Source organism: Prunus mume, linkage group LG2 (assembly GCF_029339155.1).
Source record: "Prunus mume cultivar Tortuosa linkage group LG2, ASM2933915v1, whole genome shotgun sequence".
NCBI lineage: Eukaryota > Viridiplantae > Streptophyta > Magnoliopsida > Rosales > Rosaceae > Prunus > Prunus mume.
Window position 1 is genome coordinate 14,697,513 of NC_142699.1, and position 236,310 is coordinate 14,933,822.

Sequence of the window (236,310 nt, forward strand, 5' to 3'; positions counted from 1 at the left end):
TAAAGGCAAAAGTCCTGTGTCAAACTCTTTCGTTTGCAATTTTCTTTTGAATTATTTTCATCCTTTCGATTCAACAAGTGCTAAACAAAGCAAAAATTGAAAAAGAATATCCCATACCGTCATTCTGTTCCCAAAATTAAGGAGCGTACAATAACTCAGCGTCAATATCAACGTGAAATTCATTCTCACGAGACGAGAAATTGAGAGATGTGATGTGATGTGTGGGGCATTCGTTTTCTCCCCTTCTTTTCCTTTTTTCCTGTATAAAAAAGGACCAATAGAACCAATTTCATTCCCTCTACTTTTGGCAATGGCTTTCAATTCATAGCGATGGCTGGCTGACTGTTGAACACAACAAACACATTCACGTTAAGGGGCTCTCTCTGTCTCTGTTTCTCTCTCTGCAAAGAAAAACCATATTGGTTTCAGGCCTTCCCTCTAATGGAGAATCAACAACAACAACAACAACAGGCTCCAATGAAATCAAGATTCAAGCGTATCTGTGTTTTCTGCGGTAGCAGTCCTGGGAAGAACCCAAGCTACCAGCTTGCTGCTATCCAACTTGGCAAACAACTGGTACTGTTGCTTCTTACTCTTTCTAAAGCTTATAGCTTTATTGTTGTTTCCCTTTCACATATTGAATGAAGCTCATAACTTCATAAGCAGAACCCGTAATCTGTAAGAAGAATTGATATTTATGTGTCATTTTTTAAGTTAATCGAAGATTCAGGTACCCAGAAGGCATTTTCAATTGGGTCTGAGGGGGTTTTGAACTTTGAGCCATTGGTTTGGCTTTGATTCAATATTTCCAGTCCGAATTCATAAAAAGTAGTAATCTTTCTAGTCTCTTCTGATTGGGTTGGGTTGTGTTGTGTTGGGTTGGGTTGGAACAGTGGATGATGAATAATTGAGAAAAGTGATGATTGGATATTTCCTCAAGGAATTAAGGAATAAACAATCATAAAGTGATTTATGAATGATGGCGTAAATGTTGGGTCTCTTGTAATTATATATATGTTTGAACTGAGGCACGTTAGTTTACTAATATAAAAAGAAACATTGCAGGTTGAAAGAAACATTGACTTGGTTTATGGAGGAGGAAGCATTGGATTGATGGGTCAGGTCTCCCAAGCTGTCTATGATGGTGGTCGCCACGTGTTGGGGTAACTTATCCCATTTGCCATCTTTCTCTCTCTCTCTCAGCTGCCCTGCCCTGCCTATAAGATTTTCTTTATAATTACTCTCTCTAACTTTGTTTTCTTTTGCAGAGTAATTCCCAGGACTCTCATGCCAAGAGAGGTAATATTTCAATTTCTTACTGGCATAAGCTAACTGGTCGAGTGATTAAGTAAGATCAAGTTTATAATTCAAATCAAATCCCAAAACTCAGTGTATACAGTATATATATAATCTCAGATCACAGGAGAGCCTGTGGGAGAAGTAAGAGCTGTATCGGGCATGCACCAACGCAAAGCAGAAATGGCCCGCCAAGCTGATGCATTTATTGCCTTACCAGGTATCCAAAATCCTCATAATATATTTAATTTAATTTAATCGCACACACATCATTCAGTTTCAGATTATATATTAATCATCCATATTCCATATGTTGATGTTGGTTAACAGGTGGTTATGGAACCTTAGAAGAACTATTGGAAGTCATCACTTGGGCTCAGTTGGGAATTCATGATAAACCAGTAAGATACAAGAAATTCAGCTATCCTCCTTGTACTCAACTAAATTAGATAATTAGGGGCTGATTAAGAAAGTTAATTATTTTTTATGGAGGTGGGGCTGTTGAACGTAGATGGCTACTACAACTCACTGCTATCGTTCATAGACAAGGCTGTGGATGAAGGTTTCATTGACCCTGCAGCCCGTCACATTATTGTCTCTGCCCAAACTGCCCAGGAACTCATGTGCAAGCTAGAGGTGCATTTTAATATCTTAATTGTCATCCCTTAACACGTGGCTAGCTACTGTTAACGGAAAATGATGATTGATGGGATCTGGCCCGTCCGTTTTTATTTCTTCTGATGGGTTTGATTTGTCCAACCAGGATTATATTCCTAAGCATTCTGGGCTAAGTTGGGAGATGGAGCAACAACTGGAATACACTGCAAAGTCGGACATTGCTCGTTGACAAGTTGCCCTTCACTTATATTATACAGGCCATGAGTATGTCGTGGAGGATTTATGACCCTTAGATTACAGCAGATTTCTTCTAAGATACACACAAGCATAGCAGTTCCCCTCCCCCCACCATATGTAGATGTGGAGCTCCATTAGGGGGAAAAAAAAGTGCCAACAACACAGTTGTTTTAATTAGCTGTGGATCATCATGCTTTGAATTTCTTTTTTCTTCGGAATTTTTGATTTAATTTGTCAATTAGAATCTGACCTGGATCACAATACCTGTGATTTGATTTGTAGTTCCTCATGTCGGTGATTTACGAGATTTTGTATATTTTATCAATTTAATTTATATTATAGTTTCAAGAGTTTGTGGGCTGTTGCAAGTTGACCAAAAAAAAAGCGAGTGATAGTGAATAGTGATGGAGAGAAATTGCACAAAGATCAACAAGCAGAAAAGAAGAGGAGGATGCCCTTTAAATTCTTTTAAGTATTGGAAATTGATCGTCACCTAATAAGTTCACCATTATTTTTTGTTCTTACATTTTATCAGTGTACTAGAAACATAGCATTACAATATTTATTTGTCTATATATGAGCTCAAGTGACTAAAAGTCGATGTATATAAGCTCATGTGTTCGATTCTTCTCAATAATTAAAATAAGTTCATGTGCTTGATTCTTTCCCTCAATAATTAAGATAAGTTCATGTGTTCGATTCTTTCCCTCAATAATTAAGATAAGTTCATGTGTTCGATTCTTCAGTATAGTTTTTATTATAATTTGTATAAAGAAAAATTACAAAGGAGACAGGGAAATAGAAGGAAAAATTACTTTTACTTGTTGGGTGTGAAGATGGAAAGGTTACGCACAAACCAAGCTGTTGATATTTTGTGAACTTTATCCTTTTGTTGTGAGTGAGCGAGTGGCTTGAAGAGTCTTTGGAGGTGGAGATTATTTTTGGGTGGGTGGACTCTGGTGGGTTGGTTGGTGACTAGGCTGGGTTGACTCATTATGTAGAGTAGTGGACAGGACACCTGTCCTGGACCGTACCATGCACAAAAGGAATGAGAAAAGCTATGGTGATGGTGGAACGAAGAAACTAGGTGGCCTGGCAATGGCCCCTCTTTCTTTCCATGATGGTGCTGCTGCTATATTGGCCATGGATGTGCTAATCGCCTAAGGACAGTGAACTTGTGAGAACCCACGTGGTCATTGGACCCTGGTCCTTGCTGTGGGGGAGCCTAATTGTGCATAAAAATTTATATAAAACAGGGATATCATTGTTTTATTATTTTCGATCAATCACATATTGTTATGTAGAAAAGTTATCATGCGTGATGTATTATGATTGATCGGGGATAGCAAAATAATATTATTCCCGTTTCATGTAAGTGTTTCTCTTATGAGAATGTGGAGATTGAGAAACTTAGCAAGGACTTATAAGGAATTGGACCACTCCCTCCAATTACCAATTGGTTTTGGGGTAGAATCTCAACTTTTTCATAGTATCAGAGCCATATTTCATGTGTTGGGCCCAACGGCCACGGGTATCTTCACGTCACCCAATATATATATTGTCCAAATTTTATGCTTGAAAGTTCGCCACACGTGCGGAGGTGTGTTTAAAAGTGTTTGTTCCACATTGAAAAATTAAAGGACTTAGCCTGGGGTTATAAAAAGTTGGGTTGTCCATGTCAGAGCCGGTCCATTGATTTTGGAGGCCCGGTGCAAATATGGATGTCGATGTCCTATATATACAAGTAGGAAAAAAAAATCATATAGAAACAAAAATTTATGACACGGGAAGAACACATTCGGAAAGAGCTTCCTAGAAAAATTTCTTTAGTCACCCTTCCAAATCACAGAGCTGATAAATTGATTTTTCAATTTCAATGCTTGGTGAATTCTCATGTGAATAAGAGAGGGAGAAAAGAACTGTGATTTTGGGGAAAATGCTAAAGTTTAGGTTTTTACAATCCAAAATTTGATGGAAGAGGGTGGTACACTGGTACTGAAGAGAAATGACTTTATTTTGATGGAGGAGAGTGAGAAAGACTTACTGAAAGAGAAAATAATATTAGAATGGTTTTACAGCTTGAGAGTTGGGAAGAAGAAAACACTGGTTTCAAACCATAATAAATAAATAAAAAGAAGAGTTGCAGCGTGAGAATTGGGAAGAGGAAAATGAATTAAATTAGGGCATCTACTCTTTAAGTCGTAGAATTTTTTGATAATTAATATTCAATTCAATTTTGGTTTTGGTGCCTTGCATGTGGTGTTGTGGGGTGATATTTAATATTTCATTTTTATTTTCATGTTTTAGTTAATTTAATGGGTTGACTTGGAAAAATTTGGAGGCTCCTAAATTTTGGAGGCCCTGTGCGGTCGCACACCTCGCACACCTCATGGGCCGCCTCTGATCCACGTGTGAAAGCCCAACGCCACACGTTACCCAATATGTGTTGCCATGTGTTAGGTTTGAAAAATTGCCACACATATGTGAACGTGTGAGAATGTGAATATTAAATAGTCCTAGGGCTATGGTTGAAGCCATTGAAACCAAGCGGGGCCCGCTACGTGGAAAGCTGAAGCCCACTTTAGGTACTGCCATTCACTCACTTGCGCACTTCCACATGGTTACTCACCCGGATATGCTTTCCTTGGCTAACCTTGTGTGTTTTTGGTTTCCTTGGCAGCCCTTTTTTGCTTATATTTCCTTTTGTTTTTATAGTCGGTCGAGGATGCTTTTACTTTTTATATTTTGTATTTTGTATTTTCTGTTTGTTGTTTCTTTGTGTTTGCTTTCAATTTATATTATATTTTAGAATCTCATCCAAATTTTACTTATTTATTGAAATGTTCATAAAAAAATAAAATAACATAACATAAACATTCATGAACACAAAATAAGTTTACAACAAAAAAATTTAGCATGTAAATTACAAAATTAAAACATTTAAAGCTCCAAATATAGAGCCTCCATTATAGAAAAGATTCTTTTAAAGCCTGAAAGATTCTATTGGAGCTCTAAATAGGGAGAAAAACTTCCTTGTCATAGTGATTCCACTGTCAGCATCCACATCAGTATCCCAAACCAATCCAATTCTGACAGCTGGCCACCGACTTAAAAATATTTTATGCCTATTTTCTTCCTCCTCTCGTCGGCATCTCTCTCTCTCCTTTCCATTCGCAGTTCTCTCTCCAATCACTCATTCTTCATCATCAACACACTAGGTATTGATCCTTCTACTTTTTAAAATTTTACTTTAGTTAGTTATTTATTAGGAAATTTTGGAAAAAATTAGAAATGGACTTGAGAAAGTTTCGGTTGGCTTCGAATATGTGGAAGAACTAGGTACGGTTTGGGGGAGAAAAAATTTATCCGGTGTCACTGTCTCTCTTCCAATATGAGGAATCTTTTTTTTTTTTCCTTCAAATTTATTATCTATTGGGGAATTTTGGAAAATTATTCATGGTAGAGCTAAGAGAGACTGTGTTGTTTCAATTTTGTCAGGAAACATTGAAGGTGTGGTTTGGGGGAAAGCTTTTCGGCATTGCTCTCTCCCCTTCAGATATGAGGAATCCATCTCCTTCTTCAACCTTTTATTTTGGGTTAACTAGTGATTTGCTCCCTGAATTTGTACCTAATAATCGATTTACCCATATCCTTTTTATTTTATTTTATTTTATAATTTAGAAAATTAAAGATATGAACTTTTTTTTTTTTTGGCAAATTCCTCCCTTACCGTCTAAATCCTAAACATTTCATCCAATTTCTCGTTAAATATGAAGGCAAATTGGTCATTTCCATATTAAAATAAAATAAAACAATTTAAAGTTTGAAATAATAATTATAGAAACAAAGTTTTTTTTTAAAGGCCACCTGCCACCTCTCTCTCTCTCTCTCTCTCTCACAACTTAAGCCCCACAGATCCGCCCTTCTCTAGTCCACTCTCTCATTCTCTTCCTCTCTCACTCTCCTATAAATCCTCTGATGAACCTCCATTGTTGCCTCTGACTGAGACGATAGAAAAATTGAGAAAAGAGTTGGATACTGAATTTCATAGGTAGTTAAGGCCCTTGGCTTGAAAGACAGATTTGCGACATTGCATGACAAATTTTTAAAAGAAAATGCACAAAACCAACTCATGCATCTAGCTCTTGAAGAAAAGCTTGTTACTATTTGGAACGGAGTAGAATAAGGGAAGAGATTCTCGAACCAAGAAATGATCCAATGTCTTCAAAAGAATTGAATGAGGAGCCGTATGAGGTGAAAATCTCATGTACGGTCCTGAAAAGCTCAAGGAGGAATTCAACTAGGAGCTATCGTTAACTCCTAATTATGAAAACCTAAAATATATGTTTGTACCATATCTGACCCTTCTACTCACATCATGACACGTGAAAAGAGTATGAAGCTAGGACAGACCATGTGGCCCACTAGTAGATCAGTTAGGTATGAATCGGCGTTCGCGACCGATTCATCCAGCATAGCTGTTAGCCTCTCAATCGACAAGTGCTCCCTTAAGCTCCTTGGACATATAATCGGTGCGCCTTGCCGATCCTACGAGACAACCTCGAAACCCATACTTAGATATTTCACAGAGACTCGTGTCGACCTCATAAGACATTCCCACAAGTCTCACATCAAAACTAAGTACTAAGAGCACACCAAACCCTCTCTATAAATAAGGCCTCTTGCCCTAGACACAGGCTAAGACTTTCAACTTAACTTTTATGCTCTAGCATTTGTCAATAGCAAAGCTCTTAAGAAACTTATTTTAGCATCGGAGGGTCTTTGGCTGGTACCACATCGGTGCTCTAGACATTATATGTTGTTTCTCTCCTTGGCCTAGATCCAGCATTCCATCCCAACGAAGAACGTGTTCGTACTGAAGGCTTAATCGGTCATTTGACCGTCTACGTCACCTATAAGTAGTTTCTATTTCTATATGTTTAGTTTTAGCGCAAACAATATAAACTTGACATGTTGAAGGAATTATGTCCCACCTCCGAGATTTCATCCTTCCCCTCCATCTTCTCTCTCAACTACACTCAAGGAACAAAAAAGGCAACATATATATGATATCTGATACACAAATCCCAGTTTTATTTATTTTGCTTTCTTATTGTTTTTGTTGTAAGCAATGATGGTTTCAACTTCCACAGTTCAAAAATATTGAGGCAGAAGAGAAATAGCGTGGAGATAAAGATTTGTTTGTTGTCGAAGAAAGATGGGGAGAGAGAGAGAGAGAGAGAGAGAGAGAGAGAGAGAGAGAGAGAGAGAGAGAGAAAGGGCAGGTTTGGTTGTGGTCAAAGAAGGAGGGAGAGAGAAGAAAGAATGGTGGTTGGGTAGGGGAAAGAAAAGGGGGGTCTGTGGATGGGGATATGTTTTTTTGTTGTTGTTATCTTTCCCTTTAATTTTTCTAAAACATAAATTTATTTTTAATGATTTAACATAAAATTGGGTGAAATGTTGAAGATTTAGACAGTAAGGGGGAAATTGGCAAAAAAGTTCATATCCTTAATTTTCTTTAAAAAAAAGTATATGGAATAAATCAAAAGTTAGATACAAGTTCATGGGCAAATCACCAATTAACCATTTTATTTTTTATGAGCTAGGGGGCAAATCACTAACTATTATCCTTTTTCATCTCAGTTCAAATATATTAAAGATAAATTGGGGAAATTAATACATGATGTTGCACAAAATGGGAGATGGAGTGACAGAAGAGGGAGACGAATAAGAACAAAGTTGCATAATTTTTATGTACTGAAAGAGGAAAAGATTATTGAAAGAGGAAAAGAGGAGAAGTGGAGGGGAGAGAGAGAGAGAAAGAGAGAGAGGAGGAAGAAAATAGGTGCATAAAATATTTTTAAGTTTGTGGCCAGCTGTCAGAATTGAATTGAATTGATTTGGGATACTGATGTGGATGCTGATAGTGGAATCATTGTGACAGGAAAGTTTTTCTCCTAAGCCTACCATTGAGCTTGCCCTAAGAGCAACTCTAGCGAGGAGCCCAAGCCTCTGTCTGGGGGGGGAGGTTTGGGCCAAAAAGTTGTTTCCATCAACAAACCAAGCCCGGGCGCAAGGTGGGACCCAGCAACTTGAGTTGGCCCAAGCTCCAGCTGAGTTTTGGTGCTGATGTCGAGCTACAGTGCTGCTACATGGCGCTATCTATAGTACCACTACGGTCTTTGCAACGCTACGCGTGTCGCACTCTGGGCTCTCCGATCAGATTTTTTTTTTTCAAATCCAACGGCAACCAATTTTTGTGCAATAAAAAAATAAAAAAATCAAAATTTTTAAAAAAAATACCAAAAAAATATTGAATTTTTTTTTTCTATAAATACCAACAAATACTGTACACTTTTAATACCAAATTCTCATACATTTTCTTCACTTTCTACTCAATATTTTTTTTCATTTTCAAGTTTTATTTTTCTCTATCATATTATGGCTTCTTCTATTGAAAACGGAGGGGCATGAAGTATGATATCTTATCCTAAAATTTAAAATTTGAAAACGAAAATCTTATCCGAAAATTTTATCCGATTATGATATATGAATAGTATTGACACGTAGGAACCCAAAAATCTTATCCGAAAATATTATCCAAATTAATTATTGAGGTAAAAAAAGTTGTGAAAAAAAAAAAGAATAGTAATTGCCCTTTGCCATGGTAACAGATGGAAACACACATTGCTTTTTGCAATGGCAACCACTACTCGCGTGAAGGGGGGACTAGGATAGGCACTATTCACTTGAATAGTAGTTGCCATTGCAAATAGTATTGTGTGTTTCCACCCGTTGTCATGGCAAAGGGCAATTACTATTCTTTTTTTTATTTTTCACAAATTTTTTACCTCAATAATTAATTTGGATAATATTTTCGGATAAGATTTTTGGGTTCCTACGTGTCAATAATATTCATATCTCATAATTAGATAAAATTTTCGGTTTCAAATTTCAAATAAATTTCAACAACAAAAAAAGGCTGGTATTATAGAAAAAAGCTAATTAATTTGTGGGTATTTTTTTCAGTATTGTATTGCAAAAAAATTGGCTACCCTTAGATTGGAGGAAAAATCCGATCAGAGAGCTCAGACGACGCCATGTGGCAACAGTAAAAAAATTAAATGAGTGGGTTGACGCCACTGGCGTCAACGATGATATCAGCCCAAAACTCGCAGTTGTGCTCGAGCTGAACTCCCTCTCGAGCCAGCCCAAGTTCGTGGGCCCCACCTCCTGCCCAGGTAAGCCTTTGCTGCTGGAAACGTGATTTGGGCTTAAAACGCCCCCAACCCGCCCCCAGGCTTCTCCGCTGGAACTGCTCTAAGGAGTTGGGCTGATTGAGACCCAGAGAGTAGGGAACTTGCTTTAGCGTCTTTGCATGTTAATTCAAATTTGGATAAACATCAACTCGGTGGTGTCATGTGACTGTCTTTGTAAAGAATTCCTGTTCGTGGATAATGTCCCAGTCACTCTCCTGATTAGTCAAAGAGTTACTTATTTTATTTGGATAAAAGCACTATTGATTGGGTCATTCACTCACTCCCGCTTAAAGTCCAACTTTACCTTTTCTTTAGGCAAAAACTAGGAATCGAAATTATGTCACACTTGAGGCTTGACCCCATGTGCTTCTAATTCAAAACTTTTGATAATTCTTGGCCCCATTTGATGGTCCAGTTTGAATTAGATTGAAGTTGTCTCTAAGTCAATTTTTATGAGTCTCATCCTGTAAGATACAATATGTTGAATTATTGTCCAATTTAATAAGTCCAATCCCAACACACGAAACAACCATAACTTTTATCTATTTTAATTGAAATAATCCAATTCAGTTCCACCCCAAAAAAAAAAAAAGGCACGAATGAATTCAACGAAGTCAAGGCTGAGTTACAAGTGAAAGTGAAGCTTGACGTTTACGCATGCAACCAAAAAGCTGAGATCATGAGCGGATAACCCACATAATTCATCATTGTTTGTACAACAAACTAATACAGGCTACAGCACTAAATTTTCTACACAAGCGATTCAAACAGGTCATGCATACAGAGAGAACAATATATAATACAAACACACAGGTGTAGATGGTGTCGTACAAATCTAGTCTCTAGGTGAAGGATTGAACTGCTGAAGAGGTGGTGACCAATCCTGATAGAAGGCCAACGATGAGAGCACTATTGTATGTGCTGGGCTCCCCTTGCCTCGAGTTGTTTCGGGCGTCCACGTAAGTTTCATTTAGGAATGGCCCACCAACAAGTGCTCCAACGGCTACATTAGGGTTGGGATCTTTTGTATTTAGATACTCGAAGCCTTCACGGCAGTTGGGCTTCTTATTGGCTGGGATTGAAGCTCCTCTATGGTGAACGTATTTTGGATATTTATCCCCATATCCAACAAGATAGCTCATTTTCAAAGGATTCTCTCCCAACACATAATTAGCCTACAAAGTAAGTTTAGGAACACTTTAGTAAAGGAATAGCAGTTTCCCAAGGGTTTACGCACAGAATAATAGTAGTCTTACCACATTTCTATACCACATGATGTGGCAGCTGGTGTGTACATACCACATCAGCTAATTAATGTGATTAACACCTTTTTTTTTTCTTTATTAAAATATACTTCATTGATTTAATTGATGTGGCATACGATATGGACATGCTACATCATGTGGTTTAGAAATGTGGGATAAAAATGTGGTAAGTATAGCATTACTCTTAGACACAATATATTTCAGCTGCCGAATCAGATAGCATACCTGAGATCTAGCAAATTTCCGAATATCTGATGCCTTATAGGAATCTCCATCACACTCTAGTTTTGAAGTCCGAGATGTAAGCATGTAGTCACTATAAAGAGCAGCCAGGAAAGCAGAAGAAACTGGATGCTGCAGAGCATTCCATTCACTCACCCATATCAGACCATCTGCAACCATGATGGTAAGGTAAAACCAAGGAGAATGAGAGATGTCAGAAATAGAACTGAATAATTCTAACTGAAAATGATTCAGATCCTTAGGAGCATACGCAAACTAGCCTAGGATAGATTGAAAATAAAATAATGTTTCCAACCGTGGATATGCACTTGATAGCTTGCAAATGTTCACACATCTTTGCTGTTCAGAGCCTCATCTTTGTCTAAGAGAAATATCACTATCTTTTGCATAATAGGACGCAATTGTGTTAATCACTCCCTATTTGATTTAAAGCCACAAGTCAGATACTATGTAAAAGGTAATGGAATTTGTCTGGAAGGGAGGCTATTGAATTGGAATGTTGAAGAAGAGTTGATATATTTCTGGATAACTAATCTTGAAGCTGGGCAGCAGGTGGAAGTCTCTTACTCTAAAAACCAACGAGGGAAAGATATGCATGACAATCCAAGTAATATGACAATAAAGAAAAAAAAATTACTCTCTGTTCTGCTGTTTGTGGCTGTGGGAGAGTTTGGCAGGAGGCCACACATAACAGCCTCAGCTGTTTTCCTGTACTTCTGAAGGCCAGAATTGCCCGAGGTGTCTTTCCCACCAAAGAAGCTTAACCTGGATAGCAAAACCTGCACGAAAATTGCGAGTGCTCACACCACTAAGAGAAATTTTTTACTTACAGAATAATGGTACAGTGTCTTGCAAATGGACATCCTACGAATATAGCTATTAAAAACAATACAGGAAGAGCAACACAATGTCAAATCGAGACCATCACAGGAGTTAAGGACAAGCCAGCACACAGTATCCCAATTGAATGGCAGGTTTCTCGGGTGAGTTGCATTTTACTGTGGCATATAACAGTTTAAATCACAGCATGCAGATATCTTAATTCAGGGACCTCAGTCATGACTCATGAGAAGACAAAACACAACCCCAAAAAAGAAAAAAGAAAGAAAGGATAGTTCTCAACATACCTGGGTTCCTGCAAGCTTGTTATCCCAACTGAACCATGTCGGTTTCCCAAATTGAGCAAACTCTTCTCCATTGTCCCCTGTGACATAATCAAGGTATGACTGATCCCCTGTTGCATGGTAAAGCCAGGCAGCTGCCCACAGAAGCTCATCTCCATATCCTGTTGAGTTGTAAAATTCCTGGACCTCGGTGATGCTTTGACTGTAAGAGCCTCTGTTTTTGTCGGCAAAAGTAAATAACTGTTTGGCATGCTTAAGAAGTGTGGCTGAATATGTGGCATCGCTTTTCTTAAAGACCAGAGATGCCGAAGCCATAGCAGCCGCAGTTTCAGCTGCAACCTCTGTCCCTGGAGAAGATGAGTTTATCTGTGTGAGTGGTCGCTTCCCAGTCATGTCTTCTGGCCTATTCCAACAATCATGGTCCTTTTTAGGGTCACCCACCTGCCCCATAGTATAAATTGGTAAAGAAGACACACTTCAGAAACATTACTTGTAATGAAAATGGTTCAACATTAAGCACAGTAGTTTATCAGATTGTAGGTTCAAAAAGGAACATTCCCCAATTTATTCCACAATAAACACTAATATTCGTCACTAAATTTGGAAAATGATCAAGCAAATGACCCTTTTAAAAATCCTACTGTTAGCCTGGAATTCAGTATCACAATACAATGCTGAATATAAGATGGGAATGGGCAAGCATAAGGAAGAAACAGAAATGGGAACGGGCAGAATGGTTGGAAAGGTGTTTGAAGAGTGGTAGACGAAACCTGAATATAGAGCACATTGTCTTTAGGATGAGCATTAACAAGGAAGTCAGTGATCCACTTGAGGGAGCCTTGAACAGTTTGTAACTGATTCACCGCATCCATTTGATCCCCATACTCAAGAATCGACCACGACAACACCGTGGCAGTAAATGCCATTGGAAAACCAAACTTCATGTGATCCCCAGCATCATACATTCCTTTGGACAAATCCAATTTCTCATCGCTTCCATCTTTCAGACCCGAATCCCCTCTCCATGATATCTTATTATCTACCAACTTGCCCGCTATAACAATCACCCACAAATAAAATTTAGTTAGAAAAAACAAAATAAAGATCAAGGACTACAGTCTATACCAACTTTAGCAATTGGGTATTGGTTAATAGTAATAATTTGAATCAATTCAACAGTTACTAAGGAGGTTAATGGCATGGGTAGAAGAGATCAAACACTAAACCAATTTGAGCAATTGGGTATTGGTAATAGTAATAATGTGAATCAGCAGAAAGGTAAAGAAATTTAACACATTGCAAAATTTCAAAATGTAAAAGAAGAAAGAAAGCAATACAAAGATCAAACACTAACTATACCAATTTTAGCAATTGGGTATTGGGTGATACTAGAACAATGTGAATCAAGTGGACAGTTAGTAAAGCAATTGAACACATTGTAAATTAAAAATAAAAAAAGGAGAAAGAGAGAGCCTAGCGTACATTTCTGAATGTCGAAGAATTGCACAGCGAGTTTGAGAGCGTCAGAGTATTTCTGGGTAATGGCGCCTGGAGGGCCGGGGACGGGACCGTTGTCATCGTCGGAGCTGTTAGATTTTTTCTTTACGATTGCGACGACAATGGCAGTAACAACGAGAGCCAGGACCACCAGCACCAGCAGCCATGCCCAACACCCCTTGGACCTCGATTTAGCTCCCATTGATGTTTGAGCTACAAACAATTAAGCAAACCAACCAAAACAGTAGCGATAAGTGGAGAAGAGATCTATCTAGCACATTGTGACAAACAATAATCGAGGTTTTGGTAGAAAATGTGGTTAATTAGAAACAGAGACTCTAATTAAGTATCGATTGGCGCTCCCTCGGATCGGAAACGCAGATATTTGTTTTTCTTTATTGTTTGTTGGAGTGGGCATTGCACCGACAACGCAACAAGGTTAATTTCACCGGCTTTTTCTGGGTTTTTTTGGAGTGTGGTTTGGGTTTCTCCCGTACAATGACGGAAATGCCCCTCCAGGCAGGCTGGCAAACGACATTTGTGGCAAGCTGAGATGCCTAGATCTGTGTTAGACTAAGTCAAAGGTGAAGAAGACTCCTGACCGCCGTTGATATATCACCAAAGGAAAGGACCAGATGATTTTAACTGGCCACCGACAGGACGGTGGAACAAATTGACAGCGGACCCTAAACCCTGGCCTGGTGGTTGGGTTGGGTTTAAGGCCTTTTTGGGTGTGATATCACGAGTCTGCCATCCGCATGACGTTGCTAAAATGGGCCAAATTCTGGTGTAACTGTGCAATCTGTTAGAGCGTTGTGGCAGGTCAAAACATTGCTTCATTGGACCAGCAGTCCAGTCCAGTCCAATCATTTTCTTTTTTTGTTTTTGTTGGAAAATATTTTCTAATACTAGTTTGCATTCTTCCAAAGAGTGCATGTAATATTTTGTTGACTCGAAGAACAAAAGAATGCATGTAATAAATATTTTAGGAGCGGATTATGTTTTCTTCTTTATTTTTTTCTTTATAAATTCAAATATTTATAATTTAATTGGATTTAATCTTGATTTCTTGCATTGGCGAAAGACGGTGGATCCCTCCCTTCCTGTGTTACAATCAATGAAGAAAATAATATAAAAAGATAAAAATTAAAACCAAAAGTTGTGCGTTTTGCCTAAGAAACCCGCTGCTTTCAAAAACCGTTCGTTTATTTCATAAACGCATCAAAAAATTAACCCTCTTATCCTTATCGCGTTTTTAGTTTCACAGTGTCTTGTCTTGTACTAGTGTTTTCTTTTTGCCGGTGAAGTCTTCTACTACAGCATCGGGTGTTCTGTTTGGAATTAGTATTCATCATCAGTTGTTTTTTTGCTACACCATATATCTAATTTGACGGCCGACATTTCAAGGCAGAGACAGCTCCCGATCATCAAGAACCTCTTTGATTCTTTTCAGGTATGTTGTTTCCGAAAATTCTCTGCCTTTGATCAATGCAACATTTCGATTGCTGAGCGAACGATTCAAACAATAATTTTATGTTCCACCCTATTTCAAGATTTAGTTTCTTGGGGTGACTGGAGTTTTCTTTTCATTTTCTGCTCAACCCAAGTGCAGAACAATTTCTAGTTCTTTTTAAATAAATAAATTTTAGGTATGTATTGGTGAATCTTATAATTAAGTCAATGTAATCAGTTTTGCACTGTCGGACTGTTTATATCTTGGTCTCGGTGGTTGTGCATAGTAAAGCTCTAAGCTTCCAAAGCAATATTATATCATATATAAGCTGTTACCAACTTGATACTGAGTGAGTATTTAACTAGTTCAATGACAATGTGAAGAAGCTTGGAAGATTAAGTTCATCGTCATTTCCGTCTATCTTCTTTGTTTCATTGGTAGTGATAAAAAAAAAAAATGGGTCTTGCTCTGGTTCTGAAGTTTCTTTTGATATAACACAGTGATAGGGGTGTGTTTATCGAATAAATGGTTGTGTGTCAGTCGGATCAAGACCAATCGAGGGCCAAATGGACAACGTTTTGCACCAAAATATTTGCAGATTTGCTGGTTGAGCAAATACGGAAAGGAAATAGGAGTAGCGGTGCTTTTTCAAAGTTGGCTTGGAAGATTATCCGAGATGAATTCAATAGGCAGACTGGTCTCAAGTTTGATAAACAACAATTGAAGAACCATCTCGATGTTCTGAGGAAGAGATACAATTCTGTGAAGGCAATTCTTGATCACCCTGGCTTTACTTGGGATGCTTCTCAGTCTATGCTCCTAGCTCAGGATGATGTATGGCAAAAGTACATTGAGGTAGATTTTCTTCCCCCTTATAACTTCAATGTTTCATAAATACTATAAGGCTTGTAATGCCATCATATGAATATATATGCATAGGCACATCCTGAGGCTGACACTGTCAGAAAGAGGGGCTGTGATATATATGAACAGCTATGCATTATCTTCTCATCAGACTCCGGAACCAATGTAAATCATGCCTTTATCGTTTTAGGAACAGCCGTGCATCAGGTACTTCTGTTCGTTTTCATGGGTTTTCTATGTCAACATCATACATCATTTCCTTCCTCCTGTCTCAGTAGAAGTAAATACTCCCCTCATTTTAGATAGATGAAGACCCGCCCAGGGCCAAGTGGACTGTGCCTCTTGAGAAGATATTTGTAGATTTGATGCTTCAGCAGGTTTTTCAAGAGAATAGGTCGAACAATGCTTTTAGCAACAAAGCTTGGAAGTATATACACCATGAATTTAATAGACAAACAAAGTTAAATTATGATAAGCAGCAGTTGAAAAATCATCATGGTGTTTTGAGAAAGTGGTACCACAGTGTAAGGTCACTTCTTAATCAGGATGACTTTAGTTGGGACAAGTCTCGATGCATGGTAATTGCTGAGAATGATGTGTGGGCAAAATGCATCGAGGTTAGTTTCACTCTACATGAATCATACTTACATGAATTGCCTCTTCATTTTCCATAGTATGTTTCTCATCTAGTTGGATTTACAGAAGCATCCTGAAGTTGAGGCAATAAGAGTCAAAGGATGTCCGCATTATGAACAGTTAGACAGGATATTTTCAGAGTCAGGCAGTTCTGGAAATTATGCTTTCCCTGAATCACAGACGGCTGCTTCAAAGGTACTTGTTCTGTTCATTTCATTCTTAATCGTTGATGCAATGAAATTATTCACCAGATCTTTTAACTTGCACGGGTTTTGTTTCTTGGAATATATTGTAGATGGATAGTCCGCCTAGTGAAGATCAATTCAAGCAAGATCAATCAAGAGCAAAGTGGTCAGCGCCACTGGATAAGATACTTTTAGACTTGTTGATTGAGCAAACTGGGCAAAATAAAATGTCCAACAAGAAAGCATGGAAACATATACGGGAAGAATTCAATTACAAAACAGGTTTGCAGTTTGATGGTGAACAGTTGAGGAATCACCAAAATGTTCTTAAAAGGTTGTACAACAACATAAAGTCGGTTCTTGATCATAGTGGCTTTAGTTGGGATAATTCTCGAAATATGGTAATGGCTGATGATGAATTGTGGGAAAAGTACACCACGGTATGCCCTCTGCATATCTCATCTCAAGTTAATTTCCATTACATTGTCATTGCAATGACGAACATTGCTTGCGTTATTCTACTTGCAGGCACATCCTGAGGCTGAAACAATTAGAAATAAGGAGTGCCCAATTTTCAAACAGTTATGCGCATTATTTTCAGAGTCAAAAGCTGAAGAGACATACATTCTCTCAAGTCATGATGTGAAGCTGAATCAACAAACAGTCAATGTGGTGGGCACTCCAGAAACTGCTAGTGTTTCTGCTGAACCTGAACCTGCAGTCGATGAGGCATCATCGCGACTATCTGAAGAAGTGAATATGTCTAGTGGAAGAAATAAGCGGCGGATTAAGACACAAACACTCAGCTCAAGTCGTCAGAGGAGAGTGTGTAGGGAAACTAGTAACACAAACGTGGATGCTGTTTCCCAACATGGGGAGGTTCCCTCAACAAACAAGAGAGCAGCAGGAGCAGCCGCTGTAGCGCATAGTGGTGATCGATTCTCAATATCCAGTTGCATTGAAGTATTGAATGAGATGGCAGGGGTTGATGAAGAGCTTTATCTGGCTGCTTCAGATTTGTTCCAGGACCCTGACCGGAGGGAAACATTTATATGCATCAAAAGTGAGATCAAACTGGCATGGCTTAAGGCCAAATGTAAACATCTTTTGTAGTTGTAGATTATCAATCATAATCAATGATACTTTGATAGTTATATGTTGCAGCAATGCTTGTGTTATTCAGTTTGCATATCCTCGACAGTGTTGTAAGCTACCGCATATAATAAATATTTTAATTAAAAAGAAAAAACTGTCAGTAAATTTGTATCACATCACATCTCTGCGAAAAAGGAAAATTGGAAATATCAAATATTCATTGCCAGAACGCACCGTTTAGCGCACTGCGTCTCTTAGAGTAACTGATGCACGAGCGCGAACCGAACCAATCACGTCCTGCCGTGTCCTCCGTCTCAATACACCTTGAACGTTGACCAGAAGCCCCTCCCACATTTTTCTCCTATAGAACCAAAAAAAAAAAAGAAAAAAAAGAAAAGAAAAGAAAGAGACTGGGAAGCAGAGGCTACTCTTTCAGGCAATTTCACAGCGATATCCCGGAGACAGGTAACCTCTTTCTTCCACTATTGGTTTCGTCGTCATTGTTTATTACATAATCTTCCTCTACAGTCTCCGCCCCATTTTGTATTCTGATTTTTCTCTCGGAACGTAGGATTCTGATACTGAATTCTTCAATTTGTTTAGCGTTTTGTATATAACATGCATAATATGTATAATCTGATTGTCTGGGAAAAACTTGTCTTTTGATATTAATAATTGGGATGTTTTATTCTTGGGGCATTGTTATTATTGTTTTTAGGGTTTTAATCTGCCTACATTCTGGTTGAATCAAGGGAGTTTTACCCAATTTCAAATGAAGAGAAAGAAAAGGTTTTAGTTTTCAATCAAGGCATGTAAGTTCACTCATTTCAATGCTGATTGGGAAATTTCTATGATACAATAATAAATTTATGATCTCTAGAGTCTGTATTTTCTAGGGTTTAGGATGATCATAGCATACTAATAAGTGGAATGTTATTAATTTCAGATGCACTTTTTGTAGCTGTAGATGGACAATGAAGGCAGTCATCAACCCAAGCAAGAACGTTCAAGGACTAGGTGGACAGCTTCCCTTGATAAGACATTCGCAGACTTGGTTGTTAAGCAGATTCAATTGGGAAACAGACCCAACAATGTCTTCGACAAGAAAACATGGAACATTATTCGTGACGAGTTTAACAGGCAAACAGATCTCAACTTCAACAACAATCAATTGAGGAAGCACTTGGATGTTCTAAGAACGCGCTTCTACGGTCTCAAGTCAGCTTATGATCAAACTAATGACTTCACTCTGGATGATTCTTGTTGTATCGAGTTTGCTCACCTGTGGGAAGACCTTGGGGTACAGCCTAGGCCTGAAACAATTAAAGTCAAGGACTGTCCCATATATGATCAGCTCTGCACAATATTCGCAGACTCAACCGCTGATGGGAAGTATGCCCAATCTAGTCACTATGAGGGGTTGGACAAGTCCGCCAGAATAGACAATGCAGGTTTGAGTTCCTATCCTGACAGTGAAGCCCCTCCTCATCCTGAAATCCCACCATCCTCAAAGCCTGTGCAAGGAAATGCATTATCAGCAGAAAAGGTGGCCAAGGTTATAGCAGAGAGAAAAAGGAAACGTCCATCTGAAACACACTCTTCTGAGGATCAAAGAAGCAGAAGGGATCAAGAAATATGTGATACCATGGCACAAGCCATGCGAGAGATGATTGCTGCCTCAAAGTTGAGGAGGGCCACAGCAATGCCTAGTGACAAATTTTCGATAACAAATTGTATTAGAGCACTGGATGAGATTGAAGGCATTGGCGAACAGCTCTACTTTCGGGCACTGGACCTGTTTGAGGACCCTAATTTAAGGGAGACCTTCCTCTCTTTAAAAGGCAATCAAATACGGTTGACTTGGTTGCAAGCCAAGTGCAGTAAAACTACCTATGGTTAGAGGTTAGGAGATGAACTTTTTGGCTAAAGGATAGAGGTTAGAGGTTAGAGGTTAGGGGTTAGGGTGTGAACTCATTGCCCATGTTCATAATATGACTTTTCCTTTTAGTGAAAACTTATAAAAAGGGCACCTCGTCTTCAATGACATAGCTAGGTTTTTATTATGATTTCAGGATTGTTGGAAATTTGTTCATCCCTTGGAATTGCAAGCAGCAGAATTGGGCATATATTTAACAATAAGGAATGAGTTTGTCTTCAAAAAGACCTCCTCGGACCGCAAGTTTTGGGACTATAACCATTTGGGTACGGCCCTAAGTTAAAGAAAAAGTCCCATATTTTCATATACCAAGTAGTTGAACTTGAGGCTCAACCATATCAACGAATTGAAAGAAGCATTCGCATGAGCTTGTACACCACATAAAATCTGGTTTGGTTTTACCATTAATGGGTTCCAAATTAGCATGTCTCATTTTTTTCTCTTAAAGTATACGAAGAATGAGGATCAATATCATGACAACTATATTTGGCTCAAAATTCAAGATAAGTGAAATTAATATGGCACATGAAATGTGTATTACAGCAACTTGACTAAACTCATTACAAAACTAATCGGATTGTGCAGCATGACTTGGAAGCTGGTAACGGAACCAAAGACAGACGGCCCTCCTCTTCTGTCTCTGCCACAAACAGTACACGCAGTACTGTCGAAAGATAGATAAGGTAAAGTCCATTTAGTTCTTGAATAAGCATTTTAGAACCGGAAAGGGCAAACGAATGGACAAATCATAAATCCAAAACACTAACTTGCAAGTACAAATGCACCTTCCAAAGACACAATCATACAGTGCCACGATCGTTCCCTTCCACATTCTGTTTTTTAAGTCTGTAAAAATCCAGCATTTCTTCCTCCACCGGATGGGTCTTGCCTACTATGACCAGACAATGAAGAGGTGCTCCAAAATCAACCGACTGCAGTTCCTTCATTGTACCAGAAACTATCTTCTGATCCTCACTTCCCAGCCGAGCAAGCCCAACACACATGGTGTTTTCATCATATGCTGCAAGATAATGCAAAAATAAAAACTACAGCAACTGGAAGTTGTCTTAAGTTGTGTACAAGCCAGACAATAGATAACATTTATGTTAGAAAAATTTGGGACCCTTACCAGATTCTCCTCGATTGTCCTCAACCTCCAAAAGCTGCTCAATTGCAGTGTTTATTGACATATATCTAGGTGGTTCATACTGCTTCCTTCCTCTGAAAGATTCAAGGGGAGCAGAAAAATGTAAATAAGCTTATGCAACAGCAGAAGGAAAACACATAAAATTAAGACACAGTAAATCCTTCCAAGCTAAAATCAAAGAGAAGGCAGTCAATCATTTGAACACGGACCTGCACAATGATTCCAGAGTAGGTTCCTTCACTCGTATATCTACAGTGAAAAATAATTTGTGATGAAAGTTTCTAGCAAGATAAGCATTGATCGTGTCACACTTTAAATGAGGAAGTATGAAGAACCCAACCTAACAAGCAGAGAGTATGCAGTCCAAGCCCACGATTTTTTTGAATCTTCTCGTAAAAGCTATCAGGTCTCCAAGTTTCAGTAAAGAACGGAATTGAAACTGTCTCTCCATAGTGGTAGAGTTGTAAGCCACAGATTCCAACTGCATTCATCACTGATGCATTATGTACCACTTTGACATCAATCCCCAACTTCTTGGCTCGAACAACAAGATCAGTGTGAGTTGTAGCTCTGTGTTCCACATCAAATTATGCAAGAAAAGAGTGCAGTAATTAGCGTACAAAGTTATTCCTTATTGCTTTGGGATTGTGTATTCAGAAAAACTTGATTGATCAAATAACTCGCCCATCATTTCAATCATAAGTCCAATATTCTACTTCTTCAAGTGATCAAATAACTCAATTAAAATATAAAGTTGTTGGGAACCAAATTATAATTACTTCTCAAAAACAATTCTTTGGAAAGAAATATATAACATAATAAGATGCCATTCAAAAGATAACCAAATTGAAAAGCCAAAACAAGGAGAATGCTCCACTTGTACACGTAGGAAGGAAAGAGGACATACCCGAAAGGATCTCCAACTACAAGGAAAGCCACGTCAGAAGCAGCAGCTGCACTTAGAATTTGGTCGGCCTTCTCCTCCACCGTTTCTCTATCTGCAAGTGTGACCGGTTTTCCATACAAGTTTTCCTGTCCATTGAAATTTCTTCAGAAATCGAAGACGTTTTGCAAACAAATAGAGCAAGAGAGAGGGAGTGCGGGCAAAAAGTGATACCAAAGTGGAAAGGCCGTCGGAAGAGAGACCAAAAGAGAGGAGGGATGTGTAGGCTTCTATGAAAATCTGGTCACATTTCTTCACTGCTTCTAAGCCTCTCAAAGTGATGTCTTTCTCGTCCCCCAATCCCAATCCCACGATGTACAACATCCCTCTCTTCCCAAAACCCTCGCCTTGCAAAAACCCTAGTTGGAAAGCCAGGTACCACCACCCACACCAACGTTTCAAACTCTCACTACTACTCAGAGGCGGCTAGAGGAAGACGAGTTAGCTGTCCAACACAATACGCATGGGCTGGGCTGTCCAAGTTCGGGCCACGCCAACAAAATTTATTTAAACGTGGACGAGTTGGCTGAAGCCCAACTTATTTTTTTTGTTTATTATTGTTGTATTTCTTTTAGTTAAATAGCAAGTCAAAGTGGGATGGCAATTTTCCCCACTGGTTAGGGTCTTCGTGAGATTTCGATCTTAATGGGAAATCGGCTATGGAGATGGGTTTGGGAAAATTTTCGTGTATGATGTTAGGGGCGAGGCAGGGATGGTATTGTAATCTCCAACTCAAACACACCATGTTAGAATATATATTATTATTTTTTAAATATAAATATATTGTTAATTGACTTCTAGTCGTCTACTACGGCTCCTCCAAAATTTTATATTAAACATATTATATTATATATTCAATTAAATAATATATATATATGTCTAAAACAAAATTTACCCTAAATATGCTCTTAACTTTTTTTTTTCTCATTCAAAAATCATTTTTTGCAAGGAGATGGAACGAGGAACCTGTTCCCTATTAAAGACAAGGATGGAAACCCCCAATTTGAATATTATGCATATAAAAGCGAGAATGGGGGAGAAAACTAATAACATGTTTACGTATCAGTAACGGGTTTAGGAAAAAAGGGACTGATTTCAATTCCTGACTTCCCTCGCATTTAGTTGCAATCATGAATGAAAAAAATGTGTGGGTCCCACTTCAAAATCCATAATCACATTCCCTCAAAACTAGAAATCATATTAACTAGGAAATGGTAGTTGATCTGATTCCCATTCATTTTTTCCCTTACTACCTTCCCAATCATGGATAAAAACTCACGTCACTTTAATATTATCAAGATTATGCGTAGGTTATTATTATTTGATTTCGTTCAAATATTATTTGAAATTGGTTAGTTTAGCACCACAATCTAGAGGAACATGGACATAAAACAAAAACTATTGACACTTGTTAGTTTAGCACCAGCTTTGGCTGATTGATGTAAATTAAGCAGAGCATAACAAAACTAGTTAAATCTTATTCAGAAATAAAACAAAAAGGAAGAGAATCAATCATGCGTGGATCAGATGAAGGTATGAAAGCAATTGGACACATCAATGTAGAAAAGGTGAGTAGAGAAAATAACCAAAAACACTCGAGATTTCTTCTCAATATATATAATTCCTCTTTTAAGTTAAGCATCCCTCAACTTGGAAGAGAATCCAATATCCCAGTTCTTCTTCTTCGCAGACTTCAGTCATCGTCTTTGAATTCTCTGTTCAAAACAGAACACAAGAACACAAAACATAAGTTAGTTGCCATTTTTTAAGAATCATATGCGCAACAAAAACTAAAAACAAAAATTGCACATGAAATGATCCCATAATAATAATATTATTAATACCTGCGATCAAGGTAGCGAGGTTGAATCCCAGAACCTTGGCATGTGGTGCAAGTAAACGAACCCACCCCGTCACAATTAATGCAGTTAGACACTTCTTTCTCATCCCCACCAAGCTCCACTACGATTGTGCCAGTTCCCGTACAAAACCTGCATTTTTCTGAGACAGAGAGGACCAAAACTACAACTTGTTTACAAACAAACTCACCGTTCATTTCTATTTTCACAACATTTGATAAATAAAAAACACAGATACTACAAGGAAGGTAAAATGGTTTACTACTTGCATATATATATATATATATATATATATAACTCTATATAATTAAACAAAAATTATAGAACAAAAAAAGCAGTTTCTTTATTACTTACGTGCGCCAGTTCCACTGCAAGGGAAGCATGGCTGAGTGTTGTCTCGCTTTGCCTGCAATTAACATTAACCTTAATTAGAAGCTGCAACTAGTATCGATTAAGTATTATTAACACACCATTTTACTACAAACTTCATTAATTAATTATAATTTGATACATAGAGCAGAGGGGAAATTGCAATTACTCACAGCACTGTCAATTTGGGTTTCATAGAAAACCGGAATGCCAATCCCAACTGCAACACTCACCAACCCAACTGAGATTGCCACAACCTGAGATTCATGCTAATTTCAAATTCCATAGAAAACTCTTCCAGAATTTAAAAGAAATGTGTTCAAAATTGGAAAAGTAGTAGAAACATGATTTCGAAAAGAAAAGAGTGGAGGAAAGAACCGTGTTTTGATCAAGATCCAGAGCTCTAATGCATGGATAGGACCTGGGCGACCGTTGATTTCCTGCAAATTTGTGGGATATACATAAAGAAGAAGGAGACGTGGAGAGCTTGAGGGGGCAGCAGAGGAAGGGAGAGTGAAGGCGGGGAATTGAGGGCGCTAGTGACATTTCCAGGTCAATTTTCTGGTATACGAACTACAAACAAATTAGTAAGAAGTCCACGAGAAATATTGCAGCATTTTACTTGAAACTCAAAACTGAACAAACAGAGAAACACAACGCAATGGTATGATGGTAGAAACGAAACCAAAGACCAAGCGCTGGTGGATTTGGATATGTGGGGTTCACAGTTGGCTTTCATATCAAGTATCAACCACCAGACAGCCGAGTGGAGAGCTTTATCTATCACAAGTTCACAACAAGCTCAGTGTTTTCCTCTACGTGGCTCCATCCTCGGCTATGAAAATGCGTTCTTTGGAATTTAGATGGGTTAAGGAAGCCCAATAGTCTGGCCCATCTCAATCTTGATGGGCATATAACCAGCAAACGTATGGGCTTTCAACATTGTGAACAATACATACCACGTCAAAAGTTCAAGAAAAATGCCACCTCGTTGCCCTTGGTTAGACGTTCGTTATATATATCAGAAATGACAATGGCTGAAATCTACCTGGAAAATCAGACCTGAGAAGACACAGCCAACAATAAGAGTATGTCACTTTCAGTTAGGTGTATCTTAAACTACGCTTACGACCCAAGTTTACATACATCAATCAACACCAACCGGATTCACCTTTCTACTCGACTCCAACTCTGATATCAGATGCGACTTCATCACGTTATTTCTGAGAATTGTTAAATCAGAACCCTTTATCTGCTGAACCGCGTTTTGAAAGAACAAATTAAACAAATGGAATAGAAACTAGAAGGCCACAAATTTACATCAGTCTACTACAACCATTCAAGAACCATCCCTTGGTCCCACCTACTGTTTATAAGCTGGCTTCCCAAGCTAAAAATTTGAAAAAGGAGCTGCTTCAGCGGCCTGCAGAACGAGCTTTCCTCAACCTTGCACGTGTAACCCGAATGCTTTCCTCCATGACTGTCTCTTTTGGGGGAGGGTTTGTATCTTCAGTCGATGAAGAGGATGCCACTGCTTCAGTCTGCATTGGTTCAACCTCCTCAGCTGGGACAGATTGGCTAGTGGATTCAGATGCAGCTGCTGTCGCTTTTTGAGTATTTGAAACTGCTGCTTGGGGGGCGGCTTTAGGCTTTGTTGAAGGAGCTAATGCTTCGGCTATCTCCCTTTGGTCCTTACTTGAAGTAGTACTAGAAGTGGGAGATGGCAGTTCTTCAGGTTGCAATTGTGTTTTAGCAGCTGGTTGTTGATTTGGAGATGGAGGGGGTTGGCGAGCAGCAGGGGGTTGACGAGCCCTAACACCTTGTTGTGGCTGCAATGTTGAGAGTAACAACTTCGTCAGCAGAGGCAGTTGAATAATATATAATGCAGTACAGCCGATATAGTAACGATAACCAATAAATATCATGCAATGAAGGTGCCCAATGCAGGGTATTAAAGAGATGCAATATACCATCAATAACTCATGAAACAACACAGCATGGACTAGTCAAAACTTGAAGGAAAACGCAATTATCTAAGGTAGGATTACTCTGAATCCAGTACCACTCTAACCAAGGCAGGAACAGTCCACTGTAATTACATGGAAGAAATATATAAACGATATCCCCAAGTTCAAACCAAAATAGCTTTTAGGAAAAGAGCAACATAAAAGTTGGAAAGACATTCGTAAAATAGCTATTGAAAAGGGACAGCATATAAATACAGAATTAAGCAATTCTATTCAACACTGCCTTTATAATTCAAGGTGCACTAAAAATGAATAGCCTGGATGAAACAAAAACAATAATTTTATAATAACTTGTTCCAATTGATTGGATGCCCAGAACGGTCATGTTGCATTTCAATAGTAACAGGAGTTAACGGTAAAATTGAACATACCAAGTCGGAATCATGTCATCATACCTGAGCAGGGCGAGGCCTTGGTGTCGACTGTGCAGCAACATACTGCAAAATATCAAATATTCTCGTCTGACCATAGCTTGCAGCTCTTTGCCAATACACAACTGCAATGTCACCCGCCCTGGTTCTTAATTCCAGCAAGTTCCTATCAATTTCATTCTCATGCTTTGCAAGATATGGTCTAAAGAAGGAATCATACACATAGGTCGTTCCCTGCAACACATAGACAGTTGTGAGTATGAGAAAAGGAGTACTAATAATAATAAGGGAGACAAGCAATTAAATAAGCTGATAGCCCCTTATAGAATCCTATACCTTTGTTTTAGGAAACCACAGATATATAATGAAGAGCAACTTAGCTTCACTATACATTGGAACCCTTCAATAAAAAGAAAAGCCAGAATGAGACAAAGAAGTGGCACAACAGAAGCATATTTAAAATCCCTCAATATTCAAATACAAATCCCTACCATGAAACGAAAGCATCGCCAATTCTCTCACATACAGTCAAAACAGCCACCAAGATCCTGAAATTCAGCGGGGAAAAGAGTGTTATCACTAAGAATGATTAGGAAATGTAAAAGACTATTTCAGACACAAAAAGCAATTTATACCAATACTGGCACCAAAAACGAAGTTGTTCAATCTCTGGCTTGTTCTTTTCAACAGTTTTGTAGCACTCGTAAGCTGGATAAGCATAGCCAAGAACCATCCTGACAACGCATTAAAAGGGGAAAGTTAAAATTTGACAATAATCATAAGTCCCTTCAAAAGAAACCAGAAAGTGAGGGTCAATTGATGACATACACAAGTCCTCTGGTAAGAAAGGATCCTATCATCTTGTAGACCTGTCATACACAGAAAATAAAAGCTGGGTCACACAAACAAGTCTGGCAAAATAATAATAAAGGTGTGAAAGTAAAGAAACACAAATAGCTCAATTCAATAAGAAGCAACTGCAAATTTTTCAAAGCCAACATAACTAGCAAACGAAACATCCTTCAAGAACTTTCATAGCAGAGAAAATGAAATTGCTTTTTTTTTTCTTTTTCTTTTTTGTTGTAAAAATTGCCATTAATAAAAATTAAAAGCAAAATGAATTCACAATAGATAAGAACCATAGAAATGGCCCACCTCTTGTTGTTTTCCTAAATCAGAAAGATACTGATACTCAGATACATTTTCGTTTTGGTTTACTGGAATTTAGCAAATACCAGACAGAGATTTACCAAGAATCGGAGGAGAAACGAAGTATTTGGACTGACTATAATTTAAAATCGTTTAATTGTTATCCTCCACAAACAAAATCCCCATTCAAATTCAAGTGAGTACAACAACAGATTTGTACAAAACAACAAGCTCAAGCAGATGATTGCACCGTACGGAAATTAATTTGAAATTTTTTGGAGTCAGCATAGAAATTACCAGCATCCATTACCCCACAAAAATGAAAAATAAAAACCATTTAAATTTCCGAAACAAAAAAACCACAGAATGCAATAATCCGATGCTGAAAAGAGCCGAAACATTACCCAATCTCATGTTTCATGAAATAAAATAATACGCTGTTAAAGAAAATAAATAGTACCAATTAGAGTCTTAGAGAGAGAGAGAGAGAGAGAGAGAGAGAGAGAGTGAGAAACAAATGAGTACCTCTTGACGACTATTTTGAAATTGTTACGGATTGAAAAGAAAATACTATATAATGAGAGTTATTCGACGAAGTTGAAAGAAAACGAATCGGCGAACTGTTCGGGGATCGCCGTCGGACGAAAACGGCGCCGCCGAAAGGCGTCGACGAACCGTAACGATGTCGGCGGCGGAAGAGACTAAGAGAGAGAGAGAGAGAGTAGCAGTGTTTGTGCCGTTTAAATTGCCATTTGTTTGTTGGGTTTGCTCCTTTGGCCTCGGATGAGATTGGATTTGATTCGGTGAGTTTTAATAAACACGCTCTCTCTCTCTCTCTCTCTCTCTAGTCTCTAGAGAGTAAACATTTTGCTTTTGGGTTCCGTATCGGTATCACCGTATCATCACGGAGATTGGTGTTTGCGTGTTGAAGGCCTCGCCATGTACATTAGGGCTTTGATCACCGTTAAAGTTGAAACAAACGGGTCACGTTTTCCTTGGCCTTTAAATCTTGACACCTCAGCTGCCGGGCCCGCATCTCTGCTCTGTGAAAATTCCATTTAAAGCATTTTTGGCTTTACGCCCTTTTCGCCATTTGAAGCCTAAACAACATGTTATAATAATAAGCATTATTTTTCCAACTATCCAGTGGCATTACGTGATTGAGTGGCCGGGCAATTTCACCACGGGGTTAGAAAATGTGTATGTTAGAGAAAATTAGATAAAGTGTTTGATCAAACAGAAAAAAGAAAGAAAATAAAATTAGATAAAGTGGGGTTGAGAGATTCTTGTCGTGTATAAAGTATCCGATGAAATGGATTATGAATAATGATTAACGAGCAAAATATTAAAATAATTAAATTTAGATATAGTGGGGTGGGGTCTACGGAAGTAACGGTAACATATAACATCGCTGGTTTTTTTATAAATAACACCGGACTGGAATGGACCCACCCATTGTCCAGCTCCAGTCTCCTTTTATCTACAGTATTTATTTTGCTATTTCCGTAGTCGCATCCCATTTGTCATTGAAGATGCTTTTCGGTAATTTCACATCTGATATTCAACTTCTCCTCGTATGAAAGAATTGAAGATAATACAACGTTAGAGCATTTTCTTCTTATTATAAAATTAAAACATGTGAATTAGTTTAGGTGTCAATCGCTCAATATTTACCTTGAGATCATAAATTCAAAATTCATCTCACTAATTTATATAATATATATATATATATATAAACAAAAAACACAACCAAACAAAAAAACAGAAAAAACAAAACAAAAACAGTCTGACTCTGTATGAGTACTGTATGACGGTGGGATTATGGGCTATGTGGTGTGGGCTCAAGACCGGGGTTGAGTTGGTAAGGAGCAAGAGGGCATAATGAGGTGTGTTATAGGGCCCACTGTGACTGAGAATCTGAGATGGAGGGGTTGGTTTGGGCTATATACCTATAGGCTATATGAAATGAGATGAGAAAGGTCATCATCCTTTCCTCCTTTCCTCCTTTCCTCCTTTCCTCCTTTTGGCTGTTCCCTCTAAGAAAGAAGAAGCAAGCTAGCAGAACATCCAACCAATAAATTAAAGTTAAAAAAAGTGTACGATAAATGAGATTCTCCCCGCTCTTTCTTTATTAATGTGGCCACACCACATGAGAAAAGAGAGACTACATTGACACGTTAAGCCCTAATAAAATCAAATAAAACCAAAAGGAGGATAGAAAGATAAGATTATTGTAATTGTAATATTGATCCTTTTGTTTGGTTAGAAGACCTTCTTGTTGTGAACTTGTGAGCAATGAGCATTGATGATAAGCATAGATTATCGTGAGTGTGAGTGCATCCTTACATTACACCCTAACAGACGGATGGATCATGGATATGCAGATATGATAAATAAAGCATGCTGAGTAAATGTGTAAGAAGAGAGGACATCATATTCATATATGGGTCTTGTCTTTCCTCTCTCTCTCTGTGTTTTTGTCAACCACAAGCCTTGGATTGGATAAAGAAAATTTAGATAAAGGCGAGGATGAAGCATGTGGAAGTGGGGAAGGTTCCAAAGCGTTGGATTCTCAAAGTTAATTACTACTGGAGACTTCCCATGCATATGCCTTCATCATATTCAGCTCTTTCCCCTCATCTCCTGTCCTGCTGCATGTGCTTCTTATTATTTCAGTTTGTTCCCCTGTCACTCTCACCCCCACCCATTTTTCACTCACAACTCAGTGCCCTGTTTCAGTCTCAGCTCAAGCATGTCTTGGACTCACTCAACTCAAATTATGATGATGATGAATGCATGTTTTCGTCATGCGTTGGTTATAATTACTAATGATGTTACATTACTATATTCGTATCGTATGTATTCTTCCTTAACCCAAACGTAACGTTTCTCTTTAATTTACTAAATTAAATTACTCTTTTTATAATAAAGTGTAACTGGAATTACTGGTAATTAACTAAATTACTCTTTTTGATAATAAAGAGCAACTGGAATGGAATACTGGTTCTTTACCATTCACATGTCATAATCCTACTCATGTGTGTGTGTGTGTGTTTTTTTTTTTTTATTTTTTATTTGAAGACATTTTCTATTGAGAGGGGTGATAACATACCAAACTCACACACACTATACGGATGCTCCATAACCTTTCATGGGTGATCAATTATTCCAAACCACTAGACTAGTGGGTCATTTGCCTAATTCTATGTATTTAATTTGACTAAACATGGCTAAACTACCTACCTACCTACCAATCCGATCCAATTCAAGTATTCTATGTGTTACTTAATTTTATGGGACTCTTCCCACCAAACCTGATTCTTTCTAATCCATTATATATATAGAGAAGCTCATTGTGAACTTTAAATTTAGCTAAAAAAGTAGTTTAAGAAGTTTATTGTGGATGTTCTAAGTTGCCAATTTAAATTATACCTTATGGTATTTAAATTCCATCATGAATAACAAGTGAGTGTTTGTGTGTAAGTTCACATTGTGCATTGTTAATGGAGTGGAGGAGCTTTGTTCTACATTTGCAGCACAATACAATCTTTTAATTAATGGTGCCAACTGGTGGTTGAATTATAGATAGATAGACAGACTCATTGAATAATGAACCCACTAATATATACACCTCAATTATGGGAGGCACAGCCAAGCCACCCCACCTACTACTTCTAATTACTAAATGCCTTGGTGACAAATGCCAATCATCCACCCACTAATTCTATTATTAATCAACGTAGCAGGAACAAAGAAAAGTCTCTTTTCATTTTAGAGTTTTGTTCTAATATTCTGCTGCTGAACGCCACAAATGCGATAACCGTGTGGTCGAAATTGGGGGGACCGGATATACTAACTAACTAACTAACTACAGTGGTAGGTAGTAGTGTCTGCCATATCTGGGCCGTCAATTCTAAAGCTCCCGTCCACCTACGGGCTTAGATCGACTATTTCTTACAAGTTGCAACCCAACCAAGGACGTTGACACTAGACAGTGCAAGAGACCAAAATACTCCATCTCATTGACTTGATTATAAAGAAGAACGCAATTTTCAGAGACAGCACTAATGCAAAATCCTTGAACTGAAAATGATGTTGCCAATTGAATTAGCAATTTTTTTTCAATGTGTATGGTCACGTCAGGTACGGGGTTTTTACCTCAAAAATTAAGACAGAATCCTTGACCTTTTTTCAAGGCTTGGTTGACAAATAATCTCAACAAAGCAAAACTCAAAACACGGATTTAGAATAGCAGTTATCTGCCTCTCCGCACGTCGCAAGCCCTAAAATTGCCAAATGAGGGTGTTTATCTCTGGTTTGACTGAAACCGGTTATTCGTCTGCCTTCACATGACCCATGTAGGTTGCATAGATTAGATGGTTATAGGCAGCCATCTAAACGGCATCCTCGCCGTACATTGTAACAAATTTCCAGCAGCAACTATGGATTTTACTATAAAAAAGATATGTAAAATAAAAAAGGTCTAGCTACACAATTTCATATCAAAACATGAAAAGAATATAGCACCCTTCATGCCATCTGGAGCAATCAACCACCTGATTCCCATTTACACTACGGTCAATGTCCATTGGCCAATGCTGCACCACTCTTCCCAGAATTGTCTTGAAGGAGAGGTTATTTGCTCTGGGCCCAGTCCTAATTCGCTGAAAGTTGCAGCAAAGAAGGCCGTTAGTTAATTTAATCACATACAGGTTTCTTGATTGTGAAATAGGTAGGTCTCTAAACAAATTGTTATGTAGTTTTTTAAGGAACAACTTCCAGGAACGTCCTTTGTTGCTGTTACACAAATGCTCCATTTCCTTTTTGCATCAAGGAATAATTGTATAAGATTCGGAACAAAACAGAGAAACTCAAATGGAGAAAGGATGTATGCTAACCCCATAGATCTGTCAGGCTGACTTCAGGCTCTGATCTAAACCAATAATCGTCATTGGCCTGCAAACAGAATTAGTATACACAAATCAGTAAGTAAGGTTAATTATGACCAATGACAGAAAAGTAAATACATTAATAAGTAAATTACTGGAAGAAAAAGAATACTAACATTGACGTGTGAAGGAATAATCTTCTGAATCCCACAAGATGCCTCTGAGCCTGGTAAGCTGAGAATTTCAGAACTGTCCTTTTTATTACCCTGATGGTATGAAGAAAGCCCTCCGTCTTCCACTCTGGAATAATCACTACTATTCCAAGAAGATGAACCCACTGATTTAGCTTGCTTAACAGCAATATTCTCACGTTGCCCTTGGTATTTGCTACAATATTGAGAATATAAAGTAAGAAATCGTAATCTGCACATGTGAGAGAGAGAGAGAAGGGGGGGGGGGTTGTTGGTAAGGATGGGTCAGATAGCCTAGCCTATGCATGTATACAGAAAAAATTACCTCAAGAGGTACAAATGTATAGGTCCTATAGTGCTTCTGACAATCATTCTAAACTGCTTTTGGGGAAAACAAGTATCCTCCTGATCAATTAAAAAGCAAGTTAGATATTATGCGATTTACAATACAAAGTCTCAAACCACATCCATCCAATGTACCCACCTCATCATCAGGATCAATAACTTCAATATAACTAGCTTGGGGAGCTTTGACTGCAATAAGTGTTTGATTCTGTAACAACAATGGCAGTAAGAAAACATTGGGATTGATCAATAGTAATAAAGCACAAAGTAATGGAAGTTTCAAATATCTAAAGTCAAAAAATGACCTGGAAGCAACAAAGGCTTAAAATATCTTCCTCCGTCAAAAATAGGAACCTAAACAGTTGATTTTAGCAGATTATAAAGTTAAAAATGGGAAAAGAGAAAGGGAAAAAAACACCAGGACTTAGAATATACTTTTTATTCTTTTCATCTTCCTCCAGGGCCCTCAGAAGCTCTAGCTTTTCCCTGAAAAAATAACCCCTTTATAGCTCAACATACCAGACAGAAAAACATCTCAATGCGTCTAATTCTAAACAACCAACCTTATAGCATCATCAAGCCTGCATTCTTCAGCATATAAACTTTCAACTTCATCCTGAAAGAAAACAAAATGTTCTTCGTGGTTAGAGAGAGTACAAATACTCCAAGTTTGCAACATGATTATAGCAGCAGAGTAGAAAGCCTGACTTTTGCTTGAAACCAGGAATGGCATTACAATATATCACTACTCACGACCAATTTCAATCATCCAAACCTCAGTTAAGATTTCAAATTGCTTGGCCACCCAAACAAATAGTGCATTAAATTTAGGATAAGATAGCAACTCATTTTACAAAATAGTTGGAGGCATTGATAACCTTGAAAACCAACAGATCAGCATCACTATTTGAAAGGATGTAATAAGTCTCGGTAATGTTTCAATAGTCTTTCAAAGTTGGCATACACGACACAAGCACACATGCAATGAGCAAGATGTCGAGTTATGAACAAGATCCAAATGATTAATATTCTACATGCACCTGTATTCTAGAAACTTGATCATCTAGCTCCCCTGGTGTCGACCCCTCATAACACCTGCCATTAAAGTGCTCTGGTCATATCAAATCATACATAAAGTACCAAATAAAGGAAAGTGAAGATTTATATAATTACTTCCAGCGTATATGATTCTTTGAAGTTTTCTCTATCAAATTTATTCCTTCAAGAACGTTCGTAATATCATATATCCTCCGCTTTTGAACCTGCAACAACCAATATGTAATAAATTCAATAGGTTACAGTTCAAACATAACAGCAAGTGCATGCTACAGTCTGACTATGGACTCTGATATCAAAGACATTTGATATACCTCCAACACCTCTGCTGTTTTGTTCAAATCAAGGGTTCTATCCTTGGCCTCCTGAATTAAACTAACAAACTTCTTGGTTAACAAGCCTGCAAATAACATATTACACCCCTTATTAATCTCGATATGCCACATCCATGAATGCCTGTAACAAAGTGAGTGCTCTAAAGTGTGTGCAAAGTTAGATAGAAGGAGAGGGACAACTCCTAATGATTTTTTTTCCTTCCCTTTTTTGATCCTCAATTTACCTAAAGAGCTGTCATAGCGGCAACCAATAGCTGGATTCAGACCATTATGAGAATCCGCAGTTGATCTTTGAGTCCCAGCTTTCGTATGCTTAGGAACCTTTGACTTAGGGTTATGTTTTCTACCCGTGCAGGACTGTGGAATAGATAACGACGGATCATGAAGTACCTTGCTCGGTCCAGCAGCAGCTTCATGCCCACCAATCTGAGCCACATCATCTATTTCCTTCTTTGGTCTCAACTGCAGCAATTATTGCTTATAATAAATATGAGAGATGTGCAAAAAGAAAACATATCAAGCATGCTAAAATCTATAGTGTAATTAATTTCTAGGAATTACACCATTCCTGGGTATCGTAATTTTTATATTTTAAAAAAAAGGAGAGGAAAAAAAATCATGTGGCACAATTCAAATTGTGCTGATGAAACACATTTACAACAGCATAAAACTAATAAAACCGCATTCAGACACCCCAGCAAGTGTAATCAACTCTGATGATCCCAATTGTAAAACAACCTGACTTCTGCCATCATTGTTGGTAGTCTTGAATAATTTAACTAACAGCGAATTAATAAGACAATAAATTAAAGAGAAACAATGCCAACTTTGCGTAACTCTAAAATGTAATTCTCTTGGACTACAACTGACTTTTAATCTCTGTCATTTCTTCTTTTTCTTCTGAATAAGTTGTGAAATTCTATAGTGTATCATCCACGAGCGTGTACGGAAAATTATTACTAAAAAAAATTTAAAATTTTAAAAATCAGTGTAAATTGTAATAAAGACGCAGATTGTGAAGTTAATGTGGGAAGATAGTATGACCATTTGTTAAGAGAAACTATTGCAAAGAAATCACGAATTGACCACTATAAGCAGGATGCGAAGTTAATGCCAAACATACGACTCAATAAATTATAAGGAAACATCAAAGCCACCGGCCAATAAAATCCACAACTAATTATCAACAACAGAGAAGAAAAGAAATCATTAAAGCAGTAAAGCCTCTAAACTTTTGAAATCCTATGAATCAGCAACTGAATGTTAAGAAGAAGATAATGACGATGATGATGGATTGCGGTGATCGTACTTGAAAAAATCAATACCTAACAGGAAATTAATTCCGAAACGAAAATTGAAATCGAAAAAAATACGACGATGAGGAGCAAAAACTCACCGCCAGCTTAGCAAAAGCAGAATGGGCGTCCGCGTGAGAAGCAAAAGCGCTATCGGAGAGGCGGTGATGGCCGGAGTCGATGGAAGGAGCGAAAGCAGGAAATGAGTGGGGAAGAAGATGTTGAGAGGAAAGCAAAGACGGAAGCAGATAGCTCGGATGGTTCTGATGATTCTGAGTCTGCGAATGAGAGTGCAGCAGCTGGAACTCGAATTGAGACGGTCGAAGAAGGCGATTCGGATCCTCCATCTCCATGGGTAAGCGGGAGAGAAGCAGAATTGAAGAATGTGAGAGAAAGAGGTAGGTTTTTGAGTGTTGGAGGGAAAGGGGAAAATCGACTGGAACGGATTTTGAGAGATTATTATATATATATATATATGTACGTGTTTTTAATTACTCTCTAATTTTGTGAGTGTTTGTGTTTTAATGGCATTTCAGAAATGGAGAAGGAAACCAAACACAAATCAAACTCGAAGCGCAAAGCGAGAGCGAGAGAGAGAGTAAGCGCCGTCAGTCAAGTGACGCAACAGCGGGAAACGTATGCGGATGAGTTCGAATCCCCTCGCCCCGCCTTTCGCCTGTCACCGTCACTTCGGTTTTTATTGTAATTATAATTTGCATGGCCTAAAACTCCGGCTCGGCCTTCTTCTTCATCTTGGGCTTGGGCTTCGTAATGGGCCGATGGCCCAACGTTCCAAATTTACCATGCCCGCTCAAACATAGTGCTGGTTTAGCATTGCTTATTTGGGGTGATAAGTGATATTTTTAAATTTTTGGAAAGCCTAGCCAGTTTGGTAAACTATGAGAAAATCACTTATTGTTAAAAATTGTTGTGAGAAAAAGCTATAAGGAAAAGCAAGTAATGAAATGCTTTCATTTTTTAATTATGTAGGAATCGGTTTTGAAGAGATATTGGGTTTAATGATTATACGGGAATCAGTACCAACAACACTTTTAACAAAAAGTTTACCAAACGCCAAATTGTTCTCTCACAGCTGGTTTCTCTCACATCAAATCTAACAATTAACGATATTTTAAACTATTTCAATGGATAAGGAGTGGGTTCAAACTCGGTTGAAATGAAAGGAGGCGAGCACATTGCACTTCAAATATGATGAAAGTCTACGACAGAAATAGGTTTCTGGTAGAAAATTTAAAATCTAAATTCGCAAGAAAAATAGAGCACCATCATTATTCTCATTAGGCCCAAAAAATAGCCGTAAAAATACACAAGGGCCACAACCCACAGATTGCAAACCCTGCAAGAGAAAAAAAGAGCGCTGTATTTGCAGGTTTACAGATAAGTAAAAAATGAATAGCTAGTGTACATTTTGGACGCTGTGAGTTTTGCTCACGAACATCCATATAACAGCAATTCACGCCTTGTGATTTAGTTCTTTTAGAGGTAGAATCAGTTGGGACTTATCTTGGTCCCGCTGAGAATGTAACCACCGAATGCATTCATCTGCATGCATGGATGGGTTCTTGAGGGAAGTACCTGCATCAATTTATTCAAAAAGAAAGGAACATCAGTCGATCTTTTCATCACAAGAATCATCATACAAACACTAAAACAACCAAACAGATGCATTAAGAAGACCAAACCAACCTGATATTCGCGTAGCCAAGGTTCTGAAATTTGCATGCCAATTGCCATTTTTCCCAGTTGTAAATTGTGCATGCATGTTGCAAGAGGCTGCATTTTAAAGACAATAGTTGTTTTAATTTAATCTTCCACCAAGAAGTGAAGAATCCGTCCGTATACACAAATCATTAATTTGGTATGATAAAGCATTTGAAGCTAACAACCTGAAGATACTGATGATAAATAGCAAAAGGAGCTGAATTTGACAAAAGTGGAAAGATCTCCTTAACTAAGCTCCAAGTATCCAGCTCTGGTGCTGCTATTATTAAACTGCAAAGAGAATGTGGACCTTATCAACCAGATGCTTCTTTCAACTAGTAAACTAAACATGCAACAACAATACTTACCAAGAGAAACCATGCGCTTTCCACGAGCTGATGATTTCCTGTGGTGCTTTTTCTCCCAGTTTTGCAGGTTTGGACATTTTGATTACTGGAGAACTGGTAGACTGAGGAATAACATCCGAGATCACATTTTCAGATACAAGAGAGACTTCTTCCACTCTGACTGGTGAAGTAATTCGGTCCTGTTAAAAAAGGATATCTGACACAATTTAGAAACTGCAAGCCCACAATTGTGCAGACAAAAAATGAGGAGCTGCTTACATTTGACTGACTTTCCATGTTACAAGAGTCCGAATCTTGACTTACTGGTTTTTGCAGACCATTTTGCACAGAGAAGAGATCAGTGAGAGGAGACCTCACAATCCTGGAACAAAAACATACATATAAAGATATCTCAAAAATTGGTCAAGTATGAAAAATTAATGCAAACCGAAGTGCACATGGAGTAGGTGGGGTGGGATCCATGATAATTTTGGCAAATCAACCGAAGAATAAAGAATTTTCACCCTGGTTATCTAGGCATAACAATCAACACCATAACCTAGGTTTATAATGCACTAGTATGAAATCCATGTGATGCACAGGTTCTTTGGAAAAAGCATAAAACAAAGCAATTAACAGAAATTAAGATTCCAGGAAGAGACGATCAATAATAACATTAACATTTGTCGATAGTATAATTGGAAAATATTGTTTCAATTTTCTTTTCTTTTTTTTTAACCAAGAAAAGAAAAAATAGTTTATTTTCTTTAATTTCATGAAACTGAAATTTGCCTCCAATTTCTTAATTCAATTTGCAGTCCTCCAATTTCTTAATTCAATTTGCAGTCCTCCAGTTTCTTTAGTTTCTTTTATGGCACAATGCCTGCATACATAAAGAGTAGCAGGATTTCATCTAACCGTATATCCTATAATAGTGCAACTCATAGGCAGATGTACCTCTTGCAAATTTCATCTCCGAAGTTGAATATCCTCGCTATATCAATAGGATAAGGCGAGCCACCAATGTATGTGTTGCAGACATAGCCCGCCCCTGTCAAACATACAGAAGCATTCAACATCCAAAATGTCATAAACAAATAGTCGCATTTGCACAAAGTGGCCACAACAAACAGATTTCCTTTTTTACTCTGGATATGGTTACACTTCATTTCACTACTTCAACACCCATAGATCTTGTTTACATACTTTAATTATAAATTGAAACCAACACATAGTAAAGGACACTTGGGGAAAAAATAAACATATAGCAAACCTCCTAAACGCTCTGCCACAGCACCAGTAAGAAGTCCTCCAACCATATCCACTACGAGGACATCAGAATTTGCAGAGACATTAGCCATGGAAAGCAGAAGAGATAATGTATCCATTCGCAAGAATCTGAATCAAAGGCAAACATGTAATTCATAAATTCTGAGCAAAAAATATGAGGAAGTCATTTACCAAAAGTAAAGGAAAATTCATAAGTCGCTATGTCGTTACCCAATTCTAGTCGGATACTTCTTTAAGTACGCCTCACATATACTGAGAGAAACAAGAAGAAAGACAAGTCAGTAAAAAGAATTTCAGATTCTGCCATTACAGATGCACATCCAGAACCCACCCAAACCAATGTTAATGCAGATAGTAGGGCTCTTCATAACTCTTTTAGCTTCAACTGCTTGTGGCGATGTGTCCTGTTTATTTTCTAATTCCACTTATTTGGAAATTCCACATCTTATATGGACCTCTGAATCATATAGCTTTAAATCCGAAACAACTTCATCATTAGATGATAAAATAACCAATGAAATAATAAACACCCAACAAGAATTACAGGAAGAACACTCCTGTCTTACATCAACCAATATCCCAAATTTCAATATAAGTGTCTCTCAAATTGTAACTATGACATATTTCAGAGAAGCTACTGATTCAAAAGTAAGAGGTAACCTTCTAGTGAAAGGGCGCCTCAGAAGTACAATGGGAGCATATTTCTTTTGCTTCTTAAGCCTATATTTCTCCTGCAGACAACAGACAGACAGGCAATTAGCTTATCTCAAATAAAGACGAAAGTAGCACTCACATTGTCTAATTTTACCTGTGAGAACACAGTCTTTTTCTCAAATGTCGCACTGTTCGCAATGAGAGCATCAACAATTTCATCACCAGTTGCACCCAGTCTGCATAAAAAATTGTCAGCCTCGGTTCTCGGAAGGAAGATAATATGCCAGGATAGTGAACACAGATAGAATATGTATTTTATCCCAAAAATTATAAGGCAGGTGGTGCACAAGTTTTAAGAGAGCTGCATCAGAAGTGTGCAAAGATACAAATTAAATCCTTGAACAGTTTGTTCTCACCGTCGCATCTCGTTTATGTCTTCACCAGTTAGGCTTTGCGCTTTATTGTTATCAACTAATGCCCGATTGTCTCTCAACTCATCTATTGACTGGCCATCACCTTTTTCTAGAACATTATTACCTGGAACATGAAATTTAAGATGAAACTAAATTTTACAGTAGAACACACTGCCATAAACATGCAAAATAAACAAAGAAAATAATCTGAAAATTTTGAAATAAAAAACAAAACCTTCTGTGGACGGAGTATAACGAGACAAATACGGCCCTTGCGCTCCGTTTTCAACGCGAAAGAAAGAACCAAAGGGGCAGCCAAGCAAGGGTTGCAGAGAACAATTCTTATTCCCAATCTTCAATGTCCTGCACATCCATTACACATTTAGCTGTGCTTATTTTAACTGAGCATGCGTGTGAATTTCCAAGACTGAGAGCAACAATTGAGAGCGAAAGACTTACGCTCCTGCGGAGAGACGAGCGAAAACCAAACGATCGCCGTCGTTGATGTCAAGCAAGACACTGCAACCTTCCCAGGTCGATCTAGGGCTTTCAAATAAATCGCTTTGGGGCTTATTTTCCGACATATCCAGTCTTTTATGTTATATTGAATATACACTCCCCTTATTATAGTCTTACCGCGGATCCCTTTCTCAATAAATTGAAGAACAGACTAGGAAGAATTTTAGTTGAAAACACAAATTATTAATATACAGGCATCAGAGATGCATTGCTGGGACTAGAAGAGTGTCTGAGTGACTGACGGGCTCGGATATTTCAGAAAGACAATTTGAAACGAAGCTATCAATAAAACCTTAAAAACCCAACTCCACTCGACAGTTAGCTAGGGTTTAGTGGAGTGTATGCCTTGAGGAAGATTTTAAGTTTAACAAGTGGGTTTTATCGAAATCCATACAAAATTTCGTCGCCACACATGTTTAAATACCAGAATGGTGAAACATTCAAAATATCAGAAAATACCTTTTGTTAATTCAAAAATTAAGAATTGAAATTATTAATTAAATGAGGATAATATGATAAATTCACATTTTTTATCTTTAAAAAATTAAAATTTTAAAAAAAATCAAATAATATATTCTATTTTTATGGAACACAACTACCCATTATCTTTTAAAATTTTAAAATAAATTTTAATTTTTTTTTAAAAAAGCCTCTTGCATGCATGGAAGTGCATACGAAGAGACTAGTTATTCATTAAATAACACGTATTTCAATTGTTGTTTGATATTACACGTTATGATTAACATCTCATTTTTGTCTTTTTTTTTTTCTTAAAGTACAAGATTTTACATTAACTTATCTTCAGATCACGCGGCTATACTCTGTAAATATATTCAAATATTTTAAAAATAATATCTCAATCTTTTTTAATTACTTTAAATAACAATTTTGCTTTAATTATTATTTATTTATTGAATAATTAATAATTAAATAATTTCATCAATTACTTAATAAATATTAATTAATTATTTTAAATTATTTTGGTTACTTTGTTTTTTATTTGTTATACAACATTGTTTATTTAGTTTAATATTTTGCAATTATGTAATATCTTAGACTTTTTAAATTATATTAAATATTATTTATGTTTTAATTATTATTATTTAATGAATAATTAGTATTTAAATATTTTAATTAATTTAATAAATTACTTAATAAATACTAATTAATTATATTTAGTTATCTTAAACATTTTTGTGGGCTTTAAAATTATTTTTAATATCCGAATATATTTTTTAAATAGTTTCAATTATTAGAAAATTATTTTAGTATTCCAAAAATGGTTTTAAAATAGTGCCCTAGAGTAGGTTTATAATTAAGGTTCGACTCTTGAGAATGGTTTTGGAACAAGTTTATAAGCTAGGGTTTTTAGTTTGAGACTCGAATTTAATGTTTAGAATCTAAAATTCATTTTAGGGATACTAAAATATTTTTCTATGATTTTTAGATAAATGAAACTATTTTCTAAAATGATATCGGAAATTAAAAATAATTTTAAAGTCCACAAGTTGGAGGGGGGAAATGTTATTAACTACTTGAGGTACAAGCTCGTTGTTATTTGAAAAAAAAATAAATAATAAGTACAATAGTTCGGATGGAGATAAAATAACATTCTCGACATTCGTTTGGATGAAGCAAAATAACTGGAGATTTAGTTAAAAGTTAGAAATTGAAGAGGAAAAATTGATATTTCCATTGGCTAGCAACTTAAGTAGGGAAATTATTAAATGACGTGAGGAAAAAATCATGAAAATTGGGGATAAAAATTGTTGAGTTTAATTTCCTCTAAAAATGCCTCATTTCGCAATTTCTATTGAGCATATGAATTTGTTTTTCCTGTAATTTTTGTTATTTACAAAATTTGACATACATATAAATTTAAATACTGGAATTGTTAATTTTCAGGAATTTAAATGTTGGAGATCTAAATTCTGTAATTTAGGAATTCTATGCAATTTTCATCTCCTTCATCCAAGGTTGTAGGTTTGGTTTCCCTCACTCAATATCAATTGTTTAAAAAAAAATGGTGTCCTTTGGCCCTAAAATATTGTTAATGGAGGCGAAATTAGTTTCAAAATAAAACTCTCAATTGAAAGACCGGCCCAATATTGACCATAAAAAAAGGAAAGACCGGCCCAATATTGACCATAAAAAAAAAAACAAAGACCGGCCCAATATTGACCATAAAAAAAAAAAAAGACCGGCCCAACCAAATAAAACTTTAGACTTTCAATTACACGTGGCGTTGTATCAGTACTGGTTCTATACTTTTTGGAATAGAACCGGCCGCACCCAACTAGTGAGCTTTCTGAAACTCATTAGGGTTCTTTACTCTACTCTCACACCCAAAATTTCTCCTCTCTCTCGCCGCTCAGGCCGCCGCACGCATCCGCCTCACTTCTTCTAGTCTCTATCATAATCTCAGCGTCCTCGAATCTCTCTCTAATCTCAGCCTCATCGCTTCCCTCTATCTCATCCGATCATTGGCGTCAGCTCCTTCGAATCTTGGGGCTGCGGCGTTGTCAATTTCCAGTACTTCATCCAACTACATTCGGTATGTGCTTGCCAATTTTATCTAATTTTAGGGTTTGTTCTGTGAATTTTAACTTAGGGTTTTTTAGAAAATTATTTTGGGGGCTTCGGTTTTAATTAGGGAGTTTATGTATTCTAAGTTAAATTCAAAGGATTCATAGCCTAATTTAGGGTTTAGCTATATTAAAAAATGAATTAGACTTTAGTTTGAAATTCAATTGGGATTTCGGTTTAAATTAGGGTTTTGAGAAAATTGAATTGGGGCTTAGCTGATTAATTGGGGTTTAAATTCGATCTGGGGTTCAGTGATTATTTGGAGTGAAAAATTCAATTAGGGTTACGCTGCTGCTACTTCTGTTTGTTTTCAATTGGGAATTATTATTGGCAATTGGTTTGTGTTGAGTGTTCATGAGTGGTATGATGATTTACTATTTACTGATTATATGTAATTTAGTAATGTCTGCATATTTGTAATTGGGGGTTTATATGTAGACAAAGAAAGAGAGCAGATGTCTCTAATCTCTTGTTATATGTAATTGGATGGTTTACTGATTACATGTACTATTACCTAATATAGACAAAGTAAGAGAGCAGATGTCTCTTATCTCTTGTATTGTCAGTGTGCATTTGATCTTTTGCTTAATTTGATCGGTCGATTTACTGTGGATAGAAGAAGATTAGGAGATGGCAGATCGGTTAACCCGTATAGCAATAGTGAGCTCCGACAGATGCAAGCCTAAGAAGTGCCGCCAGGAATGCAAGAAGAGCTGTCCTGTTGTCAAGACTGGTATATTATAATTCCCTTTCTTTCTTATATTATTTCTTGTATTTTATATGTAATATATGTATATATGTGTGTGTGTGTGCCTGTTTCTATTCATAAACAAGATAAAATCAGGATTAATTGAATTGCTCGAGATAATGGTTCTTTTGTTTTCGCAAAAACAAGCATATCTTTTCTTGTTGCTTGAGATATGATATTGCTATTATGTATATGTGATGCACAAATCCTGATTACTTGGATTCCTCAGCTGGTTGTTTATCATGTGAACTGTTATTTATCCCCAAACATAGTATTCCTTTTCAAATCATTATGAAAGCTACTTGTGATGGGAGTATGTCTTGATGATCATGTTAAGTAAATATAAGGAAATAAAGGAAATAGAATGCCTCCTGCAAGGAGAAATACCCAGAAACTTTATTAAGCTCGAAGCTAGCTATTCAAAGGGATTACATCGTATATAAAACCAAACAAAGATTCTAAGAAAGGTTACTCAAAATACAGACATGAGCTCCTGCATATGGTGAGGCGGCTCCAGACACACACACACACACACAGAGATAGATAGATATATATATATATATATATATATATTTCTGTGTTGACGAGTTCTTGTCATGCATTATTGTAGCGCTATGTTTACTTCTATATAAATGAGCTGCTTTTTGAATTATCTTGTCTTGACTCAGACTTGATTTAAATGGTTGACCTTTATACAAATATACGATCTTATCTGATTAATCTGCAGGTAAACTATGTATCGAGGTTACCCCTGCATCCAAGATTGCTTTTATCTCAGAAGAATTGTGCATTGGGTGTGGTATCTGTGTTAAGGTCTGTAGAAAGTGTTGTTACTGTCATTTTTCTTGTTCTATACACTAGTCATGTTTTAAAGGCATTCTTTGGACTCTATACCATCTGATGATGCAGAAATGCCCATTTGAAGCAATCCAAATTATCAACTTGCCAAAGGATTTAGACAAAGATACAACACATCGTTATGGGCCTAACACTTTCAAACTACACAGGTTAGTTCCTTATCACATTATATGGAAGTGATCCCTTAAGCATTTGTGTGGTTTGGGATAACAGAAATTTACAATTTCAGGTTACCAGTCCCAAGGCCAGGGCAAGTACTTGGTTTGGTTGGAACTAATGGCATTGGGAAGTCAACTGCCCTAAAAGTTTTGGCTGGAAAGTTGAAACCAAATTTAGGTCGTTTCAATGTAATACATCTGACAAAACTTCCCCCTTCTCTGATAAGTATATCATTTTTTTTCAAGTTGGTTTTGGTGCATTCTTTGATTATGTTATGTTTCTCTTTTTTTGGGCAGAATCCTCCAGATTGGCAGGAAATTTTGACCTACTTTCGAGGATCTGAGTTGCAGAATTATTTTACCCGTATCCTGGAAGACAATTTGAAGGCACCTTTTGATTTGATGTTCATAATGTTTCATATGGAATTGGAAATGAGTTTAGCTTTTTAGACAAACGTTTTGGACATTTAATGCATGTTTTTCTTAGATAGTTATGTTTATTTATCTTCTTTTTTTTGGGCTTTCTATTTGGTTTGTGTTTTAGTTGTCTGTAAAGATCATTTTGGGTTGTCTCTGACTCTGGTTAATCGGGTTGAAGACCCAGATACCTCGAGTTGTTGAAAGAAAAAGTTAAAACATATTTATTTTAGAACTACGACTTTGAATTTCATTATGTATGAACTCAGTGGCCTACTTTATAGTACTACAGAGCTAAGTTGTGGTGAAATCTCCTAGTGCTTGCTATTCAAGATAGTTCATAGGCTGCTTCCAGTACTGGGTGGGTGATCTTAATGCCATTAATGGGATGGTCAAGATATAGTTGAACGTAAACAATTTGGTGAATGGAAATATTATTTGCATCTCATGATAATGAATTTAAGACAGAAATGCCTAGAAGTATGATACTTGAAAAAAATGCTTGATGCAGTATATGAACCATGTTCAGTGCCTCTTCTGGCCTAATAATTTCAGATTTTTTTTATAAAAGGGTTTAGTCTAGACAAACAAAGTTGCATGCATTTCAATTTTTTGGCCATCATTGGTTGTGTCTAGCACTTATATTGTTTTATGTAATATTTTTGTCTTCCTGTTAATTGCATTTTTGTAATTCTCTTTTCATTTAACAGGCCATTATAAAGCCCCAGTATGTTGATCACATTCCAAAAGCAGTTCAAGGAAATGTTGGGGAGGTGCTCAACCAGAAAGATGAAAGGGATATGAAGGAAGAACTGTGTGCTGATCTTGAGCTGAACCAGGTTATAGATCGTAATGTAGGGGATTTATCAGGTGGGGAGCTTCAAAGATTTGCCATTGCTGTTGTTGCCATACAGAATGCAGAGATATATATGTTTGACGAACCTTCAAGTTATCTTGATGTGAAACAGAGGCTTAAAGCAGCCCAAGTTGTCCGATCTTTGCTCAGGCCTAATAGGTCTATTTTTTTAATATTTGACTTCCTTCAAATTTTCATTTGCACGTTTGTGTTGGATTTCTTGATTGTCTTCTTGCATCTTTAGCTAATAGTTATATATCCTTGTATTTTCAGCTATGTAATTGTTGTGGAGCATGATCTTAGTGTCTTGGATTACTTATCAGACTTCATTTGCTGTTTATACGGGAAACCGGGTGCATATGGAGTTGTAACTCTTCCTTTCTCAGTTAGAGAAGGAATTAACATCTTCTTGGCCGGATTTGTTCCTACAGAAAATCTTAGGTTCCGGGATGAATCTCTGACCTTTAAGGCAAGATTATAAATTTTGTCCATGAAATGCTCTTTTGACTTATCAGTACTTTGTGATTCACTTTTTTTTTTCCTTTACTAGGTTGCTGAGACTCCACAGGAAAGTGCTGAGGAAATTGAGACATATGCACGATATAAATACCCATCTATGACTAAAACTCAGGGAAACTTTAGGCTTCGTGTTGTTGAGGGAGAATTTACGGATTCTCAAATTATTGTTATGCTGGGTGAGAATGGAACAGGGAAGACAACATTTATCCGTATGCTGGTATTCATTCCTTTGATATCTTTCTTTTTAAAAATTCAGTCATAATCACTTTGCAGCTTGAGACATTGAGTTAGCATACACTTGTCCAATTTGCAGGCTGGTCTATTGAAACCTGATATTGTAGAAGATTCCAATGTGGAGATACCTGAATTCAATGTTTCTTACAAACCCCAGAAAATCAGTCCAAAATTTCAATCCACTGTCAGACACTTGTTACATTCAAAAATTCGTGATTCATATACCCATCCCCAGTTCATGTCAGATGTGATGAAGCCTCTTCTTATTGAACAATTGATGGATCAAGAAGTTGTGAATCTCTCTGGTGGAGAGCTGCAAAGGGTTGCATTATGCTTATGCCTCGGGAAGGTAAATGCTTGGTTGAGCTTTTTCATGTTTCTCGGTTATGAATTTCAGAAGCCTGAAATTTTCAAGAAACATTATTTTTTGATTTCCTGTTGTAGAAAAATCAGTAGTGTTGGCTTTTCCTTATTTTCAGCCTTGCAAGTATAGTAGGAAGGGAGATGTTGGGTTATTGATGTGAATAAATAAAATGGGCCTTTGTTTCTTGGGATGGATCCCTTTCAACACTTTACAGTACCCACCTCTTGTATTTGATGCCTTGGATGCATCTGAGTAGGCTGGAATTGACTGTGTTTGGAAGTTGGGAATGGGTTAAGGGTGTTCTCTTTTCTTTTTTCTCTAATGTAAGTATTTGGGGATTGCCATTGTCCCCAACTAAAAGCAAGTATCTGCCATTTTGTTTGAGTTTTTCAGTCCTCGAACAATATCATGACCGCATGTTTGAGTTTTTCCATGCATCTGTTTTGGTCCCTGCATTTGGTTTCGGTTTTTCTTTTTTATCATTTGACGCCAGGAAGGCGATTACTTGTAGTTTTGTGTTGTTCTAACTGGTGAAAGTGCATGCGGATCAGCTTTAACTGATACATTTTATTTTTCTTAATGCAGCCTGCAGATATCTATCTTATAGATGAACCAAGTGCCTATCTTGATTCTGAGCAGCGTATTGTTGCTTCAAAAGTCATAAAGAGGTTTATCCTACATGCTAAGAAAACTGCATTCGTGGTTGAACATGACTTTATTATGGCTACCTACTTGGCAGATAGAGTTATTGTCTATGAGGGGAAGCCATCAATTGATTGTGTTGCAAATTCTCCACAGTCATTATTGACTGGGATGAATCTATTCTTATCTGTAAGTGTTGCAACTTCTTCTTTTCAGTCAATTATTTTGGCGTCCTACTATGAAGAGGGAGAGTAGTGTGTGATAATAGGAATATAATTTTGAAATTGGTCATTCTTTGTGCATAATCACAACTTCCTCCTGCTAACTGGTTTTATTTGTACCACCACTCTGAAAATGAGTCTTAAAAGGGATAAGCTGTTAGAAACCTAAATAGCATGTTATTGGAACTGCTCTCTCTCCACAAGTAATTTTCATTGATTTTTGGAATGCTGCATGCAGCATCTTGATATCACATTTCGACGTGACCCCACTAACTACCGCCCAAGAATCAACAAATTGGAGTCAACGAAGGATAGGGAACAAAAAGCTGCTGGATCCTATTATTACTTGGATGATTGATATAACCACGAAGGTATGCTTCATTCGTTACTCTGTTTATTCCATGTTTGTTTTGGCATCTTTGATATTTACCGGTGTTTTACTTTGCAGTTTTGGCCAAATTTAGAGGGCTTCAATGTGATCTAATAATGGAATCCCGGCTGAGTCATGACATGCTGACAAATGATGGGAGGTCCTTTGTCTGTGAAGAGGTGATGTTTGTTTACCAGTGAGTTTCCGTGAATGAGAGTTTCCAGGCCCTTCCATATTGTTGCTAGTTGAGTACATTATGCCCTATGTGTGCTTGCACTTATCCCAATTTTGTTAAAATTTGTCTCTGGGCGACGGAATCTAAATGTACAATGGTCTCTCATAGTATCAATTTTTCTTTCTTTTTGATTAACTTTTGTGCTTCCAGGGTTTATGTAACTTTTGTCTCTGCCATTATGATTTTTAGTTTTCACACCAGAAATGCATGGGTGTTTTAACTCTGAATTAAAAAGAAGTTTGCTTCATATTTGCACATGACGGGTTTGATTGATGGGCAGGATTTGATGAACCACCTTTTCTAACTGCACAGAGGAGGTACCACTCTCCTGCCATGTTTGTTTGGTGAAGTGCCAAACGAAAAATCTGAAAAGATGAGGATAATAGATATTTTATTGTCTTGTCTGGTGTGTGATTGAATTGGATTATGATTATATGGTTATACCTACGGTCCTTTGGATTTAGATATTTTACCACATCAATTATGATGATGCAAACTCATTATGTTAGATTACGGCCCTTTGTTTGTACTGACTTGGGAGATTTTTATTTGTACCAAGCCAACCAACAAGTATGTTGATTTCCCCATTTTAAGTTTTGTTTGTATTTTTTTTATATATAAAAGTAATCTCCTAATTTCTTAAAATCCCCTAGTAAATTTTTAACAAATTTGGAATGGTCTGGTCTGGGTCAGGTCAAAAAAATTCCTTCATATCGGAGAAGTGTTGTGTGAGTCCATCTAAAAGAGTCCGTGATCGCACTCTCCTCCTTGTAAAAGAGGCGTTGACAGAGCCGATGAGCATTTTCTTTGTAATAATCAGATTCTCTTGTCTTGTCCTCCGATTAATATCCTGTAGTCTGGATATGCGATATGTAACAACTAAGAAGATGGAGGAGGAGGAAGAGAGAGGGCTTCATCAACCATGCTCAAGTTTCTGTCCTTGAATAACAAATACCTCAATTAAGTTTTTTTTATTATTGGTTCGGGGGAGAGGGTTTACACGAAGATTCTTGGATGCTTGGGGGTTTCAAACTTCTGCCCATAGAACTTGAGACCAAAGAGTTAAACCAACTGAGCTATACCTTATTGGCGAACGCTAGCAATATTCTCTCTTCATTTTATTTTTCTGCTGAACGCCAGCAATATTAATGTGCTCTTAGTTTGAAAGAAGAAGAACAATGTACGTACTCATAGGTAGCTCCAACGATACTGGTACTTTTAATAATGTGTTAATTGTTTAATGTTTGTCGAGTTAGAGAGTTCGATTCCAATTTCCATACCATGATGGATTAATTGGATGATGCAGATGCAGATGCAGCCCTGACCTGAGTGAGTTGGAACTTGAGAACCGACATGGAGATGAGACACCGCTTCCTTCCACTCCTTATCTATCTTAAGGCAGTGGTTGGTTGGTTGGCCAAAACCATCTCACTTCCAACTTAACTAAAACCAACCACTCCCAAATTTTTCTACTAATTAATTAATTAATTGACATATATAGGGAATTACAAAATGAGGGTTTGCAATGTGAATGTGACTTATGATTGATGAGACTTAGAAATGAATCAATCTTTCCATGTGGTAGATAGATATATGCAAATTGCAATGCATGTGGGAATTGATAATCCATATAATATAAAGATGTGTAGCATTATTTATTATCTTCATCATATGGCACTGGCACTGCTAGCCTTACCCTTAGCCTGTATATATATAAAAGAGATAGATAGATAGATAGGAATCTTAATTGGTAAAGTAGGCAAGAGTAGAGGACGAGCTGCATGCGACACGAATGAAATGAATCAGCTCGTATTGATGATACTGACTAGTCTAGTGACACAGGGTTCTTTCTTTCTGAGGCCAGTAAGCTGGCTGGCAGGCACACACATGTCAATGATATCATGATTCTACAGACACAGCAGCCAGCCTACTTTGCATTGCAATTTCCATGGTGTTTCAATGAATCAAAGAATTTAGATAATACAAGGATTATTGTTAATTTCAGGGTCCCTCTCCCTCATATGAGTCATATTCATATATTCATTCATGTTACATATGCATGACAGCGGGAAACATTGACGGTGGAATAAAAATTGGACACTTCCTATTCTTTCTCCGCTTGTCTCTTTGGCTTATGCACTTTTCCTTTTCGATTCCATCATCATTTTGCACACTTATTAACGGAAATATTCACCGCAGCTTTAGGGACAATATTTCCACTGCCCCTCTATCATCAATCATGATTCATGCACTTTTCCTTTTTGATGCTTGCTTGGCTTGCTTCCCCGATTTTCTACCCATGCAGTAGAAAATTCTTGACATGTTTCTTCTTCTTTTTTCTTTTTCTTGAAAGACTTTCTGACTTTTCAGTGCAAAAGGAACTTGTTCACTCAAGAAAGAGAATAAACAAAGGCCCAAGAAAGCACAAGAGAATAGCTCCAATAACACACGCATCAGCAGCATACAATACAAGCACATATCATCTCCACAACCACGACAAGCCGTCTAACCAAATCGCACTCGCACACAACATGTTACACCACTCAATCAAATCGCCCTGCATCTTGTGGGCCACCCCACTCACATCTCACACCACTCAATCAACCGTTCAATCCATGTGTACCTGCTCTGTGATTCAACCCAGTCAATCAAAAGGTCAACCCTCTTCCATTATGCCTCATATCAAACTCGTACATAAGACAAACACAGTAGCTATGCTTGCTAACCCGAAACAAAATAGAAAAATATTAATTTATTACCAAAAAAAGCAATAAAATAATGAAGTAGACCCACCACACTGGACGACCTCCCGCTTTGCCTTTGCTTATTATTAGTTATTTACCCACATCTCGAATCCATCTCTCCCCACTACACAAACAAAACCATCCCAAGCTTCAAATATTTATTTATTTTTATGAAAAGAGCAGCAGAGAGCTTCTTCTTCAATTCTATTATTTCTCTGCTTTAGTTTCTGTTGGTGATCTGCTTTTTTATGGCTCTGCTTACTTTTGTACCTGAGGCCACGGAGCCCAAGAACAAGAAGAAAGCACCACCACCATCAAAACGCAGGCAAAAGCAGTCGTCGAGCTCTAAAAAGCAACAAAACCCACCATCCTCATCCTCATCCTCATGGGACCAGATCAAGAACCTGCTCACCTGTAAACAGATCGAAGGTTCAAGAGTTCATGACCCATCAAAGAATCATAACATCGCCAATGGTGGCGCAGGCGCAGCTGCTGCCGGGTACTCGAAACTGGGGTCTTCTTGCAGCTCCATTTGCAGCTTCAGAGATGTCGTTCATGGCAACACCAGGGTTGTTCACAGAGCCGACAACTCGCCTGAGAGTAGCTCGCTGGGTCAGGAAACTGGGTTACTGGGTCGGAAACATGTGACTCGGTCATCAACTCGGTCTTCCTCCTCTAGATCCAACGCTACTGGGACTGGTGCTGCTTATAATACTACGTCTTCGCCTCCTCCTCCTCCAGAGGAATGCAATTCAGGAAGCTCTCAGGCTGTTATGAGTGCCACATGATCGTTGACCCTAGCAGGTATACATTTTTAATTTAATTTATCTCCAACATATAATATGCTCGTTACATTTCAGGTACCCAATTTACATATCTAGAAATTAATATGGAGAAGTAATTTTATAAATGTTCAGGTACCCAATTCCGAGGTCTAGTGTTTGTGTTTGCTCTCAGTGCGGAGAGATCTTCCCCAAGATGGATAGTTTGGAACATCACCAAGCAATTCGCCATGCGGGTAACTACTGTATACTATATACATGCTAATTAATATATATGCTAATCTTTTTATTATTCATTTCATGATGCTGAATTTTCTTCATATTTCTTTTACTGTTTCATCATTACCAAATTTCTATTATAATATTGGACATTTTTGTTAATAGCTAAGGGCTGTTTAGTTTTTACTTTTTATTTTTTCGCGCTGTAGTATAAAGGAAAAAGAGGGAGAATGAAAGTGAGAATGAGAAGGAAGATGAGAGGAATGAGTAACAAAAGTGAAAACAAAAACTAAAAGCTGAAATCCATTTGAAATTGTTTTCACTTTTGTTACTCTTCCCTCTCATGATCTTATCCCCTCTCTCAATTTCATCATCACTCTCATTCTTACTCTCATTGTTCTCCATATTCTAACACAAAAAATAAAAAATAAAAACTAAAATTAAAATGATTTTCAAACTAGCTCTAAAACGTTTTCAATAGAGTTTATAGCTTAAAATCTTTTTATAGGTTTGAATACTTAGCTCCAACAATTTTGAAATAAAAACAATTGAAAGATTTGTAAAGTTAGCATAAGGATTGATTGCACCTCATAAAGGCAGTCAACTTCATGAGTACAAACCTACAGCTGTCCATGCATGACCGAATAAATGACACTGATATGTAAGGTGGCCTGTCTTATTAATTCGAGAAGAAAGACTGCCCCACTTTTCTGACGTTAAAACTCAGCAATCCTGACGCTACCTATATTTTCATTCATTGGGTCTTTTACAAATTCTATAAATTAGTTTTAATTAAACAAAGATTCCATTATAATTTATAAGAATATAAAGGTAGATTAAAAAGTAATAATATCTTAATTTTGTATTCGCTCAGTATCGGAGCTCGGAGTTGAAGATTCCGGCCGAAACATTGTGGAGATAATATTCAAATCAAGCTGGCAGAAGAAAGACATTCCCATCTGCAAGATCGAACGGATACTAAAGGTTCACAACACGCAGCGCACGATCCAAAGGTTCGAGGACTGCCGGGATGCCGTGAAGAACCGTGCGCTGGGCACCACACGAAAGAACCCCAGGTGCGCAGCGGACGGGAACGAGCTGTTGCGATTCCACTGCGCCAGCATCTCGTGCACGCTCGGCGCACGTGGCTCGTCCAGCTTGTGCGGCTCCGTACCGGGCTGCGGAGTGTGCACGATTATCAGGCATGGCTTCCAAGGCAAAGCCGGAGGGGAAGGGGGCAAGGGAGTGCGGACCACTGCCAGCAGCGGTAGGGCCCACGACTCCTTGAGCTGTACGGACGGGCGTAGGGCCATGCTGGTGTGCCGTGTCATTGCTGGCAGGGTTAAGCGCATTGCGGACGATGCGCCGACGGAGGAGGATGCGTTGTCGTCCTTGTCGGCTCCTGGCTCCTACGATTCTGTAGCCGGATTCGCCGGATTATATTCAAATCTCGAGGAGCTGGTGGTTTATAATCCGAGGGCCATCCTCCCATGCTTCGTAGTCATTTACCAGGCTCTAGAGTCGTGATTAACGTCGTCGTTTTTAAACCCTATTTGGCGTTCCTCTTCATTATCTTAGTGTGATCAAAGGTCAACTGTACTGACTTGTCTATTTTTCGGGTTGATTCATGTGTTGGTGTATATAGATGATATTCTCTATCATTTTCACATGGTAATGCTAGTGAGGCCTACTTTTTTTGGTTTCTTCTATGTTTGTTTAATAGGTTTAGTTCAACTAATCAACTGCAAGTGTTTTTGTTAAATTAATATTAAACTGTTTTATCAATGGGGCAAGCTATAATTTAATTAAAAATGAGTGTCCAGAAGCTGTCCGTCTTCTTCTTTCTAATCTTCTTTCAGACAAATTGTGATGAAAACAATGAACATTCATGCGACCGATGAAGATGGTATATATATGATATATCTACCCAGTAGAAGTAGAGTAAGAGACAAAGCAACTGCAAGTTTTAAGAGGTAGGCATTGATCTGTCATCATCTTCAATGGACGCCTTTCACTGTCTAAACTTATAACTCTTTATTATTTCATCATTCATGGTGGGTCTCCTTAAGTCATGTTTTGATGAGAGGTCATATTCAAGCATATGAAAGCCAGTGCCACAAGCCCCCAAACCAATATTTAGGCAACCTAGCCTAGCTAGCTGCAGATCAGAGGCATGCGTACGTAGAGAGATTTCCTCTTTCATACAATTTGTTTGTCATTTTTCTTGATAATAATTCAGCAGCTAGAAAGTGAAAGATTCTTAGAGCATACCGATATGTCTAAAAGTGTCAAATAGACATTTAACGATTAGAAATAACATCTCACATCACTTCAATTGATGTGTCAAAGATGATGTGGAATGAATGAAAGTTGAGATGTTATATCCTAAAAGCAAGATGTCAAATGAATATTTTATTATTTTTAAAAGATAGTTGATTTACTTTCATTTATTTTTATTTATTTTTTTATTCTTTATCTTAAATGATTTGACTGTTACAATAATTATTTATTTGACATATCGGGTGAAGTGTAAAACTATGTAAATGTCAAATTGCACATCAGCCATCAAATTTAAATTTGATGTTTGATATTTAACATATCCCTTTCCAACCGATGTGTCAAACGTGTTACATAGATATTTAACGACTAGAAAAATATCTCACATCACTCCAACCGATGTGTCAAAGTGATGTGGAATGAAGACTGGAGGTTGATATGTTATTTTTGACATCCCAAAAGCAATATGTCAAATGAATATTTTATTATTTTTTTTTTCTTTTCTTTTTAATTAAAAATAAATCAATACTAAAATGTAATAAAATAATAATTTAATTTGACATATCGGGTGGAGTGTAAAGCCGTGTGAGATGTCAAATTGCCACATCAGCCATCAAATTTAAATTTGATATTTGGTATTTGACATATCCCTTGGAGATGCTCTTAGGCGGTTATCTATCTCTCTAAGCAAAGATTTGTGCCCCCACTAAGCCAGATTAAATGGGGCCACGTGAGATAATCTCCGAATTACTGCAAGTACATTGTGACCTTAGACCCCAAAGAAAAAAAAATCACCAAGTTGACAGATGATATATAATTGTGTGCACATGCGTCATTGTTTCTAATGTTAGAATACTGTGAAAAAAAAAAACCCTAACAGTTTAATTTATTGCATCAGCGATTCAGCGCAGTGATGGATTATTGCACTAGTTATGGAAGATAGTATATATAAGTAGAGAAGGAAAGGAAGAAGCAGCTAGGTTTCCCAAAAATCATGTTTAATATGTAATCCCCGTTGAGATTACTGACAATCTTGCACGTAAAAACATGCTAATAGAAGCTCTACTGCAGGTCAGCCAGTGGCCCATGCTCTAGTGTAAAATTCTAATTAAGGCTCCTGCTAGCTTTGACAGCGCAACTAATCTTACTTAAACTTACTAATACATATATCTTACTGAGGCTTATTACACAAACAAGAATCCTAGCGTGGGGCGGGCTCTCTCTTTGTATGGTAAGTAAATTGATAAATTAAATTAAACAGTAGCTAGTTGGCTAGCAAAGCATATTGACAAATGACAGGTATAAGTGGCAGTCTACCAACCAAATTACCAATCGAGGTCGCTCTGCGCTTCTACTTATATTTAGTTTAACGTAACTTTCTAATTATAGACAAGACACTTAAGACACACACACCCCAACTGGTTATTTGTCCTTTATAGTAGCCAGCCATTAGACTCCATGTCCATCGATGTATGACCAAAAACACTCATTGATGAAGTCCACGTGAGATGTAAGTAGGTTTCCTTTGTCAATGTGGGCCGAACCTGTCAATTCATTAACTTCTTCCATGCCACATCGAGTGGATCGCCTAATTAAGTTTGATCCTGTGATTTGGTGAGGCCCAAAGGCCATTCCCTTTTTATCTGCTAGTATTATTAGAGTATCTACAGTTGGGGGAATGTAAATTCGAGTGTAAAGTCGTTTTACATCCCTTTACATCTGTAAATATATTTTTGCTATAATATAGGGTGTAAATTGGGGGTGTAGTCGTGGGTCCCAGCCTTTTATATTGACTTTTCTTCATTTTTCTTCTCTTTTCTCGGGTGGGTCCCGCCTGCAAGAGATGTAAAAATAGATGTAAATATACATTTTATTTTACATCCTTATGGTGGTGATATATATTTACATCTATTTACATCTCCTCATTGGAGACGATTTGGTGACTCATGGTGTATATTTAACATACACCCTCATATACACCTCCCAACTCTGGATGCTCTTATTAAGAAACTATAACACATTTTCTGCAAGTTTGGGTGGGAAGGCCAATTGCTCAAAGATATGCTTCAATTGACATTGAAAGAGGCGAATAGGAGGAACACATGCATGCCATGTAGGCAATTAACGTAAATTTTGACGGTGACGTTAACATCAAAATTGTATTCCAAAAAATTAGGGTACATGATTGTTAAAATTAAGAGTGCATAGACAAACATGTCTTAAGAGTGAGAATTCAGAGTACTGAATTGAAATTAACCTTAAAAATAAAATAAAGATTCAGAAATTCCATCAATCCATCAGGGGTTGAAGGTATTATTATGAGTCCCAAAAGAAGAAAAAAAAAAAAAAAGAAAGAAAAAGGTTCTGTTCATGAACAAGTTATCACAGAATATGATGATTTGGTTACAAGGTATGAATGAACATCCAATAAAGAAGAAAAAAAGGAGAATGACATCATAAGCAATTAAGGTGGTCAATAAAGAAATGACTTATTTATGACCAGGCTGGGCCCAAAAAAGAAGAAAACATTTCCATCTTTCAATTTGTTTTCTTTAACAATGAACAGCACAATTATGACAGAGAATTTGGAAGTGATTTTTGTTAAACATGGGATGACTTCATCTAGTCTAGTGTAGTCTGGTTAATAAGTTGTTGAGACAGGTGCTTACCTCATGATTAATACATTTTCTTTACTTTAAGGAAGAAAGTACCAAGACACAATTATGATGTCCTACAAAAATCATTAGAACATGCCCGACTGACCCTCCACTTTTGATATTAATTTAAATAAATAATTAAGATCGTCTAAATCTCTTCACAAGCTCATCATCTTTTCCTGATACCCATTTTTGGTTTTACCATAAACAAATGACTTGGCTTCTTTCAAGTTAACCAGGACCATTTTGTGTTGCTACTGTCGAGATGCGATGTTATAAATTTAACGGGCCAGAGTGAGTTACATTATATTAATTTCAAGAGAAATACTTGAGTTGATGATAGGGTATGTATGGACCACCTCGATATGAACTTGAGCTCTCTCTCTCTCTCTCTATCTATATATATATATTGATTCGCATCTTAGTTCTGGTTGTGTTGAATTGACTAATGCAAAGGGCAATCATTAGGTTAAGCTTTCCTCAGCCAAGCAGGGTACCTAAGGCTGCCAGAAAAATGAATGGTAATTTTTGGCATTTCTCTGACTAATGACCAATCTCCATCTCCATGGGTCAAATAATCATTTAGGGGGTTTCTCATAATTTCACATTGGCTAGCTTTATCTTAGGCTTTGGATATAAGTTAAGTACAACCAAACCAATTAAGCATCCACTTACGTACCATGATATATAATTGGACCTTTAATCCAACTCCAAAATTAACTTCACAATTACTCGCTTAATTACTACCCTAATACTTTGTGTTAAACCCAATTAATGACTTTTGCAAAGAATCATGAACAAGTTAGATATGGAAAATGTTCTTCAACTAACTAAGAAAGCCTTTTTTTTGGTGAGGACAAGTGAAGGCCATGCAAATGATTTGAGCACATGGACAAATGCCAACATCCTTGAGAGTTTTAATTAGTCTCCCAAATAGAATAAAAGTCATGCCCTGGAAAATCACACCCTTCCCCCATTTTAAATTTATAAGATAGACGACACACACACACCCATGATAGCATTCCATTTCCCGGAGAGGACGAAAACAGAGAATACAATGCAGCCAAGAGAGAGAGACCACAGCTCCTCCTTTATTATACAAGTAGGTGATCATCAACAATTCCATCACCACCACCAATTTGATCTTCATCATCATCAACCTCCCAAATTGAACTTGTCTGCCATGAAACTCTTCAACCGCTTCCGGAAGATAATAATGAGACTCTTATTTTCTATCCCATCTCGATCAGCTACCGCGTCTTCTTCATCTTCCTCAGGAGCCACGAGCAGCACCCCCAGGCAAAGGAACAGCACCAGCTGTGACAGGTTCTTTGAGCCCCCAAAGACTTCATGCAGTTCCTATTATTCATCTCATTCGCATTATAACGAGGCCATCGCTGACTGCATCGAGTTCTTTAATAAGTCCTCCTCGTCTACCCAAGAGGACATGTTGGATTTTGATCCACAATCCAGCGTTATGGTTTGAACTTTGATATAAATGTTTCTTTTCGCATGCACATCACACTTCACATGCTCATGTACTTATGTACTTATCTTTTGGCTCACTGTCTTTTTCTTATTAATTCGTGATCTTGTTTTGGTTTCAACTTCAAGCACATTAAGCATGTACTTGGTGCAACTATGCATTCCCTGTTGGTCTCGATCCTCGTGTTCAAACTATTTGATCTGTTTTGCTGTTGTTGTCTCTTACATTATGCCTTATTTATCATGTACATATACATTGTTGAGAAAATTAAAACGTCCTTCGATATGACTATTTATTTATTTGTGAACGCATGCATTCCTTCTGTTTGAATGATTCATTTAGTTATTTTTCTCTGAAGCTGGGTCGAATTTTGAACAAGCTTTCATGAAAAGCAAGTCAACTTGAATATCGTCACTCTCTTTCTTATCACAGTTTACGTTTTATGAGGTTGGACTATGTTGTCAGTGTCAGTGTCACTGGGTTGTTGTATTTGTTGTCGAATGATGTTGGACTATATTTAAATGGCCCATTATTATCAATACGCATTGCATTAAGGCCCAAAGTAAAACATCTACCCTCAATTAAATTAATAAAAGAAAGAAAAGAAAGAAAAGGAACAAGAACAACGGCTTAAGCCTTAAGGAGATCAGGCACACTAATTTATTGGGTACTTAATTCAAAGACTCTCTTCTTCAAGTGTTACAATTTCTTATTATCCCGAGCAAACTAATTTACCGGCAAGACTTGCATACATATATAAAATAGAACTGAAACATACAAAATACAATTACACAAAGGGGGATGGGAAAAAAGAGTTGGCATGCAAGCGGCAGTATTATTGGATCGGAACCAAGATGAAGATGTAGGTATGTGTGATGTAGAAATGCAGCAGGGCTGATGATTTTTATGAAAGTCATCAAGGATCAAGGATAGGCTACTTGTGGGCCTCCTTTCTTCTTAGAAAACATCCCAGCTATTAGAGGAATGAAAGGCTTGTTTTTCTTCTTCTTGAGAGAAAGAGAAGGGTGTCTTTGCAATTTTTCATCAACACCTAAACCTTGTGCAATCTTTACTTGCGCAAGGGAAGGTGGATTTGCAAATGTCACATATCTTTTGTTTTGAAACTCAAAGCTTCTTTCTTCCTCATCAGATGTTTGTGTTTTCATTTCAAACTTGGTTGAGTCTGAGTCTTCAACTATATTCCTAACGTCTTCGATGATCTCCGCTTCTACAAACTGTTTCTCATATTCCCTTTCCTTCAACTGATGGAGCTCTCGCTTTGTCCGTTCAAGCTCCTGTTTTAGAGATGAAAGGCAATTTTCCATGAGCTCGCTTTCTTCTCTGGCTTTTTGGAGGCTTTGTTTTGTCTCCTCTAGCTCCGCTGTCACGCTTCCAATTCTGGATGCAGGGCCATGCCGATGCCCATTTTCATGTGCTCCATTCTGCATCTTTCAAGAATACAAGAAAATCAATTATTTAGTACAATTATATTCTGGATGCTTGCTTGCTTGTGACCCCTCCTCTCCTCTCCTCTCCTCTCCTCCCAACAAAGCCAAAATTAACATTTCTTTATTTTTCTATAGCATCTCTTCATTTGAAAGCCAAGAAGATTAGCTCCAGATTCCCTCCCTAATAAAGCCGACCATTAAGGAATTAAGCCTAGTGATGATTTAACATTCTTTATTTTAAATATTGAACAGCATAACCACAGCTCAGTCACATAAACAGGAGGGCAACTTAATTTGTACTCAGCCACAAGCAAAGCATGTATGAGAAGATCAAACTACATTTTCATTTTGTGTAGATGGGAAGATTAAAGTTAAGAGATGTAACCTTTAATCCCAACCCAAGTAGTAATTAAGTAAGTAGTGATTAAGTTAATTATGAATATGATGATGATAAGTACCTGTTTGAGCTGGGTGGCATAGAGTTCCCCTGCAAGAAACTTTTCACCGAACAATGAAACAGCTTCTTTGACAGATCGGAATGGTTGCCTTGTATCAATCTCCGCCCTCTTCATCCTCCTCACACCTTGCACTTGCACTCCTGCTGCTGCTGCTGCTGTTTCATTATTATTCTCCATCTTCCTTTCTTAATAAAACTTTCACAAATATTACACTGCTTGCTAGCTACTACTAGAATCAATCAAAGGCCCCAACCAGAATGCCCAATTTACCTAGTCTTGAAAACACAGAGAGAGAGAGAGAGAGAGAGAGAGAGAGGGAGGTTATAGATGAAGCGAGGGGGACAGGGGGGAGCTTCGTTTCTTCGCGTCCACTTCACTAGAATTCTGTTAATATTGTGAATGTGATTGTGAAAGTGAAAGGAAGGCGGTGGGTGGCAGTAGTTGGTCACTTCCACTGTTATCTTTTATTTTATTTGGTTTCGTCTCGTGGACTGGGGCAAAAGAGAGGGACTCTTCGCCAATACCCAACACCAACCAATTCCCTATTACCTTTTTTCATAATTATGGGTCTTCTCCTGCACTATTGCTTATGGTCAAAATCTAACCCAGACTCAAATCCAGCCCACAAACTGGCCTCAAACTTGGGCTGGGCTGAAACTCACAAAATCAGACTATAGTGGACATGTAGAGAGAGGGAGAGAGACATGGGACGAAAAGAGCAATGGTACGTATGGCATGCCGTTTCTATCAAGTTCCCAAAGTGATCAATACAGAAAATGCCAATCCAATCCAACTATGGTAGGATAGGATGGCCACAACTTAAAAAGTTGATCAAAGTCTCAGAATTTAAAACCAGAATCATTAAAAAGGATTAAGGATAAGAATTATCCATCTTCATCAATCATTACCACATTAACAGCAAAATAACATGTTAATAACCTAGCCCAGCCCTGAACGAACCCATCTTAATTTACCATCGTATTTTACAAAGACTGATGCGATGATTGTATAAAAAGGAATTGCCGCTGCTGCTGGCGCTCCAAGCATATGAATATTATTACTTGTTTTTATTTGGTAACTATTATGGATATACTTTAAAACGAATAGAAAAACAACAACATGTTGCAATCAGTTCGAGCTATAACAACGCCAAAACCACAGATCTTCTCCGTGTCCCATCGTATTGTCCGCCCAATCCCAACCTTTGTCCAAACCCTCAATCGAAAAACAATATAAAATACCAAAACAACTGGCAGGTAACAATGACTAATCAACGGGCGCATCAAAAACCGATGACTAACGAACAGTTTAATTCCAGTTAGCTTGTTAACTGTCTGTCGTGTCAGCTACCCAAAACCACGTCGTCTTGGTTTCTTTCTGAGCATTTTCGACTTTTTATTATAAAATATGAATAAAATTGCAGAACCTAAACAAATCATAGTTGGGAACCTTGCCAGTTGGTTGCCATCCACAGAAATAAAAACCAACAATAGTACCACTATGCTTCCTCTCTGTCTTGTTCACTATTTTCCCTCTTCTTTCTTTTTAATAGATCTCGCCTTACTACAACATGTCAGTTGCTGCCACGTCCCCATCCGTTGGATCTTTCTACCTCAGGCGCCGATCACCTAGTACGGCCATGTCCATGCCTCGCTTTAGGATGGCCATCCGATCTGCTGCCGTTTCCGTCACTCCGCTGTTGACCAAGCTACACAACGACTCTGCCACTCCTTTGCCCCTCCTGCGCCACGTGGCAGACGCCATGGCCGCCGATATGCGAGCCGGGCTTGCTGTGGAAGGTGGGAGTGACCTCAAGATGATACTCAGCTATGTTGACAGCCTCCCAAGCGGGTACTATTAACACTTCATACGACGCCGTCAAAATTATACCTTGACTGTTTGCTTGTTTTTTTTTAATGATTTCTTTTCTAAAATTAATGGCTAGTACATTCCATTTTCTGCTAGTTTTGTTTTGATGTCATGATTTTGAGTTGTGAAAGGTGTATACTTTGCTATGCAAGGAAACAGAGTATTTTGTTCTGTCTCTCAATGATCATGAGTTTAGTGTTTGATGTAATTTCAATATGTTTTGGAATTGGAAGGAATGAGGAGGGGTTGTTTTATGCACTGGATCTTGGAGGCACAAACTTCAGGGTGCTGAGGGTACAACTAGGCGGCAAACAGGAGCGTGTGATTGCCACCGAATTCGACCAAGTTTCGATTCCTAAAGAGCTTATGTTTGGCACGTCAGAGGTCTGCTTGTTTTATCACTAACTAATTTGCTACAACAATATTAAATGTTGGTTTGTCACATTTTATATTCAGGATAATGCATACATGAGTTAAAACCAGTTTTGGTTGTTCACACTGCAGCAACTGTTTGATTTCATTGCTTCTGGGCTGGCAAAATTTGCACAAAAAGAGGGTAATAAATTCCACCTTCCGACCGGTACAAAAAGGGAGATTGGATTCACATTTTCATTTCCTGTGAAACAGACCTCCATTGACTCTGGCATACTAATTAAGTGGACAAAGGGTTTTTCTGTTTCTGGAACGGTTCGTACTTTCCTTTTCTGCATTTCTGTTTTCATTTTCCTAGAGCTCTTCATTGGATTGGTTTCTGCTTTTTGGGTTTATGTTAATGGCTTTAAACCTTTTCCTCTGTCATTTTCTGATCATAGCTTCTTAACACTCATAACAACTTGCCAACTTGGCAGGCATAATCATATTAAGATATTCAAACTTTTACAGGCAGGGAAAGATGTGGTTGCTTGTTTGAATGAGGCCATGGACAGGCAGGGACTTGATATGCGGGTGTCTGCCCTGGTATGCTCATCTGATGCTAGCATCTTTTTTCAAAAGGTTTAATGAATTAGCTACCAATCTGACATAAATCCATGCATACTAGGTTAATGATGCGGTTGGAACATTAGCTGGAGCAAGATATTGGGATGATGATGTCATGGTTGCTGTTATTTTGGGTACTGGAACCAATGCTTGCTATGTTGAACAGGCAGATGCTATCCCGAAACTACAGGGTCAGGTTTCTTCTTCTGGCAGAACGGTGTGTGAAAGAGGCCCCAAACTCATTTCTCTCTTCTTTATGGACATAGCTTAATTTTATTTCTCAATTTGCCCAAAATTACCTTTGGTTCAGATTATTAACACTGAGTGGGGAGCATTCTCAGATGGTCTTCCTTTGACTGAATTTGATAGAGAAATGGATGCTGCTAGTATCAATCCTGGTGAGCAGGTAAACTTTGTAATTTTTTATTTTATTTTTTAGTAGCTCAGTATCAGCACTTTTCTTTAGCATGCTGGTAACAACTAACAAAAAGACCTCATAGTTATCACTCCTTCATTCCTCATATTACATATGCAGATCTTTGAGAAAACAATTTCTGGAATGTATCTGGGTGAAATTGCACGAAGAGTGTTAGTGAAGATGACTGAAGCAGATGCTTTGTTTGGTGAATCTCTCCCAGAAAAACTATCAACACCTTTTGCACTCAGGTAAGATAAACTTCCATTGTTTGCTGAGTCTGGTAACACTAGGAGTTCAGAATTGGAATTAGCTTGAAATCAAGTTCCTTTTTATGCTGAAGTGTGTTTGGAATTGATTTTTATAGGACCCCAGATATATGTGCTATGCAGCAAGATATATCTGATGACCTTCAAGATGTTGGATCAATCCTATACAATGTAGCAGGGGTAAACTTCCTATGTTTGGTCTAAATTGTTCATACATACCATCTTGATGCATGCCTAAGCAAGTATTGTGTACAATTTAAAGCTAGTTTCAGTTTTCAATGTCTTTTCCTAATCAATATTTTCTCATTTCCCCAATGCTGGGATCAGGTTGAGTCAAATCTAAGTGCAAGAAAGATTGTGGTGGATGTATGTGACACCATTGTAAAGCGAGGTGGGCGCTTAGCTGGTGCAGGAATAGTAGGGATACTTCAAAAGATGGAGGAGGATTCAAAAGGTCTCATCTTTGGCAAGAGGACAGTGGTGGCAATGGATGGAGGGTTGTATGCAAACTATCCTCAATACAGAAGATATTTGCAAGAGGCAGTGACAGAGCTTCTTGGGACAGAGATTTCGAAGAACATGGTCATAGAACTTACGAAAGATGGGTCTGGCATAGGGGCTGCTCTCTTGGCTGCTGCAAATTCCCAGTATGCATAATGAGAATGGGTCGTAGGGCAGGACAGCACTCTTGCTGCCAAGGTAATTTAGTAGTACCATGTAATTAGCCCCTGATTAAAAAGGTTTGTAATTAATTTGCAATTTGGTTGAACTTGGCATTGTTTCGGTGAATAAGATAGTGAGTGAACAAGACAATGATGAATATAGGATTCGCTTCAGAATTGTAATTCAGAAGTAGATTGTACAACTTTGAGATCATAATGCACCATCCATCTGTATGGTGCAATTTTTGTCATTCAGTTCATCTGTACGAAATATTATGAAGTACTTTGTGGCTCGTAAGTAAATATTACTAGTCACTGAACTTTAGTTTAAAATGCTTAATTTGAAACCATCCACAATCACAATAGTGTTGAACCGTCTGCTGTCCGTCTTGCTGGTTGAAGCATAGTTTCCAAACGCTGTTAAAATGAACATGACAGGAGCTAGGAAGTTTCCGACATTCTGGAAACTCAGTCCAGCCATCTTTGATTGAATGTCAATTTATGCTTATATTTCATCTCCTAATTTAGCAACGAACAAAGCTAAACATATGTTGTCAATTTAATAAATACAAATTTATAAATAAATCCAATCCTAGACATGTATTTATAAAAAATTCAAACACTATTTAAACATAGAAACACACCCAAAATCAACCCCAAAGTCAACAATTGTATATTTTTTAGGTGTGTTTATAAATGGGTTTTGAGTGTGTGTAATGATAGGTTTTGAGTGTGTTTATAAAGTATTTTGGGTGTTGGGTTTTTTTATAATTTCAGCTCCTATTTTGGGTGTTTTAGTGAAACTCCCTTTAATAAAACTGTTTATGTCACATTATTAAAAAAATTACAGAGATAATTTGATAGATTTTATTATTTGGACTTAATTGTAACCCAAACTAAGCTACATGACTAAAATGATGAAATTGAAATAATATGGCCCAAAACTGAAAAATGAATCAAATTTGCATATGTGGCAAAATTGCTAAACGCGTGCAACTGTTGTGGTATCCATGTCCATTGTGAAGAGTTCAAATTAGCCGTTGGATAAATCCGTTGACCAATAATTCGACGGAGGCAAGTCTCCTTCACCAAGCACACCGTTTTTGTCTACATCATTAATTATACGCTAGTAAAACTACCTGGCTCTCCTTCTCTTCCCTTTCTCTTGGGCTTTACCCGCGCCGCGACCCACTGGAACTGCGAAACGACATCGCAAAGTAAACCACCCCCCCCCCCAAAAAAAAAAACTTAGTAGTTTTCGTGCCGAAGTTTTGGGTGTCTGCTCTCTGCTGTTGTTAGCTTCACTTTGAATTTTGCTTTGACAATGGTACTCACATAATTATCAGTTTTCATTTTGGTTGATTAATGTTTGATTATATCAATATTCTGAGCATGATCTTAAATCTTCCGTCTGGCAGATCCGATTCATATTGTTACAGAACCGGCAGGGAAAGACCCGTTTAGCTAAGTACTACGTTCCTCTCGAGGATTCTGAGAAGCATAAGGTCGAATACGAGGTCTGATCCACATAATTCCTCTTTTTATTTTCTTTGAAATTTTTTGTTATTTTATTTTGCGCATAAAGTATTCAAGGATTTTTTAATTCGATGGTTCTGCAGGTTCATCGTTTGGTGGTCAACAGAGATCCCAAGTTCACAAATTTCGTTGAGGTTATATTTTCTTTTGCTTTGAATATTTATTTGTTTACATGTTTTATTGCTCCAAAATCTTGAATTTACAGAACTTGTAAGTGTTTTTTATTGGTAATATTTGATTGTGAGCTGATTATTGTAACATTGCTTGCAGTTCCGTACGCACAAGGTGATCTACAGGAGATATGCGGGGTTGTTTTTCTCACTGTGTGTTGATATAACAGATAATGAATTGGCATATTTAGAATGCATTCATCTATTCGTGGAGATTTTGGATCATTTTTTCAGCAACGTTTGCGAGCTTGATTTGGTCTTTAACTTTCACAAGGTCCGTTTGCTTATTCCTCACTGTTCTTTCATTTACTACCCGAACCCTCTTATATGATTATTGCATTCATGTTTAGTTACTGAGTTAGGGTAGCATTCAACCCACACTAAATCATTTGCTGAACTTACGTTCGATAGTGGTGGCCATTTATTGGGATCATGTAGTGAAAAGAGTGGAAAAAGAGTAGTCTATATGTATGGAAGAATGAAGCAGACGTATGGTATTGAAAGCCGTTGATTTTGTCGAATTTAAACAAAAAAGATAAAGAGTGGTTTTTGAATGTTAATCTAATTTCTTTGAATGCATGCTAGCATTCTTCTGTGCTCTCCTTGTACATTATACCATACTTAGAATTTCTTGTTGTCAGTTAGTGTTGGGCTTTAACAAAGTCATTCTGCCTGGTACATGCCACTACTTCAGATCAGCCTCTCCAAAAAGTAAAATGAAAAGCATATATAAATGTGTATCTTTATGACAATGTTTGTTGTAAATACTAAAGGTGTTGTCAGTTCATTAACTTCTTATCCACTCCCTTTGTATGTGTATGGTGTAGCTGTGTGGGGGGTTATGATCATTGTAATATATTTTTTGTTTGTTATCTTACTGATTACTTATTTTCATTTCCATTTATGGAAGGTCTATCTGATACTTGATGAATTCATTCTTGCTGGAGAGCTCCAAGAAACAAGCAAGAAGGTGAGAACTATGGTTTCCATTGTAGTTTTTCCTCTGTTGTTGCTGCTTTTTGTGTGTCTTTGTTGTTTTGGATGGGACAAGCAAAAGAGACCTTGGTTTTTTGTTTTCCATTTTCGCCTGGGTGACCCTTTCCCTAAAGTGATTTGTCCTACTTTTAGTCTTATTTCTGATTTATCTTTAATTATGTATCTGGATTGTGTGAAACAAAGTCTATGTGCCTTTTCATGGTGTCACATATAAATGGCGAAGTTGTAGTATATGGATGGACTATGGGTAACCTTGTCTATTCTTCATGTTCTTTCCCCATTTGACACTGGGAAACCAAATCTTCACTCTTGTTATAAACAATTTGGGTGGTTCGCTCTTTTCATTTCACAGTTACTAGCTTGCTTTGGTGCTTGTAGTGTTTGGTCCTATGTTAGTGTAATCATTGATTTCTTTTATGGTCTGCATTTGGTGAGGAAATCTAGTTTCATGACCTTTTTTGTGTGTTGTGCTTGCAGGCGATAATAGAGAGAATGGGGGAACTGGAAAAACTGGAGTGAGATTTCATCTGCGGTGACAAGTTTCAAGGATGCAATATGGTTCTGTGTTTCTGCTGATTGTTTCAGTTAATTCTTGTAGCCCACCATATTCCTTGTGTGAATTCCTCTCGTGTAATAAAAGTTAATTGAACTAGAAGATTTTGTACCCCCGGCTTTTCCTCATTTTGCCATTTGTGTTTGAAATACACATTCATATAATGAAAGGCGTGCACATGAACAAAGTTGTCTGTTCTGTTCAGGTTGAGGAGTAATATCATGTCATTTAAAAAAACCAAGGAGGACTGGAGAAGATTGTACAGTGCAAGGATCTTATACTCGGTTGCCGCCCAATATTGAAAGAGGATTAAAAACAGAGTATGCTTTGGTTAACTTGACCTCAAAGCAAGTGGGCCATTGTGGAAAATCCTTGTAAGAGACCAAATAGCACCAAAACTACCAAAATCTTCAGAATTCAGTCAGATGTAGCCAAATATCAGACTGCACCGAATTTGGGCGTACCAACAAATCTTTCAATTGATAATTGATTGTTGGCTTTGTTTTGATTCGGTACATCTCTGCCGACTATGGTCCAAAAGTCCAAGCCATTTTTCAGACGCAAGCTTAGTTAACACTCCCACTTACTAAAAAAGTAGAAAACTATATATACCACATTCTTTTTTTCTTCAGTTGCCGATGAGAAGAATGGTAGGCAACTTAGCATTAGGATAAGGGCTGTGTTAGATCCATCCCAGTGTACACCAGAAGACAAATTGAAAAAGAAGATAAAAGGCTTCAATCAGAAACCAAAAAGAGAAAATGGAAAAGCGTCTCATCTTTATTTTTTATTCTGGTTTCATCTGCGAACCTTGAAAGTGCACAGCGTTTACTCACTTTTTCATTGAATTTGCCTACTAAAACCCCCACTTAAGAGTTTGAGAGTTTTAATTGAATAAATGTTGGATCTAATTCTTTACCCTTTTTTCTTCTTTTCTTTTTGCTTTCCTCCTCATCCTTTTACTATTTACTGAAAAGCGAGTGAAGTTTCAAAAGGACCATGTATATACAGAATGAGTACTTGTAGAGCAGAGGGAGTTGAAAATTAACATTTCTATTATCTTCTTTGTAAAAGATGAACAATGTACTTGAAATATGTCTGAAAAGATTACTACAAAACCTCTGCGGCCCAATACTCCAGGGCATTTCTCATACAAATCGAAAGCCCCAACTGATCAAGTTATGGCAGTTATACCTTAAACCATGTTCATCTCTTATTGAGTCATGACGACAACGTGAAGCAGCAAGTCCCATTTCTGAGCAGAAGAAAGAATGAAATAATGTATGAACCAGCTACTTTCCAATAGAACTTATTAAAGGCGCTCGCTGCAGAGTAACTGCAGTGGCAGTGCACTTCCAGCACGGAATCCACCTCCAGACTCCTCATACACAGAAGGTAGATGGTGGTCTTGTCGTTTGACCCTACCAGGAGGAAAAGATGAAGTAACAGCCATTAGCTGCTGCTGCTGCTGTTGAGACAGTGGTGCATACTTAGGACCAACTAGGTCAAGCGTTGAAGGGGAAGGAGACATAACGGCTTGGCCGCATGGAATCAGCATAGTCTCCTGCCTTCCATTTTGCCAGCTTGGAAAGTGAACTGCAGGTGCTGTAGTTCCCACTGGCCTGTACTGAGCCACCATGTGAGCTGCCCAAAGCCTTTGCTGCAGCTGCTGCTGCTGCTGAAGCTGTAAATGTTGCTGTTGAGGTTGCCGCTTTGTCAAAGCTGTGGGACTTGCTTGAGGACCACAGAATGGGTTGCAATGATATGGAGGTAGCTGCAACTGGGCCTACAATTTAGTGTTATTTCATAATTTTAGTACTTAGCATTCAATGTTTACGACCAACATTATTACTATAATAATAAAAGCTCCTTTCTTAGAGTTTAAGGTGGTCAGGAAAGCCAAAGCCACATAAGGAAGCTAGCAATACTATTGGTAAATCACCCATAATAACTTTCCTAGCTCTCTATCGATTCAGAAATGGCACTCTCAACCAACCGTTGGATGTATTGGATCCGTTGGATGTACTGGATTGAATCCTGGTTCTATCAAATGGACCAAAGCTTCACAGCATAATTGAATATTAAAAAAAGACAATTGAAGGAGAACTGAAAAACCTGCTGGGCCGCTGAAGGATTGTTGGGGCAGGAAGAAGAGCTGAAGTGAGACTGGGGCAAAGATAAAGGAACGAGTGTGTGATGCTGCATGAGAGAATGGATATAAGGAACTTGGGATTGTGACGATGGCTCCATTCCGTTTCTAGCTCTACTAAAGCTATCATTAGTTTCCAAACCACCACCTCCAGCTGACAATGACAGGAAATCAAAACTCTGCAAAAAACGAGAAACCAGTTAGAAATTTTTCAGCGATAAACCAATAGTAAACACAATATTAAGCTTTACCTGCTTTGGTGAAGGGTATGTCCGAGATCCCATAGCAGACCCTGGCTGGTCTTGATAAAGCTTCTTCTGCTCAAGAATACCGTTCTTAGCTTCGTTTGGCCTTTTTTCAGCACTAGAAATATCTATGCTACTAGCAGAAACAGTCCCGTTTTTAACTTCAGTATAAATATTAGCTCCAAGAAGAGCCACTTGTTTGGATCCTTCATGTAGTCTCATTTCATTAGGCTGTAACTTATCTTTGCTCTCGGAGTTTTGTAAAGCCTGAATCAAATGACTTATGTAGACATGAGCTGCGCACTTCTTCCACGTCCTTCTACCATTTAGAACATTAGTAACCTGTACAGTTGATAGTCCACCATACCCTCAATCAGAAGATTCACATGGTAAAGACATTTGTGAAGAAAATGGCAGCACATATCGAGATGTTAAAAATGCTGATTATCATAGAATGACACCGTTAACAAATTAATAGTCCTCTTCACCTTTCCAAAAGAAGAAACATTTTGAACTGAGGCTCTGGAAGTAGACAAGGCGGCATCCAGCCAGGCCGGAATTTTAGCAGGAGGGGACCTATAGAATAGCTACAAACAGTGAGGAATGGAAAAAATACAGAGGAATATCCAAAAGCTTATCTAGAAAAGTCTAAAATTATAAGAAAATAAGATAATTACTGCGACGATGATGATGGACTATCATTCCTAGCACCGTGGGAGACATTTGAAGACAAGCCAGGCCACAATACTGGACCTTTCAATCAAAGAACCAAAGATCATGTCATCTTCAAGAAATTGACATGCAATGTTATATGAGAACACAGCGTTTCACAACGAAAGTGAAGTTCCAACCAATATTGAAGAAGTCTTCTGAGCAAGCATGAATTATACCATTTTTCTTGGACTCCTGGACCATATTATGCACTTCAACTTGACTCCCCATGGTTTTTCCCTGAAGAGTAATCCAAATCCTAAAATAAAAGCTAGCTCACAAAATAGATATTTGACTTAAGACTGAGTTAATGCATACCAGCTCCAGTGCAGTTCCTGGTTTTCTCCCAGAAATTGAGGACTCCTTTTGCACAGGCTGCTTTAACCTGCTGGAAGATTAAAAAAAATGATAATGGTTAAAAAAGAAACAGACATGCACACAACACACTGAAATAGAAGATAAAAATACAGAAGCTGGAATTAAGTTGAAGAATTACCCACCGACTATCAAGGCTTAGATCAGATGGAACAGAAAAGTTGACAACATTGGCAGTAGGCTTTTCATTGCACTCTTCAAGTATTGCTGAGACTGACGAAATGTTTAGATCATGAGGGACTGAATCATCTGAGGTTATACAGAATTTCCTATTGTTTGGTAATTCAGGTTCACTTTGAGTACTGGATTTGTTCAAAGAATCAGCTTGATCAGTTTCTTTAGCTAATCTTTCTACACTAGATGGACTGGAGGCCTCGGTAGCTTTCAAGGGGCAAATTGAACCCGACTTATCATTTCCAACTGCAGAATCCAAAACCACCACATAAATTAACAGTCTGCCTACCACAATGGCAGAATTATGAAAAAGAAGATTTGTGAGCAGAGAATAATGGATCAAACCTTCAAATGCAGGGGTCGGAGTCTCTTTGGACTCTGGCAAAGCTGAAGGATTTGCATCTAAAGATTCAGTGTCTAATTTACTGTTATCATTTGCATCATTGTTAGGGAACAGTCCGGCCAAAGCATACAATGTCTCCACAACTTCTTCCTCCTCTTTTGTGATATCCCCAGAAACAGTTTCTCTCAGGGATCTATCTGAGCCTCCTTGTTTCTTCATAAGTAATTTCAAGTATATGTATCAAAGTTCTGAACAGAAAAGGCAAACCTAAAGAAGATGTTGAAATAGAAGATAGAGATGACTACCAAGTATGGTTTGGGTTTATTTACACCGTCCCTTTTTGGGGATTCGATGCCACTCATTGTATGGTTCAGCTTCTTTGAATTTGGTATAGATGGAGATGCAGATTCACGATTGCGCTTCTTCATTGCTGCAAGTGTAACAACAATTTCAAAAAGCCCGAGATATTCATACAATAGAATACAACAAGATTTTAAAAAATAAAAAATAAAAAATTCCCCAAAATCCAAATGCGTCAGAATCATTGAAAGCTATTAAAGTATCTCTTTTGGAAAAGTAGACTACAGAATAGTAGGAGGCAAAACCTCAGAGCCAACTTTCACCTAAAAAAACCTCAGAGCCAATATAATAAATAAAATCAAAAGGCATCAATGCATCCTCAAAGTGGCAGCATCATATTAAATTGAATTAAAAGTCAGGAAAAATACTGACGGAACCTTGCGTCCCGAAAAAGAAAGAAAAAGCGAAAGCTTCAGTTTTGCTTCACTTCTAATCCAGAATTAAAACAAAGTAAAACAAACTCGAAAACTTCCCAGAAGACCACCAAACAAAGGAAATTCCAATTCCAATTCCAATTAAGTAAAAAAAAAAAAAAGTAACCCAAAAATGGAAAATTTAGACATGAGCATTGAATTTAAAAACAAAGATTTCCGTTCATAATTCAAAACCCACAAACCTGATCGCAACTTCCGCGGAACAGAGGCATGATCAACGCCATTGCAGTCATCAAAAAACTAGAAACAAATATAAAAAACAAAAAAAATGTTGAAAAACGAAACAGGGAAGATGCATAAATGAACATGACTCGGTGTGGTCGAAGATTGGGTAAAGAGTAACCAACCTTTTTGGGAAGCTTAAATCTCTTACTGGGAAGCTCATCTTCTCTGTCAGACACATCACAATCCATTTCGCAGTCTTGGAAGCTCGAACTCGCTGTACCAAGAGCACTCAATTTTCTGAGCCGCTCTTTCTTTGATTTTGCCGACTGCACAAAGTCCCCACCAGCACCAGCACCAACACCAGCCAAACCTTGAAATTCAGAAGCACATATAAGCAACTACTCAAAAGAAATAGTGGTGATAATTACAAAGGAGGACACGCATTATCTGCAACTGCAACTGCAAAGGCTCTTATCAGAAACCAAACAAGAGTACACAGATAACGACAAGTACCATAAGCGTTTTTGTTTTCTCTGGTGAGAAAATTCCAAAAATGGGAAAACGGTGAAATATTCTGGATTACAAAATTAGAAAAAGTAAAAGATGAAGCGTGAGATTAAGATTTACAAGAGAAGAGCTTGTGTCCAGAAGGTCGTTTGAAGCGAGTGGCTCCACGTCTCACGTCTCGAGGCTTGTCCATTTGTAAATGATCGATGGTGTTGCTAACATCTGGAATTTTGTAAATGAAGGGGGGCTTGTTGGGCGGCTCAGAATGGAGCTCAAGAAAGAAACGCCTCCAAAAGCTGAACCCAAACAGATCCTTCTTTCTGCAATCTGAGCTACTAGCAAGCTCTCTTCAATCACACAGAATGAGAACGAAAGAGAATGAGGCAAAGGTGCTGAACAAAGTGAACGAGAACAACGTGTAGAGAGAGACAGAGAGAGTTTTCTTCTCCTTTTTTTTTTTTTGGTTTTGGTTTTTGGGGTGTAGTTATTTAGCGAAACGAAAAGGTCGCCGGAAAGAAAACCGAAAAAGTTGGGTTTGGGTTTTCTTTTTTCCAAAGAAAGAGAAAATCAATTTAGTCGCTTGCGTTGCCAAATATCTCTCCGTTTTTCTTGAGACGAGTGTGACAGTTTAGAGCAAGCTCTCTACCTGCTCGGGCAATGGTAGTAGATCGACCGAATAAGCAAAAACAGAGGAGATTCAGAAACCCAGAGAGAGAGAAGACGAAGAAGAAGATGAAGAAGACAAAAGCAAAAGCGATCAAAGGCAAAATAAAGATGAAATAATGAAAGCAATAAAAAGTAATTCGGTCCTTCGTGTCCAGAGAATCAGGTTCTTCGACCTCCCTCAGTCTGTGTCTGTCTGAGAGAGAGAGAGAGAGAGAGAGAGATAGAAAATTGAAAAGAAATGCAAATGAAAAATGGGAAATGAAGACGAAAGTCTCAGTCACAAGTCACAAACGTAAAAGGCTCTCCAGTGTGATGCACCCGTGAAATAATGTCAAGTGTAGATCGCATTCATTGAAATTTAAAGGAAAACAATTAATGCTCGTTTCTACGTATAATAATCCAATTCCTTCTTCACCCAAACCCACATAATAATTTCTATCCACCAAATTAGATCCAACAATGATCTCTTTCCCCTTCTCTCTCTCTCTCTCTCTCTCACTTCCAGGCCTCCACTCTCCAGCTTAATTATGAACTAAACCAGAAAGCAGAAAGCAAAACGGAGAAACTAGAAAGCAGAAATGCTTCTTCTTCCTCCCAAAAGACGGAAAAACCGAAGCTTTTTGGTTGCTCTCCGAAACATCGACTTTCAATTAAATGCATCACACACTCGGACACGGTCACACTCTTTTTTTCCTCCCTTCTCACGTCACTGCACCATCGACGGTTTATACACACTCTATATGAGTGTGCTGTCCTCCTCACAGCCGTTAGATCACTCGCCATCCGAGCTGCATCAGAAGAGACAAAGTATATCCAGCGTGGCATCCACATCAGACAAACCCCACCCCACCTTCTCTCACTCACTCACTCACGATGATCTGTCCTGTCCTACTTAAACCTCCGCCACGCCTGGCTCTCCGATGGCTTTCTCTTTCTGTTTCTGGACTAGTCTTTTGTGGGCCTTCTTCCTTCACCTCTGGGCTCCAAATCCAATCCGAATCCAAAAGTAACCGAAATCTGATTTCTGATTTCTATAACATCCAACGGTTATTACAATACCTCGTGGCAACATGACAACTTGTCCGTCCGTACGAAAAGATTAAGATTGTGCTCTTTCTTTCTTTCTCAAAATCTGCAGTAAATCATGATTTTGTTCTGTACCGCCCCATTCCTACCCTCCCCCACACCCACAAATTCTCATTTATTTCTCGCCCAACAATATGTACAGTAGTACCGTACAAGTACGTATTGTCTACGTTACTTTCACCGGTACACGCATTATACATCCATGCCTAAATGGGCTCTTGGAGGAAAAACGATGTTCACAGGCAGAGACAGACAAGCAGCTGCTGCTATGTGTGCGTGTAGGGAGGGTGTTGTATACACGCCTCTAAGGGAGCGTGGTGGAGGTTGGGGGAGTTAGTTTGTGCAAAATTTGTGTCTCTCTCTGAGTCTCTGACTGAGTGGCACTAAAATCTGCGATGTGCACTAGTGCAAGAAGTTCTCTTGTGGACAAAAGTTACTTTTCGAGTCACGAGGAAGGGAACGGAGGGAGGGAGCGGGGAGTAGGAACTCGGCGATTAATTGGGAGGGATCCTAATTCCTTCCTTCCTATAATAATTTGATTCTCTGGAAGTTCGAGTGGCAGCGAGAGAAGAGACTCATGTTTGTTGCGTGACTGACTCGTTTGTTATTTCCAGAGAAATTACCAAAACAGGCCGGATGACTTCATTACTATAAAAAGACAATTAAGGCCCCGGGAGTCGATGCGCCAAAGAGTGAAACGGTGTCATTTCATGGTTGACAGACTGACAGAGTTTTCAGTCATGCCTTACATGTATGTCGTGTGCGCATTAGCATGCACTGGTAAATATGTTGGCTCTTACAATCTCTTCTTGAAAACATACAGCCCAACTCGGTATCCCAGGAATGGGCCCGTGGGCCTTGCATTAAGAAAGCCCAATACTGTTACTGGACTTTCATAACTCAGATAAATAAATTTACTAAAATAAAATAAAATCTAATTCTTGTTGATCCACTAGAATTAGGCTTTATATTATTTTATAAATCACCACGATCCAAAACATAAACAGATATCAAGAACAAGAAATGTGTGTTGCTTGCTGCCCCCCCTGTGGGTGTCTCAAGATTTAATTAAGGGCATTTGTGTAGGCCCCTGTGGGTGGTCATATTGGCGTAACAAGGGCAGGTTTCATAGCGACCAGAAGTGCCTGGTGGAACGCAATTGCATCTCTCGCAGCACGTCCCGCATGCCCTCTTGCATAAATTCGGCCTTGACGATAATTTGCACCTTCGATTACATTCTCCACCACACTCTGTATGTAACACCATACAATATTAGTATCGTAATTCTTTTTTACATATAATTAAGTTGAGTTTTCTTAGTCTGAATCTCATACCTATTTTTGGAGGAGGATGTGGGCTTTCAACAGGAGGTGTGGTCACCTGAAAACACGTTACGCTGTTAGTCATCCAAAGCAGCTTCAAATTGATACATAAATAAATGAGTTGGATTAAAGTGGTTTACCGTTTCATGAGAATCAGCGAGTTGGAGAATGAGAAGAGAAACGAGAATTACAACCTTCAACATCATCTTCTTGGCCATGGAGGAGGAGAGTGTAAGTAATATTTGGGTTGGGGCTAAGAGAGAGAGAGTTGGTGGTGTTTAAAGAGAAAAATAGGTGTGGTATATATGGCCAAGTTCATGAGGAGGTCATTAATTATGAAACCTCATGAGTACGAGTGACACACACCAGACCAAAATGACAAAAGTGCTCCAACGAGGATATGACTCTGAGAACAACTACATTCAACAAATTTTGGAAATTTACATACTTTTGGTAATAGTCTCAAACATTTTTTTTTATAGTTAGTCTTGAAATTTAAATAGCATTTAGCTAGCAAAGATCTGGCTGGCTGGAGCCTAGAACCATATCACTTTACTTGTATTGTATGCCAAACTGGTTTGCTGATGTTATTTCTTTTGAATATAAATGATAGTTTAAATTATAACAAGGAATGAGAGTTTATCACATACACTACGTATTAAAATGTCATGAAAGTTCAAAACCTCGAACTACGAATCTGCAAGTCAATACCCTTTTCTAATGTCGATAGACCCTATTTGTTTTGGTCTCAAATAATTTATCAACACACTGTCCAATGTCTATGCATGCGTATGAGTCATGACTACTACTAAGGTATTATAACCGACAGACTAGGTAAACTGAAGCGGTAATCTGGCTGGAATGCAAGCATTAAATTGTATATTTATATCATGAGTGGAGTGCGTTGCATCATCTACCTCCGGTTCAGACGTTTCGGTCGCGTTAATTTGTGATTAATTCGAATTGGATTTTAGGAAAGGCCTCATCCTGTTTAACAAAATGGGCTATGTTTATGTTGGCCTTCTCCCTCTCAACAATATCTACGACAATTGCAAACGCAAAAGCCCATGCTTTTCTGTAAGTGGCGGTGGGGTCCCAATCACTTTCAACTTGGACGTCATGATTCACGAATGTGTCCCATGAGTCTATGACCCATTTCTTAAGGCAAGAAGAGGAGAAGAAACGACAACTGAGACAGGTAAAATCAAGAGCAGTCAAAATATGATGATATCATCTTTTCTCTCTCTTTTCCTGGCCCATGGATTAGAATTGAATTGAACTCCAAAACAAAATATTTTCGTTGAAGCCAAAACAAAAGAGGAATAAAAAAGACACTCCAAACCAAACACGCAATAAACAAAATTACAATAAGTACATTTTCGTGTAGCTTTAATCATACAAACCAAGTGACATCCTTTGTTTTATTTAATTAAAAACATAACTTTATTTATTTATCTGAGTTCTGAACTGAACACCACCGGCAGATGAAGGTTGGTTGAAGTTTGAAGTTGGAATTCAAGGACACTTGCGTTTGCCGCCGTGGGTGGTGAGGGCAGCGTAGCAGGGGCAGACCTCCTGATTCCCGGCAGTACCCGGAGGAACACAGCTGCAGCGTTGGCAGCAAGTCCCGCATGCCCTCTTGCACAGCCGAGGCCTTGAAGACAAACGACATCGAGCAGCGCACGCTCCACCACAGTCTATATATTACATAATATTATTCATATTAAAATTGCCGTCAATCAAACAAGTATAATATAAAACAGACAAATATAATGTAATTAACATGTACCTATTTTATCAAGGAGTGAACTTTGTGCTGGATTTTTGTTTGCCTGCAATTGCAAATATATAAATCAACTTAGCTACATATATATATATATATATATAGTATCAAAATGAAAGAATCTTCCTTACCGTCTCATCAGCGTCAACAGGATTGAAAACAAGAAGGCAAACGACGAGTACTGAAACAAGAATCACAACTCTGGAGGAGATTGAGATTGAGATGGCCATGGCTTCTAATTAAAGAGATTTAATTGCTTGCTTGCTCTCAAACCTAATTGAGAACACCTTGATTAATACAGATATCTATCTAGTAAGTTAACTTAAGTTGTGCGTAAGAATGAGATGCATGGCATCTCCTATTTATACCCCAATAGTTTGCCAGCTGGCCGTGGGTCTGTGAGAGTGATAGAGAAGGAGAGTAGGTGCATGCCAGGACGGGACATTCTCGTGGTATGTGGTATATGTTTTTAAAATTTATAAACAAATGCATGCAATGTAACAAAAATAGATGTAAAGCTTGAGGAATCGTCTGAAATGAGTAAAGCTATCTTCTTTATCTTTTTTTTTTTCTATTGCTTTTTGTGTTGTGGGGATTATCTTTCCAAGTGGTGTCAGTCTTTAGCCTTTAGCTACCCCATTCATTTGTTTTAATCTTCTCTTCGTTTATTTTGTCATCGTGTGAAACGAAGGAGCATAATTAGGTAGACCCATATAGCTTTAGCTAGCTAGAGTGAGGCTATTGTTTTTGTTTTGTTTGGAACTAGCGTTCATTAGAAACCCACAAGGAAAGGGAGCACAAGTACACAGCATAAAAATGAGCTCAGCATCAACGCTACAAGACCTAGGCCCAAATAATAGCTAGTGAGTCTATTAGAAGGTTTATAGAGTACTGTTTAATTTGACTCTTCTCAAGCTGCTCTCAAACTGTCATATGAAAACAACTTGCTACGTAGTTTGATACTTATCAAAACATTGACAACCAAAAGCAATCAATTCTTCCATTTCTAAATTAACCAAGTCTTTTTTCGGGTTTTGAAATTAACCAAGTCTTTGAGTAAACGAATATCCATTAGAATAGTAGTCATTTCAAACACAAGAGAAAAAAACAAAAATCTTGGGTGGACAGCTAGCTATCTACATTGCTTGCTTTACAGATCAAGTGGCTGCGATTAATTGTGGAAATTAAAATAAACCGTTGGCCTTTTCTTTTGTTTTGGGTCGGCCAGAAAACTGAGACACATCTTTCAAAATCAAAGGCCAAAAACCTTAATTAAGCTTCAATTCCATTAGCTATTCATGCTATAATGGTCAAATGCATGTTTCTTTGTCATAAACTAATATGTTTGCTATCTTAATAGTATTATATGGCTGGATCCTGGTTGGATTTCCCCATGCTACCCAACTCCGTGGGACTACCAAACGAGGGGAGGGAGGGCCACTAAATTATACTTAAACAAGTGGTTATAATTAGTAGTGAATTATCGGCCCGTGGCTTTGGACAAAATCATTTCGTCATCCATTTGTAATATATATATATATGCTGTAAGTAGGGTTTGGTTCTCTAGGGAACCCTAGCTAGCTTCTTAATTAATTACTTTTTTTTTTTTCAATACAAGCCAGCTATTGCAAAGAATGAGAATTCGAATACATAATCTCTGAGTGTAGGGTTATTAACTTGCACTAGCTCGCTTAACTCGTTAATTAGGAGAGGAGGACTGTGATTCCATTGTATTTGCTAAGCAGCAAACCAAAGCCCCGCACGTGCATAGCTTACCCCACTGCCTACACGTGCACTTGGAGAAAAAGAAAGAAAAAGACGGTGGGTGGTAGAAGCTTATCTATCTATGAAATGAATGAGATGAGACACACCAGCGGGAACCGGAAGAGGAGGGCTAACTAATAATAAGGGTAAGTAAGAGAGTGGGTAGTTTTCAACAGCTATAGGCTACAGCTGTAGTCTGCTCATACTTTACAAACGCCAAAATGAATGACAATTTGATGGGATTGGGATTGGCACTAGGAGCCTATGTACGACTAGTGTTTGTTTTACTGACCTAATTTTAGTCGACGTTGGCTTTCGATTAGAATCAGAACCAATTGGGAAGAAGACGCGCCAAATATAATTATTTGATTGATGAGTTTTGGACTTAGTCGATGATTGACAAGCTTTCGTTTTTGGGGTTTTGATCAGTAAAATTATGACAGTCTTTAACTAAGAAAGCAAAAAATGGAGCAGTTGATGATGTCTATACTGTCACGCGATGATCTAATCATTTCGCAACCGACTCTAAATCCTTATTTTCTCTTATTGGTTTAAATAATTGCAAGGGGCTTAGACTTAGTTCCAGCGCTTAAGATAAAATAAGTAAGGCAGTCAACTTTTGAAGCAGTGTCCCTCTCCGCCCGCATCCAGGAGGAAGGACCATGAAAGAGAGAGAAGATATTTTCTTGTTTGGTTTTTTCCTTCTTTGGCTTTTTGTTAAAAACCAATACTAAAAAGAGAGTGAGGCTATTATTTGGTCGACAAAATATCCTCATGCGCTTTTTAGTATGGGTTTTGAACAAAAAGCCAAAAGGGGAAAAACCAGACAAGAGAATAGTGAGGATATACATATGGTTGGGAGATTGCTTTGGTTTTGGTATGAATCAGGAGGAGGAGGACGAGTAGTGAGATGTAGTCCATGTAACTGCGGTGCAGCTGTACACAGTACACAGTACACAGTAAAGTGTGGTGCCACGTCATTCTGTGATTGCCCGCGTCCTCCTCCTCCTCCTCCTCCTTCCTCCTACTGTATGCTGTTGCTGTCTGCACCTGTAGTTTTCAATTTCATGAGCAGCCTGTGGTTTGTAATATTTCATGGGACAGAAAGTTGAGAGCAAAAGTAGCATCTCACGAGTCCCCTTCAATCCCCGAACAGCACGGAGTGCCCTTGGCAACTGACAGCTCACTGTAGGGCTTTCTGCTGCCTGCCTGCTTGGGTTGACCCAAATTAAAAATAACTATAAAAACTAGAATCCGACTGATAACTTATTAAAACCACTTGCAAACATGGGTTATGTAATTTGATTATGAAAGTGCCAATGCCCCTTAACTCCCTTTACACTATCGTTTGTATTAAAAATCCAGAAGGCGGAAACAAACTAATGAAAATAGCTTTTGGCAAGCCAAGCTAAGAAGAACATTTTATATACATCAAGCATCCACCGCTTAATTTAGAGAGTTCACTCTACAATTGTACATTCACAGCATATCCATCGAATAATATACAGATTTGCCGATGTCAAAGTTACAATATAAATATTATACACACACCGATTACCCGAAGAAATTTAAACATACACACGCATGTACAAGTAAATACATAGATGTCAAAGTCCTCGTTCCCAGCCTGATCCACTAACCCCTTCTGTGTGCGCTTTGGCACGACCAAGATGGGCTTGAGGGATCAGCAACACAGATCTGAACTCGTAAGACCTCATGAATGGCACCTCGATAAAGCACCGCAAGAACCTCCTCTTGTTTGGCCAAACCAACATCTATCAGAGTGAACCGACGAGAAAGTAATTCATCCCGCATTCTGAAGCCGTGGGACCATCTCCCAAGCTTCCACCATTTAACACAAACTTGCCGCTCAGATATCTTCCTACTCTCGAGTGCTTTCAGGACACAGTTGGCCTGCCAATTTTGTATTTTAACTACTATAAGTATCTAAAATCAAATTATTGGCAGATATGGGATTGTTATCTATTTGCCATACGGCTACCTAAACGTTATGCCAGCAATGGAATACATGTATATATATATATATATGTATCATCCCTCACCAGTACCATAGCCGCACTATTATACATGAAAAACAAAACAAACACAGAATTTCTAGCTTCCAAATGTTCTCTGTACTATAGCTTTTAATGGAAGGTTTAAAGATTAAATTCTCTCTGTTTTCTTTGACAGAAACTACAGAACCATAAATATCTCAATACGTTCAGGGTATGCGATTGCATAATTAGGCTAAGGGAAATCAATAACTCAATGCCACTGCAGTTCAGCCAAACATGGAAATACACAGAAAACTCGTTGAAGGGAAAAGAGAGAGAGAGAGAGAGAGAGAGAGAGAGAGTTACAGAATGAATTGTATCATTAGAAGTAATTTTGAACTGACCTCAAAAGGTTCCCTTATAGTTTATACACAGCCACACAAGCTAAGATAGCTGAGTTTGTAACCGCTAACTGTCATATTTCTTTTTTCTTTTTCTTTTTCCGTAACAACCTTTACCGTCTAAATGACATTCAGACTGGTATTTGATTATATTAGCCTTTGTTCTTCAGATTACAACAATATAACCCTTTTCAAATGTAGCGCATGCTATAGCACATTTTGTAAGTTTAGCCATGTTTGAACAAACAGATGGTCTAAATTGTTGGCTAAAGGAGTGAGAGAAGACGGTGCAATTCCTCTAAGGCTATAACAGAGTACTCAATATATGGCCAACAACAGAGTATTGATGCAATTCGCAGAAAAATAAACAACTTTGAAACATAGATTCCTACAGAAAGTTGATCAGTAGACAGAGTGATAAAAGTATATACCGGCACTCTAAGCCAATTCATGCAGTAGTGCAAACCAAGTAGGTTAACCAGCACAGTAAGCTCTGGTTTGAAAAGAAACATTTGTACATCCTGATATCCAAATTGCATTGCGTGCAAATCGTGCATTGCCTTCTGATACTCCCCAACCTCAAGGGATACAGATGATGAGCATGTTTCCACAAACTGAACCACCAACGTAGCACGAGCCGCCTTCTCATTGTGCAACTCCATGTAAAAGCACCTCCATCCCTATACCATTATTAATTTCCACATAAGAATATAACAACATAAATTGACTAAACAATAACTAAGCAAACATGTAGCTAGTTGATACTCACAAAACTACAAACAAACATGATGGGAAAATGAAAATCTATCGTCTTCCTTTCTACGAAATCATTGGATATATCATTAGGGATGGCACCACATGATCAAAATTATAAGTAATTAAATAATCTCTTTGATTGATTGAGAAATTAAACAAAATTCTAGTATAACAATTGAACATATTAGAAATAGGAAACTAAACGGTGAACAAGAACTGAGTTATCAAAAGCTAAAGGGGAAAAAAAAGTGTAAACAGAGGGAGAGTACCATGGACATGGGTTTTTTGATTGCAGAGGAAGAAGAAGACCCATCGGACAATTCAAGAGAAGGCCATCTGTCTCGTACCAGAGACTCCCATATGCAATCCGACCCACACAGCTCCCTCCATAACCGGGAACAACTGGCCAACGAACAAAGGTCCGGCACCTTCGTTTCCAAAATTGAAATTGAATAAATACATAAAATCAATATTCGTAGGTTGAAGAAATAATGATCGGAAATGATATGAAATGATCAAGCACCGTCAGCTCACCTGCAGGAACGAAGCAATTTGGAGGGCAATATCCTCCGGAACTGGGAGAGGGCTCATTTTGTTTTGCTTGGAACTTTGAAACGAGAAGGCATTTGACTTCAGAGTTTGGGGACTTTCGGCCTTTTCCTCTTTCCACCCCGTTGTCATTGGAGTATCCTTCAAGGAATGACGCGTAAACTCGCGTTTCGGAAACCAAAACGACACGATTTAGACATACCAAATTCCACTCGACGAGACGAATTTGTGCTCCAGCAGTAAGACGACGTTCTGGGCTTCCTTCTCGGCCACGAAACGACATGAGAGGACCTATGATCTGTAGTTTGAAGATAAATGAAGGAAAAGTTCATTTTTTACGATTAGCTGGGTGGGAAGGCTGCAGATGAGAAATGAAAGAAGGTGAGAGAACATATAAAAGGTAAAACGAAAAACAAGATTGTGGGTGTACCTTTTTCTTTGCCTACAAATAATGGTAAACTTGAGCTTCTAAATTTTCTTACCAAAATTGAAAGATGAAAAATAGAGAGAAATAAATTTGAAAGATGATAAACCAAAGCAGTCTTTTTTGAGTTTTTATCAAAAATAGCCAAAATTTACCCTCATTTTCATAAATGTCAATTTTATAAAAACTTCCAAAAATAACCAAAAAGTCACCTACAAAGACTCAACTGCCCTTAGAACTAAAACCCACTTAAACCTAAAAAGCAAAACTATGTTTAAGACTTGTGGCGGAAGGAAAGAAAACTATGATGGGTTCAGCCGCCCTCAACCATAGACAAAATATAAAGACTAAGATGAACAAAAAATACCAACAAAAAAAAACCTATTACAATAAATCATACAGGTTGCAATATAATCATATGCATTCATATTGAAAACTAAGAAATTTGACGCATCAAAAAAAAAAAAAGACTAACTAATTTGATGGGTCTAGCCGTTCCACTGACCACTGACGCCTTCTTTCTTTGGTGTAATTGTTGATTTTCAACAACTTTTTTCTTTTCGAAATATATGATGGAGATTTTGACTCATTATTCAACTAATTTACTACTCATTACAAGATGGGTTTCAACAGAAGTGGTCTATGTTGTTAAGGAATTAACTTTTGGAGACATGGGGAAATAAATACTCATATTTTCTGGAGAAATATAGATAAACAATGGGTATTTCATAATCCTTAGAAATTGGGTGGATTGTAAAGTCAATCTAATAAGCTTTGCGGCAAAAACTCGTTGAGGGTTGGTTTGTTAAAATCTTTGTGTGAACTAAGGAAATCATGTTGCTGCACAAAGCTTGGTGTGGGGGACCATGGATGTGTTGATGGATTGGCGATCCTCAGGCGAAGTTTTCATTATCGTCATAGTGAGCTAATCAGGTTTGGAGTGGTTGCGGGGAGTAATCCAAATTTCAAGCTTTAGCAACTCAAGGTACAGAGAAAAAGAATTGCATATATGGGAAAGTTTTTTATTATGAGGGTAATTTGGTCCATTGAAGTGGGTTTTCTGCTATATGTGAAAGTTTTTATAAAAACTAGCACTTATGAAAATGAAGGGTAAATTTGGACTATTTTTGATAAAAACTCGTCTTTTTTCTTTCTAACTCTCGACATCAACAAAACGAAGGAGGCCCACAATCACAATACTACATCAAAACATATCGATATCTTTTTACAAGATTATCTGTCTTTTTTTTATTTTTATTTTTTTGGTTTTGAGCTCATTAGGGGATACCCATTGGGAGCGGATTCGCTCTCCCTAAATTGGTGTCCCCTCCATGTTCCCTCTCTAATTTGCTGACATGTGTCAACTAACATAACAAGAAGTTAACTCCGTTAACTTTTTTATATGACAATTTTACAAATTAAAAAAAATTAAAAACTGCCCAAATAACCAAGTAGCCAGCGAGCGTCGTCTTCCTTGCTATAATATTTATTAAAGACGATTTAAAACAAAAAAAAAAAAAAAAAAAAAACCAGTAACACCTCCCCGCTATACTATTTTTACAAGAAATTAGACAAAAATCGAGTATAGCCGCCCGGCTATACTATTTAATAAAGATTAAAACAAAGCAGTTACAAAGAAATTTTAAAAAATGAGTATAGCCGTGCGATTGTACTATTTTTAATACAAAACAGAGGAAACCCCAGCTATATGTCGCTACGTGTCAACACAGATTCATTTTTAAAATAAATTAAAAACACGAAGTATAGCCGTGCGGCTGCACTGCTTTTTAAAAAAAGTATGGCCCTCTTTCATTAATGTGCCACGTGTAAAAAATACGATAGCCGGCCGGCTATACTTTTCAATAAAAAAATTCGTATTTTAGCCGCGCGGCTATACGCTTCAAATACATTATGTTTAAAAAGGGCTATTCCCTTTAATTCAAAAATAAAATAAAAATAAAAAAAGGACCCTCCTAGTTGCATTAGTTTGTCCCTTATAAATATTAATTTGCCAGTTTCAACATATCCAAAATAGATATTAATATTCTACTATATGATATTTTCATATAATTTTTATAATATATGTTATTCTTATTCAATAATATGTGTGAATTATTTATATAATACGCGAATTTTGTGCGTCTTACGGAAAGTTTTGAAAACAATACTTTATAAAACATTACAAATATGTACGTACAAGTACAATACGACTATTGTATGTTAGCTTTTAAAAAAAAGTGAGACGCGTGTATAGAAAACGAATGTATTATTGAAAAATGCGTACGTACATACATATATATGTGTGTGTGTGTGTGTGTGTGTAAAAGACCATAGCCACTCGTCTATATTATTTATTAAAGACAATTTTTTTTTTAAAAAAAAAAACAACAAAACTTCTCGACTATATTATTTTTAAAACGAATTGGACAAAAATCGATTATAGCCGCACGGCTATACTATTCACTGAGGAATAAGACAGAGCAGCTAAAAGAAATTTTTTAAAAATGCATATAGCCGTGCGGCTATAGTATTTTTAATATAAAAGCAGAGGAAACCCCTTTGTCGCCATGTGTCAACACAGTTTGGTTTTTTAAATAAATTAAAAACACGGATTATAGCCGGGCGGATGTACTATTTTTTAAAAAAAGGATGGCCTCTTTCGCTAATGCGCCATGTGTCAAAAAAAAAATAAGTATAGCCGCATACTTTTAAAATACATTGTGTTTAAAAGCGGTTATTCCCTTTAATAAAAAATAAATAATAAATAAAAAGGACCCTCCTAGTTGCATTAGTTTGTCCCTTATAAATCTTAATTTGCTAGTTTTAACATGTCCAAAGTAGATATTAATCTTCCACCATATTATATTTTCATGTAATTTTTATAACATATGTTGTTCTTATTCAATAATATGTGAGAATTATTTGTATAATAAGCCAATTTTGTGCGTCTTACTGAAAATTTTGAAAAAAATACGTGTATAAAACATTACAAATACGTATGTACAAGTACAATACGACTATCTTGTATGTTTGCTTTTTAAAAAACGTGAGACTTTTGTGTAGAACACGAATGTATTATTGAAAAATACATACATACATACATATATATATATGTGTGTGTGTGTGTGTGTGTGCGCGTGTGTATGTAAAAGACAATAGACCGCTCGTCTTTACTATTTATTAAAGATAATTTTTTAAAATAAAAAAAAACAGTAAAACCTCTCGGCTATATCGCTGCCTAGGAGGCGTGTTGGTGGATGGCGCTTGCGAGGGATTTTCTATAGCTTTGTGACGAGAATTGGTTCTCCGAGAGCGAGTAATGAAGTGTCTTTCTTCACGGTCTTCATTGTGAGGGTTACTAGGTTGACCTCCATGGGGCCCTAACCTTTCGTAAATATTTCTTTGTGAGTGGCAGAGCGCCTTTCTTCACTATCCTCATTGCGGCGATTGTCGTTTGATCTCTATGGGAGCCTAGCCTTTCATGAACATTTCCCTGCAAGCTCAGGCGAGTGCGGACGTCAAGTCGTGGGCCAAGTCTTTCTCGCACGTTGCTTTGTGTGTGGCTTGTAGATGCTTGTGACATGCCGGCAAGCTGATCACGTTGTTGTCCCTCTCCTTGTCTGCCTATTCCTGCTCGACCTGCTTGGTACCCATCGAGTTGTCGATCGGTGCGTTCATCCATCCATTTTCTCTTCGCCCGGTTGTCCAAGGCCAAGGTTTTGAACCAAGTTTATTTGGTAGAGGAGCTGCCTCATTAGATTGGTTTGGTCGTCCATCCTCTGAAGCTAGCTGGTCAACTCTCAGATTATGATATGCTTGACTTCGTGGATCGGGAAGAGAGAAGTGTGTGGAGCCCAATTGAACTCGGGCTAGGGTTTCATTGGAGGTGTATGCAGGAGCGTGCGTCGAGCGTGGAGGCAATGAAGGGAATGCTTGAAGTTGCTCCAAGACTGGGCCTAAGTCAGTGGTGGTAACGAGTCCACCTTGATGAGAGGTTCCACTATGCTCATCGGCGGTGGCCGGTGCGATAGTCTCAGTTGCGAGTTCGGTAGGTAGCATGATGGTGAGAGGTGGCGGTACCACCATGTCAATCGTGGAATCATGGGTGGAGCGGCTTTGGGCCGTCATGGATTGGGCCATTGTGGCGGTTTTGCTCCTAAGGCGTTTGCTTCCAACCATGGTTGTTTGGAAGGCTTCGGTGGATTGGAAAATAGGAGGAACAGATTCCTTGAGCACGCGTTGAGTATAACTCGTGCTCTCAATGAAAGCACCAAATGTTTGTGCAAATAATCTCACGGGAGAATATTCGCTTCTAGATCATTCAACCTTCGATCTTCCTTCTCTCTCTTTCTCGATTCCTGTAAAACAGATTGGAGTAAATAGACCACACCCGGGGGGTGTTGGCCAAAGGCCCTCCGATGCCTAAGTTAGTTCGAGTGTTTGTAGAAAAACAATAGCTAAGCAAAGGGTACGGAGTTTATGTAGGGTGTGAACCGGGCTACCGAAGCCGTGTGTGGTGGCCGGAGCCGTGTGGAGAAAATATGGAGAGTGGAGAGGGAGAGAGAACTTCGGGTATTTTTCTCGGGTTTAGGAGTAGGTTGATGACCTTGATGAAGTAGTCTATTTATAGGAGCCTCGGGGCTAGGGTTTCGTAGAGAATATACTGAGTTTATTCTCTACCCAAATTCGTAGGGATCGAGTCGGACTTAGATAATATCTAATTTAATGATATTATCTCCTCTTTATTGAAGATAATATATGAATTAAATGATATTATCTCCTTTTATGAAGATAATATCTTGAAGTAATGATATTATCTTCTCTTTATTAGGAATAATATCTAAATTAATGGTATTATCTCATTAAATTAAGATAATATCCCATTAATTAAGATTTATCCAAATTAATTAATTGGATATTTATCCAGATCCTTGCTGTTATGTTAACTGGTTTGGGTGGGAGTAGGATTGCAACATTAATTAATTTAAGAAACTCTTGATAATCTTCTTTTCCACGTGGCGTACCCTGATTGGAGACGAAAATATATGCTCCCACAATATGTATTTCTTGTTAGGTGGAAAATGCAGCCAGCACATCGACCCCCGGAGCAATAATGTCTGGTTTTAGAATACTTGGATTGATTGGGTCTGGTCCTCTTGAAGAGAAATGGGCCACTTGTGGTGCTGGTTTTGCACCAAACTTTGTGTGCACAAAGGTCAGGCTCTTAGCTTGAGTTGCGGTGACCTTTGTTACATGTTCTCTAATCAAAGCCACTATATATCAGATGACAGAACCATGGCAGGAATGTTGAACTCTTCTGGGACCATAGTTGAGAGATTGGTCATGAAGATTCCAGCAAAAGCACCTGCCTTCTCTACGTGTTCCTTTTGTTGTCCAACATCAAACTCCGTAGTGTTATCACATAAGACAACCTTTCCATCCACTTCTTTAGGATCCAATGCCCCAAAGTCGCATGTTGCTTTCTTCACATTTTCTTTCCCATAATACAATGGCTTATCTGTAATGTAAGCGCTCACTGGGAAGTAGGATGTTCCTTCAACTATCAAGTTATTATCTATAGTCATTGATGCAGTGAGACTACGATCAAGCGTGCCAGCTCCTACTGTTGTGATCCAGGGTGCTCCATTGTTCATCGAATTGGAGTTGCCATCATTCCCAGCAGAACAGACGATAACAATACCTTTCTCAATCGCTGAAAGCGAAGCAATGGCAATGACATCATCATAGTAAGGGAGCCTTTGCAAGCCAATCGACAGCGATATGATATCAACGCCATCAGCAATTGCCTGGTCCATCCCGGCAAGCACATCGCTGCTTGCACTAAATATGGTATCTTCTGACCACAAGACCTTGTGCATGGCCACATGTGCGCGCGGTGCCACCCCTCTTGCTGTGCCTTTGCGTATCCAAAATGACTTGCACTGACTACACGATGGCCTGTAGCTGTTGATGATGTGTGGGTTCCGTGACCTAAGGAGTCTCTTGGTGAGTCATAGTCATATTCCGAGATGGGTTGTCCTGCAGCTTTGAGCCCTTTGCTAAAAGATTGAGCCCCAATGAGCTTCTTGTTGCATAGAGATGAGGTGAATGCTGTTCCATTTTCGCACTTGCCTTTCCATCTTTCTGGCACTTGTGGCATTCCCTTATCACTGAAGCTCTCACTCTCTGGCCAAATTCCTGAATCAATAACTCCTATGATCACGCCTTCGCCGTAGGACGCAGCAGGCCATAAGCCAAGTTTGTGTTTGAGACCAAGAAACTTGGGGCTATGTGTTGTGTACAACTGTCCAAAAGACTCCGGGTGAGTGGCAACATGAGCCGAAGATTTCTCCAGTTCAGACAGCTGAGAGGGTGTGAGCCTGGCGCTGAAGCCGGGCATGACATGGTTGTATGAGTACAGCAACATTTCACTGTCATTTTGATCTGCTTGAGGTGATGGTAGTGATTTTAGGATGGACCTGTGCCATGACTCATGGGTTAAGAAAGATGCAGGTTTGTGGGAGTTGTTCATGTGGATAATATATGTCTTGTATTCTTCAGCAGTGTTTATTTGCAGCAGCATTGAGAGTAGCAGAGGCAAGATCATGTAGCACAAGCCCATCTTTGTAGTTAGGCCTCTTATGGCAGAGGAGATGTGGGAGATGCAAATAACAGAAGGGTTTTGGGAGCTTTATAAATATTTAAAAACAAACATGTTGTTTATTAGCGTATATGGTTTAATTAGAAGGTCATGTTCAAGTACTTGCATGTGTAATTAATTGGCTTAGGATTTTGGAGCAAAGATTTTTACAAAACTCTTTTCCAAGAGCCATAAATTTAAAGTGATTTGGAGATATTCTCTATCATTGAATGGAAATGAAAGACATAACATAAACATGAAACCCTTCATAATTTTTCTATAATGAGCAATAAACAAAAGTGCTTTGGTGATTTTCACTATAATTCTTTTCCATAGAACCACATTGTGGGAGAGAGAAGTTGAACACCAGTCCTTGAGTGGCTCTTAACAACTTAAGCTATAAACCCCTTAGATTCTCTGTAAATCTGTGTATTAAGATTCTAACCCTTTAGTTTTTTTTTCTCTGTCTTTGTTAGGTAATTTGATCACTATGCAGGCTACGCCCAATCAGTTCAAGACATCCGCAATATGTTATCTAACTGCAGCAGTGTATTGCTACCATTTGGTAACATTCTTTAGTCTGTTTCAACCCCAAAATTTGTTATCATTCATAAGCTAGCAAGGGGAGCAAGTCAAAATAATTTTCTTGGTAAATTTGGTCTCTAAATATGGGCCGTTGAAAGAAGAGAAAATTAAGGTGATTTTGTTAGATATTATCTAAATAACCATGGTAATTATCTTATAAAAATTATTGGAAATTTTATGGCATTTTAATTATTCGAATATATTTCATGCTTGGAAATCAAGAAAAATCAGATAATTTACCTGAAGGGAGTGATGCAATCGGGTGATTTAAGGAGAAGTTATTGTGCAAATATCATGGGTGGGATGTTTTACCTAGTATTTTACTGTCATGTGTCCTGGGTTTGAACTCAATTGGGCCTTACCAATTATGGGTAGCCAAGTGCTAATTATAGAATCTGAAGAGGCCTAGCGGATCATCCCAAAATGTCTTGTTTGTAAAATAGAAAAAGAAAGTTAGTGAACCGAAATTGTTTGAAATATTAAATATGGGTTAGGTCAGTTGGTAAATACCCTCTGTTTGCCTCATTTCACTCGAGTTCACACTCCATTTCCCATCCAATAAAATAGTTCAGAATATCGTATTTGTCAAAACAAAAATAACAAAAAATTTGAAATGTAGTTTGTTTTGGTAAGATGGGGAAAGAAATTGCACTGCAACTTTTGCTTTAACCTTCTTTTTTTTTGGTAGTTTTGATGCTCAAAATGAAAATGGGCACAACAAGAATGAGCCGACGTGCAACTAACAACCAACCAGTTGACTCTGGAATTTGGTAATGTCATGATCAAAATGCACCGCCCATTTTCATAAGGTTGCTTTTTCCTTCTATAGAATACCTTCTATGCTTTGCTCGGTTGCACTTTGGCAGTACAAAAGGAAAATCCTAGAGTGGCGGTCCATTACAATTGTGCACTATAAAAACAACCATATTCCCTTAGACACAAGCAACTGATCTCATCCTCTGGTTTGGTCTGAGTGAAACTAAAACATCAAGCTCACCCTTCACTTGGAAGGATGAAACCAATTGGAGAATCGTGCCAAATTTTCAAAAATATTTTATTATTATCTTTAAACCCAGATAAATGATCATGTATATAAGATTATGATGCATGTGGTTTATTATCTGGCCTACTTGTACATGAAAATAACCAATAATATGTAATTGGTGTGCCATAACGTGTCAAATGGCACAAAGTGACTAAGAGCTCGTTTGAGAGTGCTTCTTCCCAAAGTGCTTATGCCAATAGCTCTTATCCTAGTAGCGCTTATGACATAAACGCTTCTAAAAAGAAGCAGTTTGTCGTTTGGATGTCACATTTAAAAGTGATTTTGCTTTTGATATTTTGTTGAGTGTTTGGCTGACACAGTAAAAACGTTTTTAAAAGTACTTAAAAAAAATTTAAAGAATCCCAAAATATTATAATAAATATAGAAAATAAAAATTCATAGGATCCCAAAATAAAAACACGACTTAAAAAAGTATGAACTTCGCCAAGTATAATTTTTAATCATTATGTTGTTAAATGATAATCCTTCACAAGGTCCGCTTCAGTTGAACTCTGTAATTTTCCCCATGCTTAACCTGTAACCCTCTGTAGGTTTGAACGTATTGTTTCGTTAGTTAGTGGCTTCAAAGCAACTTCTCTATGGACGTAATTTAAACAGTTTTCTCTTTGTGGCCAAATATTGACTACCATGCACCTGTGCATCCATACCCTACTCAATGTGCATTAGCGCAAGTTCTCTGTTTCCAACTGTAGTTTAGGTCCTGTTGGATATGCCTCCCGTTATTAGCTCATGTATGTTTTTCTGTTTGTTTTCATGTAGAGCTCACTACAAGAAAAAAGGTATGTAGTGACCAATTTCTTTGTGATCAAATTAATACTGGTCATAAATACAATAACCATCATAACAAATTTTAGTGTGGCCTGGCATCATAACAACCATCATCAGGTTACTTAAATTTAAATGAAGGTGTTGTACCGGTTTTTCAATTATCAATTTATTAGTTAGAATCTGATTCTTGGGGTTTGAGGATTGATATGTGTTTGATGTTGCTTGTTGTACAGGGTTTGGGCAATTTGATTGGAGTATTGCAGAAAAGACCAAGCTTCATGCTTATCAACCAAAGCTTTTCATAGGACTGTCCTTGACAAGGTAAAAGGGGCACTCTGCATGTTTGACAATGTTCTCATCATTATGACCAAAGGGAGTATGTGCATTCTTAATTTTGAGGCATGCATTTGCAGAAAGTTACATGCAACTGATATCGTTCAATGGTTTTCTAAGTTGTGATGTTATTGCATTATTTTATGGAATATTTTCTTTTGATTAGGTTTTAGGTCAATGTAAATGGCATGCGTCACTTGACTCTGATTTTGTTTATGGGGAGTGTATTTGGCACAATCTTAATCCATTTGTAAGAAACTGGAAGATGTATATTCATCAATGACGAGGAACTCCAAAGACATGTTCTGATCTGATTATTTTTTGTTGGATGTCTTTTTTCGTCAATTGGATCAATCAATGCATAATGTTCAGATTGTTTTGTGGTGGATGCCCTTTTTCTTTTTTCTAATCCTAAGGTGCATGATTCACAGTTTTAGTTGCAGGTAAGTCTGATCCAGAGGTAATTAGACACTCTTCCCTTTAATAGAAATTGTTGAAAAATTGTCTCATATTTATTCAAAATGCAATAATATATGCTGACTTTATACATTGCTGTTTTAGTTTTAACAACATTGGTTTCTCCACTGACTAAATTTAAAATCTTGTCTTATGTTCATTTTAAGCAGTGATGAGTATTAATTTAGAGGATCTACCAGTGGACAACACTTAAAGGATTGGGATTCTACTCAGACAAATTTGCCTATTCTTGCCAGTTTTGCTCGGCAGGGAAGAATGTTTCTTAACCTTCCACTCTCTGGGCCAGAAATTCATGAAGAGGTATGAATCTCTTTGGTTTGTTTCATTATTTCACATTTCACTATTTTGGTTTGATCTGCGTCAAGATCTTGCTACCTTCTATTCTATGGTATCTATCTGCTGATCTTGCTATTCTATTCTATGGTATCTATCCTGACATTTTGCTACAGTTTTTAAGGGCCTTAATATCACAACAAGGCATAAAAAATTCTTCACAAAAAGCATTTCAAACATATATTATGGTGCAGCAGCAGAACTGCTTCAATCCAAGCATCCTGTAAGAGTTATGTGGCCTAGCTTAAGGTAGTTTTACTTTTCTATCTTTCTTTCTGGGTCTAGAGGGTTAGATGTTGATCTTGATCTCATATGTATGCTTTATCTATGTTGGACAGAGCTTCTAATTTATTTTCTTGCTAATGATATATGTGTCTTTATTTCAATAGTGGAATACTGGTTTTGATTGTAATTAATGCATTTTCGTGATGCTTTTAGTCACTTTGCGAAATGGAGCATGAAAATGCCAAATTCCTTAATGCTAAAGGAGAGCTCAGTGATGAAAATGTCTCTTCATATGAGAAACAGCGGAAATCTTATGAACAATTGCACCGCAATGTCTCATTGTAAGTTGCTTTACATTTTTGCTGCCATTTATTTTCATTTTTTAATTCATGACTTGGTGATGCAGGTCAGATGGACTACGTAGTTTGGTAAACAGTTGGCAAAAGAGTTGAAGTTGCAACCAGATGGATAATATGCTTGCTGTTGAAGGTTCCACCAGAAGAGCAGAAGCTTGCAGTCAGTCAACTGTGGTGAATCATATTTTTATGTTTTTGGATCAGTTGACATATCTAGGTTGGGTTGTAGAGTCATCTAGGTTTGTTTTTGCGAGAGATGTATGTCTAGACTTGGATTTGAAGTTGTTCAAACTTGGATAGCTTGTGAGTTTGGTGGAAGAATGTTGATATTTTTTGAATGCAATGAATTATTTTGTACTATTTTTTTATTATCAAAATTGTTTCCGCAGCACCATGTATGAAAAAGAATTAGATGTTATTTCATATATTGGTACACAACAAAGAACAGGGAAAATAAACCAATTAGTTACGAATTTTTCAAATACATTAGTGACCAACTAAGTAGGTCAGTAATTTAGTCACAGTGACCCACTTTTAGCAAAAAAATGAAAATAAAAACTCACATTGTTACTAGAAATTAGTGCGATAAACATTCTAAGAATTTCATACTTCACTTACGCACTAAACACATAAACTTGAGACATCATTTTATTCGAGATCACATAGATTATGTAGTTAAAATTCCCTTTTTATTTAAAAAAAATTAGAATGGCATGCAAAGATATTAAAGTGTAAACAGTCCTGACCAATAGATAGCAATTTGCCATTTTGCTTTGACTTCAATTATAGTGTCTCACCAAAGATAATTTTTAGATTCAAATCAAATAAGGATTTTATGATTTTAGTATGAAGTATATATTGACACCATATTTTTAGCCTAAATCATATTTTGCACTAAAACCGAATTTTCATATTTTGTGGTGAGAATTTGATTTTCTAGTATTTTTATTTGAATCCAAATGGGGGGTACTTGTAAACTTAAGTAAATGGCAAAGACATTTACTTAAATGTTGAGTGGAAATAAGGACAGATTGGAGAAAGCAGTGAAAATTGGGGGAAAATTGGGGGTTTTGTAATGGAGGAATCGGATTTGTGGAGAAGGAGAGGCTGGAGGATCGTTGGTCATTATCTTTTTTCTTTAGACCTGGCCCACCGTCGTTTTGCCCAGGTTGGTTTTTAAAAAAAGACGCGCGCCAGCCAGCCTCCTTCTTCTTCAACCTTTCAGCGAACTCTTCCTTCTTCTTTCAGGCATTTCGTCGACCACGTGGTGTGCAGCTCCAAGAGGTCGCACTAGCAGAAGGGACCTCTAAGCTTATTTTCATGGCTTCCAAGAGGTCGTGCGACCCCATTGACACTGTGGCTCCGCCTCTGGTCACGTGACCCACTTTTAGTGACCAAAATACGTGTTGTAGTGACCAAATTGTAAACCCTTTAGTGATCAAAGTTGCAGTCACTAATGGCTTTTTCTTTAGTGACCAAACAAAGGAAATCACTAATTCTTTGGATTATAGTGACCAATACTTGTAGTTGGCCACTAAATAGAATTTGTGTCGAGCTTCTAGTGACCACCCAGTGACCACCGATATTTGGACACTAGTTGTATTCAGTGACCAAAATCGATACTTTTTGTGACCAATTTGCTGGCCACTAATAAACATTTTTCTTGTAGTGGCTGGCACGACGTGACAAGGAGAGAAGGGAAATAAGACAGAGGTGGGTCTGGGGCTCCATCGCTGCTGCCTTAACTCTTAGTATTGTAGCCTTGGCGCATACTCTTATATCCCGTCTGTTGGGCTTTTTTGGGTTTTAATAGGAGACAAAAAGAGAGAGAGAAAAAAAAAAAAAGAAAAGAAAGAAAGGGTATTTTGGCATTTAAAAAAATTAAATATAGATATTTTTGGTATTTTTAAAGTTTCATTAAAGGGAGCCAAGTGCTTCCCTTGTTTTTGTCCTGCAACGCTTTTAAGAAGAAGCACCTCTCCAGTGCTTCTTCCAAAACTACTCCAAGTGTTTTTGGATCTCACCCAAAGCAGTTTTGCAATTTTTGCCAAACACCATTTTTAAAAGACAAAAACGCTTTCACCCATTTAAAAGCGATTTTCGCTACTCCTAAAGCACTCCCAAACGAGCCCTAAATTTTATGTTAACTTTTTTTGAAAGGAACATCTGAACCAGCATGAGGAAAAAACCAAACATGCCCAGGAAATTTCTCTTCCTTTTACTTTTTTTTGAAAGTGATAGGAACATGGTGGGTTCACTCTATTTTTGTTAATTATATTGATATTTACGTCCACTTGCTGCCTTAGGCATGCGGTGGTTACCCAATTCACCATATTCCCCTGTTTTTGTGGCGGTCCATGCATATAATGACATGCTGTCATATAGCAGCAAGCAAGCAACCAAGGAGCAATGCTAACCAGGTCTAATCGCATTAACTTGTAGATTAGTGGTCTTATGTTCGAACTCTCATGACACTTTAGTAGTATGTGTGAGAAAACCCCCCCTCCCTTTTTCTTACTTTGGCGCAACAACAACAAAAACAACCATAGAGCATCATCAAGATGGCCTTGCCAAACGAAGGATCCTGATCTAGGAACTGAAATGTTAAGGATCACAATGATTAGAATCCATTAGTTAGGGGAGTGTGTATATTTTGAAGTCAAGCCATCCATTATCCATCAAATCCATAAATGTATGGGCAATTGGGGCATCAATCATGTATGGAGATGATGAGATCAAGGGTCCCCTTCAAATTATAAGATTCCAAATGGACAAGTTGGAATAAATCAGATGGTGGTGAGGAATATCTTGATTGGTTCCCATGCTCCTTAAAGCTCTATAAAAATTACGAACTGTACAAATTCAATATTGCTCAATTTCAATGGCTATTGGTCATCATGTTCGCTTGTGTTTTGGGCTTGCCATTGCCATTATCTCTACCACTTTGGCTCAACCCAACAATTATATCATCCACATGGACTCAACCATGATGCCAAAAGCCTTTGCTGATCACCATTCATGGTACTTGGCCACAGTAAACTCTGCACTGAGCAAGTTTAGGCCAAACACCACCACAACCTCCTCTTCTTCTGCCCTCTCTTCTAAACTTATTTACAGTTATACTCATGTCATAAATGGGTTCAGTGCAAGTCTCTCTCTTTCTGAGCTCGAGGCCTTAAAAACCTCTCCAGGCTACATTTCTTCAGTCAAAGACTTGCCAGTAAAACCAGACACAACTCACTCCTCTCAGTTTCTTGGCCTCAGTTCCAAATCTGGAGCTTGGCCGGTTGCAGATTATGGCAAAGATGTCATAATTGGAGTGGTGGACTCTGGTGTTTGGCCAGAAAGTGAGAGCTTTAGTGACGATGGAATGTCAGAAATCCCACCAAGATGGAAAGGTGAATGTGAGAGCGGCACCCAATTCAACTCCTCTTTGTGCAACAAAAAGTTGATTGGGGCAAGGTTCTTTAACAAAGGGCTCATTGCGCAGAACCCCAACTTGACCATTTCTGTGAATTCAACAAGGGACACAGATGGGCATGGGACCCACACCTCATCCACAGCAGCTGGAAATTATGTGCCCGGGGCATCTTATTTTGGTTATGCACCGGGCACAGCTAGTGGCATGGCTCCGAAGGCTCACGTGGCCATGTACAAGGCTCTTTGGGAAGAGGACGCTTTGTCTTCTGATATAATTGCTGCCATTGAGCAAGCGATTATAGACGGTGTGGATGTTTTGTCCTTGTCATTTGGGCTTGATGGGGTTGCTTTGTATGAGGACCCTGTTGCCATAGCCACATTTTCAGCCTTGGAGAAAGGTGTCTTTGTGTCCACATCTGCAGGAAATGAGGGCCCTTTCTTAGGCACCTTGCACAATGGCATCCCATGGGTTCTCACCGTTGCCGCCGGCACAATCGACCGTGATTTTGAAGGAACTGCGCATTTTGGCAACGGAGGCTCCGTCACGGGGTCTACTCTTTTTCCGGGGAATTCATCTTCAACCCAATTCCCAATTGTTTTCCTTGATGCATGTGACAGTTTGAAAAAATTGAAACAGGTGGGGAAGAAGATAGTTGTGTGCCAGGACAGAAATGATTCGTTAGGCGAACAACTTTATAATGTTAACAAAGCACCTGTTGCCGGAGGCCTTTTTATTACCGACAACACTGACTTGGAGCTGTTCCTCCAAAGCCCGTTTCCGACAATCTTTCTCAGTCCAAAGGAAGGCGAAGCGATCAAAGATTACATCAACAGCAACTCTCAGCCAACAGCAAGCTTGGAATTTCAAAAGACAATTCTTGGTGCCAAACCAGCACCAGTTACAACAAGCTACACCTCTAGAGGGCCATCCCCCAGCTTCCCATTTACCCTGAAGCCAGACATTCTGGCTCCAGGGTCATTAATCCTAGCTGCATGGCCTCAAAATAACACGATAGCCGTGGTGAACAAAAAAGACTTGTTTGGTAATTTTAATCTATTGTCAGGGACATCCATGGCGTGCCCTCATGCAGCCGGTCTAGCCGCTCTTCTAAAAGCTGCATATCCAAAATGGAGCCCTGCTGCTATTAGATCGGCCATGATGACAACATCAGACACATTGGATAACACTCTCAGCCCCATTAAAGACATTGGTGATGGTTACCAGCCAGCCAGTCCTCTAGCCATGGGAGCAGGTCATGTCAATCCCAACAAAGCCCTTGACCCGGGGCTCATATACGACGCGGACATAGAAGATTACATAAATCTCCTCTGCGCACTGAACTACACCAACAAGCAAATCCAAACCATCACCAAATCAGCCTCGAACAATTGCTCAAGTCCTTCCTTAGATCTTAACTATCCTTCTTTCATTGCATTCTTCAACGCAAACGATTCGAAGCCGGATGTACAAACCACTCAAGAATTCCGGAGGACAGTGACCTACATAGGAAAGGGACAGTCGACCTACGTTGCAAGCGTTACACCCTTAAAAGGGTTTGAGGTTGCAGTGGTTCCAAACACATTCAAGTTCAAGGAGGAGGGTGAGAAGCTGAGCTTTGTGCTGAGTATAAAAGGTCCAAGACGAACGAAGGAAACTGTGGCTTTTGGCTATCTAACTTGGGCGGAGAGTGGAGGTGAACATGTGGTGAGAAGCCCCGTCGTGGCCACAAACCTCAGCTCAGAGACGGTGTCGCGGCAGAGCTAACTTGCATGCTCTAGCAAGCATGAGATCATTCCCCTTTGCTATAAATAAATTAAAGTTTATAGTTTATAAATCACATCAGGATCAGGCTAGCTAACAGCAGGTTGGTGTTGTTGTTACTCAAATTAAAGCTGGCAGCTAGCAATTTAAGATTATTGGGAAAGGTTTTGTGTGGTTGTTAGTCGATGGTAAGTAACGTACCATATTAGAAGACATTATTTAGAGATTGTCGTATTGATAAAAATAAAAATAAACAGCTCAACTTTATGTGTTTATTTTGGCCGGACACACTATTTAAATGATTAATCATCTAAAAATTAACGTGAATAAGGTTACATGATTATTATCCACAGGACTTGGAAAAAAAGTAGTCCTGCTTTTATATAATTCAACAATTATTATCAGTACAACTTACAAAAACAAAACTACATAAATTAGCTACAGTGTCTTTGGATCCGTCTCCATCACATCCCCATTGATCTCTGCCATTAAAATCGGTGCTTCTAGTAGTGTTTACTTGGAATTTTAAAAAAATCATTTTTCGCAATTAAAAATAAGTCGATGAAAGTGAAATACTACTAAACCAAAAGCTAATTAGTTAGTAAAAGCATGCATAAGTGCGCACAAATATGTGAAGCTGCCTTTAGCAAAAGGCAGAAGGATAATGTTGGATTGGAAGTAGGTGAAGAATAGAACCTCTTTTTAACATCAAAACTTTTTTATTTGAAATGACATGAAAATCATTATGACCCCCTTGTATCTTTTCTGGATAACATTTTACTTCGGGTAGATTTTTTTTTTTAACCCCTTTTTTTCCCATCTAAAATTGGGGTAAGTCGTCTGTCATATTAATTCCAGCCTGGGAAATGACTTTTTTTCACTTTTCTTTTTTCAGGGAGTGTTTCCAATAATTGGAGTTGGAACTTGGAAGCAAAGAAAGGGTCTGTGTTTTTCACAGTACACCAGCAAAAAAGAATCAGAAAAGTGGGAATGAGAAAGTGACACGACCCATTAGCAACAAGCAAACTCACATGGGATGGGAGTGGGGATTGTCCCAATTTATCTTCATATATCTTTTCTATCTTTTCTTCACTTCGGCTATATATTTACCGCACTATGATTAAAATTGCATGCTGCGTGAACAAAATTTAACTTTTCAAACCCTTACGAATACATAAGATTTAGTGGATATATTACAAGGGGTTTGTAGTTTAAGTAATTAATTAAAATCTCAGTTATCTCTTCACTCGATGTTCTAAGTTTGATTCTCTCTGTAATTCAACTATCGATAACGCAGCTGTCATATAAATTAAACTGAAAATACAGCCATGCATTTGGCGAACTGATGGCGACTCAGTTTTCAAACTGCATCAAATATTGTCATATAAGGGCATTTGGCGTGATTCAGTTTTCTTTATTGGAACTTGCCAGGCACGTCTTTTTGATTGAACAGTTTGGACTGTAGCTCCATGAAATGCATGCAGTGCTCCAAAGACATGAAAAAGATTGCAGCAAATCGAGTCTCGTCCACTTAAACTATTTTGTAAGGTTTTTGGTAATATTATTATTTTGCGTGAGAAAACAAAACCTCTCACAGCTGCGTAGTACTAATACTAATACGTTTTATAAGTCTGGAACTTTTGATCCATCATTTTTGTCAGTTATGGCGATAAGTCTCTGCAACCTCTTCCCAAATTTTAAATTCCAATTAAGTCAACATGATGATCGAACCATATCTCACAATCCTGTGGCTGCCCGTTGAAAATGGAAACATGGATGGGCCATGATTTCAAGGACATGTTAGAAAAGATGAATGTTGCAATAATGGAGTAATTCAAATATCAGTACAATTATCGTTCGTATAAAAATAAAAAATTTAAAAATATCTCAGTATAATTTACAAATAAAATGAGAAATTATATAATAATACGATAATATAATCACATATTATATCTTGTACACATATTATAATATGAGTGAACGACATGGTTTATTTTCTCCCTTTTAGGGAATAGTATCAATAAATATCCACTTATAATATGTGTACAAGATATATCACATTGTCATATTACCGTAATATTCTATAATTACTCAAGTTGACAAAACAATTTTGAAAATTCGCAGTACTTAAATATTTTAACATGGATTTTTGTAATATCTTTTTTAACGTAAGTTTTGGGGGCTCTGGAAGGAAACCAACCAAGCCTGCATTAATGATTTAGCCCATTGGCAAGTTCATTCAGCCCATGGGTCAAACTCAACCCACATTTATGATTTGGACCGGTTGAACTGGCATGCCAACAACAACGCGTAGCGGATTGTACAGCCCACGGGCTTTTCTTTTCCTTTCAATTTTGGTCTTAAAATCCTTTGCAACCATATGGATAATATGCTTGCTGTTGAAGGTTCCACCAGAAGAGCAGAAGCTTGCAGTCAGTCAACTGTGGTGAATCATATTTTCATGTTTTTGGATCAATTGACATGTCTAGGTTGGGTTGTAGAGTCATCTAGGTTTGTTTTTGCAAGAGATGTATGTCTAGACTTGGATTTGAAGTTGTTCAAACTTGGATAGCTTGTGAGTTTGGTGGAAGAATGTTGATATTTTTTGAATGCAATGAATTATTTTATACTATTTTTTTATTATCAAAATTGTTTCCGCAGCACATTTATAGCCGTGCGGCTGTACTATTTTTAATATAAAAAAAGAGGAAATCCCAACTATTTGTCGCCACTTGTCAACACAATTTTATTTTTTAAATAAATTAAAAACACGGAGTATAGCCAGTCGTACTTTTTTTTATTAAAAAGGATGACCTCTTCCTAATGCGCCACGTGACAAAAAATAAGTATAGCCGCCGGCTATATTGTTTTTAATAAAAAATTTCATAGTATAGCCGCCCGGCTAATTTTTTGTGCGTATAGCCGCTCATCTATACTATTTATTAAAGACAAGTTTTTTACAAAAAAAACAGTAAAACCTCTCGGCTATATTATTAAAAACGCTCATCTATACTATATTATTAAACCTCTTGGGAGGTTTAAAAGGGGCTATGCCCTTTAATACCAACAACAACAAAAAAAGAAAAAAAAAGGACCCTCTTAGTTGCATTAGTTTGTCCCTTATAAATATTAATTTGCTAGTTTTAACATATCCAAAGTATATATTAATCATCCACTATATGATATTTTCATGTAATTTTTATAACATATGTTATTCTTATTCAATAATATGTGAGAATTATTTGTATAATACGCGAATTTTGTGCGTCTTACTAATTTTTTTTAAAAACAATACGTGTAAAAAATATATAAATACGTACGTATAAGTACAATACGACTATTGTATGTTGCTTTTTAAAAAAACATGAGACGCGTGTATAGAATACAAATGTATTATTGAAAAATATGTACGTATGTACGTATGTACATATATACATATGTGTGTGTGTGTGTGTGTGTATATATGTAAAAGACCATAGCCGCTCATCTATACTATTTATTAAAGACAAGTTTTTTACAAAAAAAACAGTAAAACCTCTCGGCTATATTATTTTTAAAAGGAATTAGACAAAAATCGAGTATAGCCGCACGGCTATTTACTAGCAGTTAAAAAGAATTTTAAAAAATGAGTATAGCCGTGCGGCTATACAATCTTAATAACCCCAGCTATTTGTCGCCATGTGTCAACACAGTTTTATTTTCTAAATAAATTAAAAACACTGGGTATAGCCGGTGGGCGGTACTGTTTTTTTTTTAATAAAAAAAGGATGACGCTCTTTCGCTAATGTACCACGTGTCAAAAAATAAGTATAGCCGCCCGCTATACGTTTTAAATACATTGTGTTTAAAAGGGGCTATTCCCTTTAATACCGAAAAAAAAGGACCCTCCTAGTTGCATTAGTGTGTCCCATATGAATATTAATTTGCTAGTTCTAACATATCCAAAGTATATATTAATCTTCCACTATATTATATTTTCTGTAAATTTTACGCGAGAATTATTCTGTGAGAATTATTCAATAATATGTGAGAATTATTTGTATAATACGCGAATTTTGTGTCTTACTGAAAATTTTGAAAACAATGTGTATAAAACATTACAAATACGTACGTACAAGTACAATACAACTATTGTATGTTTGCTTTTATAAAAAAAAGATATGCGTGTATAGAACACGGATATATTATTGAAAAATACAGACGTACGTACATATATATGTGTGTGTGTGTGTGTGTGTGTGTAAAAGACCATAGCCGCTTGTCTATACTATTTATTAAAGATAATTTTTTTACAAAAAAAAAACAGTAAAACCTCTTGGTTATATTATTTGTAAAAGAAATTAGACAAAAATCTTGTATTGCCGCACGGCTATACTATTTACTAAAGAATAAAATAGAGCAGTTAAAAAGAATTTTTAAAAAATGAGTATCGCCGTGTTGCTATACTATTTTTAATTAAAAAAATAAAAAAAAGAGGAAACCCCAGCTATTTTTCGCCACGTGTCAACACAGTTTTATTGTTAAAATAAATTAAAAACATGGAGTATAGCCGTGCGGCTGTACTAATTTTTTTTTTTAATAAGAAAAGACCTTCTTTCATTAATGCGCCACGTGTCAAAAATAAGTATAGCCGCCCGACTTAAAAAAAAATTCGTAGTAGCCGTCCGGCTATACCTTTTAAATACATTGTGTTTAAAAGGGGCTATTCCCTTTAATACAAAAATAAATAAAATAAAAAAGGGCCCTCCTAGTTGGATTAGTTTGTCCCTTAAACATTACAAATATGTACGTATAAGTATAATACGACTATTGTATGTTTACTTTTTAAAAACCATGAGACGCGTGTATAGAACACGAATGTATTATTGAGAAATACGTACGTACGTACATATATATATGTGTATATGTAAAAGACCATAGCCGCTAGTCTATACTATTTATTAAAGATAGTTTTTTTTTATAATAAAAAAATAGTAAAACCTCCCGGCTATACTATTTTTAAATTAAATAATTAATTATTTAACTAATTGGTTTTAATTTAAATCACAGAGCCCCTGAGGCCCATCTTTTGATTAATTAAATATATTAATTAACCATTAGCCCAACTAATTAGGCATTTAACCGAAGGTTGTGTCCACAAGCCAATCAATTAGGCCACTTGCATAGCCAATACAAACTATTCTATTTCCAATAGTAAGTCTTATAAAGACCTCCAAGGAACTCTAGTGTTCCAATGTGGGAGCTCAAACATGTTTGCAATATCTTGGAAAACCAACAAAACTATTATGTTTCCGCACACATTATTTGTCATAGAGAATTGCATACTGAGTTGGAGTGTTCTTGGTAATTACTTCACTTTTGAAACAACACTTTACATGAAGAATACTACCACCTCTCTTACTACTATACTCATACTTTCCAGGTACTAGCAGTCTTTCCATTAACTGTAATCTATGACCATACTTTTTCTAAAGAGTCTTTTTTAATTTTTGGATTAGATAATGTGTATGATCTCTAAATGTACATTTTGTGGATCTTATTAGTTAATAAAGAGGATGATCTATAGCTCTAGCTGTATAAATAGGCACTCTCTGATATGTCATTGTAATACTCTTAAGTGATGTGAGAGTGCCAATCATCTTAAAAGTCATACACAAGTTAACTTACTTTTTCTTTAATGTGTAGGAAGGATGCAAGGGCTTACTTTATATGGTGCTTCATGCGTGTGTTGTCCTAGACTTGTGTGAACAGCTTGAACATGAGATAAGTTTTGAGCAGGTTGAAGGGGACTTTGACTCATTTAGAGGTAAATGGGTTTTTGAGCATCTAGGAAGTCATCGCACACTGTTAAAGTACTCTGTGGAATTGAAAATGCGCAAGGATACTTTTCTTTCTGAAGCCATCATGGAAGAGGTTTGTGTTATTTGTGCAATCATTAGCCATCTCTTTCTATATTAGGAGGGAGGAGAATTGGTTTTGCAAGCGTTTGAGAGTTGATTGTGGAGAAGATGCAGAGATTATGAGGGAGGAGAGTGGGTATGGTTGGGTTTTGCAAGGAATACGACGCTCGCTGGCTGCAATTGGAGAAGAGGAGAAGACTCTCGCGGAGAAGACAACGCTCGCTAGGTTTAGTAAGGAAGACGACACTTGCTGGGTTTAGCAAGAAAGACGACGTTCGTTGGGTTTTGCAAGGAAGACGACGCTCTCTGGCTGTTGGGTTAATTGGGCAGTTTTTAATTTTTTTAATTTTTAAAATTGTCAAATAAAAAAGTTAACGGAGTTAACTCCCTATTATGTTAGTTGACACATGTCAGCAAATTAGAGAGGGGACACCAATTTGGGGACAACGAATCCGCTCCCATACCCATTGGGCTCAAAAGTTTTGAGTTCTCCATTTTTTTTCAAAAGCAGAAAATAATGGTTTTACCTTTTCCTTTGCCTGAAAACAATGGTTTTACTTAAACTTCTAAATTTGCTTTACAAAATTGAAAACTTACAAAGAGAGGATGCCGGCAACAAGGCCATGAGGCCGGAGGCCAACGTTCTTCATTGACGTTAATGATTAATGTTATGTTCTGAACCTTTTGGTCCAACCGTTGTTCTCACAAAACCAATGTGATAAACCAGTCTTTTTCTACTTACGGCTAACACTAGACATAATCTCAGGAGGCCTACATTCACAACAAACGAGGCAACAGTCAGATTGAGAGCATACATGACACACGTACAGATTCGGCGCAGGAAAATATATCTCTACACATACATCACGTACATCAAAATATATCAATATCGTTCACAAGTTTATATTAACGAACATTTTCTAGAAAAAAAACCTCCCCATTGTGTATAGTGTCCCAAGACCAAACTGCACATCAGGGATCTGCTATGGTGATCTTGACACGTGCTATGCGCCATTCACTGGCGCCTTCATGAATCAACCACAGAACCTCCTCTCTCCTTTGTACATTGCAAGGTCTTCCAAAGACAGGTAACGAAAATGTGACTCATCCGGTATCTAGAAGTTGTGATATGGGTATCGACTGCCATGGCCAAGCTCAAACCATTCAACACAGACTCGACGCTCTGATATCTAGCTCCTGTAAAGTGCTTCCAGGACACATATGGCCTGCAATTATGTATTTAAAGGTATCTAAGTCTACAATGTTATAATTTGACACTTCTGATTATTTTTTATTTCCCAAATGCAAATCTAAAGGTTGAGCCAGCCACACAATACAAACAGTATGCCTTCTCAGGGATAGGGGCACAAGCTTATACATGAATTGAAACAAACATAGAACTCTGAGCTTTCAAATCTTTGGACAAACATGTTACCGGGTGGTTTCTACACTCTGGCTTTCGGAGGAAGGTTGAAGTTTAAATTCCGAATGAGAAACTAAAAATTGTATATGTGCAGCTTTGCAGAATGTGCAAGTGTAAGGGAAATCAAGAACTCAAACATTTGCAGTTCTTCCAAACACAGAAGAAGAAGAAGCAGAAAACACGATGAAAGGAACAGAGGAGAGCACATTGTATCATCCAAAGTGCACTTTTGTTTCTGAACTCGAGACGTTTCCTTTATACACAGCCAGATAAGCCAATCTAAATGAGATTGCAAACTATTGTGGCCATTTGCTAACAACCTTAACAGAATATACACTGGTATTGCTTTTCCGAATGCAAACAGGTTTCTTACAAATCCAAACAATAAACTGAAAGACACGCCAAAGAGACTATTGCTTTTCCGAAAAGTTTAATTGGTAAAATTTAGAAGAGAATATGCAAAAACAGAGGAGTACAAAGCTCTGTAAATGCTTAATTAAAGTTCCACTGTCTCTCCAAAAATAGTACGCCAAAGTGTTTGCTTAAAATATTGTAACAAACAACAGATGCATTATGCATAGCAAGAAAATGAGAAGGCCATCTGCATTGAATTAAGAGGACCATGAAGCAGATCTTTTAACAAGGGGTTTCATTTGCTTGTCTTCCTCCAGAGAAATCATGCCCAAATGAGAAGGGTCTTCCAGCATCATCTTAGCCACCAAGTACCCAGCAATGGACCATGTCTGAAACTTACGTGCCTGCTTTCCCATGTACCTTCCCAGCTTCCCGTCATAATACTCCGGCCAGCTGTCTTTCGACAACCGACTTTCCGCAAGCTCAATCGCACGTCGAGCAATTTGGGGTCGCCCCGTCTTTATGCACGCCGCCGTCAACAGCCACAGAAGCACTGCCACCCCCGCCCATCACAAAAACCAATTCATTTTATCATTCATATTAACTAATTAATTAGTAATTAAACAAGAAATTTTTTTTTTTCAGAGTTAAACATGAGGTCACCTGGCCAAGAGCCCCCGTTGTGGTAGCTCCACCTGGTATTCTTTGGGTCGCACCCAGTGACGATTCTCCATTCGTGATTTTCTATGGCTGGGTAGCAAATTTTCAATGGCATTTCTCCAACCAGCTCTTCCCAGCGTGACTCGATAAGATCCATGATCGCTGACGCTTGCTCTGGGGTCGCCAAAGACGATAAAATTGCCACACAATTGCCCAAGCAGAACCAGCGAAAGTCCATTCTTGCTGGGCTAACGTTCCCAATGAAGTAGCCACCACGGCTCGGCATGAAATCGAAAACCCAATCTGGAAGCGAATCGGGCATCACGTTGAACTTGTTCACTGCAGTGTGAGAGTACTCCTCTGTTTTGTAGCGGTAGATATCGTTGAGCTGCTTCAGGTCCAGCCAAAAATAGCTCCGCATGTGATAACTTAGAGCGTGGAGGCGATCAGTTATGCGCTCCACGAACTCCTTCCCAACGTTGTCTTGCTTAAGCAGAACCAGAGCACATCTTAAAGCCATGAAGAACAGTGCTTGTATTTCAATTGGGTACCCATATACACCCTGTAAATTGTAGTTGTGTGGTAATTAGTTAAAGGATGAGATGAGTCATTAATGTACGAAAGGTGTTTGGATAATGCGCAAGTGAACCAACCATTCTCCGGTCAATCATGCAGCATCCATCGGCGCAGAGCAGAGTTGGGAAAGTATCAAAGCCCTCTGAGAGACAGAGGCTGAGGATAAGGCGAATGCCATTTTGGCATTCGGGCATTTCAGAGAGTGAAGTGTCCCCTGTAGACTTTGTGTAAGCACGAAGCAAGATGATCCACCAAAACCCAGAATCAACTGGAGCTACTCTTCCTATTGCACTCTCACCAAAATCCGCAGTTATGGTTTCGAAATTTCTCACAGGGTCATGGAGCACTTTGAAACTTGCTGGCATCACCCCTTCTCCAAGCTTGAACTGATCCACTATTTTCTCCCATGATTGGAGGCGAAGTGTTTTCAACAGAAAGTTTTTCACTATTTCATCCTCCCGATTCATCAAAAAGGCCAATGCACTTGGCACAAAATCCCTAACAAAGACCTGTCATGCCACTTAGACTAACTAGCCAATTTAAATGTCTATATTGAAAGAAAGAGATATGTGGGATTTAATTAATTACCTGATCATAGTTAAGTTCTTCGACAGAATGATCGACGGCGGCAAGTGTTCCAACAGGCTGGCCGCGGAAGTGAACGACAGAGCGCCTCAAGGTTTCCCATGCATCGGCAACCATGGGATGCGATTCATAGTAGCTGCTTGGTCTAGGGCTCCCCAGAAAACAGGACCTTCTACAAGGAGATCCTATGTTGGACAATTCGCTGATTGACCTTTCATCCAAGGATCTCTTCCTTTCCACGTTCACTGGCCTTGGCCTGTCACGAAACCTCGTCACATCAGAGTCTTCACCGATTTCAAATAGGGTGCCCACCGTAGTCTCAAGACTTCTTACATTCCCATTTTGACCAGTATGATCCCCATGAATCGGAGACATCTCTTCAGATTCTCAATCCTGAAACACCAATTTGAGTTACAAGTTATATAGGTTCAAGCTTCTGCATAAATTGATCAACAGAAAATTATAATAAACTTTCATCAACCATCAAATTAACCAGTACGTTCATCACATATGACGTCCATAAATGTTTTTAAAAAAGGGTCAAGTTGACAACAAATTTATATTATACATCGCAGACCATTTGCTTGCAATACAAAAAAAAGTATAGTTTTACAGCATAAAGTCAGGGAAAATATAACCCATATGTGTATTTTTTTTCTTCTTTCTTTCTTAAAGTCGTTGAGTATAACGTATGCTTACCAAAAGAACGTAGCCGAAAGAGGCTTGCAGAGACCTCAAATCTTAGCAAAGATATGGAGGTGGTGACATGAAAGATAAGAAACAGGCGGTGGGAAGAAGATGGGGTGCTCCTGCTGAGTGCAATATGGCATTTTATATAGTGGTGTGAATTGGAATTGGGGGAAGAATAATAAGTTGGCAGCAGCGAAGTAAATATGGACGGAAGTTGGTGATCTCGGGAAATCCGTTGGCGGCTTGGGATGTTCTCCTCATTTTTTGTCTTTTGTTTTTATGTACTCCCAATGGATTTTATGCATTCTAATGAGTTAGAGTCATTGTTTTTCCTTTTTATCAACTCCAAAAGGTTTTTTTCTTCTTTTTTTTTTTTTTTTTTTTTTTTTTGATGGGGCTCTTTTGATTGACGTACGTAATAATACCAAAAGGAAGGTTAAGGCTTAAGCAAACATTTTCCAGGAACACATTACAAAGTTGAAGATATGATGTCACGAGTGTGTTCTTTTGCTTTAAATTAAAACGAATCATGATATCTTGTTAATTTTGGAGAGTTAACCTTGCTTATCATTGTAGCCAAAGAAAAAAGAACACTTGCTTATCATTGATCTACCATTTGGGATAATTTATAGTCATTTTTGAGAGATCATAAATTTTAAAGAACCTTTACGATATTATGAATTCCTATTTGCAAGTAAAAATGGTTCTATTCCAAAATTAATTGGAAATGCAAGCGTCTTGAATAACATTATAAAAGCTCTTCTTGTTTATGTATGATTAGAAATTATGGTTTTTAATGTCGCTATGGACAAGAATCAACTAGTCTTTCAATAACGATAGATATTGACGGTCACAATTTTGCCCTATTGCTCGTCTTGGCCCGCACGCATCACCTTTTATAATATTAACTAATGGAACCTCATCAATTTTCAACGAGAAAATGGCATGGTTGCCTGAAAATATGTAGTTATATGGACTTTCTTTTCTAATTCAAACATTTAGCAACTTGCTTTGCTGTGCTGTGCTGTGTGAGATAAGGACTATATTGTAAGAATAATCAAAAGCCAGCCGTTTTATTTTATATAATAATTGCAAAAGTATTGATATCAACCGGAGGGTTGAACAAGTTTGAGAACATGTCAAAGTGATTCATCCTGGAAAATAAAGAAGAACAAATTATATACAAACAAAATAATAAACGAATTAACACAAAAAACAAAAACAAAAGGCAAGAAAGAGATGGGCACGTACGTATAAGAGCACTTCCAATGGCAAGGGGAAGCCCGAGCAGGAGAGGGCCTGGGCCCATGTGACGGCTCCAACGAGGGCAAGCCTGGGCAAGGTGCGGGGCCCACCAACTCGTCAAGCTCACAGACAAATCTAGCTCGTGCTGCTGCCTGGGCAAGTCATGTAATGCTGACATCATAATGACATCAACAAACAATTAAAATAATAATAATAATTGAAAAAAAAAACCCAAAAAAATCAGAATTATATATATATATATATCTAGCCATATTCTTTACTTCCCACACCAAAACCCTAAACCCTATCAAAATTAATAGTTTATTTATAAAAAAATAAAATTAATTTAAAGTGAATGGTAATTGCCCATTGCCATGGTAATGAGTGAAAGTGCTCCAAGAGAGACCTCTGTTGACTGTGAGGAATTTTAGGCACACGGTGGGCCCATTAGGATCTGACCGTTAAAGGCCCAGGTCTTTTAAAAGGAACCCAACCCAGTCGAGGCTAACCCATTTGCATTTCCAATTCATATACCGCTTCGCTTTCAAAATACGATACGAGAAGTGATATTCGACCGTTGATACTTGAAAGCCCTCTTCGTAACTCTACTAGCCTACTACTCTCTTCAACGGTCTTCTTCTCTAAAACTTTGCTCCGAAAGAAAGATTCAATCTTGTTCTTCTTCTTCTGTGATTTCTTTTTAACAAATGGCTGTTAAGGAGCGCTCGAGAGCCTCCTCTCAACGTCAAAACTGGCAGAACACATTCAGCGGTTTGGTGCAGATGATACGGGATCAACAATCACAGCTCGAGACACTGGCCAAAGACCGACAACTCCTTGAAGATCGCGTCCGAATGCAAAACGAGCGATGGACCTATGATATTCGTCTCTTGGAAGATCAAATCTCCCAGGTAACTTCCCCAATTTTTTTTCTTCAAATTATCCATGAATTCAAATTAGGGTTTTGGAAAAAGTTGTTTTGAGCTTTGCTCCAATTTGTTGTGATTTTCTTGTAATTTTTGGTGTAGATGAAGGGGGATTTGGAATTTCAAGAGTTGGCGGGCTCCCTTCAGGCGGCCAAGTTTGAGTTGGTCCTGGGATTGAAGCAACGAGAGGGTTATCTCACCAAACTCAAATTAGGTGAGTACTTTATTTTATTTATATCTAAAAAGGGTCTCACTTTATCAGCATTTTGTTGTTGTTGTTGTTGTTGTGATTTTATATGATTTCCTTACAATTCCGTTTTGAAAGAACAAGAATTCCATTTTGTATGATTTCCTAATAATTTCAGTTAATCTTCCTTCACCCTGTGAATCTTAGTTTCAATCCTGTTAAAGTACCCCAGATATGTTGGGTTTCAGTGGTATTTGCGTGGAAATAACACATTCTAGTAAATTAGCAATGCTGTCTCATATTTTGAGCCATGGATGTTAGATTGTAACTAGGTCTGGTGTATGTGGATATGAATTCCTCCGTTTTATGTAAATCTTATTATTAACCTTTTATTAATCTACAGAATATACGGACAGTGAGTTAGAAGGTTTCAAAGGATGGTTTGACTTATACAATAAATTCTCTGATTTAAAGGTATATACACAGCTTCCTGTTGTAATTTTGTGTGATTTTCTGTTTGGATGTTGTTCTGAGCTCCCAATTGTTTATAGGGAGGAGGCGAAGATGGGGATAAAAGAATTAGCAATACAAAGTCTCCCAAAAAAAGCAAGCAAGAGAAACAGCGTTCTAAACAATTGGAAGATGACCTCCGGAGGTTAAAGCAGCAGTATGATAAGCTCGCTTCAGAAAAGAGCTCGGAGGTATCCGCACTATTGGCAGAGAAGAAGTTTGTGTGGAATCAGTATAAGATTATGGAAGAAAATTACACCACTAAACTAAGGAGCAAGCATTCTGAAGTTGAGCAGGCGGAGGCAAATATACAAAATTTTCTTGCTCATATGGAGCACTTACAATCCTCAAATAAGGAAAAGGATGGCAAGATTGCAATATTAATAAGTAAAATTGCTAAGATGGAGTCTGATTCAAATAAGTTGAAGGAAGAAGTTTCCAAACTTTCAACGGAGTTGGATTTGTTAAGAAAGTCCACAAGTGCTTCCTCTACTCCTCTCTTGAACCATTGCACAGCAGGAACTAGAACTTATAGCTTGAGAGGCAACAATAGTGCTAAGGATAGAACCAATGTAACTGTGAAGAAAGATTCATCTGCTGCACAACTTCCTGATCCCATAAAGGACACCAGAAAGGTACTTTTAATTTTAACCGGATGGATTTGCTGACATGTTCATGCTCTGATTTTGCTAAGATGCACACACAGGATAATTAGAAAATCAAAAGATACTTGTTTATCTTTGTGTGCTTGTGAGTCTATAAGCTGATTGGATCATATTTTTGTTTCTGGTTGAGCAGGGGAGCAGCATCTCAAAGAGAAAAATAGACGATGTTATAACGATTTCGGAGACTCCAAAGTTGTTCTCATCCAGATTTAAAGTACCGAAATTGAAGAATGCATCACCGGGCATAAGATGAACCCTCCCACACCATTTTCCAGAGGGTAGATTATTGTCCCACTGGTAGTTTCTTGTGGAGAGTTGAGTTTTATGTAAATTATGTGCCTATTCTTTTAGTGCTATCATTCTAGCAAGTAGGTTTTGGATCTGTCATCTCTGGACAGTTATCCTGTAACATGATTGTAGGTGCATTTATGTGTTATCTAGCACATTTTTTCTGTAAATCTAAACGACAGTGTTTGACTTTGATTGTAAATCTTACGTTTCGGATATTTAATTGTTTCCTCTCTTTTTTTGGTTCAACAACTACCTATAGATCAAAAAAACAACTATCTACAGTTCATGAAATGTAAACTCATCAGCATATCTTTCAATAAAAAAGAGATTATTAGATGAAAAAAATCATTTAGAGCCTTTGAAAAAAGTGATTTTGAAGAATAAATTTGCCTTGTCGGCAAAAAAATAAAATAAAATAGAATGAATAATTTGTCTTTGAATTATTTTATTTTATTTTAATCACGGGTCCAAACACCACAATGTACACTGTCCGTTATTCACATGAAACACAAGCAGCCTTTTGCACTGAATGGAAACACAAGCAGCTTTACAATTATTCACGTGAATAATAACAGCTCTTGCCTTGTCCTTGTCCTTGCCTTTTGCCATGGCAAATGAGTGAAAGTGCTTTAACATACGCGGGCGAGTATGGGCCGGGCTCATGGGCTCCACCTTTATTCTATTTTCGTTCATTCATTAAATATTTTTTTTTCTTCTGTAAAACCTCTCCTCTCCCCATAAAACCCGTCCGTCGAGGGATATAACAAAGCTTCTGTATTTTTCTGATTATCTACCCGGAGCCAGACGCATCAAAAGGCTCTCTTTCTCCGACTAACAACGATACCAACTAAATTATAGCTATAGAGGTATTTCGATAATATATATTACTCACTTTTATATTTTCTTTTGTTTTTGTATTTTTGGGTATATATGTTTTGCAAGCGCATTCTGTGTTTGTGTATGTTTGTCGTGTTTTCTGTTCTTTTGGTGCTCTAAAAATTTGCAAAGCTTGATTATCTCAAACTCAGTTCAGTGATTAAAATTAAGTAGAACTATGTATTTGGTTGGCTTGTTTATATCAGTGCCCAAGAATATAGATATTTTAGTTGGGCTGCGTTGCTCATCAAGTTTCTGGGCATTTTGCATTTGAAGGATACGAAACTGGATTAACCAAGATGGGTGTGAAACAAGATGGTGATGGCACTATTCTACCTCCAACCGAACTGGTACGCATTACTTTCTGTTGTATTGGCTTGTAGTCACTTGCTGTTCAATCTCATCTCATAGACATGTCTTCATGTCATTTGATGTTATATTGTTAATATTTTTGCATTTTGTTTTGATTATTCTACTTCTTTAACTGAACTCTGATAAGGCCTCCTGCTCTATGGCCACATTTAGCCTTTTAGCTGCGGTACTTTTGAAATTTGTGAAATTCTCATATGTTTTGCAACTTTTTTTTCTAGTTAAAAAATTGCATTATGCCTCATCATTTTGGCAATCTGGGCTGTACTCTTGTCACCTTGTGTTACAAAATTACAGAATAAATGTTAAATATCTTAATTTTCAGGAGAAGATACCTGATGGGCTTGATGTGAGTGTGAAGAAGTTTCTTACAGGAAGCGAAACTAATTTGGAGGTAGACATCAGGAATTTGAGTTTTCATGGAACTTGTTTACTTTACACTGCATCATGCTTTCCCAATGTTTGCAGGGCTCACAAGATAAAAAGTTGTATGGTCAACTTGCTATTAGAGAAGAATTATATGGAAAATCCGCACAAGCTGCTGCTAAGGCTGAGAAGGTGAATTTTTGTTTAGTGTGATATTCAGTATGGGTGGCAGTGGCATGATAACATGACTCAACCCAGACATAAGTTAGCGGGGTTTGATTTACCATTGCTTGACACAAACACAAATATTGTCCTGTTATTTTAGTACATGTGATAAAATATATGTGATTTTTTTCATTTGTAATCCAAATTATCAGTGGCTTCTGCCAAGTAAGGGAGGTTATTTGGAGGCTGAAGGCACGGAGAAGACGTGGAGGATCTAACAAGAATCAATTGCTCTGAAGTAGATATCTCAAGCTCAAGGAATCAATACGATATCGTCCTACCACGTTGATACCTAACTTTTTTTTTATAATTGATTTCTAATGATTGTTTAGTCACTCAGAATCTTGCAGTGAAGCTTTGCTATTTCCCTTATTGTACTTAAAAGCCTGTATGTCTTATATAGCTGGATTTGTGGTTTCTCATATCACTTATGCAAATCTGATTCAGCTGGCCTAAGAAAAACTAATTTTGTGTGAAATGAAAAGGAAAACTGGAATTCTCCTCTCCAATGACAGGATTTTCAGTAAGACCATTGATACCTGGTGGAAAGACTGACTTATTGGGTGGTGGATTTGTTCAGATAAAGATTCAAGGGGGTTGAACTGCTATTGCTATTTCTTATAAGCAAAATCCTTGCGTTATTTAGTTTGTAAAAACCCGAAGATATTGACACTTGAGCTCAAATTGTTCAGTATATTGTCTAGATTAACTTTGCCTAGATTGTTCATTTCTGGCCTGCCTGACCTTACTCTAATGTTTATCCCTGAATCTGAACTTTTATCTGCAGATCTCGGTCCATGCACGTTGGATTTCACATCAAGTGGTCGCCATATGGCAGTCTGCGGACTCAAGGGCCTATGGCTATTGTTTGAATGTGAAATAGAATAGTCAAACAATAGAAATGATACTAAGTAGTGATACAGTTTTGGTCTGATGCTGTGACCTTATTTCACGCAAAACTGTTCGTCTCTATATTGATTTAGACATGCTTCCTGCAGCCATATTCACACGTCCTAGTCTTCATATACTAGTCGTGAATTCAGTGCCCTTGATAAGATGCCAAACTCTGTATAGAAATTTCATGGGAGAGAGAATTGAAAGCAATACTATAAAATTAATTTTGGGTTGTAAACCTAACAGATTAGGTGGTATCAGTACAATTTCCTCTTTTGTAAATGATGTGCTGGAATGCTGGGTCCTTGTTTTATTTGAACATCAGGGTTTGACTGGAACATTGGGCTGATTAGCTAACTGATGATGTTCAGGTTAGGGAAACAGTATGTGATGTGGTGTTCCTACACAATGAGTCGTTCTTTGCTGCAGCCCAGAAAAAGTATAAAACTGTATTAAGTTCTGTTGTGCAAATATTTTGACATTTACAGGGTTGATTATGCATTTCTTTTAGTAGTTGGAAATGTTATGTTGATTTGCTCCCCATTTTACATATTTTGTTTGGAAACATGGATGATACCTCCAGATTTTACTAAAACCTGCTCAGTCTACTTTGAATTGACATGTAGTACTGTTTTATCTTATTTAGTATGGCTAACATTCTCATTCCTGGCAGTTAGCCATATATTTATAACCCGGATGGCACTGAACTTCATTGCTTAAAGGTTAGCGTACTGCATTAAATAGGTTGTGTCTTTTAGATTAATTACTGGCTCACAATCCTGCAAACATTCTAAAGGCTTTACCTGTCCGTAACGCACTACCAATTACTCTAATAAATTATTTCTTTAGTTTCTTTCTAAAGCTCTCCAGATAGATTGGTGATGGTCTGACACAACAGCTGTATTTTAGATTAATGCATTCTTTCATTTGTCAGTTATCTTGAGATGCTTCAATATGGAACTGAAGTTATACACATTTCTTATCATGTAGGAACATGGTGCAGTTTTAAGGCTTCAATTTCTGAAAACCACTTCCTCTTTGGCTTCAATAAACAATTTTGGGCAGCTTCATTATCAAGATGTAACAATGGGTGAGATGGTAGGTAGTTACAGAACTGGCTTAGGCCGTGCTGATGTGATGCAGGTGGACCCCTACGATGGGGTTGTTGCTTTGGGTCATTCACTTGGTATAGTTTCCATGTGGAAGCCTACAAGCTCTGCTCCTCTTCTGTAAAGGCCGTGTCACAGGAGCCCCATCTCGGCAATGGCATTCCACCCGAATGGCCATCTCATGGGCACAGCTGTAAAAGAATAAAATTAAGCTTTGGGACTTGAGGAAACTTGAGGATGAGGCACTCCAGACTTTACCGGGGCGGGCAAAGACTTTGGAATTCAGTCAGAAGGGTCTTCTAGCTTGTCTGGGCTGTGGATCATCTGTACAAATCCTGAGAGATTTGCACGGGACTCAGAACTACAAGACGAACCATCGAATGGTTAAAGGTTACCAAATAGAAAAAAAGTTGCTTCGGCCGTATGAAGATGTTCTAGGCATAGGGCACTCCATGGGTTGGTCCGGTATTCTGATTCCTGGTTGTGGGGAACCAAACTTTGATTCCTGGGTGGCAAATCCATTTGAAACATCTAAACAGTGAAGAGAGAGGGAAGTACACTCTCTGCTTGATAAGCTGCCACCTGAGACAATTATGTTGGATCCCACAAAGATTGGCACAGTGAAGCCTCAGAGGAAGAAAGAGAAACCGACAAATCAAGAGAGAGAGGTTGAGATTGAAGCTGCTGTTGAAGCTGTCAAGGGCACTGTCCTGAAGAAGAAAACCAAGGGGAGGAATAAGCGGAGTAAGAGGACGACGAAGAAGGAGATCATTGCAAATTCCAAGAGGCCTTTCTTGGAGCAACAAATGGAGGAGGAAGAACAACTGGCTAGAAAGAAGCAGAAAACAATTGAGCAAGTGGAGCTACCAACATCTTTACAGCGGTTTGCCCGCACCAAAGCGACTGCATGAAATGATTATGCTAGTTTAGTTATCTCGGTTTAATACTAATTCTATAAAGGCCCCTTTACCTCAATCAAAATGAGGGTGCTTCTACAATGAGGAGTTAAAGTGAGGAGACCGATCCGACCGTCAAAACATTTAAAATATTTAAGTCCCATGATTTCTTTACATTTGTTGATAGTGAGATTTGACCTCCTCAAATAACCTCCTCACTTTAAGCCCTCATTATAGCTTTTCTGATCAAAATGACCAATCGAAAGATTTTAATGACTTGTGTACAAAATTTTGCACCCTTTTGTTTCATTTACTCCCTATTAAACTCGCTCTAGATGAAGCTCTATCTCTTAACCGTTTGATCAAATTGATTAGCCGTTGAATCAAAGAGATAGGACCTCATCTAAGGCCCTCACTATAGAATGACTCTAGAATCTAAAACGTGATGGTCGACTCGGCTCTAACTTGAGCATCAATCGGTGTGAATATGAGTCCATCTTTAGCATGGCACCAATAAATTTTCATTTCCATGAACAAAATAGAAATATAGCACAAACTAGTTTGATTAAGAGCTGATAAATATGGAATATCACAAACTCTTTTAAGATATGATTCATTTATCATTAACTAATAACACACCAGGATCACGAACTAAATAAAATTCCAGTCAAAATAACACCACGACTATAAGTTACATGTACATGATGATGGTTGGTTATGAAGACTGAAAAACTAGTTTGATGGTCAATAAGAACGCCAGTGAGGCCACCAGTTGGATTGAAAAGAAGACCGATAACAGAGCAAGACAAGCAAGAGCACCAGAAACATAGCCACGCCCCAAGGCGACGCTGACCCTTCAGGTTGATGAACCACCCTCTCCTTGGTCTTCGGACTCAGCACCGGAAAGCTCCCGTACTTAATCAAAGAGTGAGCCAAAAAGATCAACATAACGGGCAGAAACAAGAGAAATATATGAAAGCCGACCTTAGTTTTCTCCATCTGTGACCTGTAGCTGGTGTAAGATGAAAACAATAATAACACCAAGACGATGACGACGACTGCCAACAGAGGCGAAGGAGGTGCGGATAGGGAGGCTAGGCTCTCTTCCATCCACCCCCGCTTCCTTCCCCTTCTTTCACTCAATAACCAACCCATCTCTCTCCCTCTGTGTCTCTGTGTTTTCTTCGGCGAGTGATAGATAATAATATGCGTGTGTGTATATATTATATAGAAGGGGCACTGACTGGTGAGGGTGAGGGAGACACTAAGACGATACGCAGGTATTCTGGGAAATAGAGCTCAACTTTTTCCCGGAGGATATATGGTAGGTCTAAGGTCTGATCTCATTTCATTTGATTGATTTGTGTTAGCTTTGGCATAAATTCTCGGCTCTAGATTCTATCTCCCACCGAGTAACCGACCCTTTCTTTTCATTCTTTGTCGATACATGTCAATTGCCCACCGAGTCTGGATTGATACCAAAATGTTAAACTTTTTTCATTTCATTATTTTTGTATATAAAAAAGCACGCATATACAGAGAAAGAATATATGCCGCCTTCGTTGATTGCAAATCTTCATCATCATGGAAGGTTTGGATATGGTGTATCTACTTCTGCTGTGAGTGATACATATATAGATAATATACCATACTAACTTGTACACATCATAACGGGAAATTCATCATAAATGAAATCATGGTCATTTACACAACTTATCCACTCATAGTATAATAACACGTGTACTTATTTATTAATTATTTAACCCATATTTATTTATTTAGGTGTTATACATATCGTTCTCTTCTTATAATAGAATCCTTTTTTTCCCGTTGCAATTGCGATATTCTAAATTATTTTAATGTATCGAAATAAGGTTCGAACTCAGATACAATGAGGTAGGTACTCTATCTTAGCTAATCGGCCTACCCACATTTGCTTCTTGTAATGGATGGGCTGAGATCGGGCCTACAATATAAAAGATTTTAGTATGGGCTAACTTGAGTTAGGCTTCGTTTAGCCCGTTAGACATCCAAGCCTTTATCACAAAGAGTACGCCCACTCTCATGGATTTCCGTATCCGGTCCGATGTTTCCTTTTTGCACTAGGGTTTCAAATGTTTCCCGAAACGTTCAAAACTCGAAAACTCCGTGAAAACGGAGGGCTTTTCCCTTTTCGAAGTTCGAAATTTCACACCCACCGTCCTCCCCTCACTCCGATTTTCTTTTGTGTTTTTGGGTGCCAATTTCTCATACACTGGGAAAGCTGAAACATGCCTTCCGAGGAGGATGCGAAGCCTGTGAAGGTGCAGAGGGAAGTTAAAGAGGAAGAGGAGGACGATAAGATGAGCTTGGGTACAATAATGCTCAACCACAAGAAGAAATCCACAAAAATTATGAACAATGCGAATGGGAATTCCACATCTGCGGCAAGAGAAGCCAAGGTGAAGAAAGAAGAACAGCTCGATAATGATTCTGATAAACCCACTAAGGCTAAGCCCAAACAAGAACCCAGAGTTAAGAAGGAAGAGAAGAACAACGACAGTGAGGATGCTATGCCCGATAAGGTTTCTGTCACTTTATTTATCTTTTTATAAATTTCGTTTTTTTTATAAATGCGGTGACTCTGAATTTTACTGATGAAGGCGGGTATTTGGGTTCTTGTGATTTTCTTTGTGTAATGGGATGGGGATGAAGGAATTGAAGAAGAGGACAATAAAGAAAATGGAGGAGGAGGAGGAAGAGAAGAAGAAGAAGAAGAAGAAGGGTTCAGAGGTTACACAAGAGCAGAAGAAGGAGAAGAAGGGGCCAGATGTTACAACAGAGCTGAAGAAGAGGGAGAAGAAGGAGAAGAAGGTTTATGATTTGCCTGGTCAGAAGCGAGACCCTCCCGATGAGGTACACTGTCCCGGTTTTCTCCTTTCTCTTTCTTGTTAATGTAGTTTCTTTTCTCCCTTTTTGTTGCTTCGGGATTCTTAGGTGATGCTTGTGTTGTATTTTGGAATTCAGAGAGACCCACTTAGGATTTTTTATGAGACGCTTTATGAGCAAGTTCCCAAAAGCGAAATGGCACAGTTCTGGTGAGTGTTTGCTCTCCCGTTTGTTTGATTGCAACACTGTTTTTGCTTGCTGAATTACTGTGTAGATGTTACATTCTGTTAGGTTCTTATAAAATATTAGGAGAAGTGGAAGTTGAAATGGTTTTGCATTCCTTTACCTCATACTTCCCGTACAGGAACCGTTGCCTTAAATATTAGGGAAAGTGCTGTTTGAGCTGCCTTATGCTTCGGCTTGCTTCCAGGCTATATAATTTGTTTGGAACTGTGTTTTATTATGCCAACTAATATTTTCTGATAGCTAGTTATATAGTCGCCACTATGCCGCTTGCCTGGCCTCCGCAGTGTGCATCAAAGCACTGGCTTTGAATCACCTGCGTATGTCTGTCTGATCATGCAACCGGCCTATTTGGTTGGCAACTCTTTCAGTCTATAAAGCTGCATGTATAATTATGATGAATCACCTGCGTATGTCTGTCTGATCATGCAACCGGCCTACTTGGTTGGCAACTCTTTCAGTCTATAAAGCTGCATGTATAATTATGATATGGGAGTTGAAATTCGAAGCAAATGATACATATTGTTGTCTTCTATGGGATGTTCATGAATAAAAATAATAGCGAAGTCTAAATGTACCTGCCATTCAACCTTGTACCTTGTGCCTTGTTGTTTAGTATGGACATGTTTATTTTGGTGCATGCTAGAATAGGGCACTCAGGTTTGTTATAGCTTGCTATTGACAGTTTGAAGTCTGCTTTTTGGTTAGTTGTCTCTTAGAGGCCATGCCTTGGATAGTGTTTTGGTTTTATACTTGTAAAATACACATAAATTTTTTATGTTTTCACCCCAGTTTGCTTGTTTTGTAAATGCATGTTTTCCATTAGCGGATTTTAATAAAAAGAAGTAAAGAGGGCGAACCTTGACTGCAATTGATAAGGTTTGATCTTTGCAACCTTGCAAAGGTTGCGGATTCTAAGTGGGAAGATGCTCCTCTCCACAATGTGGGTAAGAGTGTGTATCCTCCCATATCATGCAATGGTGGGAGTATCGTGCTTTTTAAGTATTGCCCATTCTACAACTCTAGCAGGCATGAACTGACCAATTATAATTAGTGCTTGATTGCTTCTGTATAATCATGCATTTCAAATTTTCAATTTGAATTCAGGCTGATGGAGTGTGGTTTGCTATCTAAAGAGGAGGCAAAGAGAGTGTTTGAGAAGAAGCAGAAGAGGAGTCAGCAGCAAAAACTCGGTTCTCCAATGAAAGCTGTAGCTTCTGTAAAGAAGAGCACAGAGTCAGTTACTGTCAAGAAACCATCAACCCCAGTGCCTTCAAATCAAAAGAAGTCAACGGTCTCTAAAGATGCATCTACGCAGTCTAAGAAGCGGAAGATTGAAGATAGAAGCTCAGAGAGTGACTCTGATGATGACTTTGCGTTGTCCACTAGGCTAAAGAAGAAAAGGCAAGCAGCTTAGTTGTATTTCTGGTTAACAAATCACAGCACTTCACCTTTCTTCTGCTATTATTTGGTGGCATTCTGATTATGTGATTTAGCTCATTCATGGTGACCAATACTGGTCAATTGATGGCAACTTTTAACTGGACTGAATGTTGGCCCAACCAACTCGCCTATGGCAATGAAGGGATCATGTCTAATCGTTCTTTTATTTGGATCTGTACCAGAGATATGATTATATTCTTAACCAAAATTGCTTCTTTGTTTATTTATTTATTTACTATATAAATATTAACTGCTGCTGACCTGAAAAAAAAAAAAAAAAAAGAGGCATGGAGGAGGAGTCAAATTTAGAAATATATGAAATTGTTCATAATTTATCTTTCCTTCTCATTTAATATCGTATAATTATCATTAATGCTCTTATATTCACTGTTTGTGTTGTTTTTGCTTGGGCCGGAAGTAACGGAATCCATGAGATGAGACAATGTCCTACAGCTATAAAAAAAAAAAAAAATCTTGAATATCCCATTATATATTGGCTTGAACATCCCATTATATATTATGCAATGTTACAACTGTCTCTCTTATTTACCTCCAAAACTAAGAAATTTCTCCTAACCAACACAACTAGCAAACAACTCGAGAGGTTGAAAAATCATACGGATCGAAGAAAATGGTGCTCGAATTCGAGCAATTTCTTTCTTGTTTTTTGAAGATGTGACAACATATCCATGGAGGATGCCATCGAGGGATATTAGCCAAACAACCACCCATTGCTTTTGTTTGGTTGGGAAGTTCATGGGCTTAAGGTTTCAGTCCATTGGGTATCAGGGCCCAAGTGGTCTAAGGTCGAGATTCGATTTGGTCCATAAAACCTAGGGTCAAGCTGGTTTCCCCAAAAAAATATTAAATTAAATACTAGAGGAAAATGTTTGTGAAGTGCATAAAATAAAATACAATCTAGGGACATAGCTTCAATTAAAAGAAGTTAACTAACAATTTTGTGTGTTTATGGGACAAAATACTAGAGGAAAAGGTGAATAAAAATTAAAATTGTCCTGGTTGGAGGACTAGGAGTTGTCTTGGTTACCGCCCACACCCAGTCGTTAAACCAACTCCAACTAGGAAAAACCCTAAAAGGTTAAGCAAAATTAATTCCTAATCCCCTCAATTCCTTTGTCACCATGTTTCTGGAAAAGCTATATGGAAAGTAATATTTATATGGTCTTTAAAATTTTTGTAAGTTAATATTATCTAGGATAAATTTCCATGAAAAAAAAGTCCCTGATGATAAATTGAGGCATATGTTTAATGTTATTTATTATTTTATTATGGAATTGTATTTTTTTTATTTTTGGTTATATATTATAGAGTTGTATTATTATTCACTATTGAGTTTTAATATTGTTCATTATATGTGATACTAAGTATTAACGAATTCTTTCTATACAAATTTATAAATAAACCCAATACTAGACATGTATTTATAAAAAAAAACCAAGCACTATTTAAACATAGAAACACACCCAAAATCAACCCCAAAGTCAACTTTTTGGTGTGTTTATAAATGGGTTTTGAGTGTGTGTAATGATGGATTTTGGGTGTGTTTATATGTTTAAATAGTGCTTGAGTTTTTTTATAATTTCAACCCCCATTTTTGGTGTTTTAGTGAAACTCCCTTCTTTCTATGTGGTACTAAGTTACTCATATATTTTATTTCTGTTTTTTTTTTCCAAGCTCATATATCTTATCATATGTAATATATTGTAGTAAATTATTATAACTAAAAAATTATAGTGTGTTTAATTTTCTTTCACTAATTACTATATATTTTCTAAAGACATAGCGTTTGTCAGGTTGCTACATAATCCACTTAAATTACTCAAACTCACCATGTCATACATTTTATTCCAATTTTTTGTCATAAAATAATAGACAATTGACTAAATAAACATCATCTAAAGTTACAATAAAAATTTCCAAGTTTTTCTCACAATTTTCGTGATTTTTATTCAATTTTTATCGATATTGATATTTCCTCGATATTTCCATTGATATATCTGTATTTTTAGACCATCGATATTTCTAAAACTCTCGATATTTTAGACCTTAGTTTGAACCATTCTCTCGCTACTTCATCAAGTGCTGCTTTACACGTTCTCTGCATCAAATCAAACAAGGCCGTAAACCCTAGGCTTAACCTCAATCTCCATATACTCGACACGTGTCACACTCTACTACATCCTAAAGGATTTTTTTCCTCTCGTTTTCCTTTATAAACACAAAAGAAAAAGAACCCCGTCTCCAAGCAACTCGCTCGGCTCTCTCTCTCCCTCTCTCTCGTCTCATCAAATCCTCTATTTTCTCTCTCAACGCCGCTGTTGTCTGTGCTCTCTTGTGGTAATTGGTCTGCGTATATTTATATGTGCTGTGGGCTACAAAGCCTGCCCAAGAATATTTCAAATCCTTCAATTGAAGAAACAAAGTGAAAGAGATAGAAATCACAATGGAACAGAGCGAAACAATGGTTATGGAACAGAAGGAACTCTTCCCTTGTTCTCCAAACCCCAGTGTGAGTGAGATGGAGGTCGCTGATATCTTGCTTCAGCTTCCTGATATGATATACCAATTTGAGTCTCCTCTTCCAGTTCCACTCTCGCTCGGCTGGGGATGTAAAAGCAAGAGATCTGCACTTGCTGTGCAAAACGACCACGCCTCAACTCTGCAGCGCCTGCGTCATCTTGGTCTGCCACCATGTTGGAGTAAACTACTTCTACGGTGTCGTTTTACTCCCAGGTCTTTGGCCAAGAGTCCAGTACCACTTCTCTCTAATGCTATCAAGGTTGAAACTTCGAGCCCTGATACGCCGCTCTCCTTCGAGCCCAATGAATCCGACGACAAGCCTCAGCAATTGAGAAGAAGAGTCCTCCGTAAAAGGGTAAGTCTTTTATTCTCTGTTTCGAGTCTTTCCCTTTTACATCCTTTATCTTCTTCTTTTTATTTTGTTGTATTTTTTGTGATATAGGTTTTGCTTTTCTGGCAATTCTGACAACTGGGTTCGGTCGCTTTTTTTCATTTATTTTTTCCCGATTACGGTTTTTTTTTTTTTTCTTTGACTGTTTTCTGATATTCCATTATTTTGGTTGTTCTTCATTGGGCAGAAGAGAGAGGAATGGAGTAAGATTATTGACGAACTGACTGAGGAGAAAGAATCGGTACAATTCGTGAGTCTTTTTTGGTTCTTTCTAGCATTTATTTGTCTTTTTCCTCAAATTTTACTGTGCTAATTATCCTTTAATTATATATATATATTTTTTCTATTTATGTAATCTCTTCACCAATGCCGAAACTGACATGGCTCTTTGGCTTTTTAATATACTGGGAAGGAATTACAGAAGGTGGAGCGTCATTATGTCGACCTGAATGATTTTAATTTGGAGTTGAAAGCAAGGAAAGAGAAGGTATTGTTTTTTCTGCTAATTTCTCACTGATGATTTTGTTTACTTTTTCTTTAATAATATTTTTTTCCTTTAATTTGCTTACCCCCTCTTATTCTTTTTTCAGCTAATGGGACTTGGCCATAAACAGGAGGAAGAGTCCCGTTTGGAAATTGAGCCGAGCTTGAATAATGCAGTGGTGCCATTATGCCAACCAGCCCAACAACCCAGAGTCTTATCTCCCCCTGTTGCTGCTGCTGCAAATCAAGAGCAGTATCATCAACAACATCATGAGCAAATTCATCCTCCTCCTAGAGTGATGCATTATCAACATCAACTGCAGCTCATCATGGATCAGACGGCTCAAACTCAAAGAAGAGAAATCTGTGAGAATCTGAGGTACGGGTACCCATCTAATTCTTCTACTCAAGTGCCCTCCTCAATCTCGTTGGCATCCAGCGGCGGCAGTGCAAGTGGATTGAGGAGGATGGTCAATTGCAACAACAATGTGGTGGGCCCACGTGGTCTCAACCTTTGCTTGAAGGATACGATCGTGATGAGCTCTTCCCAACCGTACGATCTTACCTTGGTTAACAACACTAGGTTTGTGGCAGCTCAGAACAGACAGAAGAGACTTGAGTACTGCAGGCTTAAGAGACCTCGCTTCGCTACCACTTTTAAGATGAAATGAAATGTAACATGTTATTCTTCATTTTTTGCCCCCAATAATAATGTATGTAATGTTATTACTTGGGGTGTATTTTTTGATTCAAACAAAGGTTTGAGCTTCTGGCAAAGACGACTATGATCTTTTTTTTTGCACGCTTTTAGCATATGTATATTCTATGTATATCTGATTCTGTTATATATAAACTGGGGAAGTTTATTGCAATGAGATTTTGCTTTGAGAGATTACCTTGATTGATTGATTGATTGATTGAGGTATTGTTTAGTTTAGGCAAAATCAAAGAACAAGTTAATTATTCCTTCGTGAAAATTAAGAATGTCACTCATGTGAATTAGTGAGCTAAGTGCGTTAAACATATTGAGGCGCTCGCGTTTTTTTGAGTACAAGAGAACAACGTAGGTACGGAATGGAGCAGTGGGCCTAGTACGCCCTGATACGTACATAGAAAATGGCCCAAATCTGAGATGATCGATACTTTTACAGTTTTGCCCTTAGGGAATGAGGAGTCCTCGATACGCACAAACTCACAGATGAAGTAGTGATTGGTTCGTGTTGTAACTCGTCACAACGTGACGAAATGCCAGTTCTACCCCTTTCTACCCAAACAAACAGACGAACCCTACTTCTCTTGTTCTTTTTATATATATTGTCGAACTTGAGATGAGAACGCCTCAGCTGCCTGCCTCCTCCTTCTAAGAAATCCTGCGTCCTTTCCTTTCAGAGTCAAATTCTATTCTAATCTTTCTTGATTTCTTCTATAATGTTGGTATTTGGTACTGGGTTGGGATAATTGAATAATAGTGGTGCAAATGACGAGAATTACCTTTGGTTTGAGAAGCTTGCAATGCGAGCGATGTTGCACCTCATACTTCCATGACTCTGATGCATCATAATTAATATGGCTTTCCTTCCTTCCTATCCTCTTCTTTTTTTCTTTATTTGTTTTAGTCGAATATGTTTTTGTTCTTTTCGTTTTTATAATTTTCATAAATCTGATCGACGGGTGCTGAGATTTATATATCATTTTTGTAGGTCTTTTGGGATAATCTGAAATTCCGTTTTTAAAAATCATCTGTCTTTTTTGTTTTCGCTTTTCTAGTGTTCTTTGTGATTCGATATTATTTGGATTATTTACTTATTTACATGTTTTTTTTTTAATAATAAAAAATGTATTTATCGTTTCTTTTGTGGTTGGTGGGTTCGCGACCCGGGCCTGGGTGACTCGGAATAAAAAATCGTAATAGGGGCTATAGTCCAATTTCTCAATGGGTTGGGCAGCCCAATTTTCATTGATGTCTCACAGCCTCAGCAGAATGACAGCATTCGTTTTTTTCTTTTTCGCTTGTGCGTATGACAGCAGTACAGTTTAATCATTCTTCCTAAGTTCACGGTAAAACCCGTCAAAGAAGTTGATTAAATAAACGCATCCACGTAAAAATATATGAAATTCAATCCAAATTGGTGCATTAGTAAACTAGGATTCCCAGCTGTCGCAAAAAATGAAAGTTTTATTGCATACTTGAAAAAGAACAACCACACAATATCGTCTTATAAGATGATATACTACTAATATTGACCAATCGCGCAGGGTGATAAGCTTGATTAGCTGATACCAGAACCCAGAAGGAAGCAAGAGAAACAAATGATAAAGCAAAACGTTGAAACACATATAACAATCTAGTACACAAGCATGAAGGAAGGTACCCTTCATGTCAAACCTCTTTTCCGGTTCTCAATATTTAATTTGTTGCCAAAGGGGTTTTAGTCCTCATAGTTCTCTTCAGCACCGTCCTCCTCGTACTCACCATCATCCTCGACGGTAGCATCTTGGTATTGCTGGTACTCGGCAACCAAATCATTCATGTTACTCTCAGCTTCTGTGAACTCCATCTCGTCCATCCCTTCCCCAGTGTACCAATGCAAAAAGGCCTTGCGCCGGAACATGGCTGTGAACTGCTCGCTCACTCTCCTGAACATCTCCTGGATCGATGTAGAGTTGCCCACAAAAGTCGACGCCATTTTCAAGCCCCTGGGAGGAATATCACACACGCTTGACTTCACATTGTGAGGAATCCACTCAACAAAGTAGGACGAATTCTTGTTCTGCACATTGATCATCTGTTCATCCACCTCCTTGGTGCTCATCTTTCCCCTGAACATTGCTGAGGCTGTCAGGTAACGTCCGTGACGAGGGTCAGCAGCACACATCATGTTCTTGGCATCCCACATTTGCTGAGTTAGCTCTGGCACAGTGAGGGAGATGTACTGTTGGGACCCACGAGAGGTTAGAGGGGCAAACCCCACCATGAAGAAGTGAAGACGTGGGAATGGAATCAGATTCACAGCCAGCTTCCGGAGGTCGGAGTTCAGCTGCCCAGGGAACCTTAGGCAGCATGTCACCCCACTCATGGTTGCAGATATCAAATGGTTCAGGTCACCAACTGCAAACCAGAGATACAATCGAGTAAATTAGAACCCCTGCTATAAGAATACTTTGTGTTACTATATACTTAGCAAAAGAAGTAGTTTGTGACTCACAGCTTGGGGTGCTGAGCTTTAGGGTCCTGAAGCAAATGTCATAAAGTGCTTCATTATCAAGAACCATGCATTCATCAGCATTCTCAACCAACTGGTGCACTGAAAGAGTGGCATTATATGGTTCCACAACGGTGTCTGAGACCTTTGGTGAAGGGAAAACAGAGAATGTCAGCATCATCCTGTCTGGGTATTCCTCTCTAATCTTTGATATCAGAAGGGTTCCCATGCCCGACCCAGTGCCTCCTCCAAGTGAGTGGCAAACCTGAAAACCTGACCCATATAAAAGAGATGATTTCAATCAGCATATTTAGAATATAAATGACAACTGGCAAGTGGGATTTGAATCCGGAAAAAGAAAAAGAAAAAAAGAGTGGGATTTGAAGTGTAAATGGGAACAAGTAGGGCACTACTTGTACTGGGATCCAAACTATAAGTTAATCTTCACTCACACTCACACAATAAAAGCTGTTACAAGGCCTTAGCTCGCTTGTACAACGACCTTCATCACAAAACACCTTAAAAACAAGATTTAACTTCTCTGCTTACAGAGAATCCACTGAGAAGGCCAGAAAGCTAAACAACATAAAAAAGGTCTAAAAAAACTCTGAGTGCCATATAAGATTTATAAATTGGTAAAACAAACAGTACAATGTCTGTTTGGTAATTGTAACTGTTGGGAAATGGCAACCATAATGCAAAGAAAAGTAATAAAACTGCTCATTTACATGTAAGTCGCAAAAGACAGATTAATAAGATTGCTTTCTCCATCTGTCTCCACTGGAGACCAAAAAAGGGGCCACAAGCAACTCAGCCTTATTATAAAGACATATTTATAAAATCAACCCGATAATATAATACGAGGGAGACGCAGTACAGTTCACCACATGGCAATGCTGTGAAACCTCACCTTCAATCTCAAATCCACAATCATACAAAAAGTAACGGACAAGATTAGAATAATTTTATCTTTAGATCCTCTGCCAAAGGACAAGGAGTGTAAAAACAAAAAAAACAAAAAAAAAAACAAAATGGAGATGCAGTACAACAAATTCCAGAACTACTGACTGCAGGGTTAAACGATTGAAATTGTAACGAAACACTCAGCAACTTTCTAACTTTGGAGTTAGATTTAGAGTTTTAGATGAAGGATCTGACGATCCTAGCTTTGCAATTAGACTATTGTTAAATCTTGAACGACTAATTCATATAGCTCAAGAAAATGATAACGCACTGAATATTCAAGCATCAATACATAATCTCGCAGAAAGCAAAATAAAATCTTATTCAGGAGCATTTTCAAATCGAAGTTGAAACAAAAAGTACCTTGAAGGCAGTCACAATTCTCGGCCTCCTTGCGAACAACATCGAGAACGGAATCGATCAACTCGGCACCTTCGGTGTAATGACCTTTGGCCCAGTTGTTGCCGGCACCGGACTGGCCGAAGACGAAGTTGTCAGGGCGGAAGATCTGGCCGAACGGACCGGATCGGATGCTGTCCATGGTACCGGGTTCAAGATCCATGAGGACGGCGCGAGGGACGTACCGGCCGCCGGAAGCCTCATTGTAATAGACGTTGATCCTCTCGAGTTGAAGATCGGAGTTGGCGTCTCCACGGTACCTTCCGGTGGGGTCAACGCCGTGCTCGTCGCAGATGACTTCCCAGAACTTGGAGCCGATTTGGTTACCGCATTGGCCTCCTTGGATATGCAAGATCTCTCTCATTGTCGCGAGATGTTACAGTGGGCCGAAAACGAAGCGAGATCGCCGGTTAGAGCGTTTGGTGAAATGGCCCAAACCAATCAATGAGAGAGAGGAGACACAGAGAGGAGACACAGGAGAAAGTCTATCTGAGATCCCTATTATGAAGGGGAAGGAGGGAGAGAGAGAGAGAGCGATAGAGGGAGGTCCGGAGGTTAGGAAGGTAATAATAGCGGGTGTGATATTTTTTAAGTGCATTAGTCTGTTGCTGCTGTGTGTGTGACAGCCAGACAGAGAGAGTATGGACAAACCAACGAACTTCGCTCTCTCTCTCTCTCTGCTCTGGCTGGTATGGTGTGCGCACGTTAATACGCTGATCCTCACCTCCGTCAGAAGTTTCCCGCGGGACGGTCTAACCGTTTACCGCTAAATAACATGATTAATCCGCTGATTTCATTTTACCTCGTTCGGCTGTAAAGAGACAACGTAGCAAATCTGGTACTTGTTGTGCTTTCCTCTTTTTATCGTTTTAAGACTTATACTCCCTGATGTAGTAAATACAGAAAAAAGATAAATTATCTTCTCTTTTACTTTTAACAATGGGTCGAAATTCTTTCTTTCCGTTCGGGCCAAAAAAAAACATTTCTTTCTTTCCTGTGCTGCCAATTTCCCAATAACTAAACGCAATATAGAATTATTTGGATAAATAAGAGCTAGTTGATAAATTCCTACTCGATTTGATCGCATTTTAAATTACTGCTGGATTTTATTATAACATTTTCCTTCTGTTATAACAAAAACTGCTCAAACGGTTCAATTATTGCCCTCCCATATGCAATCTTTTGCAAGATATATCTCCATATTCCACCGAAATAGAAAAGATATTCCATCATAAGCATTGACAATCTGACAAGACTAATAATATTTTTTATAAAAATATAATAATTGCGACTCTGAAAAACCCATGTGTTCGGATCGGATCAAAATCCAACAGTTGCATTTCAACCCGATTCAAATCCTGATAAAATATTTTAGCCTTTTGAATTTGTGTCATCGATTAGATCTTGATCTAAGTTCAAGACCATAATCTGACTGCAAAACATTAATTTCGAACTATCATCGTTTCATTTCTCAGGTATTAACAAAAGTGACAATCTTTTTTATCCACGCTCATATCCAAGAATCAAAGGAGTTCCAATGCACCAACTTTACACAACTTGATTTGTATCGGCAAGGATACCGAACATTAACGGCGGCAATCTAAGACATGCTAGTGTTGCAGTTGAGGTTCGTTGCAGTACCTCTTGAAGTTCAACGCCTCATCCGTCAAATAGTCACTGCAAAGTAATTCCCATCAGCAATATGTTCATACGTGAAAACTGATGCAAAAGACGTAATAATTTACAGAGTAACTCACCAAATTCGCTCAGCCATTAATGGTATTTCCCATCTTGGGCTCCAAGGGTATTCAGTTAGAAACAGTGACTTGATTGGCGCACCTTGGGAGTTGAAATGCTACATCATTACAAAAATAAAACCCCATCAAATAAAGAGTTATGACTAAAAAACATATATACCAAGAACAATAATTAAACAAACTACACAAGTGCAGTAGCGTATATACTTGACTAGCTATATGTATAAAGTTTAACATTGTTTCTTTTTGATACTTAAGGTTTGACATTGTTATACTCATTAATTTATAGATTTGGAGAAATATCCTTGCCTGCGAACTTTGAAGCATCAACTCTGGCTGTTGCTTTGGAAACTGAGTTGAAATCAAAACATGAACCTATACAAACAAACCTATCAGAAGCTTAGTCACTAAAAATGGGAAGATAACTAAAGTGCGAAGGATGCAATATTAAATGAAGAAAAGAAGACACCAATTGTAGACCAAAACCATTTGCACCATACAACAAAAAGTACCACTAGATAATGCACAAAAACAAAATAGATTGTGAAAAGCACGCTTGCTATCAACAACAAACGGCATAGATCCAAATGACTTGCTGCTAGAAGTAGTCGAAATGCTTATGAGAAAGGTAGAAACAAAATAGTAGAGACCAAGTAAGTCCATTAATCAATGGACCATCACACGTTTGGCTTAAAGCAACATTCCAAACAATATGATGCAGTGATGATCATATATACCAGGAACGTGAAAACTCCAGAAGCAGCAAGAAATGTAGCCTTTCTGCAAAATACCTGCACAATTAGAGATGACCAATTAGTCTTAAAGCTTCAATCACTTTGCAGAGAGAACTACATTGCCTAGGATGCCTACCGGATCAGCTTCCAACGGTCTTCCAAACTGAAGGGCTAATGCCTCAATAAAGCGCCTTCTAACATCAATTAAGGAAACTGCCTCCAAAACCTTATTAACAAGACAAAACATACTTACAAATATGAAACATTTTGTACTTAAAAAGTGGAAAATATAGACTCAAATGCAGCTGACCTGGTTCTCAAGAGATTCCTCAAGATGGGGAAGATATTCAGCCATGCACCTTTTGAAAGTAAGAAACAAAAAAACGATAACCGTAATGGACCAATACTAGTCAAGTATAAAGGACCAGGAACTTATAATTTAGAAGACTGAATATATAATTAACTTACATCCCATTCAACCATGTAGGAAGTTTCACATCATCAATGGAAAATATACTCTTCAACTCTGTTGTAGATACTAGTTTCAAGCGAGGAGCTGATGGAGTGGAAACATATTTTTTCTCAACTGGATATATAACCTACACCACCCACAGTCCGCATTATTGTATACATGTGCTGGACGAAATGTAAACACTGGGGAAAAGCTAACTTGAAGATTGAGGGGCAGAAAGAGAGAGATTCTCAACCTGCAAGTATATCTTTTGTTTATGTTTCCAGGGACACCCAGGCACCATCTTATTTATGTTCATGTCCAATAGAGGCACTGAAAATTTGACCTCCTCTGGCTACGCTAAAATTCAGAGGCATAAGGACCACATATATAATCAGAAGCTACACAGGCAAGTTCTACTCACCACTGAACATGTTTTTTTCTTATCAATTAGAAATACCTTGTCAACTCCGGAACTCATGTGCATCTCAATGCCCTGAAGCAAAGTGTAAGGAGTTAAGACAATGTCCATCTGCCAAATTTGGCAGTGAAAATATTACAAGAACAGATAGGTTGTTATGATGAAATTCATGTTCCATTTGCCAGGATATACACACAAGCACGAAATATCTTCAAATGTTGACCATCAAACTAGATACTCACGAACTTGGCCCTCCTAGTTCATCCCTTACAAGCAAACAGATGTCTAATAATACATATATTACTAAGTTGAAACAATACCTCACGAGCAACAATTGTGCTAATTTCAAACTTCAACCTGTCATCATCAACCTCTGCAACGCGCTTCTTCTGGAAGGACATGTATTGATCCCTTTAAAATGGAGCAACGGTATTTCACTGAGACTAGTTAGCTATGGTGATCCCAAATGAAATCTAAATGTTTAAAGCGCTGTGTTATAGAGAAATCATATACCTCAGTTCTTGAACGAGAAGCATTAGCTGTGTGGCGTCTCTGCTGTTCCAATCATTCAAAAAGTTCTTAGGAGACTTTGTGTCCCCTTCTTCTTCACCACGCAATACAAGAAACTGCTGAAAATTTTCATCATCAGGTCCAAATATAACATCCGGTGCAGCCATTGGAGACTCTGCATCAAATATAATATCCCCTACAACAAATCGAAGCCTCGTATGCTTAGAAAATGAATAAACATAAATCAACCGGAACTACATGTGAGACTATATATATAAAGATTCACTCACATTTGATAACGTCTAGACAGTAGGAAATGACTAAGGTGAAGCGGTCAAGAATTCCGGGGTAGTATTTGCTGCCAGACCACTTATTCTCAATCTGTAAAGCAAAATTGATCATGAAAATGTCCAAATAATATTTTTCTTCTTCAACTCTCGAAACAAAACCCTAGACTGTACGGGAGCTGAGATGACAGTTGGGCAAATGATGCACGAACCCTGAACAAGTTCTTTGAAGTCCAAGAGGATGCTTCAGTGAAATATGTTCATCGGAATAAATGAAATGATATTTTCGCCTATTAAGTTTCTCGCAATTCGATTTTTCATGATTGCAAATGAAGCAAAGAGACAGAGAGATAGGGTTTCGAAGGCATCACCTTAACGACGAGAGGGAAGTGACTAAGGAGGTAGTTGAGCTGGGCGGCAATGAGAGGAGGAGCAGTCTCCGGAGACATGGTAGTTGCAGAGCGAGACTGTGTATGTCTCTGTGAAAGCTTTGATCTGGTGTCAGCTAAACTGAATCAGAAAGAAGGAAAAGTGGAAGTTACGGCAGCGTCAAACCGTGTTAACATCAGCCCACCCCTCAGGCCCAAGAAGCTGTTAGACTATTTACTTTAAAGGCCCAATTGGTTGGGTAGTTCTTAACTGGGCTTGGCCCAACATTTAGTCAAATCCAGATCCAATTCAAAAGGGTAGAATCGGCAATACGCAAGTTTCAAAACCCTAATAAAGAGTCTGTCCATCTTCTTTAAATCGTATCGGTATGGCCTCGCTATCCCCCCATCCATCTCTCTCCGTGGCCTCCCTTCCCCTTTGTCGCCCACACTCTTTCTGTATCTGTTTTGCGAGATTTTTGAAATTGTTGCGAAATCAGATGATGAATTTGGATATACATCTCACGACGGTCGTCTGAGACTCAGTGTCGACGTTGAAACGATCCAATGTTTCTGATGTTTTCGTATTCCTCATCTTCTCTTTTCTTTTTCTTTATTTGAATTTCTTTTTTTTGAATTTTTCTGTATTGATTTATTGAGTTGGGATAGGGGCATGATGAGGATAATCTTGTATTTGTCCGATTAATTTCGTGATTGGAATTACAAACCTCCTACTCATTCTGAATGCTTTCCCTTAAAACATGTTTTTTTTTTATAAAAAAAAAAATTACAAATGATTTTGAGTTTTGAGAGTTGGGTTTCTACCGTCGTGAAGGGGCACAATGAGGATACAATTTTGTAGTGGTATTTATGAGATTCAAATATCAATGATCTTATAACTTTAGTCCTTTTCATTCTGAGTGCCTCCCATCCATGACAAAAAAATAATAAAATTATTGTAATTTAATGTCCATCGCCCTTCGTTGCGAATAGAAATTTTGTATGAGAATACTGATTGAAGATACCTAGTTCTTATTAAGAAATACCCTGTTTTTGTTACAGACAAATCTGAAAGCAGGCATTCGTTTCAAATATCGTGAACCCAGAAAGGAGAACAGGGCGAAGTCGAAATTGAATTATGTGAACATGTTTGACAAAAAGGAAATTTGAATATGTGAGTATACTAATTGGTAATTGACTTTACAAGGATTGACAGTTGCTGGAAATTGAACCCTCTTGGGCAAATTATTCTTCAGCAAGGAACATATGATTGTGACTTGTAATTGAAGATGATATTTTTCAAAATTGTCACAGTACAGTTTACATATACAAGAGAATGGATTCTGGATTGTGCTCAGTCCAGGGCCCAAACCTGCAATCCAAACAAACAAAGCATAAGATGAAATATAAATTGAAAATGCGAAACATATTTAACTGGTTATTATTTCTATCTGTCCTAACCTGGATTCTGCCATCAGAAGAACCTGCAAACAGCATCCCTCCATCCATGTCTGCTGCTAAAGATGTAATCTTGGCATGTCCCCCACAAGCCATTTTCATGGAAGCAATTCGAGTGAACCTTTCTTTCAACCAAACCTCAATCACTCCGCACTTGGTGGCTGTAAATATTAAGTCATTGTTGATGGCTATGCGTTGGATGTCAAGACCGGTTACGAATGTTCCTACTACTGCCTTGTTTGGAAGCGAGAATATCTTCCCTGCTGATGCATCCACCGATGAACCGCCTGCGTATAGAATGCCATCCCGAATGTGAAGGGAATACACGACTTGTTTCCCCAACAGCTTTCTTGTGCCTGAGTAGAATGTGCTTGATGTGTATTTGCCCAAATTAACCTCCTGCCATTTATATTTTGTTTAACATTAAAATCTCAAGTCAACTGTAGCCAATTGTAGGTTTTGTGATTTACCTGGATGCTGTAACCAGAGCAACCACAATACAGGTTAGGCCCTGTCATGGCAAGGCTCTTTACGTATTTGTTGAAGTTTATATGCTTTTGAACACCAGACCACTCATACACCTGCGACAACAATGCTTATGGGTAAGGCCTAAGATGCGATCCTTTTCTCTTTTGGCCTGTGTCACTCACAGTTGTTCATGGACAGAGATCACTTACCTTAACTCCAGTGCCTTGAGAAATGAAGCATGCCACTTTAGCATTTGCTACCAATTCGTATACTGCCTCCTTCACATCATGCACTTGTAGACAATGAATTTCTTCGGCTTTAATTGCCCAGACCTGTAGACGAGGAAATGTTAATAGAAGAATCATTGAAAACAACTTATGCTTAGTAGGGTAATGACTTACCCGAATTGTTTTGTCTAACGAACCGCTGTATAGTTTGTCACCTGAAGATGAAATATAGAGGCATGTGACTGCCTTTGTGTGCTCACGAACTTCTTGAATCAATCTCAGTACCTTCTTTCCAGCATCCCATACCTAAAAGGTTGACAATATTAGTCTCAGCTTCTGTTAACGAGGCATTCTGTATACAAATCCTCCATGTATAACTTCTGCATGCAAGTGTAAGAGAATGAAACAGGAGTAGTTCTGGTTTGGTCTTTACCTTTATAGTTCCATCGGAATGGCTGCTTAAAACCCGACCTTTTACATGAAGCAAAGACAGAACCTCTCCATTTGTGGATGAATCTAATTCAACCACTTCAGCACAACTCCACAGCTCTGTCTATATTGCAGAATGTTTGGAGTAGTTAGTAATCTGTACACTTAAATTACTCCAAATTAAGAATCTTGCTCCCCCACACCACTTACTATGTCAATAGATGACAAGTTCATCAATGCTTTCATTATGTCGTTCGCTACCACCGTATTCTTCTTGAGTTTTCTCAAAGTTTTGTAGATGCATTTAGCATACACTCCTAGCGCTTCAAGCGCGGCTACAATTTGGAAGTTAGAGATGTTAACTTCTTTTACTTATGTAGACAAGTTGGAAATGTTTGTGTACAATAACAAAAGCTTTCCTAGACCGAGATTACCTGGATCATTAACAAAAGATTTCAAAGCAAGAGTTGCCAAAATCTTCTCCTCCAGGTTATTTGACGATTGGAGAACATTTATGAACTCGTCAAGTAAGGCCTTGCGAGCTTCTCTTTTCACACCAGTATCAGGAAGTATAGAAAGCATGTTTGTGAGCCATGTGGCAATGACAAGACATGACTTTGCCATCTCTAAGGAATTACTCTTGAGGCATTCTTCCAAAGCTTTAAAAATAGAGCCCCTTTCATGGTTGCAAAGTACAAAAGCAACCCTTTTCTGCCAAGAGGTTACAGCTTTCTCTTCTTTGTCCTGTGTACAAGTATTAAATATCAGGATTTAAGATTAATGAGGTATATAAGCTGTGAAAATAATAAAAACCCAACAAAAGGCACACCATTGTTCCCATCAAATCATTATCGTGTTTCCTCGGCCGCTCTGCCTTCATCAAAGCATTGTAAGGGTGATCAAATCCTGCAATCTTGAGCAACCAGGCTTCAGTGTATGACTCACCTGAGGAAGTTATATGTCCAGTAAGAGATAACAAGGCATCTAGAGCCATCATTTGAGAATTAGAGAACTCTTTCCTCCGCAATGCTTCAATTAGTGCCTCTATAGACTCTTCCCTGTAAATGCTCATCTTCCATGGCTCAACCTGCAAATGTGACAATCTTAAATCTTTGTTTAAATGTCCTAGCGTATACCAGAAAGATTTATTTACGATTTAATAAATGGAATTGATGTCAAGAGCAAAGGAAAACCAGGAGATCAAGCTGAAGAAGAAGAGTTGCAATTGCAGGTTGCTGCTCCATTGGAGCCATTTGAAGATACACAAGAAAGGTATGCATTGTACTAAATGCCCCTTCATCTTTAATCATCTGCAAGATCTGATTGCATAATGTTCTCCTGCCCATAAGAAGAATTCACAACTCTTATTGTCAGTGCTGGCAAGATAGTATGATGCTATGAATAGCAAAAGAGAAGTGAAGACTTATAATGCAACACAGCTAAATGAGTATACATACCTGTTCAACTGAACCAACTCTGACAGAAATTCTACACATATTCCTCTCACACAATCATTTCCAGCATGAAATAATTCAAGAACAGGAGACAGTTCAACTCTATTTGCTATCAAGCTCCTGCAACTTTTTTCAGCTTGCATACAGCATAATAGTATCGAGACAATTGACCTTCTCCCTTCTGCCCTATCCAAACACCTCACTAGAGAAGGAATACCATTTGCAGAAATAACACTCAAAGCATTAATGGATCTGCTGTTTTCATCTCCTCCCATCAAGATTTGCTCAATAATTGCTAATGCAGCATCTTTGGGCTCCATTATTAGTTGAAGATCATCCAATTCCTCATTTTTGCTCAGGATTAGCTGGACAAGGGAAGGTATAAGATCATGGGCTGAAAGCTGAGCAAATGCTGGCCTCAGCTGGTATATAAGCACAGCAGCCTCAGCTAGACCATTCTTCAACAGAACAGCCAAACAGTCAAGGTCAGAATCTACACTGGTAAGTGTTTCTCCAACACTTTCATCAGAAAATATTAGCTCAGAGAGGATGTAAATTGATGTTCTCAAGACTTCCCTGTTCAGAGAAGCTGAAAGTATTTCGATGAACCCGTTTACAGTTGTCAGTTCAGATAAGTAAGAATGAACTGCAGGATCAGCCTTTGAGTCCTTCCACAATTTGGCTATTGCTAACACAGCTGTCTCACATTCTTCTAAGTTTTCTGATGTACAGAGACTTGAAACATGAGGTTTTAAACCGTTGATGATTGTCTCAACTGCAGCTTGAGATATCACACTGGTTGGTGATGTAGAAACAGCAGCTCGCATAAATCTTTTGTTCCTTTGGTTGATATAATCATCAGTGTTCCTGTGACCTAGGAAATCAGTTGTTTTCTGTGGAGTGGCAGGCAAAGAATTTTCTTTCGTGGAGGGGTGGTTCAATGAGTATCTTGGTGTTTCAGCGTATGAAGACTCTTGAGCAAGATCAGGATGCTGTTCTTTCCAAGATGTCATTAGTCTTTTCAAAACATAGTTCGTTTTGGGCAGTGTAGTAGTAGCAGCGATGGGTTGCCTTGTAATGGGGCATGTCGTATTTCCTCGTTTGAGCCATTCCTGGATTGCTTTTCTTTCATATGTCTGACCTGTTTCAAGGGTAACTGGGTCACAGAAAATCTGACCAGTGATAGGGCAGACGAAATCCTTAGGCGGTCTTGATTTAGTTGTCAGCTTCTCAGAAGATGGGAGTGAAACGCAGCTTTGACTTCCTTCATCATTTTCATTAGGGGAACTGCACCAATCAGAAGAAAGTTAAATACAATAATAGGAACATACAAAGGTGATGGTTTTCATGAATTATACATATTTCACCTATTTTTCAACTTTTGGCTATTCACATGATCAGAATTCATACTTCCTGTCCGACTATAGGTTTTCCTGCAACCTTTGGTGGCAGCCTCCTAATCAAATAATTTTCAGCAAAAATCCAGCATTTCAGCTATGCATATAGTAAATAGAACAAAAAAGTCATGAATGATTCAGTAGCTGTAGAGTTTGTGTCATACTATCACTTCGCAATCGGAGTCTGCTGAGCTAATGCTGTACTCATTACTCATGCCTGGAGATGCAGGCAAAGAAGTGGCAATAGCTGAATCTGTCATGCGAGTGGACAATAAGCGCAACACAGAAGTGGCTTCACTTTTGCCCTGCATGTCTGGTTTTGGAGATAAAATCTTTGGAGAAGTTTTAGGAGATTCAAAAGGAGAAAAGATTGTTGGAGTATGTATCCGGCTCTTCGTTACAGATAGCTTTACTTTTTGCCCACTTTCCTTTTCATGATCTGAAGCCACAGTAGCATCATTAGGCTCATAATCAGATTCATCTTCATCTTCCTCAGGGATGCCTTCCTGGCACAATGCACCAGATTATAGCTTTGGTTATTCTAAAATTTACAAAAACATATTTTTTTTAAATCTCAATCTTCTTATAAATATTGTAAATGACTTTTCAGCCTTACCTGAGGATCCCATCTAGCAGACTCTAAATTTAGTGAGGAGGCAGAGGTTACACTCATTCTGTTTCAACAAAACGTCCAAAGGGTATAAACTTGTTAGAGCTCTAAATAAATCAATAATTGGAATTATAAAACTCTGGTATTTTTTTAATTATCATATGTAGTAACTTTGTTAATATCATACACCATACACCACACTGTCCAAATTGGCCACAGGATGAGAACTAACCTGCTTGTTCTTTTTGTGCCATCTTTAGACTTAAGGATGGGAGAAAAACCAGCACTCTTGGGCAAGATAGGACCAAACTTTACAAAATCGGGAATTGAACGGCTGACCTCATGCAATGGGGTCATAGGTGCCTCTGCAATAGGCAACATTGGATTCACCTTCTTACTTGAGGTTGAATCAGAGTTCATGCAATCCTTAAAGTACTTGGCATAAAGCCGTGTATTCTCATCCAATGATTCTCCATAAAGCTGCTCCAGCTTTTGCAGTTTCTCCACTTGATCAGGCCTCATTGAATAGATCAAGGACTCGCTGAAAAATTGATCCAAATCAGCTGTAAAAGAAAGATCAGTAGAATCAGGAATTACATCCATCACAAGCCTGTGCCTCTGCTCTGAATACCACCCTACAATTGAGCTCATGTGCGGAAGAAACAGTTGTTTCCAGAGTTCGGGAGCAAAATCGATCCGTGAGAAGAAAGGGTCAACTATAAACATCTCAATAACATGGAGAACTGAATTTTGGACATTGTTCCGTAATTTGGAGAGGTATGACAAGTTGAGGTGCGCCCAAGCAGATAGATAAAAATTGGGGACTCCAGCAGTTTTCTGGTCAGAGTTCAACATGGCACAAACTTGCAGCATCTTTTCAGCATGGTCCAGTCTTGCAAGCTTGGTTTCCATATTGGAAGTGTCGATAGCTTCTTCGAGAGCCTCAATACCCCAGTCCAGATTGGCAAGTACTGCTTGATCAGAGTATCGAACTTCTGTTTCTCTGCCACAGCTTCCATCTTCTGCTGCCAATCTCTCAGCACATTGTTCCCTATGTTGGGCTCTCTGCTCTTTGTTGATCAGCTGATCCCGTATAAAACCATCCACTGTGGTAATTAATACCCTAACAATGTCCTTTTGGTCCATTGCAAATCTATAGTTTGCAGCCATCGTTGGAGTCTGCAGATCCTATCTTATCAAATTAGTTTGGAGATCATCAACTCGCAGGCTATTTGGTGTTCCCTTTGTCTGCTGAGAAAATACATGCATCTTCAATCAAAAATCATAACTCAATCAAATGAAGTCAAATGGTAATATAAGACTAGTGGAGCTGAGCCATTTCTGCTTGTGAAACAAAGAAGATAGTTAGCAACCTAAAGTTCCATTTTTCTTTTCCATCACAGGTTTCTCAGAAACTCATGCAATTATAAAAGAAAACGTCAACCTGAAGAATTACGTAAAACCATCAATCTAACATTCATTCATAATTATTTTCTGGTGAGTATTTGATCATCATATCTATCAACCGTAGGATCAGATCATATCTCAGACATCTATAACAACAACTCAAGACTCCTCCAAATATATATTAAAAAGGATGCTTTGCATCTTGATCCTGGCATTGATAATTGATTGTAACACTCAGGCTCATAAATTAGATTTTTGGCCTTCAATATCAACAGACCCAGAGAGAGAGAGAGAGACTCACTCAATCTTATTCTATAATATTGTGAAACCCAATAAAGAAAAAGAAGCTGAGTTCAGAAACATGCTTACCATATTGAACAAGTGAGTAGCCTCCCAAGTGGAGTTGGTGATTATCTTGTCCTTCTTTTGGAGCTCATAAAAACTGAGATCACTTTTTCTTCAAGCAATTCAGAGAGAGAGAGAGAGAGAGAGAGCCGGCTGCTAGTACAATGCTCTGGTGAGACTGGTAGGCTGGTAGCAGCTGTGCCGGCTTAGGCTGTTGCTCAAGTGATGATCAAAGCAAACCGTGGACTGAGCATTTAACTAATACCAATTAATTACGCCTAATTCACTGTTGATGTCATAATTAATTTTAAAAATGAACGAGATTTGAGTAGTCGTTTGCAATGACAAGAAAGCGTCTTACCTTTTTGGTTTAATCATTGGACGTGTCTCTCGTCTCTCCATATCACACACCAAATCAACCCTTTAAACGCTACTCAGTTCAAATTAACAAACATATTGCTTCCTTCCAAAATCCAAAATATTATTATAATAATAATAATAACAATAAACATTACTAAAATTAAATTGAACTTACCCCTACTCTACTCTACCAGGCTGCTGTTGGGCCATTGGCCTCACGTGTTGACCAGGTTGGGCTCATTCCTGCTTCTGTTTGCACACCTCAAGCTTAAACAAACATAATCATGGGCTCCAAATATCAAACGTCCACATCGCTTCCGCGCTCGGTCAAACCAATATTGCCAAGTGGGACCGCCAACATTCGTACCTTCTGCTTGTTTGCCGTTTGACTATTCGTCCATGTATCCCACGTTAGATCATACCACGTGTCTCTTCTCAACAGCCCAGATCTAAAGATATTTCTCAAGCACCATTACGCTGTATATAACTATATATAGAGTTGGAGGACACACAAAAATCCACAAATTTATACAGACATTTTCAACATTTTGATTATTCACCATTTAATGACTCATGCATCTATCATTAGCGTGTGTGTTCTTTTAAAGAATTAATACTCTTTTATTACTTTTTGAAAATAAAACAACATTTATTATTTTTAAATTGTCCACTTAAATGTTTCATCCAATAAAATATTTACTAGAATTCAATTTGACTTCCAAACTAAATATTTTCAGTTCGTACAAAATATGCAACTTTGTTCTTCCTCTTCTATTTCCGATAAGAGGTGACGTCTGGCTCATTTAAATTCATGCTTTTAAGCTATTCATGTTTGGTTGTGCCGGCCTATTTAATTTATCAGGTTGTGTCGTACTAGTTCATTTAGTAAAATTATTTATTTCAACTCAGTTCAAAGTCCAAGTTCCACATTTAAATATATCGGGCCAGGCTCGTACCTTTCCCATTACTCATGCTTAGGCCCAAGCACCAGCCCATTTAATTTGGAAATTTTTTTTTTTGGGTATTAATTTTCTTCACGGCCAATCAGATAGGGAGACTAACATGAGAAATTATAACACAAACTAGATTATCACAACTTATTCTGCTTTCTTTCAAGTTTTTTATCTTCCTTTTGTGCTAAGAGAAAATACTGGAATTCGGAAAGTTTCAATCAAATTTTCCTAAAGGTAGGTTTTAGTAATTGTTAAGAAAAGTTGCTTACCAAAATGTTTTGAGTAGAATCCATTGCTGCTGTGAGTGAGAGAGCCTGAAACAAGCAGAGACGCTGCTTTTGGTCTGAGAGGGTCTCTGCAGGCGTCAAGGAGGAGGAGTTTAGTGGGCATTTATTTCCTTTCTTTTTTTAGCTATTGAGAGTTGGTAGGCGCTCCCTTTTTTTTGGGGTAATTGGCTAATGGGTTTGGTAGGAGAAAAACATCCCTGCGTGGGGATACCGTTTTATTCCTCCCAAGTCCAAACTAGTGAAATTTTTTCCAAGAGCTTATTATTGATTGCCAGATGTGTTATTAGAACTCTAAAACTTGTGCATTGCAGTGTTGATGAAGAAGCCTGTGAATGCATGTGTTCTTTTATGCTCAATATTCTTACTATTGCCATCATGACAAAGATATTCAAATGACATTTATCTTTTGAGACAATAATAAAAATGAAGGTTAAGTGGGCTGCACTCGGGCCGTGTTTGAAGCGGGCTTAGACTCGAGTTGTGCTTAAAGTGGGTTTGGACCAAGCTCGGTCCATGTTAGGCAACGGGCTACGGGCCGGTCCAGTTTATTAGACCTCATATTTTGATCATGATTCGGCTAAAGCTTTGTGCCATGCCAAGCACGTCCCACTAATATTCTTACTCGTGTCGTGCTGTGCCGTGCCGTGCCCCGTTTAAATGAGTTGAGCTCATGTCGTGCTGGCCCAGCCCATCCCGTTTAACACCTCTAATTTCCGGCGTTACTCTTTCTCCTTCATTCCTTCTCTCTCAGTCAAGTCTTCATCACTCATACATCATGTATTGATTGACTTATTTTCTTTTTTCTTAATAATTTCAAACTGAAGATATAAAAGGATAATACTTTGTGATAATGGAATGATCCAATGGGGAGAGTGATTTCTGAGAGTTGGAGGAGAGAGAGTAGTGCTGGAAAAAATTTCTCCCCCATGCCAAACCTTCATTGTTCCCGGACATAACTGAAGCCGACCCAATCTCTATGTGGTACACCCAATGGCGAACCCATAAATTTTTTAGCGGATGTGCAATATTGACTAAGTATGAAAATGGTTTTTCGAAATAATCATTTTCTCAAGATAATTTTTGGCGGCTTTTATTCCTTATACATCAAATAAGAAAACTTGATTTTATGGGATTTTAGTATGAAGTATATATTGACTTAATGAGTCATCATTTTTAGCCTAAATCGTATTTTGCACTAAAATCGAATTTTCATATTTTGATTTGGTGGGAATTTGATTTTCTAGTATTTTTATTTGAATCCAAATGGGGGGTACTTCCTTATTTACATTGTAAACTTAAGTAAATGGAGTAATATAAAAATAAATAAAAGTAAAAAAACAAAGACATTTACTTAAATGTTGAAAATGAAAATAAGGTAATCTGTACACCAGTTGAGCAAATGGGCAATTTGAAGCACTTACAATGGTTTTTCCAGAATGGGGTGCAGCTGCACCTCCTTGCGCCTTAATAGATCCGCCCCTGGGTACACCGATTCCAAAATTTTCAAAATTCCCCAATAAATAACTGAGTAAAATTTGAAAGAAAAAAGGAAAGATATTCCCCAAATATGAAGGAGTGATTGCAAGTAGGTGACGGTTGTGTTTGCTGACCATGGATGAGTTGGTAAAAAGTTACAGAGTTCTTTTACACGAAATCACAATCTAATAGTCTTTAACTACAAAAATGAAATAAAATCCAAGTCTAATTGCTAGGTTCAAGCACCATTATCTATGAGCCATAATCATAGGATCAATTCAAAATAACAAAGAGGCAAGTTTGTCAATAGTTCTAAAGCCCATTTGAAACCCATCCTAAGTTCGGTAAATCAAGTTTGTCGATAGTTGTGAAACCCATTTGAAAATTTCAAAAGAGTTTTCTAAAACTTTTATGTTTTTCTAGTGAAGTTCTTAAGGAAGGGAATGAGGTAGGAGGGGAAATGGTGAGAGAAAGAGAGAGATAAAGGAGAAGAAGACGGGAATAGTGATCAAATGAAGAAGAAAGCAGAGAGGGGAGAGAAATGAATAGGTAGTAGAGAGAACCTCGTATACCGTGTGGAGTTATGTTTCCCAAAAGCAATAAATGAATACTTTATTTCCATTAATTAAATCATATCAGATGCATTTCTAACCCTTAAACATAGTATATGAAATATCGAGGATATTTCGATTTTTTCGAATCACGGATATTTCAGAATATATTCATATATATATCGTATAAATATCGACAATATAGACGATAATATCGAAAAATATCGATGTCGATAATTTCTCTTACACTTCAACAATATTTTTGTCAAAATATCGGTGTAATATCGCTAAAATATCGAAAATATTGATGTAAATGAAGAAAAAAAAAAAAAAAAGAAAAAAAAAGGAAAAAAGGGAAAAAAAAACACAAAGGGGATTTGAACCCCTCCCATTTTACTCTTCCAACACCTTAACCGTCATATATCATTTATGTTTTAGTGATAATATGCTAAAATATTTATATTTATATGAGTGGCATGTTAACAATTACATGCAAAACTATTTTGGGGATTTATCATTTGATGAATACTCTTCACAATATACTTACTCTACACATAGAGATGATGAAGATAGTGAAAAATTTGAACCTCATAGAAACTCTATATGGTACTAAGTCAGTCATGTATCTTACCATGCAATGTATAAAATGTAAAATATTATAGTAAATCATTATATATAAATGATTATAGTGTGTTTAATCTTTTTTTCATTAATTACTACATATTTTCTACATTCACAGTGTTTGTCAACTTGCTGTATAATCAACTTAAATAAGTTAAATCCATCATGTAATGCATTTCCTTCTAATTTTTTATTATTATAAACTAATAGATAATTGACTAAATAAATATTCTCCAAAGTTTTAATAAAAAGTTTCAAGTTTTTCTTACAATTTCCTTAATTTTTATTCAATTTTTATCAATATCGATAACATCCCGATATTTCCATCGAAATTTCTATGTTTTTGGACTACTGATATTTCCGATATCATTGATATTTTAGACCATTCCCTTAAATGACTCATCATCTAATGAATGAGAAAGTGTGTTAAAATGTTTCGTTTTATGTGTGTCCCCCAATACTGACTCATGCATGGGTCATGATCAGATAACACACATTTTGACATACATTTTTGACATTACATATATATATTAACAAGCTCCTCACCTGCCGCCGCAAACCCAGAGAGCGAAAATTGCCATCCTCTACAAAATGTCAAAACCCAAACGCGTTGCCACTGTGCGAATTTCACGGATGATTGTTTCATAAAGATTCAACCCATGGATCTTCTCCCTCGCTAATGGTGGGCCAGAGAGACCAATGGTTTCCAGTTCTTTATTTGTGCAGAAGCTTAATCTTCAAACAGCTTCTTCTGAGAATTATACCATCGTCCTTGTAATAATAATTCCATTTCTTAGAAATCTACAGTAGAGTTAATTGAAATCTACTGAAAACTAGTGTTTTTTTCACCAACTAACAGTAACTTTTTTTTAAAAATCCTTTACCTTAAAAGACGTACCAAATGCTTACTAACACTCCAAAAATTCATTTTTTAAATGTTTTACATAGAAAGATGAGTGGATACCAATAACAATTGCCTTTAATTATTATCTTCACTTGTTTTTTCTTTTTTATATAAATATTTTTGTGTGGCAATGTGGAAATCCAAACAAGATTTAAGTGGCATTGGCATAATTCAGCCTAGATTATTTCATATTTCCCAACAAAATTATAGATTACTTAAATTTACCAAAACGACAAAATAATGTGATCAAATATAAACGCAGCAAATTGGAGCTGTTAGACATGGCAAAGTATATGGCGCTAAAGGTGAGTCAATCATCAAAGTCAACGCGGAACAACCCGCGAAACTTCGAAACTCTGGGAATATCCCTGCCGAAAGGCACTCAGAATATAAAGCGAATGGAACGATGCCACGTGGTTATCTGACCATTTCAATTCAAACTACCAAACAGTGCGAGCCTCACAGTCATTGAATTTTCAAGTAAATAATAGTGGTGCTCAACATCACTATGTTTGAATATACTTGCATTACATACAGTAAGCATAAGCTCATACACGTCCTTCCACATAACTCTCTCAGACACCAGTGTGTGTGAGAAAATCCCACCTCCTTAATATCGCTTTGTATTAGAAAAAGAAAAAAATTAAGACCCTTACAAGTAGTAAAGGACAAAATTCAACACTAAACGTTCTAAATATAACATCTTCAAGATGACAAATCTCCATACATTAAAAAAAACATGACAAAAGTCCATCACCAAGCGGAATGTGACAAATGTCGATAGTTTAGTAAAGTCTTGCTAAACATCCTGGAAAAGTAAACGCAAAGGAGGTAAGCAACGTGTCAATATTATTGTAGCCAAAAACAAGAAGCCGAAACATGTCTCAGTCTTCGATCAAACTTGGAAGTTCAAAACCAACTTATCGTCTACAGATGGGAGCATGGTGAAATATCATTCTTGTTGCCTTATTTTTTTTAATTCACTGTTGATTAATAAATATCTTTCTCAATCAAACCGTTGACAAAATCAAAGATTGTTTGGAAATATTTAAGTACGATGAATTGATAATTAAGTCAAGAGACGATGGTTCAACGAACGGTAGAAAAGAAATTGCCAAATTGGTTTCCACAACCCAGGCGTTGGTTGTCAGTGACGTCAGTCTCAGGCGAGCTGATTTCTCTCTCCGGCCAATCACGCATTTACAAATTTGCATTCATACAAACAAAAGTCTTGAGTTTAGGAGTTAGAAATCAAAAATACTATTCCCTGTTTGGTTGGTTGTTTCCTGCTTTCCCACGAGATTTCCGTTTCTTGTAATCACGCGTTAATATTCCCTCTCTTTCCTTACCAACCCAAATTCAGTCATAAAGAAAATTCTCATCATTTTTCTCAGTCAAACATAACAACCCGTTCTCATTTCTACACTCTTTCCTTATCAGCCTGCCTTGTGCATTGTCTTCTTCCCAGGCGTATAATCTTGCCAAGCTTCATCATCTTTTTTTTTTTTCTTTTGAGAAAAATAAAAAGACAAATAAATTTTATTTGGCTCTGTCTTGCATCCTCTCTGCAAATAGGTATGTTATTGTTTTTTAATTGATAACGGTGTTTACTCTGTAATTGCGGTTTATATTTTCTATGATTTCTCTTAAAAGTCTCCGTTTGGTTGCTGAGAAATTGAAGAAATACTTTGTTGCTTTCTTCTGCAAATACCAAGCAATTGAGAAGTAAGTCTTGTTGCTTATTATTTAGGTGCAATTGGAGCAATCTTCCAAGCTTTTAGAGTTTGGGGGCAAACAATGGGCGGGATTTGCTCAGGAGGAGCGTCCGCTAAGCGAAATATCGATATTAATAATGAAGGGAACACTTCGAGGTTTTCCGGGAAACTCAAGTCAATTAAGAGCTTCGGCAAGCAGAAAGAGAACTCAAATTCTTCATATCCTGACGCAATTGCCCCTCGTATAACACCAAACAGGTTTGATTCTGGCGAGCTGCGATCCTCAATTTCCCGCGAATTGAAGCCCTCAACCCCGCTAGGACTGGGGATAGCAAGGTACCAAACAAGTTTTAATTTTGTTAGTTTTTGTTGCAATCAAGACAATTAATTTCTAGATTGTTTTCGTGAAATAAGTATTGATTGATGCATAGTTACTTATTTTTGCTTTAATTCTTGTGTTTTCTGTTGTAGGTCACCCCAAAGAACTCCTTCATAGGAAGAGCTGGCATTGTAGGCCTGGATAAGGCAGTTGAAGTTTTGGACACACTTGGCAGTAGCATGTCTAATTTGAATGTCAACAGTGGATTTCTTACTGGCGGCGCTTCTAGAGGCAATAGAATATCTATCTTATCGTTCGAAGTAGCTAATACAATCGCCAAAGGCGCAAACTTGTTGCAATCTCTTTCAGAAGAAAACATCCAGTTCCTGAAGAAAGAGGTTCTTCATTCAGACGCTGTACAAAACTTAGTTTCCAAAGATATGAAGGAGTTGCTAAGCATTGCTGCTTCTGACAAAAGGTTGTTGCTTGCTGTAGAGAATAGCTTGAATTTCCTTGAAGCAATTTATTCCCTCTTATTTTCTCAACTTTTACTTTCCTGGCCATCTGCAGGGAAGAGCTTGATGTCTTTTCCAGGGAAGTAGTTAGGTTTGGAGACCTGTGTAAAGACCCACAATGGCATAACCTGGGCAGATACTTCTTAAGGTGAGGCAAATTTAGGAGCTTATGCTATGATTATATTTATAACTTTTTGCTAATTTTAATATGATCTGTGAAACAATATTTCAGATTAGATTCAGACGATGATTTAGGTTACACTCAGCTGAGATCAGAGGCAGAAATGACAATGCAGGAATTGACCACTCTTGCTCAGCATACTTCTGTAAGTTGCATTGATGTATTCTTCTGGGTTTTCCTTTAATTTTATGTGTTTATGCAATTTTGGGGCATGCTGCATTAATGATTTATAACCTTTGAATTATAAGATGTCTAATTAGTCTTTAAAGTACTTCTGCTTCATCATTTATTGACATTTCGCATTCCTCTCTCTACCCTTGAATAACACTAGAATTTAAATATTGGATTACCTAATAAATCAAACTTGTAGAAGCTAACCTTTTAAACATTTGTAGGAATTATACCATGAGTTAAATGCTCTGGACAGATTTGAACAAGATTACCGGCGAAAGCTTGAAGAAGCAAAGGCTTTGCATCTCCCTCTTAGAGGTTAGGCATGGAAATCTTTTTTCTTTTTTTTTCCCAGTTTAAGTGAGTGTCGCCATTTGAATATTTGAATTTGCTTAACTTATAACACCGTAACAATTTCTCTTTGCTCCCTTTGGAATTCGTTTTTCCAATTTATATTACACGCCACTGCAGTCACTACCTCTTGTCACAGGAGTCTGCCATTTATGCCATACTTCACTTGCATACTTTGCTGTTGAAAAAAATGATAGTACCAACAAATAATATTTCTGCTACGGTTGGCAGTTAATTTTTTACGTTCTTTCACCTTATGTTATGCTTTTGTGGCCCTTGTTTCCCCTTTTACAATCACAACAAAATGCATATAAGTTTTGTTAGTGCTTATCAACTCCACTTTTACTGAAAAAATGCAGTGTCTGGATGAGCTTTTAATTTTGTTCTCCCCCTTGAATGCTTACTTTAATTGTTTAAGTGTCAGATTTTTGCTTGACACCTCTGAACAATAGCAATGCAGTAATTTATTAACAGGGAGTTCTCTTTGTAATTGTAGGAGAGAGCCTCATGATGTTACTCAGTGATTTAAAACAACAAAGGAAGCTTGTAAGGAGCTTGAAAAAGAAATCTCTTTGGGCTAAAAACTTGGATGAGGTACAATCGTGAACCACTTGTTAAATTTCTGAAAAGGATAGCTCTGTGAAATTTGAAAACCTTTTTCAACAGAAGGCATAATTATTTGCTACTATTTGTTCGAGCCAGTGCATGCTTATTCAAAAAAATCAGCGACATTATTCAAAGTAATCAGCGGTTAAGCAATGTGTGCAATTGAAAGATATTGCTGCAATTATTCATTATTTGCCTTCAACAGGACATGATAAATTTCATTAGAATTCCTTTTTTCCTTAATGCTATCACATTATTTTTCCCTTTGCAGATAGTGGAGAAACTTGTTGATATTGTTACTTATACACATCAAGCAATCCTGGAAGCATTTGGAGATAATGGTATGAGCAACATCTCACAGTGAGATCAACAATTGATACTTGGATACATAGGCTTTAATGGATATACATGTGTTGCTCATAATAGATTTCTTCATCCTGCTTCAAGGAACTTTATGAACAACTCGAAATTGTTTATCACTCAGTCAATTACATCTTTACTCATCAGGTGTGACATGGATTAGTGTGGAGCGTAGCAAAGATCCTCAAAGACTAGGAGTAGCTGGTCTTGCGTTACACTATGCTAACATGATCAACCAAATCGATAACATTGTAAGCTTACTTCTTTATGTCCTTATATTGTGCGTCTTATAGAGTTGGTATAAATTTGCAAAATAGAATGTAATGTTAATCTTTAATAGGCATCCCGACCTACCTCCCTTCCTCCAAATACAAGGGACACATTGTATCAAGGGTTGCCAAATAGTGTTAAGCAAGCTTTACGATCCCGATTGCAGACTCTTGATGCCAAGGAAGAGGTATTACAAAATGCATGATACATAGACATTTGTCCATTATTATTTATTGTAATTTTCCTCATCATGTTTGCATTTCTCTACATTTTGGAGCTTCAGCGTTTCAATATATCACATCCCTTTCCATATTGTGTTTTCTGCAGCTCTTGGTTTCTCATGTCAAAGCTGAAATGGAAAAGACTCTCCAGTGGCTTGTTCCAGTTGCCACAAATACGAACAAGTATGTTGTGTAGCATGTTAATTGGAAGCTGCTATCATTGCTTTGCCTGTATTTGTTTTCATTCTTTTGAATGAAATTTTCCAACTAATTTTATGACTTATTGTCGTTTACTGTCTTGCGTTCACTCATGTCTGTTTTTTCTGATGTTGCAATTTGCGGCAGAGCACATCAAGGTTTTGGGTGGGTTGGAGAATGGGCAAACTCTGGGTCAGTCAAGGCCTCTCTCTCTCAATATCTTCTGATACAATTGATATTGAAAGTATAAGATGCATCTTATCAGTAAAATGCATATGATGATTCTGATTTTAATTCTCTTTTGACAGACTTGAGTTTGGTAAGAATTCATCCTCTGAGATTAACTTGATCCGACTCCAGACACTATATCATGCAGACAAGCAAAAGACGGATGTCTGCATCCTTGAACTAGTGACATGGCTTCACCATCTGATCAACCTTGTAAGGCATGGAGATCATGGTGGTTTGAAGGCTTTGCCTATACGGTCCCCGACTCGTAGAGGATTGGATATTCACTCCAAGATGCAGGGATTCGTATCCAAGACCAACAGCACTAAGCCCCCAAGAATTCAACTTTCAGATGAAGATCGAAACTTGTTAGATGAGGTCCTTGGGAGGGTGAAAAGGGTTCCCGGAGTTAGTAAAAGTCAGGAATTTAGTATTGCCAAGAAGAAAGGAACTGGAGTTTGGGCTTTGAGCAAGAGCACTGGGAGTTCCCCATCAAGGGAGTTGAGTGCAAGAGGAAACTCGGATCAGACTAATGCCTTGGATGTTATGGATGGGATAGATTCAAGGTATTGAGAGACTTCAGTTTCAAATTTCCAATCACGCATTTGTTTTTCTTCTCAAAAATCCAATATTTAGTTAATCATATCCATTCCCCTCTGTATATATATATATATATATACATATTCAGGCGAGCTATTAGTTTTATTGTATATATACACCTGTTATGGTGGTTCCTAATTTTTTGTCATCAACATCAACATGGTAGCACCTATTTATTTATACAAAGATGGGAATTCTTTTATACTGATCTTGCAATTGGCTAGCTCAACTTCAGGGTTTGTTTAAATGTAACGCCTGGCAAATTTTGTTGACAGAACAGATATTCTAATTTCAACCACCCATTAGATAAGGATATATTCATACCACGAAGGAAGTTAAGGTTTCATCCAAAATTAATTGAAAAGTTGGACATTCTCACCTTCACTTTCTCACACGCTCCCGCATGTGTGGTGAATTTTCAAGTTTAACATGTGGATAACATATTGAATGACATGGAACCTCAACTTTCTTCGTAATCTCAACTTTCTTAAGTATCAGAGTCATAGTCTCAACTTTCTTTAGCATCAAAGCGAGTTGCCTGTCTATGATTAGACCTGGCAATATTGTATATAACCCGTTAACACAACACGAATTCACAAAATAAAAAATAAAAAATAAAAAAAAATCAGTATTTGGATATGGGTTATCGTGTCGTGTTGTTATCATTTTGATCCATTAGCCACCCTATAAACTATCGTGTTGTGTCTTGTCAATTCACGAATACCCATTAACCCGTTAAGCTCAAGGGCCTTTTGGTAAATTTCTATATATCTTTCTTTTCTCTCTCTCTCTCTCTTCAAAACCGAGCAACCTTTGTGCTCTGTTCTTCTCTCAACTTGAGAGTCTCAAGCAGCCACCACACCACTTAACCACCTTGAGCCATCCCAGCCACCTCCCCCCTCTGTCTCCTTTCCTTGCCGATCGATCCCACCTATTCCCTCACCTTCTCCAATGACTCTTCCTCCTCCACTGAATTTGGCTTCCATGAAGGAAAGCTCATCGAGCTCGTCTATTGAGGGGGGTCTCATACTGTTTGATTTTATTTTTAATTTTTGCACCGGTTGATTTTTTAATTGTTTAAAATTTATGTTTATTGTTTTTGTTTATTTTTTTATTTTTTTAATTCTTAACGAATTTATGCCAAGTCTTATGTTATGTGTTAAGAAAAACAGATTAACAAGAAAACGACAGGAATGCCAAGTCTTATGTGTGATCCGGCCATTAGATAGATAGACTAATAAGAAAATCCATTCAATGCTTTTTGGTTGCCCGTGTTTGAGGATAAAAGCATTTGAACTGACGATACTTTGTTGTTACTCCTCAAAAAAAATAATATATCTGTCCCAGCTATTTGTTTTCTGGTTAAGCAATTAAAAACAAAAAATTATTTTACAAAACCAAAAGCAAAAAGTTATTAAAACTGAATTAGTGTTTGGTGTTTATTGAGAATAGGGATCAGATGGTACAAAGATTAGGGTGCCCAATTGTCGTAACCAGGCTTTGGGGCGGACACCCATCTCTCGCATAATTATTGCGAATGCTGACCACTCATCACATCCCGTTTCTGCCTGAAGGATCATGCTTTCTTTAGTCTTCCTTTCGTCCTTTTATAGAACCCATTTCGACCCCTGTTATTCTGTCACCACGTCGATGTGGGACTGCTCTCTTTCTCTCTCTCTCTCTCTCTCACCCCGTGTGATCCACCTATACTCTCTCTACTTACTCAAACTCATGCGCATCTTGTTCCACTCTATTTTATTTAACTGGTGGTGAGATCCATATTCCACAGATCATTTAATTAAGATGGTGAGAAAAATCCGTAGTTCTACAAGATTTTAGTTCGTTGAGGAATGAGATTTTGCATCAATTAATCAGGACATGTACAACAATACAAAGTTAATTTAAGCTCTTCCATTCCACCAGGTTTCAACTATGATTTACCTACTGAGTTTAGTGTAAAAGGGAAACGAACTTTGGGGGAGCTTCATATTGTGGCTCTCTCTCCCTCCCTCCAACTCTTTTATTTGCTCCTATATCGTATGCATAATTACTAATAACAACAATAATAATACCTCTTCTTCCATTAATTCTCTGCAGCCTTCTGTGGTACCTCCTCACAGTCCACATTCCTCATTCCTCGAGTGTTCCACCACAACACTAAACCATCAGTTCAAATGTAATATTTAATTTTTTTAATATAAGAGATTGTCTAAATTACAAGAGATGAGTTTCTCACACATACTCTACCAAGATACCATGGAAGTTCAATCTTTGATGAGACCACTAGTTTGCAAATCATTGTTATTTTTTAATAGACTAGACCGGATTGAGGAACATTTTTTAAATTGTTATACATATACATACAATTCAAATCATCAATAGGGTGTTAGTTAAATTGGCTCAGATTTTTGGTGTGCTTCTAAGTGATCATAAAATCAAGTTACCATGGTACACATGTGTATGAGTTTCCCCTACCCCTTCCTAACTATGCCCCCAAAAAAAACGTTGAATGAAAAAACAAATAAACAAACATTGACGTGTTGAAGTTTAGTTTGGGCCTATAGAGTTTTGGGTTGGCAATTGTTCATCCTAGTAGGCCTAAATGTGGAACAAATGTTTCTTAACTTAAGCCCGTCAGTGATCTACGTGGTGGGGTCGCGTCTCATGGATTCAACAAGGGAGATAATCATATAGTTTTATTTTGTGTTTAGTAAACCCAGTGATCGGTGATTTTTGCTTCATCATCACTCACACGCTTACCAGCTTTCTGACACGTCGCACCGCTCAAATTTAATTGCGGCACATCTTCCGCTGCCTAGCTATTGAACAAATTTATAGGTACACCAGTGGAAACAAGACACACACAGCTCCACGGCCACAGACTCAAACTGAAAGTATTCAGAGAGAGACAGAGAGGGAGGGGGCGCAAACTATGAGTCAGTAAGTTGTATTATCGAGATAAATGTTGGGGTTCCTCACGTGCGGGGCATCGGCTTTGGGGATCAGAATCAGATCACAAATGTTATCAAATTCCTCAAATGCATAATTCAGTGCTGTCTTACTCGTCTTGTAGATGCATCTTCCTTTCTAATGAAAGCATCGATCCATCAAATACATGTTGCTGCTAGCTTCATTCTGAGTCAGAGTTCATCACTCCCACCGCCCATTGTCTCCTTACTCAACACCCGTCCATCCATGCACATGCTTTGCTCTTTCAAATGAATGCTACGTTAGATGATGGTTTTATTCTTTCCACTTTATGTCAACCCATTGTTTTTACTTATATAATCATTATATGAGTCAACTACGTTTGAATATTATTATTTTATTTCTCAAATGCCCTTCCTCTATCATGTAGCGTTGCCAATAATTAAGCTAACATTTCAATTGTTAAAGCATCAATTATGAAATGAATTATTAGTAATCATAGTGCCTGCATTTGCCCTGATTTCTACTAAAATACTAACCTTTGTAGTACAATATGACCAACCAACCACATGAAAGCCAATCCTCCCACAACTTGCATGTATGTGATTTTAAGTGGAATTCAATTCTATAATGACACTTTCCCACTATGTATCCTCTCAAAAGTCCCTACCCCATGATATACAAGCTTTTCTCCACCTTCTTCATGTTAAAGAAAAATGTGAACCTCCCAACATAATTTCGTTATCACTAATTAAATAACGATATTTTATTATTTTATATTAGACTCCATTCAAGACGTAGTATCTCTTAATTACAATCTCTTGCTTCAAGAGAATACTCTTTGATTCCATTATAAAGAAACAAAACGTGTGTGTATAGTTTTGCGGCTGCCCCTAAGTCGAATCTCAGGGTGCCTACGTATCCTTTGAGGGAATCAAATCACTCGTAGTTCAAAGAATTGCAATGAATAAATGACTCATTGCAAGGAAAATTTGATTTGAATTGTATTGAGTGAATTTAGTTGAATAAACCATGGATTTGACTTTGAATTGTGTTTGAGGTGAATTTGATTAAGAATAAACAGGGATTCTATTAAGATTTGGGCAATTGCATCTAGATTGAGTCTCTATATTGCCTACGTACCCTTTTGAAAGGATCAAACCAACATAGTTCGGAATTGATTTGTGTGGAGATGGATATTTGATTTGTGGGAATTTAGTTGATGTAACCAGTGATTCAAAGTTGGTTGCGATTGCATCTATTAGGATGCTAGACTGCCTACGTACTATTAACATGATCAAACCAACGTAGTTCGAAATTAATTTGGAAATTAATGGGTAAGTGTGGCCCAATAATTTCAAATTTGTTCTTTTGAGACAATTTGGAGATTTTCATATGTAGATGATCCCATGGGAAAATTGAAAATTAATGGGTAAATGTGGCTCACTAATTGATAATTTGTGTTTGAGAGATTTGAATTTAATCTCATTGAAATTCGCATGGGTAGATGACCCATGAGAAAAATTGGATGGTTTTGTATCATTTTTCTATAATTGACATTTGCATTTGGACCCAAGTATCGCTTTGAGGATTTTAAAATTAATTCACTTAACCATATAATAGGCAATTTAGGCCTCTATAAATTTAATGGGTAAATATTTGGATCACCTATTAAATATTTAGGGCTTTTGAGAATTAATTGGCAAATATTTTTAACAACTCCATTAATCTGTTTCGGGTCTTTGATATTTGTAATCGATTAGCCAATGAACAAGGATTCCAAAACATAAAGACTGCGGACCAATGCCGCTATCAAGTTGAGCCAAACCAATAGCTGCCATGTGGAAGTGACGACTCAACGGCTATTCTAGAATCAAGTACCTCATGATCCTTGAAGGTTCACTAGGGGGGAAGGACCAAGCGGGAGTTGAATGACCCAATGTGTATTTCCTTTGTCAAATGGAATATCTAGCTAAGTAATCAGAATGGGAGTGAGACTCGGAGTCGAGTTGAAAAGAATACTAAACCATCCTAAGAAGAACTTGAAAACCGAGTTAGTGAGGCTCCCATATTAAGGACCATATCCATATGGAGAACTTGAGATTAACTCAAATATCTCAACCATATATTTTCGACCTTTTAAAAGATCAAATAAAAGCTTTGAGAAAAGTAAATAATTGATGCACAATGGGCCGCAAGAGAAACCAACAGACAAGTTCGGCCTTTTTTTTATTTTTTATTTTACCTCCACCTTTTCTTGTCTTGAGAGAGAAGTAAAGGATATCAAGAATGGACCATGAAACATGGCTTCCACAACTTTGTTCTTTTCCTTGTTCTAACACAGTAACACAAATTCAAAACCTTGTTGCCATCTCTTCTTGTTTCTATACAACCCAAATTGGGTTTCTCCTAAAGCCATATGCCCTTTACAATTTTTCCTTTTTTTGTTTGTTTGTTTTCTTTCTTGTTTTCTTGGAAGGTAGCTAACTTCTTTCTTCTTTTTCGTTTGATGGAGTGCACTCAAATAGAAAAAGAAATTATAAAATTAAAATAAACTCAATCCTAGACATGTATTTATAAAAAAAACCCAAGCACTATTTAAACATAGAAACACACTCAAAATCAATCACAAAGTCAACTTTTTGGGTGTGTTTATAAATAGGTTTTGAGTGTGTGTAATGATGGATTTTGGGTGTGTTTATATGTTTCAATAGTGCTTGAGTTTTTTTTATAATTTCAACCCCCATTTTGGGTGTTTTAGTGAAACTCCCAAGAAATTAATGCAGTTTCTCAAAAAAAGAGGGAGATAATTGGTCAAGTGTCTAAGAGGTAGAGGTATAACCCTTTGTTTATTTGCATCTACTACGGGAATAGACCCCAAAACCTTTGCTTCATTCGTCAAATATTATTTTTTTTCCTTACTACACTTGGTGGTAGAGAATTAACTTCTCATTTTTCATTTGTATCTTGTTCAGGCAGAGAAAAAAAGAAACAACGAGACAAAAGTAATGACCCATTTTATTTGCTAACTGTCATAGATCTCTAAACCTTTTTTTTTTCTTTCAGGATAAGCCTATAGTTTCTTTCATCCGCAGATGTTTTGGGTTTCTCACCCATGTGGATTTTAACATCCAATTAATTTCAGAGTTACTCACCCATGAATTTGCATCTAAATAATTTCGGAGTTACTCACCCATGGATTTGCATCCAAATGATTTATAGTTTTCTCACCCCATGGCTTTGTGGCATGCTATGCCCAACACAGAACAGAAAATTGAGATGACAGTATGCATGTAGCAAATTTTTTCCTCTTCTTTGTACTATTCTAATTTCTGTAGCAGTTTTTTTTGCTTTCTATCTCTCACCTCCTTCTCCCATTTTCTTTTTCTATTGGAACCTTTTTATAGGCCAACTGGATAAGACTTCCTCCGGCAAACAACACTTTCGAATTTCAAATAAGTGCTAATATGAATTAGTCTCATTTTTAAGCCTATTATCTTATATATCCACCATTTTGAAACACAATACATATCCCAAAATTTTGAAAACACATGTTGGCTTGCATTTATCATTTACTTTTTAAAGAAATGATATAATTTACTTTCATGATTTTTTTTATCTCAACACTCCCTCAAGAATTCCCTTCGATTTGAATCAACAATTGTTAATATACTTTGATAATATGCTATATACCTACTATTAGCACATCTACATGGTTAATGTGCCAAGTTTTTAAAATATTAACATAACTATGATACTTACTAGTGTATCTAATTGTTTATTTCTTCTTATGGGTTTTCGTATTCGTATTCGTTTTGATATAAGTTTTTTGTTTTAATTTTTTTTTTTAAACAAGCTATAATCTAAACTACAAGGAAATGAAAAGTTTATCACACACATTATTAAGATACTACGGAAGTTCAAACTTGAAACAAAGGGTCTGCAAGTAAAGATCCTTTTTCCACCAAACTAGACTTCATGTATATATTTTGTTTCCAACTACATACTATGATTTTAGGTATATCATACTTAATTATTCTAATAATTAGGTATATTATTCTTTTCCGATTAGGTAGTATGGCTTAAGTAATATATTATGCTTAAATTATTTATCATCACTTAATATTTAAGTTTCTGGCATGTTTACTAATCCATAATTGGATTATGAGGAATTTAATTAAGGAGGAGTTGGATTGAGGATAATTAGATTCTGGATTCATATTAAAGTTGTTTACTAAACCATTTATATTGAGAAGAGTTAGATTTCAAATTTTTATTGAAGTTGTTTACTAAATCATATGGAATTAGGGTAAGAGTGGTACTAATTACTAAAATGTCCTTATTGTTGGGTTAAAGTAGATGGCAAATTTGAAATTTTGAAAATTGTGTGAGGATATAATGGGTAAAAGAGATAAATTCCTAATGGGTTAGTTCTTTAGGAATTATAATACCACATCCCATCCAAAAATTGAATTCCTCCAAAATCAAAAATTCAATTCCTAATTTTTTGTGGGCCCCACTTACTTTTCAATTTCTTAATGTGAAGTAAACATAGAAATCCTTCATAGGTAGAATTCAATTCCTGATGAGAATTTCAATTCCTACTAGTGAAACAAGTAAAAAGAAAACCCAAAAAAACTGTGTTGACTAAAAAAATCAACTTAGGCTCAAAAACCAAACCGGATCGCTTTGGATAAGTTCCTGTCACGATCATTGTCTTGGAAAAATCGATATAAATCGACCGAACTGGTTATATTAAGTTTAAATCTTCATTTATATCCAAAATTATTAATAAGCCTAATCAATATTCAAATGAAAGTAATATCCACAAAGCTGACTGCTGGAAAGCTCTACTTTTTGGAGTAGTTGAATCGGGAGCAAGAGTTGGTGTGAGTAGAAGTGGGATAAATTTAGACAAGCCTTTGAGGTACCCATAACATAGGAGCAAGTTGGGGTGCGGGATAAACCTTCTTTTGGAAGAATGCCTTCTGTAGATGAGGAATTGGACAAAAGTGTTAAACCACTTTGTTCGTGCCCTACGGTCTAATAAATGTGTAAAAAAGGGGCTAAAAAAGTTGATCTTCCCCTAAGAGCGGAAATCCCGGGCATAGGAAATTAAGTCGTCCAGGTTTGAAGCAGGAAGCATGCATTCAGGTTGAGAGGGAAAGTGGTTCATTTAGCTTTACGATTGGCTTGGTAACTCAAATGTAATATCTATAAATTTTAGCCCAATTAATACTCAAATGTCTTAGTTCCAACTTATACCAAACTTAATAACTACGGAAGCCTGATTTCTTTTTATTTTCGGTGAACCATATCCGTATTCTTGTTGCGCTTCCCTCTTTCTCTCTTTTCCACCTATTTCTCTTCCTATTTATATGTTCACATTGTTCTCTCTTAATATACCCATAGTACATATTTTTCTCTTCTTCCTATGTTTCTATAAATCCTATTTATCTCTTCTTCACATAATTATTATTTTATATTTTCAAAATGGAAACCGAACCAAACTGGACCGTGTGTAAGTTCAATTTTTAGTTCCAATTTGAGAATAAAATGGACCGAACCCACCCTTAACCAACATTATACTTGTCCTTGTAAATTAAATATTGTACTTAGAGCATCCACAATGTGCTCTATAAACTATCTCCTTAGACAAATTTTATGGAGGAATTGGAAAAGTACAACTTCAACCATGCTCCATATCCACCTCCTAAAATAGGGAGATCTCTATAAGCTCCTAAATATGAGGAGAGAGAAATGACTTCTAGTAGCTCCCTATAATTTATTGTTGCTTTATTTATGTTGAGGCCCAAAGACATTTAAGGCCCCATATAACATATAATGTTGGTCATGCGTTAATCCAAGTTGTATTTTGAAAATTCATTCATTAAATAAATATAGAAATAGTGTGCATGCCATAACAAGCCAATAATACATTTTTCATATGTCAATCACCTACCAAACTCACCTGAACCCAAGTCATATAGTTTACGGGGCTTGCATGAGAGATTGTGGTGTGGAAGGTTATGGAGGTCCATAAGGCCCATAAAGCTCTTAGATAATGGAGACTTTGGGCAAGCTACTTGGTAGCACCAAAGTCCAAGCTCATTACTTTGAGTTCTCCAATGTGGGTAAGCAAATGAGATATTTTTCAAGCACTCCCTATTATGCCACTGGAAACAAACAAATTCCGACACTTCCTCTTATCCATAAGAAATAGTCATTTTCCAATGACTAGCTTCACCTGTTGGAAATAAGAATGTCTCAATGCTCCCTTTTACATGTTGGAAATAGACTAGCTCCAACATTTTCTTTACCTATTGGAAACCAAAGAGAGCATTCTCCTTTTATAAATTGGGAGGCATTGCCCAGGCAAAACCAACTCCTCTTGGTTGCGGCAAGCCTCTCAGCAACCATGAGAACTCATCATTTCTTCAGCTACTGCAAGTATTCTAGCATCCATCACAGTTATTCCTGAGCCATCAACAACATCTCTTGGTCTCTCAAGCACTCCAGCAACCATCAGACCACCTTCCGTCCGCCCTTCGGCTGCTACAAGCATTCCAGCAGCCATTCCTCAGCTATCACAACCATTTCTTCTACTTTCTTAGCCTTGAAATCTTTCATCTTCCCTATAAAGCCTCACCAAGCATAACTCCAAGCTTTTCCTTCCTCATACATTTCCAAGCTATAAACACCATAGCCTTCAAGTGTCAAGCTTTTCCTTCCATCATCATTCTTGAAACTCTTAAATCACCATAGCCATAACCACAAACAACAAGTTCTCAACACCCAAATACAAGCACATCCAACACTAAGCCAAGCACATGCATTCTAATTTGCTAAACTTGTGGGTCTTTGGCTCTCACACTGCAAGCTCTCATGCCAAGCTCACACAATCTCGGTTCAACATCAGCAAGTCATTTTCAACCATCCAGAGCACGACCAAGCAATTGTCAAGCTGTTGGAAAATCTACTAAAGCTACTCATCCATTCATCCACATATATATATATATCTCTTCTCTCTCAAAATGCTCCATCCTAAACCTGAAACAACTATGCTCTTAATTTAAATTGAAACCATAGTCATCACCTTCTTGGTAGGAAAATACAAACATCGCAAGCTCATCGTCTGGCTGCTGAAAACACCTAAAATCTCAAGCCTTAATCCTTTCTTTATGCTCATTTTCTCTTATCTCTTGCGCCACAAGTCTCTCAACCCAAGTCTAAGTAGTTTCTTGATTCACTAAAGCAAACTCTCATGCCAAGCCTGTGCAACATCAATGCACCATCTCAAACTCTTCGTCTAGCTATCGAAAACATTAGTACAAAACATACGCAGTCTCTAGGAAGAAGAACAAAGTACTCCCTTGGGACTTGCTTCTCCCTGGGAATACTTTGGGCCTGGTTCTCGCTAACTTCAAAAAAAAGGTAACGAAGGCTTGATTCACCATTCTATGGCGTTCCAAAATCAACAAGCCCGACGAGCATTCTGAGGGAAAAAGACCCCAACAATTTAATAAGTATTTCAAACCTTTAATTAATGCTAACTATTTTTTTATATTATTTTCTAGTAGAGATAAACCAATTAAAAAAAAGTTTTAACATTTATGACTCTGTAAACTAAAGAGCATGATTGGAATTCAAATTTTATAAAGAGCTCCTAAAATAATATTTATATATTTTTAACCTAATTTTAATTAAAAAAATAAAAAGCATGATTGTGAATACTCTTATACATATTTATATGTAAAATAAATAGGTATTACAATAAATGGTAGAATCAAATCTACTTTATTTGTACAAATAAATTACTTATATCTGAACGAGTAAACCCGACCCAAAAAAAATATATAATCAGTAAAAAGAAAGAAAAAGAAAAAGGACTTTGAAGTCTATTAAAACTGCCAGCTGGGTTCGAGTCACAGTCAGTCTCTGTCGTTGACGTGGCTTTAGTCTTATCCTGTGAACCTATGAAGCTCGACAGGAACGTACTTAGGTCTTATCCTAATTTAATTTGAATTTTCCTATAGAATCTGGATGAGCCCATAAAATAAAAAAATTATATCATACGTGGTGGTCATTGGCATTGGCATTGGTCATGCTATGGTGGATGGACCACAGACTTCCAAAATCTGATGTGGATGGTCCAAATCCAACTTGAATATTAACCAAGGTGGGTGGGTCCCATACATACTGCCGTTGTTTCCGCACGTCGGTAAGGCTTAAATCCACATGCCGCCGAAGTGGGTCGCCCGTCGTTTACATTGCTTTACAGTGGTTGCGCCGTGGTTGGGTGGGTGGGCTATGCCATGTGGGCCTCCTCCTCACTGCCTCTTGCCTGCCTTCCAATCCATCCATCTCAACAAACCGCGTTCTTCCAAAACTTTTGTTTATTTTATTTCCTTAATTGACCTTTTTGCGCTTGTTCGTTGGTTAGTTTCAAACTTAAATACTTTTTATATGATTAAATGTAACTTAGAAAGATGGACAAGTGTTTGATACGATATATTTGTTTGCCATTTTATCATTTTGGTTTATAATTGGTCAATATATGAGTCCATGTAGTTCGTTCCAGCGTACGTGTTGTAGGCGTTTGCCATCCTGCTCATACATACAAAATCTAGTCAAATGCCAAGCCAAACATTCAAACCAACAAAACAGAAGCGACATGTGCTGTCTTAGATTCCTGGACAATGCACACCGACGTTTCGCTGAGTCAGCCCAGTACAGATACCACTGGATAAGCCTATACTACAGTTCGTTAACCCACCCCATATTTAACCATGGTTTGTTTACCTTATCCGCCTTTTGTCCGCCCATCGTTTATAAAATCACAAATCCCCCCACCGCTCCATTCATAATTTCGTCGGCAACACAAACACAAACTCAAACTCAAACTCTTCCTTTCCTCCAATCAAATTTCAAAGATTTTGAAAATGACTTCCATCTCATCCTCATCCTTCACTTGCTCCTCCCCTCTTTTCTCCGCCGCAGGATTTGTCAACGACGGCCCTCATTCTCCTCCCTCCTCCATCACATACCGTCCGCTTCGCGTCTCCGCCTCCTGCACATCCACCGTCGACAGGCCACGCACCCGTACTGGATCAAGCTCCTCACTCTACGAGGTACTCGGGATTCACACGGGTGCCACGTGTCAGGAGATCAAGTCTGCATACCGTAAGTTAGCGAGAGTCGTACACCCGGACGTTGCCAGTGACGGTCAAACATCGGCGGACGAGTTCATGAAAATCCACGAAGCTTACTCCACTCTCTCTGATGCCCAAAAGCGCGCGGATTACGACCGCATGATGTTGATCAGACGGCCACGCTCTTCTTATTCGTACGCAACAACAATGTCAGCGTCGGCAGCTGGCCGGAGATGGGAAACCGACCAGTGCTGGTAGATTGCAGACATTTACATATGGAGAAATCATTAATTAGAACAAGCTAATTAATTTAATTAGGGGAAATTAATCAACCGGAAAGGCTGCAGCGGTGCCTGTCTGTTTGTTGTGATGTGACAAACTGCTAGCTAGCCTCGTGCGTTTGTGTGTACATAAAATATCTAGCTAAGATCCTTGTACTGTAAGCTGAAGGCGCCATTTTTTACAGCCTGAAAATTCTGGGTATTTGTATTCCCCCAATTTCAAATCAGCTTGTGGCTTGTAAGTTGTAAGAACTGCTTTTGGGATGAATCATTTTTATGAAGATTAAGTTTTTTCATTATTTTCAATCTATATTCTTGAATAAATATTGAACAACGGAGAGAGGATGCATAGGATAAATAAATAAATAACTACACCCTAGCAAATTGCAATGGAAAATAAAGAACTTTTAATTCAATTTTGGTTATGAGTTAAAATTCGATCATGGAAATTGGTACTATGGGCTGTATGATTGAGAGCCCAACTGAAACATCCGCTGTTTGAACTCTTTAATAATGGGCCGGGCCGTAGCTCTTTACTCATATGATTCAATTTAAAAGAAAAGCAAAATATAAGTAAGTTATATTATACAGTGGTGTGGTGTGGTATAGCAACAAGCTGCACGAGGAAAAAAAGGGGAGCGATGGCTCAAGTGGGACGGCTTCTTGTAAGGCAATGGCCGATGCTGCAGCAGCATTCCTCTACCTTCCATCATCTTCTCTACTCGCCTTTACTTCCAGTAACCACCAAAACTGGTTCCCATCGTTTCTCTTTGACGAAAGTGCACTTGGCTACTCGCGGAGTCCATAAATTGTTACGCGGACTCAGACCCTCCGACTACCAAGATGCTAACATCGGCAGTTCGGGTTCGGGTTCGGGTTCGGATTCGGATTCGGTTACATATAAGAGCCGCAACGAGTTGAAGCGCCACGCCCGCCGTGCGGTCCGCTGGGCTATGGACCTCTCCTCCTTCTCCACCCCTCAAATCAAACGCATTCTCAGGTAACTCAAAATTGAAAAATTTATTCATTTATTTTTAAAATTAGCTATAAGCTATTTTAGTCTAACGTATAATTACGATGTTGGGGATGGTAGAGTGGCTTCTCTGGACCAAGACGTGCTGGATGCTCTGATTCTAGTGAAGGTGCCGCCCCTGTAATTGAACTTTTTGGTTAGTTTATTCTTGGCTGTTTCAGACAAGTATTAGCTAGTGATTTGTTTGTTGAAGCTAAGCTGTTTGTGTTATTGTCGCAGAAATTTGGACCTGATGTCCGAGAAGGGAAGCGAAGGCAGTTCAATTATATTGGTATGTGCAAAAACTTTGTGCCGTGCCTAGAAATTAAATTAGGCTTCAACTTTCTTATGTAAATGAATCGAACTCCTATGCTGTTATGTTTGAGCAGCGCTTTTTTCCTTTTTGAGTTTCAAATTGGCAACTGTTAGTCATGAACAAGTCAAGTCAAATGTTAGTAACAGAAAACTTGAATCTGTTTAAGCCAATCATTTCTTGCATCTATACGTTCTGTGATCTTATCTTTACCAAAGTGCATTCAATTTGTGTAAAGGAAAAATGCTGCGAGACGTGGAGCCGGAATTGATGGATGCTTTAATTCAGGCTACAAAAGACAGTGACGAAAGTAAGCTGCAAGCTTTATCTGGTCCAGAGACGTTGAGCATTGATGATAATGAGGAGGAAGAAGAAGCGGAAGAAACTGATTTTGAGGAGGAAGAAGATGTATGATACAGATACTAAGTTTGAAACTGTGCAACAAAGTTTGCTGAAGCTTCCTAAGTAGTTTACAGACATATTTAATCTTATTATTCGAGCATCGATTGCAGGGTTCTCACATTGATGTAGCTACCAGATGGTTTGACGGTCTGATCAATAAGGACGTTCAGATCACCAATGAAGTATATTCAATTTCGAATGTTGAGTTTGACCGCCAGGTAAGTTTAACGCCATGCTTGCTATTTTTAAGTTTGGTTAATTGACTTTCCACTAAAACCCCCTTCATGAGGGTACTAGCATGCACTTGAACCACCAGCTTATATTATTTGAAGCCCAGCCAGTTCATATTCACTTAAGTCAGTCGATTAAGTCTCATACCAGTTGTTCTAGCGTATTAAGGGATCATTGTTTCTGTTTCTTGCTCTTTGTTTCTTATGTTAGCCTCACTTACAGGAATTGCGAAAACTTGTCCGTCGAGTGCATTCAGGTTTGGAAGACAAACTCAATTCAGAGGAGAATGGGGGAGCGAAAGATGCAGCGAGAGTGAGTGCTGAAAAGTCACTCACCAGGTTCCTTCGTTCCCTTGCTAAAAGTAGCCTAGTGATTGATATGTGATGTTTTAATTTCTATCATTTTTTTGGGTGCAATTACGTTATATTTATTGAAGAATGAAGTTTTTTGTTTTCTTGGCCGTACTTTGAGTTGTGCAATTTTTATTTTTAAATTTTCGCAGAATCATACCGCCTAGTCTTAACATTAACGTAGTTGTTTGGAAGTAGTCCAAGTTGGTTCATAAAATTGTTACACAGCAATGTATTCCTAGTTTGTAGTTAGCCACCACAGGCAAAGGAGTTGAAATTCATAGGTTATACGGGCATGGTGCAGACGGTGTTGCCCATTATCTTCCATTTAAGTTGTACAAAATCATTTTCTAGCTGTTGACCCAGAATTGGAATGAACTTGAGTAAGTTTGTATTGCCTTATCTCTTGATTCTGTTCTAGTGTCCTACCACTGCTCGTAAATATTTGTCGTTGTCCAGTATATTTTAACTGGATGAACAATGAACCCTACTTCAGGCTGGCTCTACTTGGTTGACTATTAAAAGTTGTCACGGTTCAATCTTACGGGTTGAATTCGTGCTGGGAGTTTTGCCTTCAAAACAATGGATTTGAGTTGAAATCATACGAAAGCAGGGGGTTTAAAAAAACAAAACTGTGTTTGTACATGTATTGAGTAGGCACGCAGGATCTTACTCGTACTGTAGACTCTAGTGAAGAGCCGGATGGGTTAAAATAAAAAAAATTAAGGGTCGTACTTGTGCACATCGTACAAGGCCAGACCCTGCCACAGGCTAACTTACGAGATTGGGCTTTTGTATGTGGGCTTCATATTGAAGACGTGGATGGAACCAAACCAACCCACCCAAGCAAAAAGCCTTTTGGTTAGATTATCTGTCAGAACATCTTCTTAATTAATTACTGGTTCCCTTGGTGGGGCAGGCCAATTTTGGTCATCAAATAGTTGATGAGAAAGGGGAAGGGAGGGGAGGGGACAGAGAATAGGATAAAAACACCAGTGTGTGTGGCCACAAGGACACTAGAGAATGTAAGCTAAGGTCCAATTCTAGGACGTGAATGAGAAAGTAACGTGGAGGTTTGTCATGTCATGATATGATAGACAAGAACAAGGTTGGGTGTGCAAATAAGCAATCCCTCGTCCCTCTCCCTCCTGCGGCTGCCTTGCATCACAAACACAATAATGATAATAATGGTGTTTTGTGTAATCAACTTAGCTTGCTTTTTGCATCAGCTGAATTGATTTGGAGGGTGGGGGGCATCCACGTCAATGCCTTTCTGACAAGTTATTATCGAATTTCACTCACTTGATTAAAATCCTGCAAAGCAAATTTAAAGTGCGTTTTAATCAGCTGATGATGGAGTATGTTTTCCCAAGTTTTAGCAACTGACGGAAGCTCTTGGATAAATTATCTTTTGAAGTACATTCATTTATAAGAGGGCATTCACTCAGCGGTTTGAACATGTTGGGCGAATGTCTGTATACTTGCTTTCGGTATACCACAAATTGCAATATATTTTCCGATGATGAAAGAGACCCTTGTGTATGATATTAGAGTAATGTGTTTGACGAATGAAGTGTATTTTAATAAGTAAAATTAGAAAAACGGATATACGGACAGTCATTATTCATGATATTATTGTGTTTGACGGACGGACAGACAGTCACAATTTCTGATGCGCATACCAAGAAAAGTGGCAGTACGATACAAGATATTTTTTTTTTCTGACAAAAAAGGAAGAACATATTTTTTAAATTCAGAAACAAAAAAAGTAAAAGAAGAAGATATTTGTTTTTGGTCGGAAAAATTATCGTTAGGAAAGTTGCTGTTTAGTAGGGAAGGAGCTGTCGGATGTCAGCTGGATTAGCTACTTTCTTCTGATAATCAATGAGGATTGCTTTATGTTGTGAGGTGGTCCCTAATAATCCCGTCGACATGGGGCATGAACATGGACATGGACTCGGACACGGACACGGACTGCAAGCTCCATTCATCCATTCATTCATTCATTCCACAGAAAAGAATTAGGAATTAGCATAAACCCTTGGTTGTGGTTGCACTTAAGAATTCAGAATTTAGACATTACAGACATTGCAGAGGCATTAGAATTCTTGATTGTGAAGTGATTTTAGAGCCCACTGACTGACTCAATCTACACAGACTTGTTGTTCGTTGTTAATTGTTGGATTGGACCCCCGTGATGTGAGGGCAACAATACTCTGTAAGGGATAAGACAGAAGAAAACTACAGTCTGCAGTCTGCTATTAAGTAAATTTAGGTTTTCACAATAATAAAAACTTTTATTTTTGGAAAAAGTCAAAAAAATTTCAAAAAGACCAAAAAATCCCTTAACTTTCAACCTAAAAGCATCCAAATGTAAAAGATTCTTTAAGAAATCCAAAATAAATAAAGGCATTTTTGTTCATTTTGGCTTCTTTTAAAAATATTTCTCTCTTCTTTGGCTTTTTTCAAAATGTCCCTAATATTTATTAATTTGAGAGGGAAATTAAGACTTTGAAAACAGAAGAGAGAGAAGAAAAACAGAAAATTCCAATAATGCATGCTTTTGTTCATAACACGGAAAAATAATTTTAAAAAAATGAAGTAGGTAAAACGCTTGTAAGATAAGATTTCTTCAACTGAATCTGTGATGATTCACATTAACACCTTGATTTACTGTACCTCAATCAATTGCAAATTAAAATAATAGAATTTGATTTGACACACACCCAGCCGATCAAGTAAGAATAAGATTAGCCAGCAACCCTCCCATCTTGCTTCTCAACTCTTTAATTGGCGTGCTGTGACAGATAGCTGACTTGTAAATGCAGAAACATGCTAAAGGTAGCTAGTCCGGTCTAAGGTGGTGGCTACGAACAGGGCCGTTCTTGAAATTTTGAAAATCCTGTGTGAAATTTAAATTGGGGCTTCACATAATCTAATACGAAAATATTATAAATTTACCATAACTTAATGTCATAAACAATTTTTTTATAACAAAAAGTCACCATCAATATATATGTAACGACAATCAAAAATCAAATTAAAAATTTAAATGTTTTCATTTGATAAAGTTAAATGTTTGGTACAAAAATAAGCTCATTGTGCCTCTATAAGGTCCTTTGTTGCCTCCAATAAGCAATCTGTGTTTAATATGAAAAAAAATTAGCAATCACAAATTAAAGAGTAGTTGCACACAAATGTCATTAACAAATTAGATTATATTGCATTAAAGACAAAAGTAACAACAAAAACATACCTGAATATCCATGAAGTTTTGTTTTGAACGAAGAAAGTACTTTTCTTGGAGGAGAAAACCTTTTTTTTTATTTTTTAAATAAAATTCTTAAGAACGATAGTTCAGGGATATATACTCCCCCTGTCTTGTGGTAAAGCTTTTTTTTAATATAAAAGTGCCAGAGTTCGATTATTGTTGAGGTCGATCTATTTGCCAACTACCCCAGACACACTCTTGTGCAATATTCGGCACGCTATACTGTATATACAATTCCTCTAATATTAATATATGTAATATGAAGAATTATTTTTTTCAAGAGCCCTGTGCTGTGGCGCCACCCCAGGGCTGCCCCTGGCTATGAATATATGCATTTATTTATTTAAAATACACAAACATAGTTCAGTTCCTCTCCCGGGGAGTGGGACTGTAGTCTGTATGTAGGAGGATAAGTCAATGAAGTATCTGCAAATATATACTTGATCGTGATGGATATTTATTATTTAGTTGAATAAATCTGATAACATATTTTCCAACTCAAAGGGCTGCTAGGTAGATATTCATACTAGTCTTCTGTTTTCAAATGAATCGTTTTCTGGTACCACCATTCTTCCTTGGAGGAGGGAGTGGAACATCACGACCTACTTATTTGAAAATTATTGCTATATATAAGCAGCTGAACGATCATGTGGGTTTCTGAGAGACAGTCTTTGGGAAGTTGAAGCTAACCTTAACTGCATGCTTCTTTCTTTTTCTTGTAATTGGACGTTGGCCGCAGATTAGTCAACTTATAGATAGATCGAATTAGAGAAGAATTTGGTGAGACAATGTTGACCCTCCTATGCTATTAGCTATCCTATCCATGTGTGTTAAACACTATCAGAAGAAACGTGCCTCGCCAAAAAGGAAGGACTCGCTCGGTATAAATTCTCCGGCTGCTCTTGACAAAGTTACATTTCCATCGCCATACGACACTTTTATTCATATAATAAGAAGATTTCATAAAATCTCTGGGAAAACAAACAAAAATGTACGCGTGTTAAAAACGATTTAATTCTTTGTTTTGTAACCATCTTACTCTTATGTTGCTTGCTAATTTGGTTTGGGGATAATAGACTTTCGGATCTTCTTAGGGAGCTGATTTTCCCACTCCTCTTTTATTCACGTACAATTCCTTTGTTAGAAATTGTATGTTCCCAATCCTCTTTTGTCCACTTGCACTCCTTTTTTTGTTGTAATAAAAATTATTAAAAAACAAAAGGGAGTGTAAGTGGACCAAAAAAAAGTGGGAAAATTACCACCATCTTCTTATTGTTGAGCAATTTACAAATACCAAAGTATATTACGAATGATTTTATTTGGAAAATCATTGCTTATAGTTTCTAACTAACCTCTCAATTTGCATATTGTCACTGGAGGCATATTCTCTTATTCTTACGTAGGTCGGTGGTGAGGGTGACCCAAACCAAAATCTTAAAATTAAGAGGTGTAGGGATTTTGTGCTCTCTCTCATTTTATTTTCTTAATTAGCGAAAAAATAAGCCAAGACACTCGTTTCACATTTTGAGAGAGCACATGGACATTTGGTCTTGTCAGTTGGTTACCTATCAGCTGTCATCCTAGATATTTCTCAGATTTTTAGCATGTTGTATAAGTTTTTCAATAATGCTGTAGGCATTAATTTTTCGTTACCAATTTACGTGTTATATAACATATTCATTCATGTCACATGCTACATCATTTTTATTAATTTTCTTCATTATTGTTTCTGCCAAGTTATACCAACATCTTCTAACTGAAAAAGAAAAATCATTGTAATGACTTTCATTAAGCTCCACCGCGACAATTGATTTTTGTTCATCTTTTAAAGGAGTTGAGTTCAACAATCAAATGTTTCTCTCTCTTCTCCTTTACTCAGTTCTTCCTGTATCATTTGGCTTTTGATCGAAGGAAGATAAATAATTCACAAGGAGCCATATAATAACCATCAAGCTGGCCTGATCCCAAACTTTCAAGTCTCGTTCATTGTGGGTGTGGCCCTTGAACTTTGTATATCGTCACTTACGATGAACTTGATCAAGGAAAGAGTGAAGGTCTTTTCACCCAAATCTGGGCAAATGCTCTGTTGGAAGAAGTAATACGATTATCTCATCTGTCATCTTCTCCATCACATTGTAGTGTCATATGGCCTCAAATAAACTTGTGATTTCCGGGACAGCAAAAGAGAGAAGCCATATCAAATCTATAGACGTTTGTCAATGACGGATATAGTACTGCAGCGATGACAGTGGTGCGGCTAGTATGATATTAGGGTTTGGTTGTTAAACTAATTAATCAAATAAAATTAAAAAACTTAAAAAGCTAATTAAATTAAATAGTCCCGATCTCTTGGACTACAAGGGTCCAAGAGATTTGTAGTCACTCACTGTTAAATGTAAATTCAACGGTTCACTCACTCTTGCACTCTTTTTAAGAAACTTTTTTGAACCGTTAGATTAATATCCAACAGTGGGTGACCACATTCTCTTCGATCTCTTGGCTGTTAATGACATGACAATAAAAAGTTGGTGTTTAAGTTGGTGCCTGTAGCATTCCTATAAGTTCCTATAAGTTTTAGGCTTCCATGAAATGTAACTGACGGTTGGAGATAATATTGGGGTGAAAGGGAAATAGGGTTTTTTTTCCCCCAAAAAAAAGAGGAAAGGGAAATAGGTTTTTGTGAAAGTGCGGCAAAATTAAGAAAGTGAGACAATACTCCTATTCCTATAAGGGAGATTCACTAGCAAATAAGTAAGAACTTGCTTTCCAAATATTACTAGGAAAGTAAGAAGGGGCTCTTCCGTTGCTGCCTGCCTTTATAAGTACTCCTACTCCTCGTCACTTTTTGAGAATCTCACCTCTGCTATCTGAGAATCTCACCTCTGCTATCTGCTCTCTCATTATCCTCTCTCTGCAGTGCTGAGATCCCAGCCCTGCAGAGATTCCTTCAACCTCCTCCAATATTTTCCAGTTGCTCTGTTTCTCTTCTTGTCTGAACATATGGCTCCATTAGCATCATTGTTGGTGTCCCTGTTAACCATACTTGGGCTATTTGCATCAGGTAATTCTTCACTAATAACAAAACTATCTTCTACTAAGCAAAATTTTCTCACTTTCTGCAAACTAGTGTAAATTTGTAGATTAATTTTTCACTCTGTTTCTTGCCTACAGGAGTTCTTTCAACCACATTCACAATGGTGAACAAGTGCGAGTACACAGTTTGGCCAGGCATTCTCACCAACGCCGGCGTGCCTCCGCTTCCGACCACCGGCTTTGCTCTCCAAAAGGGCGAGACCAAGACCATCTCTGCCCCAACCTCCTGGGGCGGCCGCTTCTGGGGCCGAACCCTCTGCTCCCAAGACTCCACCGGCAAATTCTCCTGCGTCACAGGCGATTGCGGCTCCGGCAAAGTAGAATGCGCCGGTAACGGGGCTGCCCCGCCCGCCACTCTAGCTGAGTTCACCCTCGACGGGTCCGGCGGCCTCGATTTCTTCGACGTCAGCCTCGTCGACGGTTACAACCTCCCTATGTTGGTGGCCCCACAGGGCGGCAGTGGGACCAACTGTTCGAACACCGGCTGCGTGGTCGATCTCAACAGCCTTTGCCCTTCCGAGCTCAAGGTCACCAGCTCCGACGGCAGAGAAGGCGTGGCCTGCAAGAGCGCGTGCGAGGCGTTTCAACAGCCGCAGTATTGTTGCAGCGGCGCGTATGGTACACCAGACACTTGCAAGCCGTCATCCTACTCTCAGATATTCAAGAACGCTTGTCCGCATGCTTACAGTTACGCATACGACGATAGAACCAGCACCTTCACATGTGCTGCTGCGGATTACACCATCACTTTCTGCCCTCGCCAAGCACCAGGTATTTTTATTCATATTTACTCATTTCTCCTTCACGTTCCCCTCCCCGCCTCTTTCGTTTTTCAACGTTGTGAAGGGTAGTTTTGTCCCGGTAAATAAGTTCGTGAGAAGCCTGTCAATATGAACGTTGGGGGTTGGGGTTGTTTACTTTTTACTTTAATAACTTTTGTCCGTTAACTTATGGGCCAACTTAACACAACGGAATATCGGTCATTAGTCAGTGTCAGGCTGTCAGTGATGAACGGGCGTTTGGTTTGCTAGAGCTAGAACAACCACCACTACACACGGCTCAAAGCCGACATGCTACTACCCGACCCCATTTAGTTGGTGGTCAAAAGTCAAAACTAGGCTTGTTAAATTTTATTAAATAACTGAAGGTCAAAAGTGTCTTTTAGATATCCATATGCGGTCTGCCTCCAATGCGAATGCAGAAGGAACACATCTCTCTGAATCTGGAGAAATAACGAAGATGCATTTCTACGCCAAAAAGCGTAGATCCCGATGCTCTTCAAAACCTAGAGATTCAATTCGATGCCCTTTTGTTTAATTAATAAACACTCGCATCGCACGCACGCACTCCAAACTTGTCTCCTTATTTACTTTTGCAACGGTCCATAATTTGCATTTTAATTTTTGTTTAGTGGGTAAATTAAATTTACTGACGGTAAGTATTATTAATTGCAGCAAGAAAGCGTCTCAGGGACAGAACACACAGCCACAGCCAACAAATACTACTACAGGTACACCGTCGTCCACAAGCAGCTCACCGGAGCAGATAAACAACACAATGGAATACGAAGGTGCCTCGTACGATCAAAGCGAAGCATCCTCGTCCACGCGTACTACATCACATGCAATTGCCGTCGCGCTGGCCATTCAGCTGCTGTCGCAGCTCTTGTTCTAACTTCTTCCGTGAGGGTGGCCCATAACTTGGGCCCCCAATCAGGGACGTGGACCCTACAACTTTTTTGCACCAGTTTTATTTCTTTATTTTTTTAATTTTTTTAATAATTTTATATCGCATGGTCCATGTTAGTGGGGCCCATGTGACGTGGATTTGAGTAATTGATTGAAAAGCCCACCACCCGTCTGCTTAACCTCCTTCAGGAATTGAAGTTGCTTTCTTTCATGAACAAGTTGTAGGGGCCCGCCCGGGGCCACCCAATGAGATTAGATTAGATATATAGAAATGCAAAAAATTGTGGTAGTGGAGATGAAGATGAGGCAGAGGTTAGAGCTGTTAGGTGGAAGGAAGGATTATTTTTTAATTTTTAATTTTTGGTCATCCAATTGTTTATGTTAAATGGAGGGTCGAAATTGGTTTGTTTGTATTTTAGGGAATGTTGCTATACAAATTGGGTAGGAAGAAAATGAAGCTTTTCTCTTTCCATTTGATGTCACTTGGTCACCAAGCATTGAAGCTCCCATGTTATTATTTCTAATGGGCTAGCTAGGGATAATGTAAATAATAAAGCTTGGATTGTTGGATGATGATGCTTGAGTTTTATTTCACAACAAATAATGAAGCAGTCTGCAACTGCAAACCTATCATGAGTAGGGTTCAATCATGAAAATACCTACGTGATGATGGCCTATTTAGCCTCGGTGGTGATCATTGTCCGACTTAATTACTCAAAGATTTAGAAGCAAAGGTGTAATGATTGGATTACTTTTTCTGTTGTGTCTCATGAATAAATAAATCCAACGACAAAATAATATCACAATTTCTCTCATCCACACCTTACCTCCTTGTCTTACTGTTTAAAAATGCTTCTCTAAAATTGACGCATGCAGCTTTCGGTTTTGTGGATTCAATTCTAACAAGTGTCACCATTAAAAATAACTTTATTTCTTGATAAGAATATGAACATGTGTTAGCAACTTGAGCTTCTTCTGTTCTGTATATAATCCAGGTAGAGAGATTAAACAAAGACATCACTTTCCGAATTTTCTTTTAATTACGTATGCAAATGCAAAGATTTTGACAATCACTGGCTTGGAGCTAGCTCGGTGATTGTGTGTGTGTGTGTGTATGCAAGCAAAGATTCTTATGCGACTGTTAGAGGTTTCGAAGAGGCCGCAAAAGGTCAGCATCAAACACATATATATTGTTCATTCTTTCGTTCCTTGATGCTCTTGTCTTGTGTTGGTCGCGCATGGCAGCTTCCGTCACGGAACCACCAGCAGACAACAAGAATGAGAGTGCACCGTTCGTTCATGCATTATCTGCCTTTATTTTATTTTATTTAATGTCCATCCATCCATGACTCATTGGAGGAGGATTTCATTAAAAACAAGGCTATACGCATATCTGTGGTGCTGATGTGCACAGTGCAAGACTCATGAAAAATGAGCGCCGCATATTTTCTGGTTCAGCTGCTGCTGCTCATACTCATTGTGGATATCATATGTAACCAATCCAACCAAATTGGCTTTATATATGTGTTTGCTAATTCTATGCAACCAAACTCTACGTCTACTAGATTGTAGATTGCAGCTGTAGGCGCTCTCCCAGATGATGGAAAAGCCGTCTAATCCAATCCATTAATTACTGCTCTTTCACCATCAAGTTGGGGTTGGGGTTGGGGTTGGGCTGCAAATCCATGACACTTGCGCACTGCTGCACTGCTGCACTGCATGCCAAATTAATTTGATCCTTACATGTATGAACGTATTGTTTTATATATCAAGTTGAAAAAGGAGGCGGCTTAATTGAATTCCTAGTCATGATGAATGGGATGTTGGACCAAAGGGCAGGACAGCTACCACGCTTGGAAGTTGGGGGGGCTCAGCTTGTCAAAAGGTTCTGACTCATACAAAACAAAACTAGCCTTCTACTTAACTACTAGCTCCTCCTGCCTCTCTTTTTTAGTCTTCTTATTATATGTATATCCACAAATTAAAACTTTGATATATATATATATATATATATATGTATATATATATATTATTGGTTTCTGCTCCTGCATCAGTGTCATTGATAATGGAAACAGATAGAGCCTGAAATTTTCAGTATGCATAATAGCCGCCCGAATATATGGAATGGAAATTAACAAATTGAAGCAATTGAAGTGAGTGAGTGTGTAAGCAGAACAGATGATCCTTCATTTTCAGCCCAATCTCTCTCTCACTACGACTACTGCTTACTTTATATTCGCCAGTGCCACACCCACCAATCATTTCATTGCGAAACTTGCGTCCATTCTTGACCAACATGTAACCTGTTGTTGGAAGGAAAACACCCCTTTTTTTCCTTTTTTCTTTTGGGTGCGTGTATGTGTGTTAATCGCTGCCTGAATCAGTGAATCTGCCCGTATATAAAGAAGCTTTATCATACAGGGCAAGAAAAAACAAGGGATTATGACTGATTGATCAGAGAAAGTTGGTGGTCGTATCGTTTGCTAAATTGCTAATGCTAATAATAAAATAAGCATGCATGTGTTATATATTTTGATCATGATAATTGTGAAACAATATGCTACCTAGTTTAGTGCGTTTATGGATAAGGTATTGGACTATGATTCCATTCCAACCAACAAAAAAATCATTACTTTCTCTTTTTATTTTTATTTTTAAAACTTGCTGTTTTACTAAACTAATAATTCCTATGAAATGGACAGTCTACAAAACTAAGCCCATGAGCCCAAACTAAACTAGCTCATGAGCAATTTGTCTTATTTGCCCCAAAATACTTGGGCCATTCACTCAACCCAGTCAAATAATCCTCCAGGACCCAAGAAAAACCCAAACTCAACTCAGTCTCCCCTAAATTGAGATCCACCATCAAGTATTTCATACTGTTGAGACAGAGAGGCCATTCTGTCGTGAGTCAAACGTGTGTGTGTGTGTGTGTATATATATATAGCCTTTTCAAAGTTAGTCTTCTTTGATTGTTTTCTTCATTGTATTTTAATAGAAAGAGATGATGACAAAAGCACAGTTGCTTAGTGGAGAAGATAAGTACGTACAAGGCTCTAGATTGTTCTGCTATTTGTATAAAGCTAGATATCTGAGGTTTTCAGACCCCCGAAAGCAAAACAACAACAAAAGTTTTACGGGGTTAGTCCTGCATTCCATACCATAGCTTTGTCATCACACAGGCAGCTGCCTTTTATTTTATACTTGGATTAATAGACTCTTTTTTATGAATTAATTGTGCCATTTGCAAGATCCACAGATATGCATGCAGCAAAGTAAAAAGAAAAGCAGAGATAAAGTATATTAGCAAAAAAGATACCCTATCTATCTGCATGCAGATGCATATATACCTACTTGCTAGTATTAGTACAATGACTTATCAGCAAAAAGTCAGAAAGAAAAATGAACCAAACCATGTAAGTTTGAGTGACATGCGGAAAAAGCCATGTCCCCGTCGTGGTTTTCTACTCCAAAGTGTGGTGTGAGATTGTTGTGTTCCTTTACACGATGGATAACATGCCACAATCCCTACAAACTCTACGTAATATCTTCTTCTTTGCCAATAGACTTTTTGGCACGGTTTTCCAATGCACATAGAAGAAAGAAAAGGATTATCTTCGTGCATATTAACACAGTACAAAGAAAGAAAATAGGAAAAAGACATTTCAATTTCATTCAACTGTATGTCACATAAGTTTTTTATTTTGATCCACGTACTCTCATCTCTTTTTTAGGACCAACTGCAACTGCGTCAAGTTGCTTAAAAGTACCAACAAATGAAACAACAGTCGTTGGATAACACCCTGTGCAGTGCACTGTGCACAATATGGGGTTGCGAATTCTTATCCCAAAATATAAAGAACGTTAATTTGGTCCAAGATAAGATAACTTTCTGCTGTTAGTTCTTGCACATGCTACAAATTATATACATATGAAGGATGGAGCGCAGACACCTTTTGCATTTGCAGCGTAGACATTCCACTTTTGCATGTCATCATGTTGGGTTCCTCCAATAACTTGATAACCTATGTATATAGGATTTCATCACTTTTTGCATTTGCATGCATACATGGTCAAAAGATTTCAAAACCAATAGTTTTGTTTTTGTTTTTTGGGTCATAACAGAACCACTAGTTTTGGTGTGCTGGGGATTGGATTATTATCAGCCACAAATTAATATCTTGACCTTAGACAACATACTTTAAGCAACTTAAACTCTTTTACTTTATCCTCAAGTGTTGTGATTATGAGTTAATAGGATGATTAATTAGCATCCTATTATAGCGTCTCTTTATTGAGAGATTTCTCAAATAATTTTATTTAAGGGACACCCTTTGGGTCCCTTATTATTATTTTTTCAACGATCCAAACCATCTATTTTTTTAAGTCTACATAAAAAGATCATCATTGCAAAAAATTTCACAAATTGAAAATTGTTTCGACATCCAATTGTATCCTACAAAATCAATGAATACGGTGCTTTAAGAAAGTACTAAACTTTCAATAATTCAATTGAGTAGTCAAATGATATCGAATTCAAGTGATTTTTGAATAAATATCTACAAAATAAACAGTATGGATTAGTAAAATACAATACGGAGTAAGTCCTACAAGGGTGTCCCTCAAAGAAGCTTATTTGAGAAATTCATCAACGGAAGCTCTCTTTATATTATATATATATATATATATGTTGAAGTTAAAAAAAAGGGAGATCATATTAATGCCATTCTCTACAGCTAATTAAGCTAGCTGATCGATCAGTATTCAATTTAGGGTTGGTGGTTGTGTGTTATTCTAAGTATAGTCTTTCTTTTGAGGTGGATACTACAGATATTCTACGAATCACAGTCATCATCAATACACACAAGCAAAGCAAGGCAACAACATGCACATCATTGCCCGAAAAGTGGTAAACTTTTTCCACATGTATCCTGTAGCCATTACCCTTTGCCGCAGAACAGAACACTCTACTCATATGCTTTGTTGACATTCTGGATACCCAATATTAATTTACCAAATTTATAAGCTTTCTTGTCATTGATGGTAACTTACATTTGGCTTTGGGTATGCTCAATTTTCAATGAACCATATTCGTTTAAAAACTCTTTGGAGGGCACTAATTTAATGAAGTAAAAACCTAATCAAAGAAAAAATTGGCAAAATAAATGTCAGAAGTGGGATTTGAACCCACGCCCTCTCTCGAAGACCAGAACTTGAGTCTGGCGCCTTAGACCACTCGGCCATCCTGACTATGCTAACTTTGTGATTTTTATCTTTATATACTAACCAAATAAATAAATAAATAATTCGTATTCGAAAGTCATTAAGAAAGACGCGGTTCCAATCCAAGTTCCGACTGTCACATTTTCCAGCCAAATAGCGAATGGTGGTAAACAGTGTTAAAAGACAACAGAGTCCCACAACGGAAGTGCATTCCACGCCACCATGTATGCAGTGACGTGGAGCTGTATCAGCAATGTCGGTTACTCCAAGCTTCTGCTTTAACAGATCCTAAACCCAAACAAAATCACCCATAAGCTTTAAGTTAAGAATTTTGTTCAAGCTGACACACACAACATAGTTTCATTTAACGAAAAAGAATCAGACAGAAATAAACATGTCTATTTTGTTTTTAAAATTGTTTTGGGCGGTTGGAGTAAATTTATGAACAAAAAAATCAACAAACAGTGCACATGGCAAGCTAAACACAACAGCTGCTCTCACCGTCCCACGTGCTAGGTTTCCCATCCTTATGCAAAGAGTTCCTTTTCCAATATCCAATGCAATCTCACTCACTCATGGTCATGGAGTATAAAAACATAATCCAATCACGCAAGCATTATGTCTCAATTCCACTAACAAATTTATTTAGAATTCCTTTTTCTTTGTACATTTGCATGTACCATAATTTCAACATTATTTATTAATAGCAATTTTGTTTGAAGAATAATGAAATTGATTCAATGAAAATGATGTATATAACTACCATATATCTAACTTTCAACTTTTGAGGAATTGTTTATCGTTCACTGTCTCATTTAATTTCGGTGAAATGAATACTTAGAAGAAAATGTTAGATATATATGCATATGAGATTATGAGAATCTAATTCCACCCACTAAAGTAAAGTTGTCAACCCCCATAGAAATTTTGAGGATGCTCATTGACATTATTTTGAATCATTGAATATGGAAAGGAACAAACCGAAAAGCAAGATTCTTCGACATATACAATTAAGGGTCGGAACACGTTTGTTAGGTAGAGCTTGTTGATCTCTTGGATTACAGGGGTCCGAGATATTTGTAGTCTCTCACCGTTAGATGTAAATTCAACGGTTCACTCACTCTTGCACTCATTTTAAGAAATTTTTTGAACAATTGGATTAATATCAACGGTGGGTGACCACAATTTTTTGGATTCTTGTGGTCCAAGAGATCAGGACTACCAAATCAAATTATATATGCTCGAATAAAGGAGAATAGATCAGTTCAAAGTATCAAGTGTAACCTAAATTTTATTTTTATTTTTTTCAAACTCGTTTTTTCATTGAGCTTTAACTTTTGTAGGCATTAATACTATGCATCATGTGAAAATTTACAGGTTCACCTAATGCTTTCAATTTTACATTAAACGAACCCCCCCTTTAATAAAAATAAATAAATAAAGAGAAACAGATGATTATAAAGAAAAGGAACAAGGATATTGGTGAAAATAATAATAAGGATACATATCTTTAGCATGCCCCAAAGTGGTGTTTGGATGGATCATTTGTACTATATCTTTAGCACACTTAAATAAATTCAAGCTTGATTTGCCATTGAACTAGATCTTGGCAGTACATATCAACCAAATGATCTCTCTATTTTGTACATCTGCTGCTGACCTAATAAGTAGCCCGTGCCCATGCTAGAAAACTATGAGCTTGTACAACAATGACGTACGATACACGATATACTATAAGAAAAATTGATATACATTTATTTGGACATTGCTGAAGGACGTCTTGCTACACATGTGAAAATAATTTATTAAAAAGAAAAAAGAAAAATCTCTACGTATATCTCAAACTCTGATTGGCAAGACATATCTCAAACTTTGATTGGCAAGAGAGTAAGAATTCCTACTTACAAGAAAGGAGATAAGTATTTTCCCATTTATTTTTGCAGCAGCTTTCCCTTGGATTGAGTGTTTGACCTACGCTGAAACTTGGAAGTTACGTGGCTCCTATATATTTTTGTCATTATACAAAGTGGTTCCGTTCCACCTTATATTATAAATAGTGACATGCAAACCACAAAACACACCAAATGAATCCCACACGATCCTACTTACACAATTAAGCATTACATACAAGTCACAGATTTCTTCCTTCGCCCTCTAAATCTGTTTTCCATTCTGCATTCTCTCTCTCTCTCTCTCTCTCTCTCTCTCTCAAATTATTAATCTTCTTATTGGAGTTCATAAATCCTCTCTATCTTTCTTTCTCTCTCTCTGGATATCTAGGCTAGTCAATACAAGCATTCTTTCAGTACATAATAAAATATTTTCAATCATCACCAAAATCACTGATAATTCCCTTAGTAATTCACTCTCCAAAATGGATCTGAATCTGATGGCCATATTCCATTTTTCTCCTCTGTACATCACCCTCATTATGTTTACAATTTGCAAAGGTACGTACGTATGTTAATTTCCTCAAGATGTTTTAAATTTATATTATTATCACATTATTTATGTTTAAAATTAAACATAACATTTCTTCTTTGATCTATATATGTAATGTTACAGGCATATCGGGAGCTACATTTACAATCATAAACAAGTGCGACTACACTGTATGGCCCGGAATTCTATCCAATGCCGGCAGTAGCAGATTAGACAGCACCGGCCTCCAACTCCAACCCGGCGCCTCCCGTTCATTTCAATCCCCACCCAACTGGTCAGGCCGATTCTGGGCTCGAACCGGTTGCAACTTCGACCCCACCACCGGTCAGGGCACCTGCACCACCGGCGACTGCGGCTCCAACCAAGTCGAGTGCAATGGCGCCGGCGCTAACCCACCAGCCACTCTCGCCGAGTTCACGATCGGCGGCTCCGACAACCAGGATTTCTACGACGTCAGCTTAGTGGACGGCTACAACTTACCCATGATGGTGGAGCCGAGCGGCGGGTCGGGTAGTTGTTTGTCGACCGGGTGCGCAACAGACTTGAACCAGCGGTGCCCGGCTGAGTTACGGGTCGGGGACGGCGCGGCGTGTAAGAGTGCGTGTGAGGCTTTTGGGAGCCCGGAGTATTGTTGCAACGGCGCGTTTGGTACCCCCGACACTTGTAAGCCGTCGGTTTATTCGGAGATGTTTAAGGCCGCGTGTCCCAGATCGTATAGCTACGCGTATGACGATGCCAGCAGTACATTTACTTGTACTGGAGCTGATTACACCATAACAATCTGCCCTTCCACAACAAGGTAATTTATATTTTATTCATAATTAGTGTTATCTTCTTACCCAATATTCCCGTTTTGCTTTTCCTGCAACTTTTTTCATGTACTATTATACTAATCTTTTGTGAGCCACACCCACAAGCCAGCAGCAACTCATTACTAGGAAAGCAGATTACTATTGATTGATTTTGATTGTTCTTCAATGTTAGAGAAACAGCCATAAATAATTCTTAAAGAAATCAGCTACTTGGGTTGCGTTGGGTTGGGTGGATCTCATTTACATTTTCTCTACTTATAATTTGATTTATATGTGGTGCATGCAGTCAAAAATCTGCTAGTACGTCTCCAACAACAAGTAATGGGTCGGGGCAGACAACAACCACAACAAATAACGGGTCTGGAGGTGGGAGTGGGACGACAGGGGAGGTCCCTGCGGTGGTGCAGGGAAACAGTAACAGTCCTCCTCCATGGTTTCCCAACTTTTTCACTGGAGACTCAACGAAGACCCTTTCTTCTTCTGCTCTTTACACTTCATTGGTTGCTTCCTCTGCCACTTTATTTCTCTTTCTTTCTCTATCGTTGCTTCATTCTTAGTCTCCTATCCTATATAATATATATGCACGCACGTGCGAGCCTCGGAGGCCAATGAGGAAGTCCAGAGGTTGTAAAGTACACAGAGAGACGACGATGTAGATTAGATATAGTTTTAGCATAGACTAGTATATAAAGATACAGTTTTTGTTAATATCTTTTCTTCCCTTGGCTGGTTTTTGAACGATAGCAATTGGTAAGTTAGTGTACGAATGAAGTATCGAAGAAAGAGCATTTTGAGATCGAGGCAATGCCATTATTCCAATTCATTCGTCAACTTGATTGCAAAGTCAGTAAAAATCAAAGTGTTTGCTTATCTTTGAATCCATCTAGGTAATTTGGTGGGTGAAACGTTGGGCACCAGCTGCTAAACAGAATAAACTTCGCTGGAACTACAAGCTTTGCTAGTTCTCGTCTCTTTTAAGTTTTTGACCCCGCGAATCGCAATGAGTGTAATTGTGGTCCATCATTTCATTTGGTACTTCTCAAAATCTGACCAGTTCCCTGCTAAACTTAGATCGGAAGAATTGTTTGTTGTGGCCCAGAGCCAGTTCCTTCAAAACCCTAAACCAAGATGGAGTTTTCTTCTTCGGTCCTATAGCAGCCAAGATAAACTTGTCTAGAATCTGCAGTATAAATAAAACTCAAAAGATATATTCTGCTTGTATATAACGCTGCAATTACTCAACAAGGTGAGGAAAAGAAATAGAGAGAGACAATTGATTAATTGAACAACATTGTATTTGCAAAGAAAGTACATGGCATTGTCTCTCTTAAACTCATTAACTAGATGCTGGAGACAAAATTCTGGTTTATACGATTACAGTAAATCTATTACCTAATGTCTTTAACTTAACCAAATTAAATCAAAAAGTGCAAAGCAGCGATTTCCCGTTTCTCCAGAAACTGAACCGTGAAAGGCCAAAGCCCATTGGACCTTAATGTATCACCCCACTCTATCGGCTATAGGCAACCTACAACTCATCCTTCAGTGTATCTCCATCGGCCTCAGGGGTAGCTGTCGCTTCATTTGTAGCAGTTTCTGTCTCAACCTCTTCAACCTCTTCTTCCTCCTCAACTGCAACATCAGGGTTTATGTTTAGGCTAGACTTCACTGAACTGTAGATGCGGGAGGCAAAATCCTTGGGGTCTGGGAGATTGAAACCGCTCTCCATGAGTGCAGTCTGGTAAATAAGCTGCGCTGTCTGCTTTACGCTCTCATCCTGAAGAGCAAGCAAAAATATTGAATAAGATTAAACCGGAATCACTAACAATTCAACAAATGGTTTTTTCCTAAGACATGCTTTTAAACCCAACCATAAGAGTACGCCTTGGCTCCTTTCAATTGCTTAACAGACCTGTGATAGCAATAGCAATGTGCCTATTTATTCATGTAAACCACCTAAATGACGAACCATTTTGATTTCATAACAAAGATCAGATCCCCAAATGAGACTCAAACAGAAATGAAACAATTTTAACCAATGAGAGAAATCCAGGTTACAAAGGTCAAGATTTCTTGAAAATATTTTGCAAGGAAGACCCACCACTCATTTGTAAATGTTGGAGATCATGAATGAACATATATCTTCTTCATACATGTTTCCTCCATTCAAATTTCTGAACATGTAAGTGAAGGGGAATAAGTCTAGAACATACCTCAGCATTCTTTACTACTCTCTCCCGGAGCTCCTTGATGATTGGGTGCCTTGGGTTAATCTCAAGGATCCTCTTGCCACGCATGTATGCTTGTTTGCTAGCATCTGATAAAGTCTGAGACTGCATGATCCTCTCCATGTTTGCACTCCAACCATACTTTGATGTCACAACCACACAAGGCGTGTCAGCCAAACGGTTGGACAGCTTCACATCATCCACATTGTCACTGGCAAGAGCACTCTTCCACCATTTAGTGAGTTCCTTGTATGATTCCTTGACTTCCTTGTCTTTTGAGTCTTTACCAAGTTTCAAACCCTCCTTTGACACGTTCTGGAATTTCTTGTCTTCATAGTCCATCAAGTATTGCATCAGATATTCATCAACTGGATCTGTGAAGAAAATAACCTGCAACAATAGATATAGAAGGTAAATAGAGAGAAAAAAAAAAGCCCTTCCTCGTGACTCAAACAAGTGGGAAAGTAACAAATATCCCTATTTAAACAAGTGCAAAGATTGAATATCTTTTATATGTACCTCATAATTTTTCTTCTTAAGCCGCTCAATGAATGGAGATTTTTCCAACTGTTCTTTGCTGGCTCCAGTAATGTAAAATATGTCCTTCTGCCCAGATTTCATCCTTGAAATGTACTGATCTAGTGAAGTCAATTTTCCATCTGACTTGGTGCTGCCAGAGAGTTCAAAGTTGGTCATTCAACCCCATGAAGGCGACTATAAGGACATTTAGTGCTGCCAATAAAACTAAACATAAATAGTACCATAAAATATGTTTACCTCTCAAATCTTAGGAGTTTTGCCAAACGATTCCTGTTAGCCGCATCTTCAATGATACCAAGCTTAATGGACTTGCCGAATTCATTCCAGAATCTAGTATATTGGCCTCTCTTCTCATCATCATCACTGGATTTCTCAAGCTCTGTTTTCGCATCAAAATTCAACACAAAGCATAAGTGAACAATTAATGCAAACTTAGTAACTCTCCCCCCCAGTTAGCATCACTAACTTTTACAAAAAAACAGCAAAACATGAAGCTCAAGTTGTTGGTTTTCAAGGGTTGGTATTAATGCAAGTTCAATTGGGATGCAGTAAACATGACATCAATGCACCACATAACAAATCGTACGCTCTGATTGAATACTCCCAGAATTGTACAAAGAAACTGCTTGCAAATATTAACAAAGAAGCAATTTTATGTGCACCATACCTTTCTTGTCTTTGTCATTGGACTCATCAGGATCTTCCTCAGCAAGTTTACGGATCATATCAAGGGCTTTCCGGATGAGCTTCTTCTTAATTGTCTTCAAACTGCTGTGTTGTTGAAGCATTTCTCGTGATACATTAAGTGGCAAGGTATCAGAATCAACAAGACCCTGATCATAAGATCATCAATGTAAAAACCAGATTTGGTAAGCATGTAAAAACCAGTTTTGGTAAGCATGTAAAAACCAATCTCATAAACTTAATTGTAAGAACTTAAACATATCCTGTATTACCTTCAAAAAATTCAGATACTTTGGCAAAAGCTCATCAAATTCATCTGATATGAAAACCCTTCTAACATACAACTTCAAGTTGGATTTATTGGCATTATAGTAGCTCTCATATAGATCATGAGGAGCCTTAGGAGGCACAAACAGGACAGCCTTGAATTCTACGTCACCTTCAGCGGTAAAGTGGCTCCATGATAAAGGCTTCTCATCACCAAAATCCTGTTGAAGAGTATACATATGTGCAATTGATGAATACACAGAATATGAAAGGTGATTTAGTTCCCAAAAACATTCTACAAGGTCATGCAACCATAAGAACATTACCTTGGCAAGAGAGTGATAGAATTTGGTGTACTCTTCATCAGTTACTTCCTTTGGATTGCGCAACCATATAGCTTTAACATCATTTAGAAGCTCCCATTCATAAGTAGTTTCTTTTATTTTCTTTGTCTTTGGTTTTTTCTCAGAATCTTCATCTTCATCTTCACTTTTCTCAGTTTCTTCCTTGGAGGATTTGCTTTCAGCTGTTCACAATCATTGGGTAAAAGCAGGGAGGCAAGAATATGTAAGAATATGCCTCGAACCAGATGAAATTTTAATGCTTAGAAATATAAGTAATTTCTGCTATCAGCACTAAAAGCTTTTACAATCATATTTGAGAAAAAAATTTGAATAATGGGTGCATACGTGATTCTTCCTCATCAGAGGACTCATCCTCATCGGCAGGAACCTCCACATCAACCTCTTTGCTTGCCCAGAGGTGGATGGGGAAGTTGATAAATTCAGAATATTTCTTCACCAACTCCTGCAAAAAAAAAAAAAAAACAATCATCAAATTATCATGGCACCATAAAACAAAAATCAGAACAATGCATTCAAGTAACAGAGATGAGAACGTTATTGGTTATATAATAGGCATAATTAAGAAGGGAGTAATAGTTTGTACCAGCACCCAGGAAAATGGGGAACCAACGTAAGTAAAAATTGAAATGAAATAAAATGGGGAACCACTTACTTTTAGTTTGCTCTCTTCCAAATATTCCCCTGCTTCTTCTCTAAGATGCAATCTAATTTCAGTACCACGTCCCAGTGGTTCATTATATGTATCCTCGGAAACTACAAATGACCCGTCAGCCTTTGACTCCCAAACATGCCTGAAACACAAGAAATTTATATGATCATCATATAACAGTTAAGGTGTGCCCCAAGAAAACTGTTAGCATAACAACATCAATGAAAGAGTAACACGTATTTTAAACACCTACTGTTTGTCATCATTGTGTTTGCTGATGACTTCCACATTATCTGCAACGAGGTATACAGAGTAGAACCCAACTCCAAATTGCCCGATAAGATTGAGATCACCACTTGTCTGCATCTTCTCCACAAAGGCTGCAAGCAAAGTAAATACGAATTAATCAGGATAACCAACACATAATTCCGCTGGAAATTTTCAGACTCAATATATAAAGCAATATGTACCTGAAGTTCCAGATTTTGCTATGGTTCCCAAGTTCTTGATTAAGTCCTCCTTTGTCATACCTATACCCCTGTCACGTATGGAGAGGATTCTCTTCTCCTTGTCTAATTTAATCTGCACAGGTTATTTACAATCCAACAAGATTCAATGACATATATCGCTTGGTATGCTTCATAAATTCAAAGCAAAGGAAGCAACATCCACTAACCTGTATTTGGAGGTTAGTGTCATCGCCTTCTCCCAAAACCTCCTTGTCTGTAAGGGCAAGGAATCTAATCTTGTCGAGCGCCTGAAATCGAGAAAAGTTTTCCGTTAGCATCGAAATCATGACATGTCAATGATAAAACATTGTACGAGATAAATTAGTGTCAAAGGTTTACATCAGAAGCATTGGAGATCAGCTCCCTGAGGAAAATGTCTTTGTTGCTATAGAGAGAGTGGATAATAATGTCCATGAGCCGAGACACCTCTGCCTGGAACTGAAACTGTTCCGCGTTGCTGCGGAGTGATCTCTTTGAGATTGACTCGGCCTCCCTACAGTGGCAGTAAGTAATACACATCTATTCAGAAACTGCTAAAGAGGCTTCAAATTCATAACACTCAGATATTGATAAACCTCTCACCTCTTAGCGACATCAGAGTCGGTGGATAGCCCATTGGGAACAGCCCCGATCTTGTCCTCAACCTTTGGTGGATCTACGAGCTCCTCAGAACTACCCTCTGCATTGGCCTGTAATTTCCGACCTGAAAAAACATAGATCCCAAAACCCTAATAAATTTTAACTTCCAAATAAGAATATCAAAATTTAGAAACATTTACTTCGAGCAATGCAGCATTGACTAATCAAGATCTATAGAAATGAACAGAAACATAGATTATGAAAACCCTAGGTTACCCTGATCCGGCAGGAGAGAGAGAAGGCACAGCAGAAGCAGAGCGGAAGGGATCGTCCACTTCCTCATCTTACTACTCCAACACACTCGAAGAAGTTGTTCTAGTAACTTCGCTCACTGAGATAATCCGTTTCAGTGCTTGCCAACCTCTCCTAGCTTAAGTTTTTATACAAAATAGCTCTGCTGTTTAGACGGAGAACGTCATGTTAACGGCAACTTGACTTTGGATTGGCATAGTTTTGCCAGCGTGGCGAACCAACGCTTCTTGATTTGTTTCTGGATACGTGGCTGGATTTTATTGGGCCTGCTCTGTTTCCTTGACGTGGAGACACAAGGAATTGAGGACGGGCCTACCGACGACTTGAGATTTCCAGTCTGCTTGACCTATCCGATGAAGCTTGTGCTGCCAACATGGATGATCCTACGGATAGAGTTTACTTCTTTTACGTGGCAGTTTATTATTGGATTTTGTTTCGTCCTTGACGTGGATAAAATCCAACGCTCATCGATTTTTGATTCTTCTGCTCGAATCTATCAAAGCCCAATTAAAAGAATAAGATTGGGCCTCTCAGATCTGCGTGAAAGTGCATACCAATTTTCCAATTTTTAAATTCAATATACTTTTGTGATGACTCACCACAACATTTTCACTCCTAGTTGAAAGGGCTTTTTCGTTTAAGAATCCCTGGTTGAAGGGTTTAAGTAGCTTCTCACTTCAGCATAGAGTGTTCTTTTTATATAACAAAATATAGAAAAGGAATATTCATATTTAATATATCTTTTCAAAACAACGTAGAGATTAATATAGGTACTCTGTTTTGTGAAGCAGTTAGGCATGTTTACTTATTAGAAATCGGGATAAACATGAATCAGAGCATTCAGGAATCGAAGTCAATCATTCCAATTAAGTTATTTACTAACTGCCACGAATTAGAATGAAAACAAAACGAATTCTCATTAAAACTATTTACTATTGTTAAGAATCAAAATCAATTTGATTACCAAAATGCCCTTGCAAAACAAATCCAATACCAAATTGTTCAACTACTTACACATTTTTTCAAATGATAAATTTTGTTGTTTTAAACAAAAAAATATATACATGAGAAAAGTTCTCTATTTTTTTTTCGTCGTTATTCAAGCTCTTTATTTATTTTTTTTTTTTCAAGTTCTGTAAAAATAATCATGTTTTATAAGTTTAATTCTTACTTCCTAGTATATCTAAATATATACAATTAAGTTAAATATATTTATGTTCAAAGAAAATAGCATAAATTATTTTTTTTCCCCAAAATATATGACGGCAATTTGGATAGAAAAATATCCATTCTGATTCATCCATGCCCAACAATACCATCTTTCCCATCTGAAATGCCATTGCCCCTATATCAGGAATCAAAATCATGATTATATGTGGGCCCAACATGCAAGTAAATAGAGGAGTGGTCTGGAATGAGTCTCATTCCCTTTCTAGGTAAGTAAACATGCTTTTAATGAAGTCATTTGTTAAGAGTTGGGTTGGACTAGTACATGATATTTAATCTCATATAATCAGTGGCAGAGCCATAGTGGGGTCGCACGACCTCTTGGAATCCATGGAATTAGGCTCTACTTGCTAGATGGGATGTCTCTGCAACATCTACTACCCAACGTCATTTTAGTCGTGCAATTTTTAAAAATAACCTAACTAAAACAATGCCGTTTTAGGCCAAGCCTTTAAAAAAAACCAAACATTTACCCCTCCAACCCATACCCGATAGTTAACCCTCCCAAACCCTGTTCCCGAACCCTGTCCCAATTAGATTACTCTCTAACCCCAATATAAACCCTAGTTAACCCTCCCAAACCTCTTCCCTTAATTGATATATCCTCTATATTTTTAATGAAATTGATATCCTAAATTAATGTTCTAAGCCCTAGAAAATTATCCTAAATTAATGTTCTAAGCCCTAGAAAATTATTAACGAATAGTTTGTCTAATTTGGGTAGTTCAAGTGCAAGAGCAAGACCGATTGAGTTAAATGGAGATATTGACAATTGTAGTTCGTATTGTTAGTTTTGCTATGAATTATGAATGGAAGTACTATATTTTTGTTTTTTAGTGTTATTTTTTTCTACAAAAGAATTCCGACATTTATACACCACGACCCTATGAGGTCACAATCCTCAATCCGCCAATACATATAACATAGGTTTTAACCGTCCGTAGTCTATCAAACAAAAAAAATCGATACAATAAATGGTTCTAACTGTTGGCGAGTCCTTACTTAGTTAGGATTTTGGTTCCTTACTATGTTATGATTTTACTTCCTATTGTAATTTAGATATATTTCATATTTTATTTAGAGTGAACATATATTTGTACTTGTATAAATACCTCAATATTAGAGAATAATAATAATATGAGTGTATCTTAGCATAACTGAATATTTACCCTACTTTGTTTGACATGGTATAAGAGTCTGGTTCTCTTGTGACCTATGCTTGTGTTCTTCTTGAAATTTAAGTGCTCTCATCCATTCCTCTTCAAGGGGGGGAGGAGGAGTGAAAGGGATATGTTTATTGACCTATCCCAATTACCTTGATGTATTTCCATGAAGATGTTGTTTTTTCTTGACTTCGACTACCCTTCTCTTCAGGGGAAATGAGGATTGAAGAGAAGTTGTGTCTGTGTGAATTAGCTAAAGTTTATATGGAAATAATTTATTGTTGCTATTGCCTATACTGCCATCCGTTGATATTACCGCTGTTACCATTTCCGTTATTGTTGTCATTGATGTTGACTTTGTTGGCTTCATTTTCTGTTGTTATGGTCACTGCCGATAATGTTGTTGTGTTTTGATCCGTCTCTACCATAACCCTAAACACTACTTATTTCCGCTGCACTATACACCTAACTTATAATCTTAATCCACCGCCGCCGACCTTGCTACTGTCATCACTGCCTACCTTGCTATTGCCTTACCATCCGCCGTGCTCACAGAGTTTCTATGTTATGCCTTATTTACTGCCTTACTCACAGGGGTTTATGTGTTATGTCTTATCTATTATCGTGCTCACATGACTTCGTGTTTTGCTTTACATACTTGTCATGCTCACGGGTTTCGTGTTCGCCTTATTCTTGCCGTGCTCATAGGGTTTCGTGTTCGCCTTATCTCGCATTGCTCACGTTTCGTGTTCGCTTTTATGTGTTCCGCTATGTGCCCTATTTTTTAGGTTTGCTCTTGTGTTTCCACTGCGGATTTTGCTTTAGTTTGTCACTTGTTTCACTCGTGGTTGACAAAAGACATTCTCTACAATTGGTGCTTTTCAAGTATAGTGTTTTGTGACTCGCTTGTCAAGTTTGGAGTGCAAAATATCTTTGCCCCAACTTGAGGGTGAATGTTGGCGAGTCTTTACTTAGTTAGGATTTTGGTTACTTACCAATTATTATTTAGTCCTATTGTAATAAAGATTTACTTCCTATTGTAATTTAGATATATTTCCTATTTTATTTAGAATTAACATATCTTTGTATTTGTATAAATACCTCAATATTGAAGAAGAATAATAATATGAGCGTATCTTAGCATAACTGAATATTTGCCCTACTTTGTTTGACACTAACCAGCCAATATTTATATGGACACACAGCTATTGTTTCTCAAATTGTCTAAAAGAATAACCGTTGTTTAATGTTGCATGTTTTTTATATTTTAATTTTATAGTTTCTAGGGTGGGTAGAGGAGAATAATTAAAGTAATTGCAATATTATACAAAGAATGTCGCTTATATTTCACTCTAATGTTTGTTTTACGCCTAATCTTTGTGGTCCCAAAACGGGTATGAGTTGGAGGGGCAATGTTTAATCTTGGAGCAGATAAGCTATATAATAATAATTTGTTATATGAAGTAGATACTACTGAATAAGTTAAGGTGGTGGTGCGGAATGAAGTTCTGTGTAGGAACAATGATATATAGCATCTGTATTATTTCTTTTTGCTGGCTGGAGTTACCAGTCTGACAGCATGAGTTATAAACACAGACATATGCATGCTCCTTTTTTGATTTAATTATGAGATAATAAATCATTTTAATATAGTTAAGGAGTTTAAATGAGGTTGTCAACTATCTGCTTCTGTCTCCCGGCTTTGTGTAATGAACAAGGTTTGACTTTTTTTTTTTAAATATAAGCGATAATTTAAATTATAAAGGGAGATAGTTTCTCAATATATCGTGTAAATTTGATTCAAGTGACTAATAATATGCAAATCAAGGCTTTTTTTTAAAACTGTAGTAGACCAATTGGCACCAAAGTTTGACTCTTAATAAGCATTTCACTTACTATTTTACCCAGTTAGGGGTCAGTGCCACCACACACTCCCCAACCCCATAGGCTTGGTTAATTTTATGAAACTGAATCCGATAAAGATGAAATACTTTGAACCATGCTTCGGTCGAAGCCTCCTCTGGATCTCAAATATTGCCTGCCTTTTAAGCCTTTCGAGAATGATACACATTCATCCATCTCCAAGCTTGAATTCGTTGCATCTGATTATGCAAGGTGTATGATCAAGTACCAGAACTTAGAAGATCAATGTACAAGATATTCGATAATTCTTTTTATTTTAAAAAAGACTTTAGAAGATCAATGCACAAGAGACTCAATTTGACATACAATTTTTTAAAAATAATTATTTATTTGTTTGCTCGGGACTTATTCGCCCTTTCCTTTTTGTTGGCCCCTAGCCCTAGTAGAAGAGTTTGGTCACCACCACCATCCAATAGGCCTATAATATTCACCATCGCACTTATACACTTTAATCCAACTTCATAATTAAAAAAACTGAGGAGGAAACTTTAAGCAACAACATCTATCCAAGCAAAATATAATTTGTGGTGAATTGCTCTGAGACATGTCATGCTTACATTTGATTTTCTCATCCACCAATCTTTATTATTAAGTCCTCAATTCAATTTTACTTCCAAAACTCTCCCTGAAAAATCAGGTGGGCCAATGTCATTGTACCTTAGGAAAAGTAAACAAGATGAGAGAAGCACGTTGTGCAGCCAACGACGTCGTTGTACTGTCTAACATAACTCCAATAGATTGTTTGGCAAGTCTGGTACAAGTACAACCACGTAAGAAGCTACTATATCTCAAAAAGAAAGACAGAAGTTGACACGTGGTGGTATCATCTTGTTTGATTTAAAAATAGGCAAACGTACGACAACAAAGATGATACCTTCCACTTTCCCTTGCAAGAAACGCTCAAAAATCTGAAGATAAGCTCAACATTCAACATTTTGCCATCATGACAGCTGACTGATCAGATTTGAGATACATCCATACGACTGCGTTTTGATCCTTGTAATTAAACACCCAACAGTCCCAAGAAGACCGATTCTTGACTTAAAACCCCTTCCAACAAGTTTTCAATTTCCTCCAAAAGCAGTCCAGATTTGCGTTTATCAGAAGCAACCTTTGAATTTTCATTAATTCACCTGTAAAAGTGGACCCCCTTTTATTTATCTTTTAAATAGCCGCCACCCCAGACTTGTCAAAGAGCTAATAATTAGCCGATCAGTGTCTCTCAATTCTCAACAAGGCAGGCTGAGGCAGATGGCGGTTTCTGATGCAGTGGCTGGGAACTTGACGACGATCTACGTGGCAGTGATCACGGGGATCAAGGCGTATGGGGTGGTGTTTGGTCAGAGCTTCAGTGGTGGCTTTGTGTTAATCGTGTCCACCATCGTGGTGTGCCTTATCCTGATTGCGACTCTGACGTGGGACGTGTCCCGTAAAGCCACGTATGCAATCCGGCGCGACCATTCTGTTCATGTCCACGACATGTGCAAGGGTGGTATTTGCTGGCATGGTGTCGCCGTCCAGTCGTCGGCTTCTGAGGTCCGGCTTAGGCTCCCGCACCAACTCAGTTACGGCTCGTCGTTAAATTGATAGCAGGAATCTCGAAGTGGGTAAAATGTCTCTTTCTTGGTCGTTGATGTGTTGATGTGTTGATTTGTTTGCGTTTATCTACGAACGACGTACATGGAGGGTTTTGCTTTTTGGATCGAGTGAGGAATATGATTGTGTATAAATAATTAATGCGGACAAGGTAATGCAATTGTGTGTTATAAATAAATATCGGGCTCACACTTCTCTCTTTAATTAACAGTGGACAACTGCAAGAGTTTGTTGTAAATTAAGCATTGTTTGTTTTCTCTCCAATAAACAAATAAATAAATGAACATATATTTGTCCCAACAAAATTACATTACTTCAAACATGACGGTGGCCATGGTTCCACTGTGTGGATGACATTGACCACGGCAGTTAATTATAGCATAAGTCTACAAACAACACCACGGCCTCCACGCCGTAGTTAAATTAGTCACGGCCGACCATAATCAGATCTTCTTTTTCTCTTTTTCACTTTTCTACGAGTGTTAAGATATAAGATTGTACTAATTTTTCTGTTAAAACAGGAACATATATATTCACGGGTGAGTCAGTCTGGTGATGGCAAATCCTGTCCTGATCAACTCGGATAAGATGTAATCACGCCATGCTTCCATTCGATTTACTTCCCTGCTAGACAAAGTGGAAAGTTTTTTCAAAAAACAAAGCCACTACTACTAATAGTTTTCCTCTCACATCTCGCACTATTTACGTAACAAATCAAGGGTATTTTGGAAGGAATGGCCTAATATTTTGTCAACATAGAAAGAAAAACTAATACAACCCAGGAACAACTATACTATTATTTGTTAGATGTGACATTATTAGAATTGGAAAATATAACTTTTTTTGAAATGGAATTAGAATCCCCTAATTCTCATCCAATCTGTCCGAAAATCACCTCTAGCACTAGCTCACAATAAAAATTGAAGAAATTATATGCCAAATCTCGTTGGGTTGGACCAAAATGTAAAAAAATTAAAATTATTATATGTTGTAAAAAAATTTGTTCCCAAGGTTGGGCTCATCTATATAGCCTAGGGAAGGTAAGTGTTAATGTAGGGCCAGTTTGGAATTGTTGTCACTTAAAAAAAAAAGTTGCTTATGATGTGCTTTGAAAATAATTAATTATAAAGTAAAGTAGCTCTATATTTGGTAAACAATATCTTTAAAGTGTTGTTAGTACAAAAAACACTCTCAAAACTGTTTGGTAAATTTTAATATAAAATTGTTGTAATTGTGAATAATAAATAAAATAGACATCATGTTGAAGTGTTATACACTAATCATATGGTGGTAGTGGTGGGGGTGAAGATGACGATGGAGGTGGTGGAAGTGGAGGTGGAGGTGGAGGTGGGGGTGGTGGTAGTGGCAGATGAGGATTTTGTGGTAGTGGCAGTGGCAGTTACGGTGGTGTTGGTGGAGTTGGATGTGGAGGTAGAGGTGATGTCATTTTTAAAAATTAATGATGTTATTTTGGGAATAAAAAAATTCATTCAAGGCTCATTTATGGTTATTTTGAAAAGCACTTTGAAAAGTAGAAACTTGCTTTTAAAATATGCTATCAAAAGGCCACTGCTTTTAAAATGATGGAGATATTTTATTTTTACCAAATATCTTAGACTGCTTAACTTTAAAGTGAAGCATGTTTTGGGCAAAAAAAAACAATCCTAAACAGGGTCGTAATTCTACCTTTGCCAAAAAAAAAAAAAAAAAAAAGAAAAAGAAAAAAAGTGTTCAAATGTGGTCAAAGGCGCTTTCCCTACCGTGCGTATTGGGATATTTTTTACCACTAAAAATTGTTAATTTGGTATTGAATTCACTTTTATTAATTTTCAATGGTTTGTTGTTATTTTAAATTTTATATAGAACATACATTTTTTATTGCTAAAATCATACATTTTGCGGATTCTTTATGCTGAGGGAGGGGATGATATAATTGTAATTATTATTTTTTTGGATCAAAGAATGAACATTTTAGGGTTTGTTGGTTTGTTTACTATGTTACACTCACTCATCTTATTGAAAAACCCTTTCTCTAAATTTTTTTTTTGGGGTCAAATTCCATTTCTCACTTATTAGTTATTGCATTTACGGTACCAACCACCTTCTACGCCCATATAGACCGCTAATTGTTTTGTCCTGAAAACTTTTTTGGGTCGAACATTGTTGTCCAATTTACATCATCAAATTACACCCATCCAACGGCTCAAAACGCAAGGCAAGCAACCACCCAGAAACACCAAAGCGTTTCCCGCACACAATTGACACTCTCGGGGTACAGGTCCTCAAGAATCTAATCTGCAGCGCCCACTTTCCTCGCTCCTCCTTCTTTCGTTTGTCGTACAAGGTCTTTCTTGGCCGTATCGGACATCTTCAAAACCGACACGCAATGGCTGAAACTCCATCTCAGTCGCCACCACGATCTGTGCCGGAGGCGGAGACGGAGACGCTGCAGTACTGGTGCTACCACTGCAACAAACGCGTGTCCATCGAAACCCTCGCCAATCTGCCGGACATCATCTGCCACGAGTGCAAGAACGGGTTCGTCGAGTCGATCCCGGCTGTGTCGTATGAATCGACGGATCAGGTTGACGACCCGACTTTCTTCCGCCAAGTGCTCCGTTTAATCGCTCAAGCGGCGCGTGAAGAGGACGCTCCACCACCGCTGCCACAAAATCCTTTGCCCGAGGATGATTTCTTCAGGATTGAGATGGACGGGTGGGACAACGACGAGGACGAAGACGATGCGCACAGTGTTGAGTTTCACAACCAAGGAGGTGAGGAAAACGAAGAAGCCGGAGAGGAAGTAGAAGACGAAGAAGATAGATCGGATAACGAGGATGAAGAGAACCAGGAGGATCAGCTAGAGACCGATGAACAAGACGTGAGACGACGTCGTCGCGATGTGCTTCGTCTCCGCATCCAAGACATTGCGACCCGAGCAAGTACCGGTAGGAACCGGATTCTGGACTGGGCTGAGATCTTGATGGGACTGGAGGACAACTCGATCGAGTTCCGGCTTGAGGTACCCGAATCGGACCGATATATCGGCAATCCCGAGGATTACGTGGACGCAGCTGGCTATGAGGCTTTGTTGCAGACCTTGGCTGAGAGTGATAACGCTGGAAGGAGAGGGGCTCCACCGGCGTCCAAAAACGCCGTATCTGAGTTACCGACGGTCAAAATTGCGTCGGAGGATGAGGCCTTAGTGTGCGCCATATGCAAGGATATGGTGAATGTTGGTGAAGTGTCGAAGAAGCTGCCATGTGGGCATGGGTACCACGGTGATTGCATTGTGCCTTGGCTGAGTTCCAGGAATTCTTGCCCGGTTTGCCGGTTCGAGCTGCCCACCGATGACCCTGAATACGAGGAGCAGAGGCAGAAGCAAACTGTGACTATCAGTGCAGCCGGAGCTTCCGGTTCTGGTGGAGGTAATTCGGTCTCCCATTGATTCGAATGGGTATCAGTGTTTCTGCTATTACAACCCTCCTCCCCGTGTCATTTTTCCTTTTTCTTTTTGTATTTGTAATTTATTTACTTGCGTTTGTTTGTTTGTTAGTTTAGTAGACGATTCTAAGAAGAAATTGAGATCTGTTTTCATTTTTTTCGATTTTCTTCTGGATGTAAATAATAATTTAACTCAATTTGCTGGTGGTATTTGCTCATGTTTAATTTTCTATGTCTTATCATATATGCTACAATATACAAGGACTGCTTCTTTCTCTTTAAGTTGTTATTTTGTGCTTGAAAGAGTATTAAGTTCTGACTTACTGTTTGTCCAAAATCGTCTTGTTTAAACCCCTTGTTTTTGTTTTTCTGATTCAGAGACACTGCAAGCTGCAATTTTCTGATTCCGTGCTTTCCACAGTTGTAATGCATCTCTGGAAGTGTATGGTCTAGAGTCTTGAAAATGGATGAAATTAATTTGATTTGTAAATTTGTGTTTTACTTCGATATGCATCGCCCCTCTTTGTCATGAGAGTTGTGTGTGGCGGGACCTCTTTTAAAAAAATGTGATAATGGTACCTTTTTTATATAGATGGATGCAAGGAAGCGCTGTCAGGTAAAGAAATGCTTTGCTGCTGAGTTGTTGGCAAAATCCAATTGATATGATCTGCTTTATTGTGTGCTTTGCTCTGCTATGCAATTAACTATCTAGGCATTTTCCATGTATCTAATGTACTGATTGACCCTGAAATTGAAATTTGAATTAGAGTGTTACCAGTAAACTTCTTCCGCATTTCTGTTCAGAATCCGATGGCATCATCTTTTACCATTTGTTTTCAAATAAAGCAAGGCTGCTGTTTCTTTATTTGGTAAGCATAAACTTCTTGTAATAACTCTTTATTCTCTGTGCATTTGGTCATCATAATATGAACGCCAATAGAAAAATATTATACAAGCTGAAGAACAATCGACTATATCTTTAGAATTTTGAGTCGTCTGACTCAAATGATATCGAGCCAAAATGGAAAGGGATGAGATACTGCAACAATTGATGTCTGATATGAGAATGCCTCAAGTCAGTCCAGCTAGACTGACAAATTGGTGGAAGAAGTTGTCCCTTAAGGTGAACCTTCCAATTGGAGCATCCACTTTACTTCTTTGAATCACGAAGTTAACTAAAAGGCATGTCTTGGAGTTTATAGCAGTCGGGGAAGTTCTGTTAGTAGCTAATTGGCGGGCCGAGAGCATGTTTTGTTAGTTTGCTTGTTTGCCAAAGACTCGTTAGTAATTGCAATGTCATTTTAGAATGTGCTTGAATTTTGTTTTGATGAGGTGAATTAATCGTCAGTTTTGTTATTGATACAAGGTTAAACTGATGATCATCAGTATAAACGATGGTAGTATTTTCAACTAGGGTTCATCCTTGCACACACTGTATTTTGAAAGAAGCACAAATCATACAATTGATTGACGCTCTCACTTCAATCCTGCAGTTTTCTTTTGCAAAATCACCGATGCAAATTATATTTGGGCACATTGAGTTGGGTGAGAAACACTCTAGCTTTCACTTAAAATTAAGATTTTTCGGGGAAGGTCACACGTTGGAGTTGGATTGGAAGTTGTCCCGTCTTTTTCTTTCGGAATACTTCACCTCGGGCTCAAGTTGATCTGGTCGAATAGGAAGCAGCGAGGAAAGTTTCTACTTACACAGACATATATAATGCAACTAAAGTCTTTTTTATTTTTTTTTGGGTCAAGACCAAAGTCTTTTTTGTACCACATACATAGCATCGAATTCGACGCCACAGCACGCCGGGTTTTTACCAAAAAAAAAAACCAATTTCATAAACATTTTATGAGGATTTAAGTCAACATTTTGGTTTCGTCAAAATTTCCTTACATTTTAGATAAAATGCAGCTTGATGAATTAATCATTTTTCAAACCGGAAAAAAGGAAAATAATCACTTTAATGCCTGAATGACAACGCCATTGAGAGGCCATTGCCCATGACATAAACTTCTTCTTGCTTGGCCCAAAAAGCTAAAGGGCAAGTCCGAGTCATTCCATAGCGAGAGCTTTATATGGCTTTTAAATGAGGTTATATTTCTTAATTGTCAGATTAGATTAATAAATTTGATCCCTAACTAATTTGATCAAACCCACGCCTACAATAAAATTCTTGCTTCCACTTCAGCCCTGCTTACTGGGGCTTCCACTTCACCACGTCGTCGTTTGGATTGTATTGCCTACCTTCTCTAAAACCCTAAGCCATATCCATAAACCCTAAGACTCAACTCATCCCTGACCCCGCATTAGTTCTCCATTACAATGGCTCCGAGTTTCGTATTCGAGCCCCCAAGCGACGAAGAATATTCCGATGCCGAAGAAGAAGAACAGCAAGAAGAACAACAGGAGGAAGAAGAAGAAGAACAACAAGAAGGTGTAAAACCCCCGCGACCTCGCCATTCTCAATCCCCATGGGACTTTGCTGCGTACTCCGAAACAGTCGCCGAAGAACATGCTCGTCGAAGCACCACGTCCGTCGATTTCAAGATCTCCAAAGCCCTGCAACAACGATCCGTCCCAATCTCAGACCCCATTTCCGACGACGGTACTAGCTCTGGATCCGAGTCCGACAAACAGGTACCGGCTTCTATTTCTTTTGATTACTGAAACTCTTTCAATAAATTCAATTATATAATTTTTTTGAAATGAATCTTGTTTGGTGTTGGTTATTTAGGAAGATTATAAGCCAGAAGATGATGAAGGCGATGATGCCACTAATGTCAGTGACAGTAAGTCATTTTTCTCTCCCTCAGACGGAGCGTCGTTTAATGCAAATTCGTTTATGGAGCTCAATTTGTCACGTCCTTTGCTTCGGGCGTGTGAGAAGTTGGGCTATACCAAGCCGACTCCAATTCAGGTCTCCAATCCTATTCCGCTAACAATTGATTACTTGTTACTTTCGTAATTTCATACACATCGTTTGAGTTTACTGAATTTTTGGGTTTTTTTATGTAGGCAGCGTGCATACCATTAGCTCTGACCGGGCGTGATATATGTGGGAGTGCAATTACTGGTTCTGGGAAGGTAAACCAGTTCTCCTTTCAGTAAAGTAACCATTACAGTTAGGGTTAGGGATTGTGTTAGTCGCGGTAGTTGTGACGAAATTGTCTTAGTTCATGCAATGACTGATCTTCCTATTTCATCTCAATCTGTTAACGCCTTTGTTCCTGGAATATTTTCACAGACCGCTGCCTTTGCCTTACCTACTCTGGAGAGACTATTGTTTCGCCCAAAGCGGGTACCAGCTATAAGAGTCCTTGTTCTGACCCCGGCCAGAGAACTGGCAGTTCAGTATGTGTTATTTCTGTCCTTGGTTATTTTATTTAAACGTTATATATATTTATCCACCTTTTCTCCTATTTAGTGCGGATTACATTGTAAATGGAATTGGTTGACAAATTGGTAGAAATTTAAGTATGAGCTAGTCAATCTAATACTTACTATAATATCGTATTTTGTCTTATATTGGTTGTTCAGACAAGATGGCTTGCTTTTTGAGGAGTTCCCTTTGTAAAACATCATATAATTTTTCTCCTTTGGTCTTGCCTTGTTAGTTTCAATCTAATTTCTGGTCATGGTTTCAGGGTTCATAGTATGATTGAGAAACTTGCCCAGTTTACCGATATCAGATGTTGCCTGGTTGTTGGAGGGTTGTCATTAAAGGTTTGATTTGCATTCATTTCTTAATGCCTTAATCGTCATATTCGTGGTTTGAGGTTGGATTGCTTGCATCAACTGTATTAGGTCAAATATTTGTACTCAAATATGACGACCTTGTAGTAAGCGCAAAAACCACATTGTACCTCTGAATGGAAAAAATTAAGGGAGTTTCACTAAAACACCCAAAATGGGGGTTGAAATTATAAAAAAACCCAAGCACTATTTAAACATATAAACACACCCAAAACCCATCATTACACACACTCAAAACCCATTTATAAACACACCCAAAAAGTTGACTTTGGGGTTGATTTTGGGTGTGTTTCTATGTTTAAATAGTGCTTGGGTTTTTTTATAAATACATGTCTAGGATTGGGTTTATTTATAAATTTGTAAAAAATTAACATATTATATGAAAGTGAATGAAATGATGATCCACATGAAGTGCATCTGCCCATGGGGAGCATTACATAATGCTTGCCTACGAAATGTTTTTTTAATTGCTCTTTAGCTCATCTTTTTTTTTTCCCTTTCACAAAAATATTGAAGTAATTCCATGTTTTATCAGGCACAAGAGGCGGCCTTGAGATCAATGCCAGATATCGTTGTGGCTACACCTGGACGCATTATAGATCATTTACGTAATTCTATGTCTGTGGATTTGGAAGATCTCGCTGTTCTAATTCTTGATGAGGCAGATCGCCTTTTGGAGGTTGGATTTAGTGCTGAGATTCGTGAGCTGGTATCCCCTTGCCCCTTTCTTAAAAAGTAGAATGTGCTGTTTTGTCTTACAATTTTTTTAAATTATTAAACAATTTCTAATCATTAGTGTATATGCAGATTCGTGTATGCCCCAAAAGGAGACAAACCATGCTATTTTCAGCTACGATGACTGAAGAAGTTGATGAACTTGTCAAACTTTCTCTGACCAAACCAGTACGCCTCTCAGCTGACCCTTCTGCGAAACGTCCAGTGACACTAACTGAGGAGTAATTCATTTATACTCAATATTCCAATTTGCTCTGATCAATATTTTTTTGAACTGTTGCACCATTTGACTTTATAATTCAGTCATGAGTACATGTATGTTGAAAAACATGTTTGTGTATGAGTTATGTCATATTTTTGTCTGCATCATTTTGACTGTCATGTAGGGTGGTTAGAATACGACGAATGCGTGAAGTAAATCAGGAAGCAGTTCTACTTGCATTGTGTTCAAAGACATTCACTTCCAGAGTGATCATATTCAGGTTTGTAGTATATGTGTAAATCGCTATTGTCTTCATACTTCATAGTAAGCAATTGCCTTTAAGCTCCCTTCCTCTTGTCTTCTAATATCTTTTGTTAATTTTGTATATTCTTTGCAGTGGTACAAAACAGGCAGCACACAGGTTGAAGATATTATTTGGGTTAGCTGGCTTTAAAGCTGCTGAGCTTCATGGCAACCTTACTCAAGTCCAGCGCCTAGATGTTAGTAACTTGTGTGCATAGGGGAACAGTTTGTTATTTGTGTTATTTGTATAACGTGTTAGTGAAGTATTCTCGGATATATAATATTATAATGTAGAGAAGATTGTTGAAACCTGTTGGATATACATTTGCTTTCCAGACGAGCTTTTTTTTATTTTTTATTTTTTCCTGTATTAATCTTTCAAATTCTTTTCTTTTATTGTTTATGTAGGCATTGGAACTTTTCAGGAAGCAGGGAGTTGATTATTTGATTGCAACTGATGTGGCTGCTCGTGTAAGAACAAATTCTCAATTTTTTTTTTCCTGTACATTAGTATTTCCAGGTGTGTGCATCTCTTAGTCAGTAATTCCTTTGTGGCCAAACTTGGTAACGATTTCTACCCTCGTTTTTCAGGCAATTGATTCCCGTAATAATAATAATATATTATTATACTCTACCACCCATTTATTTATTTGTGTTTTTTGTATCTGTGTATTTGGTGGGGAGTGGGAGAGAAGGGTGAATTTGTTGGAGTGTGGTCTCTTCTTCCCCCTTCATCTTGACTTTCAAGTAAAATACATAAGTTCTGCTTCCTTATGGAAATTAATGAATCTGTTTTTTATTTTATAGGGACTTGACATAATTGGTGTTCAAACAGTTATAAACTATGCATGTCCTCGTGACCTTACAAGGTAATAACTGAGACTCTTAACAGTTGCCATGTATTCATGCATTCACCTGTCCTACCATACACTGTTGCTGACTTGCATGTCCCGTTTTATTGTTTGTGCATGTATTCTTCCACTTTATTCTTGTTTGTGCATCCTTGTGAGTTCAATCTCTTTTGTTTCTTTGTGCAGCTATGTTCATCGCGTGGGTCGTACAGCAAGAGCTGGCAGAGAAGGATATGCTGTTACTTTCGTGACAGACAATGACCGATCACTTTTAAAAGCCATTGTGAGCATCATGTTTTTCCTTATTTTGTTCTTGGACGAGTTTCTTCCTTCGTCCTCAAGTTTTCTAAGTCCTCCAATTACTGCTTCTTGTTAAAGGAGGATCATGATTTCTGGAATTTACATTTTCATATTTAATGTAATTGTTATTGTAACCTTTCTGTAACTCAGTGGAATTCAATTTGATAGGCAAAAAGAGCTGGTTCAAAGTTGAGGAGTCGAATTGTGGCAGAACAATCAATTACTAAGTGGTCTCAGATAATTGAGCAGATGGAAGATCAAGTGGCCACAATTTTTCAAGAAGAGAGGTTTCTATTGTTTCGTTAGGTTTTTACCTATTTACATGTCTTCCCTAGAACTAATTAGATGCCAAATATATGCAGGGAAGAGCAAGCACTAAGAAAAGCTGAAATGGAAGCAAACAAGGTATTTAACACCACTCCGCCCTCGCTATATAATTGTCGTCTTTTTTTAGAGCGCAATAAACAATCAGAAGGTTTTACATTGCCCTTCTTTTGGGAACTTTGATGTTGCTACCAATGCATTGTTTGGAAGGTTGATGCTATGTATATAATTGCTACTATGATTGTTTGTGGCCTTTAATGCAGGCAGAGAATATGATTGCACACAAAGATGAAATTTATTCGCGCCCCAAAAGAACCTGGTTTGTAACAGAAAAGGAAAAAAGGATTGTAATGAAGGCAGCTAAGGTGATTTATTGATGCACTGTATTTGTCTTATGTTGACATGCGTTTGTTCAGTCATATACAATGTGGTTGATTTGGTTCATGGATGCCTGTTATTTGCATGGATTGTTTTATAGACTACAAATTTGTGTTATATAAGAAAGACGCATTTGCAAACACCATTACAAATGCTTCCGATATGGCCAATTGGGAACCATTTGTATTGTTATCTACCTGCCGTGTTTTCTGATTTGATAATTCAATTTTCAGTTACCACCTGTCCTGTTCATGTGTCACTAGGCTCTATTGTATTTGTATGCAATATAAAGAACTTTATTATGCCCACTCTGTAACTTAATAGGGTATGTCTAAACTTTTTGTTTCTCTTTTGAATGCCAAATGAAATAAAAAAAGTGGTCATTCAAATTGTAGTAAGACCAAATTAATCTTCAAATTTATTATTCTTTCCAATGTGCTGGTTTTTTGTTCTTTTTTATAATAGGAGTAAGAAACACTTACAGCTGTTTTAGATCTTCACTGTAGTCTTATTTTTCTATAGGATGACTTGTTTTCTTTCTTATTATGATTTTTTTTTTAAATGTGTTTACTTGACAAAGTAAAGGTATGATGCTGTAACATTTTTTTCTCCTGCTGGCAGGCATCCAATGAAAGTGAAAAGCACTCTGGAAATGAGGTAATCAGTGCCCAACAAGCTGAAGACTTAAAACTGAAAGAAAAGAGGAAGCGGGAGCATGAGGTGATATAATCCTAGATTTTTTTTTTTCTATTTTTTAATTAATCCAAGTTAAGCATGTAACATGGTAAGTTTGTGGAGCAGAAAAATTTGCCTCGAAAGAAGCGAAGGAAATTGGAAGCAGCCAGGGAAATGTTAGAAGAGGAAAATCAAAATGAAAAGTCGAATGTATGTCTCTCTCTCTCTCTCTCTCTCTCTCTCTCTCTCTCTCTCACACACACACACACACACACACACACATGCCTTTCTCATGCGTTCCTGTGTTGTCATCTTAGTTTAGGTCAAATTAAAATAGCCAGAATGTTCAGTTTTTTGTCATCTTAGTTTTGAGTCTTACTATATCGGCCTGAGTGATCCTGCATGAGGGCCAGTCCTGGATCCCGGATACCAAGATTGGTCTCTGAGATCATACATATATATGATTAGTTAAATAGTGTGTGTGTGGTTTTTTGTCATCTTAGTTTTGAGTCTTACTATATCGGCCTGAGTGATCCTGCATGAGGGCCAGTCCTGGATCCCGGATACCAAGATTGGTCTCTGAGATCATACATATATATGATTAGTTAAATAGTGTGTGCGTGTGTGTGTGTGTGTGTGTTTTGTTACGGTGGAATAATATGCATAAACAGAGAGGTTATCAAATAACACAAGTATTTGGTTAGTTGGTGTTTGTGAACTTTTTATGCTTGAGGTCTGAGGTTCTTGATAGTGATTATTTATTTTTATATTAATGAAAGAGCCAAGTGGGTTTGCTTGATCTGGTCCCTTGCATTTCCCTTTGTGAAAGGCATTCCATGGCTAAAGAACAGTTCGATTTCGTCAGTATGATTTTCAAAATTCTCCTGTATGTGGTATTGCACCTCCAGGTAGGGGGATTTCTTCATAAAGCTCAGCATTTAACAAAAAAAACTTCGATTATTGTATATATTAAGTAGATAGGTTAGAAGATGGTCAAAGATACTGTACCTCTATGTCCGTGTTGTGCTTTTCTCTAAGTTTTAATGTAATCATAAAGCTCAACATTTAGAAAAAAAAAAAAAAACTTTATGATAGAATATATTGTGTAGTTGCACACAGTGATCACTATGTAAGAAATTGCAGGGTAGTGGAAAAAGTAAGAAGGAGAAGACTGGAATGCCACTTGTTGACGTGGCTTACCGACGGGCAAAAGCTGTGAAGGCTGCAAAGAAGGCAACAGATGCTGGCAAGGTTGTGAGGAAGCCTAGCAAGAAGTCTAGTAGTACTCCGCAAAGAACTCAGTCAAGGACAGATGAGATGCAGGACCTGTTCCAGAGCGACATGAGTCAAAGGAAGCAGAACAGAAAAAGCAATGGAGCCGGAAAGAAAAAGTCCACAAATTCTTTTAAGAGCAAGTCAAGGTATGAATCACCTTAGCTTGTGATTAATATACTTGTTTCGGCTTTAATTTGCACCTTCTTGAGCATTGTATTTGATATATATATAATTTATATTCTACATTTAGTTAAATTTTGGATGCTTATTTCGGCTAACGAAAGTCTTGGAGAAATAGATCTGTGGTTAAGTCACTCCAAAACTGAGCTGAATGTAGAGCATAAATTCTATATTTAGATTGGCAGATGAGCGAGGACATAAATTCTATACATAAATTTACAGGAACATCTCATCCTGATGGGAAATAAATCATTTAGGCTCTTGTTTGGTTAAAGCCTGGCAGCATGCATTGTAGTCCTTTAGGGTAGGGAGGTTTTGGAAAAATAAATGAAGTAAAGGTCCTTTATGCAACATTGAATTGTAGTAGCACTAGTGGCTCAAATGTTCGTATTTTCTAGTTTCCATAAACAAAGGAACTTTAATGGTACACTTGAGGACACGTTTTGAGCCAATCCTTTATGTCCACCACAAAGTGACATATGTCCTCTATATTTTAATTGTCAAAACAGTTCTTTTTCCCCACTGTTACTGAACCCCTAGGTGTTTTACCAAAACAGAAAAAAAAATAATAAAAAAATCCCATTGTTTTGTTTTTCACTTTGATTTTTCTCAACCTTTAAAAAAAAATAAAAAATTTCCTTCCTCTGTCAAGGTAAGGTGGAGTTCCTTTATCACCTCATCGCATGAATGATATTTCATGTATATCTGAATTCTGTAATAATTCTTCTCTGTTTCGATTTCTTTCTTCAGGTACAAGCGGAGGTAGCTCCATCAAGCCTGCAATGAATCCCCTATACCATGCAAAGTGTGATTGGTTTCTTCAAAGGGGTACTGAGGAGCAACTGAGCATGTAACCGGCTTGTGCTAGAAGAATATTTAATGTAATTTAATCGTGCTTGGTTGCCTGTCTCATGTATATCTGCATTAATACAGTTAATTTGTTTAATTTTTTAAGCATTATTCGTATATCTACATTAATAATCATGATTTGTTTTAATAAAGCAGTAATAATAAAAAAGTAACTAAAATAGAAATTGATATTATAGTGGATAAAGTTCTGGAAATTGTTAATATAAACTTTCGTCCGAAACAAATAACGCCTTTCATTTTGTACATTGCTGCTATATAAAATGCTCTCCTGGTAAAGGCAAGAATATGAAATGAGGCCCTCGTATAGTCCATGAAATAAAGTCGGTCCCCTCATTGTTGGACAGAGATTCATTATGGCCCAAAAAATTTAATGGGAACCCAATCCCAAGTCGAAATATAATGGCCCACAGCAAGGCGCAATTGTTGAAATCGCTGCCCAATAATGTGACGAAGTTTTAGATAGCGACCCAATACTAGGCCCAAATATGTAAATGGCAGCCCAATAATAGGCCTAAGTTCATCAATAGCTGCCAATGAAAGGCCCAATTTTAAAAGGAGGCCAACGATATAAAATGTGGCCCAATAAGAGGCCCAATAATATAAATGGTGGCTCAATAGGAGGCTCAATGAGATCATTTGCGGTCCACTAAGGGGCCCAATGATCCAATAGCAGCCTAATACGAGGCCCAATAATATAGATGATGGCCCAATAAGAGGCCCAATGTTTTTTAAATTGCGACCCAATATATGACCCGAATAGTTAAATGGCGAGGCTCAATTATATAAATGGTGAGACCCAATGATATAACTGGCGGCCTAGTAATAGGCCCAAATGTTTTAAATGGCAACCTAATAATGGGCCCAAATAGTTAAATGGCTGCCCACAAATATGACCAAATTTTAATAGCGGCCCAAATACTGAAATTGAGGTCCCCAATGACTAATACAAGAATTCTGTAGTGAGGGCTTTATATTGGTTTTTAGGTGATGCCTTTTCTTTTAACTGTTGGTTAGCCTGATTCAACGATTAAGAGAATGATCTCAACTAAGGCCACATATAAAGCCCTCACTATAGAATGACTCTAGACTAATATATGCGGAAATCATATATTGGGCCTATATCTTATTTGTGGAACTGGATAGTGGGCCAAAAACATAGCTAACAGCCTTTAACCCACTGAAATTGGGCTGACTGGGTGTTGGGTTGGAATGGCTCTGTTAAGAGTAAATATAAATTTAGAGTGTTACTAAACGAGCCTTAAAACTAACTGAGTACACCCTAATATTTAAATTAAAATGTAAAATGAACTAAGTACAGCCTATTTAACTACCAAAGATACCCCAGTACATCCTAATATTCTCTCTCCAAAAAAAAAAAAAAAAACATTCATCTCCCCACAATCCCTTTTTCTCCATACTTTGATTCTCGAAGTTTTTAACTGTACAATCTGGACAAATTGTTCTTTTTGATATATCCAAAATCTAACTAATGATACAAAAACATTCAACTGAATTCTTTGATATTGATCCTAAATCAAATAATGAGTAATACTCAGGTAGTGAATCACTCTTGTTAAAATACTCAATTTTGCAGCTTCGGATTTTTAAATTTTTTCCCAAAAAACACAGTATTTTATGCCGTCTGTTTTCATTGCCTTACTTGCTGATAGAAGTCCCAATATGATTCGTGTGGCTACTTTTGTGGAGGGAAATTGGAAAAAACAAGGTTTTACAAAGGGTTTCAAATATTATAGGAAATTTCTTGAATTGAAAGATGAGAAAAATGAAAAAAATTACACGATTGAAGAAGAGTGATTGAAAGGAGAAGAGGTTCTGTTGGGCTTGGTTTTAAGAGTTCGGCTGTCCAAATGCTAAGATGGAGAAGATAAGTGTAGGGAAAAAAAAATATGCTGTGTCATGTTTTAGATGGTTTTTAAATGATAAGAGAAAAAACAAGCAGAAAATCCGCATTAATAGAGTGTAATTATTAAAATTATATTTGTTTCATAATTTAATATATCCTTTTTAATCATTTTATATTATAATAAATTAGTAATTTAATAAATAATTTGACAGTACTCTTTTAATTTTAGAATTCGTTTAATAACACCCTAAATTTAATCCTTAATTTTTTCTGTTTCCGGTAAACTCACTTATTAAGAGACCCTCCTCGTAATCAACACTTAAATAATGTAGGAATTTGTTCCTATAATTTCTGTGATATACATGGAAGAAAAATTACAGCTACACGTACCAAAGTCTCCTCCTATGTTGCAAATGGCCTTCTATGAAACACAGGAAGATAAAGAAAAGGGCAAAAAAAAAAAAAAACCAATAAATAAAAACAAGACCCTAATTCTTCCTTCAGCAATTAATCACATAAATCATGTTACCTTGATAATTTCCTCCAACTTTATTCAGTTCAACTAAAGCGAATGAGCTCACCCACTTCTGGATCGCATGTATCAATCTACTTAGTTGGATTTATGAAACTGATCCAACGAGACGACTGCCCGCAGTTAAAAATTTCTCATCTCCATGGTGGTTGCTGTTGCTGATGTCTGTAGCTAAACGGGAATGATTCCCAGCCACTATCTGGTTCCTTCCTTTTCCCACCAACGGTGGAACTTGAAGGAGGGGGTTGTGAGTTGTTCCTCAAATGATCCTCCATAGACCTGCCACTCTGACCATGAATGAAAAGGTGCCTCAGGCCCGAGTCCCTATTGCCTCCCTCAACCATAAAGCCAGAATTCAGATCAAAGCTAGGAGGACGTGAGGGCCCAGCACCATTTAGACCTGGTTGTGCCGTTGCACTCAAGTTCATAATGAACGGTGACTGGGAAAATGGAGGCGGAACAACTGACGGAGACGCCATTATTTGAGGCACAACAGGAGCTCCTCTAGAATCCACCATGTAGGGGATTGTGCCACCAGGTCCATACATGGCTGAGGAGAACGACATGGTAGGCCCTGTTGCCAGTCCATTGTACCCAAAAACAGGAGAGTGAGTGTAAGAGACCGTTGAACCCATGTCCAAAAGATTCCCCGTTCTTGCCATGCTAACATCTGCTGCAGTCTCAATAGCCTTGCCATTTGCCAGGGACAGAGTTTGAGGAGCATCAGTTCTGTTTATCTCCACTCGAGTACCCATGATAGAAATAACTGAAGCATCCGGTTTAGGCCATCCATATGCATTTGCAGTTTGAGAAGACTTACCTGGTCCTTGATCTGTAGAATCATTATGAAAATATGGCCTGTCATTCAAATCAAAATTCCTCATAGAAGGCTGCATTGACGATGACGATGAAGCAGGAGATGGGCTGCGACGGCCATTCCGATTGTTTAAGAACTGTCCTTCCATCCTTAAATCCGATGGTAAGGCATCACCATCATCATCAATACGATTTAGATCCAAATTGGGCCTCCCTGATCTATTTTGACTCACTTCAACTGAAGATTCCCCAGAAGGAAGGCCAGATGACACCGGAACTTGTTTTCCTAAATCATCTCCACCCTCAGCCACATTCAGATCTATGTCAAGGCAATCCAGTCTCTGCTTTGAGCCATCACTGGTGGCCCCTGTAGAAAGATTCTTGTCACCATCTGAAAATCTGCGAGGAGATGCTCGGCGAAAAGCACTAGTAGCAGCAGATCCTTTCCACCCAATAGCCCCCTCAAACTGCAAAGGGGCTACAGGTAAACCAGCAGCTGCTACTGGCCTTGAAACAGGAATTGGAGTAGAGACAGGATTTACTGGGCGATCCATTTCATCAGAGCACACTTCTTGATTTAGATCAAAAAAATTACAAAGGCTTTTTTCTGGGATAAGTTCGGGTTCTTGAGCTGCTTCAGTCACCTGAGAGGACTCCATGTCATTAGTGCATTGTTCTGGAATAGTGCCCACATTTTCTGAATTGACTATGTGGCCCTCCCTCTCAGGATTTACCTCTGCCGAATGACTTTGCTCAGTTGCCGCCTCCTTTGGTGAAACATGAGTGGGTAAGTCCTGTTCTCCATTTATAGAGTCTGGGCTATCAGCTCGTCTGAGTCCACCTTCAGAGATTTTCTCTGAAGATGAACTGCAGTATGGTTCTCTATAATCCACTACTTCTCTTTCTACTTCTTGGGCTACTTGTCGAGCAACTTCTAGAGCGTCAACCATCCCATACTCATGATCAATATCGTCTGCAGTTGTCAATTCCTCACCTTCATCGCTGACATGCTCCATATCTTCATCAACAGCTCCCGGGTCAGCCATCTTGGAAGAAGTCTCTAAATCTTCAAGTTTTCCTGACATGCTACCATTACCAGACAAGTCATGTGGAGTGTTTGAACAGCATTCACCATCTTGAACTGTAGTATTGCAATGATTTACCGCTCTTGCGTCATCCATCACACCTTTTGGATCAGACGCAGCTGTCCCTTCATTAGCAAGAGCAGTAAATTTTTGACAAGAATCGTCCTGGTTGGCATTACCACTTTTTTGCAATGCAGAATCAGTAGCAAAGACCTGGGAATTTGAACCATCAGCACCTGAAGAAACAAACCCGGGTTCCACCAGACCAGGCCCCGAAGAGATGTCTGTCACACCCAACTTCTGTGGAGAACTGTTGACTTTCTCATCCTGATTTTCATTTTTGGAAAACTCATTTGATTTTGGAGTGTCAGAAAGTCCATCAACATTGCTCAGCTTTGCTACTGGAAAACTAGAAGTTCCAATTGAAGCAGTTCCTCCCACAGAACACATAGAGGATTCATCTTTTATAGGACTTTCTTGAATAGGGTCCATGACAACAGCAGAGGCCAAAGGATCTGGAGATCTATCTTTGATGTCTGCATTGTCTAAAAGTTTGTGGGTTGGGGACTGTTTGTTACTCAGTACAGCATCAGCATTTTCTAGTTGAAGACCGCCTGAAGTCCTTAATGGGGACAATTCATCTCGAGCAGGTCCTGATGTGTGATTTTCTCTGTTAGTACCTACTTCTGAAGTACTTTTTACAGCAGAAGCCTTAGAATCTTCTTCCAAAATCTTAGAATTCCCATCATCACAGAGAACCTCAGCATTCTCAACATCCTGCTTCCAGCTATCAAACAGCAGTCTCGCTCGATCCTGAACCATTGTGCTTTTGTGGCCAAGAAGACTCTTCACGGTACTCCAGATCCCTGAAGATATTGACCGCTTATTGTCTATATGCAGCTTTTCAAGTGCTCGTAACAGCGCAGTTATTGACTCTTCTACAAAGCTCTCATTCGTATCATTACCTAAGTTTTGAGCATCTTTAAGCCATCTATCAACAAACCAGAGTCCATCTAATTGAATAAAAAGATCTAGACAATCTTTATTCTCCGTGGCAGCAATTGTGCTAGCAACAGCAGCCCACTGCCTGGTTGCATCACCCACATTATTCGCAATAGAATCTTTCTCACTCTGCATTACGTTGACCAGCTCCTCAACTCGAGACGGGGCTGTGAGCCCATCTTTCATCTCAGTTAAAGTAAAGAAATCTTCGAGTGTCATGGTGCTTTACATAACATGCTTACAATCGAAGAAGTCCACGTAGAACACCAAAACTTTAATTTCCATTAAGAACTGCAGTAGGCTTTGATGACAATATTTGTGAAATAGCACTGCAGAAGTAACAAGACAAGTATTATGACCATCAAACATATGACATATAAAATGGATATTACCTTAATCACAAACAAGATCAAACTAGTATTGACACGTAAAACATAAGCTTCAAGAATGCAATATGATACCTCTAATAAAGGAATATAAAATTATGAATAAGCAAGTTAAATCCACTTATAATTTAGGAGCAGTACTTATAAACAAAATCATTTACACAAACTAATACCGATTTACTAATATGTACTACAACAAAAAATATGAGATGATTGCCCTTAAATGGTTAGCAACACAGAATTAAACATTTTTAGGATATCAGGCAGTCAGTGCATCATGGCATGGTAGTATTTGATGATATTTACACCAATTTATAAAGTCCCATTGCCTACAAATGCAACAAAATAGTAGAACTTCATGGCATGTTAAGGTCATTCAAACCATTTCTTTTCTTATTAAAATGTAAATCAAACATAACTAATCATTCTATAATTCTTGTATCCTTGCTAGGTGAAGAAAGAGAACATGATTATTTGAACTAAAGTACAAATTCAAGTACATACACACATACATCTCATTGTGTAAGTATAAGAATTGAGACCAATTACAAAATCTAACAAGTGAACTACATATACTTGCCGGAGAGGTGAAGAGTAAACGTATAAAAGGCATTAGATAAATGTTAACTAAATAAACTAATACACAATCATTGGGTCAATATAACAGAAAAATTATGTGAACATTTTTACCTAAAGAAGGATAATATGACCCAGATGAGATTTTGTAAAGTAGAATATATATAAATTTGCTAAATTGGAAAGACAGCATGCCCGCAAATCCAATTAGTTAAGTACATTTAACACTCAAGAATTCAATGACCTCAAATAATTCAAAATTAACGATTCTTTCAATAAAAGATTTTGAAATAAAACATTGATAAAGTATGAATATGAACTATATTTAAGTAAGCCCCAACTTATACATTGCCACCATTGCTTATTTACAACAACACAGGGATAAGATGACAACAACCATTGGAGAGAGAGAGAGAGAGAGAGAGAGAGAGATTGTGTACCCCCCATTATGAGAAGAAAAATAACACAAATCAAATTTCAACTTCAACAATCCTTCACAAGACAATTCGTGTTTTATACTAGCGGTACTCGTTTACGGGACATATTTTATCCCAGAGTCTCAGAATAACTACTTCTCTCTGAACAGAACTCTACTCCCAAAATCCAGTAGAACTGCCCGACCCCATATTGATGTTACACCCGACACATTTCTACTGCCTGTTGAATCTGGTTATACCAGAATTCAGATACAAGATTCACTTTTTTACATCCAGCGTATACAAATCCTTAATCGGATACTAATCTGTCATTAGCCAACTTATTGAAAATAATATTAGTAAAAAAAAAAAACTTATTGCTAGACTAGTACATTCCACCAGTCTGCGCAAGTGCATAGCAGCCAGACAATGCATTAATCAATGAGAAGGTTTTCAAAGAGCTTTAAAAACATATAAAAGCAATTAGCACAAATGTTCAACGAAACATATAAGAAATGACTTAAACTTCTGCTGCTAGGGAAGGAAGTGCGGCATAAAGAAGAGAAAATAGGCTATCTCACATGCACAATGTCTAGTGTTCTTAGAACTAATCCACAGGGAGGTCATCCAATAAAAATAACTACAATTCATATGAATATTCAAAGTATGATGCTGTATAGAAGCATACAACAGGAGAAAATGAAACTATGATGTCCAATAAATCATGAAATGAAAGTTGTACTGAAGGTAGAATTTTGCTTCACCGCCAAATTTAGAATACATAAATATATAAATATGCTGATAATTAATAAATGACCATTTAAGAACGCCTGTGATAAAAGCATCTCTTACATATCATGCAGAGACAAAAGGTCTAACATAACATATTCCAAATCTCTTGTTTAACACGAGAGAGAGAGAGAGAGAGAGAGAGAGAGAGAGAGCGATCCATACCTGCCGCCTGGTGTAGACAGAAACTTCTTGATGAGGATCGACAAATAAAAAGTACTCTAATCCTGACACAAGCGAACAAGCAATAAATTGAAAGCGCAAGTAGAAACTACAGGCATATAACATTAGTAGGGAAAACAATTACCCACACTCAGTAACCAGACAGTGAACCCTAGACTCAACCGCTATGCATAGAGTTCCTTTGATTTATTCAGAAGGAAGCTATAAAAACCAAACAAAACAAACAGCTGCGATTGCCATGTATAGAGAGTACCAAACCCTAGTATCCAAAATAGCGAAGTAAAAGCAAGAGAAACAAAATCCCACGCTTTCAGGGTTCGGCCGAACGAGAAGTGGTGTGAAATACGAGGATATGGAAAATTATAATCAGGATTATGAGAATTAATGCTGTGAGATATGTGCTTAATTAAGGCTAATTCCAAATTGAAATCGAATTAATCACACAACATCATAATGCGAAATATAAATAGCAAAAATTACAATCAGAAGTGTCTTCTACTTTACCTTCATGAACGAATTCGAAAACCCTAGCTTTGACACAGTTCCAATAGAGAAGCTCCCCCCACTCAGTAACTCTCCTCTCTCTTTTCCCCGTGTGTGATTTGGGGCTTTCTCTCTCTAGCTCCTAGGGTTTCTATTCCTCCCTATCTTCCTTGGCAAAAACCCTCGGTTTGTTCTCTGTGAAGAAGCTCTTTTCGAACCAGAGAGAGAGAAGATAGTCCAACGTTTCGTCCTCTTAGTTTTTTCTTTTTCTTTTTTCAGAAATTCTGTATTTTGTAATTTGTGGGTGCTTTTAATTGGAACCGGGAAACTGCACGTGCAGCTCGTGCGCGGGGCGTGACATGGATTTGGATGGACCGGGGAGTCAGCTGGTCCGATGAACCGGTAACGTTGTTGTTTGTTCGTATAGGGAATAGGGAATAGGGAATAGGGAATATAAAATAGACAGATAGATGGGTTGGGTGCACCGAAGAAGGAGAAGACCAAAACTGTCAATTCCAGTAAGCCCTTTTGTGGGGCTTCTCATGTAATGTAATTATGTAATGACTTCCGAAGAAAAGGAGTGGGGTGGACGTGGTCTAAACTGAAAACGAGACGGGGCTATCCTTGTCATTTTCATGGGGTCCGGTCGGTCCCCCTCCGGGTCACGTGTGGTGCACACATGTGACTTTTGTGAAATGGTGGTTTTTCATTTTCAATGCCTAGACAAATTTCATGCATCCTTCCAAAGCTATTGTCAAACAAGTCTCCCTCATCTTTGTTTCTTTTTCAATGCCGAGGAGTCATAATAAAACGCAGTTGCCTTTGGTTGATGGTAATTTATAAATTACAGTTGCTAAGCATGAAATGGACTTACTAGTTTATGTACAATGTTTATTCTCATGCTAAACCAACAAAATTGGGACTGGTTGATTGCTTGCTTGACATTACGACATATCCCAAGGTCGGGGAGCTCTTTCCAGTTATCAAGCGGTAAAGATAAATGTTTCTGTTTTTATTATTATTTAATTTCCCCTTCTTTGATTAAACCCTAGACTAGTAGACATAGACAACTTGCCTGCAGGTATTTATTTGATAGTGAATAAACCAGGTCTCTCGCCAAAATGACATAAATTGCCTCTTCAAAAAATCACAATCAGTTTGCCCAATCCCAATGGTTACCAAACTATCTTAATTACTTATTGGACTAGTAATACTCATCTTATCCTTGAGAATAAGGAAGCTCAATGTACTATTTTAAGCCTACAAAAACAGCAACAAATTATAAAATAGATTGAACAAATATTTTGTTCTTTAATTGAAGTTAATTTAAAAATATTCATACTTATAACTTATCCACATTGCAATAAATAAAAAAAGAGGAGAAAATTCAAATTTATTCTATTGTTAAGATTATGATTGCATGAGCCCATCGCAAACCCTAAATTATCTTATGTACATTTGCACGAGCACATTTTAGGAAGAATATGATTGAAGTGCCAAATTTGTTATCTATCTTTGCCATTTGCTGGCAAAACAACATGTTGCTAGTGTAGTCCGCCTGCCAGGGGGTAAATAATTTAAGGAGATGGTTAAGCATATTTAAAATATAGCCCACAGAAAAGACGCGGTAAACCACTGGGGAGAGCCTAAACCCTGAAGAAGAAAAATGAGCTCACATCACATTCAAACTTGCACACCATGGTTTTTCAGCAGTCCAATTGACACATGTAAAAACCATGACTATAACACAATCAAGTCAACGCAGGGGTTTATATTAATATTTTGTGTGTTTTAAATATTTTAAATTTTGTTTTAGGTAGAGGAAGGAGGGACGTAAATGGGTCGAAATTGAAGTGGGGAATGGGGATGACGTCGATGGACGACAGACCAACCCTGCAGCCCATACATAGAGAGACAACAGGTGACTGGCGCACTCAATTTGTAACAATATTTTGTGGAAAGCTAAATGGGCTTGAGAAGATTACGAATATAGGCATCAGATATTTTTATCAGTTTATTCATGACGGTACCTCAGATGGATGGATGATTTAGCGGAAAGATAAGTATAATAATAACTTAACCAGGACTAAAACAGTTTAAAGTCAAACTTCCCATTCATTAGTCATAAACCTTGAAAATTTATGGCATGATTAGCATTTCAATTTCAGTTTATCAATGGTTTTCAAAGGCTAAAAGATGCTGACCTCGCATAACATACAAGTGGGCCCATCGATCAAAAGACTCTTTCAATGGGATCAGCGGGTAAAAAGGGTTGTAGGTTGCAACATCTAGGAATGGCATTGACGGGTTTATGTGATAAGAAGTTTTGTACTTCTTCGCGCGGGAACCTTCACATATGTATGACGATGGGTGTGTTTTGGCCCAAAACACCAAAAAAGGCCCATCCCAGGTGGCAACGCCAAGTGTGGAGGAGCTACGTATACATAATTATGGGTATGTATACACTACTACTGCTAGTACTAATACTGGATATGAAGATCGCTCTTGAGCAAACGCAAAAGAGAGATGCTACCCTGCGTTATTTTTCTTTCTTCAACACCTGATTTCTTCTTCCCGCCCTGCAAAGCAAATTTGTTTAAAGCAATCTTAAAGAATTAAGCCCAGAGAGAGAGAGAGAGAGAGAGAGAGACTTTTACCTTTGGCTTCTCATCGTCATCCTCAATGTCCAAAGTACTGAAATGCCTTAGTAATAAGGATGATGCAGGCAAAAGTCTCCTGGTCATCACAACACAAAAAGGATTCAGAATAATTCATTTCATTAGCAAATAATACAAGAAAAAATGCGTGGCAGTTGATGAAAGCACCTTTTTGGTTTTTCTGCTTTTGTAGCAGTTGTTGTAACCCTCGGTTCACTGCAAGGAATATCAATCAATTCGCACTCTTTTGATTTCTCTGCTTTTGTAACCCTTGGTTCACTGTCAGGAATATCAATCACTTCGCACCCTTTTGGTTTCTCTGCTGTTGTAGCACTTGTTGTAACCCCTCGTTCACTGTCAGGAATATCAATCATTTCGCACCCCTTACTTGACACAAGATCTTCTTGCGGCGACGTCGTAGTAAAATTCAATAACTCCTAGAAGAAACAGGAAAAATGATCGAGAGAGAGATAGATAACTATTTGTTACATTCGAGCTTTCTACAACAACGGAATAAATTAGCAAGTTGTTTCGGAATCTCACACCGCATTCAAGTGAACTCAGATCAATTTCCAAGTGCAAGTTATATAAAAAGATATATATTTTTTGTAAAAAGAGAATGCTAAGAACTTTACCCGTGGCTTCTCAATCTCATCTTCAACATCCAAAGCCCTGCAATCCCTTTGCGATGGAGACGAACCAGGCGAAACTCTCCTGATTAGAACAACAAATACAGGCAAGAATTTAGTGAAAATAGACGCTTGATATGCAATCCTCTCAGGAAATCAATCTTCAGCATATGATACCAGGCAAGCAGGCAAGCAGGCAAGCAGGCAACCACAAATCTAAAATGATATGCTACTCCACTTACCTTTCCGATTCCCCCGACTGCAAAGCTTGGCAACAAGTACACTCACCATCTAGCAGGTCAACAGCATTGCACTGACCGGTCAATACAACATCTTCCGGTGATTCCTAGTTAATAGGAGAAAGAACCACATGCAAGTTGTCACACTAATTAAAGAACAGTCATATGCGAAGAAGAGATAAAAGAATCAATAGACTGTAGCCATATACTGATGGCTGGAAAGGACTCTGAAAAACCACAAGATGATATTCTATAAAACGGGAAAAGACGATTGGTTGGAAGTAGCAACACATTGCTAAAAACAAGCTTGAAAAAGTGCGATTTCAACTCAACAGATGAAATAGTTCAAGGACTCTAACCTCATCCTCCCCACTGAGCATGTGGTCCAGCTCAACAGATGAACAGCTATCCTTTCTATGCAGTGACTGGGAAGAGTTTACCATAAAACCTGGAAGCCTTGAACTTGTAAACAAAAGCTAGAAATCATGTAAAATAATACCTAGTAGGTAAAAGTGTATCACATTGACCAAAAATCAAGATTGTGAGAGATTCATGTGTTTTGTCGTCAAAGTCCACAAACTACCACTAAACAAGACCCTTAAGAACAGTTCAATGTAAAAGGTACGAATGACTGATTATTAACAATCAGATACTATATAACTATCATTAGCTGATAATGCCAGAAAGCACATCATTACATCCCAAAAAAACCAATGGATTTTGATATTCCTGATCGCCTAGGGAGTTACACAAAATATAATGACTTTTTGTGCAGAAATATTTAAATAAAGCGGGCCAAGTGCTATCTGGCCCAAAGGCTTCAATTCAAATGCCCATGAAAAGAACAAAAATACTAAAAGCCATATAGTGTTTAATTTCTAAGCAACCACTAAATCATTTCCAGTCCAAAGTGACAAATAGAACCCCAGAACAATCTCCAATTTGATCAATTCAACATGATGTATATTCCAGTATCTCTAAGACCAGCAGCATCTGAGGAATGTAGGTACCCAAATGTCCAGATTATATCCCAATCATAGAACAAGCTACAGGTACAACATGAAATGCAAAGGTAAAATCTTAAACTCTTCAAATCTAACCTGCTACATTTGCGCTCGAATAACTATCCTCCATTCTGACACATTTAGACTCACACAAATCCTCAGCACTATTTCCACAGCCAGAAAGGCTCTCACATGTCTGCTTTATATACCAGGTAACAGCTATGTTAAATTCCAATTCATCTAAAACATAAATTACTGTAGATTTTAAGAACAAAATCTTCTTTCCTGATAACTCGTACCTGATGATCCAGCTCATTTGGGTTTTCAAGTTCAAGACATGAAGCACTGACCTCACGAACATCCAAACTTTTCACCTAATATATGAGGAAAGGTATACCACTCAGTCCAAAGGCAATTTATTTTGCTTGAAATGAAGGTCCACAGGTTTTCAACATTTCATCTTAAAAAGGTAAACAATGAACTTAACATGGTTTTCACAATGAAATAAATGTTGGAAAATGCCCAAGGCCAAACATTGTATCAGGAAGGGAAAAAAGGAGTTGTGGGCTTAATATCTGCACCTGAGAGATAAAATTTTGATCCTTTGTTGGAGTGTATTCCCTTAAGGAGGCAGTCTGAATAGAACAGAAGTTTTAAAAGTACACAAACTCTAAGAGGAAATTAACAGTTGAGCAAGAAAAAATATGTCAAACCTCATCAACATTGATTTGCAGTGGTACTCTCTCGTGAAAATTCATATCCAATTCAACTATGCTGACCTCAACTGATTTTCTGTGGGAACATGCACAGGAGGACTTGATATCATTGAGCTCCTTTTTAAGCTCAATATATCTTGTACTTTCCGTCACAAGGCTTTCTCTGAGATGCTGGATTTCGTTATCTGCCACCTACTTATAAGTATAACAGAGTTGATGAGTAGATTTTTTTTGGCCAAAATTGATGAGTAGATTGAGCTAGTTAATTAATTGAAGAAATATGTATCAAAAGAACAACAAATCACTTCCCGAAATCTTTAGACTCTGGATTACCTTGAGTTTTTCTTTATACTGCTTCAAAACATTCCATAAAGCTTTAGCAAAACTCTGCATTATCTGATGGTTTCTCTCTCCTTCTCCAGAATCAGCACAACCTGATTTTGAAGGTGCACAACCACTCATGTCCACATTGCAGATTCCTGGCTCCTCTAAAAAAAAATATGCGTGTCACATATTCTCAATAGAAAATAAGAAAATTAGATAAGGGATCCAAGCAGTTGGAATGAGAAAAGAAAATAATAAAACCCATATAACTTACCACTGCTTTTGAGAGAACCTTCCTCACAAAGTCCATTTTCAGCTTCAATGCTTTTTCCTTCATCAATCTGAAATCAAACCAAAAGGAAAAATGTATACTTGGGCCAAAATACTTTATAAAATTACAGTAAGTAAGTTTCAACTTAGTCAATAAAATGTACACAATACGAAATCCAGTAGGATAGATGACCAGGAAAAAGGGAAATCAATGTTAGTACCAAAAATTAACATCTTATTCAGGTTAGGCTTGTCTTTAAATTCATTCAATTGTAATACAGACAACTGGGAACCATAATCGATGTCATAGTTCTTATTTCTTATTCAAACTATTAAGCTTAAGCATAGATGCAAAGAATATTTCATAAACAAAAAAACCAAATGTAATAATCAATTTACAAAACCAAATCTAAGATGAAATAATTTGTTTTCAAAACCCAATGTAAAACATAAAATTAAGCTTCAACATGTGCATGCATAAATACAAATACAGACCAGAAACCAAGTCAAAAAAGAAATTCTAACCCCCTTAAGGTATCATTTCAATCAAGAGGCATCTAGTGTTCTATTTACAATGATGCAGTCAAGCAAAGTTTCAAGAAAGCCATAGTTGCAGGGAAAAAATGAAAGTGAAATGATTTTACATTTACCCTTCAAAGAAGCATAATGTCAAAATGACATCTAATGCCACCAATCAAATTGGGACACAAAGTAAATATTAAATGATATTAAGAAGTGAAAGAATAATTTAACCAAAAAAGACATACCAAGCAGGCATCGGAACCAGTAACTTTCATTCTCTTGTGCCGCTCACTTCTAGACAAAGCTTGGACATGCCTTTTGTTGTATGAGATATTTGATGGTTCTTCAACATTCTTGTACCTGAATACATAATACAAAAAACAGTAACAGCTGACACCCAAAAAAATATAAATAATGAGTTTCTTGTGGGTTTGGGGAGGGGGGGAATTTACTTGATTTCCATATAAGGCGAGGCTTGTCTTAGCACGTAAGATGTATCACGATAATCTTCTTCTCCTGATTTCACTGTTAATATCTGCAAATTTAAAAATTAAAGCATGTGAGATCATTTGAAACACAGCAGAACTACAAAAAAAAATTAGCACTTGTTTTCAACATTCCTACTCATCAAAAATTTATGAACAAACTTATTTAGCCAATTACATAAGACAGCATACCAATGCCATCCTCTTCTTGCCTTCCAAATACTCTCGCAGGTACTTGGTCAACTGTCCAAAGATAAAAATCACATTCATAACATTTGATCCTAAGCAACTGGACTCAAGTTATCAAAAGACCTCCAAAGATAGCAATATTTCAGTGCCAATTAGAATATCTGATCTAACTTACAAACAAGATCCCATTCAAAATGCTTAAGAGAGAACTATGTACTTATAGTTGCCTCCAACAAAGCCTTTAAATAAGGTCCTTCAAAAAAACTTGTTTTGGTCATTAGATCAGATATGGACAACTAAGATGCACGATGGAGAAATGCGTCTCAGTAGCCCATATCTGATCTGTTATGTGTACATGTATAAATGAGCTATAGCCAAGTAAAGGACTAGTGACAAGAGTAAATCAGTAAAGGAAAATATTACCAAAGAGTTCTGGAAGTGCTTCTGCAAAGGCTTCTTAGGGTTCTTCTGATGCTCCAATAAAGACTAAAACCACAAAAAATGAAAGGGAAAACGACTATAGACACACACAGATTATATAAAGAGAGCTAGGAAAACAATAAGTGCCTTATAAGTCATCAAAAATAAGAAGGCAAAATCATACAAGCAAAATGGTAAACTGGTTATGATCAAGTGCACATGAAGACTGAGGTATAGAAAACAAACTTAAGGCTACATACTCTCAAGCACAAGCCAAAGACCATTGATGTGTTGTTGATGAAATTACTTTCAAGCAATCTTACTCCCTGAAAATTAAAAAAAGAAAAAGAAAACCAAAGCCATAAATTTCAACATCAACCAAACAGCTAGTTCAGTGAGAATAATTCAGTCACATGAGTGAAACCTGATTCCCAGTTCTTTTTTCTCTTTCAGCTCCAGCAAGATCAACAATACTAAGGACACCATCATTTGCTTGATCATTACCCTCTCCATTAGACTTGTCAGCAACACCACAGATGTTAATAATACACTGCGACCGGCTAGAAGCATATAAAGAAAAAGTTGCCATAATACTTATATGATTGTAAAGAATTAATTATCGAATGTAAGAAACCGTGTAGAAAATAGCTAAAATATAGAATACTTAAAGTCATTAATAACATGGAAACTCCAGTTAATGTAAAGAATTTTATAAGCTGAAGCACTGCCACACCTTGATTGGCTATTTGCATTTGTCATACCAGTTGCACGCTTTAGCATTGCCTGAGCAATTATGGACTCTGCCTGTCTAGCATCAGAAATGGCTATCTGTGTACAAAAATAGAGTAGGTGCTAGTTATTTTTAATATCCAACCACATAATATAAAAAAACTCAAAAGAGTACTCAACCTCTTGTAGGCCTTTTAGTGTTGATTGCTGCATGCATAAATCACCTCCATTAGGAGATAAATCAAATACTCTCTCTCCTTTCCCCCTTTCAGAGCTTATCTCAAAAATTGATATGAAAAATGATCTGTGAAAGAATGAAGATGTCATACAAAATAAATCGAGTAATAATTCATACTAGAATCTCTCATTGATTTGATACTGCCTAATACCTCATAGACTTAGAATTACTTCCTCGAGTCTGCCTGAAAATGTGTTGAAGAGCAAGGGGCACCATACCGGGCTGCCTGGGGCACCCAAAAACCGTATGAGTCTTTCCAGAGCCACTAGGCCCCAATGCAGCAAGCATCCCACTTTTACCCCTCAAAAAATCATCCACCAATGGCCTCACCATCTTCTCATACACCTCCTCCTATCAACAAAAACACATATTCGACAAAAAGAAACAAAAAAATAGATAAATTGTGATAATAGAAAGAAGAAGAAAAACAACCGAAAATGAAATAGAACTTTCGATTGAGTTTTACAGCACTTTCTCTGTAACCAAACAAAACATAAAGGAGAACTGAAGTCTATAAAGGGAATAAAGAAAACCTGAGAGGAATCAGGGGAGAAGACGTGGGAAAAGCCGTCATAAACCTCCGTCTTTATGCGGTTACTCTCTTGCAACGCTAGCGGTGGTGATAGCGTCACAGACTGCGGATTATTGACCCTAACACAGACCTCCGCGTCTTTGTTCATCTTGCTCTGCAACGCTCGTCCAATCGCCGATTTCTTCTTTGCGGGGTTTTGGGGCCAAACGTTTTTGAATCTTGGCTTTGAATTCCGATCTCTCCCAACGCCACCGTGCAGAAGTGGACGAATCCTCAGAAAAACTCTGAGGTTCTCTGACACAGGGTTTGCTTTAGCGATGTCCATGGAGAGAATATCCTCGGTTGGAAAAGACCGTACTTTGGCCACATCCGCGGAAGGCATTTCCGGAGCTGCCGTGGCTGGCGTTGGAGGAGGCCTAGCCCTCCGGTGTGGGTTACGCCGGACCGTCACCGTGTTTGGACACGGTGGTGGACTGTTGATCTCCATATTCGATGCGCCGGTGCTTGCTTTGTCTCTGCTGTGCGCCTATCTTCTGCTTTGCACTTTAGCGCTAAAATGGAGCGTGTTTAAATTGAACACAGCACTTCAAAAAAGCAAAGCAAAATTACAATTTTATATTTTCGAAGTTTTATAATTTTTATAATTTTATTTAATAATAAATAAATTTGATTTTAAAATTAAAAATAAATAACTTCATCCATTTCCTATTCTTTTCAAATCCTATTTCCGACAAATAAACATTGCCCCATTTAGACTGTACAGACCAAAGTTACAGTCTTATTCTTTGCATTGCAGAACACCTCATCTAATGAATCATTTGTTACAAAACACTTTGCTGCGACAATAAGACATGAAAAGATAAACTATAATTGCTAGAGCAATAACATATGAAATCGAAGCCCAAAAAAAACTTGTTTCATGAATGGTAAAGCCACTAACAATTCAATTGTGAAGTTATTATAGAACAATGCCAATATGGCAATTTCAGTCCTACAACCATACAAATTGGACCTCACAAAATCATTCAATATCAGGTGTAGTTCGCACAATTCCGTGCTCATTGGCTCACAAGAAACGACCAACTCTAATTACAATTTTGTATGGTATGATTAAAATAACTTATTGTTTTGAGTACTAACTTTATAAATAAATCAAATCAAATTCGTAGTTGTTGTCGCAACGGGTGAGTTAGCTATAGTTATTATCTTAAAATCTAATGATATATATTTTTTACTTTCAGTTTCTATAGTCTTTCTAGAAATAAAAATATATATTAAATCATATAAATCATGCTAGTTTATAATTTCATTGACTAATTTTTAATGTGTTTTTTTTCTTTTTATACAAGCGATATTTGTGGAATGATGAATCAAACCTAAGACCTCAAGTGCATGAATAAATGCTAATTTCCAATAAGGTTTAACATAAAACAAATACATATTAATGAAACCAAAAGGCACATATTATAAAATGAAAGTACTGATTCTAAACTCTAGTTTGTATTGGCTATTTGTGACTAGTGATTTTTTTGCCTAGATTATAAACTCTAGTCCTAGAATTTTTCAACAACAAAAAAAGTCAAATATATAGGTTTGATTTTTTTAATCCCCAAAATTATCCCCAAACTGCAGCCCACCTTTATTAGAGATGTGTTACATAATGTGGTATGAAAAATATGGTAACCTAGCATTTTTCTAGTCATAAAGGTAGTTTCGCCAAGGTAATGCATTCAAAGGCCAAAGTAATAGCCCAACATGATTTATTATATTCTTCAAGAGTCATTACAAGTTACAAGAAGAACCAACGCATCATATTACATTGCACTATAAAGTTACAAGAAGAAGAAGAAAGGACGAGACATATATTTACAGTGACAAAAGGAAAATGGATCCGTTTCAGTGAAAAGCAATAATATATTTGAACCCTTCTCCTACCATACCGTGGCAATGGCATTGGCAAGGCAACTACTTTGTTATGCACTCACTCACAAACTCTTGGCACAAAATTATTTGAACTTGGTGGGGATGCTGCGATTTTATTTACTCAAAAATATTATAGGCGCTAAAGGTTGGGAAGGCTTGGAGCAGAGCGTGGAGGATTAGTGAGCATGTGAACCACTTCCCTCATTGTAGGTCTTGCGGAGCTCTCATCCTCCACGCACATCATGGCAATCTTGAACAAGTGTATCACCCCTGCCAGTGGGTACCCACACAGCCTTGCATCCACCACTGCCAGTACTGATGCGGCATCCGACGGCTGAGACAGTTCTGATGTTGTTTTCCTCACCCACCTTACTATGTCCACCCCGTCTCCGAATTCACCCACCGGCTTCCTCCCGGCTATTAGCTCCAGCAGAACCACACCGAAGCTGTACACGTCGCTTTTCTCGTCCACCTTCAGTGTGTAAGCGTACTCTGTTCACACCAAAAACAAACACACACACACACACAAGTTCATGTTCATCCCACTTGAAAGTAAAAGTCTAAAGGCCTATTCATGAGCCCAAAAACAATTCAAAATTATTTCTCGTTGGGTGTTGAAGGAGAAGAAGAATAAAAGTCGGTACCTGGGGCTATGTAGCCATAGGAACCAGCAATCGAAGACATGCACTCGGAAGCACCAGCATCTTGCAAGAACTTAGCGAGCCCAAAATCGGCAACATGGGCCTCCAAGTCAGAGTCCAGCAAGATGTTATTGGACTTGACATCCCTGTGTATAATCAGAGGTGAGCAGTCATGGTGGAGGTAACACAATCCCTTGGCTGCCTCCACAGCTATCCTGTACCTCCTCTCCCACTGCAAATGCCCTCCCTTTGACCCATGCAACAGCTCCCCCAGGCTCCCATTTGGCATGTACTCGTACAACAGCAAATTCGTGTCCTTGTTCGACACGTACCCCAACAGCCTCACGATATTTCGGTGCCTGATTCGTCCCAGCGTTTTTATTTCCGCCGAAAAACCGTGATCGTTACAGTTACGTCCGGTGCCCCGCCCCACTAGCCGTTTGATTGCCACGTCAACGCCGTCTGGCATGGACCCGCGGTACACAATCCCAGCACCGCCTTTGCCTATGATGTTCTCTTCCTTCAAACACTCCAGCACGTCCTCTGCTTTGAAATCGAGCCGTTGGAAGGCGGTGAGCCTCCAAGCCCTAGATTTCTGCATCTCTCTCCTTCTCATTCTATACACGGTGATAAACAAGAATAGCAGAACCGTAGCGAGTCCAATTACGACAAGAGCGATCCTGGACGAACCAAACGCCTTGTGGTGTGGAAACGACGGGCACTGGACGTGGCGCTGCGGGGAACAGAGATACGGGTTTCCAGCAAACGACGTGTCGTTGAAGACCATAAACTGACCGCCAGTTGGGATTTTGCCGATGAAGTTGTTATCGGAGAGATCGAGCGTTGTGAGGCTGGTCATGTTGCGAATTTCATTGGGAATTTCGCCCGTGAATTGGTTGCTAGACAAATTGAGAATGCTCAGGACTCTCAGCTTGTAGATGCCTCTCGGAATTTCCCCAATCAGATTGTTTCGACTAAGATCAGCGAAGGCTAGAGAGGAACACTCAGAAATTGAAGCCGGAATTTCACCGCTGAGGTTGTTGTCGCTGATATTGATCTTCGACAACGACTCCAGATCAAATATCTCCGTCGGAATTTCACCGGAAAATCTGTTCATCTCCAGGGAAAGAGTTTGCAAACTCTTGAGATTTCCAATCGCCGGCGGGATTTTCCCGGAAATCCGATTCCGAGAAAGAGTGAGAATTCCAAGTAAGCCCCCAGACATTTGCTCTGGAAGTTGGCCAGACAAGTAGTTATCATTTAGCTCGATCATACTTACATTGGGCAAACTGAAAATGCCAGCAGGAATAGTTCCAGTGAGAGTGTTTTTCATCATTCGAATTTTGACGAGCGATTTGCACCGGCCGAGTTCCTCAGGAATGGGCCCGAAGAAGTGGTTATCCATCAGAATCGCCGTCTTCAACTGCCCTCCTTTGCACAAATCCCGAGGAATCAACCCGGTGATGTGGTTTCCGGTGATATCGAGGTCCTTGAGCCTTCCGTTCCGGCCGAGATTCTCCGGCAGCTCGAACGTGAAGTTGTTCTCCCAAACCTGAAGCACCTCCAGATGAGGAAAATCACCGACGAACCTGGGAATTGGGCCGTAGAGATTGTTCTTGTACAAATTGATAAGCGTGATGTTCTTGAGCTCTGAGAAGCTCTGGGGTATCTCTCCGGTGAGATCGTTGATGGAGAGATCCAAAGACATGAGGCTGACCAAGCCAGATAGTTCCGGAGGTATGCCGCCGCTGAGACGATTGACCTGTAAAAACAGAGAGTTCAAATTCTTCAAAAGGCTGAGATTGGTGGGTATGGTGCCGCTGAGGTTACAGCTGGCCATGTCGAGGACCTGCAGAGAGCTCAACGATCCCAACTCCGGCGGAATTCCGCCGTCGTAACTGTTATAGTAGCCGACGTACATTTCCTTGAGATTTTTCAAACGAGCCAAGCTCGCCGGGAACTTTCCGGTGAGCCAGTTGCCGTTAAGGCCTAAATGCTCCAAGCTCTGCATCTCCGAGTAAGTCTCGGGGATGTTGCCGGTGAAGTAGTTTCCGCCTAGTTGGAGATGTTTGAGGTTTTTGAGATTGACGATCTCCAGAGGAAGTGTGCCCGTGAAGTTGTTGTTGTAGGCGTCGAGAACTTGGAGCTCCGTCATTTGGAGCGTGATATTGCCGGGGAATCTGCCCCTGAAGACGTTGTTGGAGATGTTCAAGTGCCTGAGAGCGGTGAGGTTGGCCATCTGCATTGGAAGCCTCCCTGTGATGTTGTCTCCGGCGATTGTGAGGTTGACGAGCTTGTTGAGGAGCCCAATCTCCGGAGGAAGAGTGCCTAATAGAGGCTGATTGGAGACGTTGAGAGCAACCACTCGGAAGTCGCGGTCGCACGAAACTCCGGAGAAGGAACAGTGAGATGAGGGAGACAACGACGAAGTGTTCCAGTCCTCGAGGCCTGAACCTTTGGGTCCAATCATGGCGGACTTGAGTTTCAACAGTGCGTGAAGGTCACTGTATCCGCCGCAGGCTGAGCACAAAAGGAAAATCATAAAGCAAATGGTGAGAATCTGGCAGCAACTGGAGCTTACCATCTTTAATTAATGGTGATGTTGGTTCCTTGTTTCGTTGTTTCTGCTTCTGCAGATAGCGTTACTTGTATATATGCGAAGTTGAGCACAATGCAATAATATGGTGGTTTGGCCTTTTGGGAAATTGGGAGGAGAATCGAAGAAGTATCAGCGTCAAAGTTGAATAATAATTATAATAATGGATAAACAAATGGAAAAACTGGGAAGTGATGAGAGTGGGAGAAAGCGAGTTGCATCTTGCATGAGGGAGGGACGCTTCTGATTTCATGTCCTATGGCAAGCATTAGCTATAGGGGTCTGTCCAGTAAGACCGGGCAGTTTGGGTTGCGGGCCCCACAGTACCCTACTCAGTTCACGGTGCTAGACGGATGGTTAAGTCTGTGTGTGGACTAGGGCGCGCCTTGTATATTGGTAGTACAGGTACAGGGCAGACTGTAGTGGACGTTGAGATTGACGGCGTTAATGGGTTGTACTTTTTCCTCTCTCAATGGGATATGTGTGTTTTGACGGCGTGATGGGGTGGTCGTCTCAATGACAGATACTTGATAATATTGCTGCTGGCAGAGGCAGAGATGTCTCTTCTCGTCCCTGCCCTCCCGTGTCAGCTTCACCAGTTTTACTTTGACGTGATATAATTTCTTCCTCCTTACTTACTTACTGACTAATCCCAGTTTAAGTTTTATAATCCTTGTTTTTTAAGAAGTTTTAGATTCTATGTTTCATGGTCTATGATAGTGATGAATCAATAATATGTCCGCTATGTTTTAAATACATTTTTGTTGCGTGGCTATTAGCTAGCTAGCCAGCCTTTTGGATTTTAGTGATATAAATGTGTCTTTTTTTTTGGGCCAGTGTTGAGAAACAAAGGTGGATGCGGATGCTGCCTTTCTGAAAAGTGAGGGAGGAAGGATCTGAATGGGCTTGGGGCAAAGCTGGGCCCAGAGTAAAGAGTGTGTGTGTCTTTTCCCAGACGGTCAAATTTCCCTCTGACTCCATTTGGCTGTGAGCTAAAAAGTCCACTCTTCCTCTCTGTCCTTCATTTATCTGTCCTTTCTTTAGCCTCTTTCACCGATATGGATCCTTGTGTCATGGATGGGCCATGCATGGTAATTTGACCACTTATTAATCTTGTGGATGTGAGTTATGAATTATAGTGTCAAGTGAAACACCATTGTGTTGTGTTGTAGACGACTTTGGTTAAAATAGTATACTTGTTTGACGACTTTATAAGAAAGTTGGCTTTTGTGGATATGGAGCTCTTTTTGATCATTTATATGCTAAATATGAAAGTGATGATTCTGGTTCAAGTGGTTCAAGTATATTACTTGGGAATTGGGGGGAGGATCTGATTCCATGGCCGCACAAATTGTCACAACAGAGACAAAGCATTGATTCTTTCGTGTTTTCCTCCAAGCCTAGTTTTCTCCACTAGATTGGTTGGCTGGTTGGAACTTGGATGGATTGGAGAACAGATTCATATTCTCTCTCAGTCACTGTGAGAGTGTTGGAGAATAAAGACGGCTATTGATTTTAAAACCATAATAATAGCTATTAGTTTTATCAAAGAAAAACGAAAAGGAGGAGAATTTTCTTTCCTCCTTTAAAATGCAGCTTTTTAGTTTTGGGGTACTTGATACTTGGAAGAAGTCAAATTTGCCAAGTGCAGGCATAGTTTAAGCTGCTGGGTGGTGATGATTATTTTAGTCTGATATTCATCTTTCTTTACAGATTTAATTTGTTCCTCAAACAAGGTGCTACGCTCTATCCTTTATACTTGTAATTTTTAAGAGCATGAAAAGGTAAAATCATGGAAGGTTGGTTTCGTTTGGGACCCAAAAGAATGGAAGCATGGTTGGCTTTGGTACAAGGGAACCCCACCACAGCACGAATGAATGAGGATTGAATTTCAAGTCAGACTTCTCCTGGAACAAGTTGAGCCTAAAAGTCTAGCACTAGCTAAAAAGCCCTAGCTAAAGGGTGAAAAGACTCATCTTGCATTTCAAGCATTGGCGCGTGTTTGAGTGAGTCCACAGAGGTCCATACAAACGCACATGCTCGGCTTGGGGTCCAAAGGAAGCTTCAAATTTGTCTCTTCTTTGCTGCAAAATTCACGGTCAACAGTGGAGCAATCAAAGTTATAATAATTTCAGAATGGGAATTTGGGTATTTCATTGGTGACTGATGTTTAATTACTTTAAACAATGGATTTCTTTTATTCGTTTCAAATCAATTATGCTTATTCACAATTGGGTATAGTTATATATTAATTACATATTAGTGGTCTCATATTCAAACTTTTATGATAATTTGATAGTGTGTATGTGAGATTCTTCTTTTTTTAGTAAAAGCATCCACAGTAGATGAGTGTAAATTCGGAGTGTAAAGTCACTTTTACATCCTTTTACACATCTAGAGGTGTAAATATGTTTTTTGCTCCAATGAAGTGTAAATTTGGGAGTGTAGCTGTGGGTCCCAGTCTTTTATATTAATTTTTCTTTATTTTTCTTCTCTTTCATCTG

At 37.9% G+C, this 236,310-nt stretch overlaps 37 protein-coding genes, 2 long non-coding RNA genes, 6 other non-coding genes and 5 pseudogenes across 85 annotated transcripts; 27 read left to right on the forward strand and 23 right to left on the reverse strand.

Annotated features, from left to right (window-relative positions):
• The first annotated feature begins 289 nt into the window (after positions 1–289).
• LOC103321268 (cytokinin riboside 5'-monophosphate phosphoribohydrolase LOG1-like) lies at positions 290–2,504 on the forward strand. Its single transcript, XM_008223065.3, has 7 exons — positions 290–576; positions 1,066–1,163; positions 1,269–1,299; positions 1,417–1,516; positions 1,627–1,697; positions 1,789–1,932; positions 2,060–2,504. Exons 1-7 carry the CDS (start codon positions 442–444, stop codon positions 2,141–2,143), a joined length of 663 nt encoding a protein of 220 aa, XP_008221287.1. The 5' UTR covers positions 290–441; the 3' UTR covers positions 2,144–2,504.
• Positions 2,505–10,035: 7,531 nt separating this feature from the next.
• Positions 10,036–14,120, reverse strand: LOC103321267 (endoglucanase 10-like). The gene is made up of 6 exons (XM_008223064.2): positions 13,525–14,120; positions 12,813–13,096; positions 12,046–12,483; positions 11,556–11,697; positions 10,901–11,067; positions 10,036–10,585 (listed from the first exon to the last, which is right to left on the reverse strand). The coding sequence occupies exons 1-6, from the start codon at positions 13,739–13,741 to the stop codon at positions 10,253–10,255; spliced, it is 1,581 nt and encodes a 526-aa protein (XP_008221286.2). The 5' UTR covers positions 13,742–14,120; the 3' UTR covers positions 10,036–10,252.
• Positions 14,121–14,769: 649 nt separating this feature from the next.
• Positions 14,770–17,844, forward strand: LOC103321390 (L10-interacting MYB domain-containing protein-like). Of its 2 annotated transcripts, none has more exons than XM_089044818.1 (7): positions 14,770–14,992; positions 15,493–15,847; positions 15,932–16,063; positions 16,159–16,473; positions 16,559–16,687; positions 16,788–17,117; positions 17,206–17,844. In XM_089044818.1, exons 2-7 carry the CDS (start codon positions 15,518–15,520, stop codon positions 17,788–17,790), a joined length of 1,821 nt encoding a protein of 606 aa, XP_088900944.1. In that variant the 5' UTR covers positions 14,770–14,992; positions 15,493–15,517; the 3' UTR covers positions 17,791–17,844. The 2 variants fall into 2 exon arrangements, with proteins under 2 accessions (XP_088900944.1, XP_088900945.1); XM_089044819.1 differs by having other exon boundaries at positions 14,772–14,992; positions 15,533–15,847.
• Positions 17,845–18,065: 221 nt separating this feature from the next.
• On the forward strand, positions 18,066–19,835 carry LOC103321265 (L10-interacting MYB domain-containing protein-like). 8 transcript variants are annotated; one of them, XM_008223061.2, is made up of 3 exons: positions 18,066–18,237; positions 18,491–18,584; positions 18,719–19,835. In XM_008223061.2, the coding sequence occupies exon 3, from the start codon at positions 18,740–18,742 to the stop codon at positions 19,670–19,672; it is 933 nt and encodes a 310-aa protein (XP_008221283.2). In that variant the 5' UTR covers positions 18,066–18,237; positions 18,491–18,584; positions 18,719–18,739; the 3' UTR covers positions 19,673–19,835. The 8 variants fall into 8 exon arrangements, with proteins under 8 accessions (XP_008221283.2, XP_008221285.2, XP_088900946.1 ...); XM_008223063.2 differs by having other exon boundaries at positions 18,734–19,835; XM_089044820.1 differs by having other exon boundaries at positions 18,491–18,580.
• A 358-nt stretch (positions 19,836–20,193) lies between these two features.
• LOC103321264 (Tetrapyrrole (Corrin/Porphyrin) Methylase) lies at positions 20,194–22,218 on the reverse strand. Of its 3 annotated transcripts, none has more exons than XM_008223058.3 (7): positions 21,973–22,218; positions 21,763–21,887; positions 21,196–21,425; positions 21,065–21,104; positions 20,838–20,929; positions 20,494–20,729; positions 20,194–20,372 (listed from the first exon to the last, which is right to left on the reverse strand). In XM_008223058.3, exons 1-6 carry the CDS (start codon positions 22,120–22,122, stop codon positions 20,509–20,511), a joined length of 858 nt encoding a protein of 285 aa, XP_008221280.1. In that variant the 5' UTR covers positions 22,123–22,218; the 3' UTR covers positions 20,194–20,372; positions 20,494–20,508. The 3 variants fall into 3 exon arrangements, with proteins under 3 accessions (XP_008221280.1, XP_008221281.1, XP_088900950.1); XM_008223059.3 differs by having other exon boundaries at positions 20,476–20,729; XM_089044824.1 differs by having other exon boundaries at positions 20,194–20,729.
• Positions 22,219–23,256: 1,038 nt separating this feature from the next.
• LQY1 (DnaJ/Hsp40 cysteine-rich domain superfamily protein) lies at positions 23,257–25,028 on the reverse strand. Its single transcript, XM_008223056.3, has 5 exons — positions 24,405–25,028; positions 24,200–24,283; positions 24,012–24,063; positions 23,643–23,799; positions 23,257–23,513 (listed from the first exon to the last, which is right to left on the reverse strand). The coding sequence occupies exons 1-5, from the start codon at positions 24,570–24,572 to the stop codon at positions 23,492–23,494; spliced, it is 483 nt and encodes a 160-aa protein (XP_008221278.2). The 5' UTR covers positions 24,573–25,028; the 3' UTR covers positions 23,257–23,491.
• A 263-nt stretch (positions 25,029–25,291) lies between these two features.
• On the reverse strand, positions 25,292–28,508 carry HVA22G (HVA22-like protein G). Its single transcript, XM_008223057.3, has 7 exons — positions 28,099–28,508; positions 27,253–27,293; positions 27,060–27,158; positions 26,916–26,972; positions 26,761–26,824; positions 26,449–26,658; positions 25,292–25,855 (listed from the first exon to the last, which is right to left on the reverse strand). The coding sequence occupies exons 2-7, from the start codon at positions 27,282–27,284 to the stop codon at positions 25,442–25,444; spliced, it is 876 nt and encodes a 291-aa protein (XP_008221279.2). The 5' UTR covers positions 27,285–27,293; positions 28,099–28,508; the 3' UTR covers positions 25,292–25,441.
• Positions 28,509–32,000: 3,492 nt separating this feature from the next.
• ATE2F2 (winged-helix DNA-binding transcription factor family protein) lies at positions 32,001–36,474 on the reverse strand. Of its 2 annotated transcripts, none has more exons than XM_089045568.1 (13): positions 35,786–36,361; positions 34,614–34,851; positions 34,369–34,454; positions 34,172–34,260; positions 34,039–34,093; positions 33,562–33,614; positions 33,434–33,484; positions 33,304–33,352; positions 33,138–33,206; positions 32,979–33,058; positions 32,639–32,849; positions 32,472–32,529; positions 32,001–32,237 (listed from the first exon to the last, which is right to left on the reverse strand). In XM_089045568.1, the coding sequence occupies exons 1-13, from the start codon at positions 36,035–36,037 to the stop codon at positions 32,230–32,232; spliced, it is 1,299 nt and encodes a 432-aa protein (XP_088901694.1). In that variant the 5' UTR covers positions 36,038–36,361; the 3' UTR covers positions 32,001–32,229. The 2 variants fall into 2 exon arrangements, with proteins under 2 accessions (XP_088901694.1, XP_088901693.1); XM_089045567.1 differs by lacking the exon at positions 32,001–32,237 and adding an exon at positions 32,253–32,393 and having other exon boundaries at positions 35,786–36,474.
• A 473-nt stretch (positions 36,475–36,947) lies between these two features.
• Positions 36,948–41,034, reverse strand: LOC103321261 (eukaryotic initiation factor 3 gamma subunit family protein). 3 transcript variants are annotated; one of them, XM_008223054.2, is made up of 13 exons: positions 40,570–41,032; positions 40,346–40,473; positions 40,114–40,234; positions 39,852–39,933; positions 39,704–39,774; positions 39,254–39,295; positions 39,027–39,151; positions 38,711–38,804; positions 38,078–38,135; positions 37,775–37,953; positions 37,592–37,697; positions 37,392–37,478; positions 36,948–37,280 (listed from the first exon to the last, which is right to left on the reverse strand). In XM_008223054.2, exons 1-13 carry the CDS (start codon positions 40,692–40,694, stop codon positions 37,194–37,196), a joined length of 1,305 nt encoding a protein of 434 aa, XP_008221276.2. In that variant the 5' UTR covers positions 40,695–41,032; the 3' UTR covers positions 36,948–37,193. The 3 variants fall into 3 exon arrangements, with proteins under 3 accessions (XP_008221276.2, XP_008221275.2, XP_088901691.1); XM_008223053.2 differs by having other exon boundaries at positions 38,033–38,135; positions 40,570–41,028; XM_089045565.1 differs by lacking the exon at positions 37,592–37,697 and having other exon boundaries at positions 38,033–38,135; positions 40,570–41,034.
• Positions 41,035–42,927: 1,893 nt separating this feature from the next.
• Positions 42,928–48,972, forward strand: LOC103321259 (ABC transporter E family member 2). Of its 2 annotated transcripts, none has more exons than XM_008223050.3 (13): positions 42,928–43,183; positions 43,832–43,948; positions 44,691–44,776; positions 44,873–44,970; positions 45,051–45,168; positions 45,277–45,366; positions 46,107–46,411; positions 46,526–46,721; positions 46,803–46,988; positions 47,085–47,354; positions 47,955–48,200; positions 48,471–48,603; positions 48,681–48,972. In XM_008223050.3, exons 2-12 carry the CDS (start codon positions 43,846–43,848, stop codon positions 48,588–48,590), a joined length of 1,818 nt encoding a protein of 605 aa, XP_008221272.1. In that variant the 5' UTR covers positions 42,928–43,183; positions 43,832–43,845; the 3' UTR covers positions 48,591–48,603; positions 48,681–48,972. The 2 variants fall into 2 exon arrangements, with proteins under 2 accessions (XP_008221272.1, XP_008221273.1); XM_008223051.3 differs by having other exon boundaries at positions 43,835–43,948.
• A 2,718-nt stretch (positions 48,973–51,690) lies between these two features.
• Positions 51,691–54,289, forward strand: LOC103321258 (C2H2-like zinc finger protein). The gene is made up of 3 exons (XM_008223049.2): positions 51,691–52,385; positions 52,499–52,599; positions 53,457–54,289. Exons 1-3 carry the CDS (start codon positions 52,327–52,329, stop codon positions 54,107–54,109), a joined length of 813 nt encoding a protein of 270 aa, XP_008221271.2. The 5' UTR covers positions 51,691–52,326; the 3' UTR covers positions 54,110–54,289.
• Positions 54,290–58,319: 4,030 nt separating this feature from the next.
• On the forward strand, positions 58,320–59,301 carry LOC103321257 (uncharacterized). The gene has a single exon (XM_008223048.3). The coding sequence runs from the start codon at positions 58,529–58,531 to the stop codon at positions 59,000–59,002; it is 474 nt and encodes a 157-aa protein (XP_008221270.3). The 5' UTR covers positions 58,320–58,528; the 3' UTR covers positions 59,003–59,301.
• Positions 59,302–59,690: 389 nt separating this feature from the next.
• On the reverse strand, positions 59,691–61,222 carry LOC103321256 (WEB family protein (DUF827)). 2 transcript variants are annotated; one of them, XM_008223047.3, is made up of 2 exons: positions 60,909–61,222; positions 59,691–60,444 (listed from the first exon to the last, which is right to left on the reverse strand). In XM_008223047.3, exons 1-2 carry the CDS (start codon positions 61,083–61,085, stop codon positions 59,926–59,928), a joined length of 696 nt encoding a protein of 231 aa, XP_008221269.2. In that variant the 5' UTR covers positions 61,086–61,222; the 3' UTR covers positions 59,691–59,925. The 2 variants fall into 2 exon arrangements, with proteins under 2 accessions (XP_008221269.2, XP_008221268.2); XM_008223046.3 differs by having other exon boundaries at positions 59,691–60,450.
• Positions 61,223–62,354: 1,132 nt separating this feature from the next.
• Positions 62,355–65,434, forward strand: HXK3 (hexokinase 3). The gene is made up of 9 exons (XM_008223045.2): positions 62,355–62,759; positions 63,011–63,161; positions 63,282–63,464; positions 63,660–63,734; positions 63,817–63,972; positions 64,066–64,161; positions 64,291–64,421; positions 64,538–64,619; positions 64,767–65,434. Exons 1-9 carry the CDS (start codon positions 62,479–62,481, stop codon positions 65,094–65,096), a joined length of 1,485 nt encoding a protein of 494 aa, XP_008221267.2. The 5' UTR covers positions 62,355–62,478; the 3' UTR covers positions 65,097–65,434.
• An 850-nt stretch (positions 65,435–66,284) lies between these two features.
• Positions 66,285–68,560, forward strand: LOC103321254 (SNARE-like superfamily protein). The gene is made up of 6 exons (XM_008223044.2): positions 66,285–66,428; positions 66,520–66,618; positions 66,721–66,771; positions 66,908–67,081; positions 67,718–67,777; positions 68,281–68,560. The coding sequence occupies exons 1-6, from the start codon at positions 66,426–66,428 to the stop codon at positions 68,320–68,322; spliced, it is 429 nt and encodes a 142-aa protein (XP_008221266.1). The 5' UTR covers positions 66,285–66,425; the 3' UTR covers positions 68,323–68,560.
• An 830-nt stretch (positions 68,561–69,390) lies between these two features.
• LOC103321253 (uncharacterized) lies at positions 69,391–75,144 on the reverse strand. 7 transcript variants are annotated; one of them, XM_008223041.3, is made up of 13 exons: positions 73,940–75,144; positions 73,495–73,682; positions 73,330–73,387; positions 72,659–72,783; positions 72,356–72,566; positions 71,962–72,256; positions 71,780–71,849; positions 71,641–71,701; positions 71,428–71,503; positions 71,239–71,326; positions 70,757–71,092; positions 70,472–70,684; positions 69,391–70,142 (listed from the first exon to the last, which is right to left on the reverse strand). In XM_008223041.3, exons 1-13 carry the CDS (start codon positions 74,010–74,012, stop codon positions 69,669–69,671), a joined length of 2,268 nt encoding a protein of 755 aa, XP_008221263.2. In that variant the 5' UTR covers positions 74,013–75,144; the 3' UTR covers positions 69,391–69,668. The 7 variants fall into 7 exon arrangements, with proteins under 7 accessions (XP_008221263.2, XP_008221264.2, XP_088900979.1 ...); XM_008223042.3 differs by having other exon boundaries at positions 71,780–71,846; positions 73,940–75,143; XM_089044853.1 differs by having other exon boundaries at positions 71,602–71,701; positions 71,780–71,846; positions 73,940–75,143.
• A 1,327-nt stretch (positions 75,145–76,471) lies between these two features.
• Positions 76,472–77,252, reverse strand: LOC148919704 (cypmaclein-like). The gene is made up of 3 exons (XM_089044857.1): positions 77,034–77,252; positions 76,906–76,951; positions 76,472–76,821 (listed from the first exon to the last, which is right to left on the reverse strand). Exons 1-3 carry the CDS (start codon positions 77,109–77,111, stop codon positions 76,640–76,642), a joined length of 306 nt encoding a protein of 101 aa, XP_088900983.1. The 5' UTR covers positions 77,112–77,252; the 3' UTR covers positions 76,472–76,639.
• A 915-nt stretch (positions 77,253–78,167) lies between these two features.
• Positions 78,168–78,964, reverse strand: LOC103321251 (gibberellin-regulated protein 1). The gene is made up of 3 exons (XM_008223039.2): positions 78,808–78,964; positions 78,683–78,725; positions 78,168–78,590 (listed from the first exon to the last, which is right to left on the reverse strand). Exons 1-3 carry the CDS (start codon positions 78,904–78,906, stop codon positions 78,409–78,411), a joined length of 324 nt encoding a protein of 107 aa, XP_008221261.1. The 5' UTR covers positions 78,907–78,964; the 3' UTR covers positions 78,168–78,408.
• A 2,856-nt stretch (positions 78,965–81,820) lies between these two features.
• LOC103321249 (F-box-like protein) lies at positions 81,821–84,517 on the reverse strand. Its single transcript, XM_008223038.3, has 4 exons — positions 84,129–84,517; positions 83,864–84,022; positions 83,270–83,518; positions 81,821–82,354 (listed from the first exon to the last, which is right to left on the reverse strand). Exons 1-4 carry the CDS (start codon positions 84,273–84,275, stop codon positions 82,076–82,078), a joined length of 834 nt encoding a protein of 277 aa, XP_008221260.1. The 5' UTR covers positions 84,276–84,517; the 3' UTR covers positions 81,821–82,075.
• Positions 84,518–89,637: 5,120 nt separating this feature from the next.
• Positions 89,638–91,400, reverse strand: LOC103321387 (subtilisin-like protease SBT1.7 pseudogene; annotated as a pseudogene).
• Positions 91,401–94,885: 3,485 nt separating this feature from the next.
• Positions 94,886–95,710, forward strand: LOC148919705 (uncharacterized). 2 transcript variants are annotated; one of them, XR_016123747.1, is made up of 3 exons: positions 94,886–95,018; positions 95,208–95,335; positions 95,401–95,710. It is a non-coding gene; the product is annotated as an uncharacterized LOC148919705 (long non-coding RNA). The 2 variants fall into 2 exon arrangements; XR_016123746.1 differs by having other exon boundaries at positions 95,208–95,710.
• Positions 95,711–98,073: 2,363 nt separating this feature from the next.
• On the forward strand, positions 98,074–100,807 carry LOC103321248 (subtilisin-like protease SBT3 pseudogene; annotated as a pseudogene). The gene has a single exon (XR_016123745.1). The product of XR_016123745.1 is annotated as a subtilisin-like protease SBT3 pseudogene (transcript).
• Positions 100,808–108,230: 7,423 nt separating this feature from the next.
• On the reverse strand, positions 108,231–110,406 carry LOC103321385 (putative alkaline/neutral invertase B). The gene is made up of 4 exons (XM_008223182.2): positions 110,034–110,406; positions 109,523–109,954; positions 108,873–109,431; positions 108,231–108,762 (listed from the first exon to the last, which is right to left on the reverse strand). Exons 1-4 carry the CDS (start codon positions 110,403–110,405, stop codon positions 108,467–108,469), a joined length of 1,659 nt encoding a protein of 552 aa, XP_008221404.2. The 5' UTR covers position 110,406; the 3' UTR covers positions 108,231–108,466.
• Positions 110,407–112,490: 2,084 nt separating this feature from the next.
• On the forward strand, positions 112,491–114,790 carry LOC103321246 (cytomatrix protein-like protein). The gene is made up of 5 exons (XM_008223036.2): positions 112,491–112,876; positions 112,994–113,105; positions 113,482–113,552; positions 113,630–114,223; positions 114,387–114,790. Exons 1-5 carry the CDS (start codon positions 112,673–112,675, stop codon positions 114,504–114,506), a joined length of 1,101 nt encoding a protein of 366 aa, XP_008221258.2. The 5' UTR covers positions 112,491–112,672; the 3' UTR covers positions 114,507–114,790.
• A 335-nt stretch (positions 114,791–115,125) lies between these two features.
• LOC107880133 (putative U3 small nucleolar RNA-associated protein 7) lies at positions 115,126–119,613 on the forward strand (annotated as a pseudogene). The gene is made up of 9 exons (XR_016123749.1): positions 115,126–115,410; positions 115,697–115,770; positions 116,115–116,183; positions 116,258–116,347; positions 116,533–116,664; positions 117,168–117,246; positions 117,600–117,723; positions 117,952–117,996; positions 118,265–119,613. The product of XR_016123749.1 is annotated as a putative U3 small nucleolar RNA-associated protein 7 (transcript).
• A 253-nt stretch (positions 119,614–119,866) lies between these two features.
• On the reverse strand, positions 119,867–120,632 carry LOC148919706 (uncharacterized). Its single transcript, XM_089044858.1, has one exon. The coding sequence runs from the start codon at positions 120,432–120,434 to the stop codon at positions 120,024–120,026; it is 411 nt and encodes a 136-aa protein (XP_088900984.1). The 5' UTR covers positions 120,435–120,632; the 3' UTR covers positions 119,867–120,023.
• A 712-nt stretch (positions 120,633–121,344) lies between these two features.
• Positions 121,345–124,056, forward strand: LOC103321245 (nucleolin). The gene is made up of 4 exons (XM_008223035.3): positions 121,345–121,843; positions 121,974–122,174; positions 122,286–122,356; positions 123,498–124,056. The coding sequence occupies exons 1-4, from the start codon at positions 121,550–121,552 to the stop codon at positions 123,805–123,807; spliced, it is 876 nt and encodes a 291-aa protein (XP_008221257.2). The 5' UTR covers positions 121,345–121,549; the 3' UTR covers positions 123,808–124,056.
• A 2,012-nt stretch (positions 124,057–126,068) lies between these two features.
• LOC103321384 (uncharacterized) lies at positions 126,069–128,151 on the forward strand. Of its 4 annotated transcripts, none has more exons than XM_016792078.2 (4): positions 126,069–126,729; positions 126,953–127,015; positions 127,178–127,252; positions 127,356–128,151. In XM_016792078.2, exons 1-4 carry the CDS (start codon positions 126,298–126,300, stop codon positions 127,917–127,919), a joined length of 1,134 nt encoding a protein of 377 aa, XP_016647564.2. In that variant the 5' UTR covers positions 126,069–126,297; the 3' UTR covers positions 127,920–128,151. The 4 variants fall into 4 exon arrangements, with proteins under 4 accessions (XP_016647564.2, XP_016647565.2, XP_008221403.3 ...); XM_016792079.2 differs by having other exon boundaries at positions 126,077–126,729; positions 127,187–127,252; XM_008223181.3 differs by having other exon boundaries at positions 126,077–126,729; positions 126,953–127,006.
• Positions 128,152–128,719: 568 nt separating this feature from the next.
• Positions 128,720–128,804, forward strand: LOC148919707 (small nucleolar RNA R72). Its single transcript, XR_016124835.1, has one exon. It is a non-coding gene; the product is annotated as a small nucleolar RNA R72 (small nucleolar RNA).
• A 600-nt stretch (positions 128,805–129,404) lies between these two features.
• LOC103321244 (tubulin beta-6 chain) lies at positions 129,405–132,573 on the reverse strand. Its single transcript, XM_008223034.2, has 3 exons — positions 131,778–132,573; positions 130,455–130,724; positions 129,405–130,357 (listed from the first exon to the last, which is right to left on the reverse strand). The coding sequence occupies exons 1-3, from the start codon at positions 132,175–132,177 to the stop codon at positions 129,678–129,680; spliced, it is 1,350 nt and encodes a 449-aa protein (XP_008221256.1). The 5' UTR covers positions 132,178–132,573; the 3' UTR covers positions 129,405–129,677.
• A 492-nt stretch (positions 132,574–133,065) lies between these two features.
• On the reverse strand, positions 133,066–136,505 carry LOC103321243 (BRCA1-A complex subunit BRE-like protein). Of its 3 annotated transcripts, none has more exons than XR_016123750.1 (13): positions 136,345–136,505; positions 135,977–136,067; positions 135,690–135,882; positions 135,497–135,587; positions 135,180–135,251; positions 135,012–135,110; positions 134,773–134,903; positions 134,615–134,663; positions 134,441–134,530; positions 134,308–134,361; positions 133,880–133,959; positions 133,571–133,668; positions 133,066–133,490 (listed from the first exon to the last, which is right to left on the reverse strand). XR_016123750.1 is itself a non-coding variant. In XM_008223033.3 (13 exons), the coding sequence occupies exons 1-13, from the start codon at positions 136,420–136,422 to the stop codon at positions 133,424–133,426; spliced, it is 1,143 nt and encodes a 380-aa protein (XP_008221255.1). In that variant the 5' UTR covers positions 136,423–136,504; the 3' UTR covers positions 133,066–133,423. The 3 variants fall into 3 exon arrangements, 2 of the variants coding, with proteins under 2 accessions (XP_008221255.1, XP_088900985.1); XM_008223033.3 differs by having other exon boundaries at positions 133,880–133,945; positions 135,216–135,251; positions 136,345–136,504; XM_089044859.1 differs by having other exon boundaries at positions 133,880–133,945; positions 136,345–136,504.
• Positions 136,506–136,834: 329 nt separating this feature from the next.
• LOC148919708 (small nucleolar RNA Z161/Z228) lies at positions 136,835–136,923 on the forward strand. Its single transcript, XR_016124851.1, has one exon. It is a non-coding gene; the product is annotated as a small nucleolar RNA Z161/Z228 (small nucleolar RNA).
• Positions 136,924–137,009: 86 nt separating this feature from the next.
• LOC148919709 (small nucleolar RNA Z105) lies at positions 137,010–137,085 on the forward strand. The gene has a single exon (XR_016124801.1). It is a non-coding gene; the product is annotated as a small nucleolar RNA Z105 (small nucleolar RNA).
• Positions 137,086–137,174: 89 nt separating this feature from the next.
• LOC148919710 (small nucleolar RNA Z162) lies at positions 137,175–137,268 on the forward strand. Its single transcript, XR_016124841.1, has one exon. It is a non-coding gene; the product is annotated as a small nucleolar RNA Z162 (small nucleolar RNA).
• Positions 137,269–137,374: 106 nt separating this feature from the next.
• LOC148919711 (uncharacterized) lies at positions 137,375–138,526 on the forward strand. The gene is made up of 2 exons (XR_016124612.1): positions 137,375–137,515; positions 137,820–138,526. It is a non-coding gene; the product is annotated as an uncharacterized LOC148919711 (long non-coding RNA).
• On the reverse strand, positions 137,491–144,359 carry LOC103321242 (putative E3 ubiquitin-protein ligase LIN-1). Its single transcript, XM_008223030.3, has 16 exons — positions 144,161–144,359; positions 142,617–143,635; positions 142,391–142,448; positions 141,939–142,280; positions 141,745–141,833; positions 140,381–141,664; positions 140,117–140,261; positions 139,753–140,010; positions 139,358–139,667; positions 139,134–139,258; positions 138,928–139,047; positions 138,669–138,800; positions 138,477–138,599; positions 138,270–138,380; positions 137,803–138,198; positions 137,491–137,713 (listed from the first exon to the last, which is right to left on the reverse strand). The coding sequence occupies exons 2-16, from the start codon at positions 143,552–143,554 to the stop codon at positions 137,696–137,698; spliced, it is 4,449 nt and encodes a 1,482-aa protein (XP_008221252.2). The 5' UTR covers positions 143,555–143,635; positions 144,161–144,359; the 3' UTR covers positions 137,491–137,695.
• A 6,841-nt stretch (positions 144,360–151,200) lies between these two features.
• On the forward strand, positions 151,201–155,225 carry LOC103321241 (protein PSK SIMULATOR 2). Its single transcript, XM_016792481.2, has 12 exons — positions 151,201–151,339; positions 151,475–151,800; positions 151,893–151,985; positions 152,070–152,163; positions 152,414–152,507; positions 153,037–153,134; positions 153,418–153,487; positions 153,654–153,757; positions 153,847–153,963; positions 154,104–154,180; positions 154,343–154,387; positions 154,504–155,225. Exons 2-12 carry the CDS (start codon positions 151,562–151,564, stop codon positions 154,994–154,996), a joined length of 1,524 nt encoding a protein of 507 aa, XP_016647967.2. The 5' UTR covers positions 151,201–151,339; positions 151,475–151,561; the 3' UTR covers positions 154,997–155,225.
• A 1,249-nt stretch (positions 155,226–156,474) lies between these two features.
• Positions 156,475–156,583, reverse strand: LOC148919712 (small nucleolar RNA Z279/snoR105/snoR108). Its single transcript, XR_016124840.1, has one exon. It is a non-coding gene; the product is annotated as a small nucleolar RNA Z279/snoR105/snoR108 (small nucleolar RNA).
• Positions 156,584–166,796: 10,213 nt separating this feature from the next.
• Positions 166,797–167,690, forward strand: LOC103321239 (chaperone protein dnaJ 11, chloroplastic pseudogene; annotated as a pseudogene). Its single transcript, XR_016123752.1, has one exon. The product of XR_016123752.1 is annotated as a chaperone protein dnaJ 11, chloroplastic pseudogene (transcript).
• Positions 167,691–167,978: 288 nt separating this feature from the next.
• LOC103321238 (kinesin-like protein) lies at positions 167,979–169,806 on the forward strand. Its single transcript, XM_008223026.3, has 6 exons — positions 167,979–168,384; positions 168,478–168,526; positions 168,637–168,688; positions 168,948–169,117; positions 169,222–169,329; positions 169,565–169,806. The coding sequence occupies exons 1-6, from the start codon at positions 168,026–168,028 to the stop codon at positions 169,724–169,726; spliced, it is 900 nt and encodes a 299-aa protein (XP_008221248.2). The 5' UTR covers positions 167,979–168,025; the 3' UTR covers positions 169,727–169,806.
• Positions 169,807–175,825: 6,019 nt separating this feature from the next.
• LOC103321237 (thaumatin-like protein 1) lies at positions 175,826–178,314 on the forward strand (annotated as a pseudogene). The gene is made up of 3 exons (XR_016123751.1): positions 175,826–176,024; positions 176,135–176,827; positions 177,511–178,314. The product of XR_016123751.1 is annotated as a thaumatin-like protein 1 (transcript).
• Positions 178,315–182,910: 4,596 nt separating this feature from the next.
• On the reverse strand, positions 182,911–182,994 carry TRNAL-CAA (transfer RNA leucine (anticodon CAA)). Its single transcript has one exon. It is a non-coding gene; the product is annotated as a tRNA-Leu (tRNA).
• A 2,137-nt stretch (positions 182,995–185,131) lies between these two features.
• Positions 185,132–186,929, forward strand: LOC103321236 (thaumatin-like protein 1). Its single transcript, XM_089044862.1, has 3 exons — positions 185,132–185,417; positions 185,533–186,208; positions 186,508–186,929. The coding sequence occupies exons 1-3, from the start codon at positions 185,342–185,344 to the stop codon at positions 186,776–186,778; spliced, it is 1,023 nt and encodes a 340-aa protein (XP_088900988.1). The 5' UTR covers positions 185,132–185,341; the 3' UTR covers positions 186,779–186,929.
• Positions 186,930–187,494: 565 nt separating this feature from the next.
• SHD (Chaperone protein htpG family protein) lies at positions 187,495–192,507 on the reverse strand. Its single transcript, XM_008223023.3, has 15 exons — positions 192,319–192,507; positions 192,046–192,166; positions 191,803–191,956; positions 191,631–191,711; positions 191,425–191,536; positions 191,208–191,334; positions 190,958–191,096; positions 190,630–190,747; positions 190,267–190,466; positions 189,946–190,161; positions 189,657–189,822; positions 189,227–189,368; positions 188,969–189,119; positions 188,435–188,839; positions 187,495–187,998 (listed from the first exon to the last, which is right to left on the reverse strand). The coding sequence occupies exons 1-15, from the start codon at positions 192,383–192,385 to the stop codon at positions 187,750–187,752; spliced, it is 2,448 nt and encodes an 815-aa protein (XP_008221245.2). The 5' UTR covers positions 192,386–192,507; the 3' UTR covers positions 187,495–187,749.
• A 5,037-nt stretch (positions 192,508–197,544) lies between these two features.
• Positions 197,545–198,467, forward strand: LOC103321234 (uncharacterized). The gene has a single exon (XM_008223022.3). The coding sequence runs from the start codon at positions 197,919–197,921 to the stop codon at positions 198,252–198,254; it is 336 nt and encodes a 111-aa protein (XP_008221244.1). The 5' UTR covers positions 197,545–197,918; the 3' UTR covers positions 198,255–198,467.
• Positions 198,468–200,456: 1,989 nt separating this feature from the next.
• CIP8 (COP1-interacting protein 8) lies at positions 200,457–203,451 on the forward strand. 6 transcript variants are annotated; one of them, XM_089044863.1, is made up of 2 exons: positions 200,457–201,691; positions 202,512–203,451. In XM_089044863.1, exons 1-2 carry the CDS (start codon positions 200,650–200,652, stop codon positions 202,595–202,597), a joined length of 1,128 nt encoding a protein of 375 aa, XP_088900989.1. In that variant the 5' UTR covers positions 200,457–200,649; the 3' UTR covers positions 202,598–203,451. The 6 variants fall into 6 exon arrangements, with proteins under 6 accessions (XP_088900989.1, XP_088900991.1, XP_088900990.1 ...); XM_089044865.1 differs by having other exon boundaries at positions 200,459–201,691; positions 203,201–203,451; XM_089044864.1 differs by lacking the exon at positions 202,512–203,451 and adding an exon at positions 202,300–202,389 and having other exon boundaries at positions 200,459–201,691.
• Positions 203,452–203,829: 378 nt separating this feature from the next.
• On the forward strand, positions 203,830–211,658 carry LOC103321232 (DEAD-box ATP-dependent RNA helicase 28). Its single transcript, XM_008223019.3, has 19 exons — positions 203,830–204,351; positions 204,449–204,631; positions 204,730–204,798; positions 204,959–205,065; positions 205,359–205,437; positions 206,003–206,176; positions 206,275–206,423; positions 206,589–206,684; positions 206,802–206,904; positions 207,116–207,178; positions 207,515–207,576; positions 207,745–207,841; positions 208,027–208,145; positions 208,221–208,263; positions 208,446–208,547; positions 209,182–209,280; positions 209,362–209,445; positions 210,379–210,656; positions 211,441–211,658. Exons 1-19 carry the CDS (start codon positions 204,037–204,039, stop codon positions 211,454–211,456), a joined length of 2,238 nt encoding a protein of 745 aa, XP_008221241.2. The 5' UTR covers positions 203,830–204,036; the 3' UTR covers positions 211,457–211,658.
• Positions 211,659–213,751: 2,093 nt separating this feature from the next.
• Positions 213,752–220,118, reverse strand: LOC103321231 (Transcription elongation factor (TFIIS) family protein). 2 transcript variants are annotated; one of them, XM_089044868.1, is made up of 3 exons: positions 219,714–220,118; positions 219,192–219,247; positions 213,752–217,188 (listed from the first exon to the last, which is right to left on the reverse strand). In XM_089044868.1, the coding sequence occupies exon 3, from the start codon at positions 217,076–217,078 to the stop codon at positions 214,091–214,093; it is 2,988 nt and encodes a 995-aa protein (XP_088900994.1). In that variant the 5' UTR covers positions 217,079–217,188; positions 219,192–219,247; positions 219,714–220,118; the 3' UTR covers positions 213,752–214,090. The 2 variants fall into 2 exon arrangements, with proteins under 2 accessions (XP_088900994.1, XP_008221240.2); XM_008223018.3 differs by having other exon boundaries at positions 219,192–219,253.
• Positions 220,119–221,787: 1,669 nt separating this feature from the next.
• On the reverse strand, positions 221,788–229,223 carry LOC103321383 (ATP binding microtubule motor family protein). Of its 4 annotated transcripts, none has more exons than XM_089044871.1 (22): positions 228,648–229,223; positions 228,266–228,465; positions 228,057–228,180; positions 227,881–227,975; positions 227,572–227,707; positions 227,408–227,473; positions 227,151–227,213; positions 226,731–226,781; positions 226,506–226,588; positions 226,299–226,413; positions 225,536–225,602; positions 225,271–225,425; positions 224,935–225,129; positions 224,803–224,856; positions 224,521–224,595; positions 224,318–224,417; positions 223,577–223,665; positions 223,221–223,324; positions 222,985–223,063; positions 222,518–222,786; positions 222,350–222,428; positions 221,788–222,271 (listed from the first exon to the last, which is right to left on the reverse strand). In XM_089044871.1, the coding sequence occupies exons 1-22, from the start codon at positions 229,131–229,133 to the stop codon at positions 222,173–222,175; spliced, it is 2,784 nt and encodes a 927-aa protein (XP_088900997.1). In that variant the 5' UTR covers positions 229,134–229,223; the 3' UTR covers positions 221,788–222,172. The 4 variants fall into 4 exon arrangements, with proteins under 4 accessions (XP_088900997.1, XP_088900995.1, XP_088900999.1 ...); XM_089044869.1 differs by having other exon boundaries at positions 224,318–224,420; XM_089044873.1 differs by lacking the exon at positions 224,803–224,856.
• Positions 229,224–230,371: 1,148 nt separating this feature from the next.
• Positions 230,372–234,051, reverse strand: CLV1 (Leucine-rich receptor-like protein kinase family protein). The gene is made up of 2 exons (XM_089046053.1): positions 231,214–234,051; positions 230,372–231,061 (listed from the first exon to the last, which is right to left on the reverse strand). Exons 1-2 carry the CDS (start codon positions 233,792–233,794, stop codon positions 230,709–230,711), a joined length of 2,934 nt encoding a protein of 977 aa, XP_088902179.1. The 5' UTR covers positions 233,795–234,051; the 3' UTR covers positions 230,372–230,708.
• Positions 234,052–236,310: the final 2,259 nt, after the last annotated feature.

Coding starts and splice junctions, on each gene's coding strand:
- LOC103321268 (XM_008223065.3), top strand. CDS start 442: ATGGAGAATCAACAACAACAACAACAACAGGCTCCAATGAAATCAAGA. Junction 577..1,065: donor TCCAACTTGGCAAACAACTG/GTACTGTTGCTT, acceptor GAAACATTGCAG/GTTGAAAGAAACATTGACTT. Junction 1,517..1,626: donor TGCATTTATTGCCTTACCAG/GTATCCAAAATC, acceptor GTTGGTTAACAG/GTGGTTATGGAACCTTAGAA.
- LOC103321267 (XM_008223064.2), bottom strand. CDS start 13,741: ATGGGAGCTAAATCGAGGTCCAAGGGGTGTTGGGCATGGCTGCTGGTG. Junction 12,484..12,812: donor ACAATGTGCTCTATATTCAG/GTTTCGTCTACC, acceptor ACTATGGGGCAG/GTGGGTGACCCTAAAAAGGA. Junction 11,698..12,045: donor ACAAGCTTGCAGGAACCCAG/GTATGTTGAGAA, acceptor ATTTTCGTGCAG/GTTTTGCTATCCAGGTTAAG.
- LOC103321390 (XM_089044818.1), top strand. CDS start 15,518: ATGGTTGTGTGTCAGTCGGATCAAGACCAATCGAGGGCCAAATGGACA. Junction 16,474..16,558: donor TGTGGGCAAAATGCATCGAG/GTTAGTTTCACT, acceptor TTGGATTTACAG/AAGCATCCTGAAGTTGAGGC. Junction 17,118..17,205: donor TGTGGGAAAAGTACACCACG/GTATGCCCTCTG, acceptor TTCTACTTGCAG/GCACATCCTGAGGCTGAAAC.
- LOC103321265 (XM_008223061.2), top strand. CDS start 18,740: ATGGACAATGAAGGCAGTCATCAACCCAAGCAAGAACGTTCAAGGACT.
- LOC103321264 (XM_008223058.3), bottom strand. CDS start 22,122: ATGTTGTACATCGTGGGATTGGGATTGGGGGACGAGAAAGACATCACT. Junction 21,888..21,972: donor CCGACGGCCTTTCCACTTTG/GTATCACTTTTT, acceptor TTCAATGGACAG/GAAAACTTGTATGGAAAACC. Junction 21,426..21,762: donor GTAGTTGGAGATCCTTTCGG/GTATGTCCTCTT, acceptor TGTGGAACACAG/AGCTACAACTCACACTGATC.
- LQY1 (XM_008223056.3), bottom strand. CDS start 24,572: ATGTCACTAGCGCCCTCAATTCCCCGCCTTCACTCTCCCTTCCTCTGC. Junction 24,284..24,404: donor TGGATCTTGATCAAAACACG/GTTCTTTCCTCC, acceptor CATGAATCTCAG/GTTGTGGCAATCTCAGTTGG. Junction 23,800..24,011: donor TTGCAGTGGAACTGGCGCAC/GTAAGTAATAAA, acceptor TCTCTGTCTCAG/AAAAATGCAGGTTTTGTACG.
- HVA22G (XM_008223057.3), bottom strand. CDS start 27,284: ATGATAGGATCCTTTCTTACCAGAGGACTTGT. Junction 26,973..27,059: donor CGTTTTTGGTGCCAGTATTG/GTATAAATTGCT, acceptor GCTGAATTTCAG/GATCTTGGTGGCTGTTTTGA. Junction 25,856..26,448: donor CAAGGCCTCGCCCTGCTCAG/GTATGATGACAT, acceptor TCAACATTGCAG/CCACAACAAGGTGTTAGGGC.
- ATE2F2 (XM_089045567.1), bottom strand. CDS start 36,037: ATGGAGATGGAGGATCCGAATCGCCTTCTTCGACCGTCTCAATTCGAG. Junction 33,485..33,561: donor AGGCTTGATGATGCTATAAG/GTTGGTTGTTTA, acceptor TTATTTTTTCAG/GGAAAAGCTAGAGCTTCTGA. Junction 33,353..33,433: donor GAAGATGAAAAGAATAAAAA/GTATATTCTAAG, acceptor TCAACTGTTTAG/GTTCCTATTTTTGACGGAGG.
- LOC103321261 (XM_008223053.2), bottom strand. CDS start 40,694: ATGTCGGAAAATAAGCCCCAAAGCGATTTATTTGAAAGCCCTAGATCG. Junction 40,474..40,569: donor GCTCGTCTCTCCGCAGGAGC/GTAAGTCTTTCG, acceptor ATGGATGTGCAG/GACATTGAAGATTGGGAATA. Junction 39,296..39,703: donor AGGCGCCCTTTCACTAGAAG/GTTACCTCTTAC, acceptor TGTTTCTCTCAG/TATATGTGAGGCGTACTTAA.
- LOC103321259 (XM_008223050.3), top strand. CDS start 43,846: ATGGCAGATCGGTTAACCCGTATAGCAATAGTGAGCTCCGACAGATGC. Junction 45,367..46,106: donor TCCTGGAAGACAATTTGAAG/GCACCTTTTGAT, acceptor TTCATTTAACAG/GCCATTATAAAGCCCCAGTA. Junction 46,989..47,084: donor CAACATTTATCCGTATGCTG/GTATTCATTCCT, acceptor TCCAATTTGCAG/GCTGGTCTATTGAAACCTGA.
- LOC103321258 (XM_008223049.2), top strand. CDS start 52,327: ATGCAATTCAGGAAGCTCTCAGGCTGTTATGAGTGCCACATGATCGTT. Junction 52,386..52,498: donor ATGATCGTTGACCCTAGCAG/GTATACATTTTT, acceptor ATAAATGTTCAG/GTACCCAATTCCGAGGTCTA. Junction 52,600..53,456: donor CCAAGCAATTCGCCATGCGG/GTAACTACTGTA, acceptor GTATTCGCTCAG/TATCGGAGCTCGGAGTTGAA.
- LOC103321257 (XM_008223048.3), top strand. CDS start 58,529: ATGATAGCATTCCATTTCCCGGAGAGGACGAAAACAGAGAATACAATG.
- LOC103321256 (XM_008223046.3), bottom strand. CDS start 61,085: ATGGAGAATAATAATGAAACAGCAGCAGCAGCAGCAGGAGTGCAAGTG. Junction 60,451..60,908: donor ATGCCACCCAGCTCAAACAG/GTACTTATCATC, acceptor TATTCTTGAAAG/ATGCAGAATGGAGCACATGA.
- HXK3 (XM_008223045.2), top strand. CDS start 62,479: ATGTCAGTTGCTGCCACGTCCCCATCCGTTGGATCTTTCTACCTCAGG. Junction 63,973..64,065: donor TTTCTTCTTCTGGCAGAACG/GTGTGTGAAAGA, acceptor CCTTTGGTTCAG/ATTATTAACACTGAGTGGGG. Junction 64,620..64,766: donor TCCTATACAATGTAGCAGGG/GTAAACTTCCTA, acceptor TGCTGGGATCAG/GTTGAGTCAAATCTAAGTGC.
- LOC103321254 (XM_008223044.2), top strand. Junction 66,619..66,720: donor AGCATAAGGTCGAATACGAG/GTCTGATCCACA, acceptor ATGGTTCTGCAG/GTTCATCGTTTGGTGGTCAA. Junction 67,082..67,717: donor TGGTCTTTAACTTTCACAAG/GTCCGTTTGCTT, acceptor CATTTATGGAAG/GTCTATCTGATACTTGATGA.
- LOC103321253 (XM_089044852.1), bottom strand. CDS start 74,012: ATGGACAAGCCTCGAGACGTGAGACGTGGAGCCACTCGCTTCAAACGA. Junction 73,388..73,494: donor GATTTAAGCTTCCCAAAAAG/GTTGGTTACTCT, acceptor ATTTGTTTCTAG/TTTTTTGATGACTGCAATGG. Junction 71,850..71,961: donor GATCTAAGCCTTGATAGTCG/GTGGGTAATTCT, acceptor TTAATCTTCCAG/CAGGTTAAAGCAGCCTGTGC.
- LOC148919704 (XM_089044857.1), bottom strand. CDS start 77,111: ATGGCCAAGAAGATGATGTTGAAGGTTGTAATTCTCGTTTCTCTTCTC. Junction 76,952..77,033: donor TCGCTGATTCTCATGAAACG/GTAAACCACTTT, acceptor ACGTGTTTTCAG/GTGACCACACCTCCTGTTGA. Junction 76,822..76,905: donor ACATCCTCCTCCAAAAATAG/GTATGAGATTCA, acceptor TGTTACATACAG/AGTGTGGTGGAGAATGTAAT.
- LOC103321251 (XM_008223039.2), bottom strand. CDS start 78,906: ATGGCCATCTCAATCTCAATCTCCTCCAGAGTTGTGATTCTTGTTTCA. Junction 78,726..78,807: donor CTGTTGACGCTGATGAGACG/GTAAGGAAGATT, acceptor TTGCAATTGCAG/GCAAACAAAAATCCAGCACA. Junction 78,591..78,682: donor TTCACTCCTTGATAAAATAG/GTACATGTTAAT, acceptor TGTAATATATAG/ACTGTGGTGGAGCGTGCGCT.
- LOC103321249 (XM_008223038.3), bottom strand. CDS start 84,275: ATGACAACGGGGTGGAAAGAGGAAAAGGCCGAAAGTCCCCAAACTCTG. Junction 83,519..83,863: donor TCAAAAAACCCATGTCCATG/GTACTCTCCCTC, acceptor ATAATGGTATAG/GGATGGAGGTGCTTTTACAT. Junction 82,355..83,269: donor TGAATTGGCTTAGAGTGCCG/GTATATACTTTT, acceptor CAAAATTGGCAG/GCCAACTGTGTCCTGAAAGC.
- LOC103321385 (XM_008223182.2), bottom strand. CDS start 110,405: ATGTCTCCGATTCATGGGGATCATACTGGTCAAAATGGGAATGTAAGA. Junction 109,955..110,033: donor AAGAACTTAACTATGATCAG/GTAATTAATTAA, acceptor GTGGCATGACAG/GTCTTTGTTAGGGATTTTGT. Junction 108,763..108,872: donor CAACGGGGGCTCTTGGCCAG/GTGACCTCATGT, acceptor CGGGGGTGGCAG/TGCTTCTGTGGCTGTTGACG.
- LOC103321246 (XM_008223036.2), top strand. CDS start 112,673: ATGGCTGTTAAGGAGCGCTCGAGAGCCTCCTCTCAACGTCAAAACTGG. Junction 112,877..112,993: donor TGGAAGATCAAATCTCCCAG/GTAACTTCCCCA, acceptor TTTTTGGTGTAG/ATGAAGGGGGATTTGGAATT. Junction 113,106..113,481: donor TCTCACCAAACTCAAATTAG/GTGAGTACTTTA, acceptor ATTAATCTACAG/AATATACGGACAGTGAGTTA.
- LOC148919706 (XM_089044858.1), bottom strand. CDS start 120,434: ATGGGTTGGTTATTGAGTGAAAGAAGGGGAAGGAAGCGGGGGTGGATG.
- LOC103321245 (XM_008223035.3), top strand. CDS start 121,550: ATGCCTTCCGAGGAGGATGCGAAGCCTGTGAAGGTGCAGAGGGAAGTT. Junction 122,175..122,285: donor AGCGAGACCCTCCCGATGAG/GTACACTGTCCC, acceptor TTTGGAATTCAG/AGAGACCCACTTAGGATTTT. Junction 122,357..123,497: donor AGCGAAATGGCACAGTTCTG/GTGAGTGTTTGC, acceptor ATTTGAATTCAG/GCTGATGGAGTGTGGTTTGC.
- LOC103321384 (XM_016792078.2), top strand. CDS start 126,298: ATGGAACAGAGCGAAACAATGGTTATGGAACAGAAGGAACTCTTCCCT. Junction 126,730..126,952: donor GAAGAGTCCTCCGTAAAAGG/GTAAGTCTTTTA, acceptor TTCATTGGGCAG/AAGAGAGAGGAATGGAGTAA. Junction 127,016..127,177: donor AGAAAGAATCGGTACAATTC/GTGAGTCTTTTT, acceptor TATACTGGGAAG/GAATTACAGAAGGTGGAGCG.
- LOC103321244 (XM_008223034.2), bottom strand. CDS start 132,177: ATGAGAGAGATCTTGCATATCCAAGGAGGCCAATGCGGTAACCAAATC. Junction 130,725..131,777: donor GAATTGTGACTGCCTTCAAG/GTACTTTTTGTT, acceptor TATATGGGTCAG/GTTTTCAGGTTTGCCACTCA. Junction 130,358..130,454: donor AAAGCTCAGCACCCCAAGCT/GTGAGTCACAAA, acceptor TCTGGTTTGCAG/TTGGTGACCTGAACCATTTG.
- LOC103321243 (XM_089044859.1), bottom strand. CDS start 136,422: ATGTCTCCGGAGACTGCTCCTCCTCTCATTGCCGCCCAGCTCAACTAC. Junction 135,111..135,179: donor AGAAAAAAACATGTTCAGTG/GTGAGTAGAACT, acceptor ATTTTAGCGTAG/CCAGAGGAGGTCAAATTTTC. Junction 134,362..134,440: donor GACCGTTGGAAGCTGATCCG/GTAGGCATCCTA, acceptor CTAATTGTGCAG/GTATTTTGCAGAAAGGCTAC.
- LOC103321242 (XM_008223030.3), bottom strand. CDS start 143,554: ATGGCTGCAAACTATAGATTTGCAATGGACCAAAAGGACATTGTTAGG. Junction 142,281..142,390: donor CTGCTAGATGGGATCCTCAG/GTAAGGCTGAAA, acceptor GCATTGTGCCAG/GAAGGCATCCCTGAGGAAGA. Junction 141,665..141,744: donor AGCCAAAAGTTGAAAAATAG/GTGAAATATGTA, acceptor TGATTGGTGCAG/TTCCCCTAATGAAAATGATG.
- LOC103321241 (XM_016792481.2), top strand. CDS start 151,562: ATGTCTAATTTGAATGTCAACAGTGGATTTCTTACTGGCGGCGCTTCT. Junction 151,986..152,069: donor CTGGGCAGATACTTCTTAAG/GTGAGGCAAATT, acceptor ACAATATTTCAG/ATTAGATTCAGACGATGATT. Junction 152,508..153,036: donor TTTGCATCTCCCTCTTAGAG/GTTAGGCATGGA, acceptor TTGTAATTGTAG/GAGAGAGCCTCATGATGTTA.
- LOC103321238 (XM_008223026.3), top strand. CDS start 168,026: ATGGCTCAAGTGGGACGGCTTCTTGTAAGGCAATGGCCGATGCTGCAG. Junction 168,385..168,477: donor CAAATCAAACGCATTCTCAG/GTAACTCAAAAT, acceptor TGGGGATGGTAG/AGTGGCTTCTCTGGACCAAG. Junction 168,527..168,636: donor ATGCTCTGATTCTAGTGAAG/GTGCCGCCCCTG, acceptor TTATTGTCGCAG/AAATTTGGACCTGATGTCCG.
- LOC103321236 (XM_089044862.1), top strand. CDS start 185,342: ATGGATCTGAATCTGATGGCCATATTCCATTTTTCTCCTCTGTACATC. Junction 185,418..185,532: donor TATGTTTACAATTTGCAAAG/GTACGTACGTAT, acceptor GTAATGTTACAG/GCATATCGGGAGCTACATTT. Junction 186,209..186,507: donor ATCTGCCCTTCCACAACAAG/GTAATTTATATT, acceptor TGGTGCATGCAG/TCAAAAATCTGCTAGTACGT.
- SHD (XM_008223023.3), bottom strand. CDS start 192,385: ATGAGGAAGTGGACGATCCCTTCCGCTCTGCTTCTGCTGTGCCTTCTC. Junction 192,167..192,318: donor CTCTCTCCTGCCGGATCAGG/GTAACCTAGGGT, acceptor ATGTTTTTTCAG/GTCGGAAATTACAGGCCAAT. Junction 191,712..191,802: donor TGATCTCCAATGCTTCTGAT/GTAAACCTTTGA, acceptor TCTCGATTTCAG/GCGCTCGACAAGATTAGATT.
- LOC103321234 (XM_008223022.3), top strand. CDS start 197,919: ATGGCGGTTTCTGATGCAGTGGCTGGGAACTTGACGACGATCTACGTG.
- CIP8 (XM_089044863.1), top strand. CDS start 200,650: ATGGCTGAAACTCCATCTCAGTCGCCACCACGATCTGTGCCGGAGGCG. Junction 201,692..202,511: donor AGCTTCCGGTTCTGGTGGAG/GTAATTCGGTCT, acceptor ATTTCTGTTCAG/AATCCGATGGCATCATCTTT.
- LOC103321232 (XM_008223019.3), top strand. CDS start 204,037: ATGGCTCCGAGTTTCGTATTCGAGCCCCCAAGCGACGAAGAATATTCC. Junction 204,352..204,448: donor GATCCGAGTCCGACAAACAG/GTACCGGCTTCT, acceptor TTGGTTATTTAG/GAAGATTATAAGCCAGAAGA. Junction 206,685..206,801: donor TCCAGAGTGATCATATTCAG/GTTTGTAGTATA, acceptor TATTCTTTGCAG/TGGTACAAAACAGGCAGCAC.
- LOC103321231 (XM_089044868.1), bottom strand. CDS start 217,078: ATGACACTCGAAGATTTCTTTACTTTAACTGAGATGAAAGATGGGCTC.
- LOC103321383 (XM_089044869.1), bottom strand. CDS start 229,133: ATGGAGATCAACAGTCCACCACCGTGTCCAAACACGGTGACGGTCCGG. Junction 226,589..226,730: donor GCAAGAAGAGGATGGCATTG/GTATGCTGTCTT, acceptor TTAAATTTGCAG/ATATTAACAGTGAAATCAGG. Junction 222,429..222,517: donor AAAGCAGAAAAACCAAAAAG/GTGCTTTCATCA, acceptor TGTGATGACCAG/GAGACTTTTGCCTGCATCAT.
- CLV1 (XM_089046053.1), bottom strand. CDS start 233,794: ATGGTAAGCTCCAGTTGCTGCCAGATTCTCACCATTTGCTTTATGATT. Junction 231,062..231,213: donor CTATGGCTACATAGCCCCAG/GTACCGACTTTT, acceptor TGGTGTGAACAG/AGTACGCTTACACACTGAAG.